The 288358-nt window shown below is 41.5% G+C and overlaps 6 protein-coding genes, 4 long non-coding RNA genes and 1 other non-coding gene across 74 annotated transcripts; 4 read left to right on the plus strand and 7 right to left on the minus strand.

The window, feature by feature from the left end:
• The first annotated feature begins 3337 nt into the window (after positions 1-3337).
• TBC1D31 (TBC1 domain family member 31) lies at positions 3338-70108 on the plus strand. 50 transcript variants are annotated; one of them, XM_086337070.1, is made up of 23 exons: positions 3338-3534; positions 6133-6229; positions 8447-8593; positions 12311-12426; positions 15935-16113; positions 27337-27488; positions 30055-30214; positions 32639-32839; positions 37834-38010; positions 42892-42971; positions 43050-43196; positions 43535-43668; positions 47751-47884; positions 48202-48381; positions 49384-49616; positions 49866-50018; positions 51227-51362; positions 55260-55352; positions 57908-58051; positions 59102-59296; positions 60252-60378; positions 67695-67790; positions 69755-70108. In XM_086337070.1, the coding sequence occupies exons 5-23, from the start codon at positions 15958-15960 to the stop codon at positions 69886-69888; spliced, it is 2832 nt and encodes a 943-aa protein (XP_086193196.1). In that variant the 5' UTR covers positions 3338-3534; positions 6133-6229; positions 8447-8593; positions 12311-12426; positions 15935-15957; the 3' UTR covers positions 69889-70108. The 50 variants fall into 50 exon arrangements, 30 of the variants coding, with proteins under 30 accessions (XP_086193196.1, XP_086193198.1, XP_086193199.1 ...); XM_086337072.1 differs by having other exon boundaries at positions 57911-58051; XM_086337073.1 differs by lacking the exon at positions 6133-6229 and adding an exon at positions 12058-12163 and having other exon boundaries at positions 57911-58051.
• On the minus strand, positions 25970-29777 carry LOC147359570 (uncharacterized). Its single transcript, XR_015140920.1, has 2 exons — positions 29395-29777; positions 25970-26186 (listed from the first exon to the last, which is right to left on the minus strand). It is a non-coding gene; the product is annotated as an uncharacterized LOC147359570 (long non-coding RNA).
• On the minus strand, positions 63020-77674 carry LOC147359571 (uncharacterized). 3 transcript variants are annotated; one of them, XR_015140918.1, is made up of 3 exons: positions 77314-77654; positions 70351-70458; positions 63020-63047 (listed from the first exon to the last, which is right to left on the minus strand). It is a non-coding gene; the product is annotated as an uncharacterized LOC147359571 (long non-coding RNA). The 3 variants fall into 3 exon arrangements; XR_015140919.1 differs by lacking the exon at positions 63020-63047 and adding an exon at positions 66201-66836; XR_015140917.1 differs by lacking the exon at positions 63020-63047 and adding an exon at positions 68077-68572 and having other exon boundaries at positions 77314-77674.
• LOC147359572 (uncharacterized) lies at positions 70520-75001 on the plus strand. The gene is made up of 2 exons (XR_015140921.1): positions 70520-70760; positions 72693-75001. It is a non-coding gene; the product is annotated as an uncharacterized LOC147359572 (long non-coding RNA).
• Positions 77675-78730: 1056 nt separating the features above from the next.
• TRNAM-CAU (transfer RNA methionine (anticodon CAU)) lies at positions 78731-78803 on the minus strand. Its single transcript has one exon. It is a non-coding gene; the product is annotated as a tRNA-Met (tRNA).
• An 11724-nt stretch (positions 78804-90527) lies between these two features.
• Positions 90528-110390, plus strand: SACK1A (scaffolding CK1 anchoring protein A). Its single transcript, XM_086337090.1, has 4 exons — positions 90528-91748; positions 101046-101213; positions 102016-102140; positions 109567-110390. The coding sequence occupies exons 1-4, from the start codon at positions 91269-91271 to the stop codon at positions 110099-110101; spliced, it is 1308 nt and encodes a 435-aa protein (XP_086193216.1). The 5' UTR covers positions 90528-91268; the 3' UTR covers positions 110102-110390.
• Positions 97802-98571, minus strand: LOC147359575 (uncharacterized). The gene is made up of 2 exons (XR_015140923.1): positions 98397-98571; positions 97802-98153 (listed from the first exon to the last, which is right to left on the minus strand). It is a non-coding gene; the product is annotated as an uncharacterized LOC147359575 (long non-coding RNA).
• On the minus strand, positions 103179-134018 carry C14H8orf76 (chromosome 14 C8orf76 homolog). 7 transcript variants are annotated; one of them, XM_086337094.1, is made up of 6 exons: positions 133879-134018; positions 130737-130832; positions 129887-130030; positions 125417-125865; positions 123358-123490; positions 103179-103410 (listed from the first exon to the last, which is right to left on the minus strand). In XM_086337094.1, exons 1-6 carry the CDS (start codon positions 133993-133995, stop codon positions 103303-103305), a joined length of 1047 nt encoding a protein of 348 aa, XP_086193220.1. In that variant the 5' UTR covers positions 133996-134018; the 3' UTR covers positions 103179-103302. The 7 variants fall into 7 exon arrangements, with proteins under 7 accessions (XP_086193220.1, XP_086193218.1, XP_086193219.1 ...); XM_086337092.1 differs by lacking the exon at positions 103179-103410 and adding an exon at positions 118966-119181; XM_086337093.1 differs by lacking the exon at positions 103179-103410 and adding an exon at positions 119244-119564 and having other exon boundaries at positions 125417-125814.
• An 8896-nt stretch (positions 134019-142914) lies between these two features.
• ZHX1 (zinc fingers and homeoboxes 1) lies at positions 142915-167325 on the minus strand. 5 transcript variants are annotated; one of them, XM_086337085.1, is made up of 4 exons: positions 167023-167325; positions 159123-159239; positions 147339-150190; positions 142915-144808 (listed from the first exon to the last, which is right to left on the minus strand). In XM_086337085.1, exon 3 carries the CDS (start codon positions 149961-149963, stop codon positions 147342-147344), a length of 2622 nt encoding a protein of 873 aa, XP_086193211.1. In that variant the 5' UTR covers positions 149964-150190; positions 159123-159239; positions 167023-167325; the 3' UTR covers positions 142915-144808; positions 147339-147341. The 5 variants fall into 5 exon arrangements, with proteins under 5 accessions (XP_086193211.1, XP_086193215.1, XP_086193210.1 ...); XM_086337089.1 differs by lacking the exon at positions 167023-167325 and adding an exon at positions 165986-166266; XM_086337084.1 differs by lacking the exon at positions 167023-167325 and adding an exon at positions 165899-165967.
• Positions 167326-182433: 15108 nt separating this feature from the next.
• On the minus strand, positions 182434-245762 carry ATAD2 (ATPase family AAA domain containing 2). 2 transcript variants are annotated; one of them, XR_015140922.1, is made up of 28 exons: positions 245505-245762; positions 236679-236827; positions 229942-229991; positions 228305-228470; positions 227843-227945; positions 227498-227585; positions 226296-226460; positions 224963-225080; positions 219633-219740; positions 215213-215321; positions 214835-214950; positions 210435-210609; positions 209495-209583; positions 207389-207548; positions 206462-206552; positions 205459-205773; positions 205000-205132; positions 204260-204446; positions 203414-203599; positions 196920-197055; positions 192751-192947; positions 192074-192244; positions 189977-190099; positions 189715-189858; positions 188024-188401; positions 185983-186116; positions 184995-185123; positions 182434-183992 (listed from the first exon to the last, which is right to left on the minus strand). XR_015140922.1 is itself a non-coding variant. In XM_086337083.1 (28 exons), exons 1-28 carry the CDS (start codon positions 245670-245672, stop codon positions 183948-183950), a joined length of 4122 nt encoding a protein of 1373 aa, XP_086193209.1. In that variant the 5' UTR covers positions 245673-245762; the 3' UTR covers positions 182434-183947. The 2 variants fall into 2 exon arrangements, 1 of the variants encoding a protein (XP_086193209.1); XM_086337083.1 differs by having other exon boundaries at positions 192085-192244.
• Positions 245763-257191: 11429 nt separating this feature from the next.
• On the plus strand, positions 257192-275782 carry NTAQ1 (N-terminal glutamine amidase 1). 2 transcript variants are annotated; one of them, XM_086337099.1, is made up of 6 exons: positions 257192-257909; positions 263136-263235; positions 264009-264059; positions 268000-268148; positions 269126-269250; positions 275112-275782. In XM_086337099.1, exons 1-6 carry the CDS (start codon positions 257365-257367, stop codon positions 275219-275221), a joined length of 1080 nt encoding a protein of 359 aa, XP_086193225.1. In that variant the 5' UTR covers positions 257192-257364; the 3' UTR covers positions 275222-275782. The 2 variants fall into 2 exon arrangements, with proteins under 2 accessions (XP_086193225.1, XP_086193226.1); XM_086337100.1 differs by lacking the exon at positions 264009-264059 and having other exon boundaries at positions 257561-257909.
• The last annotated feature ends 12576 nt before the right edge of the window (positions 275783-288358 follow it).

The following is a 288358-nucleotide window of genomic DNA, read 5'->3' on the forward strand; positions in this document are numbered from 1 at the left end:
GGAGTTTACTCGCCAGAGATGGAAACATATATTTATACAGAGACTTGCACAGGAATGTTCATAACAGCTTTCTTGGTAATGTTCCTCAATAGGTAAATAAACCCACTAACTGTGGTGTGTATATACCATAGAATACTACCCAGCGATAACAAAATATGAACCACTGATATACCCAACAGCATAGTTGACTCTCAAAATAATTCTGCTGAATGAAAGAAGCCAGACCACCCGCCTCAAAACAAAACAGTACCTAGTTAACACTCCTTTGTATAAATTTCTAGATTAACTAATCTAAGAAACAGAAGGCAGATCAGTGGTTGTCCTTGGATAGGGAGGGGTAGGAATAAAAAGATTGCAAAGAGTCAGGAAGAAAATTTTGGAGGTGATGGATGTATTCATTATCTTGATTATGGTGATGGTTTCACAGGAATATATTTATGTCAAAATTTATAAAATTACACACTTTCAATACAGTTTAAAGTGCAGCTTATTCAATGTCAATTACACATCAGTAAAGCTGAAAAAATATATATATGTATATAGGTATAGGATGCATCAGTTATTGATTAAGTAATGATTCAAGATGGAACTAGAAGGACTTCCCTGGTGCTTCAGTGGCTTAGGCTGGGGGCTCAGGTCAGGGAACTAGATCCCACATGCCACAGTGAAGAACCCCAGTGCTGCATCTAAGACCCAGTGGAGCCAAATAAATAAATATTTTTTTTAAATAAACATTTTAAAAATATTTATTTTAAAATAATTAATTATAATAATAATTCTAACAAAATTTTAAACATATTTATTAATAAATATTTTTATTATTTATTTTGATAACCCAAGGGATAGGCTATCCACTCCAGTATTCTTGGGCTTTCCTTGTGGCTCAGCTGGTAAAGAATCTGCCTGCAATGTGGGAAACCTGAGTTTGAAGCCTGGGTTGGCAAGATCCCCTGAAGAAGGGAAAGGCTACCCACTCTAGTATTCTGCCCATAAGCTTAACATCCTAAATTTCATGGATAATCAAACATTCATACATAGTTTATTACCATCTCAAAGCTAATAAATAAAAATAAGGAATGCAGTCATCTTCTTTGTGATGGGTTATTAAGAGTTGTCTGGTCTCTCAGAGCCACCCCTTGATAACAATACAAAAAGTTTCTAAATCTGGATGGCTAAATTTTTGTGAGAGTTCTGCTTTTCTGATAGAGTTTGAGCTTTTAAAATATCATGGCCATGTAATTTTGAAAAAGTGATTTTTCTCCCTGTAGTGAGTTGAATAGTGGGCTCCCAAAATACATACCCACGGTGTAATCCCCAGAATGTATGGATGATACCTGATTTGGAAATAAGGTCTTTGCAGGTGTAAGTAAATTAAGGGTCTTGAGATTATCCTGTATTATCCAGGTAGGCCCTAAATCCAACGACAGGTGTTCTTATAAGAGAAAAGTAAAGGGAGATTTGAGATAGAGATTAGAGGAAAAGAGAAGGTGTGGTGAAAATGAAGGCAGAGAATGAAGTGATGTGGTCTCAAACCAAGGAAGCCAGCAGCCACCAGAAGCTGGAAGAGAAAAAAAAGAGGGAGCGGAGGCTTCCCTAGAACCTCTGGAGGGAGCAGCCAGCCAACACTTGATTCAGACTCTGGCTTATAGAACAGTGAGATAATAAATTTCTGTTGTCTTAGCCGCAGCGTCAGGAAACCAACACTACCTCACAGAGCACTAAGGATGGGGACAATGGTACTATCAATATTGTAGGTTCGCTATGAGGATTAAATGAATTAAATGAATTGATACTCCTCAAGCACTATGGAAGAGCGATACCTGCTGTGCTTAGTTGCTCAGTCAAGTCCAACTCTTTGTGACCCCATGGACTGTAACCTGCCAGGCTCCTCTGTCCATGGGGATTCTCCAGGCAAGAATACTGGAGTGGGTTGCCGTGCCCTCCTCCAGGGGATCTTCCTAAGCCAGGGGCTGAACCCAGGGCTCCCGCTTTGCAGGCCAATTCTTTACAGTCTGAGTCACCAGGGAAGCATGTTTGATACCTAGTTCCCAGGTGGCGCTAGTGGTAAATAACTCCCCTGCCAATGCAGGAGACACAAAAAACTCTGGTTCAATCCCTGGGTTGGGAAGATCCCCTGGAGAAGGGAATGGCAACCCACTCCAGTATTCTTGCCTGCAGAATTCCATGGACAGAGGAGCCTGCTGGGCTACCAGCCCATAGGGTTGCAAAGAGCCCAACACAACTTAGCTACAAAACACCAACAACAAAGCACTATGAAAATTCTAAGTAAATAGTCTTCAGAAAGAATTTCTCTGGTGTCAACACAACCTACTGTTGATCACACTGCTTTATTGGTGCATGTCTGGTGAATTGGACACCATAATAGTGAGCCTGCGTCTGGTCAAGGCTATGGTTTTTCCACATCCAGTATGGATGTGAGAGTTGGACTATAAAGAAAGCTGAGCACCGTAGAATTGATGCTTTTGAACTGTGGTGTTGGAGAAGACTCTTGAAAGTCCCTTGGACTGCAAAGAGATCCAACCAGTCCATCCTAAAGGAGATCAGTCCTGAGTGTTCCTTGGAAGGACTGATGTTGAAGCTGAAACCCCAATACTTTGGCCACCTGATGCGAAAAGCTGACTCATTTGAAAAGACCCTGATGCTGGGAAAGAGTGAAGGCAGGAGGAGAAGGGGACGACAGAGGATGAGATGGTTGAATGGCATCACCGACTCAATGGAGATGAGTTTGAGTAGACTCTGGGAGTTGGTGACAGACAGGGAGCCCTGGCATGCTGTGGTCCATGGGGTCACAAAGAGTCGGACACGACTGAGCGACTGAACTGAACTAGACTATGGAACTGAAACAACACTCATGACGACGGTAAAAAGGTCAACAAGAGCAGACTTATCAAGATTCTTTTTGAACCGGAATACTCTATAAAAGGAACCCTTTAACTCTCCATGCATTTGGGTCCTTTCTTCTCTATTAGTTGTCTGTACAACTTCTTAATCCCTAAACGCAATGTGAAACACAATCCGGGGCCACTGGGTAAAGTTATTTTCTTTGCTTCCCTTGGGAGTCTAAAACTCACCGAGGCGCCCAGAGATCAGAATTCCCAAGGCGACACCAAGCGCCCATGTTACACCTGCAGAAAACTACGACTCCCAGAAGGCTTTGGGAGGCGGACCGCGAAAGGGGTGGAGCCTAAGGGAGAAGGTCGTTGGCCGATTCCATCGTCCGGAGCGGGAAGGGTTGGCTGGGCGGAGTTTGGGAGGGAAGGCCCGATTAGTTGTAAATAGAAATATCGGCGTCCTGCGCGCGGTTGGTACGATCCACGCGGAGGATCCCTGCAGCCTCGGCCGGCGCTTGAAGTTTCCCGGGCCGGGAGCGCGGCGCTTGCTGGGAAGGCGCCGAGACCGTTGTCCGGGCCGGCGGCGGCCGCGCGGGAGCTGCGACATGCAGAGCACAGACCTGGGCAGCAAGGAGAGCGGCAAGATATGGCACCGCAAGCCATCCCCGGCCACTCGGGACGGGTACAGGCCGCGGCGGGAGGAGGCGCGCGCTGGAGGGGGATGGAGGCTGGCGAGGGGCGGGTCCGCGGTTTCGGGGAGGCGTTTGCGGGTCCGTTGGGGAAGGCCTCGGGAGAGGGGTGCGGGGAACCGGACGGAGGTTCTGGTTCTTACCCTGCTCGTGATCCCCGGGTTGGGTGACCTCTGATAAACGCAGGTAGCTCGACTTTGATGATCGTTAGAGACCCCCTTCCCCTGTCTTGGGGACAGGAGTCTCAATTAGGATCAGCGTGGAGGGCCTGATTTATGCTGGGGAATTTGCACTTCTGATGGGAGCCAGGACTGCCTGCTTTAATTAGCCCGGAATCCCTGTGGTATTCCTGGCACGCGGTAGATGCTCAGTAACTTATTTGTTAATTATAACATCTGGGAAAGAACTCAGGAGGAGGAACGGATGCCGGAGAAGAATGCACTTCTCCCTCTTCCAAATGCCATCCTTAAATCTTTTATCCATTCTTGAATCATTGTTAGCAGTCGGGCATGCAAGCATTCTAGTCATCAACTGTTTGATGAGCACCTACTTCTGTGCCAGGCTTCTAAGCGCTGGGGGACAGTTGCGGAACGCAACAAACTTCTGATTCTCTCGGAGTTATGAATTAATGTGTATCCAGCGTAGGTCAGCCTTCTAGTAAGGTCAGCGTTGCTGCTGCTTTTTTAAAAAATAGACTTTGTTTCTTTAGGACAGGTTTAGGTTCGCAGCAAAATTGAGAGGAAGGTACAGAGATTTCCCATGCATCCCCTGCCTCCACACACGCCTAGCCACACCTTTACTAGTGTCCCCCACCAGAGCAGTACACTTGTTGCAGTTGCTCAGCCTGTGTTGACACATGGTTACCAACCGAATTCCACTGTTTACATTAAGATTCAGTCTTCGTGTTCTACATTCTGTAGGTTTGGACAAATGTATAATGACCCATCCACCATTATGGTCTCATACAAAATATTTTCACTGCTCTAAGAATCCTCTTGCTCTGCCCAGTCATCCCTTCCTCCCCAGCTCTTCCTTTCATGCTTTTCCCCGGTCTCTGTCCTGTTTGATGCTTTTGTGTGACTTTAATGGGAGCCTTTGTCCCAAAGTGGTGCCATATTGGTGCCGTGTTAATCTTACTGCTTTTAATCCCTTAGGATTCCATTGACTTTACTGCCTCACTTGTGTTCATATTTCATGTGTTTCTCGTTCTAGTAATTTTTCTGTTGATTCTTTGGTTGCTTCTCAAAAAATCAGTAGAGTTTGAGTGCCAACTGCAAAAGCACAGTGCTGCACATGATTCCATTAGCTTATTTGGTTTCTGGTTGTTCTCAGTCCTCCAGGAATGTTGCCGTATCATCTCCTTTGAATTAACATTTCGTCTGGAACAGGAATTCTTCCATATAGATTTTTCACTCCCAAAGTTGGAGTTTATGTAAATATCACCTCTACTTATTTTAAAAAATTTGTTTGTTTGTTTGTTTGTTTTGGCTGTGCTGGGTCCTAGTTGTGGCATGTGGAATCATAGTTCACCCGCCAAGGGTTGAACCCACGTCGCCTGCATTTAGAAGGTGGATTGTCAGCCACTGGACCACCAGGGAAGTCCCAACGCCGCCTCTACTTCTGAGATTCTCTAAATGTTCTAAAAATTATGCCTACCCACAGTAATTTTTTTCCTTACTGTTAATATCTAGATACACATACAAGATTCAGAAAATGACTCACATTTGTGTGAAAATGTCCTTATCTGTTTCTTCCACTAAAACATTGTTTCTTTTGTTCATTAATACCCTTTGTTATGATGTTGAGAAGGGCAGGGGGGTGGGGAGCGCTGACTGTGGAGTCAGAGGGACTGCAGTTGAAGTAAATGTCCGCCCACCAGCTCTGTGACCTTGGGCAAGTTAATCTTAGGCAGTAAGTGAAGATAATGGTACTTAACAGCAAGATTGTCTTAGGGAATTAGTGTCTCATGTATCTGGGTATTCAGTAAATATTTGATGTTTTTATTATGTTTAAGGACTGAGGAGCACCATCAGGCAAATTACGAGCCATTGAAAAACAGTTCTAAAATAAATACTTGTATGTGTGATTTATATGAAAAGTCAGAAGGACAGAATTTTGCTATTAAATGTGATTATGTCATGATGGTACGGTTATAATAAAATTATTAGTGTCTTTCTGTATTTTCCATATTTTGAACAATGATCATGTAATTTCGTAATCCACACACACATCGTAAACATTATAGAAAAAAGACTGGAGGGAAAAGTCCTTTGCTTGGTGGAAGTTTAATTGCCAGGGAACATATTGATGTTGTTACTTATTGTCTCAATACATTCTCCCCACTCCCCTTTGGGAATGTCAGAGAAAAACCAGAGCTGGACAAGAGTTAAAGTGGTGAAAAGAAACATTATTCAAGACTATTATTGCAAGAGAGGAAGCAATACCTCAGTGTAGAACTGGAGTTGATGTGTTCTGGGCTGGGTTCAGAACACAGCCTGAGCAAGAGGGAAGTTATAGACAGAGACCAAGGTAGGGGGTCAGAGGATGGAAAGTTACCAAGAGAGAACATCTAGGGTAAATCTACCTCACAGGATTCTTGCTGAAGATGGGCCAGAGTGATCAGACAGCAGTTGGGAGATGATGGAGAATGAGGAACCTCATCAGGTGTCAAGGATGATAGTATTAAAGGTAGGGGGTTCTTATTAAACTGACTGAGCATGCTTGCTAAAATTAGATTTTTCAAGGGAATGTACAGATGAGCCTAGGAGAAGGTTCTGAAGCCTGATTAAAGTTTGGTCAAGCCGAGAATCTTTGTCAGGAACTAGATAGAAATAATTTTACTGTTTCATCCAATGAGTCTCAGAAGCCTTATTTTTAAATAAAGAAAATGTTTGATATACTTAATTTGGTGGTTTTTAAATGAAGTGATAATGAGGCAATTGTTTCCAGTATTAAAATTCAAATTCATTAAAAGTCAATTAAGAAATTTCATGATTTGAAAACTTGTTGCAGGAGAGAGTGGGCTTCCCAGGTGGCACTACTGGTAAAGAACCTACCTGCCAATGCAGGAGACACAGGAGACGGGAGTTCAGTCCCTGGGTTGGGAAGATCCCTGGAGGAGGGCACAGCAACACACTTGAGTGTTCTTTTCTGGAGAATGCCATGGACAGAGGAACCTGGCAGGTTACAGTCCATGGGGTCTCGAAAAGTCAGACATGACTGAAGCGACTTAACATGCATGCATGCAGGAGAGAGCGGAGAAGGCAATGGCACCCCACTCCAGTACTCTTGCCTGGAAAATCCCATGGATGGAGGAGTCTGGTAGACTGTAGTCCATGGGGTCGCTAAGAGTCGGACACGACTGAGCGACTTCACTTTCACTTTTCACTTTCATGCATTGGAGAAGGAAATGGCAACCTACTCCAGTGTTCTTGCCTGGAGAATCCCAGGGACGAGGGAGCCTGGTGGGCTTCCGTCTATGGGGTCGCACAGAGTCCGACATGACTGAAGCAACTTAGCAGCAGCAGCAGCAGGAGAGAGTGGGGTTACTCTGGTCTTCATGACCCATGTATTATTTTAAGGAGTTAATTAGTTCTGCAGATTTATAAGTTTGCTTTTCAGCAGATATATGGTATTGATCTTGCTCTCAAAAAATAATACCTTTAGACAGATGTAATCATATTTTTAGATTGAAGTTAAAGCTCCAATACTTTGGTCACCTGATGCGAAGAGCTGACTCATTGGAAAAGACCCTGATGCTAGGAAAGATTGAGGGCAGGAGGAGAAGGGGGTGACAGAGGATGAGACGGTTCGATGGCATCACTGACTCAGTGAACATGAGTGAGCAAATTCCTGGAGGTAATAAAGGACAGGGAAGCCTGGAGTGCTACAGTTCATAGGGTCGCAAAAAGTAGGACATGACTGAGCGACTGAACAACAACAACAGATATACTTGAAAATAAAATTCATGTATACTTGGAACACCCAGAGTCACAAAAACAAAGTCTCATCAGGGTATTTTAAAATTAGGATATTGAATTGAAATTTTTCTTACATATGGTAGTTTGTGATTTATATAAAACTACTTTTCGTTAATTACTTCATTGTTTATGTCTTGCTTGGTGTAACAATCCAACTACTCGGTCAAAAATACATTTTCTTATCATACCCTGTTGTCTGTCACTTAAATCTGCTCATGTGTGTGTTTATCTTTTTAAATAATTTTTTTAAGTAATTTGTTGGCTGTGCTGGGTCTTCGTTGCCACACGGGCTTTCCTCTGGTTGTGGCGAGCAGAGGCTGCTCTCCAGATGTGGTGTGCAGGTTGCTGCTGTCGCAGAGCACGGGCTCTAGGGTGCACAGCCTTCGGTGGTTCCAGCGGAAAGGCTTAGTGGTTGCAGTTCCTGGGCTCTAGAGCACAGGCTCCGTAGCTCTGGTGCACAAGCTTAGTTGTTCTCCAGCATGTTGTTCTGTGGAATCGTTCAGGACCAGGGATGGAACCAGTGTTCCCTGCATTGGCAGACGGATTCTTTACCCTGAGCCACCAGAGAAACTATTTTTTTAGTGTCTATCTCTACTACTGTGCTGAAAGCTTTGTAAGGGCAGGGCCTCTGTCTATCAACTACCCTTATCTCCTGGCTTATGCAGTGTCCAATGCTTTGTGAGTTTTTAGGTGTTTGATGAATAAACGAACAGTAGCAACTCTGATAATAACATCCTATACAGTTTTCAGAAGTCACTGTGTGGTTGCTTCTAGGACAGGAGGAGGAGAAGTAGAAGAGGGAAGAAGGGGTAGGCAAAAAACTTCAAAATTAGTGAGGTGTACTACACAATGCATGGGCTTCATAATAAAAAGTAATGCTTGACATAGAGTTTAATGGTTTTTTGTTTTGTTTGTTTTTTGGCAGAATTATAGTGAACATCATTCACAACACTTCGGATTACCTTCCCAAAGTTTTAAGATTCTTGAACGTGGCTTTTGATAGCTCGGGTGATTGTTTAATTGCTGGGGACCATCATGGAAATATCTATGTTTTTGACTTGTGTGGAAACAGGTGAGCAAATACTTTGGATATTTACCAAGTGATTACTTTCTTGACTGTTTTAGTACCTACCATTGATTATTCATTTAGAAAGATTTATTAAGTACTTACTATATTTCAGACACTTTGTAAAATTCTGCCGTTAGTGCTGGTGGAATAAAGTGAGAAAGAATAGAAAGACAAAATGGTTGGGTTTTTTTTAAAGAGAATTAAAGTTCTAGTTTTAACAGCATCTCTAGTAGCTTGTTTTTTCTTAAATTTCAACCTTCATTATCTCTAGTTTATCGGTTAATGTCTGGTACCTGTTTAGAAAAAGCACAGTGGCCTTTATATAATGCATTATTGTCAGAGTGAACTAGATCTAGGAATCTTTACAGATTTGATCATCACTCTTCCTCCTCTTCTTTTCCTTTACCAAACAATTTAGTGAGAATGCATTAGGTGGGAATTGATGGAGGTAGTCATCGTTGCAGTGGGGGTCGGTGGAACGGGAAAACTGTGCTGGCCCAGCCAGAGAGTCAGAAAGTGTCTGTGTGGGGATGGGGGCAGTCATGGGAAGGACGGGGACTTTGGTCGAATGAGTGTGTTGAGGCTAATGGGGGCCAGGTTCCTGACTATTGGAAAGAGGAGTTGCAAATATGGAGAAGGAGAAAACTAGACTAAACCCTGTGGACCCGGATTGGATTTGGTTCTGTCTGTATGAATCCTTGGTTTTGAATATATGTAGACAGACAGAGAAATAAATAGAGGTGTGTGTATGAGAAAGTGAATGAATTATATGGACATAAATTTCCTAGCATTGTTCACTGATAGGGCCTGGAAGCAATAACACCCCAGTAGTAATGAATATACCCAGTGCCCAGTTCTTTTCTAAATATCAGTCTGCTTCAAGGAATTCGGGATCCTTGGAGAAACAGCAAGTTTTAGGATGGAGGCAGGGAAGATACAAGATAAGCCTGCAGTGCTTTGTAGCCAGAAAGAAGGACTCTGTCAAAGAAGGATGGGGATGTGTCCAAAGGACAGAAGTGTCACCTTGAAGGCGCTCTCTCTGGGCAGATTGGAGACAGTGAGTTTCAAAATAAATGATAGTGGTGGCTCGTAGCCCACTGAATAAAATGGAAATCTGGGAATTCATGCTGCAGTCAACAGTTTAATGGGGATAGATGTTTGCAGTCACAGAGTACCTCCCCCCAAAATACTTACTAAAGAGAAAAAAAAGCAGTAATCTTACAGTGAAGAAGCCTGGCAGACGCCACCTCATCAAAGGATTAAAGTTAAAATAACCAGTAGTGGGGCAAATCAGAGTTCGTGTGCCACCTGATAGGGTGCAGTGGTGAGAGCATAGTGTCACTTCTCTCATATTCCTGCCAAAGACAGGTGACCTGAGTCTCATCAGTAGAGCCAGCTGGCAAAGCTAAATTAGGGCCATTGGATAGCAAGACTGGCTTGTGATCTTCACAGGGGTCAAGGACATGAAGGATGCGGAAAGCCTGAAGACTTGCAGACGGAGGGAGCCTAGACACGCGACAAGTCAAGGCTTGGGTCTGGACCGATCCCTTTGCTGTAAAGGAGGTTTTTAGGACAGTGGACAAAACTGAGGTCTGGGGATTAGACAGTAGTAATATATAATTTTCGGATTTTGATGATTTTATTGTGGTTATATAGGAAACTTTCCTTGTTCATAGGAAACGTGATTTCGGTAACCTAATTCTCAAATAGTTCAGGGAAAGAAGAGCTCATAAATGATTTATCTGTCTGTGATTTACTGGGTAGAAATGTGTTAATCATTGTTTCCACTCCTTACCTAATGGTCATAATTCTCCCACCCATTACTCTTGCATAACCTACGCAGCCAGTTCCCAATTGTAAATCAATATACCTGTCTCTTTGCTCCCACTAAACAAAATAAAATAAAAATCCCAAACTAAACAAAATAAAAATAATTGTTGATTGACTGCATTATAGAGCAATGAACTTCAACATCAGTGATGCAGGTACTTCATTTGCTTTTATCTGTTCTCATTTACTCATTCCATTCTTCTCCGAGTTTTCCAAACCTTAACCAATCTCTGCGGTTCCTTGTGTTCAGACTCTACTCTTACTCTGACTGCCTACCCTCCTAATTCATGGGAAAATAGACACACTCAAGCTTCCTTTCCTTCTTCCCACCACAACCTCCAATATATCTGCAAGTCCAACTGTTTGTAAAACTAGATGATCCTCATTTGTAACACTGCTAATCTCTATTTCTATGGCCGCCTGTGGGACTTTGCACCCTGAATGTTCCTCTCTTTTATTCTGTCCACTGTTCCTTTTCTCTCTGTAGATATTCACATCCGAGTAGAGGTACGTGTGGCGTAGCTGTGACCTGAGATCAGGCCTGTCTAATCCTGAAGGCCACTGCAGTGGGCCCACTTGTAATCTTCCTAGTCGCTTAATCCAGTGGTCTTGTTTCAGTTCTCATCTTACTAAATACTCTTGTCTTCCATCCTTTATGAAATTTTTCTTTTGCTTCAAGGTACAAGTCTTTCCTGACTTTCCCGCCTCTGAGGTCGGTTTTCCCCTTGCTTTGCTGACTTTTCCACTGTCTTTGCCGTTATTGTCCTGCCACTGGGGCATCTGTCCCCAGCGTGCTTCTTTCCGTATTCTCTGTATTCTTTTTAATCAGCTCATTACCACCAGGCCTCAGGCTTCAGCTGCCGTGGAACATTGTTAACTCAGACCTGCTTCCCCCACCCACTGGGGAGCTTCTAGATAGCACTGTCTAAAGCCGTAGCCACCGACTGCCCTCAGCCCTTGAGAGGTGGCTTGGCCAAGTTGAGATTCATTGATGGTATAAAATACACTGGGTTTTGAAGATTCACTGTGAGAAAAACGAATGTACAATATCTCTGATGGTTTTTTATTAAATGTTGAAATGATAATTTAGATACACAATGAATTAAGTTTAATATGTTAAGATTAATTTTATATGTTTTTAGCTTTTAATGTGGCTTCTAGAAAATTTTTAGTAACACACATGGCCTGTATTCCATTTCTTTGGGACAGCACAGCTCTAAATGCTTTTCAAAGGCCTTAATCAGTTCAGTTCAGTTCAGTCGCTCAGTCGTGCCGACTCTTTGCGACCCGGTGGACTGCAGCACGCCAGGCCTCCCTGTCTTTAATGCTACATGTTTAAAACCAGAATTACTATTTCCTACCGCCGCACTTGTTCCTCTTTTGCTGAAGTTTGAAAACTTCATTTTTTTGGTTAATGAAACTCTAGCTAGGTGCCAAGTACTCTGCTAAGCACTTAAACATACATTATTTCACTTAATCATCATGTGTTCATTTAACCATCACGACAACCTTATGAGACATCTTTTATCTCCATTTCACATGTGAGGGTTCCTGATTCCTCCCTCTTCACCCCCCGTTTGATGCATCACCAGACCTTTCTCCCCTTGACTTCTGACACCTTTCCATTTTACACCCAGAATCCTCTTCCTAAAAGACATGCCTGGCCGTGGTTCTGGTCTGCTCAAAAGCTCTCGATGGCTCCCCATCCCATGGAAGTAAGATCCAAACGCCTCTCCATGGCAGGTAGCCCTCTTCGTCATCTGCTTTGTTCTGCCAAAATGGGAGTTCATTTTCCTGGGTTTCGTTTTCTTCTTCTCTAAGGACTCTGCTGACATGAAGTTTTACAATATCGGAAGAAATTCTGATACTAACACAGTAATCTCTTACTAGGTTTAATCTTGTTCAGCGAACAGCGCAAGCTTGCACAGCTCTGGCCTTTAATCTTCATAGGAAGTCTGAATTCCTTGTGGCATTAGCTGATTATTCTATTAAATGTTTCGATACAGGTAAGAAGTCCTATTTATTTTTTGAAGCAGAGTGACATGTAGGTGGAAATACTGCAGGGAGTTGGCCAGTCTGTACAGTCTGAGGGGAGAGAGCAGACCCCACAAGACAGCTCTCACTTCAGACACTGGCCACAAATTTGGGGATCCCAAGGCCATCCTCACATCAGATCAATAGGCTGCAAATTCAGGGTTCCCCACAGCTACCCCCAGGTTTTAGAATTCAGTAGAATGATTCACAGAATTCACTATGCTTATGATTATAGTTTTTAAAAAAATAACTTTATAGCAAAAGTATACAAATTAAAACCAGCCAAAGGAAGAGACGCATTGGGTGGATTCTGGGAGGCTCCCAAAAGAGATGCTTCCATCATCCCCAAGGACACATTACCCTCCCAGCATCCACATGTGGCCATCTGCACCGAGTACTGCCACACCAGGAAATTGACCTAAGCTCTTGAGTTTTTATTGGGACTCCATTACATCAGCGTTTGGTTGCCAACTTGGTTGAACTCCGTTTCCAGCCTCCTTCTCTCTGGAGGTTGGGCTAATAGTATGAGACCCAAAGCCTCAGCCTTCTAATCACTCATGTGGTTGGTCGTTATGGTGTGGCCAGCCCCCACTCTGAGGTTCTCTGTGTAGCACAAACCATCTGTTTTGTCCAGGGACCTACCACAGATAACAGAGACACTCCCACCACTGGGGAAATTCCAAGGGTGTAGAGGTTGCTGGACAAAGGCCATGCATACCTCTCTTTGAAGGCCAAATTCCTTACTGCATATGTACAAGGATAAATACTTTTTAAATTTTACATGTGTATTGATATTTTTTGCCACATTATACTTTTTAATAGAGAACTAAAGAGTTCTATAAACTGAACTTATTATTAAGAAAAAAAATCTCAACTGCGTTGTTTTTCTTGTTAATGTATCAGATACAACATTTAGAAAGATTGTAAACAATAAGAATAGTAATAATAGTGCTGGCTAACACTTATATAGCGTTTACTCCTTGCCAGGTACTGGTCTATGATTTTATACATATTATTAATTTTAATCATCATAGTAACCCACAGAGATGGTTACTATTCTTATGCCCAGTTTTCAGATGAGGAAACTGAGGCACAGAAATAGATTAACCAGGTTTCCACAGCTTGGTAAGCAGCAGAGCCAGGATTTCTAATCTGGGAGTCTTGCTGCAGGCCCCTGATCCCAGTCACTGCCACCCTCTCACAGCACCTGCAGGAAGGAAAGGCAGTCATGCCCAGAGACAGTCAGTGCTTTTATATCAGGGGCCCACCTGTCTAATCTATTTTCTTTGCATATACTTTTTTTATACTTTAACAAATGTATGATCATCCTATCTATATCATTTGATAGAATCACTTCCTTCCCTTGTGAAAAATTTATGTGTTTAAGATCAATACTCAATAATTCTACTCTAGAAATGTTTGCAATACAAGTTACTACTATTGTTTGGCCTCACCCTGCAGGCTTGTGGGCTCTTAGTTTCCCAACCAAGAAATTGAACCGGTGCCCCCTGAAGTGGAAGCACGGAATCCTAGCTTCTGGGCCACCAGGGAATTCCTTATACCATGACTATTAATGTTTATTACCTTTTAATGACTATTACCTTTTGGTGGATTTGAAACTGTTTTCAGTTTTTGGTATTACACACACTGCTGATACAGAAGTTCTGATACACTAAGTCTTTAAACTCATCTGTGACTGCTTTCCTTGGATTCCATCAGCCCCTTCTCCTCTCATCTTAGTTGTATCTTTTATACCCTCTCCTGTCTTATGGAAACCCTCGTAACAAAGCCCTTTCCTTACTGTCGTCTCCACCTCCCCAGCCACCTCCCTCTCTCCACTGCCGGATCCTGTGTCTTCCCCGCTGCATGCGTGGGTTCTGACCCTTGCCTCTTCCCCTGCAACCCCCACTCCATGCCTCTGAGACTTCTATCTCCAGGGTCTTTAGTAACCTCTGATCATATAAATCCTCTTCATACTTTTCATTTTGTTTCTCCATAGCTTCTAACACTTTAGCTCCTTTCAGGAGTCTTGGTTTTCTACTGTTAACCTCTCTTGGGTCTACTTTTCTGACTTTTCTGGGTTCTTTTGTGATTCCTAGACTTTTGGATGGGCCTTCCCTGATGGCTCAGACTGTAAGGAATTCTGCGTGGAAGGCAGAAGACCCACGTTCAATCCCTGGGTTGAGAAGTTCCCCCGGAGAAGGAAATGGCAACCCACTCCAGTTGGGTATTTGACCCAATTAAAAAGAAAAAGTAGAGGAACCCACATAGGTTGTCAACTTTTAATTTTGCTAATTGACATTGGAAAAAACAATGTAACTTCATGAAATGGAGTGGTTTTTTTTTTTAACAAACTTAGAAAGATATAATAGATTTAAAGGTAGTATTTTAAATTCAGTTTTGTGGAAAACTCATCATGTTATGCTTATTTTTCTTTTCTCACTGAAGGCCAGTGAAAAATTGCCCATTAAGTGACGCCAGACTTCAGACTGGTGTTTGGAAGCCAGTCCTCCCTTCCCAAGCGTTTATCTGTTCCTCTGTCTTCAGTTTGACCTACTTTATATCTTAATGTTTCCCAGATTTACATCTGGCTTTCTGGGCCCCAGGTTCATCTTTCTGGAGGAACAAACCAAATCTGACCATAAAACTGTAACATGCCTGTCATAGGAAACTTGGAAACACAGAAAAATGTAAAGAGAAAATAAAAATCACTACAATTTTACTACCCACTGATAATTATCGTGGAGGGTTTTTGATGTTCTCTTGAACGTGACACGACAGAAGGCTGGGCTTTCTCTTGACATAGTTGTGTGTGTCTTTTTTCTCTGCCTGTGTGTCACACATGCAGACACACACACACACACAGTCAGTTTTTAGAAATCAAATCTGTTATCTCTTCTCACACTAAGTCTGATCCCCCTTGTGTATTTATGTCACATAGTAGAGTCACCTCCTGTTTACGTAACTAAACTGGAGCCACTGGATCCACTGAATCACTGAGTCCTTTGATTTTTTTCCTTTGTAGCTCTTGAGTTTGTTCCTTTCCCCATTGCCACATGCTTAGTAGAGACCCTCCTCATCTCCTGCCTGGATTATCACAGCAACAGATTAACTAGTCATTTTGTAATCTCTTCCTCCTCTCCAGTATATTCACTATGTCTTCAAAGTGCTCTTTCTGAAACAGCCCAGATACGGTATTCTTACATATAAGACTATTTCAAGAGAAAGCCCAGGCTTCTGTCATGTCACGTTCAAGACTGTTCTTAAACCCCCTTTCAGCCTCATCTCCTCCTGCCTCCCTGATAATCCACGTGACTACCATGTCCCCTGGTGCACTTCATCAGCCAGTCACAGGCTTCTGTTCTTTTCAGATGTTAATGGAGTTGAAGGGACCTCATGTGATCCCTGGCCATCTGTTGAATCTGTTCTTGGATGAAATACCAGGTTTGACCTGTATGACTGTTTGCCTTTTTCCCTCAGTCACCAAGGAGCTGGTTAGCTGGATGAGAGGGCATGAATCATCGGTGTTTTCGATCTCTGTGCACGGGTCAGGGAGATACGCCATTACCACCTCCTCTGATACAGCACAGCTCTGGGACTTGGATACCTTCCAGAGAAAAAGAAAGCTGAATATTCTCCAGTCTGTTGGAATACAGAAGGTCAGTGGACAGAGCGAGTCTTGGTCTGTGGTGCTTCTCAGGCTAGTTTGTGGATCAGCCGGATACGGATGTTATAAGTAATGTTTCATTTTGCCTCAGTTATGTCAGCAACAAGCAAAACTGTTTTATTATTTACAGTATGTAACTTCAACTTTAGTTAGGTGATAGTTTTTACTTAGCTGATTGATTTTATTTCTTAACCCAATTATGAAAAAGTCTAAATGTATAGAAGATTTGTAAGAATTTCACAGTGAGCACATGTGCATCCACCACCTAGGTCCCGCTGTACCATACCGTACTTCGTTGCTGTTTAGTTGCTAAGCTGTGTCCAACTCTTTGTGACTGTATGGACTGTAGCCTGCCAGGCTCCCCTGTCCATGGGATTCTCCAGGCAAGAATACTGGAGTGGGTTGCCATTTCCTTCTTCAGGGGATCTTCCTGTGTCTGGGGATCTAACCTGTGTCTCCTGCATTGGAAGGTGAATTCTTTACTGGTAAGCCACCTAGGAAGCGCATATCATACTTACACATATTAGTAGACTATATTATGAATCTATCCATCTGTCTGTCCCTTCGTTTATTAACTCACTTTTTTTTTTTTTTTTAAGTAAATTGTGGACATCAGTATACTTGCTCATCAGTGCTTCAGCCTGCATTTAAATTGGGTTTAGTACTTGTTGATGTAAACTTTGTTTTTAATGTATGTCTTAAGCATTCATTTGTTAAATTTTGATAAATGCATATACGTTTGTAATGTGCAAACCTATTGTTACCACTGGAGAAGGCAATGGCACCCCACTCCAGTACTCTTGCCTGGAAAATCCCATGGACGGAGGAGCCTGGTGGGCTGCAGTCCATGCGGTCGCTAAGAGTCGGACACACCCCGCCCCCTCGCGGGAAACGGGGGCGGGGGGTGGGGGGGGCGCCGGGGGCCTCCCACTTATTCTACACCTCTCATGTCTCTTCACCGTGCCAGACTAGAGTCAAGCTCAACAGGGTCTTCTTTCCCCGCTGATTCTGCCAAGCCCGTTCCCTTGGCTGTGGTTTCGCTGGATAGTAGGTAGGGACAGTGGGAATCTCGTTCATCCATTCATGCGCGTCACTAATTAGATGAGGAGGCATTTGGCTACCTTAAGAGAGTAATAGTTACTCCCGCCGTTTACCCGCGCTTCATTGAATTTCTTCACTTTGACATTCAGAGCACTAGGCAGAAATCACATCGCGTCAACACCCGCCGCGGGCCTTCGCGATGCTTTGTTTTAATTAAACAGTCGGATTCCCCTGGTCCGCACCAGTTCTAAGTCGGCTGCTAGGCGCCGGCCGAGGCGAGGCGCCGCGCCGCGCCTGGCCGACCGATGGCACCCCACTCCAGTACTCTTGCCTGGAAAATCCCATGGACGGAGGAGCCTGGCGGGCTGCAGTCCATGCGGTCGCTAAGAGTCGGACACGACTGAGCGACTTCACTTTCACTTTAAACTTTCATGCTTTAGAGAAGGAAATGGCAACCCACTCCAGTGTTCTTGCCTGGAGAATCCCAGGGACCGGGGAGCCTGGTGGGCTGTCGTCTATGGGGTCGCACAGAGTCAGACACGACTGAAGTGACTTAGCATAGCATAACATTGTTACCACCATCCCAGAAAGTTCCATCATATCCCTTCCCAGGTAAGCACTCCTCTGATGTTCTTCTACCGTGGGTTAGTTTTATCTGTTCTAAAATTTCACAGAAGTAGAGCTTTTCAGTAATGGTTTGTGTAAAGCCTTTTTTCATTCAGCATCATGTTTTTGAGATTCATCCTTGCTGTTTTATGCATCAGTTGTTTGTACCTTTCTGTTGCTCATCAGTATTCCATTGTACACTTGTATCACTTTTTAAAAATCCATTTCTTTTGTTTTTAAGGTTTGTTTTTGTTTGCTATTTGATTAGCTAAATGCTGTTTTCAGGATTGCATCTCCCATTTAATTAATTTGCTTCAGGTTATATTATACATGCAGTATTGCTTTTAATTTCTTGGTTATTAGCATGAACAACTAGCAGTTCATGTCATTTTGTAGTCTCCACAAAAATCCCAGGGTTCTTAATCATTTAAAAAAGGTATAAGTTACAGCCAGCTTACTCATCAGCTATTTTGGTCAAATGCCTTGGTAGGTTTTTTCTTCAGTTGCTTTAATACTTAAGTTTTTTTAAAGTCTAAGAAAGAGAACACTGAAAGTTGAAGCCACAATGGAAACAGTCATGAAACAATGACACAAAAACCATCTATTATTTTTACCATGAAACTAGAATAGTATACACTAAAGAGCTGCCAGGTTTAACCTTGGCTTGGTGGTTCAGACATTTTAGTTTAAAAAAATAGGATTCCAAATCTTAGTGATAAAATAAAATTAAATGTAGTAAATGTAAATACAGTATGCAATATACATATAAGTATATTCTTCTAAAATAATAGAATATCATAGTCTATCTTTAGGTTACCAGCAAGCTTTTCCTCAAAAGACTAGATAGTAAACATCTTTGGCTTTGCTGGCAAAGAGCAAAATTGAGGATATGTGTGTACTTACATAACCACCTGAAATGACATAATTTTAAAACATAAAACTCATTCTCTTGGGCCATACAAGAACTGGAGATGAGTCAGATGGTTGTCACTCCTGGCTTATTCTGCTGAAAACAGGAAGTAATTGTAAACTAAACTTAAAGCAAAACTTTAGTTCTTATCAAGTTTTTATTAAACTTATATTTTTACTGCAGTTTTTTACTTTTAAATTTTTATTGGGGCATATTTGATTTACAATGTCGTGTCACTTTCAGATGTACAGTAAAATCAATTAGTTATACATATGTCCACCTTTAGATTCTTTTTGTTAAAAAAAGTTTATTCATCTGCTTCAGGTCTTAGTTGAGGTACACAGAATCTTCGTTGCGGCACATGGACTCTAGTTTGTGGCACGTGGGCTCAGAGGTTGTGCATGGGCTCAGTAATTGTGCATGGGCTTAGTTTCCCTGAGGTATGAGGGGTTTTCGTTCCTTGACTGGGGGTTGAACCTTCGTCCCCTGTGTTGCAAGGCAGATTCTTAACCACTGGATCACCACAGAAATCCCTTTTTAGATTCTCTTCCCATATAAGCCATTACAGAGTATTGAATAGAATGCCCTGTGCTCTGCAGTAGATTCTTTTTAGATATCTGTTTTACCTACAGTAATGTATAGATGTCAGTCTCAGTCTCTCAGTTTATCCTTCCCCCCTTTTATCCCCTGCTAACCATAGCTATAAAGAAAGCTGAGTGCCAAATAATTGATGCTTTTGAACTGTGGTGTTGGAGAAGACTCTTGAGAGTCCTTCTGACTGCAAGGAGATCAACCAGAAAGGAGATCAGTCCTGAGAGTTCATTGGAAGGACTGATACTGAAGCTGAAACTCCAATACTTTGGCCACCTGATGCGAAGAACTGACTCAGTGGAAAAGACCCTGATGCTGGGAAAGATTGAAGGCAGGAGAAGGGGACAACAGAGGATGAGATGGTTGGGTGGCATCACGGATTCAGTGAGTTCGAGTAAACTCTGGGAGTTGGTGATGGATGGGGAAGACTGGCGTGCTGCAGTCCATGGGGTCTCAAAGAGTCAGACACGACTGAGCGACTGAACCTTAAGTTTGTTTTCTACATCTGTGACTCTGCTTCTGTTTTATAACTAAGTTCATTTGTACCATTTTTTTTAGATTCCACATTTAAGTGATGATATTTGTGTTTCTGTGTCTGACTTCACTCAGTATGACAATCCTTAGGTCCATCCATTTACTGTAGATGGCATTGTTTTGTTCTTTTTTATGGCTGAGTCTGCTTTTATATTTTAAATACAAATTTTGTGATTTTTTTTTTCCCATTGATGACACATGGTAACACATGATGATATGGGTTTCATTTATGATTGCTCTTTTAATCTAAAATGGTCTCCCACCTTTTCTCTTTTATTTCCCTAACATTAATTCTTTTTTTTTTTTAAAGACACCAGGCCAGTTAGTTGTGTTGGAAAATGCCACACATTCTGGATTTGTGTTACTGTCTCCTCATTGCATCATTTAACTTGTTTTCTCACCTGATACCTTGTACGTTCAGTTCAGTCACTCAGTTGTGTCTGACCCTCTGCGACCCTATGGACTGCAGGACACCAGGCTTCACTGTCCATCAGCAACTCCTCCTGGAGCTTGTTCAAGCTCATGTCCATCAAGTTGGTGATGCCATCCAACCATCTCATCCTCTGTCGTCCCCTTCTTCTCCCGCCTTCAATCTTTCTCAGCATCAGGGTCTTTTCCAGTGAGTCAGTTCTTCACATCAGGTGACCAGAGTATTGGAGTTTCAGCTTCAGCATCAGTCCTTCCAATGAATATTCAGGACTGATTTATTTTAGGATTGACTGGTTTGATCTCCTTGCAGTCCGAGGGACTCTCGAGAGTCTTCTCCAACACCAAGATTCAAAAGCATCAATTGTTTGGTGCTTAGATTTCTTTATGGTCCAACTCTCACATCCATAGATGACTACTGGAAAAACCATAGCTTTGACTAACGAACCTTTGTTGCAAAGTAGCAGCTGATGCTACTGATTTCTTGGAAACTTGAATTTAAGTCTAAAGTCTTGAGTAGATTCACATGAATCATTTTTGACAAGCTATTCACCTTGTGTGTAAGATGGAAATAATAATCGTGCTTACCTCAGGGTTGGTTTCAGGATTGAAAATGATAATCTGTGCAAAGCGCTTAGCACGAAGCTTGTGCATAATAAGTGCTTAGTTAGCTGTAGCTGCTGCTGTTTCTATATTGCTGTTATTTTTGTTATCTGTTATCCAGCTTTATAGGATTATTTCAGTGCAATTAGGTATCTTCTAAAAAGCTATAAGGTAACTGTATTCTTTTTCTTTTGAACTATATTAAGTAGATGCATAATCCCTTATTAGCAACTCAAAAACCCAGATGTTTTTTAATAACTCATTTGGTGGCAGAATCTGATTGGAATTCATCTGGCAGCAAAATCTGAACTAAGTTGACCTGAGGCTGAAATATTAATATATTTGAGTATGGGGTGTCGCTCTAAGTCACTGAGAGTTCTACATAATGTTACAGAATATGCATTGTATTGGGCTTCCCTGGTGGCTCAGATGGTAAAGAATCTGCTCGCAATGTGGAAGACCCAGGTTTGATCCCTTTCTCAGATCATAAGTAGTTCTGAATTCTGGAACACATCTTCCCTAAAGGTTTCGGATTAGAAACTATCAGTCAATAGTTTGAGTTTGACTTCAAGATGTTTTTAAAGAATTAACTGCTCCATCTGCTTTCCACTGATTTTTGTACCTAGCCGTACTGGTAATTGATAGTAATAGATAGCAATACCACAGGTGGCTCAGTGGTAAAGAATCCACCTGCAGTGCAGGAGACGCAAGGAGACTTGGGTTCAATCCCTGGGTCAGGAACATCCCCTGGAGGAAGAAATGGCAATCCACTTCAGTATTCTTGGCTGGAAAATCTCTTGGACAGAGGAGCCTGGCAGGCTACAGTCCATTGGGTTGCAAAGAGTCCAACACAACTTAACAACTAAACAACAGCAGTAATAGATACCAATTGTTGAGTCCTTATTATGTACTTAACACTTTGTTTTGTTATTTTTAAGCTTAAATAATCCTGAAAGGTAGATACAACTATCCACATTTTATAATTGGGGAAACTGCACTTCAGGAATATTAAGTAACTTGCCCAGTGTCACATAGCTTATGAAAGAGGTGCAGTTCTGAGTTGAAGCTTGGTTTACTCTGAAGTGGCTCCATTATGCTCTCAGGTGAACCAATTACATTTCTTTGAATTAGAAAATTTTAATTCTTTTGTTGATACTAGGAGGTAGGACATTTAGCTCTGTTAGCTAGAGATTTTGGAATAAATCCTAAGATTTCTGATTACTGTGGTTCAGTATGTATCAGACAAGGTTTTGTGATGATGGCATCAGAGAACACTTAATAGTGTGTCACTAAGCTTAGTCTGGTCATAACAAACACCCTCTTCCAACAACACAAGCGAAGACTCTATACATGGACATCACCAGATGGTCAACACCGAAATCAGATTGATTATATTCTTTGCAGCCAAAGATGGAGAAGCTCTATACAGTCAACAAAAACAAGACCAGGAGATGACTGTGGCTCGGACCATGAACTCCTTATTGCCAAATTCAGACTTAAATTGAAGAAAGTAGGGAAAACCAGTAGACCATTCAGGTATGACCTAAATCAAATCCCTTATGATTATACAGTGGAAGTGAAAAATAGATTTAAGGGCCTAGATCCGATAGATAGAGTGCCTGATGAACTATGGAATGAGGTTCGTGACATTGTACAGGAGACAGGGATCAAGACCATCCCCATGGAAAAGAAATGCAAAAAAGCAAAATGGCTGTCTGGGGAGGCCTTACAAATAGCTGTGAAAAGAAGAGAAGCGAAAAGCAAAGGACAAAAGGAAAGATATAAGCATCTGAATGCAGAGTTCCAAAGAATAGCAAGAAGAGATAAGACAGCCTTCTTCAGCGATCAATGCAGAGAAATAAAGGAAAACAACAGCATGGGAAAGACTAGGGATCTCTTCAAGAAAATCAGAGATACCAAAGGAATATTTCATGCAAAGATGAGATCGATAAAGGACAGAAATGGTATGGACCTAACAGAAGCAGAAGATATTAAGAAGAGATGGCAAGAATACACAGAAGAACTGTACAAAAAAGATCTTCACGACCCAGATAATCACAATGGTGTGATCACTGACGTAGAGCCAGACATCCTGGAATGTGAAGTCAAGTGGGCTTAGAAAGCATCACTACGAACAAAGCTAGTGGAGGTGATGGAATTCCAGTTGAGCTATTCCAAATCCTGGAAGATGATGCTGTGAAAGTGCTGCACTCAATATGCCAGCAAATTTGGAAAACTCAGCAGTGGCCACAGGACTGGAAAAGGTCAGTTTTCATTCCAATCCCAAAGAAAGGCAATGCCAAAGAATGCTCAAACTACCGCACAATTGCACTCATCTCACACACTAGTAAAGTAATGCTCAAAATTCTCCAAGCCAGGCTTCAGCAATATGTGAACCGTGAACTTCCTGATGTTCAAGCTGGTTTTAGAAAAGGCAGAGGAACCAGAGATCAAATTGCCAACATCCACTGGATCATGGAAAAAGCAAGAGAGTTTCAGAAAAACATCTATTTCTGCTTTATTGACTATGCCAAAGCCTTTGACTGTGGATCACAATAAACTGTGGAAAATTCTGCAAGAGATGGGAATACCAGACCACCTGATCTGCCTCTTGAGAAATTTGTATGCAGGTCAGGAAGTAACAGTGAGAACTGGACATGGAACAACAGACTGGTTCCAGATAGGAAAAGGAGTTCGTCAAGGCTGTATATTGTCACCCTGTTTATTTAACTTCTATGCAGAGTACATCATGAGAAACGCTGGACTGGAAGAAACACAAGCTGGAATCAAAATTGCCGGGAGAAATATCAGTAACCTCAGATATGCAGATGACACCACCCTTATGGCAGAAAGTGAAGAGGAACTCAAAAGCCTCTTGATGAAAGTGAAAGTGGAGAGTGAAAAAGTTGGCTTAAAGCTCAACATTCAGAAAATGAAGATCATGGCATCCGGTCCCACCACTTCATGGGAAATAGATGGGGAAACAGTGGAAACAGTGTCAGACTTTATTTTTCTGGGCTCCAAAATCACTGTAGATGGTGACTGCAGCCATGAAATTAAAAGACGCTTACTCCTTGGAAGGAAAGTTATGACCAACCTAGATAGCATATTCAAAAGCAGAGACATTACTTTGCCAACAAATGTTCGTCTAGTCAAGGCTATGGTTTTTTCTGTGGTCATGTATGGATGTGAGAGTTGGACTGTGAAGAAGGCTGAGCGCCGAGGAATTGATGCTTTTGAACTGTGATGTTGGAGAAGACTCTTGAGAGTCCCTTGGACTGCAAGGAGATCCAACCAGTCCATTCTAAAGGAGATCAGCCCTGGGATTTCTTTGGAAGGAATGATGCTAAAGCTGAAACTCCATTACTTTGGCCACCTCATGCCAAGGGTTGACTCATTGGAAAAGACCCTGATGCTGGGAGGGATTGGGGGCAGGAGGAGAAGGGGACGACAGAGGATGAGATAGCTGGATGGCATCACTGACTCAATGGACGTGAGTCTGGGTGAACTCCGGGAGTTGGTGATGGACAGGGAGGCCTGGTGTGCTGCAATTCATGGGGTCGCAAAGCGTCGGACATGACTGAGCGACTGATCTGATCTGAAGCTTAGTCTGTATATACATGGGCACTCAGTAAATTTTTGCTGAATTGTACATTTCACTGTTAACTTTCTCTAACTACTATCCTGAACTCTTTCAACTTTGAAAAGAATTCACATACCTCTCAAAAGTGAATTGGGAAGCCTAGGATTTTCATATTTTGTAAGGAAAAGGTGCAGCCAGCCTTCATAAAGTATATTTTATTAGTGCTCTTGAAGTTTTTTCTAAGCATTTTTTGTTTGTCAGGAGATGACACTATCTAAATAATGACATGATTCATTAGGAACAATTTTATAATCATTAAAATCTGGCAATTAAAATTACAAATCTAGTAATGAATAATCATGTAGGCAATAATCTATCACAGCTATTCCTCAAAATAGCAGCTGATGCTCATTAACTTTTAAGCTTTTGCTTCTCTCAGTAGGAATAAACTTTATTACTTTTCTAGAAAAATACTGCTAATTATAATAAAAAATTTAAGACACTTTTTTTGACATCGGATTGGAAACTGTTTTAATGCATTCATTATAGATTGCATTCATTTAATGCATTCATTACAGAAAGAACTTTCTTACAGAAAGTTCTTTCTGTAAGACCTTCATATTACAAATCTTCTTAATAAAATGGAACTGTTGGCAAAAGACCTACCAGATTGTCTTTGATAAAGGGAGCCCAGGACAAAAGTGAGGAGAGGCTGGATCAGGCAAGGGCCTGGGCATCTGATGTAGTTGAGCTAGCATCTTTTAGAGTCTTACAGCTGTGGTCCTTAGTAGATTGTTCTAATTAACTGGTATGGTCCATAGTACATTTTGTATGCATGTATGTATGTTTTTTAGCATTATTATCAAAAAAGAGATAATGTATTATATATGTAAATATATATATTTACAATTCTCTAAAATTTTTATAGTAATGTTTTTAACTGTTAGAAGCATTGCGTAGCTATAGTATACAATAGCTGGATGACAATAATACAAATTAGTTGCAAGGCTGCCATATTTCATGTGGATGCTTTATTGACCCATTGTTTTTGTAACACTGGGGAAAGCCATGGTAGATGCCGTGTTGATCCTTCTCTTTCTCTGGACATCTCTCTCACTACTGTGATGATGGTTACGTCTAGATTCTGAATACTCAGAGACACTCTAGACCAGTGTTAGAGATGCTGAACACTTCATCCCCAAGGAATGTATTAATAGCACTCCCTCTGACACCAGTAAAATTGTGAAGATGTCAGAATGAAAGGTAACAAATCCTTAAAGGTGCTCTGCCTCCTCTATGAGTCCCTGCCCCTCTCTTTCCACACAAAAACAGTCATATGTTTTAAAAATAATAAAAAAAAAATAAATAAAAATAATAAAGCTTGTAAAGACACAGTAGTAGACACAAGAAGACGTGTTCAGACATAGTGTTAGAGTCAGTTCTAATGCGGGTAAGAAGGCTGATCTGTGTGGAACCAAAGAACAAATACCTAGAACTCGACGTAAACTGTTAAAGGTGAAGATGCGTATACTATACAACCTAGTAAGAAAAAGATTTGTTCATTCATTTATTCACAAAAAACTGTTGCGCACCTTTACTAAGTTCTAGTCATTGTGCTTGCCACTGACCACACAAGAATTAGCAAGACAGACAGGACTTCTGCCCGCTCAGAACCAACCGACTATCTTCAGCTGCGAAGGGTGTTGCATCTCTTGCTCAGTTTTGTCCGCAGTGTTTGGGGTTCCATGCATCGGGTCTTAGGGTAGATTTCCTGTGGGCAGACGAGTGTATAAAGAAATTATAATTCTTCTGTGGTTCAGAGGAATAAAATAGAAGACCAAAGCTGTATTGAGGGGAAAATAAAGGGAAAAAAGAATAAATAGCTAGAGCTGTAACTGTTAGCAGGAATTTATTTTGAGGGGATAGCTAGGAATGCTTGTCCTTAGGGTATTGAATTTTTTTCATGTTCTTTGCTTCCTTTTCTACCTCCCTCTCTGTGTTTTACACAGATGGCACACAAAGGTCTATTTGAGACCATTGAAACCTATGAGAAAATATTGGTCAATTTTAATAAAAATGTTACATGATTGAAGTAAGCATTGCTGACTGCTTATGTAATAGAGAAATAGAAATTATGAGAATAAAATGACATTTTCAGCTTTTCCACCTTTCAGTCTCAATTGTGCATTAAGTAAATTGCATCTCTAATAAAATATGAGAATCCCTAATAAAATATAAAATCTCTAACATCATGTATTTGTTTTCAAGTTTTTACTTTTGCAAAAATGCTTAGCAAACATTTATACATATTTATCTTAAAGCATTTTGCTGTTTTTTCCCTCAAAGAATTAACCCTTAGAAGCAGATTGATTATTCAGAAGAAATATAAGACTTGAGATATATACAGTATCTTTAGTCAGTTTTTACTACCAGCAGGAGTGTATCACAGTTCCTTTTTCTATAGTTTCACCCACATTTAATATTTTTAACACTTGGTTGTTAGTACTTAATACTGTATATTAGTATATAACGTATAAATATACTATGTACATTTTGTGTATATGTATGGTTTGTGTTTTGTATAGTTTGTGCATTATTTTAAAGTAAATTTGATACACATAAAATGGTATCTTATTTTCATTTGAATCTTTTATAAGGTTAAATATTTAAGAATTGTTAGTATTTTATGAATAAACTTGTCATTTTAGTCACCTATTTTTTGTTTAAAGGAGTTTACCTTTTCTTTTGGTTTATAATAGTTTATAAAATATCAGTTTTATCCCCTGGAATATATTGTAAATGTATTTTCTCCAGTTTAAGAAAAAATAATTTTAAGAAAGAATTAACTACTTGTAAATTTTAAACTTAAGAGGGTTAAATGATCCTTATATAAACAATAACTTTTTTTCCTCCCTTTTTAGGTTTTCTTTCTACCATTAAGTAATACCATCCTCAGCTGTTTTAAAGATAATTCCATCTTCGCCTGGGAATGTGATACTCTTGTTTGCAAATATCAATTGCCAGCTCCACCTGAAAGCTCTAATATATTATACAAAGTGTTTGCCGTGACCAGGTAATGTTCACTTTGAGACACTGAGGATTTTTAAGAAATTTAACTTCCAGTGAAATTTTATAAATTTTCATTCAGTATTTTATTGTCATACGAGCAAAAGTTTCCTTTAAACTAAGATATGATCTCAGATATGGTATTAAGATTTTTACTTCTTGTACACAAAAATATAAAAAGTATATGGAATCGTAAGGCTGGTATTCTCATTAGCTATAATAAGCATTAACTAATAGCCACTCCTATCTTGTCTATAATTCTGCCTGTGTTTAGTCACGTACAACTCTTTGCGATCCCGTAAACTGCCCGCCAGTCTCCTCTGTGGGGTTTTCCTGGTTAGAATACTGGAGTGGATTGCCATTTCCCCCTCCAGGGGATCGTCCCAACCCAGGGATCAAACCTGTGTCTCCTGCACTGGCAGGCAGATTCTTCACCACTGCTAACTATCTGCTACTTGTGTACTATGTCGTCGTAAAGCAAAGCCCAAGTGTATCATTTCATGCATAAATATTTCCGCATGTATCCCTAAAGGATAGGACCCTTTTTGAAACACAACTGTGGTACTATATTACACCTTTACAAATTCATAATACTATAATTATTATTCATAGTTCACGATTGGTCTAATTAATCATTTTTGTGGTTGGTTGTTCAAGTTAGGAACAAAATAAGGTTCACACATGGCCTTGGTTGATATAACTCTCTTTATATTATCTTTGCAGTTAATTTGTTAAAGAACTGGTCATTTGTCCTGTAGTTTTCTATATTCTAGATTCTGCTTTTTACATCCCTGTGATGCTATTTAATGTGATCTTTTCTCATCTGTATTTACTATAAACTGGTTATGTCATATTTCCTATAAGTTGGAGGCTTGATCTGATCTGGTTTGATTTGGGAGCAAGAAGACATTGTAGGTGGTTGGTGTACTTTCATCTGGAGGGACATAGAACTCTTTCTTATGATGTTAGTGGTCATTGGTGATCATCACCTAAATATCCTGTGTTGCATTGGAGGTTAGCAAAATGGAACTATTCTGTCTTTCCTTCTCCTTTATTAACCAGAACCCTCTCGAGAAAGAAGCTTCCTCTCATCAACTCTTTGGTTACTTTCCTGTACAGTTAGTAAAGGAAAAGCAGGATAAAATGCTTGATTTCTTCATCTTAAAAAAAAAACCCTTTTCCCCCCAAATAATGGATTGTTTATTGGCATATTCAGAGGTGGCCATTGAAGGTCTTCTGTCTTTAATCTTTGTAAACTCATGGATTTAAGCATAGTTGACATGGTTTGACTCATTAAAATTATTATTCTTAGTGATGCTCTGGTTCTCTCATCTTTGACCAGTGAGATTATCTTCAGGTCGACTCTGAACCCTCTTGATACAACCCTTTGTCTATGATGTGTGTGTGTTAGTTGCTCAGTCATGTCTGACTCTTTGCAATGCCGTGGACTGGAGCCCGCCAGGCTCCTCTACCCATGGGATTCTCCAGGCAAGAATATTGTAGTGTTGCCATTCCCTTCTCCAGGGGATCTTCCTGACCCAGGGATTGAACCCATGTCTCCTGTGTCTTTGCAGGCAGATTCTTGATCACTGAGCTACCAGGGAAGCCCTTTTACAGGCTACTGCAATATAATAGCTTTCTTACTTTGTGTATTTTTAATCTCATTTCCTAAACTCAGTCTCTGCAAAGCAGCTAGAGTGGTCTTCTTAAATCATTAAATCATTCCCCTGTCCAACTCCCTTGAAAGGCTTTACATTGCTCTTAGGAAAGTCCAACTCCCCGCCATATCCCCTGAGGCCTTTTGTCCTCTGGTCTTGGCTTCCCTCCCTTTTGTCATCTTATTTCCTTCCCCATCTAATTTAAGTGTTCAGCCACACTTGAATATTGCTTCTCATTCTTCCTTATATACTAACCTTATTCCTGTCTCAACATTTTTGTATTGGCCAATCAGCAATACTGACAAGCATGGAATTCTTCCTCCAGGTCACCCTGTGACTGGCCCATTCACATCATTCTTGCAGTAGATCTCCTTCCTTTCCCAGCTCTGTAACATCACCTGTTTAAATTAATAAACATTAAGAATTAATTTCCTCAGGTGCTAGCCACATTTTAGTTCTCGGTAATCACACATGGCTAATCGTGACTATTTTGGTTCTTGCTGTTTGGGTTTTTGTTTATTTTTGGCTGCGTTTGGTCTTCTCTGCTGGGCGCAGGCTTTCTCTAGTTGTGGTGAGTGGGGGCTGCTCTCCCTTGCAGTGCGCAAGCTTCTCACTGTGGTGGCTTCTCTTGTTGTGACACGTGGGCCCAGCGGGTGTGGCTCTCAGGCTCTAGAGCGAGGGCTCAGTAGCTGTGGTGCGTGGGCTTAGTGGCCCACAGCACGTGGAATCTTCCGCAATCAGGGATGGAACCTGTGGCCTCTGCATCAGATTCTTATCCACTGTACCACCAGGGAAGTCCAGTAGTGACATTTTTGGACAGCGTAGGTGAGAACATTTCCATCATGATACTGGATCAAGTTGGATAGTGCTGCCATAAATAATTAATCCAGTCTTTTTTACCTGTCTGTTCTGCAGGGATGGCCGAATCCTGGCTGCGGGAGGCAAATCAAATCACATTCATTTGTGGTGCTTGGAAGCTAAACAGCTATTTAGAATTATCCAGATGCCCACCAAAGTTCGTGCCATTCGCCATCTCGAATTTCTTCCTGATAGTTTTGATGCTGGTTCTAATCAGGTTAGTAACATAAAGGTTAGTAATGTGGTACTTTTTTGGAAAAATCATATCAATTTCTGCACTGTATGCTCTCATTTAACTTATGGCAGCCTGATTGTTTCAAGGATTTGAAATTGCCAAGAACTTGTTCAGTTCAGTTCAGTCGCTCAGTAGTGTCCGACTCTAACTTGTTAAGAGTCTAAAACTGAAAGAATGGAAAACATCTTAGTTTCTATATGTTAATGATAATTTACCCTTTTCCCTAAAATCTGTATACTTTATGTCTTACTCCGGTTTACAGGGTGATGAAGTGTGGTATTTTTTTTATTTGATCCTTAAAGAATTCTTTGAGCATAGGCAGGAAATGTTTCACAGACTGTGACATGAAACTAAGTGACTTGTCAACACTGCTGTTACAAGGATTAAAAGTAGGACTAGAACGGAAATTTCCTTGCCTTTTTGTTGTGCTGTGTTTTATCTACCATAACAGGTTGCCTCGAGCCTATGAAACATGTTTTATTTCTATTTAGCCTTAGTTTACAAAGTGCTTCCCTTCCATACACCCTTTTTCTTTTTAATAGTTTAATAGTTGGGCAATTGAACCTTAACTTCTTTATTTTAAATTATCTTGGGTCTTGCCATTAACAAATTTTGTGTGTGTGTGTGTGTGTGTGTGTATTTATCATATCTATTTTAAGTTTTCTGAGTAGATAATGCTTTCACATGGTTGAAAACACTAAAAAAAAATAGGCATAAAGTGAACTCTTACTTTTCTCTCTCATTTGCCCAGTTACTCACTCTCCAAAACCACTGCTGTTATATATTTTTCCCATTTTGCATTTTTTTCTTTACTTAGTTTACCTTGAAGATTATCCTATATCAGTACAAAACTTCATTCTTTTTTACAGCTGTATAAATTGTTTTAACCAGTCCTTTATTATTGGGCACTCAACCTGTTTTTAGTTCTCTTCTAGCACAAATAATACTGCACTGCATCACTTTTGCACATGTCACCTCACACATCCTGTCTGCAGGGAAAAATAAAATCCCAGAGTTAAGTAGTGGCACCAGCATTATGTGCATCTGTAGTTTGGATAGACCTTGCCTTCCAGAGAAGTGCCGTCAACTGAATGCGGGGATTCCTTCCATGTGACCAACAGAAAAGCATGCTTTTTAGATTGTCACCTTCAAATTGCCTCCAGCTACCTCCAAACTGTAGGCTTTCACATGACAAGGGATGTCAGGGCTTCACAGAATCACCTGGTGACGCTGCCTGCCAGCCCCTGGCCCCGGGGAAAGAGCCTGTAGAGGAAGCAGCAGAGGAGTTTATTGTTTTATGCATTTAAGCTTTCTTAGTACGTGTTTTTAATTTTTCAAGTTGTATGAGTTACAGCTGTTTTTTCCCCCTTAAATGACTAGCTTCCTTTGGACTTCCCCCCACCCCAACACTGTCCTTTTTTGCAGCTCACAGACTTTCTCCCTCCACAACCCAAATGCTGGTTACAACAGCGAGGTCACAGGTTTGTGTGGGGCAGCAGGACAGCTGTCAGCTCTGCTCAAGCTGAGGATGGAGAAGGGAAAGAAGCCCTCCAGCCTTCCCGCTTCTGCCAGCCAGTGTGGAGTCAAAGTGGAGAACTGTACTCCTCTCTCCTTCCCCTGGAGGGGTTGGTGGAGATAGGCCTGCCTGGGTGGGAAGGGAAGAGGCTCAGGTGGCCCTTCTGTAGTCTCCTAGGATAGGCTCCTTACTGGTTCTGGTTAGGGCCAGGCTTACCTGGACCTGAACTGGGCAAATCTGCGTGAGCCGTGATCAGGGATTTTAAATAAACATCGTGGCTCTCTGCGAGTATGGTCTCCTCTGATTGTCCTCCACCCCACCACTGCATGCCCCCCAAGAGAGAACATATGTAAATACACACATATGTAAGTGTGTTTGACTTTTTAAAATTGAGGTGTAATTGACATAGAACATGTTAGTTTCGGGGCTTCCCTCATAGCTCAGTTGGTAAAGAATCTGCCTGCAATGCAGGAAGACCCTGGTTCAATTCCTGGCTTGGGAAGATCCACTGGAGAAGGGATAAGCTACCCCCTCCAATATTCGTGGGCTTCCCTTGTGGCTCAGCTGGTAAAGAATCCGCCTGCAATGTAGGAAACCTGGGTTCGGTCTCTGGGTCAGGAAGATTCCCCTGGAGAAGGGAAAGGCTACGCACTCGAGTATTCTGGCCTGGAGAATTCCATGGGCTGTATAGTCCACGGGGTCACAAAGAGTCAGACAGGACTGAGCACCTTCACTTTCACTTTCATGTTAGTTTCAGGTGTGTAACATGATGACTTAGTATTTGTATGTATATATTGTAAAATGATCACCATAATAAGTCAAGTTAACATCTGAGACTTGAAGTTTAAATGTGTTTTAGGAACTCACATGTTGTTTCTCTCTACTCTTAGGTTCTTGGAGTGCTAAGTCAGGATGGTATTATGAGATTTATTAATATACAGACTTGTAAACTTCTCTTTGAAATTGGGAGCCTTGATGATGGAATTAGCTCATCAGTAATTAGCCCACATGGACGGTACATTGCATCTATTATGGAAAATGGCAGTCTGAACATATACTCAGTTCAGACTTTAACGAAAGAAATAAATAAGGTATGTTATCAAGTAAACTTCCCTTTTTTAAGATTTAAATGTTGTATCATCAAAAGTAAAAGCTCTGTTACAATTTTGTAACTTCCTCGCACCATTATCCCTTTTTCTGGATGTGTTTTTTCGCTCTTACTCCCAAAGCCACATCTCCAGACTTTGCTCACCTATGCTCCATTCTTACACTGCTGCCTTTGTCAAAGGCCTCTGTTTGTTGTCCCTGTCCCACTCGAGGTACCCCTCTGATCGGTTTCCTGCAAAAAGTCCGCAATCCCAGTCTGTTCATTTTTTTCTCTTTCTTCCCCTCTTGCAGTCTAGATACCTTAGAGCACCTATGACTGTATCTATTCCTCTGTTTCCCGAATTGAGTCAGTACTAAGTCATGAAATCCTTGAATCTGAAATGTCTATACGTGGGCCACCCGTTCGCCATCTCGGCCATCCTTGTATTGGTGCTCACTGACTGCTCTCAAATAATAGTAATCTTGATATATATACCTAAACTCAGAGCCCTCGGTGCCTGCTCCTCCTCATCAATCATCTTCCACATTCCATTTTTCTAAAATAAGACTTTCATCATCTAAAATAATGCTGTTCTTGTGGCCTCTTTTCCTTTGCCTCTTGCATTAAATCCACTCTTCTCCCTGCCTCTCAGTCTTCTCTGTTCTTGTCTTCTCCACCTGGCGTGTTTCCCTGTGCTTTCTGCTTCTCTTACTGTCCCTTTTAGACACCGTGTGCATTTCTACATCTGTTGTTACCCTGCACATTTCATCTGAAATATACTTCCCACTTCTCTTACAGTAATGTAGAATTCTCCGGCTTGTTGCATCAAATAACAAAGCAAGTTTTACTTTAGATTGTTTCCTTCTCTTTTCTGGGGTGGGGAGGGGAATATTTTTAAGAAAGAAATTATTTGTTTTTAATTGGAGGATAATTCCTCTACAGTGTTGTGTTGGTTTCTGCCGTATATCAACGTGAATCAGCCGTAGATACACCTGTGTCCCCTCCCTCTTGACCGGCCCTCCCACCTCCCGCCCCGTGCCACCCCTCTAGGACGCCACAGAGCTCAGGGTTAAGCTCCCGGTGTTGGTGTCATAAAGTAAATTCGCACTGGCTGTTTTACATGTGGTAATGCACATGTTTTAGTGCTGTTGTCTCAATTTGTCCCACCCTCTCCTTTCCCCGTTGTGTCCACAAGCCTGTTCTCTATGTCTGAGTCTCTGTTGCCCTACAAATGAGTTCATCAGTAAGAAGTTCTTATTACAGAGAAAAAGGAAAAGATACAGATAAGCAAATAATTCAATAAGTCTAACCATTCTCAGATGATTTTGAAATGTATGCCTACCAAGTATTTTTTTCTATGTGTGTAAATGTAGACAGTCAACCTTCATATTCACAGATTCTATCTGTGAATCTGTCTGCTGGTGAAATTCAGTTTTCAGTAACTCAGTGTTGTGTCAACTCTGTAAAACATAACTACCGCAGATAATGAGAATTGTGTGTATGTGTCGTGTGCACATGTGAATACATTTTCTTTAAACATATGGAATTATACTCTACTATTCTTACAGACTTAAACAATTTTAATAACATTATTTGCACTTAATGAGAATTGTTAGCCTGCTGCTGCTGCTAAGTCGCTTCAGTTGTGTCCGACTCCGTGCGACCCCATAGACGTCAGCCCACCAGGCTCCGCCGTCCCTGGGGTTCTCCAGGCAAGAACACTGGAGTGGGTTGCCATTTCCTCCTCTAATGCAGGAAAGTGAAAAGTGAAAGTGAAGTCGCTCAGTCGTGTTCGACCCTCGGCGACTCCATGGACTGCAGCCTTCCAGGCTCCTCCATCCATGGGATTTTCCAGGCAAGAGTACTGGAGTGGGGTGCCATTGCCTTCTCCGATACAAGAGCTAGATAAATGTTATTAACAGAAAGAGAGTTCTGAGAAAAACCAAGATAAGCATGTCATTGGCTTCCTCTCTGTTATTTATTAGGCAAATTGAGATCAAATTGATGAAACGCTAGCTTATAACAGAAGTAGGATTTTTTTTGACATATTAACCACCACCACTGGTGTCTCTATGGCTATTCCAGGCTTACAAAATGCCCAGGTTTATACAAAACTTATTAACCATGTCCCATTCCTTCAAGTCCTATTTTCTTGCCATTGAAGAATTTCTGGTATTCTGCTGATAATAAGTAAGCTAATTCCTATTTCTGTGCTGAAGTTTCAACACTCCTGAGGTGTGGCAATTCAGGTCATATCTCAGGCTCTAACTTTTGGGAGATTCTTTTATGCAAGATCTATGAAAACTGTGGCACTAGAATTAGTATTTTAATAATGATTTAGAAGAATAGACTGAGGCTGGAAGATAGTTCAAGGATATTAAAGATGGATAGTATTCAGAAGTCAGACTACTGTTAATTATATTTCATAGACAAAGAATTGAATCAGAGTAAGTAGTTGCTGTACTTTTTCTTTAGTCAGAGCTATTGCTACTATATTTTGCATTATTCTTATATTCTTTCAGATGTGAATAATAATGTATCCCAGAAAACCACTATTTAAAAAACCCCTTACTGATACAGTTAAAACTTTAAATAGTTTTCATAATAATTGTAAAACAAAAGTACAGTAGCAGTGCCGTATATATCATTGCATTACCTACTCTTAGACACGTCATAATGTTACATGTCATACATACTGCAGTTGACAATAGGGGCTCATGTGCTGCTGCTGCTGCTGCTAAGTCGCTTCAGTCGTGTCCGACCCCTAGCGACCCCATGGACTGCAGCCCACCAGGCCCCTCCGTCCATGGGGTTTTCCAGGCAAGAGTACTGGAGTGGGTTGCCATTGCCTTCTCCGAGGGTCTCCTGTAATAGGTGCAAATTTCAAAAACAAGGGCTTCCCAGGTGGCTCAATGGTAGAGAATCCACCTCCCAATGCAGGAGACATGGGTTTGATTTCTGGTTCGTGAAGATCTCCTGGAGAAAGAAATGGCAACCCACTCCATTATTATTGTCAGGAAAATCCCATGGACATAGGAGCCTGGTGGGCTACAGCCCATGGGCTCATAAAAAGAGTCAAACACAAGTTAGCAACTAAGTGAACAACTGCTGTTCCTTCAAAAGCAGAAGTCCTGAACTTTTGAAGGCAACATGAGAAAAAGTTTTGTTTGAAACCTCAAAGTAGTCTATTTATAGTCTTATTTAAAAAGAGTCAGAATGTTTGCCTTGTTCTACTTATTTCTTTTGCGGGTGAGGGAGGAGGAGGTCAAAAAAGTTTGGTTTCTGCGTCAAAGAGCTTTCCCAGAATGGTGATTTATTTCCATTGTATGTCATCATGGAAGCACAGTGTTCTGGCTTTCACGACAGCTTGATTCAAGGTAATGGATATAATTTGTGTTTTTTGAAAATATGTTCGTTCATTTGGACTTTTGGGGTTTTCCTTGTGTTCTCATATAAGAGGCATTACCACTTTGACTTCAAGAAAAAATTATTTAAAAAACACAAATCCGTCTGTCTTTGATCTGGGTCTGGGCTAATTACTAAGGAAACACTCGGCCATAATGGTCTCAAACATTTAAACACCCTGTGAAAGTCAGCGTACTTGAATCATGTTTGGAACTCAGAAAGCCAGAGGTACTTTACCTGCTCATTTCCTTTGAACAAGGATGATCGTTTTATTTCAAAGAAAGTGTTATTCATAAAGGAACTGTCTTAGTCAAGTAAGTTGAAGTTGTTGGAGGCTTATCTTCCTATTTGACAAGCCCCATCAAAATGAGGGTTTGCCGTCTAGGCCGTGCTGTCTGCGCACAGCCTCTGAAGCTGTCGATGCAGTTGAGGGACTGAGCCATCTCCATGTAAGTTAGAAAATGTAACCGAGGACAGAGGCAGGGGTGCTGGCTGTCAGGGGAAAGTCATGTGACAGTTTCCCTCAAAAGAAATTTCACTGGAGCCCAAAGAATACTAGGGTGCTTCTGCCAGCCTTTTAGAGGGCCATGGGCTGCAGATTACTACTGTACAACGAACTTTTATTGTGCAGGCATAAAAGATGGATTGATGCTGTATGACTTAAGGCCAGCTTTCCAGGAATCATTCAATTCTATTTATCTTTGTCAATCAAGATCTTTATTGTGTTCCTCAAAGGAATTTGGCGGAAATTTGCTTTAACTCATTACTCAGCAAGGAAACATTCTTGGACACTTTATTTATACTTTTTGTATCAAGGCACAGTATTAAGTTGACCAAAATAAAATTTTTACCAGTGTTTTATAGTTTTATATATATAGGTCTTTAGTTTCTTTAGGTAGATATATTCCTAAGTATTTTATTCTTTCTGTTGCAATGGTGAATGGAATTGTTTCCTTAATTTCTCTTTCTATTTTCTCATTATTAGTGTATAGGAATGCAAGGGATTTCTGTGTGTTGATTTTATATCCTGCAACTTTACTATAATCATTGATTAGTTCTAGTAATTTTCTGGTGGAGTCTTTAGGGTTTTCTATGTAGAGGATCATGTCATCTGCAAACAGTGAGAGTTTTACTTCTTTTCCAATCTGGATTCCTTTTATTTCTTTTTCTGCTCTGATTACTGTGGCCAAAACTTCCAAAACTATGTTGAATAGTAGTGGTGAAAGTGGGCACCCTTGTCTTGTTCCTGACTTTAGAGGAAATGCTTTCAATTTTTCACCATTGAGGATCTATAAATTGCTTTGGGTAGTATACTCATTTTCACTATATTGATTCTTCCAATCCATGAACATGGTATATTTCTCCATCTATTAGTGTCCTCTTTGATTTCTTTCACCAGTGTTTTATAGTTTTCTATATATAGGTCTTTAGTTTCTTTAGGTAGATATATTCCTAAGTATTTTATTCTTTCTGTTGCAGTGGTGAATGGAATTGTTTCCTTAATTTCTCTTTCTAAAAATAAAATTTTTAAATACTGTGTTTGCAGGTCTATTTTCTAAAGATAGCCACTGGATTTTTTTTCCTCCCTTTTAGCCACCTCCTCCTTTAGTGAAAGTGATTGAGGATTTGCCTAAGAAGAAAGGGAATTCTGGTGATCTTAAGGTGAAAGTGACATCAGGAAGAGTACAGCGGCCAGCGAGGTCAAGGGAAAGCAAAATACAGACCAGAATATTGAAACAAGACCTGACTGGTGGTTTTGAAAAGAAAGAGGTAAGACTGTATTAAACTTTTCATTTGTCACGACTCTGCTGTAAACAGGTCTCATGATTCCTAGTCCATTATTGTTCTTCCTTCTCTCAAGAATTAAAAGGAAAATTTTAGAAAAGCAGCAAGTTGTAACTGAAATTATAACATGCTTTTTAAAACTTAATATAAAATTTAAAAGCCTTTTTAATACAAAATTAATGCATACTGTTTTTTTAAGTCAAACAGTATAGAATTTCACTGTCCAGTATGGTAGCCACTAGTCACAAGTGGCTGGACTGATGTGAAATGTGGTGTATGTGTGAAGTACACATCAGACACTGAAATTTTATTATGAGCACAAGTAAAATATTTTAAAAATTGAAGTGTAGCTCATTTACAGTTTTATATTAGTACAAAATAGTGATTCAGTATTTTTATAGATTATACTCCATTTAAAGCTATTGTAAAATATTAGCTATATTCTCTGTGCTGTATATCTTGTTATATATCTATACTATTATATATGTAACAAGCTTATTATATATAGTAGTTTGTACTTAATTTCCTACCCCTAAAGAAGGAAAAGCATCATATTAATTAATAATACTATGCTGATTGTATTTTCAAATGATAATATTTTTATTACATTGGGTTAAATGATTAAATTTAATTTTTACCTGCTGCTTGTGACTTTTTTAACATGGTTCCTAGAAAAATTAAAACTACATTTGTCTCTTGGATTAACAGTTACCTGTCACTGAAGGCTGTAAAGGGACAAAACCCAAAAGTACACTTTTCTTTCTCCCTGTGCCCTAGCCCACTGTTCATTGCACTCCCCAGAGGTGATCATCGTTAATAATTGTTCATCTCTCAGAAATTTTCTGTGTATAAATATATACATATATATCTGTGTCTGTTACCTTTAATTTTTTTTAATAAATGGAGTCACACTATATTACTGTTTTATAACTTGCTCTTATCATTTAACAGATTGACTGTTAGTGCAGGTAGTGCTACAGCAGTTAAAAATATTTGCATAGTATTGCATTGATGGAGATACATTAATTTATCTCACTAGAACTCTGCTCACTGGCATTTAGGTTGTAATATTAGTCTTCTGTTAATACATTCTGTGGTGCAGTGGGTATTCTTTGAACATTTGCACAAACATGTCTGTAGAAGAATTTTTAAGAGCATGTGCATAAAAATTTTCATAGTAGCCAAATTGTTCTTCAGAATTTGTGTGTGTGTGATTTATTCAAGAAAAACTTAGAAGCAACCAAAATGTCCACCTTTAGGTAACTAATCAATATAAATTATGGTAGAGCTTTATAGTAGAAATCTAAGAATATTTAAGAGGAAAGGGAAATGATTGTAGTATGTTAAATATAAAAAGCAAGCTACAAGAACTATATATTTGGTTATCTGTGTGCTTAGTCACTCAGTCATGTCCAACTCTGCGACCCCATGGACTGTAACCTGCCAGGCTCCTCTGTCCATGGGGATTCTCGAGGCCAGAATACTGGAGTGGGTTGCCATGCCCTCCTCCAGGGGAATCTTCCCAATCCAGGGATTGAACCCAGTTCTCCCACATTGCAGGCCAATTCTTTACCATCTGAGCCACTTTTTAAAAGATAGGGGTACTTATGTATTATTTTTAAAACTCTATAGGAAAGACTGAGTTACTAATAGAATTACCTATTTCAGTCAGTTTTATTATCTTCTTTATAAGGTTTTTTTTTTTTTTCCTGGAATTGAAAGAAAATATCAACAATAGAGAAACTGCTAGCATTTTCAGGAACTTTTAAAACTTTTTATTAACAGTAAATCAGTCAGTCACATACATATAGATGGAGAGCTCAGTACATTTTTACAGACTGAATACACCTGCGCTGTCAGCACCCAGATTGAAAGGGACCTTTCCTAGCAGCCGCGAAGGCCCTGCACTTCTCCCCTCCAGGCACGCCGCCCTTTACCCCAAGGATAACTGTCTCTTGACTTTTAACGCCTTAGATTAGTTCTCCCCCTTTTGTGCTTATGGTCATTGGATCATTTAATTGGTACCCTTTTGTGTCTGGCTTCTTTTTATCTGAAAGATCCATGTGGTCATAAACCATTCTATACCTGTATAGAATTTCCCTGGTATGAATAAGCCATGCTTTATCCATTCTGCTGTTGGTAGGCATCTGAGTAGTTTTCTAGGTGTTTTTTTGCTATTAGAAACAGTGTTACTGTGAACATTCTAGTGCATCTTTGGTGAACATAAGGATGTGTCTCTTGTTGGGTATAAACCTAGGGATGGAATTCCTGGCTTATGGGCTCTGCATATGTTCAGCTTTAGTAAATACTGTCAGAGTTTCCCAGGTGGTTGATTTAAACAATCCATATTCTCACCATGAGGTATTTGAGGTTTCTAGTCACTTCATGTTCTTACCAACTGTTGGTGTTTTTCACGTTAATTTTGACAGCCACTTTTCTGCTATAAGCAGTTTTAAAAAGTGAAGCTTGCATCAAAAGAGGAATGTGTAAAGTGTTGTCTACCAGGGAAATCCAGTAGAAACTCAGTGCTCAGGGTTTTTACTGGAAGCTGGTTATAGGCACCCCCTGTGTGGTACATTGCAAAACTCCACACGAGGACCCGCATAGAAAGCTTAAACCACGCTGTACGGGTTAGGCACAGTGAGCTGCTCCCACTGGCTCTGAGGAGGGTGGAAACTTCCTGAAAACCCAGGTATGTGGACACCAGACAAGGGCCAACCTGTAGGCCTTTTTAAGGGTAGCAGTCTCAGACCTGCCACATGAAATCTCTTCTGGACCTAGTCATATCCACATTAAGAGATAGAGTGTTATCAATAGCTTTGGAGTCCCCTGTGTGCTTGTCCCCAATCACATTTTTCTCCCTGTCCCACAGATGTAACCATTGTCCCCACTTCTGCATTAATTATATCCTTGGTTTTCTTTATAGTTTTATCACTTCTACAGTGTAGCCCTAAACAAAATATTGCCTAGTTTAAGTAGCAGGCACAAAGCTAGCTGTGTAAAGAATGGGGAATATTGACCCTATGAGTTGAATGCGCTAGTGAGAAAAGGAGCTGAATGGTATACCTGAGACATAGTCTGGCTTGAGCTTTCCTGGAAGTTTACAGGAGCATTTCCTGGGAAAACGAGTGGGCCTGGTCATGACTGACTTCTGGGAAATAAAAGTGACACACAATCAGGGCATCTGGCCACACTCGGTCTGGATTACAGGTGGAAGGCCCACAGAAATGTGTCAGAGAACAGGTGGCTTCTAAAATCCCGTGTGTGTGCGCTAAGTCATTTCAGTCGTGTCCGCCTCTGGACTGTAGCCCGCCAGGCTTCTCTGTCCATGGGATTCTCCAGACAAGAATACTGAAGTGAGTTGCTATCTTCTCCTCCAGGGGATCTTCCTGACCCAGAGACCGAACCCAAGTTTCTTACGTCTCCTGCATTAACAGGCAGGTTCTTTACCACTAGCACCACCTTGGAAACCCTTAGCCAGCTCTAAATGATGGGTCAAAGTAGGTCCTTTCTATGGGTGAAATGCATGTGCTCAGCTAATCATGGCTTCAGGACACAGAAAGGAAGTAGGGACTTCATCCGCTCATGGTTGAGACGAGAGGATGAAACTCAGGCCAGTTCATCTGGGCATCTGTCCTTTGTTTAAAGAGGCTTCAATGGCAGCAGGTCTCTTGGTGATGACAGCAGTGAACATGTCTCTTTCATGGATCATGTTGCTCCAGTCTGGGCTACTTGCCCTCGACGTCTGGTCCATGGCTCTCAAATGGGGACTCTTCATTCACTGTTATCTCAGGCTGTCCCTCACCTCCCTCTTACACTGGATTACCTGTTTCTTACGGTAAAAAATGCACTGAACTAAGTCAGAAAATCTGGCTTTGAGTCTTGAACCAACACTTAACAGATCTGTGACCTTGAGCAAGTTGGGGAGCTTCTACTGACCTTTCCATTTCCTCAAAGAAAGGAAGCCAGATGGTCTCTTGTGCTTTGTATGGTTAAGCTTAAACGAGATACTCTATACATATGGGTTTATGATTCTTAAATCTACAAAATATTTTCCCATTAAGATAAAAATTGAATTAAAAATAAAAGTGAAAAAAAAGAGAGCAAGAGAAGGAGGAAGATATTAGAATGGATTGTCCATGCTACAGGGATTAACAAATGGCAGCCCATGGACCCAAGCTAAGGGGTCCTTAGCTTGAGTGCTGGGACCCCTGGCTGCTCAAGCTAAGGATGAAGTGGAAGTTTCTCAGTCGTGTCCGACTCTCTGCAACCCCATGGACTACACAGTCTATGAAATTCTCTAGGCTAGAATACTGGAGTGGGTAGCTTTTCCCTTCTCCAGGAGATTCGAGCCCAGGTCTCCCGCATTACAGACAGATTCTTCACCAGCTGAGCCACAAGCGAAGCCCAAGAATACTGGAGTGAGTAGCCTATCCCTTCTCCAGCAGATCTTCTCAATCTAGGAATCGAACCGGAGTCTCCTGCATTGCAGGTGGATTCTTTACCAGCTGAGCCATCAGGAGAGTCCAGCCAAGAATGATTTTTACATTATTAAATGGTTGCATTTAAAATGATTATATAGGCATCTATATAAGTGTCTGTGTAATATCCTTGATCTTGCCTTTTGACCTGAAACCTAAAATATTTACTCTCTGATTGTTGACAGAAAAAGTTGGTCAGACCCTATAATAGGGTAAATAATAGGTCATAAACTTTATGTGCTGTGTATATACACACTCAGGAGAGAGAAAGATTTTGTGTGTATGGAGAGAGTCCCATGATACAAAATATTTTTTACTGTGTATTGTGTTCTGAAGTTAGAAAGCCACAATGGACTTACTGATACTATTTTTTTTCTCTTTATAGAATGAGTTGTCAGATGGATTAAACAAAAAGCGTTTACAAATCTTATTAAAAGGCTATGGTGAATTTCCAACGAAATACAGGTAAAATTTAAATTCTTACATGTTAAATCAGTCTTATCCTTCCAGTTTTTCTTGGTTAAAACTATGTTTTAATTTCAGAATGTTCATTTGGCGCTCACTGCTACAGCTGCCTGAAAATCAAACAGCATTTAGTAACCTTATAGATAAAGGCATTCATGTGGCATTTCTCAACCTTCAGAAGAAATACCCCATCAAAAGCAGGAAGCTACTCAGAGTATTACAGAGGTATGTTCAGTATTTGCAGCGGTGTGTATCTCCCCCAAGGTACTTATTACTTACAAATGGGGAAAACAGTGATTTATAGTAGAGAAACTTAGCAGACACCTTCTTCAGCAAGTAATCAAATTTAAAATTACCAGTAATAAAAGCTTCCCTCTGTATCACTGCACAGCACTTTTGTGGTATTCTTGCCAAAGGTTTATATCCTCTGTCTCATTGTGGGAAAACAAGCAAATCCAAGTTTCACCAAATTTATCTTCTGTATCGTTTTTTATAATCTGAATATATTATTTAGTCAAATTTATCAAGCTTTTCTGGTCTTTATTTCCTTATTTTATTCACAGAACCCTCTCTGCATTAGCTCACTGGTCTGCCATTTTTAGTGACACACCATATCTTCCACTTCTGGCATTTCCATTTGTAAAACTGTTCCAGAACAACCAGCTCATCTGTTTTGAAGTTGTTGCTACGCTTATAAGTAAGTAAAAAATGAAACCAAGCGTAGATACTTGTACCTTTTCCTGATATCTTTTCATCTTTGCAATGTTTAATAATTCTAGTGTGAGATAGACCTAGAGCATGGACAGTTTGGACATTAACACAATAATAAACCTTTTTACTTAAATAAAGTTTAGATGGTTGCATTTTAGATGATATTGTTACAGGCTAGATTTTGTTAGTAAGAAGGAAGCAGGTGCTTCACTAACTGAAAGTCAGTTATTGTTCAGAAGAGTGCAGTAGGGTTGAGAAGCAGTCAGCACACGATGCCCCATGTGGCAGCTGGTGACTGTTACCCTGTTCTCCTCATCCTTTGGTTGGTACCTTCACTGAGAACTTTGTGTGTACCCGGTACCATTCTCAGTGTTGCCTTTATTAACTCACTCAACTCTTACAGGACTCCTGTGAGGTAAGTGTTGTTCATTATTATCTCCTTTTTGTAGATGAAGAGAGCGTGAGCTCCATGATTAGGTTAATGGTAGAATAAGAATTTGAACCCAGGCAGTCAGAACCTATAGCTTGCACTCCCATATGTTTACTGCTTCCCCATTACCTACTAATACACTAAAAAGTGAGTCATTTTTTTTATATAAATAAGATCAGGTCAACTGAATGGTTAATAAACTGGATCCAAGTTAATCCAAGCCTGGTTTAAAATAACCAATTTTATATGTATTTTTGTTGTACAAAGGAGATAAGCACTCAACTATAACAATAAAATTCTGAAAAGTAGAAATTAAAAGATCCCAGCATACATCTTGTGAGTATTTGAGTGTATTTCTCTTGACAGTTTTTCATTTATTATGTTGTATTTGCTTTAATAAATTTTTACCGATCATTGGAGAAAATATAGGAAAATTTACAAAAGAAAAGTTATGAATATTCCTCTTCCTTAGAGAGTCTTGATAATATATTTGTGAATTTCTTATAAGAGCATTTCCCCCAAATCATTAAATATCTTCTAAAATATAATTTTTTGCCTATATATAGTATTTCCTCTTATAGGTATACCATAAAATGTATCCCCCAACTGTTAGACTTTTAGGGGGGTTATTTTTACAATTATACTACTTCTATTTAATGCATTATATACACTTCTCGTATTTGTGTAAACTTTCTAGACATTTTATCCTGTATTGTAATATTCCATAATGTACATGTTCTAGTTTAATCTTTTATTGTTGGACATTCAGGTTGTTTCTAATGTTTATGTATTAAAAATAACAATTTTGTGACTAGCTTCAAGCTCATAAATTTATACTAATTTCTTTTGGGTGGAGCCCCAGGATGGTATTATAAAATATGAATATTCTAATTGATTCTGCAAAGAGGTTGTACTAGTTTGCCCTGAGAATAACACAGAGTTTTAAATGGAAAACAAACAGTAACAAAAGACAGACAATCCAGTTTGAAAATGGACAAGGACTTGAACAGACATTTCTCCACAGAAGATGTACAGTGGCTAGTGAGCCCATGAAAAGATGCTCAGGATCATTAGTCATTAGAAAAATGCAAATCAAAACCACGCAAGACACCACTTCACACCTCCTAGGATGGCTGTAGTCTTGAAAAAGAAAATAACAAGTGTTGGCATGGATATGGAAAAATTGTAACCCTTCATACTTTGCTGATAGAAATGTAAAATGATGCAGTCACTGGAAAACAGTTTGGCGGTTCCTCAGAAAGTTACATATACAATTTCTGTATAAGCCCGCAATAGTACTCCTAGGGATATCCCCCCAAGAACTGAAGACAGAGACTCAAATATATACTTGTATATGAATGTCTGGCAGCATTAGTCTTAAATAGCCAAAAGATAGGTACAACCCAAGTGTCTATTAATGGATGAATGGAAAAACCATATGTGTATATATGCGAGCTTCCCTGGTAGCTTAGCTGGTAAAGAATCCTCCTGCAATGCAGGAAACCTGAGTTTGATCCCTGGGTTGGGAAGATTCTCCTGGAGAAGGGAATGGCTACCCACTCCAGTATTCTGGCCTGGAGAATTCAATGGACTGAATAGTCCATGCGGTCTCAAAGACAGCGGGATATTATTAAAAAACAGTGACATTCTGACACATGCTATACAACATGGATGACCTTGAAAGCATGCTTAGTGAAATAAGCTAGACACAGGATAGATATGTGGAATTTCTCAAAAAGGCACAGAAAGTAGATTAGAAGTTACCAGGGGCTGGCGGGGGAGTGGAGATGAGAAGTCAGTACTGAGTAGGTACAGAATTGCTCTTAGGAAAGGATTTTGGAAATAGTGATGGTTGCACAATATTGTGAATAAAATTAACATCACTGAACAGTGCGCTTAAAATAGTTAAAATGGCAAATTATATTTTACCATAAGAAAGATCATATCTAATTTAGGTAGGCATGCACAACTATGTGTTTTTTTTACTTCCAGTAAAATCTTGTTACGTAGCTAACACATGACTATATACTAAGGAAATTGATTTTTCTCTTCTAAACATGAAATCTAAATCTAGGAGATCCACGACAGCATGAGTAGCTAGGGATTTTCATCAAGGGTCTCAAACTAGTTTTATTCAGTAAACTGAGCTTCAACTAAATGTTAGCCCTGTTTGGGGATAAGCCATAGCTTTGGCTTTCAGGTTACGGTCTAGTTGGGGCCAAGAACTTGTGAAGGATATAGTTACTTCTGTGTATAATTTGGAGTATGTTGATAAAGATCAGTTTTGATCACTCTTTAGGGTTCCTCTTATAACCAGGAGGAAAAGCTTCAGGTTTAGTGAAGGACCTCCATGCAGTGATCATGTCTCTTTTCTGCTCTCGGTCAGTGCTGTCTCTAGGTCTGCTTCTGTGTGGTGGCACCCGGCAGAAGAGAAGAGACAGTCACTATATAAAACAGGATGCCCTCTTGCTTAATTGAAAACAGCTGTCCTATTGATGAAGCTTAGATATAAGAGGGCTTTGGGTATGTGCGTGGTGTTTTAAAATTCCCGGAACAAGCACTGTCTGGGACACTGTAGGTGTTTACCTAAGGAGCTGTTGCTGAACTGGGGTTTTTCTTTTAAAAATTAACTTACTAAGAGCAGTAGTTAAAATACAAGAAAAATCCCCCTGCCCCCCAAAAAAGCAGCAGTTAAAGAAGCTGAAATGCTTCTTTTAAAGCTTAGTCTTTGCAAGATTTTATTTATGACTGAATTATTAACTCAAATCTAAGTCCTTAATAAATGAAATAATGGAATTCTAGAATTGGAAGGACCTTATAAACTATTAATCTGGTATTCTGATCAGACATTTCACTTGCTAATTTGAGAAAGATCTTAGCACAACATGAAGCCACAGCTCAGTATTTAAAATAGAAAATCAGAATTTAATAATTACATAGAGCTGAGGTGGTTAGACATAGGTTCACTGAGCAAAAATGATCATCTTACTGAACTTTTTTGGGAAAAGACTGTTTTGGGGGTTGTGCTGGTTATTAAGTGAGAGTGAGTTAAAAAGTCAGCCTTAGAAGCCTCTTCAGCAGAGTCAATTCTGCTTTCTCCTGGCTGACTTTCAGAGGATACTTACTGCTGCTGCTGTCACTGATCGGTTGGTTTTCAAAGTCACGTTTACTGAAATAAGTTGTTGATCAATTAGATTTAAAACCAGACTGTGGTGGTTACCTGTTACCATGGCTACAGAACAGTCTTCTAGAAATGGGACTCTTAATTAGGTATGAATTTTAGTCAGTTTGAGATTGCCATTTAACATTGATCACGTGTATCAAAGGCTTAAATAGGGACCTCTTTTAGGAGGGTCATTTTGTTAACCAGGGGAAATCTAAATACAGGTCGCACGCAAGTGAGCAGGAACCAGAGCCTTGTAGCTACCGTCAAGAATACTTCGGGAAGGTTTGTTTGTTTAATTGACACTTTCTCATCGACTGGCTCTGATGTAGGTGTAAAGTATTGTTCTAGAACTTAGTCGTGTTTTCTTTATTAATGGGCATATGAGGACATAAAAGTGGATACAGTTAAGAACTGCAAAGCCCTGTAATGATACAGAAAGGTAAAGATAAATTTTCAATTTTTTTCTTCATAGTCAATTGGTGTCAACACTGGTTTGAATATTTTCCTAATCCTCCTATCAATATTCTTAGTATGATAGAAAATGTTTTGGCATTTCATGACAAGGAACTCCTGCAACACTTCATAAATCATGATGTAACTTCCCAGGTAAGAAGTGTAAGGTTTTTAGAATAACATAGCTTACTTTGGAAGTTAACATTGGTTCTGGTATAAATAAAACTATTTTCTTGAAAGTCTATAATAAAAAAATACTAGTTATATTTTTAACAATATTCCATTATTTTTCTTCCTTAAACGGCTTTCCTGAAAGTCTATAAAGAAGAACCCAAATTAGGGTAGCTCTTTTCATAATTATGTTCTTAATATAATGATTTTAGTATCTAAACCAAACATGAGCACATTAGCAATGACTGTTATGACTTTTTCCTCAGGAACTATTACATTTTTTTTCTTATTTATTTTAGCTGTATGCATGGCCTCTTCTTGAAACTGTGTTCTCAGAAGTACTGACAAGAGAGGAGTGGCTCAAATTATTCGATAATGTCTTTTCCAACCATCCTTCGTTCCTCCTGATGACTGTTGTGGCCTACAACATCTGTTCTCGGGCACCTTTGCTCAACTGTAAGCGTAAAGATGATTTTGAGGTACATATCCTTGTTAAGTCATAGTTCTCAAGTTTCATTTGTTTCAACTAAAAAAACCCATTTTATTTATTGAGTGCCTACTGTATGTCAAGTCCTGGTGCCAGATGGTAGGAATATAGTGGAGAACAAGTTATACCACTGCATCCTTGCCCTTTTATAGCTATAGTCAGTTATAGCTTGACTGCTCACCTAAAATCATAGCTTCATGATAATATTGGAGTTGCATGCTTTTTGCCTATTTAAAGGACGTTTAACAGTTGAGTAGTTGTTCATTCTGTACATGATCTTATCGGTAACCCAACTGGTCTGTGATAATCTGGTTGCTTATTACATATGCAGGATGGTAACTATGAGAATTTTGAGGCTTAGTGGGACAATGACTGAAAGAAAGCATTGGAGGAAGTTTTTAAATGGAGAGGTTCTTTTGGTAGACAGGATGAAGTAAGTTGGTTTTGCTTGTTTGTTACTTATTTTGTGGTTCCTATCAAATTTTATTTTCACTTCACAAGAACATACATGTATGTGTGTATGTATATTAGAACTTGGATCTGCCAGTGGAACGAGATAATGTGGAAACTATCAGATAGTTTTTGAAAATCAAACTTGTTTTCAAAGGCTAATTTAGGTTTGAGTTTCTGTATTTTGGATTTTGAAGAGAAATAAATTCTAGTAGAAGAATTTGTCTTGTTGAAACAGTCTGTTACAACTGTTAAAGGAAGGCTTCATTTTTGAGAAGTGTTATTTCACAATTTCATAATATGGTTGTATGATTTTATTACATTTTTGAGAATATGAAACTTGACCTTCATTTTAAAACTTGGGTTAAGAAAAGCTTCAGTGAATTTGCAAAAAAAAAAAAAATCCTCTTACAGCTAAATTCACATTTACATGTTTAAGTTTGTTTTATTCAATGAATAAATTGTTACATAATTTTTTATGTAACACATGACTATAATTGCATTACTCTGTAAATCTCAGTTTAATCACAAAGTTTTCTTACAGTATTTTTTTCACCATCGGAATAACCTGGATATAAGTGCTGTAATTAGAGAGGCGTATCATCTCCTGGATACCACACCCGCTGATATCCATCCAGACAGCATGCTTGATGCTTTTGTTGCACTGACAAAAGGGCAATATCCGGTGTTTAATCAATATCCCAAGTTCATTGTGGACTATCAGACACAAGAACGAGAAAGAATACGGAATGATGAATTGGATTACTTAAGAGAGAGGTAATTCTGGTTGTTCTTTGATAAAAACAAAATCTGTTATAAAGGCTTTATGAAAAATACATGTAAATTATTAAGTAGTTGCATAAAATCAGAGTTTGAAGGAAATATCTTTAAAGATACTTTTGCATCTAGAAGTAGAACAATTACGTGTTAATCAGGTGTGCATTTTGTATTGTGGTTGTTCTTGGACTTTTAAATTACTGTTTCCTTGTTTGCTTTTTGTTACAATAATAAACATTATCAACTTAGGCAGGCAGTTGAAGAAATGCAAGCTGAAGTAGACCAGCAAAGAGTTGAAGATGAAGCTTGGTACCAAAAACAGGAACTGCTTCGTAGAGCTGAGGAAACAAGGAGAGAAATACTCTTACAAGAGGAGGAAAAGATGATACAGCAAAGACAGAGGTGTGTTTAGCACTTTGAAAAAAGCTGGACATCTGAGTTATTTTAATAATTTGTATTACTTTCATTTTTCAGTACTGTGAAATTATATATAGCCTCACTATATATGTCATTACCCAATTCTGCTATTTCCATTAAGCATATATTTAAGTTAATAAAAAGAAACTGTAATACACTTTTCAAAAAATTGGCCTATAGTAAAATGTAATTCTAAAACTCTACTGAGTATGATATAACTTGCTCTGATTATTCAGAAGTAATACATGATCTAAGGTACCTGGAAGGATATTGTTACTTAGAAATGTTATTTTACAGTGGACACAAATGCCTTGTACCACAGTGCTGGGTAAATATGTTTCGAGTCACACAGATTAAGAGACAATTTTTAAGTCTCACAGGTATGTTTAAAACACAGTTTTTAAAAATTATGGAAAATTTTTAAATTTAAATTTTAAAATTAAAAGAGGAGCATGATTTTTTCCATAATTTTTACAAATTGTGTTTTAAACATACCTTTGAGTTAAGAATTGAAACATAGAATGCTATTCTCATTGTGCATTTCATACTTTGGAGGATGGGGAAAGAAGTACTAAATGCTTATTCAAAAGTATGCTACTCAAAAGTAAGTATTGCCTTAAACATAAGGCAAAATGTTTAAGTTGATTAAGATTATGGGATAAGTATTAACACTAACCCTAATTGTTGGGAAAATCACTTTTGTAAGTGTTTATTGATTATTTTTGGATAGGACTTTATGAAACAGATTTATGGTGTGGGTTAAAAAAAATTACTGAACTGAGCCGTTAGCCTTCTGCAAAAATTCTAAAAGAATAATCATACATAATCTTTGGTAACATCGGAGTATTTTTTTGGCATTCTTTTCTCAGGTAAAAGATATCAGTTGTATTGAAGTGATCTGAGTAGTAGACCTGTTAAAGAGAACGTTTAAGTATGAAGAAATAGCCAGGTTAGCTGTAATTTGGCTACAGTCACGTACACTTGTCATTTTCATGAATGCAGACTTGTTTTCTAACTGAGCACTTTTCATTGTATTATAAAAATAGCCATGTTATGATGGCACCAGTTAAATTGGGAAAGCAGGCTAAAATAGGTTTCAGGCCTTTCGTTGTTGTGGAACACAGTATTTTTCCATTTAAATACATATTCGGAAATGATTTTATTTATTCCTCTTGATGTATTGTGTGTTTAAGACTAGCTGCTGTGAGAAGAGAGTTGAAAGTAAAGGAAATGCACTTACAAGATGCTGCAAGAAGACGTCTCCTGCAGCTTCAACAAGATCAGCGTGAAATGGAGCTAAGAAGACTGGATGATGAAATTGAGAGAAAGGTTTATTATTCTTAACTCTCATACATTATCTCCACTTACTCTCATTTAAATGTAACAAATACCTTCAAGTTAAATATTGTTCCTAGAATTCACAATGTATACTAAATAGCCTCTTTAGTTTTATATAGTTTCCCCCATCCCCCAGCTATTCTTACTCTCTTTTGTATTTTATTAATGGTTAAATATTTTAGGAATTTCAGGAAAATGAGTCAAGTTGACAAGGGTCTTTGATTACTGGTTCTCTAAAAATGGAAATATCAATTAACCATGAAGTTAATTGTGAAGTAAGGGAAATATATTTTTTAATATAAAAATTTACACATAGCCTAGAGTTAAAAATGGACCTCCTCCACTCTTCTCTTATTTCATCCCCAGAGATAAATTATTTTTTATGGTTGCATAATATTCCATTTTATGGCCATGTCATTGGTTATTTAATCCTCTGCTGTTGGATATTTAGGTTGTTTGCAGTATTTTGCTGTACAAAACAGTGCCAGACTGTACATTCTCAGTACAAATCTTTGAGTACTTCCACACAGTTTTGTTGAGTAAATTCCAAGGAATGTCAAATTGTCCTCCAAAGATGAAACCACTTAAGCTGTTTTAAGAGTATAAGACTACTCATGCCCTAGTCAATTTGGAGTGTATCAGTCTTAGTATTTGCCAGTCTAATAGGTGAAAAATGGTTTTTGGTTTTGGGGTAGGGTTTTTTTTTGCTAATGATGTTAACTATCTTTTCATTTACCATTTGTAGATCTGTAAATTGCATAACTAAATCATTTGTCCATCTTTCTACCAAGTTACTCCTTTTCCTATCAGTTTACACAGGCTCTTTTATCATTTGGGGCAGCAGTGTCCAACAGAAATATGTAAGCCATGTGGGTAATTTTAACTTTTCTAATGGCCACATTAAAAAGTAAGAAGAAATAGATGAAATTAATTTTAATAACATTTAACGCAGTATATTTGAAATTATCATTGCAATATGTAATTAGTATACAGACATCTTTGAACTATTTTACCTTTTGTTTGTACTAAGTCTTTGAAATCTAGCAGTCAGTTAATACTCGCTGCAAACCTCAGTTAGGACTGGTCACATTTTATGTGTTGGGCAGCTACCCAGCAGACGGTTGGGGCATTCATCCTTCCGTCTGTTGTGAATGTTCTCCTTGTGTTGTGTTCTCTGTGTTGCATGTCTCTAAGAATGTTTACAGTGTCTTTTCTTCATCATGTAAAATATGTTAATTTTTGGATAACCAACTTCATTAATTTTTTATGATGTCTAGGTTTTGTGTCCTGTTCATTAACCTTCCCATTTAAGGTTGTATTACCATGGCTCTAGTGGTAAAGAGCCTGCCTGCCAATGCAGGAGACATTAGAGACGCAGGTTCAATCCCCAGATCAGGAAGATCTGCTGGAGAAGGAAATTGCCACCCACTCCAGTATTTTTTGTCTGGGAAGGTCCATGGACAAAGGAGCCTGGTGGGCTGCAGTCCATAGGGTTAAAAAGAGTTGGGCCCACCTGAAGTGACTTAGCACATTACTATTACCACTTATGCAGTTTTTTTCTAGTTCTGTGTTTTTCTGTTGTTTTTTTTAAATCTCTGTCTTAAGGATCAGTAGATTATTGTGCACCAGCACATCTGACTCTTATAAGACCACCTGTTTTGTAAGGCTCATCATAAGTTAGAATTGTTTTAACATTTTTCAGTGGTTAAGAAAATCAAAGAATATTCCATGTCATGAAAATCATACTAGGTTTTTTAAAACATATGGAATTCAAACATCAGTGACCATAAACACAGTTTTACTGGGCCACAGCCAACACCTGTTTCCATGTTCCTTTAGCTTCTTTCGTACTACAGTGGCAGAGGCGAACAGCTGAAACAAACTACATCCCACAAAGCCTCAAGTGTTTAACTCTGTGACCCTTTCCAAAGTTTGCCAGCCCCTGATGTCTGAAAATTATTGATAAATGTAAGAAATGAGTTAGGGACCAAGCTTACTTCTTCCCAAAGGCACGTCAATTTTCCCAACAGCTTTTGTTGAATATGAGCAAAAGTCATTAGTCAGCTGTTAATAATAATTAACAGTTATTAAATGTTCAGTTCCCTTATAAATTTGATCTCCTCCTAAGCCAGTCCCACTGTTGGAATAACACCTGTGTAATATTTTGCTAATTAGCAGGCCTCATTACTTTTCAGTTTTCCTCAGTATTCTCAAGTGTTTATCGTTTCAAATAGACTGAAAATTTTCTCTCCCTCCTTCTCTCCCTGAATCCTCCCATCCTATTGGAATTTTTATTAGGATTGCATTGAATTTATAAACTAATTTAGAGTTTAAAACTTGGTTTTGATCACATATGAAATTTTTTTATATATTAATAATCATTTTTTTATAACATGAGATAATGCTTTGTTTAAAGCCAACTAATTTTAAATTCTTTAAAATCTAATGATTCCTTTTAATAATCTCATCTAGTAAATGAGGTTGATAATTCATTATTCTAGAAAAGTCTCTTCTTCCCCAAAAGTAATTTCAGGCTTAGAACTCTGTGATCTCTTTATTCCTTTGAGATAGTGAAGGCAGTGTTTTGGTGAAAGCATCCTGTCAAGTCCTTTCAGTGGCGTGATCAGCCTTTGCCTCCCCTTCCAGCCTCTTGCCCTTCCAACTCCCTGTCCTGACAGTGAGCTCTGAGCCTGCTAAACTGCAGGAGCTTCTCTACTCACAATTCAGGGGCCAGCAGGAGAGACTTCTTGAGTCCAGAGTGACACATCTGTTAGTAACAAGCAGAGTTGATCTGTTCCGCTGTGGTACATGGCTCTTTGTACCTCTGAAAATTCATAAGCTAAAGAGTTTCTGTAATTGAAATTCCTAAAAAGCATTCTTTGCTTTGCCAAACTTCTCCTCTGCCTTTTAGCATTGTAACTGCTCTTGGTCCATCAACTCAAGTGTCCCTACCTTTGAGCTAACTGCTATCTCAAGAACCTCTTTAAGTTGAACTGGTTTTCAGTCTGTGGTTTTTTTTTTTTTTACTCCTTGGATGTATGTCCTTGCACATCCCACTATATTCTCATTTTTACTGTTTCTCTGATTATATTTGATAGTGTGCCTACAACATCTAACACTTTGCCTTGTGCACAGAAATAGTAATGCAGTCATTAACTGCTTATTGGTTAGATGATATATTTAGATTAGATGCTAATGGGTTTTACTTTTTGTTCGGAAACACATATTGTGTTATTCTCACCCCCCAAAAAATGAGGACTTGAGGCAGCCAAGTATTTAAGACACTTCCCAAGATTCTCTATGTAAAGAGTCCTTTATCCAAACCCTCTAGTGTATAGGCGTGAAATGCTTCCAAGTAATCAGATATTGGAGAAAGGTGAACTTTAAATTGGCTGAATCCAAGCAGGGCACACACAGGTTGACTAGACCACAGTACACTTTGACTTGGAGTTACTCGTTGCCAAACTGAATTTAGAAAAGTACAGTTTAATCAAAAAGAACATTAAATAAATGTTATATCAAATAAGATTAAACATTTTATATTTTCATCCACTGTGAATTTAAATTGCTCAAGTTTTTCTAACTCATAATATGGCTAATGTAATATGGAAAGAACTGCCATCTGTTCTCCCAGCCTGGGCAAATGAGCATATGGTAATTGTGCTTTCTTTTTTAGAAAATTACACTTAACTTTAACTCAAGACATTATTTCTGGATTCCACCCTGAATGTTAATATATTGTGAATTACTCTGGTTTCAAAAACCCAGTATCTATTATTTTTAAATGCTTTTAGTGGTTTGTTCATATTACAAGATTACTAAATCTGTTAAACAAAAATTATTTTTGTTATTTATTTTTGATATTCACAGTTTGTTATTTGGCCATAGGTACACATGAGAGATCGAGAAATTGCTGCCACAGCCAAAGACCTGGAAATGAGACATCTGGAACTCGAATCACAAAAAAGACTTTATGAGAAGGTATAAATCAACAGTTTCCAGTGTAAGAAAAGCAGAGCTTGTACAGACTCTTTTTAGGCTGTATTTATTCGAGGTTTTTTAATGTTCATTTTGTTTGTGTTTTTTCAAGAAGAGTATAGTGTCATCCAGGATTGTAAGGTAGCCAGAATGCACAGAGTTTGTTGTAATTCTTTAATTCATGTTTCTCTTAACAACTTACCCTAGTGTCTGAAGCACCAGATGTAAGCCCCAGATTTTGCCTCAGGATCTTTTACTAACTTACTAGGTTTTCTTATATCTGTGTGATAGTGACTGCAAAATTAACCCAGTACTTCACAAGGATCCTATAAGGTAAATCAGACAAGAGCTGTAAAGCACACTTTAAATTTGAACCTTCTGGAATCAAATCATCAGGTACCTACCTTAGCACATATAATTCAGTTTCCATGACACTGGAAAAGAAAACTTTGGTACTGATATAAATATTTATTACTGAGGAAAAGCATTACGTTGCTCACTTACTTGATGTTGAAACCATAAGTTTTCACTTCTCTCAACCCTCTTAAAAGTCAGACTGAGTTTGAAATCAGTGATAACTACAAATATGTAACAGGTATTTGCATATGATATGCAAACATGCATGTGACTCTTTGTTGCTCACATTAAATAAGATTTAAAACATAGCATCCATTCTTCACTAAATCACTTAAGTTTCTGCACTGAACTTTTTCTAAATCTGAGCCCCAGAGATTGACACTTTCACTGAGTTTCTTATGATTTTGAATTAGAATTAATTCACTTGAACTAAGCTTATTTTTTTTAACTATCGTTTGGGGGAGGTGGGGTGGTGGCATCAGAAGCATGATTTCAGAATTAACAGAACATTTGCAAGAAAAATACAAAGAATTTCAAAATTTTTTCTCTTAGATTCTCAGATATTAACATTTTGCTAAATTTGCATTATTGTTCTCTTTCAGTCTATATATACGCATTTTTTTTTTCCGAACTGTGTAAAAGTTGCAGACTTAATGCTTTTTTGCCCTAAAAAATTCAGTTTATATTTTTTAAAACCAAGGATTATTACACAATCATAGTATAATGATCAAAATCAGGAAATTAACATTATTTATTATAAAAAACCTTATTCACATTTTATCAGTTGTCCTAAAAATGTCCTTTAGAGCAAAACGAAATCTAAGATAATGTATTTTTTCAGTTGTATGTCTCTTTATTCTAAGTTGGAACCATTCTTGAGTCTTTATATTTTATGACATTTATATTTTTGAAGCATACTGGCCAGATATATTGTAGAATGTTTCTCAATTAGATTTGTTGTTTACCTGATGACTAATGATGTCAAGCATCTTCTCATGTGTTAATTGTCCATTTTTCTGTCTTCCTTGGAGGTCATGAGATTAATGTCTATTCAGAATATGTAGGACCATACCTTCTCAGTTTTTATTATATCATGTCATTTTTTGTTGAAAACAAGATATTTTAAATAATAGGACAAATCTGGAAATCAGATTCTCTTCTTTCCCTAGGGTTTCTTGTTGTTTCTTTGCTTAGTGACTTTTCTAAATTCTATAAAGTATTTTCTGTCATGCATAGTCACTGAAATCTCTACTCAGGTAACCTGGTGACTGGACAAAGATTTCCTTAGGTCCCTTGAACCAGTAAGCCTCCAGCCTTTGCTAAGGGGCTGTGTGTGGATCACATTGTGACACACCTTCCACACTCAGTTAGGCAGTTAACAGCTCTTTTCATTTCCTGATTTTACAAAACCTCAGTTCACCAGAGTTGAAACCTTAGGACCTTCTCAGGTCTGAGCATTCACACAGCCCTTGGCATGTGCACATTTTGACACACGCATGTGCCTTCTAAAGCCCCAGAAATCCACTGGAGCATTTCAGAGCCCCATGTAGACTTCCAGTTCCCCAGCTTTTCCTACCGAGCTTTTTGATTAGCCTGTTGTTTGCTCTGTGACCCACTGCCTCAGACAGCCACGATGTTCAACAGTTTCCCCTGTTGGTCTTCAGCAAACATCCCCAGGGAAAGGCTGTACATGAGTTCTGAGTCAGGTCAAGTAAAAACAGCTTTGGGAGGAGGGTCTTCCAGGTCAAGTGATGACAGTTCTCTGGGAATGGGAGTTTGAAGGACCTCCATTTTGCCCCCTCCATTGACTGCCAGGCTACCAGTTTTCAAGGCCAGCGGCAGAACTTAGGTGTGGCATGGAATGGGAATAACACAAGTTTAAAATGCCATAAAGTGCATCTAAGATTCAGCCATTTTCTATGAATAAATGCTCCCCAGATTGCTGCAAGCCTTCAGTTAGTTTCCAGAGTTCTGAAAAAGCCTGTTTTGCCAGTGATCTCAGCGCCTTTAGAGATGAGAATTTTCAGACGTTGTTACTCTTATTTCCACTGATGTCACTCACCACTGTTTGCTCTTTACTTTGAAAATTAGATGATTATAGTTTAGGTATTCTAAAAAACAGAAAAATCATTTTTGTGTAGAACATTATTGTGTAGAGCATTATTACTATATCGATTGGTGATTTTTTTTTTTTTTTTTAGCAGAATCTCTCTAGAAATCAAGAAGCTGTTGCAAAAGAAATGAAGGAAAATGCAGATGCCTATAGACAGAAAGTAGATGTTGAAGAACACATGTTTCATAGACTGATAGGAACCGATCAAACTCAGAACCAAAAAATTCATAAGGTAAATATGGTAAATTTAGTGTCTATAGAGGGGAGAATTTCCATCTACTGTTCTTTTTAAAGAAGGAATTCAATATTGAACCCTATAAAGTTAGTTTCTTTGCTTCAGTCATCACAATTCCTAGAAACTCATTATTTTATTTGCAGGTTTCACTGACAGCATATCCATGTGTCTTTTATACTCCTTGAGAATTTCAGGACTTGTAAGAAAATACAAGGAAATAACTTGGTGAATGATACTGTCCTACATTAAGTCTTAGAAATTATACCTGAGTAGATTAGTTGCAAAACATCAGGTCTCTGCCTGGTATATAAGCCAGCATTTTCCAGGTGTATTCTGTAGAATATCAGTAACTTAGTGTTAAATAAAATGGAGATGACAAGTATTGAAAAAGCTGTCTTAAAAGTTAGGCTTTTTCATGCCAGATTTGAAGATATATGGCACATTGTGAATCTTTGAGAAATTTTCTTAAACTTATAGAATTTTGGGGGGAGTATCCTTTCAGAAATGCTGACTTAAATGAATTGAAATGGAATTCGAGGCCTTCAGGGAAGAACTTTGTTATCCCTTTAGCAAAATGTTAAATGGGTCTATGGCGGGGCCGGGCCTTGTCCCAAAAGCCAGGAATAAATGTAAGATTTCCCTGCCTCTGTTCTGTGCCTTGACTGTTTCCCCAAGAATAACGCCCCCTGCCTTTTTTCCTTACAGGCTTTTGTCCAGTCTGTAAGATACGTTCTTCTGACTCCTTTTCAAAGGATTAAAACATGGAAATTATTTAATTCTCCCCACCCCTTAGCGTAGAAGTTCTCAACCTTGGCTGTACATTAGAACCACCTGGAGAGTGCTCTGGAAGTACCAGTATCCAGCTGCTCCAGACATCAATTTAGTTGGTTTGTGCTGGAGCCTGGATATTGGTTTAAACACTGAGGTGATGCTAATATGCAGACAGGATTGTGAACATCTGTACTGGACACTTGGAGACACTGAATGGATGTACCATATTTTATGTAGTCAAGTCTGATCTTGTTTCTGAAATTTACAAATTCTTAGTTAATTGAAGAAAATTTGGCGAAAGCGGAACAAGCATGTCTAAATACTGACTGGCGAATTCAAGCTTTACATAAACAAAGGTGCAGTGATCTACACCGAAATGAATGCTACCAGGAAATAGCTAAACTCCTTCGGAAAAACAGGAAGAAAGAAATAGAAGTATTAAACGCCATGATGGAAGGGGAAGCTAAAAAGGTAAGAATGATGTTATAAACTTCTTGTTAATTATTTAAATCTTGAAATAGTATGTAATCAAGTGGCAAAAGCATCAAACCAAATAATTTTTGTTGGAAAACACCTTAAAGATGATCTAATTTTAATAGGTATTGCTCAGAAAGTCCAATATTGATGCTACCTAAGAATGACTAACCCACTGCAGTGTTCTTGCTCAGAGAATCCCATGGACAGAGGAGCCTGGCAGGCTGCCATCCGTAGGATCTCAAAGAATCAGACAGGACTGCAGCAACTTGGCATGCACACAGGCAAGAAGGACATGACAAGAATGAGTGTCTTTCTCAGTTACATCAGTGTCTCAACTTGCCAGCTTCCTGTATTTGTTCTGGCTCATTGTATACTAGCACTTTAATTCACTGAATTTTTTATACTAATAACATAAAAGACTTTGAACAGTTAGGAAATATATAGAGAGCTACTAGTAACAAAACCCAAAATAACTGTAACTACAAGCAAGATAGAAATATTTTTCTTTTTCACATGAAGAAGTCTGGAGTAGGCAGTCCAGGGTTGGTATCCTGTCTCCAAGATCATCAGGAAAACTGCATCCTTCAACTTTTCTGCACGACTTCCTGGAGTATGTTTTTCATTCGCAAGGACACCTTTCCACCCATTAATTTTAAAAACTCAAAAAAAAAAAAACCCAAAACACCTCAGTCCCTTAATATTTGAGATCTGAAATGTACTGAAATGAATTATTTCAGTGACAACTGTGACCTACATGTTTACATGGCACTGAGGCTTTGAGTGGTAGGGACGTCAGAAGTGCCTCTGCTTTCAAGGCTCTTCAACAGCCTTGAGCCAGCATAGGGACCCAGATTACCTAATACCAAGGAGAGGAAACAAACAGGCTTATTTCACTGTAGGAACTTGCATTTAGCGCAATCATTATGTCTTTTTTTTTTATTGTATCTAGTGGGAGGAAGCTGAAGAAAAAGACTTTCATTTGAAATCAGAAAAGAAAACTGCTGCTCTTTCAGATGCTTCTAGAAGATGGTTCCTAGAGAAAGAGATACATGATGCTCAGCATCCGTGTGATAAAGGTGAGCATTCCTTCACAGTGTTATACATTCGTTCATTTCGTATGGTCTCTTATCATGGATAAATCCTTACATGTGTTTTGGCACTTCTAGTCAAATTATTGCTCAGCTGAAAGATAATCACTAGTTACTACTTTTTGGTTGGGAAGACTGGGCTGAGGAGGTGGGGCTGTTTAAAAAAAAAAGCTCCAAGAAAAATTTCTCAACCATCCTATAGAATTCTGTTTTATTCCATGGTTCCATGGTCCTGCTGCTGTGTCGCTTCAGTCGTGTCCGACTCTGTGCGATCCTGCTGGACAGCAGCCCACCAGGCTCCACCGTCCTTGGGATTCTCCAGGCAAGAACACTGGAGTGGGTTGCCATTTCCTTCTCCAATGCATGAAAGTGAAAAGTGAAAGTGAGGTCGCTCAGTCGTGTCTGACTCTTGTGACCGCATGGACACAGCCTACCAGGCTCCTCCGTCCATGGGATTTTCCATGCAAGAGTACTGGAGTGGGTTGCCATTGCTGGGCATCCCCTTAATATACTAGAATATAATTTGTTCCCAAAGTGCTATATCTAGTTAATTTTAGTAAAAAAAAAAAAAAAGTGTGCTTTGTCCATAACTGGTCCTCAGAACAGCAGTACATGAAAGTAGCATGAGGAAACTTCTTATAGGATCTAATCAAACATTAGTTTATGGTGCAAGGCTTCCCTGGTGGCTCCGCTGATAAAGAATCCACCTGCAATGCAGGAGACCTGGGTTTGATCCCTGGGTTGGGAAGATCCCCTGGAGAAGGGAAAGGCTACCCACTCCAGTATTCTGGCCTGGAGAATTCCATGAACTGTATAGTCTATGGGGTTGCAAAGAGTCAGACATGACTGAGTGACTTTCACTTTTCACTTACAGTGGCATTCAATGAAAAATCAAAATTGTAACTTAAAATTCTAAAACAGTACAGATACTCCACAGACTATACAGTCCATGGAATTCTCTAGGCCAGAATACTAGAGTGGGTAGCCTTTCCCTTCTCCAGGGGATCTTCCCAACCCAGGGGATCGAACCCAGGTCTCCTGCATTGCAGGCGGATTCTTTACCAGCTGAGCCACAAGGGAAGCCCAATACAGACACAGGGAACTTGTATTTTACTATACTTTATATTGTTTCAGTCTTTTATAAAATGTGTATGTATTACTTCTTAAAATAACAGCCTTATTGCTATATAATTCACATGCCATACCATTCACCTATACAAAGTTTATAATTCAATGGTATTGTATTACCATATATTAAATATATTCAGAGTGGTACAGCCATCACCACAATCAACTCTAGAACATTTTCAGCACCCCCGATAACCCCATGCCCATTTGCAGTCATACCTCATTTCCTGTCACTCCCCCAGCCCCTGGCAACCACTAATCTACTCTTGTCTCTGTAGACTTGCCTGTTCAGGAAATTTCATGTAAATAGAATCATATAATATGTAGTCCTTTGTATCTGACTTCTTTCACCTAGATAATGTTTTGAGGTTCAACCATGTTGTAGCAGGTATCAGTACTTCATTCCTTTTTAATGCTGAGTAATAGTCCACTGTATGTGTATTCCATGTTTTATTTATCCATTCATTAACTGGTGAACATTGGGTTATGTCTAGTTTGGGGCTTTTATGACTAATGCAGTGTATTACCTTAATTACTTTTGTAGGGCACAAATTTGAAAAGTAAAAATAGAAATTAGATGCTATCATGCTCATTTAACTAGGCTACTTTTGAAACCCCTCATTACCTCTCATGCTTTTGAGTTTAGGTCTCAAATAGTACTCAGAGCCCTTAGGCAAGCTATGTTTAAAACCTGCTTGTAGAAGACTCCAACCACTGGAGCCGCCTTACTCCCTAACCCTGTCACACTGACCTCTACATTAGAAGAAAACAATAGACCCTTTTCAAGAACCTCTGAATTTAGAGATAGTAAAAGGGAAGAAACTGCAAAAGACTGCCTGCTCCGTAGTCTGCCTGCATCTGGGTCTCCCACCTCCATGGTGTCTTCCTGTTCTGTCCCCTACGTTTTGTCGACATCCCTGAGTTTCACCAATCACAGAGTGTGTGGTTGATAATCATCTATCTTCAAAAGGCATGTCATTTAATCCTAAAACCAGGGGATAATCGGCTATAATTAGGAAAATGGCATTTTGATCACAGGTGCTTGCCTTGGTTTGTCACTCAGAGCTGGAAGGGAGGCAGAGGAAGTGGAAACAGGCAAGTGTGCCAACAACAGACAGGTTATTTAAATGTTGCCTAGTGCCGGTCTCTCTTAGCAATGGGGAGGATATTCTTACCGTTTCCCAGAAAACAGAACCTTCTGGACAGTATGAGTGGCCCTCACTGACCCTAAAATCCCAGGCCCGTAAACTTAAATTGAAGCTGAATAGCAATGTCTTATAAAATGAGTCCAGATTTGTAATGGGCAAAAGATTTGAACAGTTCTCCAAAGAAGATACTCAAATGGCCAACACACATATGAAGAGCTGTTCAGCTTAAATTAGTCATTGTGCTTGCGTGCTAAGTTGATTCAGTCATATCCGACTCTTTGCGACATCATGGACTGTAGCCCGCCAGGCTCCTCCGTCCATGGGGATTCTCCAGGCAAGAATACTGGAGTGGGTTGCCATGCCCTCTTCCAGGGGATCTTCCTAAGTTAGTCATTAAAGAAATACAAATCAAAACCACATGGGAAAAAAAATTAAAAATCAGATGCAGCTTCACGATCAGTTAGCATCAATGTAATCCATTAACAGGTGTGGGCAAGGACCAGCCAAACCAGAGCAGTGTTGGTGGGAGTGTGGCGTGGCACAGCCGCTGCGGGAAACAATCCGGCAGTTCCTCAGAAGGTTAAACACAGAGAGACTGTATGACCCAGAAGTTCTACTCCCATATACACACCCAGAGAATTGAAAATATACCCCTGCAAAAACTTGTATACTGAATTGCCCACAGCATCAATATTTATAATAGCCAAAAAAAGGAGAAACAACCCAAATACCCATCAAATGAGGAATGGATAAAATAAATTGGTATACCCATACAATGGAATTTTACTTAGCGATAAAAAGGAATTAACTGATTCATGCTACAAAATGGATGGACCTTGAGAATCTTAGGCTAAGTTAAAGAAGCTAGACCAGAAGGCCGCATGTTATATGCTTCTCTTCATGAAATGTCTGGAATAGGCAAATCTCTAGAGGCAGAAGTGGGTTAGTGGTTTGCAGGTGGGAGCGGTAGGGGAGTGGGCTACCAGTGCATACGGGGTTTATTTTGGGGATGGTGAAAATGTTCTAGAATTAGTGGTGATGATTACACAACCCTCAGTGTACTAAAAACACTGAATTGTACCCTTCAAAGGGATGAATTTTGTGGTAAGTGAATTATCTTAACAAAATTTATTGTTTTAATGACATTAGTAAATGCTGGTGGCCAAGCGGAGCCATTGGACCAGGTTTTTTAAATGACTGGGCCTTGAAGAAAGGGAGGAGCCTGGAGCAGTGGGAGGACCGTTCAGGGAGGCAGGATCTCATGGTGAGGCGACAGGAAGACCTAGTCCCAGCTTCACGGCAAAGGATGACAAGGCTCAAATAAACTTAGCCAGAGTCACCAAGTTGTGTCCTTCTGGTTAGTTTATTTACTCGTGTTTAATCTGTGTTTATTAGGAAGTGTTTCCTGGTGTTGTTTCCTCATTTGTAAAATGAGAAGAGTATGGACTAGGTGATCTGTAATTTTGTTACAGTTCTAGCATTGTATTACACCATTTTCTAACCCCTCATGGTTTGCAGGCTTCCCCAAGGATCTCTCTCAGGAACACATACATACATACACACCGTTTTCCCTTACCATTTTTGTGCATTGACCAATTAAAGCCTCCATGACTACCCTCGTATAAGAGTTGCTTCAGTCATGTCCGACTCTTTGCAACCCCATGGATGGTAGCCCACCAGGCTCCTTTGTCCATGAGATTCTCCAGGCAAGAATACTGGAGAGGGTCACCACGCCCTCCTCCAGGGGATCTTCTCGACCCAGGGATCGAACCCACATCTCTTGTGTCTCCTGCATTGGTAGACAGATTCTTTACCACTAGTACCACCTTGTCTGAGACAGAACTTATTAAAAATAATTAATCAGTGGCAGAAACTTGCCTGTCATGGTGATTCAGGTTAGGCTAACTGGTATAGAGGGCTTCAGTACAAGGATGGTTCAAGAGAGTGACAGGGACCTTCAGTGCCAGGCTGAGCAGTTGGGCTTCATCCTGTTTACCAGCCTGGCAGACAGCAGAGTAACCTGTGGAAGACTGAGAACAGGGCTTCCCTCCCAGCCAAGGAATGCAATTAAGGAAAGGAAGGAAATTTAGTTTGTTCCTTTTTGCTCCTTTTGAATTTTGTGTGGTACATGTAGTACCACTTCAGAAAAAGATAATTTTAAATAATAAGAATCACCTTTGGGGCTTTAAAATAAATACCTTAATTAAATGAAGGAAATAAGCAAGCTCCAGTACAAGAAGTACAGAAAAAAGAACTTTCACCTTTTACCTTTATGTTATAATTAGCAAGTGACCGGCAATTTTTTAGGTGCATTACAAATTGTTTTTTCTTAAAATACATATTTGGGGACTTCCCTGGTGGCTCAGTGGTAAAGAATCCGCCTGCCAATGCAGGAGATGCAGGTTTGATCCCTGGTCCAGAAAGATCCCACCTGCCACGGAGCAACTAAGCCCGTGTGCCACTACTACCGAGTCTGCTCTAGAGCCCAGGACCCCCAACTACTGAAGCCCAAACGCCCTAAGAGCCCGTGCTCGGCAACAAGAGAGGCCGAGCACTGGGCGCTGCAACTAGGGAAGAGCCCACGCAGCAACTAAAACCCAGCACAGCCAAAAACAAAATTATTATTTTTTAAATACATATTCAGGACCTGACCAATGGTGATTTAATTTCGTAGATCTAAGCTAGAAACTGGAAAGCTAGATTTTTGTTTTAAAGTTTTTCAGGTGAATCTGCTCAGCAGTGTTTGAAGCGTTGCTATAAGCAAAGGAGGGAACCATTGGCCCCTCTGTGTTTATAACCCAGCCCTTTGGAAGGATGAATTAAGCAGCTGTGGGCAGGATGGATTTGGGAGGACAAATGAGAGACAAGGAACTATGCGAACTCAGACTTGGCAGGATCTGATATGTGAATCATCTCTGCAGTGGTGGTTGCCCAGCCTATGCCAGAGCACTAACAGAGCTGTCAGTATATTACCTTATTCCATTTCTACCACTATTTTATTTAAAAGTTGTTCCTTCCTTATATATAGTTGAATCTGCTCTTCTTTTTGTAAATCTTCTGATTAAAAACTGTTCTCTGGTCAGTGAAATGAAAGTTGCTCAGTTGTGTCCGATTCTTTTTGACCCCATGGACTATAGAGTTGATGGAATTCTCCAGGCCAGAATACTGGAGTGGGTAGCCTTTCCCTTCTCCAGGGGATCTTCCCAACCCAGGGATCGAACCCAGGTCTCCTGCATTGCAGGTGGATTCTTTACCAGCTGAACCACAAGGGAAGCCCATTCTCTGGTCAGAATGGCCATCAGAAAAGTTTCTAAAAATATACTAGAGAGGGTGTGGAGAAAAGGGAAGCTTCTTACACAACTGATGGCGAGGTAAATTGGTGCAGCCACTGTGGAGAACAGTGTGGAGGTACCTTTAAAAACTAAATATAGAATTACCATATGGTCTAGTAGTTCCACTGGTGGGCATGTACCCAAAAAAGACAGAAATTCAAATTCAAAAAGATACATGTGCCCCGTTGTTCATTGCAGCACTGTTCACGATAGCCAAGACACAGAAGCAAACTTAGATGTTCATTGATGGATAGTGGATAAAGAAGATGTGGTACATGTATACAATGGAATACTACTCAGCCTTGAAAAAGAATAACACCATTTGCTGCAATATGGATGGACACAGATATTACCATACCATGTGAAGTATGCCAGAGAAAGTCAAATATCGTATCACTTACATGTGGAATCTATAAAGAAATGATACAAATGAACTTATTTACAAACAGACTCACAGACAGAAAACAAACTTATAGTTACCAAAGGGGGAAGCAGGGAGAGAAGGATAAATTAGTATGGGATTAACAGATACATACACTACTGTATATAAAATAAAGACCTACTGTATGACACAGGGAACTATATTCAGTATCTTGTAATAACCCAGAATATAGAAGAATATGAAAAAGAATACATAACTGAATCACTTTGCTGTACACTTGAGACTAATACAACATTGTAAATAAACTACAGTTATGCACTTACTACCTCTGCCATATGATGGCCCTTCAATTACTTGAAGATGACTCATATTCTATTCCCTGACACCAGTTCAAATTAGTCATTTGGTAATCCATTGTCTTGGGCTTCCCAGGTGGCTCAGTTGTGAAGAATTCACCTGCAATGCAGGAGAAAGGAGTTTGATCCCTGGGTCAGGAAGTTCCCCTAGAGAAGGGAATGGCAACCTGCTCCACTTGGGGTTGCAAAGAGTCGACATGACTTAGCATGCACACACATTATCGCAAAGACTGATTGAGCTAAAACTGTGAGTTGAAACCATTAGCTGAAGTTCTTGAGCCCAGGTAAAGGCAAGTGTCACCTTGCTGAGTCTGTGTGACCCAAGCAGTCTGGGTCCGACTCGTGGAGGCTTGGGCCCTAGTGACGGGAGTGGAAAGGAAGGGGCATCCTAAGCCAAGAAATAGAGACTCTGATATCTTATTGGACGTAAAGCTGTAGGGTTAGGAGACAGCAAAAACAAAGCTAAAGGATGGGATTCAAAAACCAGGAGGCACTGGTTAGGTATGGACACTGCCATGCTTCCCAGTCTTAAGAAGCCTGGGTGAGCCTCGCCCATCACTGCGTCTGGTGTGCTGTGTCCTGTGATCAGGCCCTGCTTGGGTAAAGCCAATAGAGATCAGCTCCCAGTTCTCAAGAAAGGCTTGCTAACCATGTTTCATAGTCTCTCCCAGCAGTTGTTTGGGATCTCTGTCTGTCCTAGCAGCTGTATTTTTCAGTGGTCTGTTGGTTTTTTGTTTTTGCTAAAGGTGTTTTTAAAGTACTTTACTTTCAGCTTAGCTTTTAATTCTCAGTAACTGCAATTTGCTTGCCTTTTGAATTGTGACAGCATTCTTCCCAGGGTAGAAAAGTAAGGGGCTTTTTATCCTTGGCAATTTTAATTTACTAGGGACCATTTGGAATTAAGCAAGGCTTTCTATACACTCCACTCTTTCATTTTTTTTTTCCACTTTTATAACAGTAGTGCCCAAGGGCCGAGATGAAGAGTTCGCCTCAGGCTGTCTGCCTAGAGCCTCACAATTAAATGACATTTCTGAAATGGAGTCCTTGACACAGAGTAAGTCGATGAACAAGAAAGATGTCTCCTATCATGTTAGATTTAGCAATGTTTAAGCAAGAGTGGGGGTGTCCCAGGTGGCTCAGTGGTAAAGAATCCTCCTGCCAACCCAGGAGACATGGGTTCAGTCCCTGGGTCAGGAACATCCCCTGGAGAAGGAAATGGCAACCCACTCCAGTATTGCTGCCTGGAGAATCCCATGGACAGAGGAGCCTGACAGGTTGCAGTCCATTGGGGGCGCAAAGAGTCAGACACAACTCAGCAACTAAACAATAACAAGGCAAGATTGTGGCTTAAATTATATTTACAGCACATTGAGACCATTTTCCCAGCGCACTGGCCATGGAAATCCTAAAGTGGAAGCAGCAAGATTCTCAAGTCTCCAGCTGGGGAAAACTGGGTCAGACCAAACCCCAAGGAAGGAAGGTCTGCCAGGCATCATTAATGCAACTGTTTCCTCAGCACAGCATTGCTGCCCGAAGCGCAGCTGGAGGCACCGACGGAAGTCTGTCCCTGACTAAATGAATGATATTCGTAACTACTTTTTTACATCCTTGTGAAAAGAAAATCTCAGGATTATTTTTCAAAGCTATTCCATATTTGAGTTTTCTCGACTCTTTTGGGCTGAGCTTCCTCCAGCAACCATTGGAAACGAGTCTGCTCTGGACTCCAAGATACACTGCGGGGCCAGCTTGCTCAGAATTGCTGAGGGCAAAGGGCTCTGTGCTGATCAATTGCCTTTTGATCCCTTGACTTGATTCACTGGAGGTTTTTGTTCATTTCTGGAAGGGATGGGATGGAATGGAAACATCTTACAGAAATGCAGTCACAGAGTTACCCCATAAAGGAGCTAACAGTTTCCCCTGTAAAGGCCTTGGTTTTGTGTTTTTTTTTTTTTTTCCCTTGGTTTGTTTTTAAAAGGAGGGGAGAGGACAGGAAACTCAGACTCTTCAACCAACTTCTTCAATAAAACTGTCATAAAAATGAAGCAGAACTTCACAAGGTCCTTTGAGTTCTTTTACAAGAACAGATTTTTACAGAATGTCCCCAAAAGACCAGCTTTATAAAAAATATACCTAACAACAAGTCATGAGTTCCAGTATGGTATAAAATACATTCACTAACATACATACTCTTACGTGCATCTCTAAACACTGTGTCACGATATGAAATTAACCAAAAGTCATGCATAAGTCAGACGAAAGTACAGAAGATTCTCAACTGTTCTCTACTCCAACACATCAGAATTTTTAACTAGATATTCTAAACTTCAAAATCGAGTTGACATTTGGCAAGTTTCTTACTTGGCAACAAAATGAAAAAGCATAAATGTTTTATTCCTTGGGGGAAAATAGTTTTCATAAATTGAAGCTCTTTGGGTATATAAGTTTCAGAGAAGTATGTTTTTAAGATGCTTCTTTATTGAATTCCAGTATTTACTACCCCTCTAAATCAATATGAAATGGCTGTTACACTTAGACACATTGTAATGTTCTAAGCTTGATTCTGGACTTTGCTTGTGTTGGTCATTGTAACAAGTACTTGATTTATGTATTGAGTCATTAGAAAGTGGTCATGGTGTATATTTCACTATTAATTTTGGCACCTTGGAATTTTCTCATTACAATAAATATCATGGTGGAAAAACTTACTATTGTAAAAAACTCAGATTCTCTCTCTTAGACAAGCTTTCTTCCTGATTTAAAAGTTAATCTATATTCCCAAATCAAAAAAAAAAAAAGATAACCAAAAGCAAATAAGTTCTCCAATAGCATTTGTTCAATCCACCAAATATTTGACTTGTAAATGGAACCTCACAGGACCAGGTAATACTTTAGGCTTTTCCGTGTAAGAAATTTGGTTTAGAATATTCATTTCATTATTGGTCTTTGCAACATATTTATCTTTAAACGCTATACCATTGCTCAAACTAACTACTGTTAATTTAAAATTTTGTTTCCAAGTTTCATTAAACCAGAGAAAAATGCATTGGGACGCCATGGAACAGGATCTCATGGAGAGAGTGAGAAACCTCCGCCAGAGACTCGTCACCCAGGCTCAGAACAGATGTCAAACGCCTCACCTTTTGGCTACATAGGAGGCTGGTCACCTTGAGACAGTCAGAGAACAAGTACTTATTTTGCAATCAGTGCTGCTGATTTTCAGATTATTTATTTCAAATGCCTATAAAGATCAACCTTTTGTATGGAAAATGTGTGTATAAAAATTATGTGTTCTTAATTCTGGTGGTTTGGGACTTGTAAATGCCTTATTATTATTATACTTTTAACAATAAAAAAATATTTGAAGCTTTTAAAGCTTTGTATGAGGCCCTTTCAGGTTGCAGGGACCAGCATGAACCTCAGGGACTTGTTGATGAGGTTTTATTTTAAGGATAAATGGAGAACTAAAGAACAGGACAGCATCTCAACAGCTGTGCATCCAGGACCTGAACTCAGCAGCAGCCGCAGACCGCGAGCGGTGAGGAGAGGCCCGCCCCAGGGCCCCCCCGTCCCCCAGAAGCCGGGCCTCCCCTCACCGGCGACCCCACTGCACTCACCGCACGCAGCCGCCAGCTTTGCTTCTCCGCAAGGCACCGACAGCTCCACAGCACAGCTGCTCCCGGCTTCATCATCTTGGCTGGCAGGTCACTTCCCCGAACCCATTTCTAAAAGGAGCATAGAAACAGCACATGGTCAGGTTCCTGGTATAGTGCTTAACACACTGAGTTTTTTTTTTTTTTTTTGGCACAGAGTATAACCTTATGGTAAACCAAATGCTCTCTTCTGTCCAAAGTCCTCAGATAATAGCCCATCACTGTGCAAGGCATTGGATTCCCAGGAGCACCTTGTCAGCCTCATTGTCCTTCTGTCTGTTTGCAGTTAGGTGCAAACATGCCTTCATGGTCCAGGTGTGGGCCACAACAAAATCACAAGATATAAAATATTTTGGGTGTGATGGGAACTTTAGGTGAGTAATCTCTAGCTCGCCAACAGCATTCGACTTCGAAAATACTGTGATTGTGCCAAATAGAATTAGCTGGTTATTGAGTTTCTGACCTCTACTTCAAGTCCTCTTTTACTAGAATTTACATCCACTCATATTGATTTTGCAAACTACACAGTCCTCTTTTATAATATTTTAACCTTCTTCAAAAAGTTTCTGTTCATCCAGTGAAAGTGAGTTATACATTCAGTCACATAAAGTTCTCTATTATATTCCTCCTTCCGGTTTTCTCTAAGCCTACGTTTCTCCCAATAATAATCTTGATAAAGTCACTGGCTTAGCAGAGTTCAGATACTTGGCTGAGTCTCTTCAGTCACGTGGGTTTGGTTGTTATTTCAAAGGTTATCACACTTAATGAAGTAAATTTTTGATTATCTCTTCCTGCCTCTTGACAGTCTATCCTCAACCTGAAACCAGTTCCTTCATAATATAAATTCTTGGGGAACTGAATGAAGATTAAGCTTGGCTAAAATTCTTCCCACACTGGCTACATTCACAGAGCTTTTCTCCAGTACTCCTCTGAGTTAGCTGGAGAAGAGCAGTTCCTAAAGGCCTTTTCATATCACATTCACAGGATTTCTCTCTGGTTGGAGAAATGCAGTCCTTCAGCTAAATTCCTCTCCACATCAACTCCACTTAAAGAGTCCAGTATGGGTTCAGCGGTGACGAATACGTTACTGACTTGGTTAAATACCTTTTCACATCTATTGCATTCACATGGCTACTCTCTGGTCTGAATTCTCTGATGTTGAGCAAGATTTGAGCATTTGCCAAGGCCTTTCCACAGTGCCTCCACTTTGACCGTTACAGTGGTAATGACTACAAGGACTGGCACAGACTTACCTTACTAATGTGGGTGCACTTAACATTCTTAATGATTCATCTCAGATCAGTGCTAAGTTCAATCAGGAGATAAACCAGATCATTTGAACAGAAGTCTAGAGTTATTAAACTATGATACTATATAAATGCTAAAGGAGGGACTTCCCTGTAGTCCAGTGGCTAAGACTGAGCATCTAACAAAAGGGGCCCTGGTTCGATCCCTGGTTGGGGAATTAGATTCCATGTGCCACAACTAAGAGTTTGCATGCCCCAACTAAAAGATAGCACACGTGGTAATGAAGATCCTGAGTATGGCAACTATTAATAAGAGCCAGCGCAGCCAAATATTTAAGGGTACCTAGGGCTGAGAAAGTACCCAAAGAAGGACAAGCTCAGAAAGAGCCTCCCTCCCCAAGGCTCAGGTTCAGACACACTGGACAGCAAAGGGGCTGGTGGGCTGCCCAGGCCAGAGCTGGCCCACGTGCCCACCCAGGCAGCAGAAAGTAAGTCTCTGGGGTGCAGGCACTCGGAGGCTGCTGAGTGAAAGCTCATGGGGAGTCAGGACCCTGAGTGCTGTCAGAGCACTGGTGTGGCCTGGTGTGTGGCCTGGCCAGCAACGGTCATGTTGTAAAGGGGAGAGTCCACTAAGACAGGCTGGGACCCGGGCCCTGTGCTGCATTGCTTGCACCTGGACAAACGTTTCCATCAACAGAATACAAAGAAACTGTAAGGGACTCAAAATAACTGTGTGTAAGCACATTTGGGGGTTTCCCAGGTGGGGCTAGTGGTAAAGAACCCGCCTGCCAATGCAGGAGACTGAGAAATGTGGGTTCGATCCCTGGGTTGGGAAGATCCCTTGGAGAAGGGCATGCCAACCCACACCAGTATTCTTGCCTGGAGAATTCCATGGACAGAGGAGCCTGGGGGGGCTACAGTCCATAGGGTTGCACAGAGTCAGACACAACTGAAGTGACAGCACAACATCCCTTTACACTTCTGGTAATGTAGGAAATGGTTCACGCCTAAGAGTTTTAATACTGTTGACTCAGTGAATTCTTTTTGACATTTATTCAGGATTTTCAGACTGTATGGGAAGGAAAGCAAAGAGCCAGACATGACTGAAGCAACTTAGCACGCATGCACAGCTGGGACAAACTATGGACAAGATACAAAAAGACCGGAAAAACCCAACTGCCACTTCTGAGACCTGAGAGCAAAAACTGGATGTCAGGAGAAAAAGCAGGGTACCGCACATGTCCCCTGAGCACCGCACCACCAGAGGGGCAGGGAAACCACCTAACACGCCCTTCCGGCCTGACCCCGGACCCGCCCGAACCCTCACCCCGTGAGAGGGACAAGCTCGCCACCCACCTCAGGGAGCACGCAAGGGACCCTGTTTTCACTCCCTCCTGCTGCAGCAGGGGCCCCAGTAAAACCTGGCCGGAAGTTGTCTGTCCTCATCAATTTCTATTGACAAAGGAAGGCCAAGGGCCCCTGTTGGGCACAATGGGGACCCACCCCCCGGGGCACCCACAAACCAAGGCTAGAGACCACGCGCTAAGGGCAGGCCAGGGTGCTGCTTCTGGGACCAGAACGGAACATGCCAAGGAAGACTACAGCAAAGCAGTCATCAGGCTGGGCTGTGAAGTCACTAGGAGACTGTGGGCTCCGGGCACACGGCTGGACAGGGCACCACTGGGTGTCCCCACATACTCCAGCCTCCGACGGACCACAAAGCAGTAAACCGGAATAAAGAATGCAGCACCTCTTGGGCTAGAAAGAGAAACCCCACTCCTTCTGCGGTGTCCTCTAGCGCCCTCTACTGGCGGCCTACCACCCTGCACACTGAAGAGACGCATAAAGGGTCCCATCCACGGTTGCAGGGTGGGCACTGAAGAGTGCATTTGGAGCTCAGAGACCATGAATGGATCACGGGCACGCTCATGCAATTGAAAGTATCTCTTACAGTTTACTTGGTTGCTTGACAGAATAATGGCTTCAGTGTTGGCCTCCTTAACCACTCGAAGATGCCAGAATTTCCCTTGTGTGATGTAGATGAAGCCATAGAAAGGCACCAACAAAGGAGTGGATCTATCACATACGAACTTCACTCTGTTCCCAGCTTCATGCTCAGCCCTAAAGACACTCCCTTCTTAAGGCACTGAGTGAAGGGAGTATCTGCAAATTTGGAAAACTCTGTGACAAGAGATGCCTGTTGGACTTTCCTAATGGTCCCGTGGTTAAGAATCCACCTGCCAATGCAAGGGACACAGGTTTGATCCCTGGTCCAGGAAGGTCCCTGGACCACACCTCAGGGCAACTAAGCCCTATACCACAACTATTGAAGCCACCGCAGTAAGAAGCCAGAACCCACAGCAACGAAGAGTAGCCCCCACTAGCTGCAACTAGAAAACGCCCATGAACAGCAACGAAGACCCAGCGAGTCAAAAATAACATTAATTTTTTTAAAAAGATGCCTATTGATATGCTTCCTAATTTCAGTGGGGATGATGAGATGGATTCATGGAGCAGAGGCCAAGTGATAGTGGCTTAACTGCCAAGTGCTAGTCGCTCAGTGGTGTCTAACTCTTTGGGACCCCATGGACTAGAGCCCACCAGGCTCCTCTGTCCATAGAATTCTCCAGGCCAGAATAGTGGAGTGGGTAGCCATTCCCTTTTCCAGGGCATCTTCCCAACCCAAGGATCAAACCCGGGTCTCCCACATGGCAGACAGATTTTTTGCTGTCCGAGCCACCAAGATCACCATTTATAGCTGCAGGCAGCAGAGAAGTATTAAGTGATTCTTGGCTATCAAAGATTGTTTTCCCCAAGAATGAAATAGATAAGCAGCCTACTAAATATTGCTTGATATATCTAACAGGAAATCTTAACATCCAGTGGCCCAAAACCAGATTTGAGTCATTGTTACTGAACCAAAATTGAGTCCACCATTCGCCTGCATGCAGTAAAGTCAATCTATCCACACTGGGTTGTGGCGAAGCAAAGTACAGTGTTTATTGCAAGGCACCAGGCAAGGAGTCTAGGCAGCTAATGTTCTAAAGGCCTAAACTCCCCCAGTAGCTTTCAGGGAACGGTTTTTAAAGACAGGGTGAGGGAGAGGGCTGTGGGATATATGATCAGCTTACCCCACAGCCCTCTTACCAATCAGGACATTCTTCTGATTGGTTGGTGGTGAGGTAATCAGGAGTAACGTCATCCTTCTAGTTCCAACTTGTCTGGGGTTTACATGCTTGTGGGCAGCATACAGTTAACTCTTCCACTTGCTGGGGCTTTCAGTATCTGCTAAACTGCTCAAAAACTTTGACTCATTGTTATCTGTGGCCTCTGATGGGGAGCTAAAGGTCGTGCATTTGTTTAATGGACCCATGATTTGTCTCGCTTGATTGTTTTCCTTTAATTCTTCGTGTTCTCACTTCTCCAATTAAATTTACTCTTTGGAACTGGGGGAGGTCTAGGAAGCTAAAGTTTTTCTACAAATAAGAAGAAAGCAGAGAAAATGATTCTTTCAAAATGAAAAAAAAAAAAAGCAGCAAGCAGAGGACATGGAAAGGTCTATCCCAGGAAGGCCCCATGGAGTCCTGCTAGATTACATCACCACAATGGAGAGCCTTGCCTGTCACCCATTTTCCAAATCTGAACTCATTGCTGGACTTCCCCAGTGGCTCAGATGATAAAGAATCTGCCTGCAATGTAGGTTCAATACCTGGGTTGGGAAGATCCCCTGGGGAAGGGAATGGTAACCTACTCCAATATTTTTGCCTGTCAATTTTTATCCATTGACAGAGGAGCCTGGTGGGCTACAGTCCACAGGGTCGCACAAAGTCAGATATGACTGAGTGACTAACACACACAGACTTATCCCTAGATTCAAAGTCTCTTTGTTTTTCTGTTTTTTAAAGTGAAGTATAGTTGATTTACAATATCATGTTAGTTTCAAGCATACTGTAGCTTCAAGTATAGAGAATCCTCTCTATAAAGAAGGATCGTGATCTTTCCAACTAAACAAATCTGACTAACACAGCTGGTGAGTCATCTGTATTTAGCTCCCTATATGAGATAACGGCAATGGAAACTGCCCTGCCCAGGGAACGGCTCTTGGCCCAAATTGGATGCCCTGTTGGGTCTTAGATGATGACACCAGACCAAGTTCCTGCCCCAGACACTAACACAGGCTTTTCTAATTGATCCCTAGAAAAAGGGGAAGTCCTGAGCCCCAGAGCCCTAGGGTCAGGAATTGAGTCTGGACAGGCATGGAAGGTGATGGAAGGGTTGGATTGCTGTTGTTTAATCATTAAATCATATCCGACTCTTTGTGATCCCAGAGACTGTAGCCCACCAGGCTCCTCTGTCCATGGGATTTTCCAGGCAAGAATACTAGAGTGGGTTGCCACTTTCTTCTCCAGGGTATCTTCCTGACTCAGGGACCAAACCCGTGGCTCCTGCACTGGCAGGTGGGTTCTTTACTGCTGAGCCACAAGAAGGGGTAGATATATTGGCATAATGGCCAGAGTGGCTGGGACAGCTAGCTCACCTGGAGAAGTTAAAGTCTGAAGCAACGTATCCTCACTCTCTTTTTCATTCCCTTCCTTTATCTTACTTCCCCTGATGTAATAGCACAAATGCTTGCACATAAAAGATTTCATCATTCTTCCCTGCTTCTTCACAAAATAGCTATAGAGTCCTTCAAAAGCCACCATAGACCCATAAATAGCAATTGCTCACCTAAGGGATGCTGTTTGGCTTTGGCATCAACCAAATTACAATGCAATTGAAAAGAAACATGGTTACTGCTGTGACATACTGTGCAAGATAATTACTAAGATTATGCCTGATATCATTTACTAGTATACACCAGAACTATAGGAGTTCCATATAATTTCTAAGATGTGTATACTATTAAATAATAATTGTTTACCCATACAATACAAAGTAAGAAGTTTTACCACCACTTATCTAACAATGCTTCCCATGTGATTTAACACACCAAATAAGCCTAGTTTAATATTCCTCTCTCTGAGATGGAGAGACACATAATTTTAGGAGTTCCAGGGATCCTTTGGAAAACCTCAAAGTCAGATAGTGGCTAAATGAACTTCATTTAGAATTTTATCTTTGGAAAGTCTGTCCAAATATCAAAAACATTCCATGCTCCCAATGCATGGGGCCTGGGTTCAATACCTGGTCAGGGAACTAGATACCCCTTGTTGCAACTAAGAGTTTGAATGCTACAACTAAGGATCCTACGTGCTGCAAGATCAAAGATCCTGAGTGTTGTAACCTGGCCCTGCCAAACAAACACATTAAAGAATTCAAGAGAGGTACTTGCCCTGGTGATCCAATGGCTAAGACTCTGAGCTCCCAATGCAGGGGCCTGGGGTTCGATCCCTGGTCAGCTACTACAGATCTCGAGTGCCCCAACTAAGACCCCAACTCAGCAAAATTAAAAAAAAAAAAAAAAGAATTAAAGACAAGCAAAACACAAACTGCATACATAAAGGCTAGCATCCAAAGAAACAAATGAACTGGTTCACAAATTAGGCAGAAGTCCAACTCTTTCCTCTCTCCAACAGGGTATCCCACTCAAAGACAAAACAAATTGGCTTATTCCAGAGAAAAAGCCCCAAAAGGAGAAGAAATAGAGTTCCCAACTGTACGCGCCCTCAGAGAGACTTACGGTTACTGTTTGGAGCCTGTCTGCTCCCAAATATTGATTCCTTGCTCCAACTGCCCAGCGCTGGAACAACCAGTGCGGCTTTGGGGAGTTTTGAAGAAAGAGCCTCAGGACAAGCGGTCTTGCCAGCTGCTAGGGCCTTACCCCCAAATCCCCCAACCGTCAGCTCGCCATGAGTGGCAAGGTAAGGCAGGCCAATAAATGGAGAGAGGAGTTGCTAGGACAAGGAACAGCGACTTTATTCAGAAAGCCACCAAACCAAGAAGATGGTGGACTCCAAAGATCCACCTTACCTGCGCTAGAATTCAGGCTGCTTTTATACTAAAAGGGGAGGGCGTGTAGCTAAACATTTCCAGTTCCGGTTAGCCTTCAGAAGGGGCTGTGCTAATTTCTTCTGCCTACACTCCTGCACATGTGGGCCTGGTCAGGAGACTTCTTGTGAGCTAACCAAAGTATTTCAGCTTAATGCTCATTACCTGGGAGGCAGGGTTCCCAGAGATGGGCCATTGTGTATAATTTAAGCTTATAGGCAACATCCTTGAGGTGATTAACTTGCAATAGGGTACACAGGTTCTGCCCTATTACATCAGATCTTAATTAAATTTGCTATTTGACCTGTTCAGAATGACTGAATTATCAGAAGCTTCATGGATGAACATTAGGATGCAGCAGCTGTTGGAAACGCAGCGTCAGCAGTCCCTGTCAGGTTATGCCCAGTCCCTAACACCGCCCTCTCCCAGACCCCATCACAGCCGGCCACTTCTCAGCTCTGCAGCCCGACCTGCTCACATGGTGCTCAGCGCCCGTGCGCGGCCTGGTCTCTCAACACAGTGCCACCCCCTTCCCCACAGCCTCCTAGACCCACCCTTCCTCGAGGCCAAGTGTCAATAACCAGGATCCTCGCCGGGAAACCTTGGGTTCCAGCTACTCCCCCAGAGGCCTCCATTAGGGGGCTTTGCACCCAGCGGCGTCCGCAGCGCCCTCCGGGATAGCGAGCACCCCAGGGCTCCCTCACCCTGGGCTGTACACATCCCCGCCGCCAACAGGGCTCAGGGGCCAGGGCAGGATCCCTGGTGGAGGGCGGGATGGCGGGGTGAGTGCACCTCCTGGGTAACCGGACTCGTAGCGCTAGAGGTGAGAGTGGGTGTCTATCCGAGGGGCTCATCCGGTACCCAGCCCACGGTGCGCTAGTCTGCCTCACGTGGACACCCGCCCCCCAACCTTTTATCTTCATGCCCTGGCCTCCCTTCCAGTCCTCCACCCGGGCCCAGGACGCTGGAGCCCGCAGCGCAGCACTCGGTACTTCGGGGAGGCGGAGCCAGCACGCCGGTGGCACGGACGTCCGGGGCTTGCGGCTCTACTCAAGCAAAACCCATCTTTCTAGCAGGAGTGAAAAAAGCCGGAGCGAGCAAAAGTATTGTGCCCCGTGTGAGGATCGAACTCACGACCTTCAGATTATGAGACTGACGCGCTACCTACTGCGCTAACGAGGCACCTACGAGTAGCTTCCGGGAGCAGGATAATGAGGCTGTTGCGGCGGCCCAGTGCGCATGCTCAGAAAATCACAGCTTCACTTTTCTCCGCAGAGTTTCTGACCCAGGACACCGAAGTTCCCGCCGGGGCGCTTGCCTTACTTGAACCATCCACGCCTCTCTGGTCTTCTTCCGCCTGATGGTCTGGTTATCAATCAACAAACACTGCGGCTTATTGGACCCCCGGCGCTGAGTAGGGGAGACCCTGGGCCGCGAGATTCTTCCTACTCTTGTAAAGTCTTATTTCTGTAGAGTGCTTACAAAGCGTTTGCACAGTCGTAATCTCGTGAAACACTTCTTGGTGTTCCTGGCCCGGTGCTGCGTGCTATGATCACAGAGATATCCCCAGCCTCAATCAGTTGGAGTGGGGGCCCACAAGCATAATGATTTGAAAACATACAACACACGTACACTATTCCGGCCTCACCACAAACCCTCGATCTAGCCTGGTGCCCAGCCCCTTTTGACGCCCCAAGTTTCCGCCGCTGCTCGGAGCTCGGCGGCTGAAACCACCCTTCTTAGAAGCGCCCACAGCACTGGAAACGACACCTCGAGCCGCAGCCTCGGCATCTTGGAAGCCCTCTCCTCTCCTTTACCCCGAGCCCTTTATGTTAATTATCAGCTTATTTAAATACATTCATTGTTAAAGGCCGCTTTCTGTCCCTGTTATAAACGGAAAACGGGGGCTTATTTTTCTCCTAATACACATTAAAATAAATATTAAAATAAAAAACTCTTCCATGTAGTGTCCAAAATCATCCAGAGGGAAGCACACTTCAGATCTGTATATTTCCCTGTGTGTAAATTTTACATTTAAAAATGTATTCTAAGACTGAACTGCAGCCAACGACAGGCTAACAGAAGGGCTTTGCAGGAGTGATTACTGAAGATTCCAAGTTTGAAGTGTTTCAAAAGATAAGACCATCTGATGGACCGACGAGCCTAAGGACAGAGGTGGAGAAAGCGAGAGGCTGCAAGAGTCGTAAGCTGTTAACCTAGATCTGGGTGATGGGCATATGAATATTCACTGGATAAAAATTCTTTCAATGCTTCTGTTTATCTGAAATGTTTTCATTATGAAGTGTTGGAGAGGAATTTTTAAATCGCCCAGAACTGGGGAATGTTAAGGGGGAAACTGGTAACATGAGTGTAAGGAGGTGGCAAAAAATAATATTAAGAGTAGGCATCAGAATTCCCGGGAGTTGGGGAAGAGAACACTGGTGGCGGAGGGCTGGGCAGGGGTGGGGGGTGGGCGTAAGGGGTGCGGGGCGGGGGATGGATCTCGCTACGTTTGAAGAAGCCACCCCTGGGAGTGTGGTCAGCGCCACGAAGGGTGGGCTTCTTAGAGCCTTATCTTGTCTCCACAGGGGAAGTCGTGCATGGAGTAGGTTGTCTGGATCCCAGACCTCGTGGGCTGGATGTAACTTGGATACCTTGTAACTTGGATACCCAGTCCTGGGGATGCTTTCCCCACATCACGGTCCCCAGTGGGAAACCCACAATCTCCCAATCCTGGGGGAAGCTCTCCTCGCCCCCCCCCCCCCGCCCCCCGCCAGAACCCGGCAGAGCGGAGGGTGCTCGCCCTGGGTTTGGAGGAGAACAGAGAGCCAGGCAGAAGGCCAAACGAGAGACCCCGCCCCCAACACACACACACACACACACACACACACACACACACACACACGCCCTAGGAATCCAGGCAGAAGGCCAAACGAGAGACCCCGCCCCAAACACACACACACACACACACACACACCCCCTAGGAATCCAGGGACCTCCCGAGAACTGCACACTGGAGGTGTCACGGCGGTTTCACCCAGATCTCCAGACCCGAAGAGTGCGGACTGACCCCCTTACTGCCTCAAGGACGCTTGCTATCTGCCCAAACTTCTCCAGACAAGAACCCACTGCAGGCGGTGGGGGGGACCCGACGACTTGCTGCGCCCTGACTGAGTCCGACAGAAAGGACTCAAAGTTCGGTATTAACATGCCCGTCAGGGTCGCCAGCAGGCGGCGACCCCCAGGCTTGGGGAGGCAGGGACCCGGTGGTGGGGTCCGGGGCTCTCGAAGCAAGCCCTTCCCACCTCGAGGCCTTTACTAGGACTGTTCCCTCCGCCTGACACGGTTTTCCCCTCACCAGGCCCTTTTTCTGTGCAGACATCTCCTCCTCGCCCTTCTTCAGCCAGGTCAATGGTCACCTACTCTGAGCAACCTGATCCCCATTTCCTCCAAGGATCGCTTCTTTCTCCCCCAACTAAACTCGGCGGAGTTGAGGTTCCCTCCTCTCGGCTAGACGCTTTCCCGTGGGCGGCTCTTTAACTCTGGGAACAACCTGGAGGGCTCCGTATAGTTGTTGCCCTACGCGTACTGATGCGCAAACTCACAAAGAGGTCACTCGGACCTGCAGCTTGTAGCTAAGGGAGGCAGAATTCTACCTCACGGCTCTCACCAGCGCTTCCCCCGCCCAAAGCAGCAGTTTCCAGAAGTGTTTCCTCACGTGCACCTCCTAAAATAATCTTGAAAAGCATCCACATACTTCCTCCATTAATGCTAAATTGATATCTAAACTTCGTCGTTGTAAATTCAGTTTCAAAGGGTGTAACTTCCACTAAATGGTATATGCTGATTTTCTAAAAATGTTACTGCGTGTCAGATTTTTTTTTTTTAAACAGGGGTCCAATGAAATTGAAATACCTTAGGGATCCCATACAAACCACAATCTATTTTAAATACACGTGAATAAGCTCTTCTTTAATATTTGTTGTTTACATTTATTCCAGTAGTCAAAACTGTGGTTTTTCCAGTAGTCTTTTATGGATGTGAGAGTTGGACTATAAAGAAAGCTAAGCACCAAAGAATTGATGTTTTTGAACTGTGGTGTTGGAGAATATTCTTGAGAGTCCCTTGGACTTCAAGATCAAACCAGTCAATCCTAAAGGAAATAATCCTGAATATTCATTGGAATATTGGACTGATGCTGAAGCTAAAGCTCCAATACTTTGGCCACCTATGTGAAGAACTGATTCACTGGAAAAGCCCCTGATGCTGGGAAAGATTGAAGGCAGGAGGAGAGGGGGATGACACAAGATAAGATGGTTAAGTGGCATGTCCAACTTGATGGACATGAGTTTGAGTAAGCTCTAGGAGTTGGTGACAGACAGAGAAGCCTGGCATGCTGCAGTCCATGGGGTCGCAAAGAGTCGGACACGACTGAACTGAACTTAGATTTATTTTCACCCCAGAACTCATATTTCCATTCTACTCCTACCCCTGGAATGGTATTTTCATATAATACACAGTTTATGTTAGAATGTCTGTTACTGAGAACCCTAACATGCCTCTTAACAAAAATAAGTACATACATTGAAAATTTTGTTTCCTTTATGGATATAAGTCTCTGTGTCATATTTTTTTCTTAATTGACATCATCATTATTACTACACAATCAAAAATCATAAATATATTATGGATTTAAAGAATAAGTATTAAATGGAAAAATGGAAAATCTGAAACAAATATCCATGAGATGGATACAGCTTTTAAATCCCATTTAATTCATGTTTGTGTGGATGGCTGTTTCCTTTTTCTAGAATGAGAAAATGAGCATTAATTCTGTTCCTATTTTTTATATTTACGGGTATAAATGTTGAGACACTGTTAACGTGAAGACATGAAAAACGATGGGAAGACTTTTGTGTTAACACTAAAATTCAATTCCTTAAACAGTTTCGAGTTATATTCTGAAAAATCACCTCTCCTCTATCTATTGTCTTGGTTATGTATGTCCTCTCAAGTTTTGATTTAGAAGCTGAAGTAATTAGTCACTAGAGTCCACGTATTCCACTTCTAAACCCATGTTTTGAATCAAACATTCCCTTTATTTGCAGCCCTGGAGTTTTTTCATGTCCAATAAAATCCTGGAGGTGGAGAAGACCAGATGTGGAGGAGAGGCAGGAAGGAAGCCTTAGCCTGACCATTGACAGCAACTCTTTCCCCAGATGATCAATTTTTGAACATCATCACGTCGTACTCCTGGGGTACGCGTCCAGGTGACAGTTGATGAGGCTTAGATTTGATCTGACAGGCAGCAGAGGCTGTTTAAACCTATTTTACAGGTATGTGTATGTGTGTGCTGAGAGGCAGGTTCAGGTCTGGCTAAGCAGAATAACTGACTGGAAACATGTTGCAAATTATTCTTTCCCTATGACCTGGATAGACCCGGGCAGGGAAACCACCTGGAAAGCCAGGAGACAATCCAGGCCTGGGGAAATAAAAACACATCCAGGAAACGGCTGCAGAGACCTCAGGGAGGGAGCTGAGTGGAGACACAGCCCGCAGGATCTTCCAGGACTTATCTCTGGTTTACTTCCAAGAACAGAGAAGTGAAGTGTCACTCCAGATTCAGAGAAGCCATGCCCAGAAATGTCCTGCTGCCACCACTGGGCAGGAAAATAGGAAAGAGGGGCCTGTTTGTGGGGAACCCAGTAAATTCTGATTTTGCATAATTTTCGTTACATAAATACCCCATGCTCATTATAAATCACACTCATACATAGTGTATCAGTCAGCTATTGCTGCGCTAGTGCTGCTTAACAAACTCTCCAAAACTTAAGGACTTAAATGATGTAGTTTTCTTTTTAAATAGCTTTAATGAAATATAATTCATCTACCATACAATTTGGGACTTCCCACATGGAGCTAGTTGTAAAGAACCCCCCTGCCAGTGCGGGAGACATAAGAGATGTGGCATTGATCCCTGGGTCAGGAAAATCCCCTGGAGGAGGAACTGGCAGACCACTCCAGTATTCTTGCCTGGAGAATTCCATGGACAGAGGAGCCTGGTGGGTTACAGTCCAAAGGGTTGCAAAGAGTCAGACTCGACTGAATGACTGCACAACAAGAGGCTGAGTGAGGAGAAGGATTATTGGGGAGGGAAGGAGGCTGGAGAGAAGGGACCGGTTTGGGGTGGAGGTGCTCTGGGAGGAGGCAGAGATTCCCAGGCCTGGCCCCTTCCCAGCCAGGGCTCCGTGACGTGGCAGGACCTGGCTGCGGGCCCACGGGTCTCATCTGGTTATTCTGGCTGTGATAAGCCAGAAGCCAGGGCGCAGCTAGCTGGGCAAGTCCAGGGAGGCTGAGAGAGGCTGAGTGCAGGGCCGGAGGAGGAAGTTTTCCTCAGACACGCCCTGCAGGGAGCAGCCAGCTCGTCTCTGTCATCTGGTCCGGGCAGCACAGGGCCATGGCCCTTCCAGCTCCAGCTTTAACTGGACGAGTGGACAGCGCTGTGTGAGTCAGCCTGTTGCTGGAAGCGTCTGAGAGTCATTGCTCTGAGCCACGCTGACACAGCAGCCAGGAGGAGGGCGGCCTCACCCCTGACAGCTGGGTGTTCCCTGAGGGCCTCTGTTCTCTCCACACTGAGGCCAGTGGCAGCAGTTTTCTCTGTATCCCGCTTAACAGCTTCTGTGGATCCCACTGTCCGAGAGATGAAGACAGAAGTCCTCTTGTCCCTTCCCCCATCCCCCCCACCCCACCCCTCGCAGGTCTGACCTTTGGAGCTCAAGTCTTCCCACCACCACCCCCCCACCCCCAGCACACACTCAGCTCTGTACCCCCAGGGCACCCATTCCCTCCCACCTCCCCCAACTAATTCCACAAACCTGTGGTGACCTCAGAAAGGCTTCCTGACCTCAGGCTAGGTCAGCCTCCCTGCTCTGTATTCTGTTGCTCCCAAGACCTTAACATTCATCCCAGTTCAATGTCATGACTCTCCTTTGCTGTCTTTCCCACTGGACTGTAGTCAAGGCCATAGAGCAGGTCGTGCTCTAAGCTGTGCTGAGCCCAGAATGGGCCCTTGAGCATTTGATGATGACATAAAAGGCTTCTCACATTCTACTGTACTGGCTTCTCTTTCCTTGAGGGCAGACGCCGCAGTGGATTCATTTCTAGATCTCCAAATTTTAGTCCAATCAAAGACCTAGTTCCAAAGATGTGCAGGTTCTGATTTCAGGAACCGAGCAGGCCTTTCCATGACCTGGCTGGAAACGCACTCAGAGCCATCTCCCATGCTGCACATCCAGGGTGGGGAGGCCAGCAAGGTCCCCTAGCCAGAGGAGAGGGTTACAGCATTCACCTCGCAGGGCCCTCCACTCCGCATTCTGACAGGTGAGGTGTGGTGGCAGACGTGGTCCCAGCAGCCCTGGGGCCACAAGGAGCTAAGCCTACCCCTTCCAGGTTCAGCCCTGGAACAGGGCAGTGGTTTTGCCCACAGTTCCAACAGGTGTAATGGATGGCAATGGCAGAGGTCATGGTGTATGTCTTGGCACCCCCAGCTATGTCGGGGTGCAGAGCCTGGGGCCACTTCATCACAGTGCTAATGGGTGTCATGAGTCTGACCCAAAGTAGTCAGGCATCCAGGGTTCTTACACTTTAACCCTTTCAAATCATATCTCTAACATCTCTTCCTGCACCTGTATTTCAAACGTAGTATTTGTGCCTGAAATTGTTAACCACATTGTGGCAAAATTATGGTATCTGGCTCATCATTTAAAGCTTAGAGACTTCAACTAATTTAGGTGACAATCTGATGGCCAAAGGGTGAAAGTCTGGTTACAAGGGGGCATATTCTGAGAGTGCAGCTTTTATTGCAGGGCCCCAAGTAAGGAGCCCAGGCAGCTAGTGGTTGTAAGAGCCAAACTCCCTGGTGACTTTCAGGAAAAGGTTTAAAAAAAACAGAATAGGGGAGAGGGGTTGCAGGGTGTGTGATCAGCTTGTGGACATTTTTCTGATTGGTTGGTGGTGAGGTAATCTGGAGTCAACATCATCAACTTTCTGGTTCCAGCTGGTCTGGGGTCTACGTGCGTGTGGGCATCATACAATTAACTCTTCTACCTGATGGGGGTTTCAGTATCTGCTAAATGGCTCCAAGGACATGGCTCATAATATTATCTATAGCCCTTGAGGAGGCATTAAATGTCCTTGACTTTGTTCAATGGCTAAACTATGATTTTGTCTTGCTTCACTGTTTTCCTTTGCTTTGCCTTTTATCACTTTTCAGGTTAAATTTATTCTCTGGAACTTGAGGAAGGCCTAGGAAGCTACAGATTTTCTGTAAACAAGAGGCGGGTGGAGGACATGGGGAGGTCTGTCTCAGGAAGGCCACATAGGGTCCTGCTTGGTTACACTTACACAACTGTATGTTGTTGTTTAGTTGCCAAGTTGTGTCTCATTCCTCTGCAACTCCAAGGACTGTGGTCCACCAGGCTTCTCTGTCCATGAGATTCTCTCAGCAAGAATACTGGAGTAGGTTACCATTTTCTTCTCCAGGGGATCTTCCCGACCATTTCCTTTGACCAGGGATCGAACCCAGGTCTCCTGCTGCTGCTGCTGCTAAGTCACTTCAGTCGTGTCCAACTCTGTGCTACCCCATAGACGGCAGCCCACCAGGCTCCCCCGTCCCTGGGATTTTCCAGGCGAGAGTACTGGAGTGGGGTGCCATTGCCTTCTCCGAGGTCTCCTGCATTGGCAGGCAGATTCTTTACCACTGAGCCACGAGGGAAGTCCAAACCACTCTACACATTCCTCAAAACTCATAAAGCTGTGTAGTAACAAGGGTACATTTTATTGCATCTAAGTTATACCTTAATTTTTTAAAAAGCTTCTGCAAATTTATTAGCCAAAAAACAATGGGAGCTCTTGTGGTTCTTATGCATGTCCGAATTCTTGGGCAAGGGATCGGGAACTCAAAAGTAGGAAATGGGAGGGAATGAAGGGCTTTGCTGCCATGTTGCTGCTGTTCAGTCTCTAACTCGTGTCCAACTCTTTGTGACCCCATGAACTGTGGGCCCCTGGGAATTAAGTCGTGGCTTTGCTGGGCACCAAGGATGGGAGACTGACGGGAGGCTGTTGGGAGGCTGATCTCGTGAAAAGCAGTGGTGGAAGGACCTGGAGAGGGGTGGGGTTTAGGGGAACTGTCTGGACACCATGTCCCATTTCCACTCCCACCCTAGGCCCTGGCCTGCCACAGAAGCAGCAGCTGCTCGAGCCCCTTGCCTGCCTGGGCTGAGCTGATGATATGCAGCATGGATTGATTGGTGTTGACAGGGAGCTATTTACCCGTCTAATTAATTATGCCAACCAATTTTCAACTTAATTGCACTTCTTGGGTCACTGGGTAATGAGACTGTACAAATTTCATGCTGATGCAGGCCTTGACAGGGAGGTGGCAGAGGGAGGGTGGCGGCTGCCCCTCGAGTCAAACAGACACCCTGTCCCTCCAGGTTCCTGGGCCCAGAGCGCAGGCCCTCAGCCCCTGGGCCACCCCACAGAAAGCTCTGGATTCCTGCTTGAGTAGCTTCTGCCTGTGTAAGCTGGCCTCTGCCCCGGGAGCCCTGAGCCGTTTATTCACCCAACAAGCATTGATTAAATGCCTACTCTGTGCCAGCCCCAAAGTGGGAGACGTGCTGGGGAGCCAGGAAGCTAAGTCATGTCTTGCCTGTGCCCCATCTCCCTCCTCAAATTGCTCACAGTAGGAAGAAGGAGATTTTCATTTACACCCACAGTTACCAGAATTCGGGTGCCGGTAGAAGTAAGGTCTTCGGAGATAAACCCAATCCAGGCTTTGCCTTTGGGCACTTGAGGAATTTCCTTGACCTTCCTAAGAGGAAATAGTAACCCACTCCGATATCCTTGCCTGGAAAATCCCATGGACAGAGGAACCTGGCGGGCTACTGTCCACGGGGTTGCAAAGAGTCGGACACGACTGAGTGATGAACAACCACCCAACGCCTCAGTTTTACAAACACATTGCAGGGCTGCGGCAGGATGCAGTATGTCATATAATATCAACCACATCCTAGAGAATAGACGGGCGCTGTCTTAGGCTGGAGAATGGAGCAGAAACTGGGCAAGGCTGGACCACTCATATCACACAGGCCTTCTCTCTTAGATCTCACACCTTTTGAGGTTCATCCCGTGAAAGAGGCAGAGGGTGCTGTGCTTCAGAGGGTGCTGTGCTCGCCACGGGGACCGGACCACCCACCTGTGGCTCCTGGCACTGCCGCCTCCCAGTCAGATGACCCTGTTAGTCAGGTAACTTCTGTGCTTCAGTTCCCTTCATCCATGAAACAGAAATGGTCACAGCACTTACTCACAGGGCTGCTGTGACGACCGAATGAGTTAACACACGCAGAGCACGTAGAATAGCACCTAGTACTTAGGCCACGTTCCCTGAGTGTTCTGTGACTATATGGAGAAAAGTCAAGTCCAGGGGGCCCTCTAAGTTACCTCCCCAGGCTCACATACGGTCACAGGCACAGTCTGAACCCAGCTGGGCCTGATTCCAAAGGCATGGAACCTTTTTGCTTTTGCACCACTCACGGAATTAAGCGTCACGGGAGGATGAAGCAGTGTACCTATCATCAGACAAGACTGACTGAGGCAAGTTCTAGAAGCACCCTGCCGGCTCAGAGGAGAAGCAGTTAAGAACTGTCAGCAAAGGCTCCCTCCCATGGATGGGACTCAGGAAGACCTTGAACTCTGAGAAGGATTTGAATCAACCATGATGGTGGAAGCAAGGACTTCCCGCTGAGGGGGCGGGCTGAGCAAAGGCCGGGCACTGGATCTCCCACATGGGTGAGGGCCCTAGACCAGGGTTCCTCAGCCTTAGCGCTATTTTTTTTTTTAAGACTTCTTTCAGGTGGATCATTTTTAAAGTCTTTATTGAATTTATCACAATATTGCTTCGGTTTTATGTTTTGTTTTTTTGGCCATGAGGCAGGTGGGATCTTAGCACCCAGACCAAGGATCGAACCCACACCCCCTGCATTGGAAGGTGAAGTCTTAATCATTGGACCGGCAGGGAAGTCCCTGGCTTTCTCCCTTACACACTTTCTGGAACTGAAAAGAAGATTTGGATTGTTCTAGTGGAAAAGGGTGGAGAAGGCAATGGCACCCCACTCCAGTACTCTTGCCTGGAGAATCCCAGGGACGGGGGAGCCTGGTGGGCTGCAGTCCATGGGGTCGCACAGAGTTGGGCACGACTGAAGTGACTTAGCAGCAGAAGCAGTGGAAAAGGGCAGGGGAAGGGAAGGGAGGGTGAAGCTTGGCAGAAAGCACATGGGCTTTGGAGGGACCATGCCAGGGACTCACTAGCTGGGCAAGTTACTCCACTTCTCTGAACCTTGCGTTTCACATCTGTGAAGTGAGGCCTGATCCTCTGAGTGTCCCTTAGCACAGACAGCCAGTGTGCAGGGAGGACTCGACAACAGCCAAGTGGAAGATGTCCGCACACATCACAGACATGCAGGGTCTCCAACACCAGGCTCAGGACTCAGTACTTGGTACTCAAGGGGCCAGGTAATCGAGAGCTTCTGAGCCTCGCAGTCAATCAGCTCAAATCCCATGGGTTATCATCCCCTCATCGGCCTGGGGACTGGACTTGGTGACACAGACTGGAGAACAGGCTGAGGACCCAGAGGAGATGGGGGAGGAGGGGAGGTTCGAGGAGAACGTGGGCAAAAGGTGAAGTCCACCTGCACGAGCAGGATCTGGAGGAAGGGCGAGGGTGTGGAGCCCAGTTGTTCCCACGTGTGTGCTCAGTCGACTCTTTGTGACCCCATGGACTGTAGCCCGCCAGGCTCCTTTGTCCATGAGGATTCTCCAGGCAAGAGTACTGCAGCGCGCTTCCATGCCCTCCTCCAGGGCATCTCCCCAACCTGGGATCAAACCACGTCTCCTACGATCCCAGCACTGACAGGTGGGTTCTTTGTCACAAGCGCCACCTGGGAAGATGGCCATGATGGTGACCTGCAGCAGCTCCCCTCCCCTTTCTGTCTCACTCCTCTGCCCCCTCTGCTTCTTGGGATCACTTGTACTGGAATCCTAGCCTCAGAGTCTGCTTCTGAAAGAACCCATTCAAAGACAGTCGCATAAATAGCTTTTGGCAGGAAAGAGCTCTCTGCAGGAGGTACCCCTTTGTCTTGTCATTAATCTTAAAGAGGCACCTCTGTGCTCTACTCATCTTCTGGCCCTAGCGCACCTTTCAGATCTTTTGATCACAGAATACCTTGCCTAATCTGTTGGTTCTTTCCATAGATCAAAGAAGTAGAAATTAAATAAGAATAAGTAATTAACAGATAATCAGATTTCTTCCCTAACTTCCCCTTCAGTCATCTCATGAACAAGCTGTGTGAATATGATTGCATCTTAAGAAGGATCACAAGAGGTCAACAAGCCTGTATGCAGTGGGGGACAGTGATGACCCTGAGTCCTTACCTCAAAGAGTAACTGAGGCTACTTCCCTTTTTCTTTTTAAAAATCTCATGGCTGAGCAGACTCTCAGGAGGTTTTAGGGGGATACTGCATCCACCATCTCCCGAAATTGCCAGAATTCTGATTAAAGGCAACTTTTCCTTTTTACCAACGTTTGTCTCTATCTGGAGTACTGACTTTTGAGTGTCGAGCAGCGAGACCTGATTCGGTAACACCAGGACTCTAGGTTTTGCAGTCCATTGACATGGAATTGATGATGCCCTGATCTGAAAAGAAAATGTGGCTTCCCCCTTTAAAGTAGCGGTTCATCTACTTTAAACATACCTGTGGCCACCTGCCCCTCCAGCACTGAGAACGACCAATCCCATTGCTCCATGGGTCTGACATGACTGAAGATTCTCAAGACAGTATTCCAAGCAGACACTTCCAACAGCCCAGGACTGGTACCTCTCTGGTGGTTCTGCTCAAGCACCACCATGGCAAACACAAGAAGGGAAGAGCGATGGGAGAGAAGGCTTTTCCAGGGGATGGGGAGGTCGGGGAACTTGAGGAGTCACTGAGAGAAAGGAGGAAAGCCAGATAGACAGCTCTGCCTGGCAGGCACCCAGTTTCCCTCCTCACACAGGGACCAGATGGACACAGGATCTCAGGGACTTGGCAGGAAAACTGTTGTCTTTGAACCAATCAGCGTCTGCACTGAAGAGCTCAGGAGGGGGACCCCAGGCACCAGGTGACACCGGAGCTGGGAGAGCCTGCTGGCTTCCTAAGTGGGGCCTGAGGAGCTTGGGGAGAATTGCACAACAAGCTGGAAAGCCGGCTCAGCGCGGCTGCTGGGAGGAGAGGAAGTCTCCCAGGGCTGAGTGTGCCCAGGCATGAAGGAGCCGGCCCTCCTGGCCGGCGGGCAGGGCGGGCGTTGCTCAGAGATAAGCCAACCCCTGGCAGTGGGTGATGAGCCCTGTGAAGCATTGCTCCGGACAGCAGTAAACCACCTCCTCGGAGCAGCTAGTCCTGGCTGTGAGCCGCACAGCAGTGCCAGGAAAGGGTGCTTTCCAGAGGTGCCAGGAGCCCCGCTCCTCCTGGGCAGTGTGGCCCTGACATCAGGAAGGGCTCAGGTGCCAGCTGCTCCCTGCTCCCCCACCCCCGACTCAGGATCAGGGCAGCATGAGCCGGGCAAGACACGTGGGCAAGATCCAGAAACGCCTGGAAGATGTCAAGAGCCAGTGGGTCCAGCCAGCCAGGGCTGACTTCAGCGACAATGAGAGTGCCCGGCTGGCCACAGATGCCCTCTTGGATGGGGGTCCCGAGGCCTACTGGCAGGCGCTCAGCCAAGAAGGCGAGGTGGACTTCCTGTCCTCAGTGGAGGCCCAGTACATCCAGGCCCAGGCCAAGGAGCCCCCCTGTGCCCCAGAGCCCCCAGGGGCGGCTGAGGCAGGCCCCAAGGGGCTCGACACCTGCTCCCTGCAATCAGGTACCTACTTCCCCGTGGCCTCAGAGGGCAGCGAGCCGGCCCTACTGCACACCTGGGCCTCTGTGGAGAAGCCCTACATGAAGGAGAAGTCCAGCACCACCGTGTACTTCCAGACGGACAAGCACAGCAACATCAGGGACCTCATCCGCCGCTGTATCACCCGGACCAGCCAGGTAGCGATGGCGGAGCCCGCGCCTCCTTGGCCACAGGGGTGGGGGTGGGGGTTTCAGGAAAGCAGAAAGGGGTGCCTCCTGCTCTAAGGCATGCAGTCCAGACGACTGGAGCGTAGGGTGGAACCAGGGATGTTTCTCTCTGCCTGGCCCTAGATCACTGACTTCTGGATTCCCCCTTGTCACCATCCGGGTTTCCTGGCCACCCATCACTGGAACTCCTACAACAGCTTCCCTTCTGACCCTCCTCTCCCATTTTGATCCCTGACCACCTAGTCTCCAAGCTGCTGTAAACACTTTTTACATTTTGACCTTGCCACACGGCCTGTGGGATCCTAGTTCTCCAACCAGGGCTTGAACCCGTGCTGCCTGTGGTGGAAGCGCAGTCTTAACCATTGGACAGCCAGGGAAATCCCTGTAGACAATTTTTCTATACTTCAAATTGAACTTGTCCCCTTTACTGCTTAAAGTCTTTAGTGGCTCCCACTTGCCCTCACTGGGAAGAGCTGACTCCACAGCACAGCTCACAGCCCTTCCAGTTCCTCTCCCCTGTTTTGCCACTCAATCCTGAGTGACCTGGAGTTTTTCAAACCCACCAGGCTCTGTCTTGAGACCTCTGCACATGCTGTTCCTTCTGCCTGGAGCCCCCTCACCTTCCTGGCGTCTCCTCTAACACCTACTCCTTCTCAAGACCAAAGGGGACTGAAGTCCCCTTCTCAGGCAGGCTTTCCTGAGTTCCCCAGGCCAGGCAAGGCGCCTCGTGTCTGTGCTTCTGAATGAAGGGGCTGCTCCACTGGGATGCAAACCTGTCCCGTTTCCTCTCAGACTCGTCTGGCCCTGTCTGCCCACAAATTCAGCACAGCGCTTGAATCCAGCCGGTGGTCGGCAGAGGACAGAGGAAGCAGCAGAAAAGATTTCTCCCTCCCCAGAGCGTTTACCTTTGAATAGGTGACTTTAGAGGAAGAAAAATCCTTCAGGACCAGAGCTTAGCTGGCAGAATTTAAGGTGCCGAGACTGGCACTTGGTCAGGAGTTCTCCTGCTGCTCCTGGAACTGTGGATCCACAGGGGCTGCACACTGTCGGCCCAGGAGAGGGGATCTTTCTACCCACATGCATAAAATGACTCCTTAGCATAGGGGTATGGGTGCCACCTCTTCTCCCAAAACTGCAGAGAGCCAGAGGTGAGAATGGCCTCCCAGGAGAATACTTTGTTATCCGTAAAGGGTCTCCCTGTCTCATCACTCAAATTATTTATTTTACATTTATGTGTGTGCGTGTTAGTAGCTCAGTCATGTCCAATTCTTTGTGACCCCATGGACTGTAACCTGCCAGGCTCCTCTGTCCATGGGGATTCTCCAGGCAAGAATACTGGAGTGGGTAGCCATTTCCTTCTCCAAGGGATCTTCCCAACCGAGGGATCAACCCTGGGTCTCCTGCCTTGCAGGCGGATTTTTTACCATCTGAGCCACCAAAGCATTAATTCTGTTACATCTAAAAGAACTTGAAAAAGAACACATTGATATTTAAGCTCCTTTTCTGCTAAGATCCACTCTCATGATGGACTCCCCTCCCAAGTCCAATACTGTGTGAAATCCTTTTTTTTTTTTTTAATGTTTATGTATTTGGCTGTGCCGGGTCTTAGTTGTATCACATGGGATCTTTGATCTTAGTTGCAGCATATGGGATCTAGTTCCCCAACCAGGGATCGAAACTGAGGTCCCTGCACTGGGCATGCAGGGTCTTAGCCACTGGACCAAAGTCCCTGTGTGAAATCTCATGGCTCCAGAAGAAGCCACCAGCAGTGGGGAAGCTGTACTTAAAAGAAGAGAGGGAGTAGAATTCTGAAGAACAAAATAGAAGATAACAGGGGGTAGAGCATCGACTTTCACATTGCTAGACTACTTCAGAGCAATATTTCATGTTTTGCTGATGGGCTCAGGCGGGCAGTCAGGAGTGCCCACACTGCCTGGGCTGGGCTGCATGACCCAGGGCAAGTCCCTGGGCCTCCCCAGGCCCCAGATTCTACACTGGACTAAGGTCCTTTCCAGCTGTCAGGGCCTGTTCCTAAGTGTGCTACCTCTGGCCTCTCTGTGCTGAAGTTCAGTGCTCTCCCGAGGGGCGGGGACCAGGGGTGGTGGTGAAATTCTCAACCGCAGCTGCAGCTTAAAGGGGGAGCGAGGCTCCTGGAAAGCAACCAGGTGAGGGCTTGTGAAACACCGTCCCCCCTGCCAAATCCTTCTCCTGCCCCGACCCCACCCAGGGAGGCGGCTCTCTCTTCACCTCTGTGAACTCGAGGCCTGCTGCTGACTTTTGCTCTATCCACAGCATGTTACAAACTTAGGGCAACACTTAAAAATCAGAAGATTCCACTCAATAGTAAGAATTTCTAGCTCCTCTCAGCGAGTCGGAAGACTGGCTCTGTGGGTGCTGAGTCAAGGCCACCCCTTTGTGTGGGTCACCGTCACTGCTCTCTTCATCAGTCCCTCTCATCCCGGGCCCTGATGTTGTTTAGTCGCTCAGTCTTGTCCGACTCTCTGTGACCCCACGGACTGCAGCATGCCAGGCTCCTCTGTCCTCCACTATCTCCCAGACTTTGCTCAAAAGCGTGTCCCATGGACAGAGAAGCCTGGCAGGCTATACAGACCATGGGGTCGCAAAAAGTCAGACACAACTTAGCAACTAAACTACAACAATGTCAAGGCCCTGATGACCTTCATTTTGTTAGCTGTCAGGCTCCTGCAGGCAGTTTGTGATATCACTCCCATATACCACACACACACACACACACACACACACACACAGGGCTCAGGAGTGACAGAGATGCCAGGGAGGCTGGATCCCCAGTCACAGGCAGTCCTTGGGAAGCAGCGTCCACACAGAGGGGGAGGGCGGGAGCAGGGTTGTGCTCTCCCTCTCCTATGGCTTCAGCCCCCGCAGGAAAGAACAGAGAGGGATGAACAGAGCCAGCAGTTTACATTCCCTATGGAGCAGGAGTTCACCCTGTTTCCTGTTATGCTCTCATCCCTTTATTCCACAAAGCCTACACTGGCCAGGCCCTGCACCCAGGATGGCGGAGCAGAACAAGAGGCATCCCTCCTCCCAGCCACCTGCCCTTAGGGGAGTGGAGGGGACACTGGACTTGAACAACCCTCTGTGTCTGGGAGCAGAGGGGAGCGTGACTAAGGCAGGCTTCACGGAAAAGTTGACCTGTGAGTTGAGTCTCAGAGGATGAGTAAGAGTTTGCTGAGCACAGAAAGGAGGGAAAGGAACTCCAGGCCCAGGGCGGGTCAAGAGCAGAGGTCAGGAGGAGGGAGAGGGCTGGATGCCCTGGAGGCAGGGAGACCTGGAAAGGACTATCAGGAAAGAGGAGGTTTTCACTTGCAGTTCCCTAGAGTACTCATTCACACTTTAAGGATACAAGAAAACAGATAATAGCCATGGTTCCTTATAGATTTATACATAGGATAGATCAGGAAATGGCAACCTACTCTAGTACTCTTGCCTGGAAAGTCCCATGGATGGAGGAGCCTGGTAGGCTGCAGTCCATGGGGTCGCTGGGAGTTGGACACGACTGAGCGACTTCACTTTCACTTTTCACTTGCATGCATTGGAGAAGGAAATGGCAACCCACTCCAGTGTTCTTGCCTGGAAAATCCCAGGGACAGGGGAGCCTGGTGGGCTGCCGTCTATGGGGTCACACAGAGTCGGACATGACTGAAGAGACTTAGCAGCAGCAGCAGATCAGGAAATAAGTACCAGAACCTATTTCAGCAGTAGAAGATGTTTATATAGGTTAGTCTTTATTCATGATAGTATGTAAGTGCTAGTGATTTCAAAGCAACTTAGAGTGGCTTTTCTCCTTGTCTCCTTGTTTTAAATTTTGTCTTTTAATTTAAAATTTCCAAAGAGGAGCTGGTTGGACCCTTGGGCCAAGTCAACTCTGATCTCTGCAAACCTTTATGGCTGGTCTAAAGATAGCTGGCTTTTGGGTCAAGTACCAAGTTCTTCCCTGGTGGTTCAGACTGTAAAGCGTCTGCCTGCAATTCAGGAGAACTGGGTTCAATCCCTGAGTCCGGAGAATCCCCTGGAGAAGGAAATGGCAAGCCACTCCAATACTCTTGCCTGGAAAACCCCATGAACGGAGGAGCCTGGCATTCTATAGTCCATGGGGTCGCAAAGAGCAACTTCACTTTCACCAAGAAGCAGGAGGCACCGCCCACGATGCAGGGCCACGTGGGGAGCACCAGGGTCCATTGCGGGGTTGGAGGGTGGGAGGAGCCAGGGAATGCATGGGCATAAGTCTTTATTGTGATTTTGCAGGCAAGGCAAGGCAAGGCAGGGTGAGGTAAACTGTTGAGAACTGGTTCGTTTGAATAATTCCGAAGGCTCGGAGCCACAGGTGGTCCCTGGCTGTCCCATACTTGGCACTGGGGTGATTTAGGGTGGGAAGGGAAATATTGTCAGGATGCTGGAGGGTTAGATAACGGAGGCTTGGGACATGGGTCTGGACTGCTTGGTTAGCATCTCAGAGGCTCCACCTCTAATAATAAACTAACCCTGGGATGTCAAAGCATCACAAAATACAGAAAACAAAAAACATGAATAACCCATCCTCCAAGTGTGGTCCAGGATCCCCGAAGGTTCCAAGACCCCTCCAGTGAGTCTGTGAGGTACTGCCCTTTCTAACCACTCATTTGTGTGAGATTGGACTATCTTTATATGCTTCCCCGTAAACAACACATCACAGCAGATTGCTACAGGAGCCATATGAGAACCAGCTGTCTCCTGTTAAGCCAGACACCACAGAGATTTGCAAAACTGAAAAATAATGCCATTCTGCTCACTCCATTGTTGCTTTGGAAAGTACAGTTATTTTTGCCCTAAAATTGTTATTCATATTAGCATGTGATGAGTTTAAGTAACAAATATTAGTTGTTTTAAAATAATGCTTAATAAACATTAAATGTTTTCTCAGTTTGTTTTTAATATGACAAATATCAATAGTTATAATCCACATTAAACAAAGCTCTTTGGAAGCCTCAGTAATTTTTAAGAGTGTAAAGGGGTCCTGAGGCCAAAATGTTGGAGACCCTGAGCAGACAAGCCCCCAGCCCTGCTGGATTCCTCTTCCTCTCCCTTTCAGTGCAGAAAGAAAACTTTACCCAGCTCCCTGGGGAGGTGGGGGGTGGGGGAGTGGGGCAATGCAGAGGAGCAAAGGGGCAGCTGTAATCCGGTTCCCAAGAAGCTCCATGCCCCCACCCCTAGGCGTCAAGGACCACCTTTTCAGGCCGAGCCCCTGCCCTGGGAGCAGCTGAAGGGAGAACAAGGCTCAGGGGTGGGACACAGCAGGAAACCTGCCCCCACCGCACCAAGCGCTGAGGAAGCTGATGAGCGTGTCCCCGCCCCGCACCTGGTAACTGGGACTCCAGGGCCTTGAGCACCACCAGGGGCCCCATGGCGAGCTCTCTGGCTGTTCCTCTGACATGGGCTGCTGAGGGAGGGCAGACCTGGGAGAGAGGGCTCCAGCACCCCCCACCCCCTAGGCCTGTGGAGTTTACAGGCAACAGGGCGCCTCCACTGGGGGCCAGAGCCCAGTCCCACCAGGATGGGGTGGGGAGCCTCCAAAGACCAGTGGCAGTGCTCCTTCCCCACCCCCCAACCCCCACCATCCTCCTGGGATCTGTGATTGGCCTGTCTCCCCTCCCATGGGGGTTCCCTAGAGTAAGTCCCTCCTCCCCTGAGTGCTGGGGCTCAGTGCTGTATTGTCACTGCTCCAGGTGGGCACTGATGGCAAGAAGCACCAGGCACGGACAGAGGTGACGCTAAAGGGGGGAGCATATGCTTGGAGGGGATAGGCCTCTCACAGCTGCCTTTCTAAGGGGTCTTGGCCCCCTCACCCTGTGGTCAGCAGATAGGTGATGGTGGAGGGTCCACCTGGGCCCTTTCTGCTCATGTTCTCTTTGAGCTCTGCTCTCTGGGGTCCCCCAACCCTCCCAGGCTTGACTCTCCTTCCCTACCCATCCCTAAGCCACAAGCAGAGAAGGGACAGACTACATCTGATGTAAACAGAGATGAGTTCTTCTCTTAGCTCACGGTAGACTGGTTGGGAGCGTGGCTCTGGATTGGGATCTAGGGCATCTCCAGCCTTCCAGCCCTGCGGCTTTTGGCAAGTTACTTAACATCTCTGCACCCCTGTTCTTCACCAGGGAAGTCCGGGTCATGGTGTTGTGAAGGTCACAGGAAATAAACGTGCGGCTGAGTAGTTGCTCAGGAAATCAGGTGCTCAGGTGCTGCGGTTATTACACATCAACCAAACTCAAAAAGGGAGCATCAGGGACTCCAGGACTCCACGCTTCCACTGCGGGGGCGCGAGTTCAAGCCCTGGTCGGGGAACTAAGATCCCGCATGCTGTGAGGCATAAATAAATAAAGAGTGAAAATTACGTTTTGCTTTTTTTAAGGGAGCATCAGCACATATGAAAGAAAGAGGGAAGAGTAGCAATCAAAGGACAAAGTGGGGCGTGGGGTGCTCAGTGCCTCCACCAACTGGCCCCAACATGGTTGGTGGCCCCACCAGGATCCAAATCGCCTCTCCCCTCCCGCCTCCTGCCTCCCCCAAAGTAGCAAGATTTCCAGCCCATGAGAAACTCACGTCTGCCTGGCTGGTAGTGGAGGGTTCTCAGCCACGATTTGAGGTCTCCGCAGGATGAATGCTGCTTGTGGGCACCGCCCCAGCAGACCTGCAGGCCCCTGACTGGGTCCCTCCATCTCTCTGAGACTCCAGATCCCCAAAGCTGCCCTGCCAGGCTGTGCTCCCAGGCCGACTTCCTTCCTTAGCACGGGAAGTACCTCCTTCTCCTTCTCAGCCAACCCCATGCCTCCATGCTGGTCTATCTGATTGGCCCTAAGAAGATTCCCAGATGGTACAGTGGTGAAGAACACACCTGCCAATGCAGAAGATGTAAGAGATGCAGGTTCGACCCCTGGGTCAGTAAGATCCCCTGGAGAAGGAAATGGTAACCATTCCAATATTCTTGCCCGGAGAATCCCATGGATAGAAGAGCCTGGCGGGCCACAGTCCATAGGGTCTCAAAGAGTCAGACATGACTGAAGCAACTTAGCACATGTGCACAAAATGTCCAGGATGATCTCAGCTTGAGAGTCTTAATTGCATCTGCAAAGACTCTTTTTTTTTTTTTTTTTCCAAATGAGGTCACAGCAACGGTTTTGGCGGTTAAAATGTAGACGTATCTTTTGGGATTTCATCATTCAGCTCACTAGGCCCTGTGAGGTGGGACTCCCACACAGGGGATGGAAGAAGTCATATACATGGCCTGTAACCCGTCAGGCTCCTCTGTCCCTGAGGATTCTCCAGGCAAGAATACTGGAGTGGATTGCCACGCCCCTCGAGAGGACCTTCCTGAACCAGAGATCGAACCCGAGTCTCTTGTGTCTCCCACATTGGCAGGCAGGCTCTTTAGCACTAGTGTCACCTGGGGAGCCCTGGGAAGAAGTTACTGACCTTGAATTGATCCAGCTGGGAGACAATGCCAACAGGAGGCAAACAAGATGAACCTGGATGCCATGAGCCTGTCTTTCCAAGCATCCCTTACATTAGGGTGCTGGGCTTTTTGTAAACCCAGCCAAAACACTCTGTCCATTAGTCACCCGCTTACCAGCCCTGGCTCTGGGAAACAGGGACTCACTGGGACACAACTGGGAGGATTTACTGACCTCCTAAGGGGAGAGAACTGTCTCTTTTGCCAATACCTTAGAGGAGGAGGCATTTGTCTTTCAGGAGAGAGGCCCTCAGAGTTATTGGCGCCATAAGCTTTAATGTGTACATGTACTTAACCGTGGGTTTCCCTGGTGGCTCAGACGGTAGAGAATCTGCCTGCAATGCGGGGACACCCAGATTTGATCCCTGGCTTGGGAAGATCGCCTGGAGGAGGGCATGGCAACCCACGCCAGTATTCTTGCCTAGAGAATCCCATGGACAGAGGAGCCTGGTGGGCTACCATCCATGGGGTCACAAAAGAGTCAGACATGACGGAGCTACTAACACACACACATGTACTTAACTGTGTGTTAACAGAGCCATGTTTCTAAACATCTCTAGTGACCTGTAGCCCTGGATGAGCAATTTCTCAGTGGTCCCCTCCACTGTCCAGATACCCAGAGCAACTGAGCAGCAAGTCAGCTCCATGTAGGTGCCAGCCAACTCCTTCACCTCTCTCTGTGACACTCTTCTTGCTCTTGCTACTTCCAGATGTTTATGGTCCAAAAATATGTATTGTAACTATTAGGAAAGTGGCAGAACATTATTATTACAGGTGACATTGAAGAAAAAACTCACCCCAGTGCCCCAGCCAAATATGACCGCCAGTGCTGGCTTTGTACTTGTCTACCTATATACCGGCTTCCCTCACTGGCAATTGTAGTAGACGTGCTATCATTTAGTCCTTTGTTTTCTTTTTTCACTTAGTTAATTGTTAATACACATTTGGTGAGCATTATACTAAACAGCAAGATTTGCTTAAACATTTCACTGTTCCTTATAGTTTCTATGTAACCCTTATAATGATCATTTTAATGGCTGCTGAATAATCTACCTGTCAATGCCTCGTTGGGGAACTAAAATCTCATAAGCCATGTGGTGTGGTCAAAAATAAGATAAAATGAGCTTGGGGTGCTGCTGGCACAAGAAGGATGAGTGGGTGCCTGGCAGGAACACGTACTTCTCTCGCCGTGACTGGATATCTAGACCCCTCACCCCCCGAGTTTCTGCTCTGCCGGACGACGCAATTCCTGCTGGTTGAGCAGGACTCCCTCCTCCACCCACTGGGGCAGCTCAGTATCTAGTCTAGTTTATACTTCCTGGGGTCTCCACAAGGGTCTGGTTTGAGACTTAAAAACATTTGAAAGCCAGGGGCCATAGAGTGCCTTCGAGCTCCAAACAGCTAAGAACCCATAACTGTAAATCTGTCCCTCTCCTGTGATTCTGCCCAACCACCTCCCCTGGTCTCATCTCCGCCTCTCTGCCTCCTCTTTTTTGCTTTTCTCTCCGTTCTCCTCTGCATTTTCCACTCCAACAGTGGGAGGAGAGGCCAGAGGATATGAGGAGGGGCTGGAGATGAGGGTAGGGCCCTGCTGCAGCTCTGCATGCTTCCACAGTCCTGCCGTCATCCCCCACCACCCCCAGCTCAGCACTCATGGGACCAGATCTCCCAGGCCCGCTGGAACTGAGGAGTTAGGCTGAAACCAGTTAGCACCTGGCCCTGTCCCCTCTGCCCTGGCCCAGGTCCTGGCGATCCTGATGGACGTGTTCACGGACGTGGAGATCTTCTGTGACATCCTAGAGGCGGCCAACAAGCGCGGGGTGTTCGTCTGTGTGCTCCTGGACCAGGGAGGCGTGAAGCTCTTCCAGGAGATGTGTGACAAAGCCCAGATCTCTGACACTCACCTCAAGGTAGGGCCCCGTGATGGTGCGAAAAGTACTTTGTGTGAGCATAGGATAGGCTACGCCGTGGTGACACATGCCCCCCTCTCACTATAATAAACATTTACTTCTTGCTCAAAGTCCAGGTCAGATGGCCCTTCCTCACGGTGTGAAAGTGAGGCCCAGTTGTGTCTGACTCTTTGCGACCCCATGGGCTATATAGTCCATGGAATTCTCTAGGCCAGAACTCTGGAGTGGGTAGCCTGTCCCTTCTCCGGGGATCTTCCCAACCCAGGAATTGAACTGGGGCCTCCTGCTTTGCAGGCACATTCTTTATCACCTGAGCTATCAGGGAAGCCCTAGACACTAATGAAGGGTACCATAAACCCGTGATATGATTGCTTTCCCCATCAGAAGTAGCTGAACTCACACCCCTGGACTTGGATTCAGAGGACCTCAACCCCATCCTGCCCGAAAGCTGTGTAGCTGTGCCACAAGGAACATACGGCCCCAAGAAACAGTGACAGGGGAGAGAGGGCAGGATTCTGAGGGATGTGCTTAGAGCCTGAACTGGAAGAGCATCCTGTCACTCCTGTTTTCTGCTTTGTTTGAATTCTACCATCTCCCTTTTCTTTTCTTCTTCATTACTCAAATAATGTCAGGATATGGAAGAAAATTTAGAAGATTCAGCCAAGGAGAGCATAAAAATGGCGCATAATCCCACCAACTAGCGATAACCCTTTTGCTCTTGCTGAGCATCCTTCCAGACATTTCTAGACAGGTGTGTGACCATAAATACATAGTGAGGACACCTTGACTTCCCTTCCAACAGAACATCTCCATCCGGAGCGTGGAAGGAGAGGTGTACTGTGCCAAGTCAGGCAGGAAGTTCTCCGGCCAAATCCGGGAGAAGTTCATCATCTCAGACTGGAGATATGTCCTGTGTGGATCGTATAGGTGAGTGCTGGGTTCCACCTTCTGTTGGGGCTTCGAGGAGGCCAAGGCTGAGCTCGGTGCAGACCAGCCCCAACCGCTCAGGCCCACACACCCACAAGCAGCTCCTGGGGGAACTGGGGACTCATCACCTACACAAGGCTGGAGACAGAACCTGCCTGGGAGAAAGGGGGAAATCTGGGTCCTTCCTGGAAGGAATTCTGGGTAGGGAGACACTTACAAGTGCCTTGGTTTCCCTTTGTGTTGCAATAGGATGTTTCCTCGTTTCCTTTCTCAGAGCTCTCAGGTGTGATTCTAAAGCCGTGCAATTTGCTTTGTTGTCTTTGGGGGCCCTATTTTACTTCCAAAATGTTTCATTATTTTAATATAGACAGTGTACAGAGACATTAATGCATATGCCAGATAATGCATCCATTTAAAGTGTGACCAGCTTCAGGGACAAGGGGGAGGTCAGAAAGTCCTTCCTGCACCTGCTTCTCAAATTCCTTTGGCCTAAAGCACGTCCATCTTCTGTCACAGTGGCATCCGTGGATGTGGTGAGAGCATGTCCACGGCCCCTCCGCCACTGAGCAGTCATCTCCCCTGTCCCCATCTCTGGGGAGCTGGCGGTGCGACTGGCAAGTGCCTTGAAAGTGAAAGTGAAGTCACTCAGTTGTGTCCAGCTCTTTGCAGCCCCATGGACTGTAGCCCACCAGGCTCCTCTGTCCATGGAATTCTCCAGGCTAGAATACTGGAGTGGGTAGCCTTTCCCTTCTCCAGAGGAGCTTTCCAATCCAGGGATCAAACCCAGGTCTCCTGCATTGCAGGCTGATTGTTTATCCTCTGAGCCACCAGGGAAGCCCTTGTTTAGCCATTAAAAAGATTCCTGTATGTTTGAAAAGGACAGAGAAAGAAATTCTGAAAGAGAAGATGAAGGAGGAGGGAGGCCTTCTCTTATTTTCCATAAGGACAATCAGGCCTCTCTCTGTTCATGTGTATTTGCCCTTAGAGCATGCAGGGGCGGCTTTGACCTTGGAAGGGGCAGAAGGAAGCAGGAACCACTTTGTTGAGCCAGGTCCTGGGCCAGGTGCCATCAGACCTTTAGTAAGGATTTAATCTTCATCACATGTAGAGGGAGGCATCATTCTTCTGATTGACAGATGGGGGGACTAAGGCACATAGCAGGTTAGGTGACTGGGCCAGGGTCACCAGCTTCCTTGACCAGGATCTCAGGCTGGGCTTGATATGGGGGACTCCAGGGCTTCCCAGGTAGCTCAGCTGGTAAAGAATCCACCTGCAATGTGAACCAGGAGACTCTGGTTAGATTCCTGGGTCGGGAAGATCTGCTGGAGAAGGAATGGCTACTCACTTCAGTATTCTTGCCTGGAGAATTCCATGGACAGAGGAGCCTGGAGAGCTACAGTCCATGAGACTTCAAAGAGTGGGACATGACTGAGCAACTTTCACTTTCAGAAGGAGGGTGGCAGTGGGCTTGAGGACCACCAGGCCATTCATCCTGAGAACTGTAGGGAACCCAGCTCCCAGGGGGAGGACTGAACAACTGATCTGTTTGCCAGCTTTTCAGAGGATCCTTTTCCCTGGAACCCTTATAGGTGTCACCAATAAAAACAAACAAAAAACCCCCAGAAAAGCCTTCACCCCACCCTTCTAGTCTGGCTGTCTCTGGGCTTCAGGTATTTTGGCCCTTCCCTTTGGATGCACACAAAGGGCTAACCAGAGAGCTCTCTCTCTAGCTGAGCCTTGAGGGTGGGGCTGGGGAGGGTCTGAGTCTCAACAGCTAAGCTCTTGTTGAGGGTCTCACTCAGCCCAGGTGATGTGCCACGTGCTAGGAACACCTCCCTCTCATCAAGAAACATAGATGGATGGCCAGAGTGTAGTGTGGTATGTGCTCTAAGGTCAGTATGCGCTAAGAAATGACCCCTCGTGGGGTCTTGGCTGGCAGGTCCTGGAGGTTGGATTGATGCTTGGAGGATGAAAAAGATTGGAACAGGGGAACGGGTTGCAAGAGCAGGGAGCTGAAACAGCTTGAGGAATAACATGATAAGAGCATGGCCTTCTAACTGGCCCCTGATTCCCACTCCTGCCCTGACCCTTTATCTCGGTGTGCTCTGATTATTTTTATTCCATCTTAAGTCATTTTTGAAAAATTCTGGGCATCACCCACTAAATCAGTTTCACAGATGGTGATGCACCAGGTTGAAAAATTGTGTTCCTCTAGCCACACTGGGGGCTTCCCTGGTAGCTCAGCTGGTAAAGAATCTGCCTGCAATGGGGGAGACCTGGGTTTGATGCCTGGGTTGGGAAGATCCCTGGAGGAGGGCAGGGCAACCTTAACCTGACCCTCACAGCCACCCCTGGGCTTTCTCTACCAGGAACAGAAAGATTTTTAAATGCTAACCAGATCAAATCACTTGCATCCTTAAAATCCTTCAATGCGTGTCACTGTCCTAGGGGGAAAAAAACCCACCTTCTTGCCATGGCCTCTGTCTCAGCAGGGCTCTTCCCGTCCACGCTGCTGCAGCCACATGGGCCTCCTCCCAGGCCCTTCCTGCCTCCGAATCTTTGCACTTGCTGTGTATTCCCTTTGCTGGAGAGCTCATTCCTGCTGTCTTTGTCCTGCTAACTCATCTTGCTGGTGGCAGCTTCCACATGATTCCCTAGAGAGCTTATCTATGAACTTGGTTAGCCAAGATAGTAAAAAACATGGTGTCAGGACCTAGACTGGGTCTGTTTTCTTTTCTATTGCTTCCTGGAAGGAAGTACAGATAATACAGTGCCTGCATGTTTGTCTATGACCATAAATACCTGAGGAATGAATGAATGTTCATGTTAGGTCCTGGCCATCCAATGTGGCTACGTACATGTGTGCTAAGTTGCTTCAGTCATGTCCAGCTCTTTGTGACCCCATGGACTGAAGCCCACCAGGCTCATTTGTCCATGGGATTCTCCAGGCAAGAATACTGGAGTGGGTTGCCATGGCTTCCTCCAGGGGATCTTCCCAACCCAGGTCTCCACATTGCAGGCAGATTCTTTACCAGCTGAGCCGCCAGGGAAGCCCCCAGTGTGGCTAGAGGAACACCATTTTTCAACCTGGTACATCACCATCTATGAAACTGAGTTAGTGGATGATGCCCAGAAATCTTAAAAAATGAAATAAGATGGAATAAAACTAATCAGAGCACACTGAGGTAAAGGGTGTTCAGGAAATTGTTGTGGGGTTATGCACATATTTTCATATGGAAACAGTTCAGGATGTAAAATATGTTTCTCCAAGAATAGCCAAGATAGGTCTGAAGAAGAACAGGTGGGGAGGACTTGCCTGTCCAGAGATCAGGACTTGTTGTGGTGCTGTAGACAACGTGGCATTGGGGGAGAGACAGACAAAGTGACAGAGGGACAGACAGAAGGCCTAGACCCAGACCCGTGCTTGACAGGGCATGTCAGAGGCGTGGGGAAAGGGGAAACCGGGGGAAAAATTCTCCACATGAAAAACCGGATTCTACTTCACACATACACCCACATGCGTGCACACACACAATCACCTCCAATAGATTAAAAGAAGTTAAATGTCAAAAACAACTTTAATACTTTTAGTAAAATATAGAGATGGATGTCTTTTAGACCTTAGGATAAGGATTAGACATCTTAACCCAGACTCTCCTCTGTGTTAAACAGAACACAAAAAAGCACTGACCAAAAAAGATTGCTAAATCTGACTATACTACAGTGAAGAACTTTGGTTCACTGAGAGACGGCTTAAAGTAAGTGAAATGTCAGATTACAAACTGGGAGCAGGTTTTCATGATGCCCTGACAAGATTAGCGCTGAGAATCACAGTGAACTCCCACAAACCACACACGAGAAACAGCACAATGGAAGTGTGGGCGAGAGGTGAGAGCAGGAGTTTCATGCAGGAGGAACCACCTGAAAAGATGTTCAGCATCATCAGTGATCAGGAAAATGCAAATCAAGGATAGAATGAGTTACCATTTTATGGCTATTCATCAAAAAAAAAAAAAAAAAAGACTGACCATACAAATAGTGGATTTAACGAATTTCTCCATCGCTGGTGGGTTTTCAAATCAGCACAGTGACTTTGGAAAGAGTTAGGCATTTCCTCTAAAGCTGAATATTCACCTGGTTTTACCCAGCAGTTCCACTCCTAGATAGAAAGACTGGTCTGTGAGACATTAGGAGACAAGGAGAAGCACTGGTGCGAGAGGGTGCTCCTCCCTCGGTCAGCAGGAAAACCATCGAAGCAACTCAGATGCCTATCAATGAAAGGATGGATGACAAAGCCCCCGGTGGGACTTCATACAACAAAGACAAGTGAAGTACAGCAGTAAGAAATAACACGGATAACCAGCAATATGCAAGAGAAAAAAAGTCCCCAGAGATGACATGTATGTTAAAAACAAGTAAAATATTTACCATTGTTCCTCATCATCTGTAGAGGACTGGTTCTAGCATCCCCACAGATACCAAAATTCAAGGATACCCAAGTGCCTCATATCAGTTCAGTTCAGTTCCGCCGCTCAGTAGTGTCCGACTCTTTGCGACCCCATGAATCGCAGCACTCCAGGCCTCCCTGTCCATCACCAACTCCCGGAGTTCACTCAAACTCACGTCCATCGAGTCGGTGATGCCATCCAGCCAAGTGGTGTACAATTTGCATATAACTTACACACATCCTCCTGCATACTTCACGTCTTGACTACTTAAAATACCCAATACAGTGTAAACTGTATGTAAATGGTTGCCAACTGGCAAATTCAAGTCTTGGTTTCTGAAACTTTCTGGAAGACTTTTTTTTTTCTGAATATTTTTCATCCTTGAGTATATGGAAGGCTGACAGTACTTTTGAGAATATATAAAACTTTTTCTTATTATAGAAAAAGGAAAGTATGGGAACTATGACACAGGATTCTGGGTGATGATTTCTTCTATTTTGGAGAAACTGGAAAAATGTGTTCCTGCATTTAACCATGTGGTTAAATGCAGGTCATTGTCAAGATGCTAGCCTTTTATTTTGGGTGGTAGGTTCATAGACGCTTGTTGTTCAGTTGCTAGGTTGTGTCTGGCTCTTTGTGACCCCGTGGACTGCACCATGGCAGGCTTCCCTGTTCATAGGCTTCCACGTTCCCGTGTTTATAGGTGCTTAGGTTATTTAAAATAACCAAATAAAGCTACGTAACTGTAAATGGGCCATTAATAGATCTTTGGCATGGGTCTTGAGCCAAAGATTATGATCAAATCAATTCTATGTACTTGTGAAAGTGAAAGTCGCTCAGTCGTGTTCAACTCTTTGCTAGTCCATGGACTGTTATAGTCCATGGCCTGAATCCTCCAGGCCAGAATACTGAAATGGGTAGCTGTTTCCCTCTCCAGGGGAACCTTCCCAACCCAGGGATCAAACCCAGGTTTCCCAAATTGCAGGTGGATTCTTTACCAGTTGAGCCACCAGGGAAGCCCAAGAATAATTGAGTGGGTAGCCTATCTCTTCTCCAGGAGATCTTCCCAACCCAGGAATTGAACCGAGGTCTCCTGCATTGCAGGCAGATTCTTTACCAATTGAGCTATCAGGAAAGCCCCTATGTACTTAAGGGTCAGAAAAGAAAAACCCAATAAAAATAAAATTCTTACTATGGGTGGTGATAAAAGAAAGCGTAAAAGCTAGAGTACAGGATGAATGGACTTTTGGGGTGTAAGGGAGGAGCACCCTCACACAGTGAGTATGGCAAGGAGGTAGCACTCAAGTGCTGTAAGGACATGTGGGCGCTGGGGGCGGGGGCACAGGGCACACAGAGTGCGTGGGGCCTGAGAAGTTGCCTGGGCACCTTTGGACCTTCTTTGTTGAGAAAGCACACAGTTGCTTGGTCTAATCTAGCCTGATTCCAAAACACAGGGCGATTTCTTTTTTTTTTTTTTTTTTTGGCCGCTCTGTGCAGCTTGCAGGATCCTAATTCCCAGACCAGGAAATGAACCCCGCAGTAGAAGCACAGTCTTAACCACTGGACCTCCAGGGAAGTTCTACAGTTGATTCCTAGCGTAGCCAAGAGTGCTGCTGTCCCAGATTAGCTGCCCACCTCTCTGGGTTGTGTGGGTGGCTCCCGGGCACAGGTGAGGTTTGGACAAAGCCTCATTGTTCTTCCCAGGATTTCCCCAGCTTTGCATGGGCCCCGCCCTGCCTCACAGAGCAGGGGACTCCTGAAGCTGGACCTGCCTTTTGGCGGAAAGACAAGCTGGGGCCTGGAGGCTGAGACCCTTGGTGAGGCTGTTTCCATCCCACGCAGTGACCCTGTCTCCTTCTGACCATTCTGTGTCCATTGCTCCAGGCCTGGGCCCACATTATTGATTCTCTTGATAGTTAGACTGTCAAGACTAACCTGATAGTCTTTTGTGGTATCATCTGGCTCTTTAGGGGTGACTGGGTGATGAGAGTTTTCAATCAGAGATAGAAAGGAATCTGTTTAAATTAGAGAATCATAAAAATAACGCGTAAATGCCTTAAGCATTTTGTTCAATAAAATGTGTAAATGAGGGGGAAGGTCAGGGCCTCTGTTTGAGGGTGTCCTCCCGCAGTGTCCAGGCAGACCCTCCATGCAGCATCTCCCCTGTCCTGTCCCCACCCCCCACCCCCACAGTATTCTCCTTCCCATTCCCCCAAAGCACAGGACTCTCCCTCCCCGTCCCACCCACGAAAACCTGGCTACACCCTTTAGAGTTTCATGAGCCCATAGCCCTGCCGTCCGAGGAGCAGCCCAGACCCTCATTTGTTTGGAAGAGGCAGATGTCGTGCATGTCACAGGTGGGGCTGCTGTAGCCCCAGCGGCTGGTGACCCCCAGCAGCACAGTGGGGGACACTGGCGCTCGGCCAGCACGTGGCCCCTCTGTGCCTCCACGGGGACTTCTGAGGGGCTCTCATCTGAGCACCGGGAGGAGCCCTGACCCGAGGCAAGGATTTCCTCTGCATCTTAATTACTTCCGTGCAAACATTCGCTGGGGCTTCCCAGGTGGCGCTAGTGGTGAAGAAGCTACCTGCCAATGCAGGAGATGCAGGTTTGATCGCTGGGTCGGGAAGCTCCCCTGGAGGAGGGAATGGGAACCCACTCCAGTGTTCTTGCCTGGAGAATTCCATGGACAGAGGAACCTGACAGGCTACAGTCCATAGGGTCGCAAAGACCTATGACACGACTGAAGTGACTTCACACACACACACACACACACACACACTCACTGTCTCTGAGCTTCAGCTTGGTTATCCATAGGAGGAGTAACTGGGGGTTCAATCAGGGTGGAAGGAGCTGGCGTGGAGGTGCAGTGGGCATACCTAACGTCCTCCTGGTCCTGCTGGACCAGGTCCTCCTCCGGTGCAGGGTGCCGGCGGCCTCCCCACCCCCGCCCCTCACTCTCTCTCCTCTCCCTCCAGCTTCACCTGGCTCTGTGGGCACGTGCACCGGAACATCCTCTCCAAGTTCACAGGCCAGCCAGTGGAGCTGTTCGATGAGGAGTTCCGCCACCTCTACGCCTCCTCCAAGCCCGTCATGGGCCTCAAGTCGCCCAGGCTGGCCACACCCCTGCAGCCCGGAGCAGCCCCTGGGCCCCCGCCTGGCCGCCTCAGTGACAGCAGTGGCTCAGCCAGTGACCGCACATCCTCAAACCCCTTCAACAGCCCATCGACGGGCAGCAACCCCCAGACCCGGAGTCTGTCCACGTCCTCAGGGCCTGGCAGCCCCCTGGCCCCAAACCCACTGCTTGCCTCCAGGTTCCAGCCCCACCACAGCCCTTGGGGGGCCCTGACCCCACAGGCCCACTTCTCCCCAAGGCCCCATGACGGCCTGCCGGCCCTCTACAGCAACCTCAACGCCTACAGGCCCACTCGGCTGCAACTTGAGCACCTGGGCCTGGTGCCCAGGGTGGCCCACACCTGGAGGCCCTTTCTACAGGCCTCCCCACATTTCTGAAGAGTCCCTTCTGCCAGCTGACCTCCCCGGGGACAAGGCTGGGCATTCTTGGATTTTTCTGGCTCAAGGACCCCACTTCAACACTGAGTGGCTTTGGACCTGCTTCCCTTTGAACTAAAGGCACTTGGACGAAACCATTGCCCATGTTTGAATGTTCCCAGGCCTGAGATGATTTGCTTCCTGACCCCCTGGTATGGCCCAGGTAGCACATTCCAGAAGGTTCCAGGGAGGTGGTGGGCAGGGAGCTAGAGGACAAAATCATGAAAATAGAGCATCTTCCTTCCAAAGAGCCGCCAGGGCTTTAATATCAACATTTCCTGAACCTGTAATGCAACAAGGGGCTGATGCAACCCAGGTTTTACATATGGGTAAACTGAGGCACTGAGGCAAAGGGTGGGTGTGACCAAGGTCCTCCTCTGTCCCAGTGCCCAGGAATGGCCCACTCCCCAGGGATTCAGGAGGGAGAGATTCAGGAGACAGTCTGGGGACATACTGGATGTTTCTGGGAGGGGACGGAAATGCCTCTTCCCTGGAAGAGCCTAACACTAGAGAGTCCCTGGGGTGGTGAGTAGGGATGGGGCCCAGAACCTACCACTGGAAATTATGTGAGGTGGTTCAAAGTGTGGCCACCTGGGGTGGGGCAAACCAAGTCTTCCAGGGGATGGGGCTGGACAAGGCCCTGTGGCAGCTCAGCTTTTTGCTTTGAAGAGCCTTGGGCTGACCTGGAGGTTCCTGGAGTCTGGGCTGGATCCTGGGAGGCTTGAGTTGTCAGATCTGAGAATGGCCCTGCAGTTGTGCTTCAGGCAGCCTTGAGCAAGCAGGGAGGACCCCATATTGACCTTGCAGCCACCAGGTGCATCAGCTACCTCCAGTTCCAGCCCCTCCACCTGGCTTGCTGACATCCTGAAGCAGGAACGCCGTGCCCTCACCAGCCCCATCGCTCTTTCATCCAGTTTGTTCCTGTGGTGCTAATAGATCCTGAGGGTAACAGATCCTCCTAAATTTAGGCCTGCTTGGGTAGAAATAAGAACACAGGATGTTTAGGGAGCACAGAGGAGGGCCAGCCAGCCATTTGGTGGGGGAGGGGGTGTTGGGGGACACTTCCCAGAGACATGACAGTTAGCCTGAGACCTAAGGAACAAGGCTGTTATGGCTGGGGGGAGGGGTGTGATGAGCTGTTTTGGTCCAGGAAAAGCAGGTGTAGAAGCCCCGCAAGAACCTTCTGGTTTCCATGCCCCCCTACCACCAGCTCATCTCAGCAAATGCCTTCCTGCTGCCCGGCTCAGAGGCTCTGCCTTTGCTGCAGAGCCCGGGGGTGGGGTGGGGGGGTGCAGTACAGAGTCCTTTCTCCTGGTGGCCTCTGGATCCTCATGCACCTGGCCTCCTGAGTTGCACTCTGCAGGAGGCATCTCCGTGCAGCCTAGCCCTGTTTATATTTCTCCAAAGACACTTCCGACAGGCTTCCCTGGTGGCTCAGATGGTAAAGAATCTGCCTGCTTATGCAGGAGACGTAGGTTCAGTTCATGGTTCGGGAAGCAGCCCCAGAGGAAGAAATGGCAGCCCACTCCAGTATTCTTGCCTGGGAAATCCCATGGACAGGGGAGCCGGGCAGGCTACAGTCCATGGGGTTGCAAAAGAGACACCACTGAACGACTAAACAACAAAAGCAACACAACGCTCCTGACAGAGGCAGAGGCGTCTGCTTCGTCTTAAAAGTGTTTCTGTCCTCACTTCACCTTTTCCTCCCTAGTTCCTGAAAACTCAACAACAACAAAGCCCTTTGGTTCCTGAAGGTTCTTTAAGCCCCGGTCCTGATGCTGCCTTTTTCCTGCTGACTGCCGTGATGAGGTTAGAATGACCAGGGCTGTGCAGAGTCCTAAGCTGAATCTGACAGCCTGATGAGAAAGCTTCGGGAAGGGAAAGCTTGCTGGGGTGCCAAGAGTCCAGAGGTGGGCTCTGTCCCCACATCTGGCTCCGTCTGGGTGGAGAGGGGGCCTGCAGCCGGAACAAGCCCTCCTCCTCCCATTTCCTTTCCACCAGCCAGTTTCCCCTGTGGTTATCTTAGGGGTTCTTGAGTATTGTTTTTCTCCCTCTGGGCACCTTGTCATTTCCCCGTGATCTCCACCTGCTGGGAAATCAGGTGTGGTTTCCTTTGGCCACTGGGATGTGAGTGGAAGTGTTGAGGAGCACATCCAGGTTTCTAAGCTCCTAGGCGCAGATTTTCTTATCTCAGGATGGAGCTCCCTTCAGCCAGTCCAGGTTCCTAAGTGTCTACAAAGATCAAGATTTGCTTTCCCCACTGACCTGCAATGGATAAGTAGTTATGAGCAAGAAATAAACCTTTGCTATTTAAGCCTCTGAGACTTGGGGCGGTTTCTTATTGTACCATGATCCACTCTAGCCTGACTGATGCAATCTCGGGACCTGCTGATGTGAGGCTGGGCCATCCCTTTTTGCAGGACTGGACCCCCCCAGGACTCCTAGCCTTGGATTCTTATTCCAAGATGCCATTTCCACTAGGGGGCTAGGTGGGCTTTACACACCTGGCAAGGGAATGGCTGAAAGCCAAAGCAAGTCCTTATCTAAGTTTCCAACCCTCCTAAACTCAGGCTTGCCCCACCTTTAATTCTGCTCCTGGCAGGACTCACACCTACACCTGCCTTGGCAGGCCGTCTTGCTGGGGGCCATCCTGAGATGTGTGGAGTCTCTCCTACCGTGTGGAATTCAGTGACAGCAGTGGCACACCCACCGTGTGTCAGACACCTTACAGCAGCAGGCATAGAGTCCCAGACTCACATGGGTCCTGGAGAGCGCCAGAGTCAGCTGAGAGCAGCACCCGCGTGAACCCCCGTGGTGAGGAACCTGAGAGAATGGGAATTCCCTGGTGGTCTGGGGGTTAGGACTCTGCGTTCTCACTGCCAAGGGCACGGGGGTGATCTCTGGTTGAGGAACTAAAATCCCACAAGCTGTATGACACAACCAGAAAAATAAACCAATAAAAATAAATTAAAAAAAAAAAAGGAACACGCAGCCTTCCTTGGTGTTCCAGGGGTGAAGAAGCTGTCTGCCGATGCAATGCACGGGACACAGGTTTGATCCCTGGTCTAGGAAGATTCCATATGCCGCAAGGCAACAACTACTGAGCCTGTATGCCCTGGAGCCGGGCTCCGCAACAAGAGTAACCACCGCAGTGAGAAACCTGAGCGCAGCAACAAAGACCAAGTGCAGCCAAAAATAAATTTAGGGAAGAACACGAGGGAATGAAAGAAACTGTATGATGGTCATGTTCATGTTGGGGGACAGAGTGGAAACGCGGTCCCCAAACCAGGGATCATATTACCCACCTGTAGGGTTATTAGCCAGGACTGACTGGGGTGTTGATTGGAATGATCACCCCTGCCCCTCAGGCCTCTTCCTTCTGGAAATGATCTGTGGTGTTCATTTGGTTCTCACTATATACTGATCTTTTACCTCCCTATTTATCCTGTTAGAGGTCAGGGTATCTTTACAAGCCTCCCTGGGATGGTCCCGGACGCAACGGATGCTGACTGGTCAAGGAAATTCGGCGATCCTGAGAGGGCTGAACGTTCAGACACCCTAGGACAACCGTCACTGCCCCTCACCTTGACCCCGGCTCCCTGCGTCCACTCTGCTGGCCCTGCTGGCCCGGCCCAGAAATGCCAGAGTCACATCTTCCCGTGCCGTATTTTCTGCACTAAGTCCAAGAAGCTGTTGGACACGGGGAGACTGTCACTCACTTTCTCAGCTTCCTCCTGAAGAGCGTGTGTGTGTCAGAAAAACTGTTATCGGAGAATGTAAATATTGCAGGCATGTGCACTGGTATAAATGGCCTCCTTTTCCTGGTTGTTCACTGTCTTCCCACTGAGACACACAAGCTGCCTCCCCAGGCACAATTAGATCACACCCAGACGCGCCATCTTTCACGCCTCTGCAGGGTGCGGTGAGCTAGGGTGTCCTCACAAGAGTGCTCCAAGCTGAGGGCACAGAGAAGCCCCAGAGGGGGCGGCTGCAGTGTGAGGCTTCAGTGGATGCACAAGGCCAGGGGTGAGCGCAGCCTGGAATTCAGTGCTCTCAGCATGTTTGCCAAGCCCGCCTTCTTCCACGGCCCACTCCCCGTGCCAGGCAAATTCACACAGACACTTTCTAGGCTGGTGGGCTGGTGCGAGCATCTGGTTTTTTCTACATGTAATGGGAAGCCTTTCAGGGTAACCAACTCTGCAACAGTGTGGACTCCACAGGGCACTGGGACATCTCAGTGTCTTGAGCACCTCCACCCTCCACGTCGGTGCTCATATCTCCTAGACCCAGAAAACACATACTGCACGAATCACAAAGATTGTTTAACATGTGGAATGTAAGGCCAGATCTGTCCATTTTAAGCACAACCCTAAACCAGCCATTCTCCGGCTCAGAGATCTTCCATAGCTCAGTAATCCCCACAACAAGTCAAGCTCCCTATCAGGACCTCATGATTATCCATAATCAGACACCGATTAACCCACCCAGCCTCATCTCTTCCACATCCCAACGCACCCACTAACCTGGACGACCAGGCTTCACGTTCTCTCATCCCTCTACTGAGAAACCATGCAGGCCTGGTACAAACCACCCCCTCACCAGGCCCAACTCAGATATGACCTCCTTCATGAAACCTGATACCCTGCTCTCTGCACCGTCCACTGCTCCTTCCAGACCCTTATTTGTAACTTATGTGGATGTCCTGTTATGTCTACTGGAAATGGAAGCTCTTTGAAAGAGACGGAAGCATCTTATCTTTGATATCTCTAACAATGATGCTCTATCAAGGTTTTATAAAGGAGTGTCACTTAGAAATAGCATTCTGAGATACAACGTCTTATTCTAAAGCCAAGATTGAAAGGACCCGAGTGGTCCATACCAGGATTTGTTGGTTGCCTGCGTGCTCCGTTGTGTCAGACTCTCAGTGACCCCCATGGACTTGGGCCCGCCAAGCACCTCTATCTACGGGATTCTTCAGGCAAGAAAACTGGAGCGGGTTGCCATTTCCTTCTCCGGGGGATCTTCCCAACCCAGGGATCGAACTCATGTCTCATCAAAGCTTTCAGTGACCAAGTCACCCTGTGCCAAGGAGAAAGGATGCAAAAGACAGTGAGCCCCAAGCAGACAAGGGCCTGTCCTGCTTGTCTGACCTCGTTAGCAAAGTCGCCTGGTAGACGCACTTTGATCAGGACAACAGGTCTGGAGCAGCCCCAGGCTGTCCCTTTTCAGAACCCTTGTTTCTGGAGCTTTGGATTCTTTCGTATAATCCTCTCTGGTTTTTGTTTGTTTGTTTTTATATGAAGACCTTGGAAAGTAGTGTATAAACTACTTTTATAGACAATTTCAAAAGCACTAAAGAGCTGCTATTTAAAATGATTGCTTTTGTAAATAGCGGCCTTGTATTTGTTCCATAGATTTCTACCCCAGCTCTTCCTAAAATGAAAGACGTCTTTGTGGGAATGTGGTACCCCACAGGTAGGCGGGGCACCTGCAATGCTGGCAGTGGAGCTCTGGGGGAATGGGCTGTTGGCTCCCCAGGCTTCAGGCTGTCTCTGCCAGGGCCTGGGGCGCAGGAAGGCAGCACTGGGCAGAAAGTCAAGGCGTGTCCGGGAAGCTGAGCTCCACCATGAAGCAGCAAACCAGAGACAGTCCCGGAGCCTATGCTTTGCAAGGAGGATTCACACAATGACTATTCAGTGTCAATTCCATTAGATGGTTGGATAGCATTACCAACTCAGTGGACATGAACTTGAGCAAACTCTGGGAGACAGTGAAGGACAGGGAAGCCTGGCATGCTGTCATCTATGGGGTCACAAAGAGTTGGACATGACTCGGTGACTGAACAACAAGTACCTTTGGGGAATAAAGAAAAAGTGGTCACTCTGACATTTAAAGGGGGAACCTAAGCAAGTGGACTCAGAACCATCTTGTCTGAGAGTGACCTTTGAGCTGGGATCTGTAGGAAAGGCAAGTGTATGGCAGGGTTGGAGGCTTGCAGATGGAGTGTTCCGACTAGGGGGAACTAGATGGGCTTAGGGCTTGGGTGGGAGGCCACTTGTGGATTTCATAGACACGAGAAAAAATCAGAGTGAGCTGGGGTGATGTGGGCCGGGGCCAGACCACATAGGGCCTCTAGATTTGGGAAATGACTGAAGGATTCTGAGAGCAGTATTTTTACTAGATCCCTTTGGCTACAGTATAAGATTGCAGGGGTGTTGGAGTATAAAAGACAAAGGACTCTCACCAGCTCAAGTTTTGGGCATGTGCCCCCTCCCGCCCACCTTGGGAGCAAACACTGAAGACAGGCCTTTTGAGAGTCACGAGAGGAAGAACTTCCCTGGGTCCCAACCCAGCCAGGGGTGCACACAGACACCTCAGTGCTTCGCGTCTGCTCACCTTCTGAGTGACTCACTCACTAACAAGAGGGTGGGGGTAGAACACAGGCCTGAGATTTCTCTTTAGCATAATCATTGCTCAATTAATTACCTTCACCATTTGTGCTGGAAATAATCAAGATGACTTGTGTGTGATGACACCCAGTCTTCCTGGGTGCCCTTTCCTGCCCTGCATTACAGCTGGGGCATCGGGGTACAGGAGCCTGGATTCTCACGTGTATGGACATGCCGCTGCCAGGGAAGGGAGGTGGGGCGGGAGTGAGGGTGTGGGCAGACCACTCAGCTGTCCGGGACTGTGTCAACAGTGGGCCTGGGAGGACAGCCAGAGGGCTGCAAGCTACAGTCTGGGCAAAGTCAGAAGGGGACCAGGATGAGACAGGAAGCCCAGAGAAGCGAGGGCAGAAAAGGGCATTTCCAGGCCCCATATGAGCAGGAGGAAGGAGTTTTAGCTACAGAGACAGAAAAGGACTGCGTTTCCAAGCAGATTGCCTCAACACTGTCAGAACTTCGGAGTATTAACCTTTTGTGCAAACAAAGCAAGATGCTGGCCAATTAATTCAGTGATTCTCTTCCACAAACATTTGGCGAGAGGCCAGGTGTTCTGCCCTGGGGATACAAATATGAACAAGACAGTCTGAGTCCACAATTTTACAAAGCTTAAGTGTCTCATGGAAAACAGGCAATGACAAGATAGCATCATAAGGGCCAAAACAGGGGCAAAAGAGCAGGGAAGGAGCATAGTGTGAAACTGACCACCTGGGAATCAAGACTTCTGGAAGCTGAAACGAGGTGGAGACCTGTGAGCCCAACACAAACTAGCCACACGAAGGGGCGGGGGGTTCCGGGCTGAGTCGCCAGCTTGTAAGACTCAACAGTGACAAACAGGGCACATTCGAAGTTGGACAGTGGGGACACAGGAGAAGCCCCTGGGAGCTGTGTCATGAAGGGCTTGGCAACTACTTTCCCTTTGGGTTCTATCCTGCAGGCCACCCACAACTAGGCCATAAACTCCACAGTAACCAGTGTCTCCATGGCAACTACATAGTGGCTGTGTGATACAGGACCTCAGTAAGTGGTTGTTGATGACTCAAGGGAGGGGTAGAGGGATACTGGGGAGGAGTTTTGGCGGCGGGGGTGGGGGGGTCATTCTTTTTAATGGTTTCTAAAAATTGAAATGTCTGTTAATTATACAAAGTCTTTTGTTTCACATTAGAGATTAAATGACTAAACCTGCAGTTGCTAGTCATGTTCTCAGTCACTCATAGTAAGAGTTTCACAAAACCAGACCTTTGTCTGTTTTGGGAAGGGGCCTGGGAAAGAAATGAACAGTGAAGTGGATGGGAGATACTGATGACTTTACCGTTTTGCCCAGGGCTGGAATTCTCTTCCTTCTGCTGAGAAAAATAAAATCAAAAGCTGTGGGGAGCAATATCTGATGAAGTTTTGGTCTATTATTAAAATTTATTTCTCATAAGGGAGCTCTTCCATCCCAGAGAATTCAAGCAAGCCTTTTCTATTTGAAGATGATGTTATGGACCAAGTATAATGTGTGTGGCTGAACAGAGCCACATGGGTCTCATGTTTCAATACAGCTTGTGAGCAAGGCACTTCATTCCAGACTATCTTCTCAGAGATGCATAAAAAGCAAACCACCTTAAAAAAGACTTGTCCTACCTTGGAGCACAGGGAAGGCCTGCTTACTGCTTGTTATAAAGGAGCTGATTCTCTTGAGCTCAGGGTTCCGCTAATACACCTCACTGCTTATATACTCATTCGTCTGGGCCCGTATTTGTCACCTGCCTTGGGACTTGGAGGCAAAGGAATGGACACAAATAGGCTGAAGCTTATCCTGAGTCCCTCGGACTGCAAGGAAATCAACCCTGAATATTCATTGGAAGGACTGATGCTGAAGCTCCAATACTTTGGCCACCTGATGCGAAGAACCGACTCATTGGAAAGACCCTGATGCTGGGAAAAAATGAAGGCAGGAGGAGAAGGGGACGACAGAGGATGAGATGGCTGGATGATATCATCGACTCAATGGACATGAGTTTGAGCAAACTCTGGGGGATGGTGATGGACTGGGAAGCATGGTGTGCTGCAATCCATGGGGTCGCAGAGTCGGACACAACTGAGCAACGAACAACAGCAATCAATCCTGTTCCCTGGGCCACGAGTAATCAAGTCTTCTGCAGCCTCCATGACATTGGCAGGTTTATGCGCAGGCTCAGAGCTGTGGTAAATCTCAGCCTTCGACACACCCTTCCTAGAAATGGTTTCCTACCACATTTCAGCATTCTTGGTCACTCACGATGAATTTACCAAAACAACATGGATACTTACACTGCTAATACAGTAACTGTTTTTAAAAGATTATAAAATCTAAAAGTATCTTTTATTTAAAAAAATTCATTTAAATTGAAGCATAGCTGATTTATAATGTTGTATTTATTTTTAATTTTGGCCACACCTATGACATGTGGGACCCTAGGTGCCCCATCAGGGACTGAACCTGAACCCCTGCATTGGAAGGCAGAGTCTTAACCACCGGACTGCCAGGCAAGTTCCTAAGAGTCCCTTTAAACACTTTTCCAACAGATATCTTCTAAAGGGGCAGTAGGCCTCACACAAGTGAATGACAGAAATCTAAAAAGAAAACAAAAAATCAAGAAACTGAATACAGTAGAAATTATCTGGGAGAGAAGCCATTTTTATAAAACATAGATGACTTTTTAATTCAGTATATTCCATTAGCAGAGGATTCTGTCTGAAGTAAACCAGAACACTTAATACAGTACAAGATGTTTTTTGTTTTGTTTTTATAGGGACCACTAAGGCAAGATCTGTAGCTCTGTGTGGAACTGATTTTCAAAGGGACAGAAGTGGTCTTTGATCTTTCTGAACCACTTGTCTTCAAACTCTTTCGAAGACCCGATCACCAAGGCAGTCAGGGCCGCGGGGCCAACACACTTGACCTCTGTGTGAACCTCATCTCTGATTTTTTCTGGGACGATATCTTCGCCCATAACCTGCAATAGGAGGGGGGAAGAAAGATAAAACTCTTTCCCAATAACAGGTGCAGCAGACACGGAATGGAAGACCATGCTAGTCATCAAATGCAAAGGATTTCACACAAAAGCAGAACTTCTTCAGCAGCCAGGGGACAACTCTGACAATTCAACATACTGAAAAGATGTTTATGAAGTAGTGATCCAAGACCACCTGCGTGAATATCCTACTGCTGCTCTATTTCCCTGAGTGAACATGTCAGGGAGGCACAAACGTGGCAGGACTACCACTCAGGCCACAGAGAGTGCCGAGTCGACCTTCGTATATCACAGAGCATCTTTGGAGGGCAAGAACGCAACCGTGAGGGGTTCTCCTCCTTGTAAAGGACAGAAGAGCAGGCTTGAGAGGAACATAACTGCTACTGTGCAGAGAGCACAGACCTTCTTATGAAGTTCTCCAGAGACGCCAAAGGCAGCAAACAGCTGAGCATCGAGCAGGTGAGTCTGCTCTTTCCTGACCCAGAGAGACTCCAACCCTCCAGGATGGTCACCACAGCAACCCCAGAGACCTGTGAGCGCGCCAGCTCTCTGAAGGCGCAACACTGCCCCCTACTGGTGAGAACCAGGTCCAGATTCTGTGTGAGCTTCTCTTCGACAAGACACCCACAAAGCTGCGTTTGCAGGAAGCTTGGATCTGAACCTACTATGTGATGGGACCACTTTTGGTAAGGACAGTGAACATTTCCCACCCCAAACATTTCCCACCAATCATCATGAAAAGTCAGGGAGCCAGCTGGCAGGGATGTGGTAGAGGGAACTGGTCACTTGGATTTGGACTAGATGATCTCTAGGTTTCCTACAAACCCTGAGGTCCTCTGTGTTCGTGAATACTCAAATCATAGTGGATTAGAAACCCACTCAAAGAACAGGTTCCACTGGCTTTAAATCTTCAAAGACTACTTACTGTTTGAGGCAAAGACTGACAGCATGAGTAGCAACCGTCAGGATTTATTAAAGCATGGTAATTTCATCAATTGGAAGACAATTTCTGTTTTTCTATCCTGACATTTCTAAAAACCAAGTTGTATCTTATAACCACTGCTGTGTCATAGTATAAAAAGCATCTTACTTTTCTTTTAGTCGCACATCAATTAATGATGTGTCTTAACAACTGACGACTGCTTGGACTCAATGAAATGTAGAATTTTAAAATCTGAGATATAACACAAAAGTGTATTTTTTTAATTAAAAAATAGAGAGAGAATGTAATGATAACAGTATTCAAACAATGCAATATTTCAAAAAGAGAGCTCAGCAGGTGCATAATTCACAGACAGAGAACTATTATCCATCACACATGGTGAAGAACATGAAGATGTTTAAGACATCTCCTAAGGATGCCTTACCGGGCTTCCTAGGTGGCTCAGTGGTAAAGAAGCTGCCTGCCAAGCAGGAGACACGGGTTTGATTCCTGGGTTGGGAAGATCCCCTGGAGAAGGAGGAAATGGCAACCCACTCCAGTATTCTTGCCTGGGAAATCCCATAGACCAAAGAGCCTGGCGGGCTACAGTCCATGGGATCGCAAGCGGTGGATAACAACAACAAAGGCTGTCTTACAAGGAACTTAAAATCTAGCTGAAAAGATAAGACACTCTTATATTTTCAGGGGCCCAAAGAGCTACCTAATTCAGCAATCACTCTATTAAGCTCAGAGGGAGAAAATGCCACAGATCAGGACGTTCAGTAAAAGGTTCCTGGAGGATGTGTGACCCAGGCTGGGTCTCTGAGGGTGAGAATAGTAAGTAGATGGAGATGGGAAAACCGATGACAGGTATGTTAGACCTGGGAGATTAGTCCAGTGGAAGCAAAAGGTTTGTGGAAGGAATGACCAGGCCCTAAGTCTGAGATTACTCTCAGGAAGGCCTCAGACACCATATCAAGGCACCAGAACTAGACCTGACCTCGAAGGTAATGGTGACACATTGAATTTTAGTTTTTAAAACAAGCAGGTAACATGGTCAAAGCCATGTTTTAAGATGAGCCCAGCAGCACAGGTGAAGACAGATCTACAGGGAGAGAGAGAGGAGCCAAGGCAGGAGGTCACTATGAGAGTCAGATGTGAGGCAACGGAACTAGGGTGTTGGCCGTGGGCCCTGCAGGAGGTGAGACTGGAGAGAGGCCACAGCGAGGGACGGTCAGGTCTGGGTGAAAGGAGAAAGACAGGTAGGATCGATGAAACAAACTAAGTCTAGAACAAAGACACGGCTCTCTCTAGCTCCCCTCTGCTTCCCCTCAGCAGGTACTTACTGATGGCCAAGTCTACGCTGGGCGCTGACCAGAGACTGACTAAAGGTGGTTTTGCCAAGTAGCCTCATTTTACATTTGTACTCGAAGTCACAGCAGATCAATAATCAACTTGGATTAATGACTCCTAAGTCACTGATCTGAGATGGGAGACAAGTGTTCCAAAGATGGGACCAGAGACACAGACTGGAGGGTCCATTACCCCAGGGGTGACAACAGGAACTACAAGCATGGTTATGATTTGTGTGGGAGAAAGAGACAGAACAGAGAGCTGAGTGAAAGCTCAGGGAATGTCACTACTTAAGACATGGGAAACCAGTAGAGTCCCAAACAGCAGAGGAAGAAATAAAGGAGAAAAGAGATGAGTATTTTTAGCAGTTTAGCTGCTCAGAAGCAAGGAAGAGGGAACTAAACGTGAGTGGTCAATGGCGCTGAATGCTATGAAAGATGGGAAGCAGAGAGGAAGGGAAAGCAGCCGTGAACTCGGGAGAGATGGTCTATCTGTATGTCTGAGGGTTCAAGGGAATGAGCCCATGGAAGGGGAAGGCAGAAAAAAGGCTCAAAGAGAACAGACGGGAGTGATGACCCCAGAAGAGGGAAAAGGGGTCCAGGTGACAGCTTAGCCTGCAGGAAGAAGACAGGATAGATAGACCATCAGCAGTTCTTGAAAGAACGATGTTAGAAGGTATATGGATAAAGAGCTATTCTCCTGGGAAAAGTGCTTGAGCTGTCAAGTTTCAATTACATATTAAAAGGAATTAGCATGAATAACATAAACTTATAGATAATCTCCAAACGCCATGTTAAGAAATTTCAAGACCTTTTTTTTTTTTTTTACATTTTTGACCACAAAGCAAGACATACAGGATCTTAAGTTTCCCCAGCAGGGATCAAATCCAGGTCCCCTGCAGTGTGGAAGCCTGGAGTCTTAACCACTGGACCATCACAGAAAGCCTTATCAATTAGCATATTTTTTAAAAAGCTAATACCAGTTAAACAAAATTGACATTTGAGTTTCTAAGCAACTGTCAAAGTAATAACAGGGTGGAGCAGAAAGAAAATGGACTTGAAGCTGGAGGGGTTCCCATTTACTTCTGCCACTTAAAATCTGACCTTAGGCAAGTCACAGCCTTTGTGAGCCTCACCCCAGTTCTGTCCCTCCCACAGGCTGTTATGAGGACAAATGGGGGGAAAGACAGACAAAAGAGCTGCCCAGATGTCAACATTCATTCATTCAGCACTCACAAAACAATTACGGGGCCTTTCTGATGTTCAAGTAGGCAGGTGCTAACAAGCACCGACAAGTAAATGAACTTGCTGCAGGACAGAGAGGAGGAAGAGGCCACTTTCGGCAGTTAAGTGATCAAAAGGTACGGGAAGAAGGGAGACAGAAGTCCTCTAGAAGATGCAATTTAGCCCTGTGTTTTTTTGGTTTTTTCTTAATGGTCTCGGAGCCAGGAAAAATATCTGTGATGCTTCATTTCACATAAACCCTGGGGGACACACTCACCTCTGCTATCAACAGCAAAGTGTCTTCTTTGAAGCTGAACCTTTTCATTTTATCTTCAATTTCCTGCTGAGTCTTTAAGTTCCTCTCCAAAGCAAACGATGTTTGCTGAGATTGGGCAAGCTGAAGCAAAAGCCTGAAAAACAGCAGGTCCCAGTCTGGAGGCACCCGAGAAGGACAAAGACCCGTTCATACACAGCACTGGCACTGGGCTGGAAGCGAGTCCTCTAGGCTAAGGAGAAGGTCCTCACCTTCATCTGAATCCCTAAAGCTCTTTACTCTCAACGAATTGCACATCATTACACTGGAGAACCATCTTTTCTAAAATTCATAGACCAAGTTTCCAAAGGAACCTTCAGAGAGCAAGACCTCGAAAGGGCTTCCTGTAGAAGTCAGGCGACTGAAAGCACAAACGATTTCAAGTGAAGAGAACAAGGCTCCCCATCAGAGGCTCCTCCCCAGAAGTGCCAGGAGGAGTTCCTTTGAAGTCGGTGCTCTGTGACCCTTCGGTCTTCCTGAAGCCACAGCAACCCGATCTCAAGGACTAAGAAGGTTCTCCAGCATGCTTCAATTACTTGAAGCAGGACCAAACCTTCAGTGACCCTCTGATAACCACTTTACAATCAGCTCACCCCTGACCTCCCCATCATGGCCGTGCCCTGGTCCCCTCTCTTCTTCTTCCTGCTCTCCTCTCACAGCTCTTTCTCTTCACTGTTTTCTAAAACACTGAGTGTGCAGATTGTTCCAATTTCCCTCTGGCCTCACTGCTACACCCAGAAGCAGCGCTCTCCTGTTCACTCATTTCCTGCCTTCAGAAATGCACATACTACTCCAGGCACTGAGGGATACTGGTGAGCAAACCAGGTTTCTGCCTCAAGGAGCGGAAGGAGGATGATCACAGGTAATAAGCTAGTCTCAGGTAGTGATGAAGGCCATGAAACAAACACTTGAGACAGGATGGAGGAAGTGTCTACCTCAGACAGGGCTGTGACGGAAGGATTTTCTGAGCCACCATTCACGCTAAGGTTCAGATGGTGAGGAAGCAGCCACAGGAACATTTGGGAGAAGGGGCTTAGCCAAGGGAAGGGGGCCCGGCCACAAGAACTAGCTTCAGGTGTTTGAAAATCAGGAGGATCTCTGTGACCGAAACACAGCCAGGAAGAAAACAAACTACAGTGAAAGAGAAGGGCAGGGCCAACTCATGTTAAGTCCTCGCGGAGCATGGAAGGAAGCACGGAATTTATGTCAGTGCAATGGGAAGCTGCTGGAGTTTTACAAAAGAACACGCGACCTGACTGGCCTTCACTCTGACTGTTCACAGCATCTACTGGCCTCGGAGACATTCACACACATGACCCCTTTGGGTCCTTGCTTTCTTTCTCGTGCTCTTGAAATTACTGGACAATACTGCTTACCCTTGGCTCCCTCCATTTCATGTCCATTTACCCCTCTATCCTCTGCCATCTGCCTGTCACCACCGTGACTGAAACTGCTTTCTCAAGAGGCCACACATGAGTTCTTGCCTTCAAAGTCTTTTCTCACTCCATATAATCGCTGATCCTTCCTGGAGCTCCTCTAGCTCTACCTCCCACTTCCTCACGGAAGGCTCCAGCTGGACTCAATTGGTTCTGCTCTCCCACTGCTGTCCTGTCTCAGGGGAGGCACCACCATCCACCCTCACCCACAAGGCAGATTCTTCAGGGTTGTCTGATTTTCTTCTTTGGTAGCTTTCTGTGGAACCTGAGTGAAAAATCTCGTTTAAAATATCGTTTCCTCCTTCGTCAATGTTTTATATATTTAATTCCGCCCCCCTCAGTTTTAACATCTGCCAACCGTAATATCTTGACTGATGATATGAGCTGTATTCCTGAGCAAGCACAGTTGTTTTTAAATTTTACATACTAAAAGGGCACATTCAAAGGATCCCGTCAAGACCATGGGAAGAATCTCAAAAACATATATCAGGTGTCTAGCCTAGAATTTTCACAAGCTTAAAATCAGAAAAAATAAAACCTTTATTTCGACCTTAGCACCATGTGTGTTCCATCCATTCTGAGCTTACCTGGTTCGTATAAAAGAGGCACAGGCTTTCATCTGAGTTTCTAGCAACACTGCTGCTCTCTCTTCTGTCATACGGTTTTGAATATTTTTAAGAGCTTTCTCATTCCTTTGCTTGTTACCACTGCTTACTTCCACAGAGCCCTCAGGCAAAGTTTCAGGGAAACACAAAAGACAGTCTTTTCCTGAGTGGGGAAAGGAGGATTTGATAGCCGTGTCACTTGAGGTGAAACTGTTCTCTTTCTGAGATGACGCAAGCGATGCTGACAGCGCTGGCCCCAGGTTCAGGTAAGCCTCTCCCAATCTGCCCCAGTTCCAAGGATTAAAGGGATGCAAAGAAATCAGTTTCTGTAGGCAGAAAATGGTTTTCTCCAAGTTCTGCAAACTGGAACAAATAGTAAACTGGAGGTAGAGTACAGTGGTTAAATGGTCTGTGTTAGTTGCTTTATTTTCCTAAAGACAAAAAACAAAGGTTACAATGTTTAAACTACAGGATGTTTCCCATATAAAAATGAAGATGCCTAAAAATCTAAGTTGTGCATGTCCTAAATCACAAGTATCTTTCATTAGCCACACAAGTAGAGCAAACTAAATGTTTCTCAATAGATCTCATTTTGAAACCATAAACCTAGAGAAATATGTGTGTGTGTTCAGTCGCCTCCGACTCTCTGTGACCCCCGATCCCGTCAGGCTCCTCAATATACACTACCCAACAAAATATTACCAATCATTCCCAAACACCCTAATGTCACAGCAGTAACATAATCCAGATGATAGTGGCTTGGCAAAGCTCAGTACCAAAAACCTCTGTGTCAGTTTATTTTCAATTGTGCATTATAATCTTAACTGTCTTCAGCCAGACATCTGAAAGAACCAAGCCAACTTTTTTATACTCTGGGCTAATGGTTCCATTTTAATATTCCAGGCTTCTAAAAATCCAAATGGCAATTTCCTTGAGGATTCAAATGGACTCTATTTCCAAATTCTACTTGGCTTAGACATCTTAAACAGGATGGCCCTGAAGCTCTCAGTGTTTCTTGATGCATCGTAATTGAATCCAAATGCCTTCTCTGGTAACCATTACCAAGACCAGTTATTCTTGGCCAGAGGGGGTTGCTTGGTTTCCTTCTGATCAGAAAATCCTTTTCAAGTCTACTTAACCAGAGGCACCGCCTCTTGCCTAACTTGCCATATGGCAAAAGCCCTGTGGGTGAGGGCTTCTTTTTCTACGTCAAAGTCTGCAGAGATTCAGTTGATTTTAAGTCTAAGGAAAATCTGGCCTACTAGTATCTGGATCAAGCTCCTGCACAGAACTGAGTGAGAAATAAGAATAAAACTACCCAGCATGCAGCCAGAAGATACTGGCACGTCAGTGAGTGAAACCTTGGGGAGGACTCTAAATATCCATATGTTGATTGAAAAGAAAGGAAATCAAGCCCCATGTAACCTATTAGGTCATACTGTATCTTCCCATTACTATCTCAGTATTCTTTCTTTCCCCACAGACTATTAAGTTCCAAAAGAGTTTTTGTTCAATGCTGAATTCCCAGTACAGAGCAGAGCACCTCAGACATAGCAGATGTCTAATAACTGTTGAGAAATACATCTTCATGTTTCTTATAGTAAGAAAAGCAACATGTATAGACTGTCTACAGGAAATGCAATCTTTCCTCTACAATCAGTCCATAGTGCTCTATACTGTTTAAAAACATTTCCAGGGACTTCTCTGGTGCTCTAGTGGATAAGACTTCACCTTCCAATGCAGGAGGTAGAGGTTCAATCCCTGGTCAGGGAGCTAAGATCATACATCCCTTGTGGCCAAAAAAACCAAACAGAAAACAGAAGTAATACTGTAACAAATTCAATAAAGACTTTTAAATAAATAAATACAAATAAAAACATGTTCACATTGAGAAAGCAAGTGTGTGTTGGGGTCTGTAGCATACAAACCATGATTCTGATGCACCAATTCTGGGTGGCCTAACTAGTGAAGTGAAGGAAATGGCAACCCATTCCAGTCTTTTTGCCTGGAAAATCCCATGAACAGAGGAGCCTGGTGGGCTACAATCCACAGGGTCACAAAGAGTAGGCATGACTGAGCACAACTAATAAAGAAGTCTTTGGAAATTAAATTCCATTTAAATGAGTTGTGTGCTTTTTCCCAGAATATTCCAAGTCCTGTAATGCAATGACAGTGATGATTGCTAACATTTACAGAATGCTCACCGTATGCCAGACACTACTCCACCTGCTTTACTCATGTAATCCCCATGACAACCCTTTAAAATAGACTATCGCTATTCCCATTTTAGAGACGAGGCAACCAAGTCACAACAGAGAAGTTAGGTAAGCTGCCTGCCGTCACACAGCTAGTAAGCAGCAGAGCTACAGCAGATCCTGCTACAAGTCACAGAATAAAGGAACTTCAGAAGAGTTGATGTGTGTTAGTGGGCTTAGGAGTCTCCCATTAGTTTACTAGGTGAGTGATGTAAACACAGGGTATGGACAGGGTTCTCTCTCCTTGGCATCGAACCCAGAACCGGGCACATGGTAGGACTAAAATGTTTGTGAAGTGACAAATGGGGGAAAAAAGTCATTAACTGTCAAAAAGCAGTTTCCTTACCACAGTTTATCACATGAGCCTACCAGCAACTATAAGATATTTAAATTAAGAAATAAGTTCTGTTACAAATTTTATTCAAAAATCATTAAGAAGAGAGACGAATAAACTTCAGAAGAAGTTGTGAGCATAAAATGTTCATGTCATGCTGGGAGCTCTAGGACTTGCTGTCTGTATTGTTCAATGCTGACCTATTCCCTACAGAGTATGAGGGGACAGTAACCGCTGGAACAAACCCAGAAACAAGACAGAGCAAATAAAAAAAAGAAGGTCTATAAGAAGGGAGAAACTTTTAAAATGAAAACAAAACACAGGGTATCAGGAAATGAGAAAACCAGGCAAAAAGGCAGGGTTCACTGAGATCATGTGAAGAGATCTCACCCCAAAGCAAGGGGTGAGACCCACTAGCCTCTGGTGCCATTTCCTCCCTAATCCTCCTGCCTGTCAGGGTGCCCAGGAGCCCAAGGAGCAGTCCTCCAAGGCCCGACAGAGGAGCTGAAGGGCTTCTGACTGGTCCCTCCTTCTGCCTGGATCTCACACTCCGGATGGCATCTGCTGATTGGCAACACATTTTTCTGAGCCAAAGAAACAGAGTCACTAAGCTAGAAGGAACTAGAGACAGTCCAGCCTTGACATTACTCTAGCTGCCTTCAGGGGTACTCAGGGGAAGACAAAGCACAACAGTGACATCAGGAGATGCGAGGGAGAGATAGGTAATGGTAGAGCCGAGCCGTAATGAAGGACAGGTGACGGATATCTAGAAAAATCAACCGAAAGAACCCAAGTTGCTGCTAATTTTCATACCAGGGAGGCTGAACACTGTTAAAACCCACCAAGTTCACTGTGTTCATGCCATGTGCTTCCTTAACAGGGTAATCTTATCTTCCAGTTTTAAGAATTAACCCATAATTAGTAGAGGGGAGAAAAGGAAAGAACAAAACACAGCTGTTTTCCATGTTCTGAAGAACATTACCGCCAAGGTTTCCTCTCATGGCAAGAGGCTGAGGTCCTATGCAATGAAGCCCAGGCAAGTAAATTTAAGGACTTCTCTTAGTTAATGAGATAGAGGAGGACAATTCAATTGCATGCATACTTTAGGCTGACCTCTGGCCAAGAAGATTTGAAGGATTCAAGATCAGTGCCTTGGTGCTTCATTACATCCCTCTAAGGAAGAAAACTGGTCATCTATAAACTGGGATTGGTGGGCTCAAACTCACTCCCATATAAAATTTACACAAAAAACCCTGGGATTTTCCAGGCAAGAGTACTGGAGTGGGGTGCCATTGCCTTCTCCACACAAAAAACCTAGAGGTGCTTTAATCTGAAAACAAAAACAAGCAGAATCTAGCAGTGCTCTTTTTTGTTGCTTAAAAAAATTCTGCAGACTCCATCAAGAATAAAAAGGCTTAAGCCTGGCTTAGTATGATATTTATTCAATTTTTGGCAGTCTTTTTTCCTGTTTATAAAAGTAATATATATTCATTGTAGAAACTTTGGAAAATAAAAATCTAAACAACAACGAAACACCTAAAGAAGAAAAAAGATCACTGGTAATTTACTGAGTATTTATTTACTCCTAATAAGAGTAAAACCTTTGCAAGTGAGGTTTTCAGGCAATGAAAAATTTTGAGCATAACATAGGAAAAAATATTACAAGGAAATGATTATGTCTGGAGCTCCAAACTGTTCATCATAATAAAGTTCTTCTACCACTGACAATTTCCTTCTGCTTATCCAAACCCACAGATTTTGCTGCCAGGAAGAAGTTGTTTTTTGTTTTGTCTTTTTTTTTTTTAAATAAACTATTCAGTCATCCTAGGAAAGCAAATGGAAACGGGCACAGAAACCACTCACCAAGTTTGTGGCAATCTCCAGGGCTTCCTTGTGCCTTCCCAGGTGAACAAGGCATCGAGCCTGGCCTTCCTGGACATCCCTTTTCATGGCAAAATTTGTAGATGGCAGTTTTTCTGAGATACTGGAATACTCCTGCAGTGCTTTCTGGCAAATAATTGTTAAATAAAGGCAAATGAAGGGAGGGGATGAAGAGAAAGGCAGAAAACACAATATGAAAAAAGAATTCAGTCATGGGGGTGATATGTTTCCTAGGCAGTAGATAATGTTATAACTGACCCTGCAATGAACTAAAGGAAGACTTGAGCATTTCAGTCGGTACTAGTTTTCTAAGAGGTAGAGAAGAAATGTCTGGAGAATATAATTAAAACATTCTGGAGCCCAAAGACCAGGATGTGACTCCCGGTTCTGCCACTAACTTGCTGTAGAATCTTTTCACATGAGCAAAACAACAGGATCCTTGTGAAGATGACATGAAGTCAATATAAAAAGCAAGCTGACAGCTAGTTGTTAGTTCTTTCCCCCACTTCTTTTTTAAAACACATTTTGGGGTGCCTTACTCCTGTGGCCCCACGAGGTATCCAAGCTAGAGGCTTCTGCATACTGAGGAGATAAGTAATCTACAAGGATCCAAACAAGCTTGCTATACTGGAGTGACAGGAAACAAAGCATACAGAGCCGTGTGGAGAAGGCCAGAAGCTTAGGATTCTAAGAGTACAAACACATCTCACAAAGGATCAAATTCATCTTCAAGAGCAACACTTATTATAGTACACTGTTATTTAAATATGCTGCAGTGGACAGAACAAGAGAACATTTCAAGCAGCACAATCTTCTATATGTTAAATTCTACCTGATACTCTTGCCGTCTGTAGGCCAGGTCTCCTTTGAATTTCTGGACAGTCAGAGCTTCAACATCATCGCTGCTCCCTGTTTCTTCATAAAACCACTAGAAATTGTGAAAACAGCATATTATAGAGAAGGAGGTTATGCTTTTCCACCCCATGTGCAGGAGTGCTAAGTCACTTCAGTCGTGTCCAACTTTGTGCAACCCCATGGACTACAGTCCTCCAGGCTCCTCTGTCCATGGGATTCTCCAGGCAAGAATATGGGAGTGGGTTGCCATGCCCTCCTCCAGGGGATCGTCCCGACCTAAGGATTGAACCCACATCTTGTGTCTCCTGTACTGGGAGTTGGGTTCTTTACCATTAACACCACCTGGGAAGTCCTTTCCATCCCAGACTCAGGAGCAATTTCCCACATATAACTGATTAAACCTCAGAAAAGACATACTTCTCCAGGATAAAACTCAGGAAAACATCTGACAAAGAAGAATGACAAGTTTTTTGTTTTGTTTTTGCTGTGCTGGGTCTTCACTGCAGCAGGCAGGCTCAGCAGTTGCAGCCGGCAGGCTTGGTTGCCCTACAGCACGTGGGATCTTAGTTTCCAGACCAGGGCTCGAACTCGCGTCCTTTGCATTGCAAGGCAGATTCTTAACCACTGGATCACCAGAGAAGTCCCAAGAATGACAATTTTAATGGTGACTCAGTTTTTATGAAAATTATCACCAGTAATAAATATACCAATAATATGATACCTCAACTAAACAAGTGTTAAAGTATTTAGTTTCCATAGCATTTCCAATTTGGGGTTTAGGGCCTGGGAACCTACATTTAACTAGCACAGTTTACAGTGGTTCTTTAGACTGAGATATGTTTTCCCGCAGAGAATTTCTCAGGGTGGATGGAACAACTCTTTACAGAGATAACACAGGAAAGAACTGCTATTACAGTGCTATTAGGAAAGTGTAAAAGCAAAAAGTAGAATCTAAGCAAAGACAAGACAAGAAATTAAGGCTGAAAGGAGGCTTCCATGCAATCAAATGTCAATGTACTGTAGGAGAAAAGTTTCAGGAAAAGTCCATCTGGAATATTTTATTCACTTTTCTACTGCTTTAAACCCTATGGATAAAAAGAAAAGTGAAACAGATTTTTTTTATTATTATTGCATTAAGAATGTTAAGATGAGAAAACAGGGATGATGAAAAGCATACCGTGTGCCAGTTTTCCAGCTCCTAAGAAGTATCTCATCCTCTCTTTTACTCACAGTAAAACACAATGTAGTCAAATGAAGTCTGTCCCCAGTTAAATGTTATTATTAATTCAAAAGTAACTGCATTTGTGATAGTTCCACCATGGTGTCAAACTTTCTCGGTTCTATTTCTAAGAGAGATGCCCGGGTATCACGGCCATCCTGTTATCTTAGTAATATAGGTCCCTCCTTAGCCTGATCCCCCACAGTGGAGAAAGCTAGCAACCACTGCTTTTCTGTCCTCCCTGAAGCACTGTGTAACCTAATAACAGTCTATATACTGAACTCATAATTTTGTTTTGCACTTTACTACTCCCCAGTTCCCAACTTCTTGAACAACAGCTGCATTACTGCAAACCTCCATCCAATAGTCGAAATTCTACCGGGAAATGATCAGGCAAAATTGGCTTTCAAATGCAAGAACTCAGAAGAGAAAGGCTTCAAATACTCCATTCTGATAAGAAAAGGAGGGAAAAGCTGTGAACAAGGGTGAAAACTAAGACGTGACGTGCTGGTAAGACAAATACCTGGTTCCACACCAAGCAGTAAGAGAAAACAAATCTATCTCACACTCCTAGTTTTACACTTGGGAAAACCAACAGGACTTGAATGAAGCCTGAATTCATTTCTTGAATGAGGCCTGAATGGTAACTCTCTGAATTTATGAGAGTTACCATTTGCCAAATAAATAAATTCTAAAGACAAGTGATTTGGGGGATTTTACTTTATAAGTAAAAGCACATCACACCTGGCAAAGTATTATCTCATTCCACTCTCACAATAACCCTGTGAGCCAACAAACATTATTTTATTTTTTTCTCAAATGATGAGTAAGGAACTGACACTCTGAAAGTCAATTTACTGACTCTTAAAGTCAATGCTGAAATCCAAGTGTCCTATCTCACAACTGTGGCTTTTTAATGTGGTACCACAGGACTTCAAAAGTCCATTTCCCAGTTTTAGTCTACAGGATCAAGTAGGTCACTCTGAAAGACTGCACGTGGCAAGGAGAAAATGTAAATGAAATAAAACAAAAATACAATCCAATCCAGGTATTTCAGAGTGCCTGACATCTGTACGTACAGGGGTTTTAAGGAAAAATGAGACAATATATGCCCAGTGCCTGGAATACTATTTGATAAAAAGGAACTATTATTGGTGAGATGAGATTTACAGACTAGAAAAAATCCAAGGTAATACTCTACTTACGCAAAGTATTCAGAGTTCCTACTATGAACAAAAACTGGTAGGCAGTGTGGAGGACATAAGGTGAGGCACGCACCATCCTGTGATCATTCAGCATTCTGGGTCTAAGAGCTTTACGAGATACTGACAACTTCGTTAATAGACAAAAATAATGTGGTTCGAAGCGGGAGTTAGAAAAGACTTTATGGAGGAGGCGGCATTTAAGGTGGACCTTGAGAAATGGAGATAATTGAACGATTTTGACCACCTGAGCGGGGTTAACGTGGGCAAGGGGAACTCAGTGAACAAGAACAGGCCCGGTTCGGAAAGCAGACAACACTGAGGTCTGAAAAGTGGGCGGTGGCTGAATTTCTGCGGGCCCTGACTCTACGGCTGCAGAAGCAGCGAAGGTCCATGGTAGCTAATACAGATTACTAAGTAGGGGCGTGAGGCCAGCGAGGCGCGGTGAGACCGGCCGAACGCCAGGTGTGACGTGATGGCCGACTGCGCGGGGATTCCCTCCGGGGCAGAGGATGTCGGACTCAGCAGGTGCGGCTCGTAGGTGGAGGGATGGCAGGGAGGCCCAAGTGAGCTTAGGGCGGCCAGAGGGTCTGGGTTCGGGGGACAGGCTACGCGGGCGTAGGACGTCTGAAGCGCTGTCGGGCCGGGACCACCAGGCCCGGAGGCTGCGGTGAGGCCGACAGGCCCCGCTCTCTCACCTGAGGCTCGCAGCGTTTGGCGCGGTACGACTCGGGTGGTCCAGGGCGCCGTTCCCGCCTCTCCTCGAACACCGAGTCCTCAAACTCGCCGCCGAGCAGCCAGCATCCCGTTTCCATTGCGCGCCCCACACCGGCGCATCGAGGAGGCGGTACCTAGAGCGGAAGGGGCCGGCAAGATCCGGCGCGCGGCATGCTGGGACTTGTAGTCTTAGGGCAGAGGCCAGACCGGGACTTGCCCCATGGTAAGTTTCAAGTTGTTGAGCTGAGATTTTATTTAATTCACAAGGCGAGGACAGAACTTGACTTCTTCGTTTCTGGAGATGGACAGAGCGATCCTTACGTGCACTCATCAAAAAGCACTGGCCTCAGGGTAGCTGTTCAAAACCAGTTTTTCACTGTTGACAGTATTCCTGGCACTGTTCTAAGACTTTTTTTTTTTTCATTTTACTGTAACTTTTCTAACAACTTTTCAAAGACACAATGATTCTCACTTTTCAAATGAAAAATTGGGGCCTTAGAAAGGTTAAGTAATTTGCTCAGGATCAACTATTATGTGGCTGCTGCTGCTGCTAAGTCGTTTCAGTCGTGTCCAACTCTGTGCGACCCCATAGACGGCCTCCCATCAGGCTCCCCCATCCCTGGGATTCTCCAGGCAAGAACACTGGAGTGGGTTGCCATTTCCTTCTCCAATGCATGAAAGTGAAAGTGAAGTCGCTCAGTCGTGTCCGACTCTCACCAACCCCATGGACTGCAGCCTACCAGGCTCCTCCATCCATGGGATTTTCCAGGCAAGAGTACTGGAGTGGGGTGCCATTGCCTTCTCCAATTATGTGGCTAAAAGCTGGGAAATAAAGAATTGAGTCAATAATGTCTGTGTGTCTTCATGTAAGAGCCACACCAATTATAAAGATTGGGGTATAGTAATTCAGAAAAGCTATGACAAACCTAGACAGTGTATTAAAAAGCAGAGACATTGCCAAGAAAGGTCTGTATAGTCAAAGCTATGACGTTTCCAGTAGTCGTGTATGAATGTGAGAGTTGGACCATAAAGAAGGCTGAGCATCAAAGAACTGATGCTTTTGAATTGGAGAAGACTCTTGAGAGTCCCTTGGACTGCAAGGAGATCAAACCAGTCAATCCTAAAAATCAATCCTAAATATTCACTGGAAGGACTGATGCTGAAGCTGAAACTCCAATACTTTGGTCACCTGATGTGAAGAGCTGACTCATTAGAAAAGACCCTGATGCTGGGTAAAATTGAATGCAGGAGGAGAAGGGGACGACAGAGGATGAGATGGTTAGATGGCGTCATCTACTCAAATGGACTTGAGTTTGAGCAAGCTTCAGGAGATGGTGACGGACAGAGACGCCTGTGTGTTGCAGTCCATGGGGATCGCAAAGAGTCAGATATGACTGAGCGACTGAACAGTAATACAGTAATTGAAGGGCTTGTAAAACAGGGGACATGGAGATTTATTCTGGGGACTCAATCAGGGAGCATTAATTCTTCCCAGAAAAACACTAGATCCCAGAACTCTAAACACAACATTTACTAGAATTCTTACTCTTTCAAGATGTTCCTTGAGACAAAAACGTACAAATTGTTGACAAAATATGGGGCCAGTATTTCACAGCATAGTATTATGGCACCATATTACATAGCAGGTCATAGACATGGAGGTTTTCTCTTCCAGGGTTCTTTTCTCAACCCAAACTTCTTCTCCATACATTAACTCTAGGAGAACCGAATCCACTCCCCAGTTTTTCAAAATCCATCTCTCTGTTGATGATTCCCCAAATCTAGAACCAGCTCCTGTATCTCCACCAGAATAGCCTACAGACATTAACCACTGATGAATTCATTCATGTAAGGACCCTTATGGAAAAGTCCTAGTTAGGAAAATTTTAGAAATTATAGAAAAGGAAGGGAAAAAGGTATCCATAATATTATCACCCAGAAGCAATGGAGTCTAAAGAAGGAAGAGCTAGTTGCCCTAATTCTAAAATGCTCTGTCCTAACAAAGACAGTACAGCATATTGTCAAAGGCCCTCAAGCACCAGATTTGTCTGGATTCATGATCCTGGTTCAGTTATTTGCTGGCTGTGTAACCTGATCTGTGAAGTGGGCATTGATTAAAATAGTGCATGTAAGGTGCCTGTCTGATAGCAACTGAGTAATGTATGTTTATTCAAAATTCCTGTCCCAGGTGCAAAGAGCAAAGGAGGCAGGGAGTTTTTGTTTGTTTGTTTGTTTTGTTTTTTTCATCTTTCCCTTTTTTAGGGGTGCTTGGTTTTTGGAACTTTTACTCTCCCCTGTTCTGAGATGCCTCCAGTCTAGCCTCTTCCTGGCCCTACAACTAACTGAGGTAGATATTTTGCTGAAATGATCAGGAAGTCATGGAAGGGGAGTTTATGGGTAAAAGAGAGTTCTTTGCCTTTTGAACTCAGGCTCCCTGAGCTAAGGGGTTTCCAGCCTTTTTACCACTAAGAACCATCTTAGTTATTTTCCTCCAAAGTAGTGCAGGATTTGCATATGCAGTAAAACTGCATATGCTAACTAACGATTGCTTCATTTTCCTTTAAAAAAATTTGAATCCAAGTCCTCTGTAACAGCTAATTCAAGCTCTGCCCTGCCTGAGCCTATTAGCATTGCCTCACTGCGTGTTAGGATTCTATGAAAGCAAAGAAGTAACTGCCAAGGACCCTGGGAAGCTTGAGGAAAGACTAAACGTGATTGATATTAAGTCATTGACAATATTGAAAACAGCTCAAAGATTGCTATCATCATTGAGGACCCAGGGTCTGGTACCCCAAGTTGTAAACCACCACCTCAATTGATAGACCCTGGAATAATATTTTAAAAGAGCAGAGTAAGGCTTTCCTGGTGGTCGAGTGGTTAAGAATTTGCCTGCCAATACAGGGGACACAGGTTCGATTCCTGGTCTGGGAAGATCCCACATGCCACAGAGCAACTAAGCCTGTGCGTCACAACTACTGAAGCCCATGCTCTAGAGCTTGTGCTCCACAAGAAGAGAAGCCACCACAATGAGAAGCCCGTGCACTGCAACAAAAAGTAGCCTAGGCTCACCACAACTAGGGAAAGGCCCAGTGCAGCAGCGAAGACCCAGTGCAGTCAAAAACAAATTTCAAAATACATCTTTTTAAAAAAGAGAGAGGAAAGCAAACCAGTAAAAGAGTGCTCTGTAACTGTTAAACACACCTCATACACCTAGGAAGTGCCAGGTGTTAGGGAGTGCCTATGACAGACACTCTGATGGCAGGAAAGGGGACAATGTGACTTTAGTTTGCACTTATCTAGCACCCAGGAAATAATATTCGTAACAGCCTTTGCCAAAGTTAGTCTTCTTTTTTCTTTCTTCGGCCATGCCGAGTGGCATTCAGGATCTTAGTTCCCCAACCAGGGATAGAACCCATGCCCCCTATAGTGGAAGCACAGAGTCTTACCCACTAGACAGTCAGGAAAGTCTCTGAAAATTTTTATAGGAGGTACAGTCACTGATTCAACTAAAATTTATTGAGTACCTACTATAAGCAAGGACTGTTTTGAATGGAGGATACAGTGATAAGACAGGTGAAATTCTTGCTGTCATGGAACTTCAGTTCTAGTGAGTAGATAGATAATGAACAAGTAAGTAAATGAAAGAGGTAGCTTTAGACCATGGTAAGTGCTACAAAGAAAATTTGGGGGATGATGTATAAGGGACTCCTTCAGGTAGCCAGGTAGTCAAAGAAGGTGCCTCTGAAGAGCTGAGCCAGGAATGAAGAGAAGGAGTTGGCCAAGAGGACATCTGGAGCAAGAGCATCTGAAAAACTGCAAGGCAAGAATGAGGAGCGGAAAGTGAGCCACAGTCCTGAGGCCAAGCGGGCTCGCAAGAGAGCTTGGTGTGTGGCCTGAGACAGGAGAGTGAAGCAGGTAGCAAATCGTGTGCTCCTTACACATTTACTGAATGAACAAGTGATCTAATGACCCCAGATTTCAAGTACTGTATCTTACTAGCTTCTTGGCTGTATTTCTTCTGTTTGCTGTGTCTGGTGCCCATGATGTCACATTATTTTCCCATCACCCCCGTGGTTGTCATATGGTCTGACTCTGTAGCTGAATTTTGGCCTCTTTCCTCTTTTCCTCTACAAAACTCAATTTCATGCCCTTTTATTCAGGTCAGCAACTCTTGAGCCAACTGAAATTTTCTCAGGGCTTGTGAAGTGTACTGTCTCTTGCTGAGATCATTTCATTCCAGTGTCACAGGCTGTTGTCCCAAAGACAAACACTGCCTGCCAACACTAGCTATGTGCACAACTAGCCGGCATTGCTTTTTTCTCTCCTGGCTCCCGGACTCACAACTTTCAGTTCAATTTGATGAACATTTACTGAACAACAATTTTGTGAGGACACTGGTTAGGCACTAGAGGCAGTGGTTAAGAGTGAGAGCTCTGGAGACAGTTTGGCATCTCTAACACTTACTAGGTGTGTGAATCTGAACCTGTGTGAGGCTCACTTTCCTCATCTGCACTGTGGGGGTAATAATAGTGTCACCTTCATGCATCAGAAGATGAGATGGTGGGATGGCATCACCGACTCGATGAACATGAGTTTGAGCAAACTCCAGGAGATAGTAAAGGACAGGGAAGCCTGGTGTGCGGCAGTCCATGGGGTTACAAAGAGTCAGACAGGACTTAGCTGTTGAACAACTTCATGCATCATCCATGGGGATTCAGATACATCATGTAACTCTCTCACTCTAGTGCTTGACATAGTGTTCAGCAAATGTTAGCTTTAAAAAAAGTTTTTTTAATGTTTTCTGCCTTCAAAGTGCTGTAAGCTAATGAAACAGATGTACATACAGAGTCAACCAAGACCTGTTGGGTGGACACAGGGGAAACAGTTAGTACTGACTGGAGCAGGAAAGGAATGAAGGAGGCCTTTGAGGGGAGGCAACAACTGTGGTGGTGACATCAGAAGGAGAAATCAGAGAGAAGGAGTAACATTCATATAAGCCTGGCAATGCAGGAGATACAAGTTCAATCCCTGGGTCAGGAAGATACCTTGGAGAAGGAAACGGCAATCCACTCCAGTATTCTTGCCTGGGAAATCCCATGGACAGAAGAGCCTGGTGGGCTACAGTCCATGGGGTCGCAAAGAGTTGTACACGACTTAGTGACTAAATAACATTATTTCAGTCAAAGCAGCTGTGTACCTACTGTGTAAAAAAATGCAATTAATGAACAAAAGACTGAATATAAGATTGAAAGTAATGAACCCCTTAAGAGAAATATAAAGTGCAAAGGAAGTCTGAAAGAAAGAGAGCTTAATTCCATTAAGGTACTTTGTATCTAAAGATCATCTTTTCATGGTGCTGGATTAACTGGACATCCACATGTTAAAAAAAAAAGAAACTAGATACAGACCTTATGCCCTTCACAAAAAGTAACTCAAAGTGGACCATAAATGCAAAATGTAAAATGCATTTTATAAAACTCCTAGAAAATAACCTCGGGAAAACTGAGATGATCTTTATTATGACAAAGACTTTTTAGATAAAACACCAAAGGCACTATCCATGAAAGAAATAATGGGTAAACTAGACTTCATTAAATTTAAAAACTTCTGCTCTGCAAGAGACAGTTTCAAAAGGATGATAAGAGAAGACAAGCCATGGCTCAGCTGAAAATATTTACAAAAGGCAAATCTGATAAAGGAGTGTTATCTAACATATAGAAATAACCCTTAAAACTCAGTAAGAAAACAAACAACCTGATTTTAAAAATAGGTCAAAGGCCCTTGGTAACAACCTACAGAGGTGGACTGGGGAGGGAGGTGGGAGGGATGTTCAAGTGGGAACAGACATGGGTAAATCTTGGCTGATTCAACTTGATGTTTGGTAGAAACCAATGCAATACTGTAAAGCAATTAACCTCTAATTAAAAATAAATAAATTTTAAAAATAGGTAAAAGACCTTAACAGAAACTTCTCCAGAAAAGATATACAGATGGCAAAAAAGCATATGAAAAGATGTTCAACACTAGTATGTAGTCAAGGAAATGTAAATTAAAACAACAGTGAGATCCCACTACACACCTATTAGAATGGCCCAAATCTAGAATACTGACAATAGCAAATGCTTGTGAGAATATGGAGCAACTGGAAGTCTCATTCACTGCTGGTAGGAATGTAAAATGGTATAACCACTTTGGAGGATAATTTGGCAGTATCTTCCAGAACTAAGCATACTTTTATCATATGACATAAAGAAATCACAAGAAGAGATACACCAAGACCAATATATTTTATGAATATAAATGTAATAACCCACAACAAAATACTAGCAAATGGGAGACAACAGAATATTAAAAGTATGACACACCATAACCAAGTGGGATTTATCCTAGAAATGTAAGAGTGGCTCAACAAAAGAAAATTAAACAATGTAATACATCACGTTAATGGAATGAAGGGTAAAAATAAGATCATTTCAACTGATGCAGAGAAGGCATTTGGCAAAAGCCAAACTCTTTCATGATAAAACTGCTTAGAAAACTTGGAATAGAACCTCCTTAACACGATAAAGGGCATTTAATAAAAGCCCACAGAAACATCACATTTGATGTGAGACTGAAAGCTTTCTCTTATGATCAACAAGACAAGCCTCTGTCACCACTGCTATTCAACCCAGTACTAGAAGTTCTAACCAGAACCATTAGACAAGAAAAAGAGTAATAGGCATTCAAACTGGAAAGGAGTAGAGCTACATCTATTTATGGATAACATGATGCTACATATAGAAAATTCTAAAGAATCCACATGAAAGTTACTAGGGCTAGTAAACAAATTTAGCAAAGCTTCAGGTTAAAAGATCAACGAACAAAAATTTTGTGTGCTTCTATACAGCAGCAATGAACAATCTAAAAAAGAAATTAAGAAAGCAAGTCCAGTAATAGTAACATCTTGAAAGAATAAAATACCTATAAATAAAAGCAACCAAGGAGGTGAAAGTAAGACTTGGTTGCATTTATTTATAGGTATTTTACTCTTTTATAAAATAAAAACTACAAAACATTGCTCGGAATGAGCAAAAAAAAAAAAAAAAGAGAAAAATAAATTGGACTTCACCAAAATTAAAATTGTGTGTGCATCATAAATAAAGTGAAAAGACAACCCACAGAAGGGAATACAGTCAATTCTCATTACTCACAGTAGTTGTGTTTTATAAAGTCACCACAGATACTGAACATTGCTTCTAGGGTTAAGATCCTGGGATCTTCTGGTCATAAGTTTCATCAATCAATCAATACATATGCCTAGTTTTATGTGTTTTTGCTTGTGTGTGTATGCGTGTGCGCTCAGTTGTGTCATCTCTCTGTGGCCCCATGGACTGTAGGCCGCTAGGCTCCTCTGCCCGGGGAATTTTCCAGGCAAGAATACTGGAGTAGGCTGCCATTTCCTACTCTAGGGGATCTTCCCAACCCAGGGATTGACCTCGCTCCTCTTCTGTCTCTTGCATTGGCAAGCGGATCCTTTACCACTTGTGCCACCTGAGAAACCTGTTTGTGCTTAAAGACACCTTATTTAATATATATTGATATATATTGGTTATTCATTAATGTTAAAGACACCTTATTTAATATATATATATATATATATATAGGTTATTAAAGTTCAACAGCATATTCCTTGTGTCTGGATGAGGCTTATCTAACACACATTTTTCTCCACAAGGCATGTCACAACTTTTCTTGCATTCGGTAATGCTGGAAAACACTTTGGCAATACACTTGGGGGTCATTTTAAACAGTGAAGTTACCAAACAAGAAACACAAAATATTTTAAAAGTGGCACTAAACAGATTACAAAAAGGATGGTTCTTTACAGTCTGACAGCTAAAATAAGAGGCAAAGCAGTCCCTTTTTTGACCTCAGCTCAGAACATACACATGGGACAAATCAAATTTTTTGCTACTATGTACAAGCACATGAATGAGCACAAAATTGCCATGAATAGATTCGGGGGTTACGATTACATTTTAATGAGTAGTCAAATTTGCACATACAGAATCTGTGAATGAAAAGTGGCTGTATTTACGAATTGTGTATCTGATAAGAGTATAACATCCAGAATATATAAAAAGCTCCTAAAATTCAACAACAGGCAGCCCAATTAAAAACTTAGCCAAGGACTCAAATAGACATTTTTCCAAAGAAGATATACAAATGATCAATGACCACATAAAAGATGCTCAGTATCATTAGTCATTAGAGAGATGCATATCAAAACCACAGTGAGGTATCACTTCACACCTACTGAGATGGTGCTAACGATAAACACTGAAAATAAAAGGTGTTGGTGAGGATACTGAGAAATCAGAGCCCTGTACACTGCTGCTGGGATGTAAAATGGCCACAAACAACTGTACAAAATACTCTGATGGCTTCTCAAAAGGTTAAACATGAATTATTATATGATTCAGCAATTCCACTCCTAGATAAGTACCCAAAAGAACTAAAAAGAGGGACTTGTCTTCTGAGTTGTACGCTGATTTCACTGCAGCAATTTTCTAGCCAAAAATGGAAACAACCCAAGTTGAATACATACACACACACACACACACACACTTGCGTGCATATTCAGCCATTAAAAAGGAACAAAATTCCAATATATGCTACAATACAAATGAACTTAGAAAACATTATGCTAAATGAAATAATTCAGACACAAAAGGACAAGGATTGTATGACTTCACTTATTTGAAATATCAAGAATAGGCAAATTCATAAATAATCTAGAAAGTAGATTAAAGGTTATCAGGGGTTATGGGAAGAGGGGCAATGGAAAGTTATTGCTTAACAGTTACAGAGTTCTGTTTGGGATGATGAAAAGTTCTGGAAATAGTAGCAATGGTTGTCCAACATTGTGTAGATAATTGATGCCACTGAACTGTACACTTAAAAATGGATATAATGGCAAATTTTACTATATTTTACCACATTAAAAAATGAAAAAAATCACTGAAAACTACTAATCACTGCTAATTTTTTATTTTGTATTCAAGGACACAGTCAACCAGGAGAGAAAAGTTCTTTGCTCTGTCAAATAAATATATTTAAAAGCTAGCAAACATCAGAGCAAAGTGCCAAGTCTATAAAAGAGACGGGGAAAATTACTAATAGTTATTTACAGCTATACAAAAGTAACATATTGCAAGGGAGACATAATATAAATATATTCAGAGGTTTCATTTCCAATACTTGACATTTCAAATTTTGAAAACATTAAAATTATTGTCAAACAAAACTCAGACCACATTGGCAATGGTTTAAAAAAGGGAGCAATTTAATCTTTATAATACAGAGTGCTTTAAGAAGTTTTTAAACGTGTAAAAGAAAGAACAGTTTAGTGCATTAAATTGTTACAGTCTTTACATTGCTTCTCTTTAAAAAGTTAACAGTAGTATGAAAAAGCCACCCACAAAGCCAGCTGTCTGAGTGAAGAAATCAGCTAAATTGCAGCATTTTGGAATTACTAATAAAGCTATAGTTAAAAATGAAAAGTTTATAAAAATGAAAGCAGCATGCATAGTCAAGGCTTTTTCATAACATTTTCATTAGCTGACAAAACATTAAGGTAAAAACAAGAGCTTAATATTTATTATTTATTAAATTAGATAAAATAAACTGGCCAAGCCCACTACATCTGGTCATTCAGAAAAACATCTTAAAATCCAAAGCTAATGAAACTGAACATTTCTTCTATGAAGAAAGCACATTTTGAAAAATGGTCCTATAGTCACAAAGAAAAGGATCCTTCTCAACATGAATGAACAGCACCGGTCTTTACAAAGTTTATGAGTTAGGAGGAACTTTCAGTCTCCTGAAATGGCAAGAGTTAACAGTTAACACTCCCATAATTCATAAGTGAAGAGCTAAGTTTTAACTCATTCTGATCAGTTCAGAATTCTTTTTCTTTATTCACTGAAACTGTTACACAAAGTAGAATTTCACCGAAAGATAATTTTTGAAAGCTCTGATCTGACACCTGTACAAACATTTCTGATTTCTCTATGGTTGTAAGAAAAGAGTAAGTTAATATTTACTACATGATTCCTTTTCACATTTTTGGTACAACGTTTATTTCAGAGTTTAACCCTCTTGAAATTCCTATGCCAGTTTCTTTCCCTTCTTCAGTACTGATTATGTTCAGTTTAAAAAAAAAAGCTAATTCAGTTTCTAATGAAAAACAGTAATGGAGTATTACAAGTAGTAATAGTGGTATCCATGAATGTGTTCAATGAAAGGTCCAATCATTAAGCGCCAATGATACCACAAAACCTCTTTGCTCCAACATGTGTCAATAGATTTTTACATACATTGAAATTATATAAACCCATGCACAACTCTTAATCTTAGTGCAGGGCCTGATAAATGAGACATAGAAATAAATCAGATTTTTCTTTTTCCTGCTCCTAACAATTTTTACTCTGTAAAATGTTTGGTCACTGAAAGCTATAGGCTTAATCACATATCAAAGAATACAGGCAATAAGGCCCATCTTACGAGACATACAGTATTAAGCTGAAAAAAATATGAGGACAAGCTCTAGTGGTCATTAAACTCCCTCAGAAAGTCTAAGAATCAGAATGTCTCCATCATATCAGAATAAAAATGTACTGTATTAAAATCTGAATTTTTACAAGTTGTTTTTTTAATTAGTGTTCTATGTACATTGTAGGACTTCTGCCATTTGCAGTAGTTTAACTTTGGCACAACACTGAATTCCATTTCTTTTGGGTATTGGATCCTATTTTTTGAGATTGTATATGCCCCCAAACGTTTTCAATGTCATCAAAGATTGGGCCATTCACAGTAAATCAGACATCTGGAGTTGAAGAATTGATTCTCCTCCAACGTATTAGGCAGCTATAAAAGAAAAACATAATAAAAAACTAAACTTTTTAAGATAACCATATTTTAACATTTTCCACTTTTAGGAACAAAAATGATATAAATTAGCCATTAAAATGCATCCTCTGTATTCGCTTAGTAATCCTGAGATCACTTGCCACATGAATCTTAACATATAATGCAGTAGATTTTCTGTGCAACTCCAGTGTATATGTTTTGCATATACCAGATTTGCTTATAGACATTTTTCACCTACATGTAATAATTTATAAAAAAGATATTCATAGGATTATAATATATGTGATATAAAATATAGTAAATCTTATTTACTATAAGGTTAGTAAAATAAGTACTATATTTATAATAAACAGACTATGAAATCTAAAGACTCTTATATCCTTTTTTATTTATATACAGGGCTAACTTGTGAAAAAAGAGGTATATATTTACCACTTTTTCCTGTAACTATTTTGGAAAGGTTTTGGTTACCTTTATTTGTAAATAAACCATACTTAAATGAAGAAGTATTTAAATGAAATTTATGGTGTATCATTTCATAAGATGAAAAATTATTTTGTTAAGCCAATGATAACTTGCTGATTAATGGGTTTTATAGTTTTAGACTTCTGCATATTTTAAAAGCAGGGCATCCCAATGTATGTACCACAAAAGTCAGGTAAATGTACATTATGCAACTTTTTTGAAAACCATGGCTTTGTGTGAATCTTCTGATCATAGTGTTCATTAACATATACATATATAGCTTAAGAACCATCCACAAACTTAAAAGTAAGGTCAAACTACGCTATAGAAAAAAGTTCACATTATTTTTAGAATAAGATTCTAATTCCTTCCAAAATCACCGCAGAGGTTACTACAACACAACAACAACAATTCACTGCAGCAACAAATCTGTTGATGTAATCTTGGCTGAGTGCACATTCTTATGTTTAGCAATAAAAAAAGCCTGTTAAAAATATTTTCTGCATCTGTGTTAGAAGCAAGCCTGTCCTGAAGGTTTCTGACGTAAGGAAATGGAGGTCGGTGTTTCAGGATATAGCCATACAAGACTGCTTAACTTCTTGTGACTCATGAGGATACATTTATGCTCTAAAACCTGGAATGAGATTCATTCTAAAATATGTACATTTTTCTGTCTGAAAAAAAAAACTATTAATGAAAGAAAATCTGGAAAAAGACTGCTAAGCAATAAGAATAGTGCCTAGTACTTATTAAGCTCTCTATAAATAACTGTTAAAATAAATAAAACCATGAAGGAAGGTGTGCGGAAATTAAGGAAATTCTGTGCAGAATAGAGCATAAAAGTAGAGGATGGGGTAGAGATGCAAAAAGCTATGGAAATAAGTAAATATGTTCATATGAGGAGGGTCTTTTTTCCCTCCCCTGCTATTTGAAAATACTGCAATGATTTTTGTCAACAAGATGCTTTTGGACTACTGATGGACAGACCAAAACACTTCATGACAACTGCACTATTTTTTAAGAAGTATAGACTTATCCTAGAACACGCCAAACCAGAGAGCAGAAAAGAAACAAACTATGCTACTGAATTCTGAAAGTATTCAGAATTGGAATTCTAATTCCAAATCAGGTATCGGATTTGCAACTACAGTGAAATTTTAATTAATCCAATCTGTAATAGAATTAAGATTCAAGGAACGTGCCAAACCTTTCAAATATAAAGCACATTTTCTTGCACTTTTATGCCTACAGAGAGATATTTTTAACTTACTGATGTGTTTTTGCTGGTGGCAAGTTTGTTTTATATTAAGTAACGAAAAGACATTTTAGGCAACTGAGTTAATATCAAATCTGTTATTTACCACTGATCTCTACAACAGAAATAATTTATATCACGGTTTTCAAAGACAGATGCCACCTAAGTGAATATGAAATTATATATTGCTTAAAACAGATCTTTGGCTTTTAATAGAAAAATATTGAGTAATTTTAACGCATAAAGCATTTTAAACTCTAGTTAAAAATCTGATAGTTTGGGGGCAATAAAACATTAAAAAAGATACCCATTTTCACCTAGTTCCCTAAAACTAAGCAATTCTCACCCCTGTGGTAAGTCCTTCCTTCAGTATACTTTCCCCCCTCTTTTTAGTTTTCATTTTTTAATTCTTTTCTTAAATAAGCAAAAAGTGAAGCTTTAGTGAAGGAGGCTTGCAAGAAAAATATACATTTTAGTTATCTTTAGTATGTGTTAATCTCCAACCCGCCACCAGTCTTTCTTCTTGGAGAATGGGTAACTTTCCCTTAAAACAAAGCAAAAAAATACATTTCACATAAAAAATAAATAATTCAGAGAACATTAAACTCTATATAAAAATCAACATAAAATCAGGATACACATGATAATCATGTATCTCTTGGGCTACACTCATGGCACCTAGCCCTCTTATTGGGCATCAGAGAAAATATTTTAGAAAAAACACTGTCAAAGGTGAAGATGACAGATATAAGGTGGCTGTTCTAAACGTATGTGGTCGGTGAATATACATTCAGATTAAAAACTTACATTTCAGTCATCTGATTTAGAAAGCTTCCGCTTCACATGTCGTGGGGGTTCCCAAGTGTCACTGTCATCTGTTTCTTCTTCCTCCTCTTCCTGATCATCAATAACTTCATCTTCCTCCTCGTTTTCCTCAAATAATTCTATACCTAACTCCGATCTTCTCTGTCTTTCGGCAAACCATTCTCTGACCTGCTCATAACCCATATGTGATCTGTTAACAAGTTCATCGAGGTCTTGCTCATTAAGAAATTTGTGCTTCAGGTAATAATCCTTAAGTATTGCAGTTCCAGTTTTAAATTTGATGAGGGACGGCCCCCTGTCCCAGTTGTTCATTCTCTTGCCTCCTCTGGGCCGCCCACGAGGTCTTCCTCTCCCCCTGCCTTTTGGTCTCCCTCTCCCCCTTTTCCTAAGAGAAGACAGACCATTCATGCTACTTGAATTGGCGCTTTGATAGTAGTAGTACCATTTTAAGTTTCCATTTTTCCAAGCATAACGGGTGTCCCCAAACCAACTAACTATGTCTGTTCTAGCAAGCCCGCTTTCTTCAGCCAACTTGTCATACTCTTCTGGTGACGGCCACTGTGTTCGGACAAATGCACTTTTAAGCATGTGCAGCTGCTCGGGTGTTTTTTTACATATCTTGCCAGTACTCCCTGACTTAGGTGCACTAGTTTCATCTCCAGGAGAAGTTTCTCCAGCTTCTTCTTTGGAACTACCTGCATTGCTTTCCTCTACTTCCACTTTCTCTTCCTTTAAAGCTTTTGATTTCTTCTTCTCTGTAAACCAAGCATCAATTTCCCTTCTGGTGAGTTTGGTTTGCGCTCTTAACCTATTTAGTTCTTCTTCTGTAAGTACAGAGCTGTTGAGAAAACTTGCCTGCAGGGCACGAAGCTGCTCTGCTGTCTTCTCTTTAAACTTCTGGGGAGTAAAGTCGGGAAAAGGATTCCAGGACTGTTTCTGCTGTGAAGTCACAACAGCTGGGGATTCTGTGGTTTCATCGCTTGAGTCTATGATGATAGTGGCAGAGGAGTCATTGTTGAGATGTAAGCACTGATTACTCTTTGAATTTCTCTGGTTGTACCTTGTGTCACTAAACCATTTTTTAATCTCTCCTTTGGTCAGTCCTGTGATTTTCATCAGTCTGATAATTTCAGCATCATGGGGAAACTGATTCTTCAGGTAGCTGACTTTTAATTCTGCCAGCTGCTCTTTAGTCTTTTTAGCCCGAATGCCAAACGAATCAGGGTTTGCCAACGTGGCTTCGTGTTTGACCAGCTGAGCGGATGGGACTGCTGCTGTTGCTGGCTTGGTTTCTGTGGTCGGCTGAGTAGTGGGGACCTGACTTTTCTGTACATTCGTTTGATTTGGAACCCCTGCCACTGTCAAGGCTATAGGTGCCGTTACTGGCAAGGTGTTCGTGCCACCTACTTGTGTGAGGACCAGACCCGGCTGGCCAACTATTTGGCATGTCTGTAAGATGGATGGTAAACCATTACTCCCCGCGGAGATGTGGGTGGGAATGACAGTTATGGTCTGAGGTACAGTGTGTACTGTTCCGTTGAACTGTTTCCTTCTTGCCTCCTCTACTTCCTCAGGAGTCCAGCTAACACCGTGTTTTAGACGTTGGGCTGAAAACCATATCTTGATCTGTTCCTCTGTATATTTTGCTTGAGCAGAAAGAACAGTTATCTCTGACATTGTTGGATAAGGGAATTTGTTGTAGGTGTTAAGCAAAAGGGGGTTGTTATCCAATGCAGCATTGTAGGTAGGAATGCTATTAACAGGGATTAGGACTTTGGGAATCAAACTGGAATTCTGCTGAGCTGATACTGCTGTGATCACCTGTGCTAACCCAGGAAGAACTGCTGCCGGGGCCACAACCGTGCTGGCAGCATGTGGGTGGATTCTGTTTACAACAGAAGTACTTGCATTCGATTCAGAAGCCGAAGAGCTTGGATTTTCCACAGTTTCTTCACGGTCTGGTTTGATTTCATTCTCTTTCTCTTCTGGAATGTCCTCAGCTGAATTACGATGAACTGTAATCCGTTTGTTCTCCACTTTATTTTTCATCATTTTCATGATAGGAGTTTTACTGATAGATATTCCTGAAGAAGAAACTTCTGTAGATTCAGCTTGCTCTGAATTCTCCTCCTTAACAAAACTACCATCAAAAGTCAGATCATTTATTGTTTGTTCAAAGATTGTCTGGTTATTTCGTTTTACCATAGTCAACTTAAAATTCTCTTCTCCTGGGTGATATTTCAGATTATGCTCAGAAAGTGCATCATACCTTTTGGTAAGAAAATTGCATTCAACACAAACATAGGATGAATTTAGCACTACATTGGGATGTTCTGAATCCACATGAAAAGTAAACATATTTAGATCTGGAGTTTGGAAAGTACAGTATTTACATTCATAACCACCTTCAACTTTTTTATTTTGCTGATTGTCAGAATCCACGGACTCATGAACTTCTTCATCACTTGAGACACTCTCTGTTCTGGTGTTTTCTATGGGTGTAAGTACAGGCGGACCTTCGTCCAAATCTGATACCAACTCGAGGTCTGGATCCTGTTCACTGGCAAGGACCATGCAGGGTGTTGTAGACTTTCGCCTGCTTGCCATTCTGATGTTACGGGGGGAAAATCTCAGTGGTGATTAAAAAGCATTGGGGCTTAAAACTGTTCAGTATCCTTCATTTGAAAACAATGGCTTTTGGTTCTTCAAGTCTGTCTTTGTGCTCAGCAAGTCTCATTAGCAGCTTTTTCATGGTGCAATCAAGTAAAGAGCTTATGGTTGGCAAATAAAATACTGCAGAACTGCTGAAATTTTTGAAGCACAACTCCAATCACCTATATTAAGATAAATTAAAAAATGTTTTAAAATGAGTGGTTATGATCTTTTCAACAAATTACAGCTCTATTTCACTTACGTGAAGTTGGATAGCTCAGCTGTAAAGATGCAGAATAAAACTAGAACCAGAAAAAAATTTCTCTGAGGATCAAAACAGATGTCTCCAAGCCAGCTCACTGATGGTCAGGTACTATACCTGATGGGTCAGCCTGCAGGCTTGTGTGTATTTGGATTTTTCAGCCAGCCGGCTATATATCAGAAGGGAAGAGGAAGAAAGTGTCTCCTTTGGCAGGCACTCTTAATGTGAAATGATAATCTGTTAACAGGGGAGGAACTTTAAAATTATAAAAAGTAGCCACAGATACTCAAAACTATGACCACTAAGTGTATAAGAAATTCAATCCATCAGTTATGCCCTGTTCTTCCTCCTGGTCTGTCTTACCATTCTAAAAGCATGCCCAAGTATGGCAAAAGCAGCAAAGGTAGAATATTAATGACCAAGGTTTCAGAAATATTATCTTCATCATTCTCCACAATGCTATCAGAATTTGTAAAACATGTCTAATCATATCAGTTTCCTGACTCAAAGCTTCTAATGGGTCCCTAATGCTGAAAGAATGAAGTTCAAACTTCTAAGGCCCCATGTAGCTCCCTCCACGTCCTGACTGCAACCTGAATTTTCTACCATCTCTCTCCTGACTCCTATTTCCTTATGTCTTAGGCACAGAGCACAAATGATCGCTGTTCCAGGGACTCCCACGCAGGCCAATCCTTGTGTATGGACGCTTCTTTGTGCACACACTGGGTGTGATGATCTCTCAGATCTGTCCTAGAGATCACCCTTAGCTTGGGCCAACCTCCTTTCCGGTTTATTTTCTAGTCCATCACTTACTATATTGTACCAGAGGAATGTTGCATTTCTGTTGTGAAACCTCCAGTCTCTTTATTTTTTTTCTTCTTTTTTAAAGGAATAGCTTTACTGAGACATAACAAAGCTCTTGAAACTCTGGATGGAGTCAGTTTCCTTTTATACCTTCAATCTAGCTCTCTCAGCTGAGTTGTCTTGACTGACTTCTCATTTATTTCTGTATCTTTGGTATACAGAAGCCTGAAAAGGGGTTTCCCTGGTGGTTCAGTGGTAAAGAACCTGCCTACCAATGCAGGGGACACAGGTTCAATCCCTGGTCCTGGAAGATCCCACATACCACAGGACAACTAAGCCTGAGAACCACAACTACTGAGCCTGTGCTCTAGAGCCCGGGACCCACAGCTACTGAAGCCCTTGCGCCTAGAGCCCATGCTCCACAGCAGGAGAAGCTACTGCAATGAAAAGCCCATACACTGCAACTGGAGAAAGCCTGCATGCAGCAACAAAGACCCAGTGCAGCCATAAATAAATAAAAAATCTTTGACTTGAAAAAAAAAAGAAAAGAAGCCTGGAAGTAAGGACTCACTAAAAGTTGATTAACCTGAAATAGGGTTCCCTAGTGGTCTAGTGGTTAGGATTCAGTACTTTCACTGTCATGGCTTAGGTTCAACCCCTGGGTGGGGAACTAAGATCCTGCAAGCCGAGTGGCGTGTCCCCCTCCCCACTCCCCCAAAAATGCTACCTCCAACCTGAACCAGAATGAACAGAAAGAGTCCTATAAAACTCAAAATGCCCTAAAGGCATCACTATAGTGAACAAAGCTAAAATTCACAAGGAAAACCTTGAATCATCAAGAAAAAGTGAAATATTTTCATATGAATACATTTTAATACTTTTGTACCCAAAATAGTTAAAATTTTGATGCTAAATCGGTTAAAATTGGTGTGCTTCTAAAGTCTAAAACAAATGAAAATGACTACAATAAATGGTATCAGTTATTTTCTACCACAAAGGAACCACAAAGGAACTATTTTCATTTACTAACATAGTCCTTGTCCTAGCTGAACTGAGGAGAAAAAGTTTATGTCAATGATTATAAAGCAAAACTAGGTCTCCATGACTCAGTAAAAGGAGAAACATTTTAAGGAAACAGAGCTGTCCAAAGAGAGAATATCCTGTACCTTTGAAGGTGCTAAGATCCTTCTTACTAGGATTATTCAAATCATACTACATTTCCATTTGATGTATCCAAGCAACAGACGAAAAGTTGGACTGTCTCTTGTTCTCTGATTTCCCATATTACAAAATAAAGAGCATCAGTTTAGTAATAATAGTAATATCAACAGTCCAAAACCCACTCTCAAAACTGTCATTGTTGGCAGGAGTGGGATGGATGGGGAGACTGGGATTGACACATATACACTATTGACATTATGTATAAAATATGTAGCTAATGAGAGGGTACTATACAGCACAGGGAACTCCACTCAATACTCTGTGGTGACCTAAATGGGAAAGAAATCCAAAACAGAGGGATACACGTATATGTATGGCTGATACACTTTGCTGTATAGTAGAAACTAACACAACAGTGTGAAGAAACTATTGTTGTTTAGTTGCTAAGTGGTATCCGACTCTCCTACAACCCTGTGGACTGTAGCCCACCAGGCTCCTCTGTCCATGGCATTTCCCAGGCAAGAATATTGCAGTGGATTGCCATATCCTCCTCCAGGGGATCTTCCCAACCCAGGGATTGAACTCCTGTCTCCTGCACTGCAAGTGGATTCTTCACCACTGAGCCACCAGAGAAGCCTTATACTCCAAAAAAGAATTAATTTTTAAAAGTGTCATTTTTTCTATAAAAAAATCTTTGATTTCTAAGGGAACATAAATCCATCACTGAGATTTAAAATGATTTCTTAACTAAGTGCTATAAACTAAGATAATTCTATCTTTCCTATTCAATTTAATAGGGAACACTACTATTTTTGATCATTTTTTTTCTCATTAGAAACAAGGATTTCCTCAAATAGCCTTAAGTAAGTGGAAGAGTAACAAATGAGCACCACCCACATTTCTGACAGTGAAGGAGAACTACTGAAAGGCAGGGGAGTAAGCTATTCTCCTAGAACCTTAGATGATATTTAGATGGGGTATATTAAGAGCTGAAAGTCTTAATAGAGGAGTTTTTCTTGAGACTGTATTTCTTGAAGTGGTGGTTTTCAAACTTTTTGTTATAAGAAAGCCCTTTCTTCAGACAAAATTCTATGAGGAGCCCAAGTATAAAACTGATTAAAGAATATAGCTATCTGATTGGAGAAGTGGAGAAGCTTAACTAACTCCTGATCCCATCCCATGGACCCCTGCTTTCACCTCTGATGGGTTCTGAGATGTGTTTGAAGACTTTGACTTAAAAACATAAGTAGTTTCATCATAAATCCTCAGCTTGGCAGTGCTAAGCCATGAAATGTGATACCTAAAGTGAATTTAATGTGTCCTTTTAGGCTGTTTCACTGTAAAAGACAGGCGTGGAGCACCCTGGGATAGAATAGAGTAGCCCCTACTAATAAGAGATACAGAAGAGAAACTGGAGGAGCTAAGATACTTTTATTATTCTGGTTCTGTAGCTCTTGGGTTAAACTTACTTTTCATCCTATCTAGTATAAATATAGGAATATGCTACCAAGTTGTTACTTTTATTTCTTTTCCTTATAGCTCACTAGCTCAGAATGGTCAGTTTGTAAGAACTGAAACAGATATACAATTTTCAGAGTATTTTTGCTAAAGTCATGAAAATAATAAAATATGCATATATTATAACCTAATGATATATACATACAGCTGTGCTTTTTCCCTTTGAAAGCATTGGTTTTTGAGGAATTTGAAATTTTAAAATTATAAATTAAATTAATTTAAATTAAAAATTTTACATTAAATGTATAATTTTAAAACTATAAATAAGTTACTTAAAAGAAAGGCTTTTAAAAAATCCTCAGTAATGCAAAAGACTAAAAATCCGATTATCTTGGGTATCCTAAGTTGTCTCAACCTGGGTTACTTCTATATGCAACTACATAGACCTGGGAAATACTCTTTCCTCTTTACTCCTAAAACTGCCCATCTTTTGCTAACAAAACCATAATCAGTACATTATTTAACATATTTCTAAAGGGAGATTGAGAACTTCCAAAAGTGCCTCAAGATTTGGTTCAATGGCTCAATTCTATTATTATGTATACAACCTAAAAATAAAGCACAAATAAAGGCAGCCTCGTGGTCCTTATTTTATAGTCATAATTTGAGGGGAAGCAGGGACCTCATTACAGTCTTCCCATTCTTCATGGAAGAAGAAACCCACCCAAGGGAATAAATTCACAGAGGCTTTGTGGTAAAGGCTAAAACCACAGGTTTTAGAGTCTCCTCTGTACTCAGTAGTTAGGTGACTGGAAAAGTTGCCCAGTATCAACCTCAGCTTTCTCATCTATAAAACCAAGATTCTTCAGTTCAACAAATCCACTGACCAACTATGTATTGAAGGTCAACTATGTGTCAGGCACTGTGTTGGGCACTCGGATTACAAGAGTCAACAGGACAGATAGTCTCTGGTCTGCCAGGTTCTAGCTGTTAACAAGGAAAACAGGCTTAAGCAATTAGAATGACTATGATCAATGCAATGAGAAGAGGTTCTGAGAACTATATAAGCACATTACAGGAGACTTCTAGAAAAGAAGCAGAGAAGGCTGCCCTGGAGAAAATAAACAGAGGTATCCCACCTCAGATACTGATCAAATAATGCTTCCCACACACTAGTATACAGTAGGTGCCTAATTAATGCTATGTTCCAGTCCCTGAAAATTATTTGGGGAATGAATAAATACCTTTTATATACTATTATTCTCTTTCTTTCTGTCTCTCATGCAGCTTAATCAGATGACAAGGCACACGAATTGAATATAAAAGCAAAAGGGGTAAAAATACAGAGTAAGAATTGCCATGATGCGGTTTCAATACATCTCATTACGGTGTAATGGGGCTGAGACAGGAAAACTGCCATATAGAAATCACTATTAGCTGATAGGCATCTCATCCTCTCTTTGAAGGTCAACTCAAAACAGCTTAAAATCAATTTGGGAAACCTTGCACTATTTACCTGTAAAAGAGGGTTAGAGTCCAGTTGCACAACTGAAGAGCCAGGTGGCTCTGCAGTTAAAACATAATTAAAGTGAAATCTGCCCATAAAAGAAAAAAACTATGCACTATATGCATATAGCACTGTAAATATAATTATGTTTTAACACCATTTTCAGTTAACCTTTCAGTAGAGAAAGATGTTAAAAAATAATCAATCAATTATACTGCCATTAAAAATGATATTCAAAAAAGTAAAGCATATGGCAAAGTATCCATTTACTGTTAAATTTTTAATAATCAGAACAAACTCTGCATACTGACCATAAAATAACTATGGGAGAATATGTATGCATGGTGGACAAAGGCTAGATGAAAACACTAAAAAATGAAAATTTCACATGAGATTATGGATGAAATTTTCATGGTGTGTGTGGTAGTTACGTTTTCTTTAATAGTGGTATGACATTGCTTGATTACAAAATACAACAAGCAGGGACTTCCCTGGTGCTCCAGGGGCTAAGACTCCATGTTCCCAACACAGGGGGCCCAGGTTCCATCCCTGGTCAGGGAAATAGATCCCGCACGCCACAACTAAAGATCCTGCTAGACTGGGAGCAGCCAAATAAATGAGTAAATATTCTAAAAACAAAACAAAACAATAGTTTCAAGGCCTTAAAATTGCAAATAGGCTAAACTATTTTTGTGGTCATTTGTCTCAAGCTGGAAACAAAATTTACTTAAAGCCAAAACACGTGCTACCTAAACATTTTTTCAGAAGGAGGAGGAATCTCTGAGTATGTATATCATTCAGATGTATTCCAGACATTTTGGAGGGCTGCTGTCCCACGGTAGAGAACTCAGACTGGTTCTAAGAGTCCGCAAGAGCACCCCTAGTCTCCAGAGAATAGATTTAGGCCAAGCCAATTTCCATGGTTCTGTGTACTGGCTCTTCTCCTGAAGGTCAGATGCTCCTTAATCAATTCATGATTCTTAATTCATGAATTACATCAAATTTTCCCTGCAGAAAAGCATTTAATGGAAACAAAATTTATTTCATCACAGTATAAAACTTTGGGGCAGTTCTAAAAGTAGTTCTTCTTACGTGATCGGTAAGAACGTCTCTTTAGCTCTTCACTATATCCCCAGGGCCAAACACAGTGCCTATTAATATTTGTTGGGGGAAAAAAGCTTTAAAATATATCTATATTTTGTATTATAGCATACATTTTCCTTCATTAAGCACTCATTTACTGAGGAGCTACACAAAACAACTGAGCTCGTTTTCACTGGTAAAATCCTTACAAACAAAATTACTTTAGTCATTAAAATATTAAAACATGCTCAAAAACATTCTCATATAAAACACTGTTTATTAAAATATAGCAATGGATGTTTAATGAATATTTACCAATTTATCTGTACTTCTATTGTAACAAATCAGTTTTATGTATGAATAGTGTACATCTAAATTTGTAGACTATCTAGAAACAAAACAAGGGTGATAAATTCATTTCAAATAATTAGTTCTGTGGTGGAATTCAGGAGAAAATGGCATACTTCTTATAAAGATAGACAAGTGCAAATCTGAACTTAGAACCATTACTTCTCTATAAGAGAAAACTACATTATAATGATGTTCTATATTTTAAAAGAGACTTAAAAATAGGTTCTCAATGTAATACACTCTAAAAAGTTAATGGATTGTTTCGAACTGTATGTTTAGCACAAAAAAAAAGTCATAAAACATTTTATAATTATACAGGGCCATAGCTACACTGAATTTCTAGGCCTCTATATTTTGGCTGTCTTGTACTTTAAATTAAATGATTAACAGTTTATTGGCCTAGTTAGCCACAAAAGCATGTTATTTTGGTAAGATTTTATGTTTAGAAAAACAGACTTTGTTTTTTATGCCAATTCTGGGTCAAATAAGAATATTTAGAAGATTTTAGAAGATAATTATAATTTTTAAGTATCATGTTAGTTTTGACCTACTACCAACTAAATAAACCGTTTTTAAGGCTGCTAAAATATACAACCTGAGAATCCTTTGAAATCTGTGTTCATACATACACTGAGAACTCTCAGGACTCTGTATTCAATTTAGTTTCACTTCTCCCTCTGTGAGTCAGAGTTCTGTTTAGCCAGCTGAAAATACTTACTTTTACGTGTTTGTATTCAAACTAAAAGTTACAAATCTACCAAAATCACAGAATGCCTGAAATAATAGTAGGAACAAAGAATAATGAATCCAAATGAAAACAAGGATATCTACCACTTTACTTTTAAAAGGTATCCAAGAGGATACTTTTCTTAATTACAATTTGTTTTTGGTCTTTACATAGTAGAGGCATTTTTCAAAGCGTTAATGTTAAAATATTTAGAAACAATAGTCAAGTTCTCAAAAAAAATTAAGTGAGAAATCTGACAACCCAAATTCGTACCCACAAGAGTTTGTAAAAATTACTGTAAGCTGGAATCATTACCTGAGAGACAAGTTTCAATAAAATTGCCAAAATAGTCTCAAGATAATACAAATTCAAGTATCGAGGTGAATACAGACAGGAGTAAATGTGATCCAAGTAACAACATCTAAGAAACTGTGGCCAAAGATAATCTAATTTCAGAAGATCCCTTTGCTAATGCTAATTGAAGCTTAGAGGCTTAGAAACTCTATCCTCTCTACCTGTTTGTTCTACCTGAGAAAGCTGACTTTAATGCTGCTAAAGATTAAAAGCCTCTAAGTTGGACAGATTTCTCCAGGCAAGCTCTGACCCCAGATTTGAGGAGTAAAATGTTTTTTTGAAAGATCTTTAGGCCACTGACATCCTGGTGGTGTACCTTCTGCTGGCATGTAGGTAAGTATGTAACATAATTTGACGGTGAAACACAAACCTGTCGTATAATGAAATATCTTATCTTTATTATTAAAGTTTGTGGATATGATCCAAAAGTTATTTTAGGCTGAAAGTAATTTCCCCCTACATTTCTCAAGGTAGTGTATTAAATCTTTCACAGAAGTCTAACACAAGAATGCTATTCTTGATTCCAAGTGACTTTATCACTGAAAGGCTGAAAAGTCATTCATCTGTCCATTATCTTTCCCATTTGTAAAATAAAGTAACTGCTACCTATTTTACTCAGGATACAATAATTCAATTTGAAGGATAATAGTAATTCATACTGGCAATATCAACTCGTAAAAAAACACAAAAATGAAAGTGAACCACCACATTAATAGTTATGGAATCTTTCCTAGTACTTTCTGGAATCATCTGCAATAACAACTGGACTAAAGTATAAGTATTTCAATAGCACAGTATGAAATCTAATGCTTCTCAAAAAGCCAATTTATATCAAGTAAGTAAAATGTAAAAGTAATTATGTACAAATATACTTAAATAGTGGTATGCTTAACCTAAATCAAAGTATTTATTAATATCTTAAATTTCATCATTGTAATTAACTATTATTAGAGATCTGTATACTGAAAATGTGTTTTCAGGAACTGTTCTTGAAGTCCTGAAGCATTTTCCTGGATATGGAAAAAGAACAGTAAAATTTCTAGATAAATTTCCCCATACAAAAGGTCTCTACCCTCCTGACCTTCATTTGTCTGGTTTACCACTGTAATTACCACAGGTCCAGTGCCTGATACACAATGGATTTCAGCAAATGTTAATTGAAAAATCACTTCTAAATATACCACAAAGATTTATTAAGAAGTGTGATGCTGTTTCCTTTCAAATTAAATCAGCCAATACTCCTACATTTTTAAAGTTTGAAAGTACATTTCTTAAAAAAGAGTTAAGAATATATCTGCTGCTTTTTAAAAGAAATCTTTTAAGACTTTAGCCAAATATAGTATCACTATATTAACTGAGCACATTCTGTCTCCAAGTTTTACCACAACAGAAGGATGCAACACATACCTGCCACAGTCTCCTCCCCATTCTGTTCTTTGACACGGAAGGGTGTCCCTTCAGATTAGGAGGTGTTTAGCTCAGGCCATCATTACTAACAGGTCCAAAGTACCTATCTGCCATCACCTACAAAAAAAGTAATATCGCTTTACTATTCTAGATATGATTCAGTCTTACTAGGAAACTTTAAGCCTATGCCTTGGTTTTTTAAAAGTAAATATAATTTTAAAAAATTAATTTCCTCATAGAAATTTTAAAAGAATCATCAAAGTGCCAAACTCAGTAAAATATGCGAAACTGAAAACTTAAAAATATATTTCAGTTCAGTCCAGTTGAGTCGCTCTGTCTGACTCTTTGCGACCCCATGAATTGCAGCACGCCAGGCCTCCCTGTCCATTACCAACTACCGGAGTTCACTCAAACTCACGTCCATCGAGTCGGTGATGCCATCCAGCCATCTCATCCTCTGTCGTCCCCTTCTCCTCCTGCCCCCAATCCCTCCTAGCATCAGAGTCTTTTCCAATGAGTCAACTATTCGCATGAGGTGGCCAAAGTACTGGAGTTTCAGCTTTAGCATCATTCCTTCCAAAGAACACCCAGGACTGATCTCCTTTAGAATGGACTGGTTTATAAAATAACCAAGTCACAATTTCAATATAGATTTTCAAAATGTGAAAAAAAATTTCAAAATGTGACTATATGCAGGATATAATATGAAAGCTGAGATGAAGAAATTGAGAATTGTAAAAAATTAGTACCACACAAGTTATGAAAGACAACTTAGTTAAACTAAGAGGTAGGAGAAGTTGTGTGTTTATATGTTTATGTATAAGCCTCACTAGGCTTACATTTGTATCCTAATTTACTACGTATTAAGTGGAATGGATCATTAATGCTGGGAACAAGCCAATACTACTTAAATAAACTAGTGGTACCCTACTCCTAAACATATGGTATATCCGATACAATGACTGGTGTTTGTTTTTGCAAGAAAGTTACTGCTAAATGATTTTTCAATCAGCACATTGTGAAACATTAGATGGTACAAACTAAAAATCATTCTTTGAAAATTCAGATTTGTGTCTAAAAATGCTGTGGTATATTACTCAGAGTAGGTAAACCAATCAGGAGAATTAAATAAAAACTATCACTGTTTGTCATATTAAACAACAGTAAATCATGCTTTTGAAGAGTTGAAAGATTTTTGTTATTGTTCTTCAAGCCCCAAAGTTCTGTAAACCACAGTGAATGAATATTAGGTAGGATGATTTCCCTCAGTACCTTTTCTTTTTGATTCCTGCTTTTTGATTCACAACTTTATGAAGAGCCCTTTTAAGATAAGAAATTATGTAAACACACCAGTCCTTAAGTTGAAGCTTAGACTGAACAGTTACACTGTTTTCATGAAAAGCAAAAGAGCATTTTCTTGGTGGGCCCAGTGGAGCAATCCTGTTCTGTTGGTAGCCTAGGATCTACAATTTCATTTCCTGGTGTCTCCTTGTTCGGACACTCCTTAGCCAGCCATCTACAGGATGTGAACTAGAAGAAAGGATAGGAAACAGCTGCCAAAAGTAGGGAGGTTATTGTCCAAAATGAATTATTAATAATATTATAGGAAATTGATAACTTATTTGAATCCATTCTTAAATCACACAGTCATTGCAAGATGTTTTACTGAACGAGAGTCTATTGAGAAGAGCTGCCAAGACATGCACACTGCAAGCAGAGAATCAAACAAGTTCCTCAGTATTTCTGGATGAAAAGCATACTTACCTGATGTTATTTCAGCTTCTGATACTGGGATTACTTTAGGACACCTCTCTAATTCAAAGTATCTTTTTAAAATTTGGGATTAAACTTCAAAAATTGAAGAAGTCATCTTGACCATATACATTATGTAATAAAACAGATTGGTTATTTTGGCAGGAGAGGATGGACAGGACATAAAGATGAAGGATTTGGGGTTTGGAATCTGAGTGCATGGGTTCAAATCCCAGTTCTGTCACTTACCAGCTGTGTGATCTTGGATAAGCCACTTAGCCTCTCTGTGGCATAGCCCCCTTATCTGTAAAATGGGACTAATGATATTATCTACTTAATAGGGGTGCTGTAGGCATTGAAAGGAATAATACATGTAAAGTGCTTAGAAAATTTGCTGGCACATGGTATACCTACAAATTAGACTTTTTCTGACTCTTATTTAGGGTAATAACTTTTAAGTTATACAACAAAAAAAGTCTTTGTTTAAATTTTGCTAAATTTTAAGATTGGCATAGTGTTCTGGGTCAGTTATACTTCAAAAAACAAACAAACCCACAGGAAAAAAGATCAGATTTGTGGTTGTTGAGGCAGGGTAGGGAACTCAGGGAGGGGAATTGGATGAAGGTGGTCAAAATCTACAATCTTGCAGTTTTAAAATGTGCCATGTACTCAGTCATGTCTTACTCTTTTCTACTCCACGGACTGTAGCCTGTCAGGCTCCTCTGTCCATGAATTCTCCAGCAAAGAATACTGGAGTGGGTTGCCATTTCCTTCTCCAGGGGATCTTCCTGACTCAGGGATCGAACCCCTGTCTTCTGTGCTCCTGCCTTACAGGCGTATTCTTTACCTGCTGAGCCATTAAGTAAGTACTAAGGATATACTGTACAACATGATAGATATAATTAACACTGTTGTATGTATATGAAAGTTGTCAAAAGACTGAATCCTAAGAGTTCTCATCACACATACACATAATTTGCTAAATGCTGAAACAGTATAAACTCTTTCAAAGTCCACAAAACAATTTTATTTTCCATTTCATAGCTTTGGGCATATTAAGCAGTGTTAGAATAAGCTGGCTTTAACAGGTAGACATTGATCAATCATAATTTATGCCTCCAACCCCAACATACACATATTTTCTCTGATCTAAGCCTTAAGATGAATCATTAATATATGACACATTTAAGGGGTGTTTCACAGAACGAACAGCTTTTGATATAATCTTATCATAGTAATAAAGAGAAACTGTTCTTTTTTCACCAACCCCCCGCCAAGTATAGTACAAGTACAGCCAATTTTTAACAAACTTTTTTTTTTTTTTACAACATTTGAAGGTAAAGGGAATAAACTTAGTAAAGGAGAAAAACATAATTATTAGTGAAGTGCTTAGAAATATCAGAATACTCCTATGTCCTTTCATTCTTCACAACAAAAAAAAAGACCTTTAGGAAGAGGAAAAAGGGAGCCAGAAATACTAAGAGAAATATTAAATCACTAAAATTTAATGACAAAGTTATTTTATTTTAAATGATAAATATGTATATGATATGTCTACTTTAATGTTTTAATTTTTTAGATAAGCTTTGATAATATGATTTTTAAATCTAAATTTCAAAGCTGAAAACAAAAATCCTGCATAAAAAATGATTTATTCAATTTTGATTCCCTTGAATAAATGTCATTCTTAATTTGCTCACACATACTTCTTTTTCCAAAGTATATCACTTATTTGTTTAGACCAAACATACATAAGACCATGTTTATAACTTTTAAATACATTACAGGATACTGATTATATAAACTGCAAAGATCAAGTACCCTTTAAGACCAAAACCTGGCAACCTCATAAAAACTTACCTAAGTATTTGCTTTAAAAATAAATTAACTGTATAAAATACAAATCTACAAAACATAAATGCAAATGTGTATATCCTGATTGGTAATCTAAATCAGCAGCTTCAGTCATACAAATCTTGTTACTTACCACTATGACTATATTTGAGCAACAGGATACAATAATATTAAGGATTAAAGGCTAGTACCATAGTTTTTTCCCTTCAAATAAATGTAATTCAAGTTACTTTTGAAATTACACAGAATGATTTAAGAGATTTTAAGTCAGAAAAAATTTAAACATACAAATGAATGTGCCATACTGACTATTACTACAAACAGTGCAATAGATATTTCTGGACATCTCCCTGAATTCATTGAATACGATTAGATTAAAAACTAGCTTAGGCACTGAAATTTCTACACTGTTAATATTCAAATAAGAAGTCTTTTGAATCCAAATCCACAATGCTGTAATGTACATAAAAAGGTTATTTCCTAAGCTACACTTGGAATCATTTTAGTAATTTTAGGAGTACTTCCGTTTAAGTATAAAGCAATAACTGAAAGCAAACTAGGTCCCAAATATCACATTTTTGTGCCAATTTAACATTACAAGAAAGAAAATGTATAGTATGTCATAATATCACCTTTCTCAATGTAAAATATAATAGGGAAAAAAACCTTCAAAGTGAGCCACCTCACCTACTAACAAAAGAATTGTAAACCCCCCAAAAAACAATAACAACAAAACAACATAAAGACTTGTAAAACTTAATTCACATTTATTGAAAAAAAGAACTTAGAAGTATCATTAAAGGTGAAATAGTTGGACATCATTCATGAACTGTCCTCCAGTCCAGTGAAATAATCAACTCACTTGATTGGAGTGACGTCTACTAAGGAGAGCTCACCAGCACAGGAACATTTATGTTTTCAGCCTTACCATATTTTGAAACCATCTGGCAGCAGTGCCTTTCTGGTTCACCCAGTCTAATCTGTTCAGAACTGAATATAAAACTAGACCTACGTGCACCTTGGGGAAACCAAAGAACAGCACACATGAATAATAATGTTCTAAATGTGCAGCTCTAAACTAGTTTATACTTGAAAGGTGTTTTTAAAAACATTTCTATTGAAGATGTTAAAGCTCTTTTAAAAATGCTAGAATGGTTCAAGAAATCTTTATGAATCATTGCTGTCATCAGTTACCCAAGTCTTAAATTTTTTTTTAATTTTAATCCTGATCACTAAAGAAACCATCTGAAGAGATTCCTCTACAAAGAGAGTTACTGATAAATGAAACACTATCAATTCTATAATGAAAGGACCCAAGGTTTTTTACAACTTACTTTGCACAAAATCAGTCTGCTTAGCCCTAAAATGCTTAGAGGAAGGGGGGAAAAACTAAGAGAAAAAAATACTCATGAAAGCCCTTTTTTCTTTTACATCCTGTTACAGCAGCACTACATTACTGTTTCTGGCAGCACTTATTTCTTTTGCTTAAAATCAAGAGTCAGAACTGCTACTCAAGACATTTTTTTTTTAAATCTAAGAATGTGCTAGGGTCAATATCCCTGTTAAAACCAAATTCCGTCACCCTCACCAACTGGCATAAAAACAAACGACTTTTTCAGGATAATTTTTCAGAAGCAAGGATAGTTCACACAGCACCATATAATATAAGTTAAAGCTTTCAGACAAAGACTGAGAAACAGTGACCAATACTAACGAATCTTAAGGTGCGTGCCTGTAGGTCAGGCACACACAAACACTCCAACCCAACAAATAGTCACTGTTCCTGGGATAAAGCTGCTTCTCCCTCCCTCACTGGGAACCACTCTATTTCTCAATTCTGTGATTTTCCCTTTTCAGATAAACTCTCACTCTCCAAAAGAACTGCTTCTTCAAGTTACGTGGAATCCCAACTTAAACACGTTACATACAAATTCTCTATCAGTAGTGTTCCAGACATGTTTTCTCCCAGCAAAGATGAGCCCCTTTTCTTGTTTTTCTTTACAGCTGGGGTGAGATGACAGAAAAGCGCTGTGGCATTCCCGCTCTGCCCAATCTCTTCCCCACATCCCTCCTATCCCGAATCTCTCACTGAAGCCCTGCCAGAGAGTTTGATCCTTCCCTAACCTAAGCTAAGGATATGCAACGGAGCCCTTTTCTTCTCGGGGTTCTGCTTTTCCCTTACTGTTACCCACAGAGAGGCGGGGAGGGATGTATTGGAACAAAGAATTTTAAGTCCCTTTCTCTAGAACTTTGGTGTAAATACACAGGGAAAGGGCATCCCCCAGGGCTCTTCTTTCCTGCCGTTTGACCCCCTTCCTCTCAGAGCTTCTTCCTAGACTCTCATTCCCCGCAAAGGTCAGGAGCTTGTTCCCTTCAGGCCCTAAGGCTCGCAGTAGTCCCTGGTCAGCTTCCCAGTCTCCCTCCTGAAAGGGACGGATAACATTTCCATTCTCTTTCATCAACTTCTCAAGTCCCAGGGCTTCTTCAAAACATAATAGAGCTAAGGACTCAACTCTGAGTCTTGCCCTGAAATGGGTGCCCAGCCTTCCCTGAAGTGGGGTACAGCCTCTCCCCAAAGGGTTTTTGGGGGCTCCAACCCCAATGCCAGTGCGCTCAGCTCCAGCAAGAGAATCTCTCCTCTCAGGGAGACTGAGTCCCCACGAAGCCACATGCCCCAGCAGGTCAGGACTCCCGATCTCCCTCCCCTAGGATCCTCAACACTGCTGGGGTAGTCCATCCCTGCGGCGCCTGCCCCCCTTCTAAGGAGACCCGGTTCTCACTCCCATCAACAATCCCAAGTTGCTCAGTCCTCTCGTAGGGAGGCGGGCTGAGATTTTCCCTTACAAAGCCCACCCCCAGCTCCTTCCACAGCCGCAGAGACCCCAAGAGCGCAGAGGAAGCTCGGGGTCTGTCCCCCGACGGCGCTCCCGGCCCAGGCAGGCCCGGTCCTTGCCCCTCGGACGCCCCGCGCCGGTCCGTCCTGCCACCAGTCGCGATGAGCGCGCTCAGCCCCCTGGGGGCTCTGCCCCGGGGCCGCCCTCCTCCGTCCTGCCCGCGTGCCGCTCGCCTTCCCGGCCCGCCTCGCCGGCCGCGAGCTCTGCTCTGTTGGTTCCCACCCGTAGCCCCGGACTCCCTGGGCCGCTCTTCGCGGAGCCCGCTCGGGCCGCTACCTGCAGGGGCCGCCGCGCCTCTCAGAGCCCCGCCGCCGCCATCTTGCATTTCAAACCGGCTGCACTTTTCAGGGAGTCAACTCTGACCTGTGAACCCTATACCCGGAACCGCTCGGTGGGCCGGCTCACGGCTTCGGCAGCGCGGCGGACCCGGCGGAGCGCAGAGTCGGGGGTGGGGGTGCGAGGCGAGGCGCGCGCCCCAGCAGCCGACCGGAGGCGGGAGGGGGGAGGGGAAGAGCCGGCCGAGGCGGGGCCCTCCCGCGCGCGCGCCTTCCGCGCGCCCCCACCCCGCTCCGCGCCTGGCTCTCTACCCTGGGACCCTGCTGCTCCCCTGGGGTTCGACCCAGGTCTCTGCCCCCGGGATTGGCGCACGGCGGGAGGTAGGGAGCCGCCCCGCCCCTCTGTCAACAGAAGCCCCGCCCCCGTCTACGGAAGCTCCACCCTCTGTCAACAGAAGCCCCGCCTTCTCCAGGTCTTGAAGCGGCCCCGCTCCCTTGCCGGTGATAGCTCCGCCTACTATTGGCAGAAGCCTGGTCTTCATTCAGGTCAATCCAGAAGGCGCCTCGCCTTCTGCCAGTTGTGGCCCCGCCTCTGGGCGCTCCGCCTTCCTAGTGTCACCGCTGGATCGCGAGAAACGCCCCTTGTCATCTTGAGCTCCATTTGGTGGCAATATTACCCCAAGCCCCACCCCATTCGGCGGGAGCCCCACCCACTGTCAATAGAAGCCCCGCCTTCCTGAGACCCTTCTTGATTTCTAGCCCGAAGCCCCACCTCCTGTCAATTGCCGCCCCGCCTCCACTTGCCTCCTATTCGGCCAAAAGCCGCCCCTCCACCGTCGGACACCGAAAGTTCGGTTCAACCTCACTTGGAACCGCCATTCAAGACCAAGCCACCCTCTGCTCTCGAAAGCCCTCCTTTGCCTTCTCACGAGTCACTCTTCTGAAGGGCTTTCTTTTCAAGCTGTGGTCGTCAAATCCCGACAGCTTCAATGGGAACCAGCCCCGCAGCGAGGGACCCAGGCTTTGGGGAAAATGGCCCCTCCACACCTCCCTCCTTCCCTCCGCCCCCCACATCATTTTTAAAATGGAGAAAAGTACAGACCAAAGCAAAGAGAAACGGCTCACCCTCAAGCTAGTCGGCTCAGATTCACAGACCAGGACGTGTGAGAACTCTCTGGTGGCTTAGTGTTCATTCCCCGCCGCCACCCCAGTCCTAGACCCTCTGTGCTTTGACAGCAGCGCTCCGCTGAGCCACATTAATCCCAAAACATGCAGCTGCTTAAAGCGAAAGCTTGATGGTTGAAATCAATGTACACCCGCTTCCTTTTACTTATATGGTTCGTCTTAGAACCCCAGAACTTGTGGAAGCAGAAGCAAGCAAAGCTTAATCTTGTAAAAGTAGGCATTCAATCAGCCATAGTCCACACCCTGTATGCAACAAAACAAAAATTTAACATTACTCTTCTGGAATTCAACTTATTGACAAGTAAACTATGTACAAGAAACCACTGTAATGGTCTAATAATATAAAGATGAAATAAGCAAAAGGAATGTATTTTTAAATATTATACTAGTTTCAATAAAAATCAGAAAATGTTTTTCACTGTGGGAAAACCTGGCACCAGCATGAGAGCTACAAAACAAAACATGCCCCCACAAAATTTCAATACGTCCCCTAGGGGGCAGTACTGTGACCCCCGAGACACGCTTAGGATTTATCTGAGGAAATGAAATGCTTCAGATAGGGAAATTCATCTTTTGTTGAGCATTTAACAACTAGGTTTTTGAGTACCAGTGTATGCCAGGCACTGTGGAAGCTGAAAAGCTGAGTCAGGCAACGTTTCTGTCTTCAAGGAGATTACAGTTTAGTAACTAAGCAAAAAACGCTGAGGATAAAAACATCAAGCACGGTGAGCAGTCAGAAAGATCAAGGAGAAATACATCAAGAGACCCCTTCAAGGGTATGAATTTATGAATATAAATTTTACCTTTCTCTCCCTCTTTCCCTCTCTCTCTTCCTCCCTTTTTCTGCCTTCTCTCTTTTCTCCCACTCCTCCTCCCCCTCCCCCTCTTCTTTAGCATCAATTTATAGTCGCTTTCTTCTCTCTATAAGCTGTCTGCCTGGTTCACTGCCCAGTGCCAGCAGCCCAGAGTTCTCCCAATTTAGGGCCATGCCCAGAGGGCAGTTCTGTCCAGGAAAACAATTTCAATAGCTCAATGCTGAGAACAGTGTCCTTAGCTGAATTGCTGCCAATTATTTGGTACCCTTGTACAAAGCAAGACTGTTATCATCACTCAAAAAAGAAAAAACTGGTTGCAGACCTAAGCAATATGAATATATGTTTAGCATAGCAGATTGTGCCAACCCACATAAATCTGTTTAGAGATCAGGTTCACAGAGTAACTTGTTTTTATTAAAATAAACTCATTTGTAAAAATTGTAAATATGACTGATTTCAACAGCTGTGTGGCTCCAGAAGTAAGTTTTTTACCCATGGATTGGCACAATTAGAAGAGTCTAGATTTCTTTATGCATATGTTTTGTGATTTGTTATACACAGTCTGGTATGACAAAACTTCAGTACTCTTAGAGATGAGCAGTTATCCAGCAGGTTTTAAAAAAGCACAGAATTTTTGCCATTCAGAGCTTCTTCCACCTTTGGAACAGTGGAAAAAAAGTATTTGTAGGAAATGAAGAGCTTTGAGTCAAAAGTTCTAAGCACTGGTGTCATCTGAAGAGGAACAGACTTCCAACACTACTTTTTGAAGTAGTTTCCTTCTGTTACTATTTTTCCTTTTTCTACTTTTGGCGAGAAAGTCTTCTAAAAAATGATACCATGAAACAGATCAGCCAAAAAGACATCAAACCAAGACACTTCAAACTTTTAACTAGAGCTAGGTGAACCTGAGAATTTAGTTCAGCCTTCGTAAAATACTCCCACTATTCCCTCTAAGGGCTACTTCGGAAGGTGAACAAAAACATTTCTACTTGAAGGTAGTTCAGACTGAACAAACTTTCAAAGTCCATTTAGGGTCATCTCCTATTCCTATTAGAGAATGCTTTGTGAAAATAATAATGTTATTGATAACAACAGTAAAAACAAGTTAGTATATTTGTAAATGCCCTCTCCACTATTCTGCTCCCCTATTTCTGTATCTGGTGTAAGTCCATATACAAAGATTATAAATGCAAAACAAAAAAACAAAATGAAAAACAGGAAAAACTGATTTCCCAGTATTTTTTCAAAGAGTAAAATGTTGATATACTTAGAAAAATCATAGTGTCATCTGGGTTGGTTCATTCATTGGTGTGTACTCTATTTCCACCAAAAAGTTAGTGTTCATGTCAACACTACTTCTGAAAAATGTGCTAGTCTATCTTTTTTGACCTAAAATCTTAGGACACAAATGACCCTAGGGGAACACCCAGAAACCAATGCTGCTGCTGCTAAGTTGCTTCAGTCGTGTCTGACTCTGTGTGACCCTACAGATGGCAGCTCACCAGGCTCTCCCGTCCCTGGGATTCTCCAGGCAAGAATACTGGAGTGGGTTGCCATTTCCTTCTCCAATGCATGAAAGTGAAAAGTGAAAGTGAAGTCGCTCAGTCGTGTCCGACTTTTAGCGACCCCATGGACTGCAGCCCACCAGGCTCCTCCATCCATGGGATTTTCCAGGCAAGTGTACTGGAGTGGGGTGCCATTGCCTTCTCCGAGAACTAAGAGTTACAAGTATATAAAAAGTCAGTATCTCTAAGAAGAGATAACCATTCCTAAAAATGTCAGTTGGTTGAACATCAAAAACTCCATTTGAGTTATCAAGAAATTTTGGACCCATTGTAAACTTCCATCTTCCAGGAAACTTTAGGGCCTGCTAGACTCTAGACACTGTTTTATTATTCCTCTTTTCTATTTATGTATTTAATTTTGGTTGTACTAGGTCTTTGTAGCTATCCATAGGCGTTCTATAGTTGTAGCGAGTGGGGGCTACTCTGTACTTGGGATGCAAGGGCTTCTTGTTGTAGAGCTTGGGCTCTAGGCTCATGGGCTTCAGTAGTTGCAGCACGTGGTGGGCTCAGTAACTGTGGCTTGAGGGCTCTAGACTCAGTAGTTGTGGTACATAGGCTTAACTGCCCTGTGGCATGCAGAATCTTACCGGACCAGGGATTGAATCCGTGTGCCCTGCACTGCCAGGCAGATTCTCAACCACTGGACCACCAGGGAAGTCCAACTGTGGACACTTTAGATGTACTATTTCATTTTACCTTCCTGGTGTCTCTGTGAGGCAGTTGGTATTGTTTGCAGTTAACATAATGCCCAGTAACCTGCAAAGGAAAGTGGGTTTTGAACCCAGACCAATCCCACAATCTAATGAAGATGCTACATACGGGGCTTCTCAGCAGGAAGGTATTGCATTGGCCAGGCTACAGTGTGCTCAGGATATGAGAGAATTCACTGGGGTGGAAGTCAGAAGCTCTTCTGTTCAAGTCCCAGACCCTCTGCACCATCGGAGGGTTGTTGCTGCATAACAAATCCACTGAAACATAGAGGCTTAAAAGCCTAAGTAATTAGTTCATAACTCTGTGGGTTGGCTGGGTGGTTTGGCTGATCTTGGCTGGACTCACTCATGCATCTGTAGTCAGCAGGTAGGTTGACTGGGTGCTGCCTAGTCCACAATGGGCTCATTCATACACCTGGCAGTTGGCTGAGTGTCAGAGGAACACCTAAGATGGCCTCAGTCACACCACAGTGGTTGGCTGTTGATCACAGCGGTTACTGGACCACATGTGTCTCAGCTTTCATTACAGTAGCCTGGACTCCTTCACATGCTCAGAGTTCTAAGAAATCAAGAAGCACCACTCAAGACCTCTAAAGCCTAGCCTCCAAACTGACAATGTCATTTATGCCACATTAATGCCAAAACAAGTTGCAGGGCCAGCTCAGATTCCACCTCTTGTTGGGAGCAGCTATAAAGTCACAATGCAAAGAAGGAGGATACAAGAAGGGCAAACAATTGTGGCATATTTGTAATCAATTTACCGCAATAACTGTATGATTAAGGCAGGTTTCTTAACCTTTCTTTTCACTCATCTGTTGTTGTGCCTTATCTCAAAAGCTTGATAGTTCATGCAAAGGGCCTGGCTTATCTTTTCTCTTTTAAAAAACATTTATTTTTATTTACTTGGTTACACTAGGTCTTATTTGCAGCACATGGGATCTTTAGTTGCTGAGTGTGGGATATAGTCCCCTGCATTGGGAGCGTAGAGTCTTAGCCACTGGAACACCAGCAAAGTCCCCTGGCTTAATTTCTTAGAAAATATTAGCTATGCTGCTGCTGAGGCTGTCCTCTAGGGTTTTCCTGCCTGAAGTCTTCTGGGTCTTCATGGAAGAGAGGTTAGACTGATTTTTTGGTGGCCTCTCAGGGCAGAACTTTGGCCTCAAGGTCCGCACTCTTTTTATTTCTTGATGTTCCAGTTTAACCCTTCTGGTTGTGGTACAGAAACCCATTCAAGCTGGCTCCAGTGAAGAAGTCAAACCTACTGTTAGTCCCTGCGGGTCTACTTTTTCCTCTCCTCCCTCGACTCACTTTTTAAAACTCCTCTAGATCATGGTCCAGCCAAGTGGCCTGAGCCAAGGAGTCCAATGTGACTGTTCAGCTCTGTTCATTAGAGCTAAATGGTTTGGTTCTCAGTGTCCCAATTCCAAAATCTCAAGAGAGAATCTGACTGGCCCAGCAAATCTTTTCTTGAAGGTCCACTTAGCCCAGTCTGCTATGGCAGAAAGGGTGGGCAGCCCGTGGCGGATTCATGTTGATGTATGGCAAACCCAATACAATATTGTAAAGTAATTAGCCTCTAATTAAAATAAATAAATTTAATTAAAAAAAGGGGGTGGGCAGTGTAGGGGGAGAAAAGGCAACTGTCTGTGTTTAACAGAGGCTGTGGGCAAGAGCAGCCCCTTCAGAAGGTGGCTGAGCCGGAAGACACAGTGATCTGCACTTCCTGGACACAGACAGCCTGCTCTATTGTTTTACATTACCTAGCTTCCCTGGTGGCTCAGACTAAGTAAAGAATCCACCTGCAAAGCAGGAGACACAGGAGACAGGGGTTTGATCCCTGGGTTGGGAAGATCCCCTGGAGAAGGAAATGGCAACCCACTGCAGTTTTCTTGCCTGGAGAATTCCACAGACAGAGGAGCCTGACAAGCTACAGTCCATGGGGTCTCAAAGAATCAGATGTGACTGGCGCGACTAACATAAATATAACATCAAATAGTCGAAGTACTCAAGTTCAAGGGCTTACAAAAACCCATCTTCTCTCCGAACATCTCTTATTAAAACAGAGGCAGTGTGGCTATTTCTCCCACCCACTCACCAAAAACCGACTACACACTTTAGCTGTAACACAGGTACACTAGTTTGGTAGGGCTGCTGCAATAAAGGAGGACAGACTGGGTGGCTTAAACAAGAGATTTCTTTTACTCACGTTCCAGAGGCTGTAAGTTCAAGATCAAGATCACGGGTGTCTTGTCCCAGTGAATTCCTGTCATCTTCCATCTGTACATATCTGTGTTCAGATTCCTCTTATAGGACTTCCCTGGCACTGGTTAAGACTCTGTGCTTCCACTGAGCGCGGCACAGATTTGATCCCTGGTCAGGGAGTTAAGATCTGGAATGCCGTGCCATGTAGCCAAAAAAAAAAAAAAAAAAAACACCCTCTCTAATATGGATATCAATCATATAGGATTAGGGCCCACTCTTAAAAACTTCACTTTAATTCCCTCTTCAAAGACTCCAGATACAAATTCAGAGGTACTGGGGTTAGGACCTCAACATATGAATTCAGAGAGACACACAGTTCAGCCCGTAACAACAGAAAAAGTCATCACTATAAACAACAGAAATGGTATCTGAGCCCATTCTTTCCATTGCAACATCACTGGGCTTATCAGAATGCCCTTCAGACCCTGAGAGCATCTAGCAACTACTTACTGACTCTTTGTGTCTGTCATTTATAAATAAGCCTTTTTAAAGCTCCAAGTCTGTGAAGTGGTCATTCTGGTATTGTTTGAAGGTTTTTTTTTTTTTAATTATTAAGGCTTTATTTTAAATTATGTGTAACCAAATAGTTGGTTTACACATTGCCTAAGGCAATCATTCTCAACTCTGGCTCAACACCACAATCACCTGGTGTTTCTTTTTTAAACATTTATTTGGCTGCGCTGGGTCTTAGCTGTGGCATGCAGGATCTTTAGTTTCGGCATGTGAGATCTAGTTCCCTGACCAGGGATTGAACTCAGGCCTCCCGCCTTGGGACTGCTGTCTTTGCCCACGGACCACCAGAGAAATCCCTCACCTGGTGCTTTCTAAAAATGTCTGTGCCCCAGCCTCACCTCTACAGATTCTGATTATCTGGTTTAGGGTGGGATACAGGTTGGTTTTTTCCTTAAAGCTTCCCAAATGATTTTAAAATGCAGTCAGTGTGGAGAAGTACTGGCCTCAGATAAAGGACAGGGGAGGGAAATAAATCTTGTGAAGCACCTCTACCTGCCAGGCCCCGAGCTAAGTGCTTCGCAATACAATTTACTTTCAGAACAATCTTATGAGTACAGTACGATATGACCCATTTTATAGACAAGGAGACTGAAGCTCAAGATCATTTTGATCAAATCCTACAAGTTGCAGAGACAAAAGTTTATTCTGGCTTAAATATTGGGTAAGACTTATCTGATATTCCAGTGGTTAGCAATCTGCCTGCCAATGCAGTGAACACAGGTTTGATCCCTGATCCAGGAAGATTCCACTTGCCACAACAGAGCCTGCCAGCTGCAGCTAGTAAAGCCTGTGCTCCAGAACCTGAGCTCTGAAACATGAAACTCCACTGCAATGAGAACCTGTGCACTGCAACACACTGCCTCTTGCTGTAACTAGAGAAACCCCACGTGCAGTAATGAAGACCCAGCACAGCCAAAAATAAATAAATAAATACTGGGTAGCAAGGACTGGCTAGGCTAGGTCTGGAGGTTGGTCAGGTCTTTCCCACTGTGAAGTGAAAGACTTCAGAAAGACACATCCATTTTGGCTTTCTTTTGGCCACGCCATGAGGCATGCAGGATCCTAGTTCCCTGACCAGGAATTGAACTGTGCTCCTCAAATTGGAAGTGAGGAGTCTTAACCCCTAGATGGCCAGGGAAGTCCCAATTTGGGGCTACTTTTAAAAAGTGTATCTCATAGTCTTGCCTTCAAACTGATTCTTCCATCATGGGCTTAAGAACCCATCATCTGAATCTTTTACCTCTATTTGTCAGAACAGACTAAGTTTTGCTGCTGTAACAAATCCAAATACCTCTGTTAACATATAATGACTGGGACATCTCTGGTGGTCCAGTGGCTAAGACGCTGAGCTCCCAATGCTCAGAGTTGAAGGATCGGGACCAAGAGTTCAAGCAGGGGGCTAGGGTTCAATCTCTGGTTGGGGAACTAGATCCCACATGCCACAACTAAAGATTCTGCATGGAACATCCAAGACCCGGTGCAGCCAAATAACTAAACAAACATAAATACTTAAAAATGTAATATGTAACGACATTGATTATTCTTCAAGGTTTCTTGTAGTTCTTAGTGACTCTCTGGGGCAACTCCCACCAAACGGTGACTCAGGGATCCAGGCTGCTTCCTCTCTTTGGCTCATTTATCACTTGGAATATACATCTTCTAAGGTGCTGAGGCAGAAGGAAGAGAGATACCCACCAGTTATTAAAAGCTTTGGTTTAGAAGCGACACACGGCCCTTCTGCTTATGGTTCTTTTATGAGCCCTAGCACAAGAAAAGGGGAGCACAAGGACACTTTGGTGAGCAGCAAACTCCCTGCCATGTTACTGGAACAAAAGGCATCACGTTTGGAGAACATGTTCAAGAGGACTGAAGCTCACGTTTGACTCCACTCCATAGGCTCTGCTTCTCCACTGCAGTGAAGCCTATAGTCTGTCCTATACAATGAATGATGAAGGCAAACACATATTCTTTACTGATGTATAAGGTAACTGAGGTGTGTTAACATGTAACTTCACCACTTTGCCCATCCTGTAGGGAGCAGGACATATCTCATTCTTGTTTATTTGTTTTTAATCTATCCTAGTGCCTTATAGGTTTTAGGACACATAAATATATAAATTCAGCAAATATTAACTGGACAAGACATACAGTCCCTGCCCTCATGACTATGATTAAAATATCCTAATAAGGACTTCCCTGGTGGTCAAGTGGTTAAGAATCCGCCTGCCAATGCAGGGGGGGTGGGTTCGATTCCTGATCCTGGAAGATCCCACATGCCACAGAGCAACTAAGCCCTTGCACCACAACCACTGAGCCCACGTGCCACAACTACTGAAGCCCTCATGTCCTAGAACCTGTGCCCTGTAAGTAGAGAAGCCACCGCAGTGAGAAGCCTGTGAACCGCAACTAGGGAGTAGCCTCTGCTCGCTGCACTAGAGCAAGCCCACACGCAGCAACAAAGACCCAGTGCAGCCAAAGATAACTACAATGTTAAAAATCTTAATAACATCTCCAAGTTGTGTCTTGTCATTTGTAATGTAGTTTATAACTATCACTGCTGCTGCTAAGTCGCTTCAGTCGTGTCCGACTCTGTGCGACCCAATGGACGGCAGCCCACCAGGCTTCCCTGTCCCTGGGATTCTCCAGGCAAGAACATTGGAGTGGGTTGCCATTTCCTTCTCCAATGCATGAAAGTGAAAAGTGAAAGTGAAGTCACTCAGTCGTGTCTGACTCTATCGACCCCATGGACTGCAGCCCACCAAGGCTCCTCCGTCCACAGGATTTTCCAGGCAAAAGTACTGGAGTGGGGTGCCATTAACTATCACTATCTCATCTTAAAAATGAATGATATAAAAAAAAAAGATGAATGATATAAATTGAAAATGTGATCAATTAGCTTGGACTTTACATTGTCAATTTTTCAGTCATTTTGTAGCTAGCTCAGATATTTTGTAACTTACTTCCTGCTTACATATTTCTTTGCCTCCTGTTTCATAACTGGATGAGGTATACAGTTTGCAGCCAGCAAAGTGGTAAACTGCTAGGCTTATATAATGCATGTACCCAAAGGTTAAATAGGTTAAGAGCTTTCTTTCTGATTGCACAGATGGGATTTGCAGACTTTTAACAACTTTTTTGGGAAATATTTGCCCAAAGACAGTAGTGGGACAATATAACAATATATAAAATATGTGATTTTTCAGTTTAAGATACACAGGTTTTGTTTTCTGATCTTTTTTGCCTTTCATTAGATATTAACTTTCACAACTAGAATAAGAATTATAGCTTAAAAGCAACTTTTACATTTTTATAAATATTTTTGCTGCCAAAGAAATATAATCATTTTACAGAAACTTAAAAAAAAATAGAGGTAAGAACTCATTCATGTTTCTGCTTTCCTAACCACTATTAGCATCTGGTGTAATTCCAGATGAGCTATTTGCAGATGGAAAAAAAAATGTGTTTAATTATCTGTTTATTCTGCAAAGTTATTTGTTATAAGAATATTAGAAAACTGTCATTTTAGATAGACATTTTCATTTAGCTAATACTCTAGTGACTGTATTTCATGCAACAGCTGTGAGGTGAAGGTTCAGAAGAAACTAGGGAATTCATCTGAGTGATGGTGGTAATTTACATTTTCTCCTTGGTGGGGTGGGCAAGGACTCTTAAGAAAAATTTAAGGAAGAAACAGAAGAGAGACATATGCTGTGGTCCTAAATATAAAATACGTAAACTGAATGTAAGAAATAATTACAGTATATAAGATTGGAGTAACTTATTTTTCTTCCTAAATAATTAAAGCAGGAGCTAGAGTCTTTTTTTGAGACCTTGATTTTCCTAAATATTCACCACAGTAAATAGCTATAATTAGGATTCATCACACGTAATCAGTTTCCAAATTATTTCATGAATACATTATCTATTGCAATGAGCACACCCCCTCCCCTTCTCCTCAAGTCTATCTTTAAGCCAGCTGAAGTTTCACAATAGGCCTTGAAACCAATGCTTACAGCTCACAATGTCTGCATGTCCAGGGTACCCGTGTTTGGCACTCTTTGATCCATTAAATGTTTTAGTCCCGTATCTTTTGGATGTTTAAATCATTTTGATTTGGCCTGTGCTCTGAAGGTAGTAGTATTCCAAGAGCCCTCTCACTGCATGTTAAGTGCTATTCTCTGACTCCCAGCCAGAGCTCAGATGTTGGCAGGGCTGACTGCTCAAATATAGTGATTTCAATTCCAACCTTTGCATACTAAAATTACATAGCCTAAACACGAAGCTTCCAGACTTTTTCTCTTAAAAACAGAGTAAAAACATAATTTAACATTGCTACAAGATAATTAAGACAATCCTTAAAATGAGAAAAAAACTGAAAAGGAAATGGTTAGGCTTTCACAAAAATATTGAGGAAATTAATGTTGGCTTGTGAGTTTGCTAATTGTTGGGAAAACTAAAAAAATTTCATAGCTATTGTTGGGGCATTTTGCATTTTTCTACTTTTATTTTGTAAAGGGAGCAAGTGTCTTAGGTTGTGTTCTTCCTAAAGCAGAGGTGGAATAAAGAACGTGAGGAAGTGATTATTTGGGAGGTAATGCCAAGAAGTAAAGGCAGGGGAGCAAAGTGAAACAGAGAAAGAAAGGGAGTTCATTGTCAGTTTCAAGCACGTTACTGCACTGAGACCTACGGCTCAACCCTCATGGAGAACTAAAAGGGTAGAACACACCTCAGAGTTGTCCCATACGTGAGGGTGCTGGGGTTTTATTCACTGACTCCTGCCTACCTTTGTCTGCAAATGTTAGTCACTCAGTCCACTCTTTGCGACCGCATGGACTGCAGCCTGTCAGGCTCCTCTGTCCATGGAATTCTCCAGGCAAGAATACTGGAGTGAGTTGCCGTTTCCTTCTCCAGGGGATCTTCCAGATCCAGGAATTGAACCCAGGTCTCCTGCATTGCCGGCAGACTCTTTACCATCTGAACCACCAGGGAAGCCCCTGCCTTTGTCTGGTTGGCAACTATTCCCAGGGTGTTAATGTCGTATTGTTTTCAGTCCTCATCCAGCATGGATCATGAGAACATCCTCAGGTGGGGCTACAGGTATGTGCAGACTGCCAACAATGGCACAAAGCAGAACGCTGAATGCCAAGAGCCTACAGGTAGGGCACCTACAGTGTGTGTTCAGGGGAGGTGATTAAGAACATGGATTTCAATCACACAGACCTAGTGGAGTCCTGCTTCTGCCACTTATCTGTGAAGCTGAGTAAATTAGTAATCTAAGCCTCAATTTCTTTTTCTGACTGTGCAAAGCTAAGACTGTACAATCGATAACTGGATGGGTTTCAATTTCATGAGGATGCCCAATATGTGGACAACTATTAGCAAAACTGCAGTGAAAAACTCTTTTTATAACCTTGAAATGGGATAAACCTAACAGAAGCAGCTCCTAAAATTATGACTTTTTTTTTTAATTAGATGCTATTAGCTAGATTCCACTCTGCTTTTCTGAACTACAGGCTTTCACTCACATAACTCCCAGAGGTCTCTATTTCTAGTAACTTCCTATCTTCCTGTCCTGCTCCTTACTCTGTTCTGCTCTCTTCATCCACTATGTAATCATTAAGTCAAGTGATATTTATTTAGTGTCAACTATGAACCTATTATGGAGAAGGAAATGGCAACCCACTCCAGTGTTCTTGCCTGGAGAATCCCACGGACGGAGAAGCCTGGTAGGCTGCAGTCCATGGGGTCGCACAGAGTTGGACACAACTGAAGCAACTTAGCAGCAGCATGAACCTATTATGTAAGTGCTAGATCTATAATCATAAAAATGAAACAAACTTAGCTCCTAACTTTAAAAAGCCTATGATCTTGTGGTGAGGTAAATATTAAATAAACATTAGAGAATACATAGTAAAAAATTATGATCAGTGTCATGTAAGACTATTAGGGATTAAATGAGATGAATATAAGAATCTGGATTTAGATTGGGAGGGGGTAACTTCTCTTAATTGGTTACTTTCATGATGAAAATAAAGGATAGAAGTAGGAGTTCGATATGCACTGGGGAGAGGAAGGGTAGTCAAGTAACAATAACATGAAAAAGCCCAGAGGTAGAAAAAAAGAACTGAAAAAAGTCTTAAGTGTGGCTAGAGTGTCATGAACCTTAGAAGAGTGGGGAGAGAAAGCTGAGAGAGATGCGGGAGCCGTAAAAAGGATCTGTAACGGGAAACAGTGAGTATGAGAAAACGATGCTATCAGACATGAGTTCCTTCAAAGAATACTGAAGTGGAGAATGGATGGCAGAGGGCGAGGAGTAGAAAACGAACCAGTCAGGAGCTCTTGCTGCATTCCTCCTCCAGAGGATCTCCCCAACCTAGGGATTGAACCCGCATCCCTTAATGCCTCCTGCATTGGCTGGCAGGTTCCTTACCACCAGCGCCACTGGGGAAGCCACAGTGGAATTACCTTATTTAATACGCACAGTATTACTAAGCAAGGTCTTAGTCTTCACAAAAATGCCTCCTAGGTCTTTCTTTTGACTTTTCTGTCTCTAGCTGGTCATTTCTCTAGACCATCTAAGAAAAGCTTTTAAGTCCATTTGGCCACGCCACCTGTGTGTTCAAGGACTCAGTGGTTCCTTACTTTTTCAGCTTTTACTTCCTATAAGCAACAAGCAACAAGTCCTAAAGAAGACCCTAAGCATTAAAAACACTATTGTCCCTGAATCTTCCCATCATTAAGGTCACCTCACAACCCCAAGATAGTTTCTGGAATTCCAGCTATTTCCTCTCTCTATTTCATTGCAACAAAATGTGGCCATGTGACTTAAGTTCTAGCCAATGAGATAAAAAAAAGGAAGTGTGCACAATTTCTGGGAAAGGCCTTTGGAAGGGAAGGGCTGAAAGCACTTCTGCCCTTCTCTGCTTATATATATATATTTGATAAATATATTTTTTGGCTGTGCCATGTGGCATGTGGGATGTTAGTTCCTCCACCAGGGACTGAACCCATGCCCTCTGCACTGGAAGTCTTAACCACTAGGAATCTTAACCACTGGACCACCAGAGAAGTCCCTAGAAATATATGTTTAAAAAAATACATATATATTTTCCAGGCAGCAGATAAAAAGTAAAACACTGATGCACAGACATATATAAACATATATAACGGAATCACCTTGCTGTATACATGAAACTAACATTACAAATCAACTATAGGTCAATTAAAAATGGAGTTTTTACCCCTCATATAATATTCATCAGTAAATAGTTACTGTATGCTTAAGTCCTAGTAAAGGCCCTTTTATTATAGAATCTTTGTAAGATTCTATAGATATTATAGAATTATGCAATCTCTCAATTGCATTATTTTGAGTAAAAATGTATTCTGTGTGTTACATGGCAGGGGGTTGGTACTGAAGAGAAGATAATGAGACAAATAATCTCAGTTGATTCCACAGTGCACGCTTAACAGGGATCGCTGGTAGAAACAGTTTAAAAAAAAATGGGTGGTGGGGGGGGGACGGAACATAACTTCTCATTCCTAAGACTGAGCTACACAGTGACCTTCCAGAACAGAGTACCCAGAGTAATTTCATAATGGAGAGAAACACTACTTCTGCCAAGTGGTCAAGGTCAATCGAGTCATAACTCACACCGAGAGTAACCTTCGTATGATCACTTTACCTCTGTGATCTTCCTCCCCCATAATCCCCACCTAATCATGAGAAAAACAGACTAATTCCCAAAGAGGGGGATCTTCCAGAATATCTGACCAGTACTCCTCAAAACTGTTAAGTCATCATAAACAGCCATTACTGGATTGTCTTTTTCTTGTTAAGTTTTACGATAGTATTATATTAAATTACATAATTATGTAATAATTGTAACATAGATACTATATGTAGAACCATGAACATTTTTAATTTTGATGAATTTGATTTTCCTTCAGTTGCTCGAGTATTTTTTGAGCCATATTTAAGAAATCACCATCAAATTTGAGGTCTTGTTTTCATCTAAAGAATTTTAGCTCTTAATTTAGGTCTTCTATCCATTTTGTGTTAAGTTTTATATATGGTGTGGGGTAGAAGTCCAACTTCATCCCTTGGCATGTGAATATTGCTTCCCCAGCACCATCTGTTGAAGACACTATTCTCTCCCCATTGAACAGTCTGGGCACCATTGTTAGAATCAACTGACCACAGATATAGACTTCTTTCTGAACTCTCAACTCTATTCCACTGATCTGTATGTCCATCCTTTATGCCAATACCACACTGTCTTATTAATGTAACTTTGTGTAAGGTTTGGAATAAAAAGTACGAGTCTTCCAACTTCCTCTTCTTTTTTCAAGATTGTTTTGGCTATTCAGGGTCCCCTGCAGTTTCATTATGAATTTTGGATTGACTTTCCCATTTCTGCAAAAAGGCCATTGGGATTTTGAAATGTACTGCATGGAATCTGCAGACTGTTTTGGGAAATACCGTCATTTTAACATCAAGTCTTCCAATACAGGAGTACAGGATCTCTTTCCATTTACTTAGGTCTTATTTAATTTCTTTTAGCAACATTTTGTAGTTATCAGTGTACAAGTTTGTACCTCCTTGGTTAAATTTATTCCTAGGTGTCTTACTTAGATGCTATTGTAAATGGAATTTATTTCTTAGTTTCCTTTTTTGCATCATTTGTTGCTAGTATACAGAAATACAACAGATTTCTATATTGATCTTCTTTCCTGCAACTTTGTCAAATTTATTAGCTCTAACCAGTATTTTGTGGATACTTTAGGGTTTTCCATATGTAAGATAACCTGTGAATATAGTTTTACTTTTTCCTTTTAAATTTGGATGCCTTCTATTTCTTTTTCCTGTCTAAATTACTGATTATACTTTTATATATAAGTATATATATATAATAGCCTGATTATTTATATATTTTAAAATATATAAATATATAAAATATAAAATTTATATTATAAATATAAATATATATTATAAAATATAATGCATAAATATAAAATTTATACCATAATATAAAATTATAAAATATAAATATAATAAAATATAAAATTATGTGTATAATTTATATACATTATAAAATATAAATATACAAATATAATTTATAGTATATATTATGTATAAAATATGTAACATTATATAAAAAACATAAATATACAATATATACATAATATATATATATAATAGCCTTACTATACTTTTAAGCAAAAAAAAAGTGAGAGAAAGACATTCTAGGTTTGCAATTTCAGCATGGTTTTGAAAGCCTACACAGCAATGTAGATACATTACTCTCCACATGTATACACAGTCATGCAAAGGACAGGAGCAGATTAGTAACTAAAGAATATATACATTCCAGTGTCAATAGCATTTTAAATTACGCACAGTAATAAGACAGATTTTTGCACTTGTTCACACTGAATTATTTTTAGGACATTATAAAATAATTAAGAAACAGAATTGAGAAGCAATTTTTACCTTTACAATTTATTACAGAAGCTATACATACAAAATAAAATCCTAGTTACAAAAGCATGAATCTAGAATAAGTTACAATAAATTTCACTAAAAATGAAGACGTGTGTGTGTGAATCCAGGAATATACATACACTTAAATATTTTCAGTGACTAGCATTCCATTCGGAGAAGGCAATGGCACCCCACTCTAGTACTCTTGCCTAGAAAATCTCATGGGCGGAGGAGCCTGGTAGGCTGCAGTCCATGGGGTCGCTAAGAGTCAGACACGACTGAGCGACTTCACTTTCACTTTTCACTTTCATGCATTGGAGAAGGAAATGGCAACCCACTCCAGTGTTCTTGCCTGGAGAATCCCAGGGACGGCGGAGCCTGCTGGGCTGCCGTCTATAGGGCTGCACAGAGTCAGACATGACTGAAGCAACTTAGCAGTAGCAGTAGCAGCAGCATTCCATTATGCATTACATAAGACAGTATCTACTAATTAAGGTATCTGAATTATTGAGTTTTAGAAGCCTTTAAATAAAATATCCAGATAAAACAACAACAAAAAGCAGTTTAACTCAGAAACTGTATTGGAATCCAGAATCTCTCACGAGATCATTATCCCCTATTCCCTTCAAAAGACGTTTTGTAAAGTAATACTAGAATGTCTCAAAGAAAAAGAAATAAAATGGGGGAAGGGGGAAATGCATGGTGGTGAATGCTTTTATTGCTTTAAGAAATGCATTTTTGGTATCATTAATACAAAATTCATAATATTTACATTTATATAATTGTATACAAAAGGTATCTATAGAATACAGCCTAAGAAGGATATAAATAGCTTTCATATATAAAAACTTTGCATTGTTAAAAAGATATTTAACAAAGTAGTCGTTAATACATTTGTTGTATGTATAATCATAAAAGTAAAACAAAAAAATTTAAAATTTTTTATTAATCCAAATTAAATGATAAAAAATGTTTATCTAAAAAGCATTAATTTTGATATTCAAGTACAGAACTGCGGTTCACCTAGAAGTTGTTCAGGGGACCTTCTGCAAATCATGACTCAAGCACGAGCTTTTAAGTGAATTTGCAGAGAATGCTAAAGGCAGAAACGATGGCAAAGACACAATGGTTAAGTAGTTTCTAGTCTGACACAATAAACTATTTTTAGGAAGGATAAAATTAAAAGTGCTTAAAACAAAAACTATCAGTGTCACTAATTGCTCCTAAGTGTCATAAACATTAATTATCAAAATAAACTTTATTAGGAGTTGGCCACACTTTACCGATAACAATAGTAATAGTATTACTACAATGACTTGTTCAATCAAATATTTATCAGTTATCTCTGTAATTTATCTTACACATGTATATAAATACCAGAAAAGTTTAAATATTTTTAATTACTATTTTACTCTTTTCTTTAGAGATTCAGGATTTCATCTTGCATCAGTTATGTTAACACGACAAAGGTGAATTAAATAGGAACTGAATATAAAAAATACTTGGTACCATGACATCATGATCTGGAGCAACTGAAGTTTTCTACTTCTTGTTCCATTTTCTAGATAAAAGATAGGAGGGAAAAACAGTAAGTTTCAATGCAGAAAACACTAAAGAACATTACTCCATTGCTGGTTTTCTTTTGCAGTGAACAACCTTAAGGACATCATTATCCATGTATATAACTGAGAGAGAAACAAATTTTGTTCAGTATTTATGACTATCACATAGACTGTTAACACTGATGGGACTTCATTATTTAAATCCCTTTTGAATTAAAGTCTGAGATGCTTTCATCTTACATTAAATTCATATAGTTATTAACCAAGGCACTGGTGTACTTACAGATATTAAGAGTTTATAGGTTATACAGTTACATATATTTATACTATATAGATACCACAGTATACTTTATTACATATACTAAATACTATATATATTACATACTAGTAGGTATATAGTAGGTAGCGAGTTGTGTGTGTGTGTGTGTACATATATATATATATGAAATCCTATATAGGTATTAGTCAATATCTATTTTTAAACATTAGGACTCGAATATCTACTATAAGGGCTTCCCTGGTAGCTCAGATGGTAAAGAATCCGCCTTGCAATGCAGGAGACCTGGGTTCGATCCCTGGGTTGGGAAGATGCCCTGGAGGAGGGCATGGCAACTCACTCCAGTACTCTTGCCTGGAGAATCTCATGGACGAGAAGCCTGGCAGGCTACAGTCCATGGGGTCACCAAGAGTTGGACACAACAGTGACTAAGCACACACATCCACTATAAAACAGATTAAATAAAGACAAATAGGCCTATCTTAAGTCTGTCTTAAAAATGAGCTATATGTCTTCATTCATACACACACAAAAAAGATTTTTCATAGTTTATAGATACTTCAATGTTCCACTGCTTATTAAACAAACACAAGCTAATTTAGGTGCTAGATTTTAAAAAGTACAAAACATGGTTGTACCTAGAAATAGTTCATAATCCCACACATTAAAAAATGGTATTTAGAAATTTTTATAATCAGTTAATTTCTCATATAGATGAGTTTACCTGAATGAGTGCTGTTTTGTCATAGTCCCTGCGATGCTGATAAATACATTGGCTGATTACAGCATATAAATTTTCCAACTGAAAAATATTGTATTCTCGACTTTTTTTAACAACAATCTTCAAAAGATTCTAAAAGAAAACATAAGTGTTTACATATGTGAGAGAAATTCCCAGAGACATTTTAGTTTTGAAGATTTGGGGACATTTTTAGCATATAAGCCACAGAAAGGGCAGATCAAGTCATATGATAAGACACTGCAGTCTCTAACAGTGGTTCTGACATTCAACTGCAAGCTACCTTTATCAACATTCTATGACTCTGGCCTCTCATCCTAAAAACTACAGCTGAAGAGGTTGCCAATTTCTATTATAGCCATCAATCTCTTCAGACAAGTTAAAAAATAATCTCAAACTAGACTACCAAGAGAAAAGGCATTTTTGTAGAATATTTTATGTCACTATGATTAACATACGCTAGAATTAATTGTTATGTGAAACAAAAAGAGACAGGACATAAATGATGATCTACTGCACCACTTCAGGGTTCTTTTCTTCAAAAAAGGTTTTTCATCTGATGAGGGTTTTTTCTCATGACTGAAATGGACCTACTGAATTTCTGTGATTCTTCAAGTCTTGTCCTATCATGATATTCCATTGCCTTGTAGTCAACAAAAACATGCAACCATGGTTAAGTAAAAACCAACTAAAATGGTCATAAGTATGGTCATACAAACAATGTATGGGATACGTGGTATAGACAAGTATTAATATGTCAAAACAGTAACGTTAATACACTAGTCATCTTCAATCACTGCCTTAATGAAAGTTACAGAGTTTCATTGGTAACATCAAACTATACCAAGTTTATCCTTCTATAAAATATATTTATTGCAAGCCAAATTGCAATAATGTACTATTATAATCCCGCTTTTGGCAAGTTATGTTTCTAATTCATACAATGAAAGCACTGTGCCTTTAATTTACATACTTTCAGTCGCTCATGGTCCACAACAAGTGAGGGTGTGGGCTGAGAAAGAATTGCCAAAGCCTTTTCAACACTGATGAGCTGCTGTTGCTCTACTTGGGAACGTCTAGCTCGAGTCATTCGCAGAACACACATTTCTAGAATGAAAAAATAATTATTATTTGTCTGTTTCACAGACATTTTATAATGCCTAAATAAACATTAGGCTGATTAAGCAGCAGGACATATTTACTTAAACACAAATCCCTGTTCTCATTTATTAACTCTGCTGTAAGATTAAGATGCTACCATTTACACACTCAAAAATTAAGGACAGGGAATTGCCTGGCAGTCCAGTGGTTAGGTGGAGAAGGAAATTCAACTTATTCCAGTATTCTTGCCTGGAGAATCCTATAGTCAGAGGAGCCTGGCAGGCTACAGTCCATAGGGTCACAAAGACTGAGCATGCATATACGCAAGCCAATGCTTAGGACTCTGAGCTTCTCTTGCAGGGGGCACAGGTTCAATCCCTGGTCATTGGGATTGAACTAAGATTCCCGCATGCTGTGTAGCACGTAAAAAAAAAAAAAAAAAAATCAATGATATTTAAGAGCTGGAAGGAACTTCAGTACAGACTACTACACAGAAGCTAAATCTGGTCTACTGCCATAATTCAAGTTTTATTAGAACACAACCACACCCACTTTACATTAAGGGTGTCAATATGGCTTTTCCAGCAGGATTGAGTAGTTGTGACTATCTGGCCCTTCAGATAAAGTTTGCCTATCCCTGATTTATAACAATCTACTTAACTAAGAGGTGAAAAAACAAGGCCAAAGAAAAGTGAAGAGGTTTTTCTAAGGTCAATATACCTAACCATTCTAAGGGCCAGGACAACAACCCAAATCCCCTGACAAGTGTAAATAGATGCCTGGTCTCACTAAATAGTGTTCTTTTAGAAAAGATAATGATAAAACAAAAATAAATGTTGAACTTAAATAGAACATACAAAATTTTAGTCAGAGGATTAACATTTTAAATATCCACATTCAAAAGGATATATCCTAAACCATTCTAAGATTACTCAAACACACTAGAACTCATTTCTAGTCCTCGAAAAAGATTAACCATATAGGCCACTGAAGGAAACCAGTCTCATTAACTTAGCCAATACTTGTTTTTGACCAAAACAAATTTTTGACCTCGTTACCCTTCTTTTTGCTTTGTAAGACTAAATGTTTGGCTTTTCCAAAAACCAAACAAATCTAATGCCAAAGGTTCAAGAAGATGCAGACAGAAGACAATTCTAAATGAAAATCTTTGGGAGCAGGACCGTCAGAATAAATACAGTATAAATGATCTGGGACCTACAATAGGGATAGAGGAATGATGGGGGTGAGTAACAGTTGTTTCACATCACTCAGCAAGAAATCACAGGAAACTGCTTATCCTGCTTAAAAATGACAGGGTATCCTGCCAGGTTTTAAAAATTGTATAGCCAAGCACTTTGCCACATGCTTTATCTGGATTACTTTATTCAATCCTCAGAATATCTTATTACCCAGCACTATCTACCCCCAGTCTTGCAAATGAGAAAGCTGAGGCTGATGGGGCAAGAATCTTAACCAAGGTCACAAGCTACTAAGCAGTGGGGCTCGAGGCTCAAATCCAGGTCTGTGTGATGCTATACTGTGCTTTTTGAAAAGGGTTTACTTATTTGGCTGCGCCAGGTCTTAGTTGTGGCATGTGGGATCAGTTCCTGTCCTGAGATCAAACCGGGGTTGCCAGCACTGGGAACACAGTTTCAGCCACTGGACCACCAGGAAGTCCCACTGCAGTGTGCTTTTAACCACAGTCATTTACTGTTATTTAATAAAATAATGATATCTTATTACTATTTAATACTAATAATTTAATCTTATTAAATAAAATAACGCCATCTTCCTTAATTAACTCTTGTACTCTGAAAAACATGGAAAAAGAGTAAACTGAGATGCAATTAACTGTTAAAGAACCCTGAATGAAACATCTTTTAAAATTAGTAAGTTGCTTCACTGAGACTTACCTTTTGTTTCATTTTCATCGAAAATGTCTATTATTCGAGAGCTAGAAGCATCTCCATTACAAGCAATCTTATCTTTCCTCAATTCTGTACATGCTGTAGTCTTTCCAGATTCTTCAGGTTCATTCTCAATGCAAGGACTTGAATTGTTATTTTCTAATTCTATTTTGCTTTCAGAGGCATTTTCTTCCATTGAAGACTCCCCTGTGTTTCCGGTCTCATTGTGGTCTACACTTGTATCTTGATTTTCCTCTGTATCACTCTCAATTTTGTCACCTGTGACATTTTGGCTGTCATCTTTTGCCTGTGAGATCTTCCTTCGTTTTGTTATGGTGCCCAAGTACCACTTTGATTTTTTGCGGACTTTTCTCTTCAACTGAGCTTCAAAGAATTTAAGAAAAAGAATAAGAGAACATTCAACAACTTTTTAAAGTCTAAGTTAAGTGGAGGAAAAAATACCTCCTGAGATATTAAGAGGAAAATCTGAGATATCACCACAGTATGGTATGGCTGGAATAGATGAACAAAAGTAGTACTGTAAGAAGGCAGAAAGCGGGCAATGACCTGTTATTCTAAGGAATTTGGATTTCATCCTGAATAATTTTTTTAAAAGTTCAATAATTTTAAGGAGGGGAAAGACATGAATTTTTTTGTTTAATTAACTTATTTTTTAATTGAAGGATAATTGCTTTACAGAATTTTGTTGTTTTCTGTCAAACATGAAATCAGCTATAGGTATACATATATCCCCACCCTCTTGAACCTCCCTTCCATTTCAGGAAACTCCAACAATGGTGTGAATTTTTTAATGCACATATTGCAAAGGCAATTTTGGCAGTAGTATGAGGAATGAACTGAAGAAAGGGCAAGACTAAAAACACCCTACACTTATCAAGTGCTTACCATGAAGTAGGAACTCTTCTAAGGCCTTCATATGTGCTGACTCATTGAAATTCCACTTTAACCCGATCAGGTGTGCTACCATTCCTCAACATCATTTTACAGATGAAGAAACTATGGTACACAGAGATTAAAAATTCTGCCTAGACACAGTATAACCACTCTGCAATCTCATATTTGGGAAAGTTATCCATAGTGTTGTATTTACGTGAAGTTTAATAATTCTCACTTCTGTATAATAATCCATATTTTTCCATTCTACTGTTGATCAGCATTAGTTGGGCTAGTATGAATAGTTTTTATGAACATTCTGTTTAAAAGCACTGAGGAATTATGGCACCCAAATCTTGGAAAACAGATGAACAGCTGAGAGGCTAAGAAGCTGAGGACAGTCTGATATTCACAGAACTTTAAAAGCAAAAACTGGAATTAGGAGCCTGCCAAGGAAGAGGCCTTGGAAAACCCACAGAATTTGGGTGGGTACTCTGTGGAGTTATACCCTAAGAATAAAGAGGGAACAGGAAATAGATTAGGATTATAGGAAGCAAAAATCAGTTTCAAATCAAGTCAACCCACAATTAGACTGTAAACTGAAAGGTGAATTGGGATTGCAAATGGTACCTCACGGCAAGCATGGATTTATTTAAAGAATGCAAAGTTGCCTTAATAGAAATGAAATCAATGTAACGAGTGGCATCAATATAGACAAAGGAAACTGAGGGAGAAAAGTAAACAGCATCAGAAGAGAGTAAAGGCTAGAGTTTCCTAAGTAAAAATCACCCAAATGCACTTACCAGGAGTGCTGCAAGCCATAGGAGTACTGGGCCTGTTTGGCTTTTCACTTTGCTCTGGATCTGATTTTTTATCACCAGCAGGAGTGGAATTTTGCTTTGGCATTACATGGTAGTAAGATGGGGCATATTTGGAAGAGCTACAACCTTATAAATAGACATGCGGAATATCAAATAAAATTTTCAGATATAAAAATTACATGGAGAATTATGAGTACTCAATACATTTAAAGCATCTCTTTCTGATGTCAAATCATTTTCCTACCTCTCTTCTTTCTAGATTCCTGAATTTCTTCACAAAGCTGCTCAAAGTCTTCATCAAGTTCTTCTTTAATTATTGCATAGGCAGTATCTCTTAAAGCACAGGCTCTATGCCTAATAAGACGATCTATGGAATAAAGAAAGAATTTTAAAATGCTTTCCTTCTAATAATTCAACAAAAATTAATTTTACATGTTGGGCTAAGATTATAGCTGTTAGAATTTGTTTTTTACTTCCACCATGAATAGTAAGTTACTGGAACTGTGTTATTTCTGGTTTTGATGCTCATCTAATGTTCTGGACATTTGATTCCTAGCTAAATCCCTTTGAAACACCAAGGAAAATTTAAGAATCAGTCAACAGCAAAACTAAACAACAATACAATGACACAAAAACAGCAAGGAAGGCTATCAGGTTCATGAGTGAACCGGGGATGTAAAACAATTTTGGAAGAGATACAGAGGATGTTACGACACTGACTGAGGAACTAAACAAAGACAATGAAACAGCAACACTACCTAGGAAGCACTGCAAAAAAATCCTAAACTGAGTCTAAGTGCCATGAACTGGAATATGTCTCAAGGTAAAGAAAGGCAGATCATAAGTGAATGTAAATTTGCTTGAACAGCTGGATCAGTCCCCTCACAGGGCAGGAGGATGCTGCAGCATTCAAATAACATTCAGTTTACAGCAGACAGGAAGGGCTGTTACAGCAGAAGTGATGCTGCCGGGGGCTTCTAACATGACCTGAAGAAAGCCCGGGCCAAGTTCATTCAGTGCAGTAGCCTTGGCACCATGTGGGAATTTGTCAGGATGCACATTCTCCAGTCCTGAATCTAAAGAATCAAAACCTGCGGAGGTGGGGCCCAGCCAGCTGCACCTTAGCATGTCCTGAAGGAGATGTTGGTGCTATCTCAAGTGTGAACACCACTGCCCTGAAATAATTTTACATTTGTCAGAATGGTCAGAACAGGAAGCAGCAGCAGCATGACTGCAAGGAAACAGAAGAAGCCTACTTCCTCCAGGAGAAGCTTCCTTCTTTCTACAATTAAGGGGTTTTCCCAACTTGGCAGCCTGTTGCCCACTGCTACCTCCAGAACTCTGACCTGTGGGACAGAGCCTAGGGAAGGTGGGGTACAAGACTGGTGAGGGAAGAACAGTGGGCTTTTACATCGTTGGGTAAAGTCTCAGTGGTGGAAATCAATCTAATTTTTAAGCATGACAAATTTAAAAACAGAATACCAATGTAAGAGACTCAACGCAGGAAATAGAACTATTAAAAAAAATTATCAAGCAACACAGTTAAGGATAGGGCATTCACAAAGCAAGAAGCTAAGAAAAAGAACCTAAAAGAGTATTTTTTTGGAAATCAGTAAGTTTATATAGATATTTGAATATGTCATTATACATATAAACAAATCTATCACCTAAAAATCTCTTACTTTATACATTTTATTTAATAGCCTGTGTAGGTGCAGTAGATTGTGGATACATTCTATGCACAGAAAAGGTCTGGAAAGATAGCCCTAAACTTAACAGCATCCACCTTTGGAGATGGGCTTTCCTTGTAGCTCAGTTGGTAAAGAATCTGCCTGCAGTGCAGGAGACCTGGGTTCGATCCCTGGGTTGGGAAGATCTCCTGGAGAAGAAAATGGCAACCCACTCCAGTACCATTGCCGGGAACATCTCATAGACACAGGAGCCTAGGGGGCTGCAGTCCATGGGGTCCCAAAGAGTTGGGCATGACTGAGCAACTAACACTTACTTACACTTACCTTTGGAGAAGGGAAATGGGGGACTTAGTCTGTTACCGAGTATTATATTACTTTGTTGTTAATAAAAATTGTAATGGTCTTAATTAAAAAAATCCTTTCAAACTTATTACAGACTTTTTATTTTCCTACTTTGAGAAAGAACATTGACAAATAAGAACAAGCTAAATTGTTATGCAGTTTTGTGTTTCATTAGGACTGAATGGCACTGTGAGTGTAAAATGCTTCTAATATAGCACCAAGTATAAAATCACCCTTCACTAAGTGTTAGCAGCCCTCGTTCCACTCCTTGAGGTTAAAAAAACAAAACAAAATAAAACAAAACCCACCAAATGCTCACCTCCAGGATCTCTATCTGGATTGTATTCTAAAGCATTACTACAGATCAGATCAATATCACTCAAATAGTCTTTCACAGTTAGATACTTGTGGAGATCAATTTTACTGATTACAGATGAAAGGTCCATTGGTTGCTTTATTACAGTGACATAATCAGGAACCTAAAATTCAAACAAATGACCAAATCACAAACTAACTCTGAACACTGAAAAATTTGAGTCAAGTTTTTCTGCCAGGCAAAACAGGAGAAAATATATACGTAAGAGATAATGAAAATATATTAATATGAAACTGTATTTAAGGTGGCTTTTGTTTTGTATTCATTCTCATTCTTGGGCACCTGTATCTCCAGTAACACCTTAAGCCTCTTTGCTCATCCAAATGCCACCCACCCTTCAATGCCAACTTAGGACCGCATTCTTTACTGTGAAGGTCACAGGAATGTCATGTAGCATTGAGACATTCTCAAGTTACTTCTAGAACATTTGAGTTGGGCAAAGTTAATTGTCTATGCTCTGCAGGAAAGGAAAACGCCTTACGTAACTCCTGAAGCCTCTATGTGCTTCCAAATAAGAAAGCAAGTTCAGAGTGTACAGAGGGACACACATAAAACTGTTCAAATATTCTCTAAGTCTGAAGCATTCTGATCCAAAGACTAAATTAATACCTCATCAGGGTCAACAGGTTTAGTAAATATTCTGAATCGCTTGTCAATAGCAAGCCTATGTGTAACATTTCTTAAAAAAATCCTCAGTTCTCTAAATGTATCTTCCTCTTGTTCTTCTAGTCGTTTCAGTTCTTCTGCTGTCAGTGGTCTTGGCTCAGGTGGTGGTGCCACAGGGAGTACCTCCAGGGCCTGCAAAACTTTACGTGAATGGAAGTTAGTTACTGCTCTCCCACCAGATCAAGGGTGACAAAATTTAGTACACCAAGCAGACAAGCTTTCAGGAATTATCCTCCTTCTATCTGTCAGGAACCAGGGGATTTGGAATACTAAAGTGCTACAATAATCTCAACCTCTACATCTCTTCCAGCAGTAATTGGCAGTTTGTAACTGGGAATATGAATTGCTGAGTCATTATCATTTAAAAATCATTTAAGAGGCTATTAAAATCTTGAAAATGCCTATTTTCAGGACAAGAATATCCTAATTACGAAAAATGTCATCCTCAAGAAGGCGGCGTAGAAGGACGTACTCTCATCTCCTCCTGCAAGAGCACCAAAGTCACAACTACCTGTTGAACAACCACTGACAGGAGAACGCTGGAACCGCCAAAAAAAGATACCACACGTCCAGACACAAAGATGCTGAAACAAGATGGTAGGAGGGGGCACAAACACGATAAAATCAAAGCCCGTACCTTCCAGGTGGGCAACCCACAATCTGGAGAACAATAATACCAAAGAAGTTCTCCTACTGTTGTGAAGGTTCTAAGCCTCACGTCAGGCCTTCCAACCTGAGGATCCAGCAAAAGGATGGGGGATCCCAAGGGAATCTGACTTTGAAGGCCAGGGGGATTTCCCCACAGGACTGAGGAAAACAGATTCCACTCTTGGAGGGCACGAACAAAATCTTGTGCATGCCACGATCCAGGGGAAAGGAGCAGTAACGCCACAGGAGATTGAACCAGACCTACCTGCTAGTGTTAAGTGTCTCCTGTGGAGGTATGGTGGGCCATGGCTTGGGGTCCCTGGCAGTAGCAGTCCTGGAAGGGGCCCCTTGGCCTAAGTCCTACTGGAGGTCACCATTAACCCTACCAGAAAGCCCACAGACCCCAGGGCTAGGTCACCTCAGGTCAAACAACTAACAAGGAGGAAGCACAACCCCACTCATCAGTGGATAATTGGATTAGTTTTACTGAGCAAGACTCAGTTTTCCCTACCACCACTCCCTCCCATCAGGAATCTTATACAAGCCTCTTAGTCTCCTCCGCCAGAGGGCAGACAGAATAAGCAAGAACCACAATCGCACAGTGGCTGGAACCAAAACCACACTACAGAAAGTTAACCAGGATGAAAAAGCAGAGTTTTGTCCCAGATGAAGGGACAAGATAAGACCTCAGAAAAACATCCAAATAAAGTGGAGATTGGCAACCTTCCAGAAAAAGAATTCAAAATAAATATAGTGATGATGATCCAGGATCTCAGAAAAAGAATGGAGGCAAAGTTTGAGAAGATGCAACAAAGACCTAGAAGAACTAAAGAACAGAAGAACAATTCCTACTGCTACAGAAGGAATCAACAGCAGAATAACTGAGGCAAAAGAATGGCTAAGACCTGGAGGACAGACGATGGAAATCACTGCCACAGAACAGAATAGAAAAAAGAATGAAAAGAAAAGAAGGCAGCCTTAGAGACCTCTGGGACAGCATTAAACACACCAACACTCACATTATACAGGTCCTAGGAGAAGAGAGAGAGAGGGAAAGGACCCAAGAAAATATCTGAAGAAATAACAGCTGAAAAATTCTCTAACATGGGAAAGGAAATAGTCAACTAAGTCCAGGAAGCACAGAGAGTCCCAGGTAGGATAAACCCAAGGAGGAACACATCAAGACACACAGTAATCAAAATGATGAAAATTAAAGATAAAGATAAAATATTAAAAGCAACAAGGGAAAAATGACAAATAACATACAAGGGAACTCCTATAGGTTATCAGCTGATTTCTCAACAGAAATTTTATGAGCCAGAAGGGAATGGCACGATATATTTAAACTGATGAAAGGGAAGAACCTACAACCAAGGATACTCTACACAGCAAGACTCTCATTCAGATTTGATGGAGAAATCAAATGCTTTCCAGACATGCAAAAGTTAAGAGAACTCAGTACCACCAAACCAGCTTTACAACAAATACTAAAGGAACTTTTCTAGGCAGGAAACACAAGAGTAGGAAAAGACCTACACAAAATAAACCCCAAACAATTAAGAAAATGGTAATAGGATCACACATATTGATAATTATCTTAACTGTAAATGGATTAAATGCACCAACCAAAAGACACAGACTGGCTGGGCAGATCAGAACATGTGCATATATGCACTTCCACTTACCACATCACTCTACTTAATCCCTAAATTGTACGCAATTATTTTAAAGTGTTAGGTTAATCATGTTTCCTTTATGGTTTGCAACTGCAATTATCTTTTATTTTTTATCTGGCTCTTGACTGTGAAAACTGATAAACATCTTTTACTATTATGGTTATGTTCTATTATTCCCTTAATACTATTGTATCATGATTGGTCAACAGAAAATAATAGAATTCTGTATCACTAAAATGACTATTTTAATAGAAAAACTTGTAACTACTTTTTAAAATTCAGATGCATAACAGAATTATCTTAGAATTTTTTAAAAATACAAATGCCCAGTTATTGCCATTCTTCTCTGAAGCTCTAGATGTGTTTCTAATGAGCAGCCACGTTTAAAAACAACTGGACTATACGATGATGTTTTATTTTTATCTAGTTTCACTTCTTCTATTTCATATTCCGTGTTCCCATTTCATTTAGTTATGTTCTCCAATTTCTCCATCTCTCTTTGTTGTTGTTATTCTTTCTCAAGCCTTTATCAAATGTAGTAGAAAAGCTTCTGTATACCTATATATAGTATGTATTTTAGAGAATTTATGAATTTTTGCCTAGATAAAAAAGTTTATGACATTTTGATTCCACTTGTTTGACTTAGTATGAACAGAATGCCAGATTTCTAATTTATATTCACTCAAAACTTTGATACAGTTCCACGCAGTTTAGTACCTAGTATTACTGCTAAAGAAAATTCATTATCTTAGTGATTTAAAAAGAAGAAGAAGAAAAAGAAAGAAGAAGAAGGCAATGGCGGAGAAGGCAATGGCACCCCACTCCAGTACTCTTGCCTAGAAAATCCCATGGACGGAGGAGCCTGGTAGGCTGCAGTCCATGGGATCGCTAGAGTCAGACACGACTGAGCGACTTCACTTTCACTTTTCACTTTCATGCATTGGAGAAGGAAATGGCAACCCACTCAAGTATTCTTGCCTGGAGAATCCCAGGGACGGGGAAGCCTGGTGGGCTGCCGTCTATGGGGTTGCACAGTCAGACACGACTCAAGCGACTTAGCCCCAGTGATTAAAAAAAAAAAAAAATTGAATGAGGCTTGAAACTTCTAATCTAATTCTGAGAATATAAAGAAATAATATGTTGTAAAAAAAAAAACAGGAAATTAACACATGATACAGTATTACTAACAAAAGTACAGATTTTGTTCAAATTTCAAAAAATTTCATGCTAGTGTCCATTATTTGTTTTCATATCTTATTTTAAGACTCCACATTGTATTTACCTGCATTGAGCAGCTTCAGCTGCATGCAACAAATTCTGCTAAATTCTTTTTGTCTTTATTCTATTACAAATATTCTGTAATTTTCCTTGTTATGGCTTCTTAGATACACCCATCATTTAAAAGTAGACATTTAATTTCAAAATACATGTGATCTTGTTTAAAGTATCTTTAATACTAATTTCTCATTTAAATGCTTTCTTCTCTGCAATCATCCTCTGTGTTTTTTTCAGCCTAACTTTATTCAGGCTTTTGATGGCTAAGTTGAAGATCTCTCTTGGTACATGATTCCTGAGTCAGAAAGATCCCCTGTAGAAGGGAATGTCTACCCACTCCAGAATTCTTGTCTAGAGAATTCCATGGACAAAGGAGCCTAGCAGGCCACAGTCCATGGGGTCACAGAGTCAGACACAACTGAGTGACTATTAGAAGATGGCAATGCCATTAACTGATGTTTCATTTCCACTTTCTCAAAATTATTATATATTAACTTTGATACAGAAACTAACCTGCTTTCTTTTTGGATATAGGAGGCTTAGCAGCTTGCTTCAGAATTAAATCTTCAAAAAACTGTGTCCGTTCTTCTTTACTAGGTAACTGGACATTAAAAATTTCTCCGTAGTCATGGATAAATAATTCTTGTACCTTAAAAAAGAAAACAGATGCATTATATATATGTGTGTGTATATATGTATGTTGTATACACATACATACTATGTATCAATCATTCAATGCAACAGTAGATTACTGTAATAACAATCTAAGTTGTGTAATGAGTAATTTCTTAAATCTTTTACTTATACTGAACTTATGTATACATCACATATGCAGTGGATAAGGAACTAAAACCATGGGGTCTTCTTTAGAACTCAAGACTCCAAACTATAATTCATACAATAACTGATATGGTGATATTTTACTTAAAGGGTTTTGTAGTCATGTATGGGTGGGACAGTTGGACTATAAAGAAAGCTGAGCGCTGAAGAATTGATGCTTTTGAACTGTGGTGTTGGAGAAGACTCTCGAGAGTCCCTTGGACTGCAAGGAGATCCAACCAGTCCATCCTAAAGGAAATCAGTCCTGAATATTCACTGGAAGGACTGATGCTGAAGCTGAAACTCCAATACTTTGGCCAGTTGGTGTGAAGAACTGACTCGGAAAAGACCCTGAAGCTGGGAAAGGTTGAAGGTGGAAGGAGAAGGGGACGACAGAGGATGAGATGGCAGGCTGGCATCACCGACTCAATGGACATGAGTTTGAGTAAGCTCCAGGAGTTGGTGATGGACAGGGAGGCCTTGGAGTGCTGCAGTCCATGGTGTTGCAAAGAGTTGGACACAACTTAGTGACTGAACTGAACTGAGATCAATTAATTCACTTTTACAACCCAAAGTGAGATATGAGAATAAGTGGTTGTTCAGTAAGAATAAAGGCTGGAAAACAGTAAGAATGGGTAAAAACAGGGAGAAATTAGATCTCCTGAGCCAGTAGGAATTAAAAGGGTGCAGCCACTGTGGAAAACAGTATGCTGGTTCCTCAAAAAAGTTAAACAAAGAATAACCATGTAACCCAGTATACATATCCAAAAAAACTGGAAGAAAAAAAAAATAAACTTGCATAGCAATAACCATAGCAGGATTATTCAGAAGTTAGGCACGAGGTAAAGACAACTCAAATGCTCATCATCAGATGAGCAGAAAAACAAAATGTGGTACAGACATACAACAGAATATTATTCAGCCTAAAAAGGAATGAAATTTGAACACAGGCTACAACACAGATGAACACTGAAAACACTTGCTAAGGGAAACAAGCCAGTCACAAAAGGACAGATATTTTATGTATTATTTCTATGCTGTATTTCTATTCTTTCACTGTTACAAGTGTTAACAGATATATCCTTAAGCTTCTTTTTCTATCAAACTGTAAAGTTAATCAACATCTACATATCAGATACAAATCTGAAGGTGCTTTTACTTCCTGTTTCTCCTTCACGATGTCCTTCCTGCCTGCCATTCTGAGTTCAGAACCAAGGTCAACATAGTTCCACATAACTTTAAATGTGTTTTTGTGTATTTAGTGTCTATCACATTGATTGCATCAGGCTTAAAGAGTATTCTGTTCGAAGAACCTGAGGCAATATTTTCCCTCTTCCTCAAAAAAAAAGTTAACAAGCACAATTTTGTGACAAGTTTTACTGTTTTCTTCGTGAACTGCTTCTTATATGCCACTTCTGCCAAAAAAAGAAAAAGAAAAAACCAAGAGGAGAAATTATCTTTTAATATTTCAGTCAGAGGTTTGTGGGTAATAGTTTCTTAGGCACTGTATGGTCAAAAATATATTTTGTTCTTTCACTCAAATGTTAATTTGTTGGGAAGAAAATTACAGATTCAAAATTATTTTCCTTCTAACTGAAAATATTGCTCAGTTGCCTCCGTAGTGGCTGGTGTTACCAATGAAATGTAGAAGCAATTTGTTTTTAGTCCTTTCTAGTAATGTTTTATTCTCTGGGAAGATGCTTAGATTTTTCTCTGTACTTTTGATGTTCTAAAATTTTATCTAGATATCAGTCTTTCTATATCCATCAGTTAGAACAGGGGACCTTTTAAATCTGAAGATTATGGTATTCTTTAATTCTATGAAATGCTGAATTATTTGACTATTTTTTTCTTCTACATTTCTTTTCTCTGCCCTTAAATCCCATTAAATAGATGTTAGACTTGAATCTATCTCCTCTATTTCCTTTAATTTTCCCCTCACTTTTCAGATCTCTGTCCTATTGTATTATATAAGAATTCCTGATCTCATGATCCCTCATCTTGCTAATTCACTCTTCATCTGTGTCTTTTTAGCCCTGGAGGGTTTTGTATTTGGGAGGAGATACTTCATTAGTAATGTCTTCAAATGGTTCTTTTCCATAACAATCTATTGCTGATGCATGGATATAATTTTCTATGGCACTGTCCTTCCTCAAATGCTTATTTATAAATTTATCTTTGCCTTTCAAATATGACTGTTCATAGATGCTTTTTCTGTTTATTCTAGTTTCTTTTTCAGTGATTATGAAATAAGGTAGACTATATTAGAAACAGAATGTGCCTGTAATTTGTTTCCTGGGCACAGGGTCTTCCCACTCCTCCCATTCAGTACCTAAAGGTTAAGTTACTGCCCTGCCACACTAGTCCTTGGTCCACCTTCACTGATCTAGCTGATGACAAACTCTGCCAACTACTGTCTGGCACGGCCAGAAGTGAAGAAAGCCAAAAAACACAAAGTTGTTCAAGGACTCTCTTAATTTCCTCCTAGCACTGATCTAGAGCTAGAAATAACTGCCATTTTTCAAAGCAGCCCTTTGATGCACATACTCTGAAATCTAATCCTCACTGCTTGTGTTTCACAATTCACCCAAGTTTCTAATCTATTTCTGACATTCTTTCTCATTTTTTCATGAGTTGTTAGGGTCTACTAGTGCTCATGCATACAGGTACTCTGACTGCAGTTTTGAGATGGACAGATTGTAATGTAATACATAGTACTTCTCATATATATTACAGTCCAATGCTACAGACACAGTATCACTAGCTCACCAAGGACAATAGAGACTACGTAAGGCTCAAAGCAGACTTGCTTATTTGTATCCATATAGACTATTCATTTTATAAAACCAGCAATTCCTGGTCCGGTGCCCATTCCACTCTCCCAGACAGGGTGATGCTGGGCTACTCAACCCAGTTCACAATGACATACTTAGGAAATATTATCATAAAAAAGAAGAAGCTATAGCAAAAAAAAAAAAAAAAAGCCAAAACATTTTAAGTACAGAATTTCCACATTCTTGATAAAGTTATGCCAGATTAAACTGATTATGGCTTTTCAACCTCCCTGCTGCTAAGTCACTTCAGTCGTGTCCGACTTTGTGCGACCCCATAGACGGCAACCCACCAGGCTCCTCTGTCCCTGGGATTCTCCAGGCAAGAACACTGGAGTGGGTTGCCATCTCCTTCTCCAGTGCATGAAAGTGAAAAATGAAAGTGAAGTCGCTCAGTCGTGTCCGACTCTTAGCGACCCCATGGACTGCAGCCTACCAGGCTCCTCTGTCCATGGGATTCTCCAGGACAGAGTACTGGAGTGGGGTGCCATTGCCTTCTCCATTCAACCTCCCTCCATCCATATAAAGTTCAGCTAGTCTCCCTTACTTATTACCAAGAGTATAAACTTATTTTTGTTTTAAACTTTGAAATAATGTTGTTTTAATTGACAGTGAGTACAATACATAAATGGTTAATGTGGCTACTAAATAGTAATTCTCCTTTACTCCGTTAATCAGAACACTGCTAAAGTACTTAATTCATTCTGGGTACAGCCTTTCAAAAGGAATATAAAGAGAAAGACATTCAAGCGAGTGACTAGAATTTTGAAGAAACTAAAAATATGTGTGATGTGCAGCAGAGCTTGCTACTGTCACAGTTCATGTTCTCTTTCTTTTGGGCCCAGTGCTATATCATATTTCCTAGTCTCCCTTGCAGTTAGGTATGGCTATGCGAGGTTCAGCCAATGGAACGTGAAAGGAAATGATGTGTATCACTTTCAAACCAGGCACAAGAAAGGGCCAATCCTTTCAGCTGGGTGGAATGAAAACAATCTGGAGAGCCACGTGATGAAAATGAGCATGCTCTCCCAGTCTGAGTGTGTGGAACGACTACACGGGGGAGGGTACAGCCGTCACTCCAGTCATTTACCTGATACTGTAAGTGAGCAAGAAATAAACTTCCATTGTATTTAAGAATCCTAAAAACTATATCTTATCATAGAAGAACTGTTTAGTATGAAGAAGCCTGGGTTAGAGTGAGGAAATAAAAATGAATGCAAAAGCATGTTCAAACATACAAAGCGCTTGCCATGATGAAGACAGATTAGACAAGTTCTCTATTGTACCTGGGAAACAAACGGAGATTAAGAAATGGAAGCCTCTCAAAATAAGCTGATTTTTTTTAGGAGTCAGAACTAACAAAATGAATTGTGACAGTGTTATTACACAAAAGAAAGAATTCAGAGTCCAGAACTAGGTGATTAGAAACCTTTAAGGACTCTTACCACCCTAAGAATCTAGACTTAACATACACTTAATATTCATTTCCCAATTTATTTGGTTCTTAGTTGAGTAATTCACAGCTACTAAAGCTGCCATCGGGAACATAACCTGGCCCTTTGATAGTTCCCTGCCATCAACCCCTTCTCGGCCTTACACTCCCTCTGGCCTAGTCACTCTAGACTTTCTGTGATTTTTCTAACACATCAGACACACTTTTGCTTTGGGGCTTTTATACTTGCATAAGAAACCTTTGTTCCTCTGCCAGGAACCTTTGTCCCTCAGATACCCAAATGGGCCACTACTTCACCTTTTCCAGGTATTTGCTCAAATGCCATCTTCTTAGTGAGGCCAACCCAGTAAATTTAACACAGTGACCGTACCACACTTTTGGCACTGCTTAGCTACATTTTTCTCCATAGTGACAGGTTAGTATTGTATTTTATTCTTGTTTGTCTTTCCCCCAACTAAAATGTAAGCCCTAGGAGGATATAGATTTTTGTCTAAACTGTTCAGTGCTATATTTCCAATGCCTATAACCATGTCTGTTATAGAATAAGTGCTCAAAAGTATTTTTAAGTTAAATATTTGAATTTATCTTCCTACTAGTGTTCTATAAACTGTACATTAATTCTGTTAAAGGTATGGAAAAACCATACACACACTCTCACACACAGAAGCCTACAATATGCTTATTATGTACTCTGGGGATAGAGAAGTGGAAAAAAAGTCCAGACTTCACATATTTAACATTCTGCTAGGAGAGACAGAGTCAAACAAATTAATATGTTATGTCAAGTAGTGACAAAAACAAACCAGAGGGGTGGGATGAGGGTGGGAGGGAGGCATAAAAGGGAAGGAATATACGTATCCATACAGCTGATTCACGTTTTTGTACAGCAGAAACTAACGTAACACTGAAAAGCAATTATACTCCAATTGAAAAAAAAATAAACTAATTGAAAAAAAAAAAAAGCAGAGTAAGGGAAAAGACAGTGATGGGCAGAGGTGTTCCTGCCATAAGAGAATAGTATTATAAGCAGAAACAGAACAAACCTGGTCACTGGTAGTTATCGAAATTGGCACAAATTTGAAGGACAGTAATTTGGTACTGTTAAAAATGTCAAGTGTGCATACCCTTCAACTAAGCTACAGTTATTCCACTTTTCGGAATGCATGTTAAAAAAATCCACATGGTAATGTTTATATGATTTAAAACCCCAAAATGCTCACTGTAGCAGTTCAACAGAAAAAAATTAGAAAATAGCTGAAATCCTATCAATAAGGATTTGGATAAATAACATTATGGTATACCAATACAACAGCAAAGACTATGGTGCTCTTAAAATAAATAAGACTTACATATTAAAAAACACATAAGATACATAAAGTAGTTATGGAACAGTAATGTATCATATTCCATTTAGAGAAAAAAAACTTATAAAGTAGTTTCACTATGTGTGCTAAGTCACTTCAGTCATGTCCTACTCTGTGCAACCCTATGGACTACAGCCCGCCAGGCTCCTGTGTCCATGGGATTCTCCAGGCAAAAATAGTGGAGTGGGTTGCCATGCTCTCCTCCAGGGGATCTTCCTGACTCAGGAATCGAACCTACGTCTCTTATGTCTCCTGCACTGGCAGGAAGGTTCTTTACCACTAGCGCCACCTGGAAAGCTCTGGTCTCACTGTACATATACACAACAAATGCTGACACATGTGCTGCCCAACAAACTTATGTATCACATAGCTAGCAATGGTATCTTTAATTAGGAAAACTTTTCCTTATAATTTTATTCACCTCTTTAGGACTTGAATTTTTTCCCCATAAATTCCTAATAGTTTCTGAATATCTCTTTTTAAATTATATTGATTATGAATATTCCATTCTAAAGCATAATGATTTCTCCCACAAATTACCTCTTCTGGTAGAGTGGAATGGGGTTTGTCAGAAGTGGCAAGTAGTAAAACTGGAGCAAAAGAAGGAATATTCTGTAATAATGTGGTAAACGTGGCTTTGAGTGTTGGTCCAACTATTTCCCACCACAAGTGAATGTGAGGAACATACACTATACTTGGTGCTGTTCTCTTAGCTTCACGAATCACCTAGTAGAGAGAGAAAACAATTACATACATTTAGAGAGTCAGCACATTAGCAGTGTGCGTTTTAAATCTAGAACAATTTAACTTCCCAGAACTGTCATATAAAACCCTTAAGTCTAAAAAATGCTTCCCCCAATCCCACCATCTTGTTTTTGAATATTTTTATAAAAGTTTCATTTTTAGAAAAACATAATTGCTTCAAGCAATTAGAAAACAGCTCAAGAAATCTAAAAGACTTTTCTGTTATGGCAACCAAGGTTAAATATAAAAATACATAAAACACTTTTACAAACTTTTAATATAACTATAGCAAAAAAGAAGCAGCAGAATATTTGCATACTTTTTGCATAGCCATCACTGTTTTAAGTACTTCACTCATTTAATTCTCACAATAATCATGTAAGTACTGATTTTTCCATTTTGCAAATGGGGAAAATGGGGCAGAAAGACTTAATAAACTTTCCTAAGTCCCATAGTAATTAAGAAGTGGAAAAGGATTTAAAGTCATACTTTTTAATAACTAAGCAGTTAGGCATGGTTCTGTTTTGAAAACATGAAGTCAGAAATCAGAAAGACCAAAAAACACAGTATAAAAAAGAATGAAGCAATTCTAGACTTTGTCTCTGGAAGACTATTTCACCTTACTGGGCAACAATGAATTACCTGGGCACATGTTTCTTCAGGAGATGTAGCACTGACTCCAAAAAGCACAGGAATGTCTAAAGTGTACACTGTAAATTTTTCCAAAGCATGGATGACAGCTGGTGCTAAATGAGAACCTTGCCCAAATCCTGGTTCGCCCACTATCAGCATTCTTGGTCGAAAAGACATAGGTTGATAACAAGCATTTCTGAAAGAAATGAGTAATAACCTATGTTTTAGGGAAAAAAAGCTTAAATTTCTCTCCCAATTATCAATTATGAACTTTTATAAGCCAAAAGTTTTGACAATATGGCCAGTCAATCATAGCAGCATGATTCATGTGGCTCTTGGAAATAATCGAACTTTACAGATTTTTAGAAACTGTATTTAGAAAGTATTTAGAAAACTGTATTTAGAAAAGTATTTAGAAACAATACTTTATAGTTTCTAACATCATGACAACTGTAACAAAATATTTTCTAATATTTTAATTTTTAAAAAAGTAAATTAGCTGGCATCCTTTATCTTCTCAAGCATAATTTCATTTAGTTTTAGGGAATTCACATGAGAATGAATATATATGCTGCTGCTGCTGCTAAGTCGCATCAGTTGTGTCTGACTCTGCACGACCCCATAGATGGCAGCCCAACAGGCTCCTCTGTCCCTGGGATTCTCCAAGCAAGAATACTGGAGTGGGCTGCCATTTCCTTCTCCAAATGAATATATATATACATATATATAAATTTTCAAGGGAAATGTACCTATTCAAATGAAGAAAATTAAAATTTTCTTTTGCCTTATTAAAGGATTTTTGAGAAAGTCCATTTTCATATACCGATGGAACATCATCATCACTGTATGCCAAGTCACTTTCTAAGAGAGGACAAGAAATATCTGTAAAGCAAGCAAAAAAAGTGTACATTAGTAGCTTTTCTCAATTACAAAGTAGATCTTCACATAATGCTTCAGTTAGCAACCCCAATGAGATTTTTTTTCAAAAAAGTTTGTGTACATATAAATAACAAGTAAATTTTAAAATGCACTTCAAACCTAAAATAAAGGAAGTCTAGGGAAATCTGTGAAGTAAACTTCCTTGATATCTAGGAAAGGCATGACCAAATTCCTTTCAAGAGTCTCTTTCATAAAGAAACATTACTGAGATGTACAAAATACTTAGTTTTACTGACTATGAAAACTAAACAGTCAATCAAGTTTCATACCGGAGTCTAACGCTTTGTTTGTCCTGGTTTCCGCATGTGGAAACACTCTCTGCAGGGCTTCTAGGATCTTGTGAACAGTGCTCTGCAGTAGTGGTTTCACAATGGTCGACAGTGCCTGCCCAGGTGACGTCACAGCTCTCTGGGAGGCTGGTATCATCTTTTGCATAGCTACCTCAAAATCCTTAGCTGAGATATTAATTGAAGAGAGATCCAATTGCAGTTTCTCACTAGTGGTATAGATCTGTGGGTAGCGTCGACGCAGAGCACATAAAGCAGCTTCAGAGCATATTGACTTGATATCTGCACCACAGTATCCTATCCAAGGCAACCAAAAAAGAAAAAAAATTAAAGTAAATCACCACCATATTAAGCAAGACAATGGTTAAAAGAAAACTAAACATCAGCCTAGCAATATAGTAGCAAAATATTTAGGAGTAATAAGGCTAAAATGTCTCTCAGCCCCTCAGTGAACTCACATGATTGATAATAACCCCTAACAAATCAATCAACTTTTGAGAGTGAAATACGCAAGCACTAAAAGCAGAGCGCAGGGGTCAAGAGCATGAGTTTTGAAATCAGATAATCAGGATCAAATTCCAGTTTGTCATTTACTAGATGTGTGATCTTTTTAGAGAATCATTTATGCTTTCTCAGCCATTTCTATATCTGTAAAATAGGAATAAAGCTACCTACTTCACAGGATTGATGTAAGAGTTACCTGCAATAGCTTATGTAGAATACTTAACAGGATAATTAGAAAAATGTAAACAGCAAAAGATCTAACTTCATTCTCAAATTCTTTGACAGTCAAGATATTAAACACCTCTATATGGTATCTAGGACTTTATAAGAAAACATGCCACAAATTATAAATAAGAAACAAATCTAACTTTGTATTTCTTTAAACAAGAAACAAGGTTTCTTTAAACCTTGGCAAAACTACAACTTGTTCCATCTTTTAAATGCATGTAATATTTCTTTTAATACTTAAAGCAATGTTTACCAACAGAGTTTTCTGCTAGTTCTTCCAGAAACATGTCCAGTGGTTTAGGATTCCAATCCCTTGTGTGAATTTTTAGAATTTCTTTTCGAGCCTACAAACAAAAACAATTTAATTTTTCTATAATAATATAGTGCTATTTAGATTAGGGTAACTTTAATCTAAGATAATTGGGTTATCTAAAAATGTAAAGCTGTCAATACCTAATATAAACAGAAATATGAAACATTAAAAATGGAAAAAAATGATATATTTGTATGAGCTTAAGAAATTTGTATTAAATAAGACTGCATTTTTAGTGCTCAAGTTCTAGTCATCACAAATGTGAATGAGAAAAATTAACTAACTGCTGGATTATTGTTTATTGTACATATTAAAAACTGTTGCATACTGACAGCTCTACCCATATTTTCGTACTTGGTTCTCAAAATATTCAGCAGCTTTAAAGTAACTGGGTAGAATTATATGGTTGTATCCATGAAAAAGTCAAGTCTAATGAACTGGCTAAGGACTGACTGTTAGGCCATGTGTTCTGAATCAAAATAAAGCTATATGACTAACAAGCAAAGGCTGTGCTTGGGGTGGCGGGGCGGGTGCGGAGGTGCACGTCCAGAGATGCCCTGGTCCAGTGTTTGGGACTCGGCACTTTCACTGTCATGAGCCTGGGTTAAAATCCTGGTTGGAGAACTAAGATGCCACAAGGTATGCATTCCCCCAAATAATAAAGAAATAAATAAAATAAAAAATTATCTGAGTTCTATTCTTTAAATAATGCCTCTCTAAAAATACATACATACCTACTTGAATGTTAATCATACAACTTTGCCTCAGAACATACAAAACTCAATCTTCCAATTTGCACTATACTAAGACTTGTTCAAGATAAGCACAATCAATTTTGTCAAAATTTGAGTGATGTTAAATTCTTACATCTTTATCAGGTAGGCTAAATAGGAATTCTCTGTCAAAACGACCAGGCCTTCGTAAAGCAGGATCAATAGAATCCAGTCTGTTGGTAGCACCAATGACCACAATTTCTCCTCTGCTGTCCAATCCATCCATAAGAGCTAGCAAGGTGGAAACAATTGAACTAAATTTAAAAATAAGAGAGAAGAGATTAACTATATAGAAGCCGAATACATCATTTCTTTTTTTGTGAAGATTTAATACATTAAATGTGTGAATAAATTTTCTCAGCACATCCCACTATTTTCAATAGACTTTTAAAAACGAAAATCTGTAAAATAACATACTACATGGCACACAGACATTTAAAATCAATGGAAAACACACTTTTTAGAATGCTACAAATGGATCCTGGAAGCCATTTCATAAAGCACAATTTCACATAGAACTCTGGAGTTCTCAAACAAGGATGCAATAAAAAATATATATACACAAGTATTAGGCAGATAAACAGAAACTTAAAAAAAAAAAAGCTTCAAAAACTTCATTGTGTACACATTATCAAAGGATGCCAAAGTAAAACAGAATATACTGGACTGTGATTGCTTCTAGGTCTTTTTAGTGTCCAGAGACAGGAATTATTTTTTCTTCAAAAATAAATTTCATCATGAGTTCATACTGATATTCCAATTCAGATAAAGATCCAAGGGTTTTAACTTATTTTATATTTGCATCCCCTTTCTCTTGGGCTAAAAATCTTATTTTCTAATGTAGTCACATAATTACTTATTTACATTATCCTACAATATTATCAGAAACAATAAGACACAGAATATAGTTTAATCATGGTCAGTGTGCTAACTTCTAAAAAAGCTTAATTTAGCAAAAACGTTTTTCTCCAAAATTTTTTGAGTCTTTGGAAAAAACCCAAAAAACTTGTACGATAAAATTTCTCTTAAAAACACATATTTGAAATGGCCAAGTGCTTGCTAAAATTATTCTGTATTTGTTGCTGAAATTTCTTCAATCCCTTTTAGAATTATTCCAAACTACAGTAGTTACTCAACTGCTTGACTGAAAAGTGATGGTGCTAGTGTTATTCCTATTAACACAATGAATACAGTATAGCTGATATCGAAATGAGTCACATTTAAAAAGTGTGCATCATTATTGGTAGGTATGAGCTCACACAACTGTTTTTAATCATACAGTAGTAAACATTTTAATTTACTCAGAGCAACAAATAAAATTCTACAGCATCAAGTCAAAGAAGGGTATAATAATACAGTAAATGTTGTTAGGCATTAGAAGAGCCAAAACCTACATATCATTCATATTTTTACATCTTGTTCCTCTTTTACAACATCTATGGTAAAAATAATACTGGCATTATGAAGGCATGCAAACATTTGCTTTTGGGTATCCCAAATTAATTAAGTAGTTACATTGAAGAAGAAGGTCTGAAGAACTGAAGATGAACTAGGACTAAAGTAATTTAGATTCAAGTTGAGGCAGTGGCACTAATGAAAACTGCTCCCCTGGGTACACAGTTATCACAGGGGAGATGCAAGTTTCTCATTCTGAAAATGAGGAAGTTGAGCTAGTATTAGAAACTTAAACTAGTGGTCATACACTAAGATATATTTTGCTTGGCTCAGGTAGTGCCTTTAAAGCATCTGACCTAGCTGGCAACATCTAAAAGACAGTTAACATACATAAAATTTAAGAAAGAGAAAACTTATTTTTCAAATCTGAGTCAGCTTTTGCACTTCAATAGGCTGGAGCTAAAAGCAACTGACTATTCTCTGACAATTAGACATTCAAACACATTTCCCTGACCTACTCTTATCTCTGGCCTGCCTCACTCATTTTATATGCCTTTATTTACCTCACTGGGCCAGTGGGCATTTAAGTCTGTATCACAAGTTAAATCTATAACCAATATTGTGTTTGAGAACATCCTACCATTTAGAACAGGTTCACTTTTCTTTTTTGTACTATACAATGGTTTCTACTACCAAACAACTGGTTTATAAAGTTTCTTACTGTTTAACATTCTATCCCTCCTGCAACATTAATACAGCTCAGAATATAGGGAGAAAGGCAGAAGTACCATCAAGCAAGTTTTACCTGTGAATTTGATCTTGTCGGCTTGATCGTACTGGGGCCAGACCATCAATTTCATCAAAGAAAATAATTGATGGGCGCATCTGATAGGCCTAGAAAGCAGTCCAGTGATTGCAGGCTATCATGAAAGACTTCAAATATGTAGACTCAATATAAACCACTTTAAATTCATTCCTACTTGCATTTAACAAGTTTTAAAAAATATAACTGTAAATTCAAGAATTGTGTTTTAAGGATTCAGACTAAATTATTAACAGCATGTGATTTATTTGTATATTCAGCTGGAAATATTCAAAATACATACTCCACTGGTTATATCCCTTAGATTTCATATAGCTATAATTATCGGGACACAAAAAACATCTATAGAAGACCAACTGTCAAAGCAAAACAAAGAACAGAAGACAGTGACACAGCCTTCCTCCATGTCAGGATGAGAAAACATTTAACAAGATGCTATAGTTTAAAATCAATTTCAGTAAAATTGAAATTAAAAAAGCCTCAGTGAATTTTATAAAGAGATATAAAAGTATTTGCAGCAATATGCCTCAGTAGATCAGAATGTATTATCTCTTAACTAACTGTCAATACATCTGGGATATGAAACTGAAAGCCACTCAGGCAGAGCTAATCTTCAGCTTGCATAGTGAGACATAAACTCACTAGTGTTATCTCTTTATGAAAATATCACTCTTTCTCTAGATACGAGACCTAAGAAGAATTTAGACCCAATTATTCTTTTCTCTTTTCTCTCTAAAATTGTTTGTCATAAGTTGGTGTAATCAAGACATACAAAGGAAAATAATCTAGAAACATTATATATTTGACATAATTATTTTGAGTCTATTTCTATGAAAAGTGATTAAATGCAAACTTTATCCAATCCTTACAAACTTAATCTACATTGATTACAGATCTATATAAGCAAATTTTAATATCATACCTGATCAAATAGCAATCGCAGCTGTCTCTCAGATTCTCCTACCCACTTACTCAGACAATCGGCACCTTTCCTCATGAAAAATGCTACTCTTTTATCCCCTTGACTGCACTCATTGGCAAGTGCTCTAGCAACCAGAGTTTTTCCAGTTCCAGGTGGACCATAAAACAAACAACCTCTGTAAAAGAGTATTATTTTAGCGATACATTAAAAAACAGGCTAAACAGAATTAGAGATCAATTTCATGAATATAATTAGTGAATAAGAAAGTAAACAAGACAACTGAAACATTTCAATACACAAAGCACAACTTAAAACCTGGGATTAATATTCATACTACAAAATGAATATTGAAACTAAATAAACCCTTTATTTGAAACATTTGAAAGAAATAAACATTCTTTTATTCATTCAAATCTGTCCATATTACCTTATCTTGCAAAAAAGGTATGAGTGACAGTTTACTTTTATAACATATCAGTGGGAAGAATAGCAGATCTCAAGTATCATCCTTGGTCTGAGTGTCAGTAACATAACACCAAAACTTTTGAAAGAAAATGGTGGGAATGACCATGAGATAAAGTAGGATAAAAGAGAGAAATTGAAGTAGTGGCTGGGTGATAGGCACTAGGACAATGTAAACAATTCACAATAATTTCTGGTGATATCACTGCACTGTCATGGGGTAATGCAGTTTTTCACCTATTCCCAAAGTTATTCACTGATCTCATGGCAGAATTCTAAGAAAATGAGTTATATTCGCACTCTTCATAGAAATGATCAAGTAACTGCTCCTTAACTATCTAACAGTGATTTAGTTGAAAAGTTAAAGATTTCAGAAAAACAGAAACGACAGAATAAGAATGGCCAAACAAAAAAGTGATGGATGAAATAAATCTATTCAAAGTCAAGGATAAAATATAAAAGAAAAATTAAGAGAATTCCCTGGCGGTCTAGTGAATATGATTCAGCGCTTTCACTGCAAGGGTCTGGGTTCAATCCCTGGCTGAGGAACTAGGATCCTGCAATCCCTGCAGCACAGTCAAAACAAAAATAACAGGAAACAGACATAATCAAATGCAGATGCGGAAAAAAAACTGTTTAGAAAACAATCAGAATTTAAATGGAATAAATCAGTGATTTCAATGGACAAAAGCCAAGACAGAAACAGATTTTTTTTTTAAATATATTTACTGGGCCCATAGTTTTATTTGTGAGATTATTTTAAAGAAAAAAGTAAGGATTCCCATAAAGAGGAAGCAATGGAGATGTTCATGGTACTAATTATCTGTAATAACAAAAACTTAGGAGAAAACAAAATAGTCGGCAATAGCAGAATCAATTAAATAAAATGTGATGCATCCACAAAATGGAGTATCATTCAGCCATTGAAATGGAAAGAGAACATACCATATAAAAATAGTTTAACACAATCATATGTTGATTTTTTATGAGCAGAAATTTAAGAAAAGAGAAATGTAAGAAAGTGGAAATGAAGAGAAAAAAATGGAAGGAACTGGTCTAATTTAATTTTTTAAATAGAAGTATAGCTGATATACATTATTAACTAAGTTAGAGGTGTAAAATACAGTGATTTACAATTTTTAAAGGCAATATTCCATTCAGTTTTTATATCTGCTCGATTCCCCATTTTGTATAATATACCCTGGTAGATTCTTTTATACCTAACAGTTTATACCTCTTAATCCCCTACCCATACACTGCCCCTTCTCAGCTCCCTCTCCCCATTGGTAATCATCAGTTTGTTCTCTATTATCTGTGCATCTGCTTTTTTCTCATATTCACTAGTTTGCTGTATTTTTAGATTTCACATAAAAGCGATATCATATATATTTGCCTTTCTCTGACATTTCATTCAGCAAAATGGCCTCCAATCCCATCCGTGTCGGTGCAAATGGCAATATTTCATTCTCTGTTTATGGCTCAGCAGTACTCCACTGTGTATATATTTATACCACGTCTTCTTCATCCATTCATTTGCTGATGTGGACACTTAGGTTGCATCTGTATCTTGGCAATTATAAATAATACTGCTATGAACACTAGGGTGCATGTGTGTTTTCTGAATTAGTGCTTTTTTTTGGACATATACCCAACAGTGGAATTGCTGGTATATGACGGTAGTTCTATAATTTTTTGAGAAACCTTCATACTGTTTCTCACAGTGGCAGCACCCATTTACATTCCCACCAACAACATATAAGGGTTTCCTTTTCTCCACATCCTCGCCAACATTTACTATTTGTCCTTTTGACGACAGCCATCCTGACAGGTATGAGGTAATACCTCACTGTGGTTCTGATTTTCATCTCCCTGATGATTAGTGATGCTGAGTATCTTTTCCTGTGCCTGTAGGCCACGTGCATGTCCCCTTGGACAAACGTCTATTCAATTCTTCTGGCGATTTTTAAATCAGGTTGTTTCACTGATGTTTAATTGTATGAACTTTTTATATATGTTGGATATTTATCCCTTATCAGTTATATCATTTGCAAATATTTTCTTCTATACGTTGCCTTTCTGTTTTGTTAGTGGTTTCCTTTGCTGTGAAAAAGCGTAAAATATAATTAGGTCCCATTTATTTATCTTGCTTTCATTTTAGGAGATGAATCCAAAGAAATATTGCTATGATTTACGATAAAAGTTCTATTTTTCTTATGTTTTCCACTAGGAGTTTTATGGTTTGTGGTCTTAAAGTTAGTCTATTTTGAGTTTATTTTTGTATATGATGTTAGAGAATGTTCTAATTTGTCATTGTTGCTTTAATTCACTAAACCACTTTTTTTTTTTTTTTTTTGCCACAACCTGTGGTTTGTGGGATCTTAGCTCTCTGACCAGGGATTGAACCCAGGCCCCTGGGAGTGAGATCATGAAGTCCTAACCACTGGATTGCCAGGAATTCCCTAAAATTCACTAAATGACTTTAACTAGGTACTTTCAACATGTCCTGTCATCATTAAATCACTATTTAATATTCTATATTTTTTGATTAATTTTTTTTTAATTCACCAGTGTTTAACTATAATTGATTTATGCTTCAATTTAACTAAAATGATTTATGCTTTAAAAAGCCTACAAACTTTTAAAAGTTTACTTAAATCAATGTTTCCATAGAGGGTGATTCAGGGAAAAAAATTATAAAAGGAAAAGAAAATCAGGAACTAGGGTTTAAAAACTGGTTAAGTAAGGTATAACAACTAGAAGAAAGAAGATAAAAAAAGGATGGTGATTAAAATTTTAAAAAGGATGGTGATACAAAAAACCCCTACCCTCCTGTCACCAAAACAGCAAATATTAAAGTTGGTGGGGAGAGGAGAGATATAAAAGAAAAAATACAGTTATATATGGCTCGACTGCAAAAAAATATATAGGCATAAAGCAAACACTGAAAATTGATTCAGTAAGTTTATACGTGTACAAATAAACTACTGAAAGTATTAAGGAAGGGGAATAAATATTTATGTATGGAGGGTAGGGAAAGTAAAGGAGCCAAATAGCCACTGTTCATCCTTAGAAGTCTATAAATTGTGTCTAAAATAGAAAAATGAGGGACTTCCCCGGTGATTCATAGTGTGGCCAAAAGACAGAAACAAATTTAAAAAACAGAAAAATTAAAATGAAGAAGCTTTGAAGAGGGCCTACCCTACTTTTGTAAATTTTTCTTTGTGAAACTTACGGTGCTATCTGACTTTTAAAGTTATGTATGTATATAATCAACTATGCGCACATGGGAGCTCAGCTGTGTCTGATTCTTTGCAATCTCAGACTGTAGCCCTCCAGGCGCCTCTGTCCATGGATATACTTCAGTACAAAATGAAAATACATATATTAAAAAATTATGTGCATGTATGCACTTCCACTTACTACATCACTCTGCTTGACCTCCCAATTGTATGTAATTATTTTATGCTGTTATAAAACAATAATTTATACTGTTAAGTTAATCATGTTCCCATTATAGCTTGCAATTACAATTATCTTTTATTTTTTATCTGGCTATTGATTGTGAAAACTGAAAAACATCTTTTACTACTCTGAAAAAATAAAATAAAAATACATACATTAAAAAACTATGTACATATATTACTTTGATATAAATTTAAAACCAAATCACAAAGCTGAAAGGAAAAAAAGAGTATGTAAGACAAGAATTTTACTAAATGTATGAAAAGTCACGGGAAATGATTTTTTTAATGGAGAATCAATTTTGAAACCATTTTTCATCTTAAACATTGAGAAAGTAAAAATACTCAAATCACCCAGGACCTTGCAAGGGCAAGTATAACAAATGACTCTAGACCTGGAAATTTTCAAGAGAGAAGCGGTTTCTGGACATAGCACAGGAAAGATTTTACCTAAAATAAAAAGTATAATTAAATTACCTTGGAGGTTGAATTTTGAATTTTTCAAAGACTTCTGGATAAAGTAATGGAAATACTACCATCTCTTTTAGAGCTGCAATATGATTAGACAAGCCACCAACACTATCAAATCGTACCTGTTAATAGAAGGGAAACATAGACATTCTGAGATTTGTCAAAATCTGAGTCAAAGCTAAAATCTTATTCCATTCTTAAATTATATCCAAGCCACACATAGTCAACTGAGTAACAGTAACTTAACAGGAACAACTGAGCAACAGTTGTGGCCTAAAGGTTACAAAAAAAAGAAAAGGTTCTACAAAGATAAAAAATTTCTTATAAAACACTGCTTTCTTTTTAAATTTTAAACTAAAATAATACATCTCAGACTGTACTCACTGAAGAATCTAGTTGCATTGGATCAACATCTGCAAGGCTTGCTCCGATTTTCATTCGATCTTTATAAATTCCTTTTAATTCATCTTTGCGAAAATTTAGTGGGAGGCACCTAAGATTACAAACCCCAAACATTCATCAAACACCACTTTCCTCTCCCAAATTCCATGTTAGAATATAGACATTTTTCTTAAGAATTAAAAAAATTCCAAATGGAGTAATCATGAGATTATGTGTTTTGAGTTCCTCCTTTTCTTTACTAGTTGAGAACTTATAGTGTTAGAAATATTTACATCCGAAGGCTTATTATTAAAGATATACAATTTAATGAAAATATCACAAGATACCACGGCAACATAAAGTAATTCATGGTTGAGAGTTCAGGAAGTATCAACATACATTATAACGATAGTGTCTGACCTACAGACACTATCATTTGCTGGACACAGTTTTAGTTTAGATGCTAAACAACTACAAGGTCATTAAATCCTCACAATACTCTTACGACATAGGTATTATTATTTTTCCCATTTTAAAAGAAAGCCAAGGCACAGAAAGGTTAACTGTCTTGCTCAGGATCACACAGATAGTATAAGTGGCAGATCTAGGAATCAAACCCAAGCAGCCTGACTCCAGATCTGCCACCACCCTGCTATTATACCTCTCAGCAAAATATGCAGAGCCCACCAGCACCTGGATCCATGTCAATCTTTTCAAGCAAGAGTGAATCACTACTTTCCTAATTACTTTCAAAAACATTTACAGTAGGTTACAAAAAAATATACCTAGAAAAAGCTCTTGTTTTATAGATGGAAGAATGAAAACGCTCATGTTAAAAGTTAAGATGTTAAGATACTTGTATAAGAATGCCTAAGCAAAGAATCCCTGCTACTACTAAATACAAGTAAAAGCACACCATCTTCTCCCCAAGTGACAATTCTTGCTAGTTTCAAATTCCATGAGAAATTTATACTGCCAAGCTTAAGATGGAAAAGTTTTCAATTGTGGCTTTTAAAAAGATATTTAAGTAATCCTTAATAGAACTGCATAATATAAAATTAATAGGACTGAATGCACATTTCTATAAAATGAAGGCAAGTACATAACTTTTGAATGATCTAACTCATTGCTGTCCAATAGAAATGAAATGCACACCAAAGTGTATTAACCACACTAAAGAGTATACTATTTTAATAATGTATTTTATATGTCTCAGTTCAGTTCAGTCACTCAGTTGTGTCCAACTCTTTGCGACCCCATGGACTGCAGCACTCCAGGCCTCCCTGTCCATCGCCAACTCCTGGAGTTTACTCAAACTCACGTCCATTGAGTCGGTGATGCCATCCAGCCATCTCATCCTCTGTCGTCCCCTTCTCCTCCTGCCTTCAATCTTTCCCAGCATCAGGGTCTTTTCCAATGAGTTAGTTCTTGGCACCACATGGCCAAAGTATTGGAGTTTCAGCTTCAGCATCAGTCCTTCTAATGAATATTCAGGACCGATTTCCTTTAGGATGGACTGGTTGGATCTCTTTGCAGTCCAAGGGACTCTCAAGTGTCTTCTCCAGCACCACAGTTCAAAAGAATCAATTCTCTGACGCTCAGCTTTCTTTATAATCCAACTCTCACATCCATACATGACTACTGGAAAAACCATAGCTTTCACTAGATGGACCTTTGTTGGCAAAGGAATGTCTGCTTTTTAATATGCTTTCTAGGTTAGTCATAGCTTTTCTTCCAAGGAGCAAGTGTCTTAATTTCATGGCTGCAGTCACCATCTGCAGTCATTTTGGAGCCCAAAAAAATAAAGTCTGTCACTGTTTCCCCATCTATTTGCCATGAAGTGATGGGACTGGATGCCATGATCTTAGTTTTCTGAATGTTGAGGTTTATGTCAACTTTTTCACTCTGCTCTTTCACTTTCATCAAGAGGCTTTTTAGTTCCTCTTCACTTTCTGCCATAAGGGTGGTGTTGTCTGCATATCTGAGGTTATTGATATTTCTCCCAGCAATCTTGATCCAGCTGGCGCTTCTTCCAACCCAGCATTTCTCATGATGTACTCTGCATGTAAGTTAAATAAGCAGACTGACAATACGCAGCCTTGATGTTCCCCTTTCCCTATTTGGACCAGTCTGTTGTTTCATGTCCAGTTCTAACTGTTGCTTCTTGACCTGCATACAGATTTCTCAAGAGGTAGGTCAGGTGGTCTTATATTCCCATCTTTTTAAGAATTTTCCAGTTTGTTGTGGTCCATACAGTCAAAGGCTTTGGCATAGTCAATAAAGCAGATGTTTTTCTGGAACTCTTGCTTTTTCAATGATCCAACAGATGTTGGCTATTTGATCTCTGGTTCTTCTGCCTTTTCTAAATCCAGCTTGAACAGCTGGAAGTTCACGGTTCATGTACTGTTGAAGCATGGGTTGGAGAATTTTGAGCATTAACTTTACTAGCGTGAGAGGTGAGTGCAACTGTGCGGTAGTTTGACTATTCTTTGGCATTGCCTTTCTTTGGGATTGGAATGAAAACTGACCTTTTCCAGTTCTGTGGCCACTGCTGAGTTTTCAAATTTGCTGACATACTGAGTGCAGCACTTTCACAGCATCATCTAGGATTTGAAACAGCTCAACTGGAATTCCATCACCTCCACTAGCTTTGTTCGTAGTGATGCTTCCTAAGGCCCACTTGACTTTGCATTCCAGGATGTCTGGCTTTAGGTGAGTAATCACACCATCGTGGTTATCTGGGTCATTGTGATCTTTTTTGTATAGTTCCTCTGTGTATTCTTGCCACCTCATCTTAATATCTTCTGCTTCTGTTAGGTCCATACCATTTCTGTTCTTTATTGTGCCCATCTTTGCATGAAATGTTCCCTTGGTATCTCTAACTTTCTTGAAGAGATCTCTAGACTTTTCCATTCTATTGTTTTCTTCTATTTCTTTGCACTGATCACTGAGGAAGGCTTTCTTATCTCTCCTTTCTATTCTTTGGAACTCTAAACTCAAATATCTTTCTTCTCCTTTGCTTTTCGCTTCTCTTCTAGTCATAGCTATTTGTAAGGCCTCCTCAGAAAACAATATGTCTCAATATATCCCAAATATTTCATCACACAAAATCAATATTTAAAAAATTGACATATTTTACACTCTCTTTTTTGTACTAAGTCTTTGAAATCCAAGAGTGTGTTTTTTACAAAAACGGATGGTAAATCTCAATTCAGATGAGCTATGGATACATTTTAAGTGTCATATGTGGTTGGCTAGTAGCCAGCATACTGAATGCTGTGTTAAGTTGCTTCAGTCATGTCTGACTCTTTGCGACCCTGTGGACTATAGCCCACCAGGCTCCTTTGTTCAAGGATTCTCCAGGCAAGAATACTGGAGAGGATTGCCATTTCCTCCTCCAGGGGAACTTCCTGACCCAGGGATCAAACACACGGCTCCTGCATCACAGGCAGATTCTTAACCGCTGAGCCACCAGGAGAAGCCCAGCATACTGAATAGAACAGAGCTAACATGATTTAAAAAACACATAGAACTTAGGATATAAAATAGAACTTAGGATATAAAAAATGATTGGTTTGCATGCCCCTTCAATATGTTCTAGTCGCTTTATCAAACATTGTTTTCTACCCTACAAATATTGCATTGTTAGAATCCAAGCACTGAATTATTCATTTACCCCCCATATCCGTAAAATGGGAGTAATTTTTGCCCTGTTTTTATGATTATTGTGAAAAATCAAATGAGCTGATTTAGTATGTCTGAACTTACACTACAAGCAGTTATGAAATAAGTTAACCTTTCAATTTTCCTGAAGAGTTCTACAATAAGAATTTTTTTATCATTATAAACAGAAAAAAAAATTTCAGTGAAAAAACAGTTATTTCCTCAAGTCAGTGTTTACCAAGCAGCATTTTGGTTTTATAAGAAAACGTATGCTCTGGACTTCCCTGGAGGTCCAATGGTTAGAAATCCGCCTGCCAATGCAGAGGACATGGGTTCAGTCCCTAGTCTGGGAAAATCTCACATGCCATGGGGCAGCTGGGCCTACCGAGCCCATGTGCTGTGACTACTGAAGCCTGTGTGCCTAGAGCCCGTGCTCCACAAGAGAAGCCACTGCAGTGAGAAGTACTGCAATGAAGAGAAAACCCTGCTCACCACAGCTAGAGAAAGCCCACATACAGTAACAAAGATCCAGTGCAGCCAAAAATATATAAATTAAAAAAAATATGTTCTAACCACAGTTAGTTTCAACCTCAGATATTTCAAACACGAGTTATTATATATTAAGGCTTATATATTAAACTGGTATATAAATTTTTAACTAATTGTTTATTATGTGCCAAGCTGTACATATTCCCGAATTATTCATTTTTCTTTCTACTTAAAAAAGCTGGCAGTTTTAAAGGAATCAACAAGCACTTACCTGTTGATAGCTCTATTACGGCTCCTTTTTCTTCTCCTCTCAAACTGCTGTTCGTCTTCTGAAGAGGAGGATGAAGTAGAGTCACTACTGTGGATTGCATGCCTTCGCCTAAAGAGGTAAACTGAAATCATAATGGAAGAAGGCAGGAGAAACATACAATACAAATATCAGAAATACCTAAAAATACCTAGTGATCCAAAAATGTTTATCATAAAATTAATATATTTGCTGAATCAATGAAGTGAGCTTTGTTGGTTGAATCTTCTGAAGGAAATAAAAGACTTGGATAACTGAGAATGGAAAAGATAGGAAGCTACAGGCATCATTAAGACAAAACATGGTCCAGACAGAGTGACTTCTTGTCTTAATATAAGTCAGGTATACTCAAAGAGAAGGTATGATAAAGAGGGTTTTACAATCTTTGGGATTGTAATTTTAGAAAGTATTTTCAAGATTATACTATATATAATTTACATTTGGAAGGGAATCACCTATTTTGAAATGTCAAACAATATTCAAAGGAGAACACGATAATTTTTTTCTTTAGAATTTTTAATGTAAACCAAAGGGGATTAAGAGGGATCAAAAAAAGCTAAGAAACAGTGAGAAAACAGATGGTCTTTTATCTATAGTGTATCCTCAACTCTAAATTCACAACTGCCATTTAATGGTTGTGTAAACGTGGATGAGTTACTCAACCCATACAAGCCTGTATTTTCCTACTTACAAAAAAAAAAAGAGAGAGAGAGAGAAAAATAATCAAAATCTTAGCCTGCTTGGTAGTATCAGATGAAGTACCGAATGTTACAATCTCAAAAAAGTTTTTAAATCACTTCTACCTTTGGACAGTTGCAAACGACTCACGGAATAAAAGCAAAGAAATCTGGCTGGGAAAACTTTTAATCATTCTGTTGGCTCAGGGTGGACAGCATTTCCTGAGTCAGAATACAATCATGGTTAAGTAGGTATGTCCAAAAATACAGAAGTTCACAATTTATTATCTGAAAATTGAAGTCCAGAATCTTGTACCTAGAAAAACCCTGTAAACAAGTTTTTCCATTATTCACTTAGCAGCAAAACATGACCTGAAATGTTTTGCATTTCACAATGCAAATTCACAATCTCTATTTGTCCCACTTACTATGATTATTCATATGTTTTGCTATAAAATTAATACATTTGACTACACACTGGGGGCCCAGACACACTTACAAATGTTAATGTTGCACATTATGATTGTTGTATATTATCTTTGTAACTCTACCCCTGGCCACAAATCCGAATGCTGAAACATAAACAGCCCCAGGGTTTTGATAATCCTCCACCATCCAACCACTCAAACACGCCTAAGACCAATTTTGTGATCTGCCTGAAACTAAAAATATCTAGTACAAGTCTACAATTTTATATGAAAAACTTATTTAAATACTACCATTAATATTATAAAGAGACCTTCACAATTACAAAGTACACATAACTGTCTGTGAATTCAGTAGGTATGCACATAATTAAGACTAAATTAATAAAAAGGACTAGCATTGACTGTTTCTTGTACCCAGCAGTTGACATATCTCATTTAAACAATTAAAACTCTGGACAAGTACGTATTAGTAGGCTCATTGTATAATCAGGGCCAATATGGCTCACAGTTCAACTAATCTGCTTAAAATATCAGAATTAGTCAGTGACAGTGTCAGAATTCAAAACCTTTGTCTATTTAAAAAAAATGGTTCACATTCTGTACACTACCACACTGATGATCTCCAGTTGTTTATTTCATAAATCAAAAAATTATAAGCAAACCGCAAAATCTTGTGTACTGACACAGTTTCCAACGTCTGATTTGCAAAGTAGGGATTACCTTTAACCATTAAAGTGCAGTAACAAATGCAAATAGTACTTAACATACGCCAGGTACTATTTTAAGTGATTTACATGTATTAACTCATCTACTCTGCAGTACTATGAAATAGGTGCTATTGTCTGCATTCTACAGATCAAAAAGTTAAGCATGGACAGGTTAAGTAACTTGGAAGAGGTCACTAATAAGTTAAGTGGTAGAAGTGAATTCACAATCTAGGCAGTCCTAGCTCTTCAGAATTACACTACACTGCAGAAAGTCTATTATTTCAGTTGAAAAAAATTCTAAACACATATAACCCCCGTTCACTCTTTTTCTTTCTTCCCATTTTCTTCCTATTTCCCAAAACTTCTTCAAAACTAAGAAGTTTTGAAAATCTGACACAGACAGCACTGGGACCTGCACTATGAATCCAACTAGAACTTCTAGAGAGGTCAATTCTAGTTCCTTGACAACCAGTAAGGAATACTTTGAAACACTAGTGAAGCAACTGTGCTATTTATGTTACCTTCTTGTTTAAAGGTGGTAGGTTTGTTTCAGAAACTGCAAACTGAGGCTAGAGAATAAACCTTAGATGATGAGAGGTTAGCAACCACAAGAAAGACAGAAAATCCTACTTTAAGGCAGCATTTCTGAAGCTCTGCTGTGTAAGTATGCCAAGAGACCCTTGGAAGATCCTGCATGGTGGCTGCAAGTTTCACTAAGAGCAAAGTTCCAACGATTTTTCGGATTTGTGTTTTGTTTCCCTGCCTAAGCAGGATACGAACTATAAACAGAGGTTGATCTCTTCAAGAAAAAGTAAAAAGGCTAAGCAAAATGACTGCCATTAAAGCTGTCAGAAGAAATGAGATGTTAACTCCACCCTGGCACAGAAAATTCACAGAAAAAAAAAGTTTATAAAGGGCTACATTCAAAACATCTGGTAAAGGTGTAGAGAAACTGAAACTCTAGTACACTGTGGGAATGTAAAGTGCAGCAACCATTTTGGAAAAATGATCTGGCAATTCTCAAAACATTAAATATAGTTAGTATCTGATCCAGCAATTTCACTTCCAGGTATATATCCAGGAGAAACCAAAACATGTCCACACAACAAGTTACACATGAATGTTCCTAACAGAATTACTCATAATAGCCAAAAAAGTAGAAGCAACCCAAATGTACATCAACTAATAAAGGGATAAACAAAATATGGTACATTCATACAAAGGAATCTTATTTGCCAATAAAAAAGGATAAAGTGGGACTTCCCTGGTAGTCCAGTAGTTAAGAATTTGCCGGCCATTCTTGTTTCTCTTAAAAATGAATTCTGCCTTTGACCAAAGATTTACCTAGGTAGGGATAAGCATAAGTGTTGCTTCAATTTTCTGAGGTCTTACAAGATCAATTAAAAAAAAAAAATTCTCCTGCCAATTTAGGGGACATGGGTTTGATCCCTGCCTGGTCTGGGAAGATTCCACATGCTGCAGAGCAACAAAGCCCATGTTCCACAGCTACTGAGCCCTCGTGCTGCAACTACTGAAGCCCGTGAGCCTAGAGCCTGTGCTCCACAAGAGCGGCCACCACAATGAGAAGCCCGTGACCACAACTAGAGAGAGCCCGTGGGCAGTAACGAAGACTCAGCATAGCCAAAACCTGAAGAAAAAGATTATTAAAAAAAGAAAGAATGAAGTACTGATATATGCTACAATGTAGATGAACCTTTAAACTGTTTTAATAAGCAAAAAAAGCCAGTCACAAAAAAATTCCACTTATATGAAATACCCAGAATCTATAGAGACAGACAGTAGACTAGTGGTAGCTTAGAGCTTGAGGGATTGGAGTGATAACTGAAGAGTACAGGGTTATTTTTTAAGGCAAGAATTGTACACTTTAAATGGGTAGGCTATATGGTATGTGAATTATATCACAATAAAGTTGTTATCAAAATGAAGAAGTTTAAAGGGAGTTATCAAAACCAATACAAAGGTCACTAATGTAACTCATGGAACAGCTAAATCTCTTGCTTCATACTTCAAATGTGTTAGAATCCACCACTAGTCTGAGATTCAAGGGCAGGAATTCTGGCTGAGCCATTTTTATATCCATAGTATGTGGCACATAATAGTATTCCAATATTTGTTAAATAATAGGAGGGGGGAAAATCCTGTACCCGAGGAATTATACAGTAACATAAGATACTCTCCATAGAGAAAGAGTATTCCCTGTGAACCAAATAAGGGAACTCCAGCACCAAAGTGGCAAAAAGAAAAGAAAAACCCACCTGCTACCCACCACAAGCTGGTGACTACAGAGGTCGTCAGTCAACAATCATGTTATTCCCAGATATATAAACCCATTAAATATGGGAGAAGAAATCAAATTTCAAAGTAACTGCCAGCCTCTCACTTCTGTTGGCTCAAACAGAAGCCTGTCCTATGAGTCAGGCAGCCACCCTGGGTACTATGCTAATGAGGACTCCAGTGCGTACTACACTTTACTTTCCTTTTCTGAGGATCATTAAATTTCACTATCAAAATACTGGTCTTTAACAATATCCTACAGGGCCTATGAAAAGTACCGACAGTATGGGCACCTTTCAGTGCAATTTATCTCTAGCAGCCCCAACAGGTTGTCTTTCTCATCCTCTATCCTTCTGGGCTGTGGCTGTATGAAAAGGGATGAAGAAACAAGAAATCCAGAATGTACACTTATGATTTTGAAACTCTAAAAATTAAATTATGAAAAATATGAACTTTTACTTGTGTCCTGCCTTTTTAGGCTTCCCTTACAAGCTTCCTCATTCATGAACTACTATAATGCTACTATTACCCAGAAAATTCTATTGCATCAGAAAATCTATTACTCGGGAGAATGAAGAATTAATAAGAATTACCTCCTCAGACTTAAATATGACAGACAGACAAGTGTTAGGATGCAGAAGGAAAAGAAACCCACAAATAATCTTAATAGTCAAAGAAAATTAATGTTTCCTACTATGTAAGAAAAACAAATTTGCCAAAAAAAAAAAAAGACGGGCAGAGTCCTAAGAAGTCTAAAAGCATGTAACTTAGAATTTGTCATGGTTAAGAAAATATGTCTGGGATAGTATGTGAAGACTATCACAAGACTAAACCTATACTCTCACTTAACGTGAAAATTAAATGACACAGTCTATGTAAAATTCTTACACCAAGCCAGGAATACAGTAAACACCGAAGCGAAAGTAGCTCTCTATTACTACTGTGGAACAGGTGAATAAACTACCTTACCAAGGCAGTTATTAATAATTCCTATCAGTGAAGGCAAACTGAAAACTAGTCAGTAGTTGTGGAGCCTGAAGTAGTAAAGCCCTGAAGACACAGGGCTAACTCTCCAAAACACACAATTCTAGAATTCCATCCTGATACACCCAATCTTAAGGCTCTAGATTTCTACTCTAATACAGCCACAATCATGTCATAAATCAATCACTATTTCAGAACCAAACCTGTTCATTCGTTTACAATAAGGACTTCTTGGTCCCGCAGAAGACAATCGATATCTTGGTCTCGCAGGAGAAGCTGGGCCAGTATAAAATATTTTGGGCTTTCTCTGATGACGAGGTTCTAAGAAAAAAATTATATGTACGTGACATAAACATGTATAAACACAATTTTGCTCTTCATCTAAATACCTACAAAGGTGCTGTGCATGTGCACGTGCTAAGTGGCTTCAGTCGTGTCTGACTCTTTGCAACCCTACGGACTGTACCCCACCAGGCTCCTCTGTCCATGGGATTCTCCAGGCGAGAATACTGGAGTGGGTTGCCATGCCCTTCCTTCCATGAAAATACTATTAATAGCATGTATCTACTAGAGTAAATTTTACTGTTCGTGGTTTAAATCATTTATGCCCGCAAGGCTGCTACTGAATATATGTGTGCAAGACAGACAACAACCAACAAAAACACACACTGACCACAAACAACCATTATGATTATACTGATGCATAATGGCTGATTATCAGTCCTATATATATATACACACACACACATATAGACATATATATATATACTTTTAAGTGTTGAGGTACAAATTTCACATAAATCAAAAGTGGTCCTATTTATACAAACTTATAAATTAAGTACAAAACTGTGAACGCTAAAATAACTAAAGACAGACATGAAATTTCAAAGTCACCCAATTATTTGCTTTGGTCAAGGCTAACATTTAATTTTTAGAAGATGTAACATCTTAAGTCGGAAAGAGAAAAAGAAATACCGTGTAAAATTGCTTATTGCTTATCAAGAAAAATGGTACAGATGAACTTATTTGCAAAGCAGAAACAGAGATACAGATGTAGAGAGTGGACTCATGGATACCAAGGGAGTAAGCAGGTGATGGTGGGAAGAACTGGGAGACTGGGACTGACATAGATACACTACTACGCATAAAATAGATGACCAATGAGAAATTACGCATAGCACAGGGAACCCTAAACCCAATGCTCTGTGGTGACCTAAATGGGAAGGAGATCTAAAAAAGAAGGGATGTATGTATAACTGATTCACTCTGCTATACAGAAGATACATAACATTGTAAAGCAACTATACTCCAATAAAATTAAAAAAAATATATATATACACACACACACACACCAAGGAGGAAAAGAAAAAGAAATAACTTCCTGCACATTTTCGGTAAGTTATGAAAGACAACAGCCATGAGTATTCTGTAAAATGATAACCTGAAAAATAAGAATGACAATGGAAAGGCAGTAAAGATAAAGGTAACAATAATTATACCTTCGCCTGGAAAAAAACATTAATAGATATGTCTTACTTTCCAATGGAGCCTGATAGTAAACAGTAGCCTTTCTTTGTCTAAGATAGTATCGCTTCTGATTATCTTCCTCAACGTCCTCTTCATCTTCATCGTCATCATCATCTTCCTCTTCTTCATCATCTTCATCTTCATCTTCTTGGTCTTCACCCTCTTCAGATGACTCTACAAATTAAGAAACATTTACTTTTAGGCTTCTAAAGACCCTCCTTTTAAAACTCATTTACTTCTAGATTGTCCAAAGAATCTTTAATTCTGCAACATTAAAGACTGAAGATTTTGAAAAATGAAGTAAAAAACTATAGAATTAAAAATAACTAGAGGAAGGAAAAAAGTAGTTTAAAGGCCACTGTCACTAAGTACCGAACTAAAGTTTCAAGTATTACTGCTAATTCATTAATATAGTGCACTTCTGTCCCTGAGTTACATGACATGTAATCTGCTTAAAGATAATGTAAAATACCCTCAGCAAACATTTAAAACACATTTCAGAAAACAAATTTTCATTCAAGAAAATTTCTAAGAAATTGCAGCAATAAGTTCTAAAGAGAATAGTAAAACCTGGCATGAGGGTATAGATCAGTGATAGAGCATTTAATGGCAGAATAGTAAAACGTAACTTTATTTATTTATTTTTTTTTAATTTTATTTTATTTTTAAACTTTACATAATTGTATTAGTTTTGCCAAATATCAAAATGAATCCATCACAGGTATACATGTGCTCCCCATCCTGAACCCTCCTCCCTCCTCCCTCCCCACACCATCCCTCTGGGTCGTCCCAGTGCACTAGCCCCAAGCATCCAGTATCGTGCATTGAACCTGGACTGGCATCTCATTTCATACATGATATTTTACATGTTTCAATGCCATTCTCCCAAATCTTCCCACCCTCTCCCTCTCCCACAGAGTCCATAAGACTGTTCCATACATAAAACAGGTAGACATATGTTATCTGTAAATGTATTATACAAGCAAACCAGTTTCATCTGTTTTAGAGTTGTTTATTTCAAATACATTCCCAGCAAAACACATTATCCTTTTATCTCCCTTACTTTCACTTTTTTCTGACACTATGACCAACTCCCTAATTTATCACAAATTACCATACATGTTATAGCTTCTGAATAAAAAGACTATATCCTACTAAATAAAAAGCATTGAAATTCAAACCCAGAAGACAGAACAAGAGAAAAGACTAACCCACACTGCCTTCTTGATTGTCAGTTGTTTCTTCATCAGTTCTTTGAATATCTTTTTGTTTCCCTCTTGTGTACATGTTAAGATTCCCCTAAAAATGTTTAAATAAAATCCATTATTGTTTAGTATGTTTATTTAAAATAAATCCAGTAGGACCTTCCAACCTTACTTAAATAATGAAGATATTTCCAGTTATAAACTCTTACAACTCTAGTAATAACTCTAGTGACTGATAAAATAATTGCTGAATAAAATGAATACTTTAACCAAAAGAAAGGACAGGGACTACAGAAAAAAGGTTAAACTGGAGATTATGAAATCATCCCCTTAATGGAAGAATATATTTACTTCTTCTGTTTCATTAAATACTTCCAAGTCTTCAAGTTTTCTCATTCGCCGTCTACGCTGCTTCTCCATATCATCCATTTTTTGAAGCACAGCTTCAGCAGTGCTTAAAAAAAATGATATAAACATAAGCTAAAATTGTGAAAGAGTAGTATATATATATTTTAAAGAGTAGTATATTTTTAAAAACGTAATTTTTCTTCCATTATATTCTTCAACCGCTGGAATTTTAAATATCTTTATAAGAAGCACGATTTACTACTATAAAAATTTTAGCTATTCTTTATAAGAATTTAAATACAAATATAGTTAAATGCACATACAGAATTATTACAAAGTCCTCTAATACTCACTTTATACTTTACATAAATGGAATGCATTTAACATTCATGCTAGTCAAAATTTAGTCCCCAACGAAAAGTTTTTGTCAGCTAAATCATCTTCATCTAAATGAGTTTTACTTACTTTGTTATAAGTTTGTCAAACAGTACAGACTGGTTCACACTACCATAGCGGCTTCTGATTCTACAGCTCCGGCGAACTTCAACATCACCGTTCTCTTCATGCAAGTGTTCTGTTTTTTGAACTATGCTTCTAGTCCTCAATGACCGAGTAACTGCAATCGCTTTGTCTTCAGAGATGTGTACATAAAAGTAAACAGAAAGATTTGAAATAACAGCATTTATAAAACAATTCTAAAGTGAACAACTGAAGAGCCACACTCATGTAACAAAGTTTTAGTTTCTTGAACTTATCCTTATCTTATGTAAAAATAAACAACACACACCTACTATAAGTCCGATCATACCACTCTCAAGAGAAAACACACATATATAAATAATACAAAGACTTGTATACAGTGTTCGAAGCAGTTTTGTGACAGCCCCCAAATGGAAACAACCCAAAACAAATGTCCATCAAAAGACAGACAGACCAACTGTGAGAAACAACCTGTATCCATCAAGAGGTGAATGGATAAAGAGTATGTGGGACTGGGAACTTCCTGGCGGTCCACACTTCTACTATGAGGGTCTGGGTTTAATCCCCGGGCCCTGGTTGGGGAGCTAAGATTTCACAAGCTGTGTGGCATGCCACTACCCCAAAAACAAACCTAAAAAACAAACAAAAATCCCCCACAGAATATGTGGAATACACATACAACAGAACAGTGTTCAGTCATAAGAAACAGGACATCCCGCCAGTGGCAGTAACACGGATGGACCTTGAAGGCGTTATGCTAAATGAAGCAAGTCAGAGAAAGACAAATACTAAATGACATCACTTATATGTATGATCCAGGAACAGAGACTAGAATAATGATTACAAAGGACTGGGTGGGGAGTAAGAGAAAGGAGAAGATTGTTGGTCAAAGAATACAAATTTTCAGCCATAAAATGAGTAAGTTCTGGAGCTCTAACATACAGCAGACTGATTATAGTTAATAATACTGTACTGGATATTTAATGTTGCTAAGAGACTGTAGCTTGAATGTTCTCAGCAATAAGAGAAATGGCAATTACGTGACATGATGCAGGTGTTAGCTAAAACCATGATAATAATCATTTTGTAATATATAAGGATCGAATCAACATTCCTTGTACTCCTTAAATTAACACAGTTATATATCAATTATATTAAAAGAAAGCTAAGGAAAAAAACTGTGGTATATCCATATAATGGAATACTACTATTCAGCAACAGAAAGCAACTCTATGGATGATTCTCAAAGAAATTATGCTGAGTAAAAGAAGCCAGACAAAAAGAACACATACTGTATAATTCCATTGATATAAAGCTGTAGAAAATACAAACTACTCTACAGTGGCAGAAAGCAGATTGGCGGCCACTTAGGAACCTTGGGGCATGGAGGGCATGGAGAGGAGCTGGGGAAGCCAGCAGTGATTATAAAGGGGCCTGAGGAAATTCTGGGAGGTGGTTATCTTTACTACCTTCTCATGGTCATGGTTTGACAGCACACACTTGCATCAAAACCAAAAAAATTGTATACTTTAAATATGGACAGTTTATTGTATGTACCTCAGTATGCCTGTAAACAAAAACTGAATATTTAAGAAACTTTAAATGCCTTTAACATTACTTACCTTCTTTGCACTCTTCTTTTTTTTTATCAGCTTGCTGTCTGGCCAACTGCCTATATTAAAAAATATATTAAATAACTCAAGATAATTGACATAATTTTAAATCCTGTATTTCATAATATAATGAACTAGGACAATGGAAAAATATGTTTATATAAGTTATAGCTAAATAAAGGCTAAGAACCCTGTTGTGAAATTCAGTGATATACAGTTGTCCCTCAGTGTGAGGAAGGGATTGGTTCTAGGGTCCCCCGTGGATACCAAAATCCAAGGATGCGTAAGTCTCTTAGAATTTGCATATAACCCATGTCCATCCTCTTTATCATCTCCAAATCACTTGTAATATCTAATACAATGTAAATGCTACATAAACAGTTGTTCAGTTCAGTTCAGTTGCTCAGTCGTGTCCAACTCTTTGCGACCCCATGGACTGCAGCATGCCAGGCTTCCCTGTCCATCACCAACTCCTAGAGCCTGCTCAAACTCATGTCCATTGAGTCGGTGATGCCATCCAACCATCTCATCCTGTCATCCCCTTCTCCTCCCGCCTTCAATCTTTCCCAGCATCAGGTCTTTTCCAAGGAATCAGTTCTTCCCATCAAGTGGCCAAAGTATTGGAGCTTCAGCATCAGCCCTTCCAATGAATATTTAGGACTGATTTCCTTTAGGATTGACTGGTTTGATCTCCTTGCAGTCCAAGGGACTGGAGATATCAAGGGAACATTTCACGCAAAGATGGGCACAATAAAGGACAGAAATGGTATGGACCTAACAGAAGCAGAAGATACTAAGAAGAGGCGGCAAGAAAACAGAGGAACTATACAAAAAAGATCACAATGACCCAGATAACCATGATAGTGTGATCACTCACCTAGAGCCAGACATCCTAGAATGCAAAGTCAAGTGGGCCTTAGGAAGTATCACTACAAACAAAGCTAGTGGAGTGATGGAATTCCAGTTGAGCTATTTCAAATCCTGAACGATGATGCTGTGAAAGTGCTGCACTCAATATGCCAGCAAATTTGGAAAACTCAGCAGTGGCCACAGGACTGGAAAAGGTGAGTTTTCATTCAAATCCCAAAGAAAGCCACTGCCAAAGAATGTTCAAACTACCACACAACTGCAGTCATCTCACACGCCAGCGAAGTAATGCTCAAAATTCTCCAAGCAAGGCCTCAACAGTTTGTGAACCGAGAACGTCCAGATGTTCAAGCCGGATTTAGAAACGGCAGAGGAACCAGCGATCAAATTGCCAACATCCATTGGCTCATAGAAAAAACAAGAGAGTTCCAGAAAAACATCTACTTCTGCTTTACTGACCACACCAAAGCCTTTGACTGTGTGGATCACAACAAACTGTTGTTAGTGAGTGGTAAATTCAAGTTTTGCTTTTTGGAACTTTCTGGAATTTTTGGTTGGAAAATACTTTTGATCCACAGTTGATTGAAACTGCACATGCAGAATCAGTGGCTACAGAGGGTCAACTGTATGCATTAAGTCTTAGCTAAGCAGAATTAATCAAACCATAGTATCTTACTTAAAACATGAAGTGAAATCCTTATCCTAAGTATTTAGGTATAACTGAACTGAGTAGTGGGCAAAGAGAAGACAAGGTGTTTTATACAACAAGAATATAGTGGTCCCACATCCTTGAGGACCTAAGAACACATCATAGAAATTAGTGACATGTTAATTTTCCTCTAAGAACATGTGCTGGCTACAATCTTCACACAACATGCATTATTATTCACAGGTAGAAACGGTCACATTTGTGAATCAGATATCCCATCTACAAACTGACATACAGAGTCTGCTGCATTGGAAAGAACACCTTCCAAAGGATTTAAAAAAAAGTATCTTCCTCTATTTTTCCCCAAACCCATTGAAGCAAACAAAGCAGTATGTCTCATTCACTCATTATTTTTAGGGATTCAATTTTCCATACCTGGATAGGCTATATATTCCCTGATAGCTCAGTTGGTAAAGAATCCACCTGTAATGCAGGAGACCCCGGTTCATTTCCTGGGTCAGGAAGAACCCCTGGAGAAGGGAAAGGCTACCCATTCCAGTATTCTTGGGCTTCCCTTGTGGTTCAGTTGATAAAGAATCTGCCTGCAATGCGGGAGACCTGGGTTTGATCACTGGGTTGGGAAGATCCCCTGGAGAAGGGAAAGGCTTCCCACTCTAGTGTTCTGGCCTGGAGAATTCTATGGACTATATAGTCAGTCCATGGGGTCTCAAAGAGTCGGTCAGGACCGGACAGTGCGACTTTCACTTTCATTAATCAACCTATAAATCAAGCTCTTTGCAAGTGGGCTGGTTATACCCGTGGAATTTCAAATGCAACACTTTAAAATGAAACTATCTTATTCTAAACCATCTATATCTTCGTAACAATGTAAGTCATCATTAGACTTCCTTAACTCTTTTGGAACAGGCTTTAAGAATGAAGAACAAAAAGAAACACTTTTCAGCAATCCATCTACAGATCAAGGGCTAGTTTGTTTACAGGTTCATAGAGTTTCCTCATGGAAGAGCCCCTCTCTCCATACCATGTAGGTCTACACTTCTACAAACAAGGCCCCCCTAATAGATGCTAGGGATACAAAGACTAAAGCAGTGTCTTTTTCTTTTTTTGTCTGTAGGGGAAGGGAAGCAATTTCCTACTTGCGAGGGTTGCTATACCTTTTCTTAAACAGCTAGATAATAAATATTTTGGCTTGTCAGCTGTACAGTTTCTGTCATAACTACTCATACAACTCTAACACTGAAGTAGGAATGCAGCCCTAGACAGAATGAATGGGCATGGCTGTGTTCCAGTGAAACTATTTACAAAAACAGGTGTCTGGACTTTTGTCAACTCCTGAGAATATGATGAAAGCTATGGGTCTTTTCTCCCTGCTGCTGCTGCTGCTGAGTCGCATCAGTCGTGTCCGACTCTGTGCGACCCCATAGACAGTAGCCCTCCAGGCTCCCCCGTCCCTGGGATTCTCCAGGCAAGAACACTGGAGTGGGTTGCCATTTCCTTCTCCAATGCATGAAAGTGAGAAGTGAGTGTGAAGTCGCTCAGTCGTGTCCGACTCTTAGCGACCCCATGGACTGCAGCCTACCAGGCTCCACTGTCCATGGGATTTTCCAGGCAAGAGTACTGGAGTGGGTTGCCATTTCCTTCTCCACTTTTCTCCCTAGAAAACTGCATATACACATGTAAGTTTAAAACATTGTTTCAGAGTTTTCATATGCTGCCTGAAAAAACACTATTAGTAGACCCTAGTTAAGAACTTTAGGACTAAACAAATATATAGTCTTCCCTCAAGCCATAGTTACTCAAATCTTTCTGTATTATTCTATCAACCTTGGTTCCCTGGTCTTTGAGTCCCAAATAGACTGAAAACAAAGGGTTGGTGGGTAAAAACACACAGAAAGAAGTAAAAAAATTATTATAATCAGGCAAACTGGCAATAGCGAACAGTCATCCTGGTAAGAAATAGGAAAACTAGATAAAGCAGAATTCAAAAATACTATAGGCCACGTTATATAAGTCTTGTACAAACAGATCCTGATGTTATCTATATAAATTAGAGCCTTTGCAATAATGATCTGAATACAGGGAATTCTTTTAAAGACAGGAATTATTCTCTACAGGAAATATATAAAGAGCCAGCCAACAAGCACAAGAAAAATAATCCAACATTATTAACCATCTATGACAAGTGTTAGTGAGGATGTAGACAAAGTGGGACCCTCATACAGTGCTGGTGAGAATATAAAATGGCACAGCTGCTATGGACAACAGTTTGGCAGTTCAACATTAAAACAGAGTTACCATTCAACCCAATAATTCACTTCAAGGCATATACCCCAAAACCAAAACTCTATGTCCACACAAATATCTGTACACCAGTCTTCATATCATTCAAAATAATCCAAAAGGGTAAACAATTCAATGTTCATCAACTAATGAGTGGATAAACAAAACATTCATACAACGAAATCTTATTTGACAATAAAATGAAGTGCTGATAGACACTGCAATATAGATAAACCTTCAAAACATTGTATCAAGTAGAAGAAGCCAAACACAAAAGGCCAGAGTTTGATTCTGCTTGTATAAAATGTCCAGAATAGGCAAATAGATAGAAAATAGATTTAGAAATCTAAATAGAGATAGAAAGTAGATTTTCAGTTCCCATGGGGCTGAGGATGGAGGGATAATGGGCATTGGGTTTCTTTTTAGGGTGAAGAAAATGTCTTGAAATTAGATAGCAGCAACACTTGAACAATACCACTAAATACTCTAAAACCAATGAATTACACTTAAAAATCATGAATTTTATGGTATGTAAATCATATTTCAATGGTTATTTTAAAATAATAAAAAGACAGGAATTCAATATATTTTAGGAAGATTCTAATTTAAAAACACCAAGTCATTCATCTTTAAATCAAGATTAAAACAGCATTTATTTTAATACATTCCTTTAACACCGAGCACAATGTTTCACAAACCTGAGTAACATACAGAGCCTTATAAAGATTTTGAGGATTTCCTATATTAATTTTTTTATGATTATGTACAAGCCAAACTAGATATAAATTCATTTAAGTTTTATACAAATAAAACTATAAAAACAACCATCAACAAAAATATTAACAGAATACACTGGAGGTTTCCTGACACAAATTCTATTTGCTGTGTGAATTTAATTCAGATTGCTATGGGTTTCTCTTGAGTTTAGCATGCTACCTATCATGCTTGTTGTGCATCTGGATGACTCGACGCATCCACTCCTCTTATCTAAAGGGCTCTAAACCTTCATCTGAACGGCATGTATGACATCACATCACACAGCTTTCTCTTGGAAGCAGAGGCATCGCTTATGTATCAAGGTCAGAATGGGTTCTCATCTCATGACCCTGAGATAACTAAAGCAGTACTACTTGGGGCCAACTGTAAACATAAATGCAGAGCCTGAACTTTTATGGCTGCTCTCTATAAGGCAGCAAGGTAGATGATTTCTTTTATGGCTGCTCTCTATAAGGCAGCAAGGTAGATGATTTCTTTTATGGCTGCTCTCTACAAGGCAGCAAGGTAGATGATTTAGAACAGTTATTTTTTTCTTCAGATCATGAAAGAAATCTTTAAATTCTCATTGAGAATTTATGGACCCTCTCCTCCCAACTCTACTCTAAGAAGACAAATTTTAGAAATAGTGGGGTAACTTAAATTGTGTTTCAATGATTCTAAAAATTGTACCCCTCCCCATTTTAACATGCCCAAAATTGGGATGTATAACTGATGGTATGTCATAGTTTTAATTTTCAGTGTTTTTTCCTTTCTTACTGTCTCATAAAATAATGTTCCATGTTTCAACTGTTGCTACCTTGGATTCCATGAAATACAGTAGTAGGTATTCCATGAATGTACTCAGTCATGTCCAACTCTTTGTGACTGCATGGACTGTAGGCCACCAGGTGCTTCTGTCCATGGAATTTTCCAGGCAAGAATACTGGAGTGGGTTACCATTTCCTTCTTCAATTCCATGAACAGTAGATGAAATAAGATGCAGATTTAAATACATATAATAATAGACCAAGTAAATAATTGAAAAATAACAGTAACAAAGAAACAAACTTAAAATGGCACAACCTCACTTATCTGGAGAATCTGTTACACAATTTAAGAATAAAAAAATTCTACTTGAGAGCAAGTGGGCTTCCATTCTTTATGAGAAGAATTAATGTAAAAATAATTATTTCATCAAAACAAATTTTATTCTAATTGGCACCCCCACCATCTGTATTAAGCCCACCAAAATGGGGAGAAAAGTGAAAGTTCTGAGCTAATTAAAGTTAGATTTAAATTTTCCCTGGCTGGGCCAAGTAAACTTAAACTCCATGAAGTACATACTTCCTAATTCATTGAAACTAATTCCTTGAGTATTAACATGGGATTCATGCTATCTATCTCAGGGTTCTTGAGAAATGAAATTTAAATATGTATAAAGCCACCTAGTCCCACTGAACAAATCAAAAACCAAAAATAAAGGAAAAACATGTTCTGCCTCCTTTGTGAAAAGTTTTAGAAGCATATCAACAGAGATATTCATAAATGACTTTGAATTGATGAAAAACTTGATAGCAAGCAATCAGAAATACAAATAGTATCTTGAATAAAAGCTTTTTATACATGCTTCCCAGGTGGCACTAGCGGTAAAGAACCTGCCTGCCAATGCAGGAGTTGTAAGAGACCAGGTGTAACCCCTCGGTTGGGAAGATCCCTTGGAGGAGGGCATGGCAACCCACTCCAGTACTGTCTGGAGAATTTCATGGACAGAAGAGCCTGGTGGGCTCCAAAGGATCGTAAAGAGTCGGAGGTGACTGGAGCAACTTAGCATGCAAAGCATAGGCTCTGAATCAGAAGCATATATCATAAGCAAGTTACAGTCATAAAAGTCTCTTTAGATTACTCAAGTACCCAGAACTGATTCTGTGTCAACCAACCTTGTCAGCTGCACTCACACACATAACAGACACTGCTTTTGAATAAGAAAATAACAAACCTAGTACATATTAAATTTTTAATTCAATAATATTCATTTAGCACAATTTCATTTCAAATAAATTTCATTTTATAACTTGAACTTTTGATCAGTTAAGAACACACTTAAAAATTAAATGCAAATCCTGAATTAATACTTTAAAACTATTTTGAATTAACATTCAAGCATCTGTATTACCTTGTAAAATGTCTGCCATTAGCATGTTTCTCCGTTATCACCGTATTCTTATCAAAACTAGAATCTGAAGAATTCTGTGCATTTTTTCTCAAGGACCTTAAAGTACGTGTCTGGTGGTAGGTTTCAACTTCCTTAACTGAAGACCCATCCTTCAAAAGAAAAATTTAAAAAGCCATTTAAGTTTTTTTCTTCAGTCAAATATCCCAGTTAAACTCCTAAGACTTCTCTCTGATTAAAAAGTTTGTAACAACTGCTTTTGGAACAGTATTATTTTTGCATCTCCACAAGAAACTAAAATAGTTAATATCTAGGATAATCATTTTATGATAAACAAGTATGAATAATGTCTATAAGGTGGCTAATTTAAGATTTATTAATGGTTTATAGTTCTATTTCATAACAAGTAGTCTAGAGTGAAATTTTCTGCCACTGATAAAAAGTTGTACTAGTTCATAACAGTAAGTGCTCCTCTTTTTTAAGGCTACAGAAATTAGAAAGATACACACACAAACTTGGAACCACTGGCGGCAACTTTAAAATAACTAGACAATCAGAACTTTTGGCTTCAGAAGCAATTTTGGCTTCAATGACAAAAAGGAGTCATTACTATCTCACACAGTTTCAGTCAGATAATGTAAAAATGAATTTAAAGACTGTTTAAATATGTTAATTGTTAAGTTATTAAGTCGTGTCCGACTCTTTATGACCCCATGGACCCTCCAGGCTCCTCTGTCCATGAGGTTCTCCAGGCAAGAATACTGGGGTGGGCTGCCATTTCCTTCTCCATTAAATATGTTAATTTCTTGTAAAAACCACAGAGTGCCATGTAACTTTGTTTTTGCTCAACAGAGACTCTCTAAGTTAGTGGGTTGGCTTTATAAGCTACAGAGGTTCTATCATAAACTGTTCAAGATTTCATAGATGCCTCTTAGAAACCACATAAAGGATATTTTTACATTAGAAGAGAAGGAAATGTACCTAACAACACTATAATCCTAAATTTTACTACTCTAAAAATTTATAATTTTAGAAAAACAGGCATTTATTTTTTTTAATGAAACGTCGTTCCCCCCACGCTTCTTTTTTTTTTTTTTTTGGTTTTAAAATCTAACATTTTATTTGTTTTCTAGTTGTCCCATTTCTTCTCTCATCCTTTCATTTCCCTCTCTTGCCTCTTTTTGGAATAATCAAGAATTTCTGTTATTCCATTCCCCCCCCCCCCCACGCTTCTTAGGCTGGCTTTACCTGGTCATTTCATTATGTTTTATTAGGATATTTTGTCATTTAATTTTGTTTCAGGAAGAATATTTGATGGGCTCACAAGTAAGAATATTTATATCATAAGGACCTGTGTAAGAAACTGACATGCTCTTAAAGGCATGAGAGGACAAGTTAAAAAAAATTAGGTTCTTCATAAGATATTAAGTGATATGTCTGAGCTACACACTTTCATCAATGTGCCCGTATTTCAAGATGTCTGAAAAAAGAACACCTATGCATTTAGATAAGTGCATTATTTTTAAAATGAATACCTACATCTTATATGCATGTGGTGTAATGTAAGACTCCAAAAAAAATTGTTTAAGGGTATTTATTTTTAGTTTCTCAAATTCCATATGTACTTTTTCTTAAAATGGATCTAAGAAGACATCCTAACACAAGGCATCCTCTTAAATTTACCTTTCTCCCATTTTACAAAAGAAAGTCATATCTCTCACTCATTCTGAATCTTACTATTATAGGCTGCTTCAAGGCATTAAAAATCTTCAAAGAGCCAAACATAGAAAAACACTAATGTAGGTGTTAAGAAAATGAATGACTATGCTAGGCAACAAATCCTTTCCTTTGTTAGATGTTCCCAATTCTTCGCTTTTAACAAAATTGAAAGGAGACCTAATCAAGCTAAGAGACCATTAAAAATGTTTGGCAAGTGATTTTCTGCACATAAGCCAGAAAAACTGAGTGGCACTGCAAACAAAACTCCTTTCATTACTATCTATTTATTTATATGAACAATGTTTCTCAGCACTTACCTTTACAAAAACAATGAAGCAAGATGCCAAAACACTGTCCTCAACAATAAATAAGATCTGCCCACAGATACATAAGCTAACTGGGTGGGTAGGGAGACTTCAACCACATGAAATCCTAACAAAATATTACTTCCTATGTTTAATCATTTTAATAAAAATATTTTTGTTGTTTTCATCAGTTGAATATTAATAATTACAATAATTTAATGCACAAAAATTTTATTTCTTAGAGCTCTGTCATGGAAAAGTGGAAAAATACAAATTTTGTTTTACAAGTATGAAAGGATAATTAACTAATGACTTTCAAGCATGAAAATATATCAAGATAAAATGCTGTTAGTTAAGTGGATGGGAAATAAAAATTAAAAGAGAAAAGAATCAAGGTAAAATTTCTGGCTGCTAAAAGAGCTTGTTCATGCGTTAACTTTTAATGCTTCAAGACAGGTATCAAACAACTACGATTTTTAGATTCCAGGGGTTACTTATAAAAGTGTGATGCAATAGTTTTATTTTTTAATGTCAACTTTAAAAAAATGACAGAAATTATCTCCTTTGTAACTATTTAAACTGATGTGGGGGATGGGGAGGACCTTAGATGGCAGCTTAAAAATGTAAGAGATTATAAAGCTAAAAAAATTTTAAAACTCAGAAGAAAACATAGGGAAAACTTTCATGATATTGGATTTGGCAATGATTTCTTAGGACACCAAAAGCACAGACAACAAAATAAAAAGATTAAGTTGGACTTCATCAAAATTAAAAAAACTTTTGTACAAAGGACATTATCAATTAAGTAAAGTGGAAACTCCTGGAACTGGAGAACGTATCTGCAAATCATGTATTTGACAATGACAAAGGACTGATACCCACAATATATAAATTCTATACTGCCACAACAATAAAAAGTTAAAAACAGGCAAAGGACTTGAATGGACATTTCTTCAAAGAATATACACAAATAGCCCATATACACATGAAAAGATGCTCAACATAACTAGTCATAAGGAAACAGAAATCAAACCCAACAGGGGATCACACCAATTAGGAAGGCTATTACCAGGAAAAAAAAAGAGACAGAGAGAGAGAAAGTAAGTGTTGGCAAGAAAGTGAAGAAACTGGAACCCTGTGTATACTGTGGAAATGAATATGGCAATTCTTCAAAAACAATTAAACACAGAATTACCACATCATCCAGCAATGCTACTTTTGGGCACAATACTCAAAAAAAAGTGAAAACAGGGGCCTGAAGAGATACCTGAACACTCCTGTCCACAGCAGCATATTCACAATAGCCCAAAGGTGAAAGCAGAGTTCATCAACAAATGAATGGATTAAAACAATAATATAGTACACACAATGAAATATTATTCAGTCAAAAATAAAGGAAATTTTAACACACTGAAATAACATGAATGAATATACTATGCTAAGTGAAATAAGTCAGTCACAAAAGAACAAATATTGTAGGTTTCCTCTTATGAGACTCCTTGCCAGGGGCTCAGAAGAGGGAAAATGGAGAGTTAGTGTGTGTGTGTGTGATTTTCTGGCCACTTGGGCGGGATCTCAGTTCTCAGACCAGGAATTCAACCTGGGCCACTGCAGTGAAAGTGCTGAGTTCAAACCACTGGACCACCTGGGAATTCCAGAGAATTCCCTTATTCTTAAAAATACCAGGGAATATTTAATAAGTACAGAGTTTGTTTTGGAAGATGAAAAATTCTGGAGATTGAGAGTGGTGATGGGTTACTGAATAATGTTAATATACTTAATGTTACAAAACTCTATATTTAAAATGGCTAAAATGATAAATTTTGTTATTTATATTACAATAAAAAAAATAAATGTCACCATATTCCTGGGAATTAAAAAAAAAAAAAAAAAAAGGTTTCTACAGAAAAAAAGGAGGGGAGTGCTAAATATTGGGAAAAAAGATTCCCTGAGAAACTCAGAAGACTTAACCTTTAAGCAGTCTAAGTGAATCTGTGATTTGCAGAGATTGGCTTAGTTCATTATCCCTAAGTAAGTACTAAGCATCAAGAAAGGCTCTCCTTAACAGCATGGAGAAAAAAACAAAACAAGTGTTTTGAGAATCACCTGTACCCGGGCATACACAGAGGAATTTAAAAATATAACTTTCAAAAATGTTCTTTATAAAAGCAATATAAAAATAAAAGCAATATGTGCCCATTACAAATGGAAAAATTAAGAAATGTACAACAATAAAACTATCACCCTCAATTTCAGTTATCCACAGATAGAAATGGGTTAAACCTTTGTATACACAAACCATTCTTTTCCTATGCATACATATTCACACAATTTTTAAATTGAGCTAATATTATTTATGCTTTGTAACTTTTTTCTAGTGATACGATCATTTTCCCAAGTCGTGAAGTATTATTCTAAAAATCTTTTTGAATGAATAGTAATCCAGCCATTACATGAATCTATTTAACAAACTGCTTAATAGTTACTTTACAGGGGAAACCTGGCACACAGCAAGTGCTATATGCCTGGTAGCTACCAGCATTATAATCTTTTAACTGGTCTTCGAAACTCTCGGATTTGTTGTCTATAATCCATCTTAAACACTATCTTATCAGATTCCTGATCTAAAAGTTGCAACTTCTAAGCCTAAAATCAAGAGCCAGCCCAAAACAAACATAAAAATGGACTATTATTGTCACAAAACAAGTATACTCCCTCAAATCCAGAGTGGCCAACTCCAGGGAGTAATATTCACCACTACATGTCAAAATCTATCCATGCTTCGAGATACTTCACTGAGCTGTGCATTTTTCATTATGTTGTGATATGTTTCAAGTTTTAAAAAATCTCCCAAGGGTTGTATATATCAGTGTCAAGTTTGGATTATCTTTCCAGACCTCTAAATAAACGTACAATGAAAAAAGAAAAGAACCCAATACCTTCTACATACTACAGTGTGTTTATTTTACCTAATAACATACAGAATAAAATGTACACAAACACAACCGAACCCCACTACCCATCCTTAAATGTCTCTTCAGCATGAAAAACAACCCTAACTTTAATGAATTGAAGAGACTCAGCTCTGTGAAAGCCCAGAAGGACAATGGCTAGCCTGACTCCAAAAGAAAGGGGCATCCAAACTTATAAAGTTTAAGAAAATAAAATCAAAGAAACAGATTTAAAACAACAACAAAATATTTTCCGGGAATCCATATAGGTCAGGGGGAAAAAATCCTTAAGCCCAGTTAAGTGAGATCATATTCAAAACGTAAAAGCAAAATGTGGTTAACAGGTAACTTTATCTTTAGAACCTGGAGGTCAACCTCCAAGATCAGATGAAGGAAAATACAAGTTAACGAATATGAATAAATCCAACCATCTTCAAAAAGAAATCTACTCCAAGAAATGCTCTGTCAATAAAAGCATGAATGAGACTAAGAAATACTCAAGTACAATGAGAGTGGATCAAGGAAGTTTCTGAAATGCGTAACTGATGTAAAAAGCAAGCTATAATCAAATCAAATCCACTGAATGTAAAGTCCTGTAATTAGAAAATATTCCAATCACAACGGTATGTTTCATTTTTTTCTATTGGTAAACTTCCTCAGCATGAATACATTACCCCCTCAAGACCCAATCCTACGCTCACTAAATAACCCTCTGGTTACAATCTATCCCACGGAGGAATACTATGTCTCAAAAAGGTGTAATAATCCCTATTGGAAATCCTAGCTGGGAAAAAATATCTTTTCTACCCTCCCACAACCATCCAAGTGCTAGCTGCTCGACCACCACATACCACTGATTCAGCAAGACAATCAACCAAATATTTACCGTGCACCTAACATGCTCTAGGTGCTAGGAGCATACACTGCTGAACAAAAGTTCAAAATCCAAGTCCCTATGGAGTTCCATTCTGACTTGGGGAGAGAAGAATATTTTAAAAGTAGGAAATTATACAATATTTAGAAGGTGGTAAATGCTAGGGAACATAAAACAGAGCAGAGCATCCTGACAACGAGCAGTTTGCAATTTTCAGTAGGGTTGTTAGGACAAGGTAGTTAGCAAACACTTCAAACAGGCTACGTCATCCAGGTTCTCCTACGTCGGACTTGCAGCGCTACTTCTTCATATAAAGGTGAACTGAGCAAGTTATTTAAAGTCTGTCCTTATCTGTTAAACAAGGATGCCTATCTTACAAAGTTATGAGGAGTGAGTTAATATTTGTAAGATTCTTGGAACACATTAAGTACTATGAGTTCTGAGTTGTTGTTGTTGCTTTTAATTTTAAAAAAATGTAAAAGGTAAAGGAACATCTGATGCAGATATCCAGAGAAAGAATATTCCCAACCAAAGGTAGAACAAGTGCAAAGGCTCTGGGATTCAATGAGCAGCTAGGCCAAAGTGGCTGCAATAGACTGGGTTTTTCAAAAGGAAGAATAGAAGAGGATGTCATCATAAAGGGAAGGGGTAAGGATGCATAGGGCTGTTTCTCAACTTTTATTCTATTTAGATAGGGATTTTTGAGCAGAGTGATCAACTGTTACGACTTTTAAAAAGATCCCTCTGTAAGCTATACTGAGAACTCAGACTTTCAAGGGAGGAGGGTGTATATGTATATGTAAGGGTGGCAAATAGGGAGGCTGGTGACGAATCTACGTTAATAACCCGTGGGAATTCACTGGTGGTGCAGTGGTTAGGACTCCGTGCCAGGGCCTAGTTTCAATCCCTGGTTCTAAGATGCCACAAGCCACCCAATGTAACAAAAACAAAAACATCTATTTTAATAATCCAGGCAAGAGCTAACAGCTTGAATCAGCAAGGCAACACTGGAGCAGCTGAGTAGTGGTCAGATTCTGAATATATTCTGAAAGTGAAGCCAACAGAATTTGCTAATATGAACTAAGAGAAAAGGATGACTCTAAGGTTTTCAGCCTCAGAAACTTCAAAGAAAAAAAAAAAGTGCCCATTAAAGTTGACTGAGGTCTTAACAGCTGACAATAACTGTGTCCTATATGTCAGCCAAGTGTCCACGTAATTGCCTTACGTGCATGATCACATTTAATTCTCATTAGCCATGTGGTGGGTTTCACCCCCTTGCAAAAAGTACAGAAACCTGCTGATATTGGTAAGCTGATGTTCAGAACATTTTTTTAAATTTCTTAATTGCTGAAGTATAGTTGATTTACAGCACTGTATTAACTACTGCTGCACAGCAAAGTGACTCAGTTACACATAAACATACACATTCTTTTTTATATTCTTTTCCATTATGGTTTATCACAGGAAGAACTAACAGTTGTTTTAAGTGCCTATATTACTTAACCACTACTCAATACAGCATTACGGTCACAGGAACTGGCACTGTCCTGAAGATAATAAACACTCAATATTTACTGAAATTAATTAGTTCTTCTGAACAAAGGTTAATAAGTGACCGAGTTCATTGAAGAAGTGTCCAGCCTCCCTAGATCTCTAACAACTTCAGCCTGTGACTGGGAAACAGATCCTGAAAGTCAGGAAATTATTTGTTTTTTCAATTCAGAATCACAATGTCAGAGACTGAATGGGCTCTTTCATTCCCCTCGGTTAAGAAGTAATTCTGATGAGGCCTCTACAAGAGATTCTGACAATTTCATATCCCGATCTCTCCCTTACCTATGTTTTTCACTCTCTCCCACCATACACACCTCCCCTCAGCTTCAGTCTGACTTACCAGTTCTAACCCTATCTCCCGTCCTGTTTTTCCCACCCCCATGACTACCCTTCGCTTCAACAGAACTAGACTACTTTCTGCTGCCTTAACTTTGCTATGTACTGTTGCTTCCTCAATTACTGTAACATTTTGTGAACGCGGTCTCCTCCATCTGTGTCTCTTTCAGCAGCTGGGGGGTGGCGGAGGGAAGGTGGAGGGACTCTCTCCCTCGGACTTAATTGAATCTACCAATCAAACATCCCATCTGTATATCAGACCTAGGAGAAGAACTTCTTTCAAGAAGACTATACTGCTCCACCTCCATGGAAACCTACAGACCTTGTTTATAGCTGTTAACACGAAAATAAGGGAAAGGGAACGGGTTGTGGTAGCGGAAGATCCAAGTTCCAACTTCGATCTACCACTTCCCGAGTCCTTTTTTTCATCGGTAAGATACGTAATTATCCATTCTCATGGTGCTGTTATGAGGCTTAAGTAAAAAAGACGTAAATGAAACGTCGCTCTCCATCCCTCCACGTTATGCAACCTGGTGTTATTCAGGGCGTTCGGATTACCGAACTTCTCTGGATCGTAAACTCTAGGTCAGGGAACCTGAGTCACAATCTTTCTATCCACTCGCGGCTTCTAAGACACTCGTTATGCACACAAGTAAGCGCTCGGTAAACGCGCGTGGCTCGCGATCGCTGCGAACCTAGGGCAGCAGCCTGGGCCATCGGTCCCGGAGGTGTGCGAGGTGGGGGGCGGGGCAAGCCGCTAATCAAGGTGGGGCCCCGAACTGCACTTCGGCTGCGGAGACCTCCGGTTTCCTCTTGAGTGAAACCAGATTAACACACCCTCTCAACACTCAGCTCTTCTCTCCACCAGACCCACACACCCCTTCGGGCTCCGATTCTGAGAAGCCTTCCATTTTACGCGTCCTCGACAAATACTTCTCCCAACCTACACCCCCTCTTCTCTGCCCCACCCCCAGCCAACTGTCACTCCGATCCCACCGCCCACTCCCATCTCGCAAGGCCCTGCCGGGCAGTGGGCAGCGGGCAGTCCCCCAGGCCCGGCCCCAGGGGCCCGCCCCAGGCCGGTACTCACGCCCGCGGCGGCCGCGGTGACGGCGGACTGCTCAGCGGCGCCGGCCGAGCGGAGCCGCCTCCGGCCGATCTGCTCCAAACTGAGGAATTCGCTGGACAGGTCCAGAGAGTCCGTGGCCGAGGCGGCGGGGTGGCTCTGCAGCTCTAGGCTGCTGCGAAGGACCACCATCTTCTCTCCCTTCTTGCCCTGCCGTCCGCGGCAGGAGACGCACCAGAGTTCAGGCAACAGCCGCTCAGGCGCTTCCGCGCTCCGAATTCTGGCGCCACTTGCGCCGCGCCGCCGGCCGCAGCGCGCGCGCCCGGAATCCCTCCGCCGCCAGTCCCGCCCACGCCGCCACCCTACCACGGCGGGCTCGAAACTTTCCTCTCCGTAGCGCAGAGGGCTTTGGGCCGAATTTGAGCAGAACCCACACCGACGGTATCAGGGGCCGAGGCGACAGTGACAGGAGACTGCTTACTCCTTTTTCTTAGATAATTCCGGCTCGCTGAGCTCGGCGGAGGGACACTACGGATGGTTGCGCGACGTCCTGTTTGGAATTTTGGCGCGTGGACGCTGGCGGGGCGGGGGGGCGCGGGAAAGGAGGCTCCCGGCCTTTCTGATTGGCTGGCGGGGCCTGGTGGCCCCGCCCCGCCACTTCCGACACCAGCCCTCCGCTTCCCGCCACGCGGGATTCAAATAGAAAATGCGGAGTCCTTGACTGGGGCGGGAGAATGTACTTGACTTGTGACAGGTTTTGACTTTGCTTCTTAAGAACTCTTACTGATAACCCAAACGAGTTTAAGAGACAGAGTTAGAAGCGAGCGGGTAGAGTATTATAGTTAAAAGCAGGTTCTGTAACCCAGCGCCACCCTTTCCCGCGATCTTGAGCAAAAGATTCTCCCCGCCTGGTCTTAGATCTCCTAATCTGTAAATTAACTCTGATTTTTAACACCTAAGGTTCTAAGATATTATTATGCCTTACATATAAATATTTACTACTATTCCAGAAGAAAATAATTTATCTGAAAATAAAGCAGTCACACAACTACTTTGATAATAGCAGCGTGCTTAATGATCAGAATGTGAGCGGAGCCCTAGCGAAACAGAAACAAAAGCTATTTATTGATTTGGATGTCTGCGTTTCCTTAACTCGACATGTATTATATATTTATTGAGCATCTATTACGTGCCAGGCAGTATTCTAAGCACTCGGAATGCAGCTGTGAACAAAAAGCAAAAATGCCCTCGTGGAACTTAAATTCTGGTGAAAGGAGGAAGACTGAATACATGATATGTTTGTTACAAGGTAGTAAGTGTTACAGAGAAATGTGAAATAGGGAAGGTGAAGGGAAGCGTGAGATTTTAAATAGCGATTAGAGAGAGCTTCATGAAGTTTAAGCAGAGATCTAAAGGAGGTTATGTATATCTGGGAGAAGAGAGATGCAAGAAGGGAGCGGGGAACAGCTGGCCAGTGAGATCAAAGAGGAAAATGCTGCTAGAAGCAGATCCTGCAAGGCCTCAAAGATTTTTTGCTTTTTATTATAAGTGAGATGAAAAGACATCACAGGGTTTGAACAAAGGAGTGACCTATTCGGACTTTTGGAAAGAATCCCTTTCTCTGCTGCCTTGAGAATACAATATTGGGGACAAACATGTTAAAAATAAATTGTTAATATGAAACTGAGTTTTAACTGGGTGTCCTGTATGTTTTTTGCTAAATCTGGCAGTTACAGGTAGGAGGGCACCAGGATTATCCAGGCAACAGATGAAGTGACACAGACCAGAATGAGAGCTGTGGAGGTAATGAGACATGGTCAAATACTAGGCATGTTTGGAAGAAAGAGCCAACTGAATTTGCTCATTAATTGGATTTAGGCATGAGGGAAAGAGAGGAGTAGAAGATTACCCCAGTATTTGGTTGCTTGTTTGCTTGAGCTAATGGCAAGATGAAGCTGTACTTAACTTAGAGAAAGCTATGGCTAAAGCAAGTTTGGAGGGATTATCTGAAATTTCTTTCCATTCACACCTAAGATACAGAAATTATTAAATATTCAGCACTTAAAATTTGACCTTTTAAGAGTTTATAGAAATGTATGCACCGTGATATATACCACAGCATTAGAGAGAGCAGAGAACAACTTGAATGTCCCTCAGAGGATCCTTAAGAAGACTGCTATACAGTCAGTAAGAATTACAATGCAGGACTTCCCTGGTGGTCCAATGGCTAAGACTGTGCCCTCAATGCAGGGGGCCCAGGTTCTATCCTTTGTTAGGGAACTAGATCCCACATGCCACAACTAAAGATCCTGTATGCCATAACTAAGACTTGGTACAGCCAAATAAATAAACATTTTTAAAAATTAGGATGCAGCTGTGTTAATTACATGGAAAGTTGTGCATAATGTATTGTAACTTGTTAAGAAAGTACAAAGACTTACATATCATACAATTCCATCTTTGATTTTAAAAAAGGATATGTGTATATGCGTATATTTGCATTGGAAAAAGCCCAAAAGAAACTACAACAAAATATTAATGGTTAGTTTCTGGATGGCAATATTATGGTGGTTGTGTAGTTTCTTTGTACTTTAATCAATTTTTCTAATTTTTTTTGCACTAAATATGTATTACCTTTACAACAGAAAAAAAAAAAAAGCTTTCAGATGATTGTTTACCCAATATAAATGTAAGCAAAAAAGAACAATATTTAAATCAGCCTAGTCTGTTGCCTTTTCTTTATGCATTACTGTACCTTGATTGTTGTTAAGAGTTGCTAAGTCCTGTCTGACTCTTTTGCAACCCCATGGACTGTAGCCTGCCAGGCTCCTTTGTCCAAGGGATTTCCCAGGCAAGAATACTGGAGTAAGTTGCCATTTCCTTCTTCAGGGGATCTTTCTGGACCAAGGATCTAACCTGTGTCTCCTGCATTGGCAGATAGTTCTTTACCACTGAGTCACCAGGGAAACCCTTGTACCTCGATAAGCATTTATAAAAAGAACTTCCACCTCAAAAAGATACACATTTGTGATTTTGTTCGATACTACCAAATTGACCTCCACAGAAGTTATAGTTGTCATTTTAGGTTTTAGTTTTGTTTTAAATAAGCAATGAAATAAAAATTTCAGAACACCGAGAGAAAACCAAATGGTTTTCTGTGTTCTACATTAAGAAATATCACACTTGCTTCAGCCTTTAGTTGATGTAGTGGGTGATCTGTGTACCCCGACAGGATACATCCAAGTCCTAAACTCTGGCATCTGAAAACATGACCTAATTTGAAATAAGGCTTTTGCAGATGTAATTAGGATCTTGAAATGAGATCATCTTGGATATATGGTAGACCCTAAATCCAAGTCTAAGAGAAAGGAAAGGAAGGTTTGACACACAGACTCATAGAGAAGAAAGTGATGTGAAGATGGAGGCAGAAATTGGAGTGATGCCTCTGTAAGCCAAGGAACACCAAGGACTGCCAGCAACCACCAGAAGCTCAGAGAGAAGTACGGAGCATCCTCTAAGAGCCTGAGGACAGAACCAGTGGTGCTAACATTAGTGGTGCTTGATTTTAGGCTTCTGGGCTCCTGAACTGTGAGAGAATAAATGCCTCCCTGTGTGTGTGTGTGCGTTGTGTGTGTGTGTGTTTAAGCCGCATGATTTGTGGTCATTTGTTACAGCAGCCTTAGGAAACAGAATTGGTCTGGAATTGGTCTTTGTTGTTGCTGAGTGGCTATCTAGTCCAACTCTTGCGACCCCATAGACTGTAGCCTGCCAGACTCGTGTCCATGGAATTTTCCCAGGCAAGAACACTGGAGTGGGTTGCCGTTTCCTACTCCAGGGGATCTTCCCCACCCAAGGATAGAACCACATCTCCTGCGTCGCAGGTGGATTCCCTGGAACTGGTGTTTAGCAAGTCATATTTCTTTCTTTTGCCAAAGTCTTAGCTATGGTTGATAGGAATGTCTTTAGGGAAAGAGGGGGGAGCAGAAACTCAGGTTCTTTCCTCTCCTCCCCGCCCACGACTTCCTAAAGAGGGTCAGTGTTCTTAGCTCACATGAGACAGAAAAGAGGGCTGAAGTCAGAGCTAATCATAATTTCATTACCTCATTTGAGATGAGGTCATAGGTGGGACCCTTTCTGTGCTTTAGTAACAATTAGAAAGTAAACATTAGTTTGAAGAGGGATTTCTCTCAATGTTATAAATCTGACCTTACTTAAATTTGATAGCTAATTTCAGTGATTTCCCACAAAAGAGGAGAAAATCATTAATCACGTGGAGGTGGGGGTGGGTCGCAGTTGACATTGTCCATTTTTCAGTTACTCCAAATTTAAACATTTCTCCTACATGAGAGATTTTCTCTTTGGGTGGGTTTGGGCAAGGCAGGGCCCACCTCCTTCGATGGGGATCCCACAGGGATGGATACTTCATTTCCCTGTTGACCTGGCCTCCAGGGCTCAGGCATGTTACCTCATCGCAATTACTAAGCCGCTCCTACCTGAGACATTCATCACATCTTGAAGAAGTGACCCAAAGATGCAGGGAGAGAGATTCTTCATCACTACCATTCTTGGATCCTTGGAGCATTTTATCGGTTTGACCTGGCTATGCTTCTCCAAGCCCTACCCCACTGTACTCCCCATTCTTCTAGTAAATTTGATTTCCTGTTTAAGTCAGCCAGAGATGGTTTCTGGGGACTTTCCTGGTAGTCCAGCGGTTAAGACCTCGTGCTTCCAATGCTAGGGGTACAAGTTCAATCCCTGGTTGGGGGACTAAAATCTCACATGCCTTGTGGCATGGCCAAAATTTTTTTTTTAAAAAAGAACTCTGGTAGAGAGGCTTCAGTTCAGAAAAGGGACTTTCACCAGTGGTTTCCTATAAGGGGCACAGCATGAGACAGACACCCCTATCAGATGTGGAGGAGGGAGGGCCAGGAGAGAGGATGTGGAAATGAGCCAGAAAGACACGTCATAATTCTAGGATGTGGTTTTCAGACATTCCGTCTTTATCAGCCTCCCCTGAATATACTAGTTTCTCAATTTGCCCATGTAAGGTGTGGTACACAGCCCTGAGGCATAAGCATGGGTCCTGGTACTATTGCCTCCTCCCCACCCCATTCTAAGTAAGATTGGTAATAATAGTATGGCATTCCAACCCAGCCCAACTCCCCACCCTCAATGATGAGGTGCTACACCCCTACCCAGAGCTCACATAGCACATGGCTGCCTTAGCATTTATTGCTTTATGTTAAAATGATCCCACCTGGGAAAGTTATAATCAGATAAATGCAAAATAAATGACAATAGGAATGCCATTTTTTGCCTCTATTTTTATTTTTTTAATAAACATAAACATACTCAATGTGATATGGAGGTAGAGGCTTGTTTCTTAAAAGTAATATAGCCATGTATATTAAGGGACCTGGAAAATATTTAAAAACTGTTAGTCCAGGAATTCTACTTCTAGGACTCCTTCCAAACATAAATAATCAGAGGTGAGGACGAAGGTTTATGTGCAAAGATGTTGATTGCAGCTTTATTTATAAGAGTAAGATCTGAAAACAAGCTAAATGTACAACAGTAGGGGTAAAGTTGGGGCTGCACAGGTGGCTCAGTGGTAAAGAATCTGCCTGCCGATGCAGAAATGCGGGTTCAATTCCTGGGTCAGGAAGATCCCCTGAAGAAGGAAATGGCAACCCACTCCAGTATTCTTGCCTGGAGAATCCCATGGACAGAGGTGCCTGGTGGGTCACAGTCCATGGGGTCAGAGTCAGACATGACTGAGCGACTCAACAACATGGGGAAGAGCTAAGTAAACAATAGTCTGTCCACGTAGCTTTTTATATTGATGTTGATAACTTTGATTTTTTAGAAAAGTATTAAACAGTTTATTAGAAAGTATCCCATGTGAAAAATTCATGCAGTACAGAAATGTGAAAAATAAAGGTACAAGTCACTCTGTGTGACTGCCATGAGGAAAAAGAAGTTTTCTGTTTCCGCTAGGGTTGCCAAGTTTGGAAAATATGAATAGGGGGCTGCCAGTGGCCATCCTCCTATGGCAAGAAGTGAAGTCACCTCCGGATGAAGCCAAGCACTCAGCAGACAGATATGGGGAGCAAGAAGGCCTGGGCGAAGTGAGTGCCACTTCTGGTTCCTTGACAGCCTGGTTTCTGCAGCTCATCTTTCAACTGTGCGAGCCAGTTTGGTGTCCTTCCCGTTCAACAGACTAATAAACAGCCTCCCTGACTTGACTTTTAACTGATTGAGTCATGACTAATACAATGAGGACAGCTGCTGTGCTGGAATCAAATTATATTCTGTTTGTGCTATAATCCTCTTCTAATGATCAATTAATTCTTCCAACAACATGAAATGAGGTCCATTTGGCATGAAGTGGGCTTGGCAAATCAGTAGAGGCCTCTAAATAATAACTGGTTTTTTTGTTTCATGGTCACAAATCATCCTGGGAATAGACATCAAGTTCATCAGGGTGTAGTGTCTGGAATACATATATATATATATATTTTTTTTTTTTTTTTTCCTTTTACGAAACTGAAGACAACAACTATTCATATTTAGTCTTATGTCATCTTTTCCAACATACTTTCTCAAAGATCCATAAGAAAGGCTTTGGGATCATAAACTAAAGCACTTTAAGTATGCTGGAATGTAACTCATCTGAGTCTAAAGATTTTTTAACCCCTTTAAGGCAATTTGGTGATTTCTACCACTGCACCTATCTTAGCTTTTTTATTTTTAATTTTTTTTAGACTTTTTATTTTGTAGAGCTGATTAACAGTTATCTTGGCTTTAATTTCCTCTTACAGCCATTTTCTTTATTCTTTACAGCTTGAGGATTCTTTTTTTTTGATAGAGAAAATGCTAGCAAAGTAGACACTGGGTATTTCTGTTTTTTTGTTTTTTTTTTTTCAGTTGTCTGATCACATCATATCATTTGGTCTCAAGCAATGGGATTCGCTTTCTTTTTCTTCTAGCTCTTAACACTGAGCATTAAAATACCTCCTCCCCTAACAAAAAATAAAAGCCCCTTTTGTTCTTAAACCTGACTGTATTCGTAAATCTCCCCTTTCACGTCTGTGGCCCTCTTTTGTATTTTCCTTTGTTATGAGTTCCTCCTCCAAACCCCTGACCTTTAACATCCTGATTTTATTGGGTATTGACTTGTCTGAGTGCATCTCTCTTTTCTTCCACATCCACATCTCTAGGGTTTGCAGGTCAGAATCTGGTCTACGTACTTCCTAACTCCTCTGAAACCATACTCTTTTTAATAGACTTTACCATGAAATTGTGTGTGTTTTAAAAATACGATCTACTTTTTTTCCAATTTAAAGATTAATTCCTGCTTTTAAGAAAAGGTTTAGTAGCTTAAAGAAAGCACATTATAGCAGAGACTTTTGACTCTCTCAATATCCATCCTTCCTTCTGCTTGAGATACTGTTATTACCTGGGCTGCCCAGAATCAACACTACATTTCCTAATCTCCCTTGCATGTGTATGTGACCTTGTGATTACCTTTTAGACAGTGGAATGTGAGCAGAATGATATGTACCATTTTGTGGATTTTTGTTCTTAAACCTTCTGTTACTCCTTTTTCCTGATTTTGCTGGCCAGAATGCAATTGCAGCAGACTTGGTGGTAAGCATTCTTCAACTAGGCTCAGCTGTAAAGAATCTGCCTGCAATGCAGGAGACAAAGATGATGTGGGCTTGATCCCTGGGTTAGGGAGATCCCCTGGAGGTGGCCATGGCAACCCACTCCAGTATTCTTGCCTGGAGAACCCCATGAACAGAGGAACCGGGGGTGGGGCTACAATCCATAGGGTCGCCAAGAGTCAGGCACGACTGAAGTGATTTATTTCAACTATGTGGAACCAGGGCAACATTCTAGACACGGCCTTCCATCCAGATCTCAGGCGCCTGGGTACAGACACTGTGGAGACAGTTTATCAGCTCTGGAATGTAAACATTCAGGGTGTTATATAAGAAATGCACTGTATCTCCCCTAAACCACATTTTTGGGTTTGTGACAGTAACCTCACTTGTATCTTAGCAAAACAGTCATTAATTCAATAGGGATTTATCCCAGTCACAGTGCTTACACTTTGTTCACAAAGAAGCATAATGATGATAATCACAGTTGCAAAACTTGGTAGTTGTTTACTACATAGGGTATTTCTCTGTTGTGCCAGGCACTATGCTTTTTGCACAGATTAGTGTATTTAATGCTCAGGACAGCCTTGTTTAGGTAGACACCTACTTGTATTACTCTCATTTTACAAAAAAAATGACACACAGGAAGACTGGTGAATTGTCCAAGGTCATACAGGACAGTTAGCCGAGAAAGGATTTGAGTCGTCTGACTCTGGAGCTATTATTTTGTACTGTCTCAAGATAAGACCATGTCATGGTGCTGCTCATGGCAGAGGCTGAGACAGGTCAAGTTACTTAACATGATAATAGTATTAAAGACATATGACTAAAATGCTGTGGCAAAACAGAAAAAAAAAAAAAGCTGTGCAGAATTGGAAGCCAGCAATGAACTTTCCCTGGGAAAAGCTGAAAATAAGGAAAGTGAAAGAGCACATGTTAGATAGGCTTCAGCAATACATGAACCATGAACTTCCAGATGTTCAAACTGGTATTAGAAAAGGCAGAGGAACCAGAGATCAAATTGCCAACATCCACTGGATCATTGAAAAAGCAAGAGAGTTCCAGAAAAACATCTACTTCTGCTTTATTGACTATGCCAAAGCCTTTGACTGTGTGGATCACAATAAACTGGAAAATTCTTAAAGAGATGGGAATACCAGACCACCTGACCTGCCTCTTGAGAAACCTGTATGCAGGTCAGGAAGCAACAGTTAGAACTGGACATGGAAAAACAGACTGGTTCCAAATAGGAAAAGGAGTTCGTCAAGGCTGTATATCGTCACCCTACTTATTTAAGTTATATGCAGAGTACATCATGAGAAATACTGGGCTGTAAGAAGCACAAGCTGGAATCAAGATTGCCGGGAGAAATATCAATAACCTCAGATATGCAGATGACACCACCCTTATGGCAGAAAGTGAAGAGGAACTAAAAAGCCTCTTGATGAAAGTGAAAGAGCAGAGTGAAAAAGTTGGCTTAAAGCTCAACATTCAGAAAACGAAGATCATGGCATCTGGTCCTGTCACTTCATGGGAAATGGATGGAGAACAGTGGAAAGTGTCAGACTTTATTTTTGGGGGCTCCAAAATCACTGCAGATGATGATTGCAGCCATGAAATTAAAAGACGCTTACTCCTGGGAAGGAAGGTCACATTGAAAAGCAGAGATATTACTTTGCCAACAAAGGTCCATCTAGTCAAGGCTATGGTTTTTCCAGTGGTCACGTATGGATGTGAGAGTTGGACTGTGAAGAAAGCTGAGTGCCAAAGAATTGATGCTTTTGAACTGTGGTGTTGGAGAAGACTCTTGAGAGTCCCTTGGACTGCAAGGAGATCAGTCCTGGGTGTTCATTGGAAGGACTAATGCTAAAGCTGAAACTCCAATACTTTGGCTACCTGATGCGAAGAGTTGACTCATTGGAAAAGACCCTGATGCTGGGAAAGATTGAGGGCAGGAGGAGAAGGGGATGACAGAGGACGAGATGGTTGGATGGCATCACCGACTCAACCGACATGAGTTTGGGTAGACTCCGGGAGTTGGTGATGGACAGGGAGGCCTGGCGTGCTGCGGTTCATGGGGTCGCAAAGAGTCGGATACGACTGAGCAACTGAACTGAACTGAACATGTATCTTCTGCAAAGGTTTATCTGAGTAGTAAGACACTCAGTGATGGAAATTAGGATATATTGGAGATAATGGAGTGAAACTATACCACAAATCATGACTGCAACCATTTATCATTATGTGTTGGGCTTCCCTGATGGCTCAGAAGGTAAAGAATCTGTCTGCAATGCGGGAGACCTGGGTTTGATCCCTGGGTTGGGATGATCCCCTGGAGGAGGGAATGGCAACCCACTCCAGTATTCTTGCCTGGAGAATCCCCATGAACCGGAAAAGCCTGGTGGGCTGCATTTCATTGGATCCCAAAGAGTGGGACATGACTGAGTGACTAAGCACATCATTATGTGTCAGTACATATTCATTCTACTTTATATACATAAATTCAATCAATCCTCATAACAACCCTCTGAGGTAGGTGTTATCATTAACTTCATTTTAGATGAAGACACTGAGCCACAGAGAGGTGAAGTAACTTTGCCCAAGGTCACACAACTAGTAAGTAATGGAACCTACTAGTTTGGCTTCAGAATCCTGCAGCAGTCTAGGTCCAATCAGAAGAAACCACATGGTAGGTTAAAGAGGGGATGTGAATGTCAAGAATTAACTAAGATAAAAGTGAAATGTGAGATAAAAGGAAACTAGGGTATCTTGGGCTGAGGGAGCGTCCTCAAGGACAAATTTGAGAGGGGTCTGGATCTCGTTGGAGAAAGCATGGTTGGCTACCAGATAGCAGAGACATTTGCTCATTTAGCAGGTTGGAAGCAGTCCAGGGTAGCTGGGCAAACAACAGAGAAGAGGGTGGAGGAGCATGATCACTAACCAACCTTGAAGGGAGCCATGGGAATCTGGGAACTGGCAGGGACAGAAGACCTTTAAGACGCTGGGGGATTGGAGAGATAGAAGCAGAAGGACTGCTCAGTGTGTCACCCTGCCCCCCTGAAAGTCTTGCTAGGTGGTTGCCTGCAGCCCTCCAGGGCTCTAGTTTCTGTGTCAAAAGGGCTGCATAAAGGTTATTGCAAGGCTAGAGCTGCAAGGTCACAGAAGGACCAATTTTGGGGCTGTGGCTGTTGTAGACCCTACTGGATGTGTTTAAGACCACACTCCTAACCCTGGTTGGTTCCCAGAAACCACAGGAAGCTTCTTCCTTCAGTGCACTTAATAAAGAAGGTTTAACACTGCTCATTTTAAAGGATAAATGCTTTAAGGAATTCCTTTATTTATTATAGAGTCTATGTTGAAGTATGTATTTGGACCTGAGAGGTAATACATCGATAACTGACACAACGACTTATATTAAAAGTCTTGAGGACTTTTGGGCTTTGGAACTCATGAGACTGGGAGAATCAGACTGTGTGTGTATATATATACATATATATATGTATATATATATATATATGGTCTATAATCCAATCTAAAAATTTCGGTTTTCAGAATGGAAAATACCCGATCAGCTGTATATGTCCCTTGCAAATATAAACATTCAGAAGGATACAAATCTAAAGTGAAAGTCCTCCATGCCATTCATTCACCAGTGATAAACACTTTTAACAATCTGGTGTCTTTCCTTCCAGATGCTGGCAAATAAATATATGATTAATACTAACAGGGCTTTCAAAACTGTTCTTACTTACTCTATGAAAGAATCAATATACCTTTTTGAGTCAGTATATTTGGTATGAATCTCCCTCCATCATTCCACCATCCTCTTCGCTTCCCGCGCCCCCTCGCCCCTCTCAAAAATAAACCTTTTTCACACAAGATCCTCTTATTTCACTTGCACACGTGGAGTCTTCCCAATCTCATTGGCTGCAGCTGGCAAGGGGTTAGAGGGTGTCAGACTCCTCCGAGACTCACGAAGCACCATTTACCAACTCCAAGTCCTCCCTTGACTCCCCTCTCAAGCCGCCAGCCGGTGACCTCTTTTTTTTTCCCACGCTGATCGAAACCAAGTTGTTCCCAAGCCTCCAGCACTCTTGGCACGCGGCTGCTCTAGGACCACGTGCCGCGTGGCCCCGCCCCTAGCCCCCGACCCCACCCACCTGGAGGGGTTTCGCAAACCAGGAACCGCGCGATCCTCCACGTCCCTGGCTCCTCCCACTATGAACTCCCGCCGCTCACCCACCCAGGATCCGCCCCTGTCTCTCAGACTCCACCTTCAACGGCACTGCCACCGAGCGCCTCGAGCTCCGCCCTCCTCTTTCCGCGCCGGGACTTTGCACCGCTCGCCCCGCCCACTCCCCGCCCACCAGAACCTGCCCAGCCAATCCAGAGCCGCCCGAGTCAAGCCACTGACAACTCTCTTCATTCCCAGCTCCACCCTCCCGGAACCTGCCACCGGCATCTCGAGCTTCTGCGCGGGATCTTGCGCTTTCCGCCGCTCGGGCTCCGCCCACCCTGCCCCAGGCCCCATCACCCGGGGGCACCACCGACAGCCTCGTGCTCCTCCCAGTCCGTCCAGCGAACCAGCGCTGCGTGTGGTGCGCCGGCTCCTCCTCCGAAGCCAGCCGGCGGGGCCGGTCCGGTCCGTACGCCTCTGGCCCGTACCCAGGCCCGTCATGGAAGGGGACGCCCCGGTCGCCGCAGCCGCCCACTACCAGCCGGCCAGCCCCCCGCGGGACGCCTGTGTCTACAACAGCTGCTACTGGTGAGGGGGCGCGGGGGCAGTCCCCGGCGTCTCCCCGGCCCACTCGACGGTGGAGATGCAGCCGGGCTCCGCCTCTTCCCGGCCCCTCCCCGGGGGCGCTCTGGGCCTGGCTGGAGGGTTTTCCGGTTTGGGGGCGGAGGGAGCCGGAATGGCAGCCCTAGAGTCATGAGTGGAGAGTGGGCATTCGGAGGGTGTTGGGGGAGGGGGGTGGTATCCGCCAGGAAGGGTCGAGTCGCTGGTGGTTTACTTCTGCCTGGCCTTTTTCTCCTGGACCTTTCTCAGGGGATCTCAGTGCTTGAGGGCGCCTGGAAGGGGAGTTGGAGGCGGAGGGTGGAGGGTAGAGAGCCTTTGAAAATTATTGTACTAAATTAAAGCCCAAAGTGGTTTCGCATTGATGTGAAGGTCATTTTAATTTTGGAAGAGAATGAAAACACAAGAGATTTTGCAATAACATTCCCAAGGTCACTCATTAAAGGCAGCCAGGATTCCAACTCAGGCCCCGTTGTACCAGAAACTAGGAGCTTTAAAGACCACGTCGTTATTATAATAGTGGTTACGTTTACACGTGGTACTCAGTATATGCCGAGCATTGTTCCCAGACGTTTCAGTAAACGAATTCATTTCTCCCCACAGTTACATTAGGAGGAAGGTACTGTTACTCCCGTTTTAAGGGTGAGCACGTCGAAGCACAGAGGGTTGCAAGAAATTTGCCTGCGGCCGCATAACTTGTGAAGGACAGGGAGGCCTGGCTGTAGTCAGCGACTTAGTGAGTGAACAACAACATAGCTTGAGAGTGAAGGAATGCAGGTTGGGAACACAGAGTCCACACACTGTACCCCTTTCCTAGGCCGCTTCTGTGGTGGAATCACAGCTCTTAATCTTGGTCCTTATCACTCCCACGCCTACCATTCCCTTGCTTGAATGGAGACTTCCAGTCCTGCACAAGAAACCTCAGGGTCCTCTGAAACTGCCGTTCCTCCTTCAGCTGGTCACCAAATCAGTGCTACAAAGAGCTGGAGTTTGTTCAGCTCTGACTGCATGTCAGGCCTAGTGCCAAGTACTTCCTTTCAGGCTTAGGAGATAGTTCTATTATTATCCTTTTTCTCATTTCCTTTATTAATGAAAATACTAAGCCACAGGGAGGCCTTTAGTTTGCCCAAGGTCACACATCTAGCAAGGGCTTCCCTTGTGGCTCAGGTGGTAAAGAATCCACCTGAAGAAAGTTAACATCTTGGTTGGCATATATGAAAATAAGTCCAACTTCTTCTCAGGCATTTGTCAGATTTTTATTTAAAAATTTAAAAAAATGAAGCAATTTTTTTTCAAAAAAAAAAAAAAGAATCCACCTGGAATGCAGGAGACCTGGGTTCGATCCCTGAGTTGGGAAGATCCCCAGGAGAAGAGAAAGGCTATCCGCTCCAGTATTCTGGTCTGGAGAATCCCATGGGCTGTAGGGTCGCAGAGTCAGACAGGACTGAGTGACTTTCACATCTAGCAAATGGTGGTGCTGAACTTGGAACCTCTGGGGTAGGTGGTACTTCTACACTTTATTTCTGCCCCTCCTCTCACCTCAGTCCTCTTAGTTCTTGTCTCTGAGATCCAGTCATTGTTTTATTCATTCATTCAGTAAATGTTTATGGAGGATGTGAAGCAGGATCCTAGACACTAGAGATACTGCAGTGAACACATAGACATATTCCCTGATAAGATTTCATAGTTCTTACATTTTTGTTGGGGAAAAGCAGACAAAAACAAGTTTAACCACACTTGAGTGTGTTAAGTGCTGTGAGAAAAACAGAACAAGATAAGAGATGGTGACTTCACTATATTATTAGGATACTTAAAGACATTGATAGAGTGACATTTGAACAGAGAAAAATGACATTTGAACAGAGAGCTGAAGAAAGAGGGCAGGAGCTTTGTGGATGTTGGCAGGAGATGCCTCCAGGCAGGGGGACTGCAGGTACAGAGCTCTTAGAAGGAAGCAGGCGAGAATATTTGAGGAATGACAGAGAAGCCGACATAATAGGAGTGCAGTGATTCAGTGGAAGAATACTAGGAGATGAATTATCTATCTGTTCAGTTGATCGTCTCCTCTTGGTCTCTTCAGCCATAGGTCTGTCCCTCCTCGGGTCTGGCCACTGGGGCCTGTTCTGGTCCTTCCTAACAGGTATCTCTGCCCAGCTCTCCCATAGCCCATTAAGTCTTTAATTTTCGGCTGGCTTCATACTGCTCAAAGCCAATCTAAATTTGAACATACCAGAGAACCACCTGGAGCTTACAGAATATGCAGATCTTAGAGTCCAACCCCAGAGAGCCTGGATGTGTGAGCTGCACGGTAGAGAAGTCTGAGTCTGGCCCCTTTGATCCAATTTCAGGAGCTCAGGCCTAGACAATAAAGTCTGTCTCCTGCGTATAGCAAGCACTCTAAAGATCTGGTCACCATCTGTTCCTGCAACCTCTTCGTGAACCTGGCTTCCCTGCTCTGCCCAAGGGTTTCTCAGCCTTGCCTCTGTTGACATTTTGAGCATGGAGATTCTTTGTTTGGGCATCTGTTCTTTGTAGGCAGGCTCTGCCCATTAGATGCCCACCCTCCCCGAATCTGTCAAAACCCCAAATGTCACCAGCTATTGGCAAATGTTCCTTGGGGGGCAAAATTACCTCTGATGGAGAACAAGTGCTCTATCCTGTCCGAACGCATCAGGCTGGTACACCTTTCTATGTTTGCTCCTGCGGATTCTTTGAACTTGGAATAAATGCCTCCTCTTGACTTCTGTTAGTTTCTGTCAGATGTCACTTAGCTTTTAAGACCCAGCTTAATGATAATAGTGGTAGCCGATATTTGTGTTTCGTGCAGTTTGCAAAGCATTTTTTTTTTTATTATTTATTTGGCTGCACCAGGTCTTTGTTGCAGCATGCGGGATCTTTAGTTGCGGCATGTGAACTCTTACTAGTTGTGGCATGTGTGATTTAGTTCCCTGACCAGGGCTGAAACCCAGGCCCCCTGCTTTGGAAGCACGGAGTCTTAGCCACTAGACTACCAGGGAAGTCTCCTGCAAAGTGTTTTTGATTCTGTTGTAATCATTTCGGATTTTTCAAATAGTTGTTAAGCACTTGTGTCCCAGGGATCCTCCCCCTCTGCATGCTTCTCTATCAGCTCATCACCAGCCACCCCTGCAGAGTCCCAGTCCTAGTACTGCTTTGTTAGCGTCTCTGCTACCCAGATACTCAGCTGACAGCCTGGGGTGTTACTGTTATCACCCCCCCCCCCATTTTTTTAAACCAGTTAAATGCGTTGCAGGACTCACACCTAATCTGCGGCACTTTCTATTCCAGTGGTGACTCCCAGCATTTCCAAGGATGAGGCCCTCTTTTTTTTTTAATTAGCGTGAAAAGTTTCATGAGATCCTCCTTCATGATATTAGTTGTGCTCTTGAAGACAAAATTATTGATTAAAAGGGACTGCAAATTCAGTAACTCTTAGGTTTAATTTTTTTCTCTGTGTAATATTCACTCATATTTGAAAAGTAATAAGCAAAGTATGTCCAAGCTACATGTGTATTTAGCCAACCAGTAGTGCTCATGGTACATACGGATTCAAGGACTTTTGGGGTTAACTCTGTCCATTCTTGGGAGGGGAAAGGGAAACACACAAGGAGAACCCGCTGACCTATTTCCTCCATCATCCTGTATCCCTCAAAATGAATGACTCCCTCCTCTGTACTTGCTCTATGCATCTTTTATGGTCTCCTGCGGTGCTCAATTATTTATGTATATGTGTGGCTCCTCTCCTTGTCTGCGACTGATTTATCATTCTGAACTCCAAGCTCTTAGCACAGTGATTGGTACATCACTGTCTGTTGCTGATAGTCAATGCTCCTGAATGTCTCTAGGTTGGAAAGACAAATGTCTTCTCAAAACTCTGTCTGAGAACATCCAGGTTAAAAAAAATTTTAGCTACTACATGTTATATGTCATATTGAAACAGTTCACATGTTATTACTCTGTGCTGCACATCCCATAGAATTATTAGCGTTCTCCTGTTGGTATCTCTGCCACCATTTTTTTCCCACCGTAAGACTTCTTAGATATTCTAGGGGAAAACAAAATCATGGGAGAAAAATATAGACACTTAACTTCGGTGCTTTAAGTCTGGTTGCATGAAGTGTTGAGACAGGTGGACATGGGCAAGGCTGAGTGAAGCGTGTGTCTCTTCACAGAATTGTGCCTGTCCTCAGTGCCGTTTCCAGGTCGCATGGTGTAGGCAGCTGGGATTCAGGTTTTGACAAATTGAGTCACTTGTGTGAGCAGAATAGTGGTGTAGCTCGTTTTGAGCAAAGGTGCTGTGTGCCCCATTAGAAGAAGACAGGAACCCAAAGCTTGAGCTGTGAGTACTGCCAGGAGTGCTGGGGCTTGCCCATGCTGGAGTGTGACTGCCGGCATGGCTTGGTTTGATGCACTGGGCGTTGCTTTACTTCGGTGGTTCTTATCATTGTTTCGTAATAGCTGAAGGCCTCTCATATAAAAGAGAGATTCATCTAGGGCAGGAGTATAAGAAAGATGAATTTCAGTTCAGCATGAGGAAGAGCTTTCTAAAAGTCAAGACCTCCTCCATACCAGAGGGGTCTGGGGAATAGCATTCACAAGAGGCTCCCTCCAGAAGAATTCCTGGACATATCCCATAACTGTCCTGATCTTTTCCAGTCAGGAGCCCTTCTACACAATACCCATCACAATACCCATCCTGCCATTTCCAAAGGGGAGCAGCCAACAAATGTTAAGATGTATTGAGTATTGATGATATGATTATGCCCACTTCACAGAAGAGAAAAGCAGACACTCAGGTCAAGGTGTCTAAAACTTACTACCTTGTAAGTGGCTGAACTGGAATTCAAGTCCCTGGACTCAGAACTTTTAGAATATTGATGGAGCATTTGAGCAGTTAGAATGCCTCTGTGTTAACACTGCTGACGGAGGCAGTGAGCTCTGTGTCTGCAGAGGGGTCCACGCACAGTTCAGGTTGGTAACAGCTGTTGCTGGGGATGTTCCAGAGGAGGTACAATTGTTAGCCAGTTTTTGGAGGAGGTGGTGTTTAAGGTCTCTACCAACTTTTTTTTTTTTTATGTAATAATTGGTCTTTTGTTCAAATTTGAGTGAACTGAGTGTTCACTTAAGAACTGAGTGTTCTTGCTTAATTATATTGCTTCAACAATTATTTTATTCCAGTGAAGAAAATATTTGGAAGCTCTGCGAATACATCAAAAACCACGACCAGTATCCTTTAGAAGAGTGTTACGCTGTCTTCATATCTAATGAGAGGAAGATGGTAAGTTGGGGAGTGATTGCAGAAAGAACACAAATTCAGGATGACATTCGAAGCTAAATAGAGGATGGGTTTAGCTTGTTTTAAAATGTGCTTTATAAAATATGGCAACAGTTCAAAATTTGTTTTTGAATCAGATTTTTTTTCCTACAAGGATGTAGTTAAGAGTTCCTAACTTGCAGGTAAGGAAATACGTGATGGTATGTTTATGCAAATTCAGTCCCCTTTCTTTAGGTTTAAGTTAGAGCTTTTTAAAATGCTTAGATTAGAAGCACATATGCTCAGGTTTGAAGGAAAAGTTTCTTTCCTGCATTTTATGGAACTCCAGTAAACTTCTATAAAGTATTAAAAAAAAAAGTAAAGTCTTCGTATTTTGTAAAGCACTTTTGTGAGCATCATGTTGTTTGATCCCAGTGGATACCTTGTGAAGTAGTCAGGGTCCCGACAGCTGTTTCCGTTTTGTAGATGAGGAAATAACAGACTTGGGAAGGCCCCATGAATAATTAAGTGGGAGAGCAAGAGGTGAACCTGCCAGGACTTCCGATCCCTAGTTTGGGTCTCTTTCTACTCTCCAGAGAAAATCTTAACAATGAATTATTGCTCCTTCATCATTAAAGACCCTTGGAAAGATTTGGATTTCTTCTTATCTGTTCATTCTTCCACCTGACTTGTTTGTTGTTTTGAAGTATTTGATTTTCCATGTGTGTATTGCCTAAAAGAATTGAGTGATGTTTGCTCTGTAAAGTTGTGACTCAGGAAGTGTGTTGTATTTGTAGATACCTATCTGGAAGCAGCAGGCAAGACCCGGAGATGGACCTGTCATCTGGGTAAGATGGTCAGCACAGCCAGCCTCTGATACAGCAGTACTTGTAATCCAGGAGCGGTCTTTGTGTTTTGGTAAAGCAGAAATGATGGGGCAGTAGAGAAAGACTATGATAGTTATTAATAATTTGACCTTTGGACGACAGATGTTATTTGGTCTAAGGCAGAAGCACTGACAAGCATGTTTTCTTTTAATTTTGAAATTATTATAGAAGTGATTTTAAATGGCTAATGTAGCAGATATAATTGTTGTCTAGACTCTTGTCTGTTTAGCACTGAAAGGAACTTTAGCAGCATCTAGTCCATCTGCACAGTAGAGTTATCCAGAGACTGTGTGAAAAATACAGGTTTCTGGGAATTCCAGTGTTTAGGACTCAGGGCTTTCACTGGCAGGAGCCTAGGTTCAATCCCTGGTCAGGGAATTAAGATCTTGCTTGTTGCTTGATGTGGCCAAAAAAAAAAAAAGGTTTCTAATCTAGTTGATCTAAAGGTTCAGGAATTTGTGTTCTGAGCAAACTTCTTAGCATGACTGGCATTTGAAAAACAAAGATCTGTTCCAACCCCTTCATTTTTCAGGTGAAGAAACAAGCCCAGAAAGGCAAAGTGACTACCTCGGGGTCACCTGGCTGATAGGTGGCAGATGGGGATCCTTTCCAGCACACATCCGTATGCCACCTTAACCTGGTGCTTGAAGAATGGGATTGTTTGTGCTAATAAACATGGAGATAAAAGAAAAACTCCATTCATGATAATGTAACAAACATCAAGTTTCCAATGCGTATTTAGGATAAGGCATCATTTGAATTGGCTTCTAAGCCCGAGTCCCTCTTCTGCTGGGCTGTGTGAGCTGGACGGCTTAGTTACCATCTTTCCTCGGTGTCTTCCTCTGGTCACCGGGGGCCTCAGGGAGATGATGCATTTCTGAAGCATCACCCTGGTATCTGCACCAGTGCTCTAAACATGTTAGCGATTTTTGTTAACAGAGTGATAGAACCCCAGCTGTGGACTGTCCATCTGCCCTAGCATCGTGCCCATTGCTGAAGTGCTCAGCTTCCGGTCTTCAGGGAATTTTCAGGGAAAGGACCTGTGGTTGTGCCCTCCTTACACAGCAGCTCATGGCAGCTCCCGGTGGAGGATCCTGTTTCAGGAAGTCTTCCCGCAGACTTCCTGTGTGGAATACACCTCTGGCAGTTGATCTGTGCCTCCCTGCTGTTCTGTTGTAGGCGATGGGTGAGCCTCCCTCAGTCGGTGGAGACCAACCCTGAGGAAGAGGTCACTTTCTAAGTGGGCGCTTCTGCCTCTAGCCTGCGGTGTCTTTCCCAGGCGTTTGGACAAGCTCTCTTCACCTGGCTCAGAGAGTAAAGCTGCTTCTCGAGTCTGTACTCCTTGGTCCCCATCTCTGCCTCTCCTCGTGGAGGTGGCCTGCCTTCCTTCTCGAGTTCATTGGCCATCTGCTTTGTAGGAACATAGACCTGAGCTAGCCAGAAGGCTATTCCTTGTTTATGCCTTTTTTTTTTTTTTTTGGCTGTGCTGTGCAGCATGTAGGATCTTAGTTCCCCAACCAGGGATCGAACCTGTGATCCCTGTGGTAGAAGCAGAGTCCTAAGCACTGGACTGCCCAGGAAGTCTCTGTTTATGCCATTCCACAAGCTGTGTCCTCTTTCTGGAACGTTCTTCCCTTTAGGCAAGATGCAGCCTTTCCTCAGTGAAACTCCCCTTATTAGTTGGGTCGCCTTCCCCCTTGTGGGGCGCCCCCACCACTTTGGTTGGTTTTTAAGAAGGCTGAGTATTTACATAATAATCTCATTAATTCTCTCAGTAACTGTGAGTAATACTATGAGGTAAACACTACAGTTGGGCTTCTCTCGTGGCTCAGCTGGTAAAGAATCCGCCTGCAATGCAAGAGACCCCAGTTCGATCCCTTGGTTGGGAAGATCCCCTGGGAAAGGGAACAGCTACCCACTCCAGTATTGTGGCCTGGAGAATCCCTATGGACAGAAGAGCCTGGAGGGCTACAGTCCATGGAGTCTCAAAGAGTTGGACACGACGACTGAACAGCTTTCACTGTCAAACACTACAGTTATCCCCATTTTACAGAAGAGGAAACGGAGGCCGGTGGTGGTGGGGCTGAGGTTGAACCGGGTGATCCCGCCTCGCGTGCCCTAACCCGCAGGCTCTCCCCCCTCCTGTCTTCCCTCACCCTCTCATTCCTCTGCCACCACTGACTTGGGCTTCCTACTCGCTTCTCCAGGAACTTCTTGAACATTTGGACCTATCTTTCTCTTCTCTGTATCTGTATTTTAGTAGCACAGGTTCCCACAAGTAATTGGGAGTATGTATTTAAAAAAAAAAAAAAACATGAAGTAGATGTCAGGAGAGAACCTGATTTGGGATATGGCAGAGACTACTGCTGGCATGGATGGGGGAAGATCAAAGATGGACTCCTGGGTGGGGAAAGCATTGGAGCTGGAGCTGCAGTGATGAATTGGGGGAGAGCGGTGGAGACGCAGCGCAGGTGGAGTGGAATAACGTGAAGAAGCCCAGGGGGCCGAAGTCGAGGACTGTTATAGGGGAGGGCTGGATGCATTAAGGGGCGGACAGGGGAGAAGCATTCATTTCTGATGCTGTTTCTGCTTTCCTAAGATAGAATTGGAGCCAAAGGAAGCACTTTGGGCTCTGATGGTGCAACGTCTCCAGTCTCAAATAATTGTCTTCTCCCTACCTCACAGGGTCAAATGATGCATCATTTGAGAAGGTGCTTTGTAAGCTCTGAAGTGCTAGAAACGTATGGTATTCCTCACATTGTACTAATGTGATTGGATTTTTTAATCTCACAATGCTGTTCTCTGTGCGAGCGTGTTTCTTCTGAGGCACTCTAAGCATCAGACTGCCCTCAAGTCCGTTGATAAATTTTCCTGACATCCGTTCTAGCTCTTAGCTGGCTTGGGCAGTACCCCATGTCTGGGGGTGAGAGTGAGCATTCACATGCAGGCTGGGACCCAGCTGTGCGGGAGAAGCTCTCTGTGTCCTTTTTCCTTAATGGCTACAGATTAGGGCATGGCTGATTGAAAATCAGTAGCAACAACATTTTAAAAAATTTATTTCTTTAGCTGTGCTGGGTCTTAGTTGTAGCATGAGGGATCTTTCATCTTCGTTGCAGCATGAGAACTCTCAGTTGTGGCCTGTGGGATCCAGTTCCCTGACCAGGGATTGAACCCAGGCCCTCTGCATTGGGAGCTCGGAGTCTTAGTCGCTGGACCACCAGAGAAGTCCCAACAACATTTTAAAGTCCTTCTTTCCCTCTCCAGGCTGACCTCAGGCCCTTCCGCTTTGTTAAGGGTTTGGAGGATATCCTTAAAGACTTTTTCTCTGTACTCATATGCATGCATGTGTACTTCTGAACATACACGTCTGTCTTTATATACACATCAGTTTAAAAAATAATGTATAATACATAATCTGCAATTTGCTTTTTCCATCTAATGGTGTAACAGAGTTAATCCAATTTGCACAAAAGTTTACCTAATTCTTTTTAGCAACTGCACAGTACCCCATCTTATGGCTGCCTCGTGGCTGCCTTTCCCCTCTTGGTGGACTTCTGATTGTTTCTGAATCTTCACAGTTAAAAACAGCACTGCAGAGATTTTCTTTGAATATATACCTTTACTTGCATATGGCAGTGTTTCTCTAAGATGAATTCCTAATGGTAAAATTGCTGGGTTGAAGGCATACAGTTAATGTACATGAACATTTCCACTGTTTATGTAACTGTTCCCTGTCACTGGACATCTGGTCTGTTTTCAGGGTTTTGTGTTTGCTTTGTTATTTTAAGGAGGGCTGTATTACCTTGTATATGTTTTTGCTGGTAGATAGGCATTATTACTATAACCTTGGAATACTCCGTCATAAGGTAACCTGGTTAACTTCAGCAACTTTTACTTCTAGGATTACCACGTTGTCTTGCTTCATGTTTCAAGCGGAGGACAGAGCTTCATTTATGACCTTGACACTGTCCTGCCGTTCCCCTGCCCCTTTGACACATACGTGGAAGATGCCTTTAAGTCTGACGAGGACATCCACCCACAGTTCAGAAGGTGAGGAAATTCCGAGTGGATTCACCTACTTTTCTGAAGTGAGACTTTGACAATTTTAAGTTACTTTGTTTGCGTGTTTGTTTCTGTGTTGGTTTTGTGAAGATTGCTTGTCTTGGCTTCACCATTGAGTTGATATTTGAGAGTCATGTACTACACAGAAGATTCAAAATATTTTGAAGTTTTAAAGGTTGTCCGTCGTATGAAAGGCTGGCAGTCTTTAAAACTTTGTGTGATGAGATCCAAAACGTTTTCTTCAAGTCAGTTTCGGAATGTCTTTCATACTCTTATTTTTGGGCGTGTGGGTGGTGGGGTGGTGTGGGTTGGGGGAGCTGGATGCCATATGATGGCAACATTGAGAGGAGTATGATAGCCTTCCCTGGTAGTTAGATGGTAAAGAATCTTCCCATAATGCAGGAGACCTAGGTCAGGAAGATCCCCTGGAGAAGGCAATGGCGACCCACTCCAGTATTCTTATCTGGAGAATCCCATGGACAGAGGAGCCTGGCAGGCTACAGTCCATGGGGGTCACAAACTGTCCAACACGACTAGTGACTAACACTTTCATGATATCAACACTGAAAATTATGCCCTTGGCCCCTGATATATTCATTGACTAAGTAAAGGCAGCTGGATAGATTTCCATGCCTTTGTAGTTTGGAATGTCAGCTGATCATTTCTCATGGCATCTTTAACAGATGTTAAAGCCACATATCTGTTTGTGTATCACTAATAGTGGAGAAGGAAATGACAGCTGACTCCAGTATTCTTGCCTAGGGAATTCCATGGACAGAGGAACCTGGTGGGCTACAGCCCATGGGGTCACAAGAGTCGGACACGACTTAGCGATTAAATTATCTGCCTGTCACTAATAGTGCAAAAATGTCCATCTAGTTTTGTGCACGTCATAGAAAACAAGTCTCTATAAGAACTGAATTAGAATTTCAGCTGTTACATAATGAGTGTTGGTTTATATGCAGGAAATTTAGAGTGATCCGTGCAGACTCATATCTGAAGAACTTTGCTTCTGACCGATCTCACATGAAAGACTCCAGTGGAAACTGGAGGGAGCCTCCCCCATCGTATCCCTGCATCGAGACTGGAGGTGAGCAAGGGACGCCCTCTCAGAGGGTTTCCCATCAGTGTGCCGGTGAGCGAGTTCCCTTAACCAAGGATAGAAAGAGCACTGTCGTTTGGGTAAGGCTCCCGGAGTGGTGAGGAGGTGAGAGGGAGTGTAGTTGTGTGTATTTATCAGACTCAAACGGAGGCTCATAGAGCAGGATTGGAAGATTTCATGGGAGAGGAAAGGCCTCAGGGAGCCAAACCATGGCCCTGTAGCTGGAATATCGGCCATCCCTGCCTCTGGTCCACCAGCCTTGGGAGAACTGTGTGTTTGTGCCACTTCACCACAGGACTTGTAGAGCCTCCCCTGTTGGGGTTTCGTGTTATGGTGAAGGGAATCCCCTGGTGCCTCTTTGAGACCTGTGAAATCTCTGTAATAAAATCTGCATTAGAAAGGCAGTGAGAGCTGGCTGGTTTTATTGTCCCACTCATCTCATTTATGTGCTTTTAGGCATCAGTCCAGTTAATAATTTCTCTAGACTTAAGTAGATCAAGGGTTCTTCACCATATTACTGTGTCTGGCATTCACCTGGGTGAATTTATGGTGGGAAGTAATTCACAAGGTTGCCATTAATTAGTAAAAACCATCCTCTGATGAGGATGATGCTGTCTGAGTCAAGATGCTCTGCAGGCTGTAAAGGAGGCCAGAAAAATAGTACATTAGAGTTCAGAGTTCAGCAGGGAAGAAAGTAAAAAGTGTATTTGGTATATTTGAAGGAAGATTCCATCTCTGATGTTTGAGGCTCTCTGTGGAAAGCTCTCATGATTTTTAAAGTTCATATTGGCATTGCTTTGGGTCCACCAACCTGGTTCCCAGGCTCAGCACCAGAACGGGGCTAGCTTAGGTCAAGAGAGGGCTTCGTGGGTCTTGCTTTCCTCTCACACCTTACTGGGTATGGTCTGGACAGTGCCTGGTGGCTCCCTGTGTCTTCCACACAGGAGCACTGACATAGGAGCTGACACGTCGTAAGCCTTCAGTACACCTTGTCAGCCCCCGTCCTCTTTGACTTGTTCCTTTGGGTTTTGGTGACTGCTTCCCAGGGGTGCTGTTTGTGCCAGCCCCCTCCTATCTTATATTCATCTCCTCTTCACTTGGCAGACATGAACACTGGAGTCCATGAAGGTCCAGCCCTCTGCCTGCCCCTGGGGCACAGCTGGAGGGTGGCAGGGTTTGTTACCTCCCTGTGCTCCAGAGCAGGGAAGGGGATGTCTCTTTTTGCCCCTGTGTAACTAGCTCATTGGGGGCCTCCGGAGCTTGAGGTTGGGAATCTGCTCTGAAGTGTGGGGTAAACATACCAGTTTCTCATGTAGTAATTTAACCATGTGGCCATGTTTTCTTGTGTGGTCAATCCATTAATTCAGTCCCCGTATTTATCAATTGAACTGACCCAGGAATGGAACTGGGGTCTCCTGCATTCCAGGTGGATTCTTTACCAGCTGAGCTACCAGGGAAGCCCTATTTATCAAAGGAATGTGTTCAAAGCTAGGATAAGGGGGAATTACTTTTAGCTCAGTCATGTCTGACTCTTTGCAACCCAATGGACTACACAGTCTGTGGAATTCTCCAGGCCAGAATATTGGAGTCGGTAGCTATTCCCTTCTCCAGGGGATCTTCCCAACCTAGGGATTGAACCCAGGTCTGTACTGCAGGTGTATTCTTTACCAGCTGAGCCACCAGGGAAGCCCCATTTATCAAAGGAATGTGTTTGAAGTTAGGATAAGGGGGGATTACTTTTAGCTAATTAATATTGCCTTATTTTTTAAAAAAAAGTTAAAGAAGAAAAGGTTCAAGAAGACATCAAACTTGCAATTAATGCCTGTTTTAGATACTTTCATAGCAGCTTTACTTGGTTCCCTGCATTTAGTTATGAAATTGGCCCTTAGGGCTAAAATTTATCACGTTTCATTCATTGCACATTATATTTTGGCTCCAACATTTAATAATTTTGGTGGCCATGAGTCTGCAGGCCCACTCTTTTTAATTCCGCGTTTAGTGTATTTTAAATGAGGGAAACTACCCCCTCTTTTTTTTTTGCCCATCTCTGATAAGAAGGAAACCAAGATTCACAGTCTTGCACCCCTGCACTAAAGCTCAGTCAGCACCAGCCTTTAATGGCTCAGTTTTTAAGGACCTTTCTCAAGTCTTGGACCGAACTATAGGGTACACCATGACTGTCCCTTTCTCTTTCTAAGCCCTTTGCTGCCTCTGTCCTTTCGTTTTCCTGTTTTCAAACGGTGTGTTATAGTGACACTGGCTAATTTGAGCCTAGCTGGAGGACCAGTGTTATATGTAAATAGAAATGTTATAGTGCCTCTTAGGGGGATACAGACAAATGCTGATTCATTATATATTGATCTTTAAAATTTTTTTAATTTTATTTTTAAATGCTGGTAGGTGTTGAATGCCTGCAGATAATAATCATTTTTTATTTAATTGCATTAAAAAGTCCTAGAAAATGAATACCACTGTATTTCAGAACTTGAGGTTTCCTTTAGCCATTTGGTAAAGATTTTAGCTGACTTACATGGAGTAAGTCAGGTAAGTACATCTACCCCAGGTAAGCAAGAACTTTTACCCCTTCTTTCCTGGGAGGCGCCTGTCTTTCCTTTATTTTGGATTACTTGGTCATCCTGCATCCCTGGCTGTCTGACCACATCAACAGAAGTCCTGGTTTTGCTGATTATCTAGCTTTTTTGTTGTAAGACTCTTTCTAGTGTTCTGTATTCCAAGTGTTTACCTTCATTTTTGAAAAGATATATTTGTTAGATAATATACGCTAGTTTTGCATGTTTTTTCTTTCCGTTTTTTAAAGATGTCTCTCTCTTGTTTTCTGCTTGCTTAGTTTCTGATCAAGGAGCATGCTGTTCTTATATTTGTTTGTGTAAATGTAGTGTATCTCCCCCCCACCCCCGGCTGCTTTTTAAGGTTTTTTTTCTCTTTATTTCCCATTTCCAGCAATTTGATTATGATGGACTGTAGTTTTCTTTAGATTTAGTCCACATGAGGTTTGTTCAGATTCTTAGATTGGTAGATTTATAGTTTTCATCAAATTTGGAAACATTTGGCTATTATTTCTTCAAATGTTTCCTTTGACCACCACCTCTATCCCTCCCGTTTAAAACAAATTCTTGTCCTTCACCTACGCATATGTTAGATGCCTTGTTCTTATTTTATTAAGTCAGTGATCACTTTTTTTTCAGACTTTTTCTGTATGTGTTTGATTTTGAATAATTATTTTGTCTGTAAATTCATTCATCTTATCTGCTGCATTAATTTGCTGTTAATCCCATCCAGTGCATTTTTTTTTCATTTTACATATTTTATCTTTTTATCTCTAAAAATTCCACTTGGGGCTGATTTAATATCTCCCATTTCTCTCTGTTGTGCCCACGTTTTCCTCTACCCTTTTGAATATACAGTGTGTGTTCATAATAGCTGATCCTTGTCTGCTGGTTGCGTTATCTCTGTCATTTCAGTCTGCTTATGTTGATGGATTTGGTCCTGATGTTGAGTCGCGTTTTCCTGTTTCTTTGTGTGATTCACACAAAATCATTTGTGTGCTGGTTATTTGGTTGGTTATTTGGTTATTTGGTTGGGTGCTGGACTTTGTGAATTTTACATTGTTAGTTGTTAGATCTTGAGGTACTTTTAAAAACAATATTGGATTCGGTTCGGTCAGGTGGGTCCTTTCAAGGCTTGCTCTTTCAGTATGGGTTTCCCAGGCGGCACTAGTAGTAAAGAACCCACCTGCCAATGCAGGAGACATAAGAGGCGCGAGTTCGATCCCTGAGTCAAGAAGATCCCCTGGAGGAGGAAATGGCAACCCACTCCAGTATTCTTGCCTAGAGAATCCCGTGGAGAGAGGAGCCTGGTGGGCTATGGTCCATGGGGTCGCACAGAGTTGGACACAACTGAAGCAACTGAATATGCAGTGCAGATTGTCAGCAGCCTTTCACCCTGCGCTCATTTAGCCCCGCTACTCGGGTGTAACCCTTTTGAGGATTCTGCTAAATGCCCATGTGTTATGAATTCTCTCCCCCTTGGCTGGTGGGGACTATGGAAGTTCTGGGAGTTTTTAGACCAGCTGCTTTCTGGGCTTCTTTCCTGGTTTCATGAGTTCAGTTCTTGAGGGTAGAGGGTGAGTCGCCTCTGCAGAAATCTAGAGCACTGTCTGCATAGCTCCGTCCTCTTCCACACTCTGTCCCCAACACGTAGCCACTGTGCCCTGCTGGACTCAGGTCTCTGTTTTCCCACGGGCAGAACCCCCGTGCTGTTCGTGTTGCTCCTGTGCTGTGGTCTGGACATGCTCCCTGGGCAGTGAACTGGAGGGTCCTCGGGCTCCCTCCCTTGTCTGTGCTTTCTTAGCAGTCAGTCGTGTTGCCCATTGTCTGGCTTGTGGAAAGAGTTGCTGAATATACTCTGTCCTCTTTCCTGACGGTTTTTGATAGGAGTACAGTTCTATAACTATTCCTTGATGAGGACGAGAAGAAATGTGTACACACTTTTAAAAAATACATAGTATGGAAAATTTAAATCATATACAAAACTAGACAGAAAATGAGACTTTCAACAGTTATCAGCTCATAGCTGATAGCCCATCCATTTCCCCCCCTCTTGTATTATGTTGAAGTGAATTCCAGATATTAGGTACTTTCAACTCTAAATATTTCAGTATGAATCTCTAAAATATAAAGATTAGTTTATTTAAAGTATGACTACAGTGTCATTATTACAGCTAAAAAAATTAACAGTTCTTTAAAATCAGCATTTATCTCTCTAGTCAGTGTTTAGATTCACAGTTATCTCATAAAGTTGTAATCTTTTTCCTATAGTACATTTATTTGAATTATCCAGATAAAACCCCTACCTTGTGCTTGGTTGTTATGTCTCTGTGGAGTCTTTTTTTAATATGTAGAGATTCCTAGTCCAGCTCTTTTTTTCCTTGTAATTTATTTGTTGAAGCAATGAATCTGGGAGAAAGGTCTGGTTTTGCGGATTATATCTCTTGTATCTTCTGAATTTCCTATAAATTGGCCGTTATATCCAGTAGATCAGCAGTTTATTTGTGCGTGTTTCATCTAACTTTTTATTTTGACATAGCTTCAGATTGCTAGAGAGTTGGGTAAAACAGCACAGAAAGTTCCTTTGTACTTTTTACTCAAATTCTAGGGTATCTGAGAAAACGATGGCGTAATTATCTAAAGCAAGAAAACAATAAATCAGTGCAAAAATATCAGCACAGTACTGTTCACTTGCAGACCTTATTTATAGTTTGTGATTTTTACCCCAGTTTCTTTTTTCTGGTCCAGAATCTAACCCAGGATATTACGTGTAATTGCCATGTCTCCTCACGCTCCTTCATCTGTGACAATTTCTTTTTTCCTTTACTTTTACACTTTCGCCCTTTTGAAGGGGCTTCCCTGGTGGCTCAGCGGTAAAGAATCTTTCTTCCAGTGCAGAAGATGTGGGTTTGATCTCTGGGTTGGAAAGATCTCCTCATGATATGGCAACCCACTCCAGTATTCTTGCCTGGGAAGTCCCATGGACAGAAGAGCCTGGTGGGCCAAAGTCCATGGGGTCACAAAAGAGTCAAACACAACTTAGCAACTAAACAGCAACCCTTTCGAAGGATACTGATCAGTGACTGTGTATGGTGTCCCTCAGTTTGGGTTTGTGTGATGTTTTTCATGATTCAATTGAGGTTATACATTTGAGACAAGAATAGCACAGAATGATATTGATCCCTTATGAAACCTTTGAATAATTTTCCCTACTTTTGGTCTTTGGGGCTGTTAAACCAGAACTGTGCCTGCAGTGGACATTTCTTTCATGTATTTTTTTAGATTCCAAGATGAACCTGAATGATTTTATCAGCATGGATCCTGAGGTCGGATGGGGAGCCGTCTACTCACTGCCTGAGTTTGTACATCGGTTTAGCAGCCAGAACTACTGAACTTGACCTCTGGATGTGGTGCTGCAGAGAAACCCTAGAACCTGAACAATCTACCCCTTCATCTGAGACAGCAAACATTACGGTACATTTGGCTTGGAATTATGCTTTCCCCTTTTAATTCAGTTGAATTGAAAAGGATAAATAGAAACCATTTTTTTGATATGTCAGGTTGAAACTTGATGTAGTTGCTCAGATATTCCTACTGTTCATTTGTTAAAACCTGTGAAGACTTATGCCAGTAATTGCTTTTTGTTATGATATTGATAGGTGGACTTTGTGTCTCTTTTGGATGTATCATGTCTCTCCAGCTCCACTGTAAGCTCCTTGAGGGCAGGGCCGTGGCCCATTGCTTTGTGAATCTCTGATGCCCATAAAAGATGCCCGTAAAATGTTTGCTAGTAACTGTGCTACTGCTTGAAGAGGGCTGCCACTGTGAGCTGAATCAGCAATAAATGTTAGTCTTTTGGGACCATTATGTTCTTAGAAAAGTTTGCAGCCCTCTTAGGCTTAATTGTTCTTTGGCCTATTTATATGTTTTTGAATAAAATTGACTTAAATTAATTTTGTTTTGGAGATTTTGTGTCCCTCTTGATAATCTGGGATACCCAAGACTGTCTCAGCTGTAGACAGGAACTTGCTTCAAAATGCATTGATCAGTCTTCCTTCTTGAAGATGTGTTTGGAACTTTGGCTTTCATTGTCTAATTCCAAATAAAAGATGTTTGGCATTAAAGCAGCATATAGCGATAGTTCTCATTCACATACTCCATGGTTCTGTTGTAAAAAGGAGCACATTTCTTATAATAGAGCTGTGCAAGCTTTTGCTCTTAGGTGTGTTTTCTGCTTACTGAGAAACTTCCATTCACATCCCCTGCCTTGTGCTTTGGAGGGACACTTGGAGTCATTTCCTCGAGAATCAGTCTCAGGAAATACCACGTACCCAGCTGGTTCAGCTGACCTGGAAGATGGTGAGAGAAAGTGACAGCTCTGGTAAGAGGAATACAAATACAGCCTAAATTATGTTTATAATTTAGAGTTCAGTATAGACCCTATACTTGGATGACTTTGTTGTGTTTCAGATAGTCATTTAAAAAGTACATGACTACAATAAAGAAGATAAGTTTTGGCAAATTGGACCCGAGAAATACTTGCCTTGAGCAGAAACATTCAGAGGGAACAAAAGATTGTGATCTGATTTATAAATTGCATCTCTGGAGGTTTTTTTTACCTTGCCAATTAGTGAGCAGGTTTCCAATCTGGTATTCAAAATTATGTCTGGGACAGACCAATCAGACAATCTGTGTGTGTTAAGTTTGAACCTCCCAGCCACCTTGCCTGAAATTGAAAACCCCCTACTTCTAACCAGTGTAGTGAGCAAGGTTTTGTCAACATATCCAGTGGCCATTGTCATGACTTGCTGGAGGAAGTAGAGGACACTTGTTTTTTCTACCTACCACTCCTACAGTGCCCTTTGAGAAACTTCTTCACATATTTCATAGAGTCCTCATGGCCATAAATAAAGGCATGTTGCCTAAGCTGGACCAGGCGTGGACCCCACCTCTGGACAAGTCTTGAGAGTGACCTGTCCCAGGGTTCTCTGGAATTGCTGTGTTGGCATTCAGAGAGAGAAGTTCTTGCTCCTTCAGGACTATTGGGCCAGGGGCCTGGGAGTTTGGGGCAGCTGAGGGCGTGCTGACTGCAGTGGAAGGACCTGCCTGCTCACTGCAGCCCCGCAGAGCAGGCGCCCCGGGGCATTTCCCAGTGCCTGCATCTTCCTGTGCTTCAAGCCAGCCCCAGCCTTTGAACTTGCCAGTTACACAGACCAGAAGGTTCCTTCTCCTCTTCAGCTTGTGTGAGTAGGAGTGTTGTCACTTCTAACTGATGGGTAGCTTCCCTCGCAAGATTTTTCTTCAGAACGGTTGATCTTATCAGAAAACTGTTACCATTGTCTCTCTGTGCTTTTACTTTTCTCTGAGGTCAGATTCGCTTTTCTTTATCCTTAGCGTGTGTGAGAGAACTGAATAAATTACTGATAAATGCTGTGTGGAAAGAGGAACTTTCAAGAAATGCAAGGGACTAAGTAGAATTTGTAGTTGACTCTGAAAATAAGAGAAATAAGGCATCTCTGAGAATCTTGACAGGGAAGCAATTACATGATATAAAATGGCTCCCAGGTCAGTAGAACTGACTGTAGCTGATTGTGGGTATTACCATGGCTTTTACAAATGATTGTATCTTTCAGAAGAAGGGCGCATTAGCAGTGGAAGTAAAGACAAACTCTGTGGTTTTTCTCAGTTTCATTTTTAATTGTTGTTGTTTAGTCGCTAGGTTGTATTCGACTTTTATGACCCCATGAACTGTAGCCTGCCAGGGTCCTCTGTCCATGGACTTCCCAGACAAGAATACTGCAGTGGGTTGCTGTTCCATGGACTTCTCCAGACAAGAATACTGCAGTGGGTTGCTGTTCCATGGACTTCTCCAGACAAGAATACTGTAGTGGGTTGCTGTTCCATGGACTTCTCCAGACAAGAATACTGCAGTGGGTTGCTGTTCCATGGACTTCCCAGACAAGAATACTGCAGTGGGTTGCTGTTCCATGGACTTCCCAGACAAGAATACTGCAGTGGGTTGCTGTTCCATGGACTTCTCCAGACAAGAATACTGCAGTGGGTTGCTGTTCCATGGACTTCTCCAGACAAGAATACTGCAGTGGGTTGCTGTTCCATGGACTTCTCCAGACGAGAATACTGCAGTGGGTTGCTGTTCCTTGGACTTCTCCAGACGAGAATACTGCAGTGGGTTGCTGTTCCATGGACTTCTCCAGACGAGAATACTGCAGTGGGTTGCTGTTCCATGGACTTCTCCAGATGAGAATACTGCAGTGGGTTGCTGTTCCATGGACTTCTCCAGACAAGAATACTGCAGTGGGTTGCTGTTGGGTTGCTGTTGCCTTCTCCAGGGTGTCTTCCCAGTGCAGGGACTGAACCCAAGTCTCCTGCATTGGCAGGCAGATTCTTTACCACTGAGCCAGCACCGAAGCCTCTCAATAGCTTTCTTGAGATGGAATTCAAATAATACTCAATTCACCCTTTTCAAGTATACAGTCTGATAGCTTTTAATTTATTCAGCATTGTGTGTCAATTTCAGAAAATTTTCCTTACTCCCAGAAGGATCCCTGCAGCCCTCAGCTGTCACTCTCCACTTCCCCTCCCTCCACCCCAGGCAGCCACTAATCTACTTTTTTTTTGTTTGTTTTTGTGGATTTGCCTATTCTGGATATTTCACATACATGAAATAAGATACCGTGTGGCCTTTGGCGACTGGCTTCTTTCACTGAGCATCATGGTTTCAAGACTCAGTCATGTTGTAGGGTGTTAAAATAGCTGGTACAGGAACATTGTACAAATCCAAAAGAGAGGGAAAAGGTATATGATAGAAAGTACCCTTCCCTTCCATTCTCACCTTAAATTTCCCTTCTGATTTCCCTACCCAGAAGTAACATGTTTTCTGTTTCTTTTATATCCTTGCAGGAATTTTTTAGTGCCCATGTAAGCATATATGTTTAAGGTATTAATTATTAAGTATTACTATTATTATGTATTAATTCTGGTTTTTGTTTTCTTCCACAAATGGTAACATTCTAAAAGTACCCTTCTACATCTTACTTTTAAAAGTTAATATTAGATCAGATCAGATCAGTCGCTCAGTCGTGTCCGACTCTTTGCCACCTCATGAATTGCAGCACGCCAGGCCTCCCTGTCCATCACCAACTCCCGGAGTTCACTCAGACTCACGTCCATCGAGTCAGTGATGCCATCCAGCCATCTCATCCTCTGTCGTCCCCTTCTCCTCCTGCCCCCAATCCCTCCCAGCATCAGAGTTTTTTCCAATGAGTCAACTCTTCGCATCAGGTGGCCAAAGTACTGGAGTTTCAGCTTTAGCATCATTCCCTCCAAAGAAATCCCAGGGCTGATCTCCTTCAGAATGGACTGGTTGCATCTCCTTGCAGTCCAAGGGACTCTCAAGAGTCTTCTCCAACACCACAGTTCAAAAGCATCAATTCTTCGGCGCTCAGCCTTCTTCACAGTCCAACTCTCACATCCATACATGACCACAGGAAAAACCATAGCCTTGACTAGGCGAACCTTCGTTGGCAAAGTAATGTCTCTGCTTTTGAATATGCTGTCTAGGTTGGTCATAACTTTCCTTCCAAGGAGTAAGCGTCTTTTAATTTCATGGCTGCAGTCACCATCTGCAGTGATTTTGGAGCCCAGAAAAATTAAGTCTGACACTATTTCCACTGTTTCCCCACCTATTTCCCATGAAGTGATGGGACCGGATGCCATGATCTTCGTTTTCTGAATGTTGAGCTTTAAGCCAACTTTTTCACTCTCCACTTTCACTTTCATCAAGAGGCTTTTGAGTTCCTCTTCACTTTCTGCCATAAGGATGGTGTCATCTGCGTATCTGAGGTTATTGATGTTTCTCCCGGCAATCTTGATTCCAGCTTGTGTTTCTTCCAGTCCAGCGTTTCTCATGATGTACTCTGCATATAAGTTAAATAAGCAGGGTGACAATATACAGCCTTGACATACTCCTTTTCCTATTTGGAACCAGTCTGTTGTTCCACGTCCAGTTCTAACTGTTGCTTCCTGACCTGTGTACAAATTTCTCAAGAGGCAGATCAGGTAGTCTGGTATTCCCATCTCTTTCAGAATTTTCCACAGTTTATTGTGATCCCATCAGTACATGTTGGACTTCCTCATTCCTTTTAAAGGATATGTTGTAGTCTATGGTGTGCATGGTTCATAATTTAAGAGTCCTGAAGTTGTTTTATTCTCTTGGTACAACCAAAAAAAAAAAAAAAAAAATTCAAGGAGTATTTTTAGCCATGCATCTTTGTAGCAGTTTTTGAGATAAATTTTGAAAGTGTAGCCTGCTAATTGTCCCACTGAATCCATTCTTTTTTTTTCTAGAAAAGGGGATACAAATGTTTTCTATTAATATAAAGGGCCAAATAGTAACTATTTTAGGTTTTGCAGGCTGCTGCTGCTAAGTTGCTTCAGTCGTGTCCGACCCTGTGCGACCCCATAGACGGCAGCCCACCTGGCTCCCCCATCCCTGGGATTCTCCAGGCAAGAACACTGGAGTGGGTTGCCATTTCCTTCTCCAACGCATGAAAGTGAGAAGTCAAAGTGAAGGCGCTCAGCTATAAGGTCTCATCTATAACTAACTGCTCAGCTGAGCCTTGGCCTTCGTAGCAAGTAAGCAGCCGTAGACAGTGTGTAAATGAGTGGGTGTGGCTGTGCTCCATAAAACTTTGTAAAATCTGGGGGCTGCAGGGTTTGACCGGTAGGCTATAGTTTGCTGTCCCCTGTTCTAGAGTAACAGAGTTGTAGCTGGCATTGTGGGTGTTCTGCCAGAGACTACATTTCCCAGTGTCCTTTGTGGCTAGGTGTTGCCACGTGACTAGGTTCTCCCTGTTGGGCTCTAAGGGGAGGGGGTGCATGCCGCTTAACAGGGCTGACTTGTGAAACATTGTCCGTCCCCTCCTTCACATCTCTCCCCCTTGCCTACTGCACGATATTGAAAGGTTGTTGCTAAACCATGAAAGAGGCCAAGAATCTTGGCCTCTGGAGGAGAATTCAATCCAGGGCCAGTGAGACTTGATTGCTCAGAGCTTTTGTGTAATAAAGTTTTATTAAAGTATAAAAAGGATAGAGAAAATTTCTGACATAGACATCAGAAGGGGCAGAAAGAGTGCCTCTCTGCTAGCCTTTAGCCGGATGTTATATACCTACTAAGCAGTCTGCTAAGTAGAGAAAGGAAATGTCTCAGAACTCAGAGACTGGCACCATGCCTCTCACCCACAACATGCATTGAGATAACATTAGCACCAGCTGAGTCATCCCAGGCCATAAAACGAGTGACATGAATCTTGAAGAAAGGCAGATTTCCAAGCAATATGTATTTTCATTAACATAGACTAGGAGAACAATGGATGAGTAAAAAATACTGGCTTGTCAAGTCGGTTCTGAGTCTTATTCAGAACTGACTTGAAGACACAGTCTAGGGTAAGTACGTAGTACATTAACATAGCTTAAGACAAACGTTTCCATAAGAAAAGCGCATTGGTTAGCTCAAGGTTTGAGGAAAGTTAAATTCTGATGGAGCCAGATGTCGTTATGGCAACACAGAATTTTAGGAGAAACCTCTTTAAATTTGTATAACGAAGGGGAAAAAAATCTAACACTTGTTTGTTTCCTCCTGCCGCTTAAGAGCCAGATAAAAAACGTCTAACACTTGTAGTTTCCTGCGTTTGGAGACCCCTGGCCTTCCTGCCTATTACCCTCTCCATATGATGGTGACTAGAGTGACCTTGGAAGCCATCCACTGAAGATGGCAAAGCCACCATCAGCCTGGATTCCTGAATGACCCCATGGAGCTGAGCTGCAGGCCTGCCTGAAAAGTGTTCTGTAGAGCGCTTCCTTAAGAGACACACTTGTGTATTTGTTTAAGTCACAGAGTTACTGGTGCACCTTGATTCTGCAGTTTAGCCACCACCCCCGCTAATTAATACAGAGCCCATTCAAGACTTGTCAGGGTATTTCTACGGGGTTGGAAGTAAGGCTGATGATCCAGGTGGAGTTAGATCCACGGTGTTCTCACGCAAACTGCCCCTTCAGTGTCCTACAGGATTTGTGGGATTATTGCCCTTCACAAAATGTTAGGAACACTGCTGTCCATCCATACCTTTTGCTTTGCATGAGGTTCGAGAGCCTGGTGGGAAGGAAGCCAAGTGAATCTTGTCTTTATTTACAGTTCGGATATGTGCAGGCTTGTCTGATGGACTAGGAGGCCTCTGAGCCATCCTAGCTAGAGGAGAGGAAAACAGGTTCCTGAGAGAAGGCCACTTGGAGTGAGGAAGACACCTGGCTGAGGGAACCGGACTGGGCAACGAGGCCTGGTGGCTGGAGGGACCACGGGTGCCATGGACAGCAGGGGGCGTGTTCCTCACCGCTCCCCTTCGTGCAGCGCGCCCTCGCCCCACTCCCACCCTCTTGAAAGCCCTGTCCTCTGGGAGTGAAGGGAACGAACTGTGTCACTAGGGGCCCAGTTTGGCCCTGGGGAACCTTGAAAGTAGCTGGTCTTGGGCGTCAAAGGAGAATAGTGGAGCACCAGTGGCCTGAGAGGCTGGGATTTGAGCGGTTGACTCAGAGCAACAGAATAGAAGCATGCCCTTATGGCAGAAAGTGAAGAGGAACTCAAAAGCCTCTCGATGAAAGTGAAAGTGGAGAGTGAAAAAGTTGGCTTAAAGCTCAACATTCAGAAAATGAAGATTATGGCATCCGGTCCCACCACTTCATAGGAAATAGATGGGGAAACAGTGGAAATAGTGTCAGACTTTATTTTTCTGGGCTCCAAAATCACTGCAGATGGTGACTGCAGCCATGAAATTAAAAGACGCTTACTCCTTGGAAGGAAAGTTATGACCAACCTAGATAGCATATTCAAAAACAGAGACATTACTTTGCCAACAAAGGTTCATCTAGTCAAGGCTATGGTTTTTCCTGTGGTCATGTATGGATGTGAGAGTTGGACTGTGAAGAAGGCTGAGTGCCGAAGAATTGATGCTTTTGAACTGTGGTGTTGGAGAAGACTCTTGAGAGTCCCTTGGACTGCAAGGAGATGCAACCAGTCCATTCTGAAGGAGATCAGCCCTGGGATTTCTTTGGAGGGAATGATGCTAAAGCTGAAACTCCAGTACTTTGGCCACCTCATGCGAAGAGTTGACTCATTGGAAAAGACTCTGATGCTGGGCGGGATTGGGGGCAGGAGGAGAAGGGGATGACAGAGGATGAGATGGCTGGATGGCATCACTGACTCGATGGACATGAGTCTGAGTGAACTCCAGGAGTTGGTGATGGACAGGGAGGCCTGGCGTGCTGCAATTCATGGGGTCACAAAGAGTCGGACAGGACTGAGCGACTGATCTGATCTGATCTGAAAGCCTGAGGCTATAGCTCTTATATTCTGTGAAGCTCCGTTTCATCAGGCCTTTTTGGGGAGTTGCCCTTGAGTTCAAATGGACCTCTATTGAGCCCACATTAAAGGGGGCGTAAGAGGCCCCTTTTCTGTCCGAGTACAGTTCCTGCTTTTCTGTTTGTCCTCATACTGAATGTCTCACTACTTGTTTTTGCGATTATTCAAGCTCCTATTAAGGAGTGGTAGGCTCGTTCACAGGCTTCCCTGGTAGCTCAGCTGGTAAAGAATCCCCCTGCAGTGCAGGAGACCCCAGTTTGATTCCTGGGTTGGGAAGTTTCCCCTGGAGAAAGGATAGGCTACCAACTCCAGGATTCTTGGGCTTCCCTGGTGGCTCAGATGGTAAAGGATCAGCCTGCAATGTGGGAGACCTGGGTTCGATTCCTGGATTGGGAAGAACCCCTGGAGGAGGGCATGGCAACCCACTCCAATGTTCTTGTCTGGAGAATCCCCAGTGGATAGAGAAGCCTGGTGGGCTACACAGTCCATGGGGTTGCAAAGAGTCGGACACGACTGAGTGACTAAGCACAGCACAGCACGGATTTGTTTAGAGGCTCAGAATCTCTGTAGAAAGTTGGGATTAGCAGAGTGATGGTCACAGCTAATGGAGAATCTGCTTCATTTTCTGAAAAAACAACACTGATCCGGGCTTGTTTCTTCCCATGAAGATGCCGGACTCCTCTGGGGATTCAGTCATGGGTTCTTTGGAAAAATCAGCAGTGACATCATAATCTACTTCATAGATATAATCTATGAAGATATAATCTATGACTAAGTCATAATCTACTTCAGAGTTCTCTGTGTGAAGAGAATTGGAATCAGCAGTGCCTCATTGACTCCTTCAGAACTCAGGGTGTTTAATTCCACCTCAGCAGACAGAGTGAAAAGTCTGTGTTCTCCACATGTGAGTCAGTGGTTGTCTCTGCCTTGTCAGTGAAGCCTTGGTCAGTGGTTCAGGCTGGTCAGTCAATGGTCAACTCTAGGTTGGTGATGGATTTTGGGAGCTGTGTGAGGTGGGGCATAGCTGCAGTGAACCAGGTGGAAGGGAGTGGGGTCGGTGGGTGCCGGCAGGGCGCGGGGGTCCTTGTGAGGGTGAGGCAGCCAAGGGTGTCTCCACCCCTTCAGGACTTGGAAGTAGAAAGTGACCTTACATAGGATTGAGGAGCTAGTGGGGGGCTTGCATACGTTCAGTTTATAATAGCAAGAACCCTTGACAATGCACAGAAATTCTTGGTGGAGAATGGTTATTAAAAAGCTGGACCTGGTGATGGTGGATATGTGCCTAAATCATGAAGATTTGGGATTACTGTAAAAGTGACAGGTTTTTAGTCACTGATGGTTAGAAGCTTGGGACATACCAGCTACTTAATTAACCATTCAGGGAAGAGGAAGTCTCAGTCATTTGCCTTGAATACGTTTTGGAGAACAGAGTTAGAAGTTACAAGGTGGCAGGTTCCATCCCTCTTTCCCTTCCTCCATCCATCCATTCACCCACCCAGGGTGTATTACATGCCTACCATTTGCAAAGTTAGGCCATGATGAGTAAGACAGAACTGCCCTATAAGAGAAGACATATGGAGAATGCTCAGGTTCAAGGGACAGAACCTCTGCTCTTTTTTAGGATGTCTTTTATTACCTCACTCTCATTCGCTTGTAAAGCAGAGGGCGAACCTTGGAGGAGCCTGTTGTATAGCAATCTTTTGATAAAGACTTGGCACTTAGAGATTTCACTTCGAACAAACATGGGATGTAAGCCAAAATAAAGAACTTTTCTCTAGTTACTTAAAAGGATCTTGAAGGAAGAAGTGATTATTCCAGTACAGATGTTACAGAACCAGAAAATTTGGAAACACACGAGCATCCCTAGGACCAGAAAAACAAATCCAGACTGAACCGGAATCATTCACTTGGTTCCCCTGGTTCGGGGTTACCGTCAGCTCTTCAGTGGGCGAGAGCTGGAGACTCGTGTTAGCACCGCTGCCTCTTCTGTGTGGTGCTTGGTTACCGGTATGCAGTATTTGAAAGTGAATATTTGAAATTTGAAATTGCTCTTTGCGACTCCATGGAGTGTAAATTCTTTGGAATTCTCCAGGCCAGAATATTGGAGTGGGTAGCCTTTCCCTTCTCCAGGAGATCTTCCCAACCCGGGGATCAAACCCAGGTCTCCCGCATTGCAGACAGATTCTTTACCAACTGAGCTGACTCTCTACTACTCATTCTGGAGGCTGATGACAATTTCTCTAAGCAAGTCCTTTTGTCGCCTTTATATGACACCGAGTGGAAGAAGCTGCTAGTTATAAGTGCAGTGTGGTGTTGAGGCTGTATTCTGACTATTCCAGATCAGCTTCTGATACTCAGTGTGCACAAAAAGTGCGAAGTAGTCCCCCCATACTGTTTGTCTTGCAGTGTGTGGCACACAATAGATGCTCCATGAGCATTCGCTGCATGAATGAATGTATATTTATGAGGTTCTCTCAGTGTGTTTCCACTAGCGCTGCTCATTATAAAAATCAATGAAATGGTGTGTAATTGTGCACATAAAGCAGCCGTAGCTGGTCGATGAGGTTGAATTTGGTTGTGAGACAACTGTTGCTACTGTTTTTTTCCTCTTGGCAGAGAAATGACGGGAATGTTCTGCGGGAGGGATTATCTCAGCCTATTCTTTTGCCCTTTGTCCCCCTGTTTTCCCTCCCGATCCTGTTTGGATGTGATTGTTTGTGACATTTCTGAGAAGGGTGTTCAGAAATACCCTGACTAATGAGAACATTTCGTCAGAATATCTATCAGTACTTCCCTGTGTGCCTTGACCGAACAGACGTAGAGAAGGAACAATATCCCTGTATTTCACCCTGGTGAACTGCATAGTAGCTTTAGCCTGTTGGAATTCAGCAAGGATGCTATGGCCTGAATATCTGTATCTCCTCCAACCCACTCCCTGAATTCATATGGTATAATCTTGACCCCCAGAGGGAATGGTATTAGGAGGTAGCATGTGTCTGTGTGTGGGGGGGAGATTAGAGATTAGTAGGGGGTAGGGAGGACTTCCCTGGTAGTCCAGTGGCTAAGATTTTGTGCTCCCAAAGCAGGGAGCCTGGGTTCGCTCTCTCATCAGGGAATTAGATCCCACATGCCGCAACTAAATATCCTGAGTGCCTCAACTAAAAGATTCCACATGCCACAAGTAAAGAGTCCACATGCTGCAACTGTAGATTCCATATGCTGTGGCGAAGATCAAAGACCTGTGTTGCAACTAAGACCCAGCACAGCCAAATAAAATATTTTTAAAAAAGATTAGGAATGTGCGGCCCTCATGAAGGGGATTAGTGGCCTTATCAAAGAAATCCCCTAAAGTGCCCTAGCCCCTTCTGCCATGTAAGGATACAATGAGAAGTCAACCATGCTGGCACCCTGATTGGACTCACAGCCTCTAGAACTGCGAGCAATAGATTACTGAGGCTTATTAACTACCTAGTCTGTGGTATTTTGTTACAGCAGCCTGAATATACTAAGGCAAAGGGTCCCTAACCTGGAGTCCTAACACACACTGAGTGTGTATGAGTGTATTTTTCTGGAGAGAGAACCCCTAGCCTATATTATCCGTTTATTCATTTAACAATCTCTGACATTACTTTGCCAACAAAGGTCCATCTAGTCAAGGCTATGGTTTTTCCAGTGGTCATGTATGGATGTGAGAGTTGGACTGTGAAGAAGGCTGAGCGCTGAAGAATTGATGCTTTTGAACTGTGGTGTTGGAGAAGACTCTTGAGAGTCCCTTGGACTGCAAGGAGATGCAACCAGTCCATTCTGAAGGAGATCAGCCCTGGGATTTCTTTGGAGGGAATGATGCTAAAGCTGAAACTCCAGTACTTTGGCCACTTGATGCGAAGAGTTGACTCATTGGAAAAGACTCTGATGCTGGGAGGGATTGGGGGCAGGAGGAGAAGGGGACGACAGAGGATGAGATGGCTGGATGGCATCACTGACTCGATGGACGTGAGTCTGAGGGAACTCTGGGAGTTGGTGATGGACAGGGAGGCCTGGCATGCTGCGATTCATGGGGTCGCAAAGAGTCGGACACGACTGAGCGACTGAACTGATCTGAGGGACTTACTTGGTGGTCCAGTGGCTGAGACCCTGAGCTCCCAATGCAGGGGGCTTGGGTTCAATCCCTGGTCAGGGAACTAGATCCCACATGCTATAACTAAGAGTTCTCACACTGCAACTAAAAATCCTGCATGTTTCCACAAAGGGTAAAGATCCTGTGTGCTACAGTTAAGACTCAGCACAGCCAAGTATAGTAAATATTAAAAAAACACCAGTATTATTGTTTTTACCTATTGAGGGCTTACTGTATAACTTCAGGCCCCAGGACAGATGCTGGTAACTGAAACCAGAGTAGCTTCTGCTCTTCTGTAACTTATAGACTCGTGATGGAGAGCAGCAGCAATCAAATGACTGTGCACTTGCAGCTGTGAGTGCTGTCAAGGAGAGGTAGCAGTTCTGAGAGAGCACGTGTGAGCGTTCGTGCGTGCGTGCTCAGTAGCTCGCTCAGCTGTGTCGGATTCCTTGTGACCCCGTTGACTGTAGCCCGCCAGGTTCCTCTGTCATGGGATTTCCCAGGCAAAAATACTAGAGTGGGTTGCCATTTCCTCCTCCAGAGGATCTTCCCAAGGACTCAGGGATTGTACCTGCAGCTCCTGCTTGGCAGGCGGATTCTTCACCATCGAGCCACTTGGGAAGCCCCATGAGAACATGTAATGGGGGAGATTATCTGGTTAAAGGGGACTGGGAGGCTTCCTCGAGGAAGTGTTTTATCCATTCAGTAAGTAGCTCTTGCTATGTGCCGAGCAGCATTCCTGCCCTGGTGATTGAGCAGTGAAGAAAACAAGCTCCTGCGCTCACAGAGCCTGCATTCTGGTGGAGAAGACGGACAGTGGACACATACTGTGTGTGGAAGAATGGTTGCTATTTACCAAGTTGGGGAAGATGGTAGGTGGAGAAATCTTGGGGAGGAGGATCAAGAGTTTTATTTTGGGCATCTTAAATTCGAGATGCTGGTTAGATGTCTAAGAAGAGATGTCAAATAGTTGGATAA

Source organism: Bos grunniens, chromosome 14 (genome assembly GCF_055505025.1).
Source record: "Bos grunniens cultivar Pamir isolate PY7600 chromosome 14, Bosgru_T2T1.0, whole genome shotgun sequence".
NCBI classification, from domain to species: domain Eukaryota; kingdom Metazoa; phylum Chordata; class Mammalia; order Artiodactyla; family Bovidae; genus Bos; species Bos grunniens.

Coding starts and splice junctions, on each gene's coding strand:
- TBC1D31 (XM_086337048.1), top strand. CDS start 3,458: ATGCAGAGCACAGACCTGGGCAGCAAGGAGAGCGGCAAGATATGGCAC. Junction 12,427..15,934: donor TATTAAATGTTTCGATACAG/GTAAGAAGTCCT, acceptor TTTTTCCCTCAG/TCACCAAGGAGCTGGTTAGC. Junction 50,019..51,226: donor ATGATACAGCAAAGACAGAG/GTGTGTTTAGCA, acceptor TGTGTGTTTAAG/ACTAGCTGCTGTGAGAAGAG.
- SACK1A (XM_086337090.1), top strand. CDS start 91,269: ATGAGCCGGGCAAGACACGTGGGCAAGATCCAGAAACGCCTGGAAGAT. Junction 91,749..101,045: donor GTATCACCCGGACCAGCCAG/GTAGCGATGGCG, acceptor GCCCTGGCCCAG/GTCCTGGCGATCCTGATGGA. Junction 101,214..102,015: donor TCTCTGACACTCACCTCAAG/GTAGGGCCCCGT, acceptor CCCTTCCAACAG/AACATCTCCATCCGGAGCGT.
- C14H8orf76 (XM_086337091.1), bottom strand. CDS start 133,995: ATGGAAACGGGATGCTGGCTGCTCGGCGGCGAGTTTGAGGACTCGGTG. Junction 130,031..130,736: donor ACAGACGGCAAGAGTATCAG/GTAGAATTTAAC, acceptor ATTATTTGCCAG/AAAGCACTGCAGGAGTATTC. Junction 123,491..125,416: donor GCCTCTTTTATACGAACCAG/GTAAGCTCAGAA, acceptor GCTGTTTTTCAG/GCTTTTGCTTCAGCTTGCCC.
- ZHX1 (XM_086337085.1), bottom strand. CDS start 149,963: ATGGCAAGCAGGCGAAAGTCTACAACACCCTGCATGGTCCTTGCCAGT.
- ATAD2 (XM_086337083.1), bottom strand. CDS start 245,672: ATGGTGGTCCTTCGCAGCAGCCTAGAGCTGCAGAGCCACCCCGCCGCC. Junction 192,245..192,750: donor AACCTGTTGACCCTGATGAG/GTATTAATTTAG, acceptor TTTGAATTTTAG/GTTCCTGATTATGTCACTGT. Junction 186,117..188,023: donor CGATGAAAATGAAACAAAAG/GTAAGTCTCAGT, acceptor TTTTCATTCTAG/AAATGTGTGTTCTGCGAATG.
- NTAQ1 (XM_086337099.1), top strand. CDS start 257,365: ATGAACTCCCGCCGCTCACCCACCCAGGATCCGCCCCTGTCTCTCAGA. Junction 257,910..263,135: donor GTCTACAACAGCTGCTACTG/GTGAGGGGGCGC, acceptor ATTTTATTCCAG/TGAAGAAAATATTTGGAAGC. Junction 264,060..267,999: donor GAGATGGACCTGTCATCTGG/GTAAGATGGTCA, acceptor TTTTACTTCTAG/GATTACCACGTTGTCTTGCT.